Source organism: Macrotis lagotis, chromosome 1 (genome assembly GCF_037893015.1).
Source record: "Macrotis lagotis isolate mMagLag1 chromosome 1, bilby.v1.9.chrom.fasta, whole genome shotgun sequence".
NCBI classification, from domain to species: Eukaryota; Metazoa; Chordata; class Mammalia; order Peramelemorphia; family Peramelidae; genus Macrotis; species Macrotis lagotis.
Genome location: NC_133658.1, coordinates 495192303 through 495435726, shown reverse-complemented (window position 1 = coordinate 495435726; position 243424 = coordinate 495192303). Strand labels below are relative to the sequence as shown.

At 34.8% G+C, this 243424-nt stretch overlaps 3 protein-coding genes and 3 pseudogenes across 3 annotated transcripts in view; 3 read left to right on the top strand and 3 right to left on the bottom strand.

The window, feature by feature from the left end:
* Positions 1 to 3495: 3495 nt before the first annotated feature.
* Positions 3496 to 31080, bottom strand: PSMG1 (proteasome assembly chaperone 1). Its single transcript, XM_074213867.1, has 7 exons — positions 30793 to 31080; positions 20879 to 20985; positions 18174 to 18325; positions 15953 to 16015; positions 15079 to 15277; positions 14106 to 14242; positions 3496 to 3588 (listed from the first exon to the last, which is right to left on the bottom strand). Exons 1-7 carry the CDS (start codon positions 30939 to 30941, stop codon positions 3514 to 3516), a joined length of 882 nt encoding a protein of 293 aa, XP_074069968.1. The 5' UTR covers positions 30942 to 31080; the 3' UTR covers positions 3496 to 3513.
* GRIK1 (glutamate ionotropic receptor kainate type subunit 1) lies at positions 30824 to 195406 on the top strand. The gene is made up of 17 exons (XM_074213868.1): positions 30824 to 31008; positions 68740 to 68996; positions 81890 to 82057; positions 87115 to 87372; positions 90320 to 90501; positions 113571 to 113624; positions 115422 to 115595; positions 127558 to 127701; positions 134866 to 134973; positions 136287 to 136400; positions 137520 to 137723; positions 138313 to 138536; positions 145269 to 145387; positions 150371 to 150588; positions 172347 to 172572; positions 192860 to 193110; positions 194515 to 195406. The coding sequence occupies exons 2-17, from the start codon at positions 68870 to 68872 to the stop codon at positions 194662 to 194664; spliced, it is 2721 nt and encodes a 906-aa protein (XP_074069969.1). The 5' UTR covers positions 30824 to 31008; positions 68740 to 68869; the 3' UTR covers positions 194665 to 195406.
* Positions 195407 to 199604: 4198 nt separating this feature from the next.
* Positions 199605 to 202963, bottom strand: LOC141506787 (TBC1 domain family member 16 pseudogene; annotated as a pseudogene).
* A 3500-nt stretch (positions 202964 to 206463) lies between these two features.
* LOC141520440 (small ribosomal subunit protein eS27-like) lies at positions 206464 to 206841 on the top strand (annotated as a pseudogene).
* Positions 206842 to 217892: 11051 nt separating this feature from the next.
* Positions 217893 to 219025, top strand: LOC141506786 (transcription elongation factor A protein 1 pseudogene; annotated as a pseudogene).
* A 4648-nt stretch (positions 219026 to 223673) lies between these two features.
* BACH1 (BTB domain and CNC homolog 1) overlaps positions 223674 to 243424 on the bottom strand; it is a 51063-nt gene continuing 31312 nt past the window's right edge. Inside the window, exon 5 of the mRNA XM_074213865.1 lies at positions 223674 to 224544. Within this exon, the coding sequence (XP_074069966.1) occupies positions 224095 to 224544 (450 nt within the window). The 3' untranslated portion in view covers positions 223674 to 224094. The remainder of the gene's footprint in view (positions 224545 to 243424) is intronic.

The following is a 243424-nucleotide window of genomic DNA, read 5'->3' as shown; positions in this document are numbered from 1 at the left end:
CTGAATCTCTGATACATTGAACAGGATAGTCAGTTAACTCAATATGTCCAAACTGAACTTATTTTTTTTCCTCTCTGTAAACATTCTCTGCCCCTTCCTACTTATTCCCCATTTGTGTAGGAGACAACATATCCTCCCAGTACTTAAGGCTTACATCCATCCTGGTGGTTGTTCTTGACTCCATATTATCTCTCCCTACCCCTAGCAATCACATTTCCAATATGTTGCCAAGGCCTGCCAATTTTACCTTTGTGGCATCTCTCCAATATGCAACATGGTCTCCTCTGACACTACTATCACTCTGGTGCACATCCTCAACATTTCATTTTTAGTCTTTGACAATAGTTTTGGTCTGTCTGCCACAGGTCTCAATTCACTTCAATTTATCCTCTATTCAGTCATTGAAATAATTTTTCCAAAGTGGAGTTGCAACCTGATTTCACTCTTCCTCAATAAACTCAAGTGGCTCTCTATTATATATGTATATACACAAACGTTATCAAATAGAAAATTTTCTTAAAATTTAGTAATCAAAGCCCCTCATAACTTAACCTTCTACCTTTCCAGGCTTCTCACATTCCTGCCATTTATTCTTTCTCTAGTGACACTGACCATCTGCTGCTACATGAACAAGACACTCCCCTTCTTGCTTTGGGGTATTTCTCTGGATGTTCCTCTAAACTTGGAATCTTCTCCTATCCATCTCTGCCTATTATCTTCCCTAGCTTCCTTCAGGTCTCAACTAAAATTACTTATTCTACAAGATTTTCCTAAACTCTTGTAATTATGAAGCCTTGCCTGTTTCAATTATTTCCATATAATTTATTTATCCTGCTGGTTTGTACATCCTTGTTTCCTTTTATAAATTTTTGTTTGTTTTTTTAGGTTTTTGCAAGGCAAATGGGGTTAAGTGGCTTGCCCAAGGCCACACAGTTAGGTAATTATTAAGTGTCTGAGACCGGATTTGAACCCAGGTACTCCTGACTCCAGGGCCGGTGCTTTATCCACTACACCACCTAGCTGCCCTCCTTTTATAAATTTAAACTCCTTAAATCAAGGACTTGCACAGTGCCTGATCAATTGCAGGTAATTAATAAATGTTCAATTATTATATATTAATTTATCATTTTCATAATATTCAATTAACCTTGCATTCCTGGTAAAGATGTAACAATGTAGTATATTTAATATGTTGCTGTAGCCCATTTTAAAATATTGCATTATATATATTTGCATTGGTATTCATAATGGTCTTTAGCTCTTTTGTCTCTTCCTGGTTTAGATAATAAGATATTGTTTTACAAAATTTATTAACACTGTAATTATTTTTCAAATATTTTAATTTACTAAAAATCTATCTGGGCCTTAATCCCTGCCCCCCCCCCCTTGTGAATTCATATTATGGCAAGCTCTTTAAATCTGATCTGTCATTTAGCTGTGTGACCCCAGGAAGGTTGCTTAACCATGTCTGCCTCAGTTCTTCATCTGTAAAGTGAACAGAAGGAAATTGTAAACCACATAAGTGTATTTGATCACTGTAAGATGTTTTAACTTTGACTGTCTTTTTGCTACATTCTAATTTTCTGCAAGTCTTTTATTTGGTTTTCTACCTTCTGTTCAAAAGCTTTTTTCCAATTCTTTCCTCTACAATTTTTTAAAACTTATTTCATTTGAAATTTCTTGCTTTATTCCTCCCAGTCATTCTTAAGAGTCCTTGGGGAAAAGTAATTTCTTATACTTATGGAGCTCACTCTTTTCTGGGCTTACCTCTTGTCACCACCCTTATTTCTTCACTATTTGATGTTTTCCTTTGTTTACTCCTAACTCCAGTCACTGTGGCTGGTTTGGGACTTTGTTCAGGGTTAGGTTCTGCCCCGTCCTGACCTCAGTGTCCTAGATTTTTACCTCCCTGGTCTGTCCAAAATAAGAGTACTACCATATTTCATGTATCTCTTAATTATCTTGAGTCAAAGCATTGTATGTAGTCATCAGACCCCCAAGCCCTAATATGCTTAATCAGTGATCCAAGTTCCTAATACCTCTGGAGTTTTCTTGTCTGGAGTCAGAGGTTTCTGCTTTCTCTTCACTTCCCCCTCCCAACATCCCAAGTGCAGTAAACTTCAGCTGCCTTTGGAATGTTACTAGTCAAAATAATTGTCAGGTTTTCATTTTGTTTTCCTGTTACTGTACTGGCTTTTCTGGCAAGACACCTCCCAATATCCAGAAGGCTTGTTTGGTTTTTTTTTTGTGCAGTTTTGGGATGAAGGCCCTTAATGTTGTTCCTCTTTGAATTTCTCGATCATTATTTGATCTGGTACCTTTTTCTCTTGTGAGGAAAGATAAACTCATTCTTGCCCTTTTTCTTTCCATCTTTGGTACAACATTTTTGAAGAAAAACATGGCAGTATTCTAAGTCACAAATTGGTCATGCAATTTGTTCCAGAAATTCCACTGCTGAGATTCAGTCCTAAAATATCATAACAGGAAAAAGGGGAGTCTATCTGTTAAAAAATATTCATAGCTGTTTTATTCATAAGATTTAAAACAACTTCTGTCCAAATTGACTGAATAAATTATAGCTGAATGAATTATAGTACGTTTATTATATAACAATATAAAATGGCAAATCTAAGAATACAATATGAAGATTTATTACAAATAACATTAAGATAAGTGAATCATAACACAACTGATTATAATTACGTATCAGAAACTCATTTACATGTATATTCTTAAATACTCAAATGATTCTGTGATCTTATCACTTCATAACTTCCTCTCATGATGTAGATCACAACTCATTCCATGTGCTCCTAAGTTTGTCACAGTGAACAGCAGACTTTTTTCACTTCTTTGTGCTATTGTAAAGAATAGAGGAAGAGTAAGATTAGATAGATATCCATCCACCATCCTGTGTTCTTGCCATTATACCAGCCTATATTCTCTATCAATACTACAATACTACTATTCTTGAGTTACTGGTTCTATGTTGCAGCCTGCTCACATCTATCATGTCTCCCCATTGCCAGTGTGGTATTCATCTTTAGTTTTTTAGAGGCACTGGTGTTTACAAATGTTTTTGTTATTGTCCATTTAAAGTCAAAGTTAAATTTAGATGAATGTGAAGATAGATTTAGACATTTAAAGGAACATATATAGTAAATGAGTTTCATTTTATTGGTTTGCTGTTAATACTCAGTTTTTGTGGAAAGTCAAATTTTGTAGAAAGTCAAGAGTTTTATACAAGGCTGTATTCCATATAACATTTTAAAAAATAATAAGTGTTATAAAATTTTTTAAAATAATTTCAAGGTATTAATACTCCCACCTAGAGTCATAAAGAAAAACTTATTTTAATCATAAATCTAACACCATATTGAAATAATTAAATAAACACAGATTACTTTAAAATAAACTCTTTATTTTGTTTTTTTTCTATAGTAAATTAATTAGAACTACAGAACATTTCTCTTTCTGCCCTCCACCCCCCCCCCCCCACAACACTTTCAAAAATCATGTATAGATGTTGCTCTGAATTTCGTTTGTTGTCACCAGTTTCCTCAGGATCTCAGAACCATGTGAAACATTCTGCAAAGAGAAAAAGTTAAGAATAAAATGACGTATCATAATTTGATAAATTTTTTTCTCTCTCTCTCCCTGGCAGTGTTTCAAGTTGCCTAGTGGTTGTGGGTATTTTTTAAATTTAGTTCTTCATTATGAAGAACTCTTCCCTCTCACAACCTTCATTAGAAAAAAAACTAAGTTTAATCAAGTAAAACAAATTTTCATATTTAACTGAGTTAACAGTTATGTTAACAACTGAGATAAAGGAGGTTCATTATAAATTTCTAAGCACAAGAATATGATGTTTAAATATCATTAAGCAAATAACATTTCTAATCTCTAACATAGACAATACTGATCAAGACTCAATCCTAATGCTATTTTACATCTAAATGATACTTCAGATAACTATGGACCTCTTTCAAGGAACTAGACAAATTAGTAGAATATATATAAAACTTCCCAATAAAAGAAACCAATCAGCAAATAAGAAAACTTTTCAAGACTGTCAATTTTACTTTATTCAAATAAAGCATGGAATGGAAAAGATTAAAAAAGAAATACAAATGCAAAGTACAGTTAAAAAAATACTAGCAGTTTCTTAAAACAAAAGAGAAGACTTACAAGTCAGGAAGATCTGAGTTCGAATTTTATTTAGATACTTGTTGTATGACCCTGGACAAATCACTTAACTTTTCTCAGCCTCAGTTTCCTCAACTGCATTGGTGCTCATAGCATACTGTTACAGTTCAATGGGAATTGTACTTGCCATGGGAAGAAGGGCCTTGTCCAATCATTTTATGAGTTTTCCTGGTCCCTCCCCCCTTTCAAGCTTTCCACTTACATACCACTGCCAGAAGCCTAGGATGACTTTACCTTGAAGTGGAATCAATGATTCTTGAGTTCCTCCAAATTTTGAGGAGACCTCACTGCTCACTCTCACTGCTTACTCTTCACTATTGGCTCACCCTCTGACCTGGCCTATTTTCACATCAGTTGCTTAGCACCCTGGGGATAATGATAACCCACCTGAACTCATTCTTTAATGATTAGAATTCTTCCTCTCCATCCCAGTGATTCTGAAACCTTGGCTGTAAAAATTCTACTTAATCCTCCTTTGCTAAAAATTTTGCTTACGCCTTTGCTCCAACTTAATGCCAATTCCTGGCCCCTAAGTTCCTTTCAAGATCTCACTCTGTGCTTCCATGGGTTACAAGCTTGTTTTCATCTTAAATCTTTTCCTTTCCTACTTCTTCCATCTTCTTGCACCCATTGAGTCCTGGCTCACCCACTGGTCACTCTTTCCAGTACTTTTTGCACTTTCATTCATATTCCCAATCCAATAGTCATAGTAGGGGAGAGTACTCATTGTTCCCCACCTTTGAGATTTGTTCCATCTAGTTATCAGCTGTTTCCTATTGCTACAGGAAACTCTTTCCTCATTTCAGTACACCTGGCTTACAAACTGTCTCTCCTCCCCAATTCATGCCCTCATAGAAGAGGACTTCAATAAACATGTTAATACTTCCTTGAACACCTTAACTTCACAATACCTCAACTTACTCATTTCCCATGGGCTATTCTTTCCACCCCATGGGCTATTCTTTACAAAACTACTTTCTTCTTCACTTCTTTATGTCAATCTTTACATCTAAGTTATGGACCCATTTGAAGCTTCTCTTGATAAATCATGTGAGATGTTTGGTTTGGACCTAGTTTCTTTCAAACTGCTAGTTTTTATAAAACTGGTTCAAACCCCATTTAATTTAACAAACACTATGCTACTAAATTCATTTGCTTCTGTATGCTATATACTGAACCCTTCCACTGATCAATCTCTATTTCTTAATAAATAGTAAGTAGTTTTGATGATTACTGCTTTGTAGTATAGCTGGAGAACTGATATTGCTAGGTTGCTTTACTTTCCACTTATTTAATCTTATAAAATCTAGTTATTTTATTTTAAATTTTGTTTATTTATGGTAATAAGGTTAAGGGTGACTTGCCCAAGGTTACATAGCTAGGCAATTATTTAGTGTCTGAGCCCATATTTGTACTCAGGTCTTCCTGATTCCAGGACTGGTGCTCCATCCATTTACCACCTAGCTGCCCCCTCAATCTAGTTATTTTATTTAAATTTTTTTTTTTTTTGCAAGGCAAATGGGGTCAAGTGGCTTGCCCAAGGCCACACAGGTAGGTAATTATTATGTGTCTGAGGCCACATTTGAACTCAGGTACTCCTGACTCCAGGGCTGGTGCTCTATCCACTGTGCCACCTAGCCGCCCCTTAATGTAGTTATTTATTTTATTTTATTATTTATTTATTTATTTCTTCCTTCCTTTTAGATTTTTCAAGGCAATGGGGTTAAGTGGCTTGCCCAAGGCAACACGGCTAGGTAATTATTAAGTGTCTGAGGTCGGATTTGAACCCAGGGAGGTACTCCTGACTCCAAGGCCAGTGCTCTATTCACTGCGCCACCTAGCCACCCCCAATGTAGTTATTTTAAATGGAATTTCTCTTTTTACTTTTCCTACTAGGTTTCATTGATAATATAGAGAAATGATAATGCCTTATGTGGGTTATTTTGTATATTCAACTTTGCTGAAATTGATACTTACAGAACTGATTTAGTTGACTCTCTAGGGCTAGTTAAGTATACTATCCTATCATCTACAGAAAGCAATCCTCTCTGCCCACAATTATTCCCTCAATTTCTTTTTAATGTACTATCACTATAGTTAGCATTTCTAAGATTATTATCAAATAATAATGAAAATATAAATATCTTTACTTTACCCCTGCTCTTGCTGGAAAGACCACTAGATTACATATAAATTTGGTTCTTGGGTTTAAGAAAGTTTTTCTTGTTTTGTTTTTGCTAGGCAGTGGGGTTAAGTGACTTGCCCAAAGTCACAGTTAAGTAATTATTAAGTGTCTGAGGCCACATTTGAATCAGGTCCTCCTGACTCCAAAGCCAGGACTCTACCCACTGCACCACCTAGCTGCCTCAAAAAACTTTTAAATGAAGAAGAAATTCACTTATTCTTAGGCTTTCCAGTTTTAATGGGAATGAGTGCTATCTCATAGAATTTCTTTTCCTTTAATTTTTTAAAAATAAGACCAAATTTTTCTCTTGGGTCTGATTTCATTCTTATAAAAATTCTCAAAATTGTTAATTTTTTACAATAATGTTATAGCATTATTCTTATTTCTGCTTACTGTACTCTGCATTAACTCTTTCCATGTCTTTTTTGAAATCATCTCTATCTTACAACACAATAGAACTACATCACAATTAACCATCACAACTTAGTCATTCATTCAATTACTGGATATTCTCTTAAGGTTTCAGTTTTTTGCCATCACAAAAAAGCTGCTATATTTTTATACATCATAAACTTTTTTCCTCTTTCTTTGATCTCATTTGGGTACAGGTTAACAGTGGTAAAAGTGGATCAAAAATGTTTAATAATTTTTTATTTATAATTCCAATTTGCTTTTCAGGCCCATTCACTTGCCCATCAACAGTGCATCAATATGCCTTCTATCCTCAAGCATCATTTTCCTCTCTTGTCATCTTTGACACTGATGAGGTAGAATATAAATTCTTTAATTTCAATTTCTCTAATTAGTAGAAATTTGGAGCAATTTTTCCAAATGGCTGAAAACAAACAACTTTGAAAGCTGCAAGATCTATGATCAATACAATGATGAGAAGATTGATATGGAAGCATGCTACTCCTGAGGGAAGTAATAGATTGAGGGTCAGGTCTGAAACATATATTTTTGTGTAGTCACAGGGGAATTTCTTTTGCTTTCTATGTGATTTTTCTCCTGTTAGTGGAATGGGAGGGCGAGTAGAAGACAAAAGATTTTTTTTGCTACAGATGTGATAGGCTATATGCTTTCAAGAGAGGTTGCTATTTTTTTTTTTTTTGAGTTTTTGCAAGGCAAATGGGGTTAAGTGGCTTGCCCAAGGCCACACAGCTAGGTAAATTATTAAGTGTCTGAAGTCGGATTTGAACTCAGGTGCTCCTGACTCCAGGGCCGGTGCTCTATCTATCCACTGCACCACCTAGCCACCCCTGAGAGGTTGCTATTTTACTTAGCTGTTTTACTTTGTTTCAAGAGAAAGAGAAATTAATATGTAAGTATTTATAGTGCAAAACCAAAACTACAGCCATAAAACTGAAATTTAAAAAAAAATAGTAACTACAACCAGAAAGATTAAAAAAAAATGAAACAGTCACTTGGGAACATCTTAGTTGTGCCAGATCTGGGAATATTAAAACAGAAAGCATAAGACAGAAACACTGCGCAAGGTCACAGCTTCATGAAGTAATATTCAGAAACTGAAATACTTCAGAATTCCCACTCAACCTCTCCACTTCTAAACTCATGAATCACCACTGCAGCAACTTGTTCTGACACATCCTTCTCTTTTCCCTTATTCAAAAATGGCAGCAGGACAGTGAAGAGTGTCAAGAGCTACTTGAAGAGTGTAAGTAAGGCAAGGAGGAAAGGGAAAGAGATGACAGTACTCCTAAGCCACCTAGAGGAGAAGTGGTGAGGAAGTCTGGGCCTGAGGGAAAGTACACTAAATCTGAGGCGGGGAAGAAAGGGGGCCAGACTTCTTCCTAAGTAATTACTCTGGGTAGGAAGCAATTAATGGGATGCCTACTTTCTTTCTATCAGTCCTTTTTCTGGAGGCAGATAGCATTCTTCATCATGAGTCTTTTTGGATTGTCTTTGATCAGGGTATTGCTGAGAATATCCAAGGCCTTCACTGTTCCTCACTGTTATTGTGTATATATGTCTTGCTGGTTCTGTTCACTTTGTATAAGTTATGTAAATCTAGGTTTTTCTGAAATCATCCTGCTTGTCATTCCTTACATCACAATAAATATTCCACAATAATCATGTACCACAACTTGTTCAGCCATTCCCCAAATGATGGGCATCTCCTCACTTTCTAATTCTTTGCCACCACAGAGAGATCTGCCAAAAGTATTTTGTATACATTAAGAGCAACACTGTGAGATCATCAATTATGATGGATGCAGCTCTTCTCAGCTGTTCTGTTATCAAGGACAATCCTGAGAAACTTGTTATGTAATCAGAAAGAAAAAGGAAGAACCTATTTGTACAAAACATATATTTTTATTTTTTCCTTCTCTCTGGGATAAAAAATCCAGCAATGATATTGTTGGATCAAAGGATATGCAGAGTTTGGTTGCTCTTTGGGCATAGTTCTAAATTGCTCTCTGCATTAATGGTTGGATCAGTTCACATATTACCATTAAGTGTTCCAATTTTCCCTCATCCCCTCCAACATTTATAATTTTCCTTTTTTGACACATTAGTCCACCTTACAGGTATAAGGTGATACCTCAGTATTGTTTTCATCTTCATTTCTCTCATCAACAGGGATTTAGAACATTCTTTCATATGATTATAGTTAGTTTTACCGACTCCTATCCTTTGATCATTTATATTTATCAACTGTAGAATGACTTGTATTCCTATAAATTTGAGTCAGTTCTCTATAAATTTTAGAAATGAGGTCTTTATCATTTACTTGCTACTCCCCCCAGTTTTCTGCTTCCTTTTATTTTGGTTGCATTGGTTTTCTTTGTGCAAAACTTTTAAAATTTTATATAATCAAATGATATCACAAATGTGTGAATCGTATAATCGTTTAGACCTCATTTTGGTAGGTATGAAATGTTAGTATATTCCTAATTTCTGGCAAACTGTTTTCCAGTTTCCCCCAACAGTTTTTGTCAGATAGCAACATTTTTGTACCAAAATCTTTGAGTTTATCAAATACTAGATTATTATGATCATTTACTATAATGTATGTTGCGCCTAATCTGTTCCACTGATCCACCACTATTTCTTAGTCAGTATCAGACTCATTTTGGCTAGACTACCTTTCTTCATACTTTTTTTCAATAATTCCCTTGATTGTTTTGTTCTTCCAGATGAACAGAGATTTTTAAATGATTTTAGGTAGAAATGATTTTAATTATATCAACTCAGTACTTTCCAGTTATTTAGATCTGACTTCATTTGTGTAAAAATGTTTTGTGCTGCTATAGTTCCAGTACTTGGTGGAACCCTAACCCAAGCATTTTCTATTGTCTACAGTTATTTTAAATGGAATTTCTCTATCTCTTCCTGCCAATATTGGGGGGGGGGGGTGTTATTTTGTATCCTGCAACTTTGTTAAAGTTACTAATAATTTCAAGTAGTCTTTTAGTTGATTTCCTAGAATTCTCTTAATATATCACCTGATAGTTTTGTTTCTTCATTGCCTAGTCTGATTGCTTCAATTTCTTTTTCTTCTCTTCTTGCTAGTTACCATTTCTAGTACAATATCAAATATGGGAGTGGCTAGGTGGTGTAGTGGAAAAGCACCGGCCCTGGAGTCAAGAGTACCTGGGTTCAAATCCGGTCTCACTTAATAATTACCTAACTGTGTGGCCTTGGGCAAGTCACTTAACCCCATTTGTCTTGCAAAAATCTAAAAAAAAAAGCAATAACAAATATGGGTAGTGATAAAGGATATCCTTGCCTCACTGCTTACTTATTGAGAAGGCTTCTAACTTATTCTCATTATTTTTCTTTCTTTTCTTCTTTCCTTTTTTAAATCAATCTAATCAATGCTTGTTGATGTTTTAATAAATATCATTTTAAGCTAAGCTCCATTTATTCCTATGCTCACTAGTGTTTTCTTTTGAATAGAGATGGGTCTTATATTCTGGATCTATTAAGAAAATTCTTTGGTTTCTATTCTTGGTTTTGTTATGGAGATGGATAATTATGCTTACAGCTTTCTTAATATTAAAACAATCTGCTTTTCTGCATAAAACCCACTTTGACATAGAATATGATCCTTGTGATATATTATTATAATTTCTCCTTGCTAGGATTATATTTAAAATTATTAGATTGGGGTGGCTAGGTGGCACAGTGGATAAAACACAGGCCTTGGAGTCAGGAGTACCTGGGTTCAAATCCGGTCTCAGACACTTAATAATTACCTAGCTGTGTGGCCTTGGGCAAGCCACTTAACCCCACTTACCTCGCAAAAACCTTAAAAAAAAATAAAATTATTAGATCAATATTCCTTAGGGAAATTTGTCTTTCCTCTGTTTTAACTCTTCCTAGTTTGAGTTTCAGCAATATATTTGTGTCAAAAAATGAATTTGGTACAATGCTTCACTGATGTTTTAAAATAATTCATATAGTATTGTGATTGTTCTTTAAATGTCTGATAGAATTTATTTATGAATCATTTTGGCTCTGGGAATTTTTGCCTTCAGGAACTGATTAATGGCTATTTCAATATCTTTTACTAAGATTGAGCTATTTAAGTATTCTATTTCCTCTTCTGTTAATCTAAGCAATTTGTATTTTTGTATGTATTCATCCTTTTCATTTAGATTGTCAGATTTATTGGTATACAAGTGGGCAAAGCAGCTCCTAATGATAGTTTTAATTACCTCTTCATTGGTGGTAAATCCACCCCTTTAATTTTTTTTTTATTGGCAATTTGATTTTATTTTTTTCCTTTTGTTTTGGTCAACCTAACCCATGACTTATGTATTTTATTGGTTTTTCATATAATCACCTTTCAATTTTACATGTCAAATCCATTGATCTGCTCTTTCTCTATTTTATTGATGTAAACATTTAAAGATTATAAATTTTCCCCTTAGTACTGCTTTGGTTGCATCCCATAAAATTGTAATTGCTGTCATTTGAGGATACAGAGTTTCAGAGGCTTTTGCAGCAATGTTATTAATAAGGAAGTCTGAGAAAAGGTACAGGGAAGTCTGAGAAAAGGTACAGTAGGAATACAAGGGGAAGCAAGAAAGGGAGGGAAGAGACTTAAAGTAAAGACAACTAGATAAAAGTCTAGTTTTCAAGCAGATAAAATAACAGTGGGACTCAACTATATAAGGAAAAATAAAAGTAAAATCAACCATTAGAAAAATTCAAGATCCAGGCCCCTCAGTCAAGTTTTGGGAATATACAGGTATAGAAAGCTCAGAGGATTCCAAGAACAGTTCAAAATAAACCACTGACTCCTGCTTTCCCATAATCTAAGAAAAAAGCCTAGAATCTTATTGGATTCTTTATGTATCTTAAAACTACCTGAAAATTCTAATAGGCCCCAAACCTTGAAAAATGTAAAGTAGGTTATTGTATCAAACAGTCTCTATCCTTATGGTTCCATGCATCTGGAAATCACCTTACATAAAAATCAGTCTGGGTGGAGCCTTTGGCAGGCATCAAAGTGTGACCAGAAACAGTCACTGTTAGGGGAGCTACAAGCTCCTCAACTGGGCAGTTAGGTGGCCCAGTAGATAGAACACCAGCCCTGGAGTCAGGAAGACCCAAGTTCAAATCCAGGCTCAGACACTTAATAATTACCTAGCTGTGTGGCCTTGGGCAAGTCACTTAACCCCATTGCCTTAAAATAAATTTTTTAAAAAATTAAAAAAAAATCCATCGTTAATCTCTTACTGAGCCTTGGTTGCTACTGAACAGATAAGAATAAGGTCATATAATAACCCTCTACTGGAGTTGCCTATTGTGGGTTGGGTGATGCAAGAATGGGAAAAAGAAGGTCTATTATAATAAATTAGAAATCCCACTTGCAGTAGTCTCTCTGATGTTTGTCCTCTTCATAAATAGGTGATGTCCATGACAGAGACTGAGGCCTCTAATACAGAATGCCAAGACCCTGTCTCTGTTGGCTCAGTGGGCTCAACCATATCTACTATATAAAAAACTAGTTCCTGAGGAATGCTATTTTGCCAGGTTATCCAATGGTTCTATGCACAAGAACACACAACTGGACTTCAACAGTCATTAATTTTCAAGCTGCCATTGAACTTCAATAACTCAGAAAGAGATAGAATGCAACTTTGCCTTACTTAAATCCAGTTCATGTGCAAGTTAAGACATTTCTTAAGGTATCATTGGTCTTCTTTGAAAACGAAGGACAAACAACAATAATGCATTTAAATATAGTTTATATATAGTTGTCTCCTCCATTAGATTATGAGCTCCTTGAGCAAAGGACAGTAATGTTTACTAACTATTCCCAGAAAATTGGCAAACTATGTATAATATGTCCTATTACAAAAAAAAATCAAAGAAAAAAAGGATTTATATATAAATCAAGTCATTTAATATCTATTAAGTGACAATTACGTGCATGGTACTGGGGTATGCAAAAGGCAAAAACAGTCCCTTCACTCAAGGACCTCACACGCTCTAATGAGAGGAGAAAAAAAGCAAATACATACATATAAACTATGTATTTAATAGATAAGAAATGATTACGAGAGGGAAAGGCATTGGAATTGAGGGACTGGGAAAGATTTCTTTGAATTTTAGTTGGGATTTAAAGGCACCTAGAGAGGTCAGTAGGCAAGGATGGATGAGGGAAAGCATTCCAGGCAAGGGGGACAACGAGATAAAATGCCCAGAGCTAAGAGATGGAATGTTTTGTTTATAGAAAAGCAAGGAGGCAAGAGCCACTGCATCTAAGAGTATGTGGCAGGGAATAAGATGTAAGAAAACCAACCACTTTTATTTGATCCTGGAGGCAATAGGAAGCTACTACTGTAGTTTACTGAGGAAAAGGGAAGGAGGAAGATGGCAGTGATAAATATAAGGAACAGTCACTCAGTATCACAGTCATCTTTTACTTCCTCTTTGGAGAAACATAACTTTTCCCAGTTTGATATAACATATGATTTTCCCTTATTAATTCACATATTGGTCTAGATGTTTTATTCCATTTTATGTGTACCCTGTTCATATAGGACTATACACTACATTAATTGTGGGATCACAGATTTAAAGCCAAAAAGAAACTAATTTATAACCCTGTCTCTTCATCCCCGCCCCCCCAAGTGATGAAAATAAGGCCCAGAGAGGTTAAGTAATTTGTCCAAGATTAAAAAGGTATGGAAGTATCAAAGTAGGGATTTGAACTCAGGGTCCAGGACTTCAACTCTAACATTCTTTCTTCTTTGCTTCCACAAGTAGGAAAACGAGTCAAAGCACAGGCCTATGCACAATTAAATGCTTTTTGATGAAGATATCATTAGTTGAATACACTACTGGCTGTGGAGCTGATTTTTAAAAATTATGTCAGATGATCTTGGATCAAAACCCCAGAAATCAACAGGCCAACAAACCTTGTGAAGTAAGTCATTTTTAAAACAAGTGAACTAGAAAGTGCACACCAGAGGAAAAAGAGAGACAACGTCCCTGTGGATATGTTAATTGTGTGTGTGTGTGTGTGTGTGTGTGTGCACGCATGCCTATTTTTATGTGTATTTAGGTATGTTAAAATGCTATTAAGAGAAAAATAAATGCACAGAAAAATATGGGAGGAGCAAATTAAATATGTGGAATAGCAAGAGAGTTTAGCTTGTGTTGTTGCTTTTAATAGCATTTTAAAATAATACTAAAATACATTTTTATCTCATATATATGCAAGCAAATAACTTACCTTAACTAATCCTTTCAAGCTTTTTGAACCAAGTATTGGTTTGAAAGCTTCAATTGTAATCAGGTCTAGTTTCATTATATCAGTGTAACACAGGTATAGAATTGCTGGAATTTTCCAAACTTGACAGTAACTCAGAACTAAGGAAAAGAAAAAGAATGAAATTATAATTAAAAGTAAACCTTATAGATATTAAAGGTAAATCACTGAAATCCCATTTATTTTTGTGGTATGTATTAGCTCAAATAATAAAGATAATCTTAATTTACTTTAGAATACACACACACACACACACACCCCATCCCAGCACATTTATCCTCTTAATTTTTAACATTAAAATTAGATTGCATTTCCTTTGCATTGACTGACTGATACCAAAAATGGCTAAAACAAATGGTAAGTGGCAAGAATAAGCTACTAAAGATTTTTATCCTTTGTAAAACAATGGTATGTGTGAGTAGATGACATCTAAAATGCTATTCTTAAAATTCAGTTAAAAGTTCGTTAACAATTAACTATTACTCAAAATAGCAAAACAAACTGATATTGTCTTTCCCTTTGCCTCAATGGGCATATTATGTTTTATTAGGAAAAAACATGTATAGGAAAATAAATAAAAGATATGTACAAAGAAAACCCAAAATATTTTAATAAATATATTAGTAATTCATTTACTAATTTTTAAAATATATTAGTAATTGAAGGGAACAAGAAAAGCTAAGGGGTATGAGTAAGTTTACTATCATAAAGGTACCTTTTGTAAAATCTAAATTCTCAGAAGTGAACATCATAAGTTTATTTTATCCTCACTTAAGGCCCTAAAATCAGTTTTCAAATATATAATATGGTACTATGATTCAACAATCAATAACATTCTATTACTCAATATATCTCAAGAGATCACAAACAATGGAACATACCTGGGTTACCAAGCTAGAAATAGCAACAAAAACATTAAAAACTATTTAAAAATCACCTGCAGCAGGAAGATCATGTACAATATTTGGCTGTTCTAGGAGTGTACAGCAGACAGTATCTTGGAAACTTTGTGTTTTTAAGGCTTTCAGGAAGGGAGAAGGAAGGCTGCAACTCGATTCTGAAGTTTTATAGTCAGTCACATGACGAGATGTTAGAATAGTTATCTGTAAATTTCTCTTTGGGGAAGAACCAAAAACCTGGCACAGAAAATTAATTTTAATAATATCAACATAATTATAATATTTTGTCAGAAAACTGAGAACTGTATTTATTGTGCATCCATGCATGTGCAATATGTTTGTTTATGTAGTAATATGTTTCTTCTCTGTCATTATGAAAAGTAAGATTTTTGATGTATATTATTTTCTTTTTCTAAAAGATAGAACGATTGTTCTATCATTTTGGATGTTATCATTTAACTACTCTGGGTGTCTCAGTTTTCTTCATCAGGAAGATGAGTAAGCTGAAAGTAATGATTTTTACAGACTCTTAAATTTCTAATATTCTTTGACATTATGGATCACAAAGAACAGTTATTTACAAACTATGATTAAAATGAATATGACTTGTAAATAACCAATTTTCTTATTCTATCAGTCTTGCAATAAACAAAAGTGCTACTAACACAAAAATATTTTCAGCAAGATCTTAATTAGGAAACAGAATACTACTCATGCAAGTAATTCTCTCCACTATCTTATATTGTGGAAAAGAAATCTAATTATTTTAAAATTGGTCTTATCTTCATAATGAAAGATCACAAACTTTTTAAGGCCAAAGACCATGCCTATATTTCTTTTCTCCAGTGGCCCTAGCAAAATGCTGAGGAAACAATGATGTGCAAAAAATTTAATTTTTTTCTATAATTTTACCTTTTCAAGCCATTGATATTGTTGATCTTCAGCAACATAGCAACTGCACTGGCACAGGAAAACCTAAATAAATTTGAAATGTTTTGTTAACCCACTTATTTATATCCATGATCATATGAATATATAACTAGTACCATGCACAGTTGGCAAATACATATGCACCCTTTCTATTTGTTCTCAAGGATGCTAGAGGAGTACATTAAATTCCAAATCATAACTGATGCCAGAACTGTAAGCACTTTTCAGTTGACGAGACACTAAATTAACTAATGATGCTTCATTTTAGAAAACAAAGTTCTAGATATACTTGTGCACAAAATGCTTAACTATGTGCACTGAAGCAACCATATCACCTTTAAAAGGAGGCTGATTGTGAGCATTTTATTTCTTATATTGCCAAATCTTGTTTATCATTGCTAATTGAGGAATATAGTCTGTATACCTGAAACCAACAGTTAACCTTATTTAGTGGTAGGGGAAATTGCTGGATTTGGAGTCGGAGCAACTAGATTAAAATACTAACTCTGCCACCAGATGAGCTTGGCAAGTAGTATCACTTATTTGGACTAAATAATCAATATAACCCTGGCAGGTATGAATCTATGATTCTATGATTAAGTTCGTTTTCAAAATGGCCTTAGACACTCACTAGCTGAATGACCTTAATCTCTGTTACAGTTTATTCATTTGTAAAATGTGAATAATAACAACACCCCGTTGCATTGATCAAATAACATAATAAATGTAAAATACTTACCATAGTGTCTGGCACACACAGAGAATTATATAAATTATCATCACCATCAAAATTTATAAGAAACATTAACTAATGACAACTGATTCAGCTGCCACAGAATTCACAGAATATTTGCTTTGATCCCTTTAAGGTCCAACCATTAAATGATTGAAAGTAGACCACTAGAGGAAATTAAATGATTAATCAAATGGATATGGAATCTTATTGATTTGGAATTCATGGCAATGATGAGGATAGGGGACCAACTGATGGTTGTCTATCCCATGAGATGGTTATCTATGTTTTCCTACAAGTTTATCATAGAAGACTTACCCAACAACCCAGAAATCTTCACTTATTCCTTATTTTGAGACAATAGCAGATGAACATTTTGGCTGTCCTACTGTTATTCCTTTTATCTCACCTCATAACCAACCCATTTTTTTTCTTTAGCATACAATTCCTTGATAACATCTTAGACTTTTATTGTTCATAGAAGTTCTTCATTTGTTACATGTTGTGGCCTACTCAAACCCCTCAACATCTTTGTTTTTTCCATATGAAATTCATTTTATTTGGAGATTTGTTCTTCATGTCTCACTAACACATTGGACATGATGTAATGTTGTAATTTAAGAAATAAGCCTTTGCTTTCATGGGAAGCCTAGAGCCATAAAAGTAACTTTGCAAAGGTAATTCAATATGATCCTTGCTTTTAATCTTTAGAGACATTACATATCTCTTACAGGAGGCTATGTAATGTTGTGGGGCTTGATGCAATTAGCACAATATCATTTACATCTGATGCAACTGAAAAACCTCATCATTCACAAAGATTCTTTCTTGAACTCTGTACTGGACCTCTCTTTTATTGTAATGAACATCCATGCCAAATATAGATCTTCCTGTTTTTTTAATTATGTCTGATATTTATGACCAGAAGGTCATTGAATTAGATATTTCTATTGTTGTAATTTTCACAGAAGTGTGAGTAATCCTGATAAATGTGTTTGAATGGCAGACATACACAATCCTGAATTGCTTGATTAAAAAAAAAAACCTGAAGTGGCTAGGTGGTGCATTGGATAGAGCACAGGACCTGGAGTCAGGAGTACCTGAGTTCAAATCTGACCTCAGACACTTAATAATTACCTAGCTGTGTGGTCTTGGGCAAGCCACTTAACCTCACTGCCTTGCAAAAAAGCCTAAAAAAAAACCCCAACCCCAAAACCCCCCAAAAACAACCAAAGCCTTGTCTAGAATAAACTAGAATCTTAGGATATACATACGCATTCAGAATCCATATATAATGTGAAACTCTATCACTAGATGTGGGACTATTAATAAGTTACTAAATCTCTCTAAATTCAGTTTCTTTATAGTTATAAACCCAAAAATATTAAACTAAGGTTTCTTGTACAAACTCAAGTCTTTGCTTCTATTAAACCATATTTAAATTTTCATTTCAACACATTTGTAACTTACTGTGGGGTCTGACTTTAGACGGTAGAATACACAAAAAGCATCTGTTGGGGAAAGATTCGTTGTGTCTGTTGTTCTGCACCATTCATTCCATAGCTTAGTATGTCCAATTTCTTCCCAGCTTCCTGAATTCATGACAAATGAAGACAAAAATGCTACAAAGAAAAAGTTAATACACATTACTACTTTTATAACTTTATTGCATTTTACTACAATCTGAAAATTATTTTTAAAAATTTAAATATATTTAGTATAAAACATGAGAAACAGGATTAAACACTAGAAACAACAACAAACTAAAGTCTAGATGCCTAGGTTTTAGTTCAGGGTAGTGACCTCATTACTATGAGGTTCCTCATCCTCATTTGAAAATTGAATAATTCAGAGAAGATGATCCCCTTTCAGTTCTAATATTCTGATTCTTAGTTGATTATGTAGACTAAATAAATCATTGTCTCATAATTTTTCTACAAAGGAAAAAAATTGTTCTAAGCTTTAAATATAATACAATTGACAAAACAACAAAAAAAGTCTCACTGGAAGGTCTTTTTAGAGGTCCTCAGGGATCTATAAAAATCTGTGAAACTCAGTGGTTGAAACTCAGTGATTCCACCCTCTCTCCTGAACTTCAAGGTAAAGTACTCAGGGATAATAATGAGGGTCACAGGCAACCTCTACCCTTTCTAGTAACCTTCATCTTTCAGGTAGCAATATATTCTTCTAATCTACTCTATATGAGTCACAGCTACTTTTGGAAAGGAAATAGCACTGAGCCATTAAAGCAGTTATGTCCAATCTGTGACCCGTCTGCTTTGTGGTGGTGTTCTTAGGTGGTGAGTGCTTTGTATTCATGAATGAGTACTGAATTCTGTATGATTTATTGGGGAGTTTTTGTTGGGCAATGCAGCCCAGATGATCTAAAAGGTTGGACACCCTTGCATTAAAGAGTATACAGAATAATTGTTTCTGCTTGGCTAAGAAAGCCAATTCTAAAATTGGGAAATGATTTCAATGGCCTTCTAGTGTACAATCAAATACATTCATGAATAAGAATCACTTCTACAAACAGATCTAACATGGCTATGAAACTATGGTTAATGTATGTAACTGGGGATAAAAATATGTACACATTAACATGCTGAACCTAATTTTTTAACATAATTTAGAGAACTAAACTTGGATAAACTTTGGAGTGAAGCAACTACAAACTAGAGAGAAAGTTGTTGGAGGCAAGGTCCCTGAATGCAGTCTTTGCTCAAATGAACCCAGTGTCAACTCAGTCCACCCTATTTTTGGACAGATTCAATCACTAGATGAAGGGATCTAAGTGAGAAAAGGGGGAGAAACTGAAGATCCAAAGAATTTCCATTTTCATCTACCTCTCAGTCAAAATGGTGGCTCTCAATCTCATCTTCTCACTCCAAATATAGAGAACTTTCCATTTTACACACACACACACACACACACACACACACACACACACACACACACAGACAAACACACATAACTAGGAGCTTTTTTTAGGGGGGAGACCACTGACTAATTTGATTTTTTTAAAAAGTAAACAAACTAAATGATGAGCATCAAAAATAAAATTCAAAAGGTGAATTCAAAACCAATGATGCAGAAATAAATGGAATTATTAGGAACTATCTTCCCCAAATATGTCAATAAAATTCACAATATAAATTAGATGATTGTTTACAAAAAACATAAATGCCTTAATTATCATGCCATTATTTCAAAGGAATAATTAAAGCACTCCAAAGAATAATGGAAAGTCACATGATAGATGAAAGGAGTTGTACATTAGCAAATATGAACTATGTGAGCAAAGTGAAAAAGGAAATGAGTCAATTATATATCCAGAATGAGATACAATAATTGATAACTTAATGAGGAAGTTTTTGATATAACATAACTTCAACTTTGGTATTTATGCCTCCTCTATTATAGGCCCTTTATGAACAAAGGAAGAACAACTGTCATCAAAAACAAAATAACAAAACATCAATTTTTTCCATCGCCTCCTTACAGAAGATTAAAAATCCAATGTATTTCTTCATTTGCTCCAAGCTATTCTGCTTGGTTTCAACTCTACTACCACCATCATCATCATGCTCTGTGTGCTTTTTCTTTTCAGTTTCTTTTTGTGTATTGTTTTCCTCCCTAATAGATTTAAGGTCCTTAAGAGCAAAGGCTGTTGGTCTTTTTCTTATCTGTATCTTCAGTACTTTAGCATGGAACCTGGCATGAGGTTGGCACTTATTCAAGGGGATCTATGAATTTGGAAGGGGGAAAAAAATCTTTATTTTCATTAATTTCTAATTGAAATTAAGCATTTTATTCAATTATTTAAGTGAGAAAAGTCTATTTCACCAGACTGCCAAAGAGATCCATGACAAAAAAGCCCTTTAAGAAGCCATGGCCTAATGGATGCATGTCTAGGTAATGAGAAACCAGGAAACATAAGGAAGGCCATCAGTTTGTGGGGAGTCAATCTTTATCAGAAGATTTACGGTAAAGACAGAGATGAGAAAGTAACAAGATGTATAATAATAGAAAAAGAACTCATAAGATGGAGAATCCATGTTAAGTATGGAAAAAATTTTAAAATCTTATAATAATTACTATGTAGTAATTCTACACACGCATGCATATATATATTTTAATTTTCAAAATAACTGATTTTTTGCACTTCTACTTACCTACTGCATTATGTCCTATGGCCATTATAAAGTTTGAACATGGATATTGATCTAGTAGGGCAATTTCCAAAGATACATTTGTCTGAGTCTGAAGGACCTCTACTTCCCTGTTAATGAGAAAGAAGTGAAACTAAGGCAGCATTATTATTTTCATTAAATAAATGTTATAATAAAAGCAATTACTGACTATCACAAATTTGACTGTCATACTGTGACTCCTCAAGATACTTAAAGATACTTAAAACCCTGGTGGCCTTATCTATAAAATGGCAATTTACATCAGTATATTTGATAAGAAAACCCCAAATGGTGTCATGAGTTGGATACGACTGAAAGAAGTAAAAATAACAGCAAAAACAAGTAGACAATTAATATAAATTCATAGAATTACATGAATAATAAATACTTAACGGCAATCTAAGTAAGTCATAGAAAAAGTTGTCAAATTATAATAGAGATTTTAGTCTAATTTTTTTTAAAAAAAGACCTTGATAAGATTTTTAGAAGTTAAAAATCACAGATCTCTGGACATTCAAAGTATACATATTTCTCTGCACTGCACAGTATTATCATAAAACTAAAAACAAATGCAGAAAAGGAGAAATATGAAACACATCCTTTACTGACTATAATGCATCATAAAATATATTCAATAAAAGCTTAATGAAGGATTAAAAATTAATTGGAGACTAAATAACTTAATCCTAACAAATCATAGAAACAGTGAAACATGCTTTTAAATGACAATGATACAGTAAAATATAGAATACTTAGCCAAAGCAGTCCTTAGATTAAAGAAAAATTTATATTTCTAAACAATCATGACTGAAAAAGAGAAAGATCAATCAACTGAACATGCAACTACAAAAAATTAAAAATCAAAACAAAATTATCTCAAAGAAGAGTTTAGCAAAATGGAAGCAACATAATCTCAGAGAGTTAATAAAAACTAGGAATTAGTTGGTTGGGGGAAAAACAATAAAATACATAAATCACCACCAAATTTAATTTTTAAAAGAGAAAAATCAAATTATTTAATAAAGAAAAAGGGGCATTCAGAAAAAATAGAAATGTGTCCTGCTATTTACCAATAAAACTAGCAAATGAAAAATTTACACGAATTTAAAATGTCCAAATTAACAAAACAGAGAATTTAATAAGCCAATATCAGAAAAAGAAATTCAAAGATTCCCTAAAGGAAAACTCCAGAATCAGATGAATTACTGACAGTTAATTCAGATAACACACAAATTGTAAGGAAAAAATAGAAAAAGAATTATCAATTCTTCTCTAATATAAATATGATCCTGTACCTAACACAGGAAGACCCAAATCAGAGAAAGAAAATTATACACACTCACATCTTTCTTTATTATGGTAACCAGTAACTAGATTAAAAATCTAGCATTTTATCTAATACAGATAAGCTAAAGGCCTTCCAAATAAGATAATGATGTTCGGTATCAATGCTGTCATTTGTAATATTGCTAAAGTGCTAGCTACAATGGTAAGACAAACAAAAGAAATTAAAAAAATAAAAAGGATATTTTAGATGATGATAATAATGGTTTACTGCAGTAGAATCAAACGCAAACAGAAACAGCCTGATGAGCTACATACTGATTTTAAAAAATCCACAAATTAATATCTATTTTATATTGTGTTTTTATCTTTCCAAACATTTCCCATTTACATTTTAATCTGGTTTAGGGCTGCAAATGAATAAAGAGTCAACTTAAATCAAACAATGACCAGAAAAATTACAAAATAACTATACTTCATCTTTAATTTCTACATATTACCAATAAAACTTAGGGGGGGAAGAATAATTACAGAATGTTTAAAATAATTAGGGAATCTGCTTACCAAGACACATCAAAGAACTATATACAATCTCAAAAGACTTTTTAAAAACCGACTAAATGATTTTATTTATCCAGTGTCACTTTTTTTTTTTTTTTGCAAGGCAATGGGGTTAAGTGGCTTGCCCAAGGCCACCAGCTAGATAATTATTAAGTGTCTGAGGCTGGATTTGAACTCAGGTACTCTTGACTTCAGGGCTGGTGCTCTACCCACCGCACCACCTAGCTGCCCCTATCTAGTGTCATTCTAATCTAACTACCAAAAGAATTAGTTCATAGAGCAAGAAAAAAAATAATAAAATTCATCTGGAGGAAGAAAAAGTAAAAGAATTTCAAGATGAATAATGGAATAGAAAAAAAAAGTTAAGAGTAGCTAACAATACTGGATCTCTAACTATACTGCAAAGCAGCAATCATTAAACCAATCAAGGAGTTTTTAAAATAAGAGATATTGGGGGCGGCAAGGTGGCATAGTGGATAAAGCACCAGCCCTGGAGTCAGGAATACCTGGGTTCTAATCTGATCTCAGACACTTAATAATTACCTAGCTGTGTGGTCTTGGGCAAGCCACTTCACTCCCTTTGCCTTGCAAAAACCTAAAAAAAAACCAAAACAAAACAAATAAAAGAAGAGATATTGATCAGCACAATAACATATTGATGCACAAAACCCAACAGAATTGAGGACTATAACCTGAAATCCCCGGAATCCCAGCTACTGGTTAAGGATTCACCTCTTGAGAAAAAAAAAATGCTGGGAAATTTGAAAGGTAGTCTGGTGGAAATTAGGTACAAACCAATTTGAACTATATGTAAAAATGTATTTCAGTAAAAGATCATATCAGAAACAAAATAAAGGCTCACAGAAGAAACTACCTTTGAGAACTATTTGCTGACTAGATGGTGCAGTGGATAAAGCACTGGCCCTGGTGTAAGGAGGATCTGAGTTTAAATTTGGGCTCAGACACTTAATAATAACTGAGCTGTGTGGCCTTGGGCAAGTCACTTACCCCCATTGCCTTGCAAAAAAACCTAAAAATAAAAGGAAAAAAGAGAACTATTCACTTCCACAGAGAACTAATGCACTCTTGAATGTAGATTGAAAATACTTTTTTTCGATTTTATGTTTTTTGCTATTTACTACTGTTGTTTTTTAAACAATATGGCTAATATGGAAATATATTTTGCAAGAGGGGAAAAAAATAACATGAGATAGAAACCATGACTTGATAATGATGAGCAAATGGAGTTAAATCATTCAAATGGATTCAAATATACAATTTTGGTTCTTTCTATCACATATTTCAACCAAAACAACATATTGCAACAAAAGCAGAAGAAAATTCAGATTTGTAAAAAACATGAAAAATAATGTTACTTTTCTCACATTTTATTTCAGAAGTTATTTTTCACAAAAATGTGCTACTTTAACATATGATGAATTTATTATTTGATAAGTATTTTAAAAATTCATCAGCTTTATTTCTAATAAGGATAAAATGGGATATATTTGTATGTCAACAGCTCTTTGAGGTCTTTAATACATTTAAAGAGTGTTAAGAGGATTCTAAGATCAAAAACTGTCAACTTAAAAAGTTACCTGGGCCACTGAGATTTTAAATCATTTGACCAGAATAAAAAAAAAAATTCTATTTGTTAGTGGCAATGGAGTTGGCAGAGTTTAAGGATTTATTTGAGCTCTTCCAAAATAACACCTCAAAACAAATTCTAGAGCAGTAGAACCAACAAAAGAATGAGGAAAAACAAATCTTTAGCTCAAAACAAATTGGAAAGTTGGAAGGAAAGGTTTATCTCAATGAGATGAGAGTGGAATGCAGTCCAACAACCCAGCAGCAGGCCTTGTGAGTAACTGAATCAATGCTAGCAGCTTCTGGAGCTACTGGTCAAGAGACTACAGGGGGATCCTCTCTGCTGGTACTGGGTGGAGACTCTACAGACTCTTCACAGGTGGTGCCAGGCTGCAGTCCCGCTGTGAGGAGCACTAGAAGATCAGTGCAGAGCAGTCCCAGGGGAGCAGAGACCCTAGTCACATTTCTACCACTTTGGTTATTCACAGAGCAGAGCACAGGAGAACAGAGACCACAACTCTATTCAGATCATGCCATTTTGGAAGAACTGAAAACTTAGAGAACCCACAGTTAGGAAAGTGCTCTCTCCACCCTGAGAGTAAAGCCCACTCTTTAACATAAAGTTAAAAGCCAAGAAAAAGACTGGAAAATTAGGAGAAAAAAAAAGAAACTGACCACAGAAAGTTACTATGATGACAGGGAAGATGAAAATACAAACTCAGAAGAAAACAAGAAAACGACAAAGTCAAAACAGTAAAATGTGAAGTAGTCTCAGGTCTTGGAAGAACTCAAAAGTGATTTTAAAAACAAAATAAGAGGGGAGGCTAGGTGGTGCAGTGGATAGAGCATTGGTCCCGGAGTCAGGAGTACCTGAGTTCAGATCCAGCCTCATACACACATACCTAGCTGTGTGGCCTTGGGCAAACCACTTAACCTCATTGCCTTGCAAAAAAAATAATAATAATAAAAAAGGCAAAGAAAAAATTGGCAGAAAAAGGGGAAGGAGGGCACAGAGGCAAGATGGCAGACAAAAGATCAGCATTCACTTGAGCTCTCCCAAATTCCCTCCAAACAATTTCACAATAATGCCTCAAAATGAATTCTGCAACAGCATAACCTACACACAAAAAAGGTGAAACAAATTATATCCCCACAATTTAGAAGGTCATCAAGAAAGGTCTGTAGCACCAGAGTGAGAATCTGGAAAAGGTCATGTTTTGCAAGCTGGCAGCAGACCCCAGGGGAAACTGAATTGGTAGCTGTAGCTTTGAAAGCTCTCAAGTTATTAGGGAGAGATGTTGGAGGGCAGGAGGTTGTTAGACCAGTCAGGAGGGAGTCTGCTGGCACTGGATTCAGGATTCTGTTGCATTGCCCATACATGGCTCCCAGTCGAAGTCCCAGGGAGAGGAGGAATACTAATTCACTGGAGCATGTGGCTGCTGGGTTGTGAGGACCCTGGTCACCATTCCGGGGGAGAGAAGAATGCTTGCTCACAGACTACACCACTTTATTTATTTTGTGGTTTAGTTTTGTTCTGGGTTTTTTTTTGGGGGGTGGGGTTTGGTCTTCTTTTATAATATAACTCAAAAGGAAATAGGTGTTGAATGATTATCTATGTATTCCCTTATCAAAGTATTTAATTTAATGTTGGGGGGGCGAGAGATGGGAAGGACAGAATTTGGAACTCAAAATTCTAAAAAAATGAAAGGTTAAAGTTTTTACATGTAATTGGAAAAAATTAAAATATTAAAGTTAAAAACCCAAAACAAAGTTTCAGGTGGTAAATAATAAATAATAATATTTTATATATTTAAAGCTCTGAAAATATTGTTTTACAGGCAAGTATTCACAAATACTGATATTAATCCATAAGCATCTGATTTTAATTATACAAATTTATTACTTAGAATACATTTTAGGGGGTAGCTAAGTGTCAAAGCAGACAGGGCACCAGCCCTGGAATCAGGAGGACCGGAGTTCAAATCCAGGCTCAGACACTTAACAATTAACTTAGCTGTATGACCTTAGGCAAGTCACTTTAACACCATTGCCTTGCAAAAATCCCAAAACAAAAAAGTCATTTAGAATTCTATTATATTCTTCTCTTGATATTTGTCTTTTAGCATGGCATTACATTGCAGTTTAATCATTTCTAATTAAACATTAGATGGAAGTTCCTTGGTTTCACAGTTAAATGGGCTTTTGAAATATGGAAATTTCCTTTATACTTGAATGGAGGTCCAAACAACCTTTTAGTACTACATCATGAGCTCAAAAAATTTATCTGTTGCAAATTTACATGAGAATGAAAAATCTGTTATGGGGGAAAAATCCTAATTTGTAATTCAAATAACATTAGTTGTTGTCGAATTGACTTCATTACAATGTAAGCTTAGCAATAAATTTGTTTTTGCCTATAATTTTATACTAAATTCAATAACATTAAAAAGTCTATAGCAAAAGCTAATTTCCAAAGTATTTGATAGTAATGTTGAAAACTGGTTTTATTTGGAAAAAATTTCAATCTTGGCTCTTTTTTCCCTTTTTTCTTTATTGTTTTGACAGATGAATATGCACTAGCACTCGAAATAAATAAATGAAGTTATCAAGGCACAAGGAATACCTGGCATTTGAAAGCAGCAGCAGTGGGAAGATTGAGCTGTGACCTATATATGTTCATAACCTATGACCATACATAGGTCTGTAACTTTTTGAAAATGTAAGAATCATTCTTAGTTCTTGCACCATAAAAAACTGATCAGGCTAGAAAGTTCAAGAGCTAGAGAATACCAATTCCAAGACAAACAACAACAAAAAATCATGCCCAAATTTGCAGTATTTGCAGACTTCATAAGTATAAATAAATGTTCACACTAAAAATTTAACTATCACTTTCAGTTACTAGGGCTGGCCCTAGTCCCTGAGTCTCTAGGTCCTGAGGATCACCTATCATACAGTTATGTACATACAAGATATCTACATTGTAATTGGGAAGTAACTTCAGAGGCTCTATCTAAGAGTAGGGGAACTGAGACAGAATGTGAGACTTGATATGAGTCTCAAATGAAGTCAAGAGTAAAGTGATGAAGTGAAGCCTAATCTGTAAGAGCACAAGGCCAAGTGATGTGCTACCAGAGATGCCATTTTAAGTTAGTGATGATCTGAAATTGTGGCATTTGTTGATATTAATCTTGGTCTATTGGTGATAAAATCTGGGAGAAAATAGTTTTTCACTGATACCTTGGACAACTTTGGTTTGAATTGGCTAACATTTGAGATATTCCAAGACTACCTTGATTATATCAATGATCTATACCTGGAAGGGGGAGCCAAGAATAGAGAATCCCTGTTTGTCCTACATGGACAAAAGGGAGCTGCAGAACAAATGCCAAAAAGAGTTAAGTAAAAAGGTATAATGAGGATATGAGAATGCCATGTGTAAAGGAAAGCAAGTATGCCAACATAGCTAGAACAGAAAAGTATCTAAGAATACTAGAAAGAACCAACAGGGCCGGATATGGGCTCAGGTGCTCCTGGCTCTAGGGTTGGTGCTCCACCTGGACATACCTACAATTATTACTATTATTTTTTTAATTTTAATTTTTTTCTGTCCCCTTTATTGCTCAAGCAAGTCTATATTTTTTCGGGGGGGTATTTTGTTTACTCTTAAACAAGAATATTTTATTAATGTATAAAAAACATTTGTACAAAATGAGAATAAATATTAAATAAAAAAAAGAATACTAGAAAGGAAAAAGTGTTGTGTTGTAAAGGGTTTCAAAAGCCAAATAGAGTATTTTTATATTTGATTGTGAAGGCATTATGGTGTCATTGAAGTTTACCTCTATTCAGACATTCTCAAGGCAGTGTCCCTCCTTTAAGAAGCAAAGAAATAAGTGAGACAATTTGTAGAAGAGGCAGTGGTGAAGGTCATGTGATAAAGGAGTTCACTTCAACTGGTCCTGGTACTCAAGAATAATGAATTCAAGATATAAGCTGTTGGGTGTTATTAATCTCCAATAGGTGACCTGGACTGCACAGAAAAAAAGTGGGAAGTCTATAAATCACCCCCTTTTTTGTAATAAAATGCTCTGCATACATGTCCATATGAATTGATAGCCTCATTTACTCCAAGGAATACAAAGACTAACTGTAGGTGCTGTTCAGTTAATAAAATGCTTTTTAAAAATATTATGGTAGGGGTGGCTAGGTGGCACAGTGGATAAAGCACCGGCCCTGGAGTCAGGAGTACCTGGGTTCAAATCTGACCTCAGACACTTAATAATTACCTAGCTGTGTGACCTTGGGCAAGTCACTTAACCTCATTTGTCTTGCAAAAACCTAAAAAAAAATATGGTAACTCAATTTCTTTGTAATTTTTTGCATTTATTTTATCCATTTATAAGTAGTATTCTGAGCAGGAGTTCATAGTTCACCTCACTGTCAAAATGATCCAAATTAAAAAACGGGGGTCAAATTCAGATATGTGTAAAAAGTACTTAGCACAGTGGCTGGCATGGAGCAGGTATTATATAAATGCTTATTCTGTTCTCATACTATAGATATCTGAATTTATGACATCCTCATAATAGTCTGTATAATGAAAGCAAAGACCTGTAGAATTTATTAAAGTTTATATATCTCTGGCAAACTGTTCTTCAAAAAATAAATGCTTAATGTTTGTTGCATGGTTAAGTCTTAGAAGTCACCTTTATCAGTAATTCCTTAGCTTTTCTGAAAATAACTCAACATTGAAGTTCCCATAAATTTTTTAATAGGGGGATTAAAAGATGTATTTCAATATACAAAGGAAAATAGGACTTATCTAACAAGGTAGTAACAAAATTCCTCTACTTGTGAATCTGTATATTTTTTCCTTCTGAAACTGTTCAATGGATAATCTTTTTAGGGCACATCTATCATAACCTCTAATCCTTTTAGTTTCCTTCCTCATACTTTGGACGTGTCCCTGTTTGTCAATATCTCTGTGACATATGTCAGCAAAGCTGTAAAAAAAGACATCAGATAGGGTCTAAGAGAGTGTGGTGTAACTATTAATGTATCATTATGGACACCAATGTTCTATTCTGGATAGATTATTCTGTTGCTAACTGTCACTTGGATAAGACTTGGAACTAATGTTTAGGAAAATCAGAGTTCAAAAACACCCTCAGACACAATTCTGTAAATAAGGGTCCTCTCTTCCAAGGGCTCCAGTGATTGGTCCGTTTGTAAAGCTGTTTTATTTTTTTTAGGGGTTTTTTCCCAAGGCAAGTGGGGTTAAGTGGCTTGCCCAAGGCCACACAGCTAGGTAATTATTAAGTGTCTGAGGCCAGATTTGAACCCAGGTACTCTTGACTCCAGGGCTGGTGCTTTATCCACTGTGCCACCTAGCCGCCCAAAGCTGTTTTATTAAGAACAAACCGGGTTAAAGTCCTGTAAAAGATTGGGATTTAAGAATGGCTTGAAGTTTTTTTAAACCTTAAGGCAAATAACAGAGTAAGATGAAAATTTGTATTTCAAAGTGAGGTTCTACTAAAACTTTTTCATCTTAATTCATATGAACTTTTAGAAGGAGTATGTATAGACAGGACTTAGGAAGGAGTGGAATTTAATGGTATAATATAGTAAAAAGATGGAGTCAATGGGTGATAAAGGAGAGTACTGGGAGGAAGGAAAAGGGAGATGAAGAAGCTAAGAGTCAAGAAAAAGCTGTGGAACAGGGTAAGGCGAGGGGCAATGAATGAGCCTTCATTCTCATCAGAGGAGGAAATAACACACTTCATAGGAGGAGGAAATCTATCTTACCCTAGAGAAAAATAAGAAAGGGAAGGCATAAGGGGGAATGGGGGGAGGGCAGGGGGACTAGGTGACAGAAGAGAGGGAAGATCGAGGGAGAGAATACTCAGATGCAACACTTTTGGACAGGGCCAGGATGAAAGGGGAGAGAACAGAAGAAACGAGAGTGGGGAGGGACAGAGTGGAGGGAAATACAGCTAGTAATAGCAAATTGGGGGAAAAACATTGAAGCAACTTCTCTGGTGGATTTGTGATAAAGAGAGCAACTCACCCCAACAGATTTAAGTTCAATTATTTTTCTCTCTCTATTCTTGAGATTTCTCATCTACTTGGGGGGGGGGTTATGTTTATTCTCATGTTTACTCTTATAACATTCAATTTACATCAGTGTACGACATGGAGACTGTCAGACAGCTTTCTGGGGGTGGGGGGGGATTGTAGAATTCAGGGCCTCGCAAAAATTGATGGGTACGTGTTACTACTGTATAGAATAGGAAAACAAATAAAACGATATATTTGTTATTGGAAATAAAAAGCCCTTTTGCACGCGGAGGGGCAGGCGCCGCCGCCGCCGGCTCCCCTTGCGCCCAGCGGCGGGCCCGGGCGGGCAGAGGCGTGCCCCCTCCGCGCCGGGCGCAGGCGCAGGCGCAGGCGCGCGGCCTTACCTCTTCCTCCGCAGCGCTCGCCGGACTTCCCGGTCCTCCGCGTCGTCCCGCGCCCAGGGCGCCTCCTCCGCCTCCGCCTCCTCCTCCTCCTCCTCCGTCACGGCTCGGGACCGCGCCTTCACCACCTCGCCGAAGAAGGTGGCCGCCATGTCCCCCGCGGAGCGGCGGCTCCCGCCCCGGAGGAAGCCTTTTTTTTAGTAAAAGACTTTATTTCTTGTGAGTTTTTACAATTTCCCCTCTCTAATCTCGCTTCTCTCCCCCTCCCCCCCGCGAGGAAAATCCGGAGCTTTAGCCTCGGCCTCGCAAGCCCCTCCCCCGGCCCCGCCCCTTCCCGTGACGCGACGCGACGCGACGTGACGCCACGCGACGCCGGCTACACAACAGGAAGCGTCCCTCGAGGCGGGGGCGGGGCTGCGCCTTCGTGGGAACTGCGCAGGCGCGAGTACGCCTCCCTGCCCATCCACCCGGAAGAGCTTTGCCTCGGCCCCGCCTCCCATAGATTCCTTCAGTTCCTGCTTTTTCCCCCCCCAGTACGGGCTGATTTCTGGTCTTCATGAGCCCCTCCCACCCCAAGGAACATGGCAGCATCCCATGAAGTGTGCTTCCTAACACTGTTGAACTGACGCGGATAACCCGGAAGAGAACTGCTCCTCCTCCCACTGGGGCTCTTCCAGGCCGCTGTATGAGCATTTTAGGGCCGCTAGGGGGCGCAGGCCTTGCAGTCAACGCTTGACTTTGCTGTATGACCTTGGGCGAGTCACTCCACCCTGTTGCCCCGCCTCCGGAGTCGCCTCCAGCCGCCCCGATGTTCATATCTGGCCCCTTGAACCCAGGCGACTCTGGAGGAGAAAATGAGGCTGGTGATTTAGCACAGCCCCCCTCACCCAGTCCAGTTCATGTGTGGTCTTCTTGGACAATGAAGGACAAATATTATGAGTACTGTAAAGAATAGTTTATTTCTGGCGCAGGGGATGGAGCAAGGGCCTGAGTTCAAATGTGACCTCAGACACTTAATAATTACCAGCTGTGTGGCCTTGGGCAAGCCACTTAACCCCATTGCCTTGCAAAAACCTAAAAAAAAAACAAGTTTATTTCTAATCCAGTTCCATGTTAAAAAAAAACATTTTTAACATTTATGGTTTCTTTTTTTGCAAATTTTGAGTTCCAGTTTCTCTTTCACCCTTCCTCCTTTCCCTCACATTGAGAAGGCACACAATATGACTTGCACAGTCATGCAAAGCATATTATTTCCATGTTAGTCATGTGAAAAAAACCAGACATGAGTTAGGTTTTGACCTACATTCAGACTACTTTCTCTTTATCATCAGAAGTCCTTCAACATTGTCTCAAATCATTGTATTGATTAGAATAGCTCAATTATTCACAGTTGATCCCCGTACAATATTGTTTTTACTGTAGACAATGTAATTTTGGTTCTGCTCATTTCACTTTGCCTCAGTCCATTTTCATCATTAGATCATCAGGTTTTACTGAGAGCATCCCGCTCCTCATTTTTTTTTAATATCACAATAGTATTCTATCACAATCATAGCAACAGCTTCTTCAGCCATTTCCCAATTGATGAGCATCCCCTCAATTTCCAATTCTTTGTCACTCTTATGAGGTGCTATAAATGAATATTTCTAGAGAATGTTATAGAAGAAAGCAAGAAATTGTAAATAGAAATAGAAGTCTCTGAGGAGATCCTCTGATTCATTGGTGAGTTCCATATCTAGTCTCAATAAAATGGGACCATTGACTTTTCTGTGCTTTTTTCCTTGACTGAAGTTCAGTTTTTTCCCCTACCATATTTGTGTTAGGAAAGAGGTCTTTTTATTATAAAAATATTTTGTTTTTTCCCTAATTATATACAATAGTAGTGTCTATCTTTTTTGTAAGGTTTTGGATTTTACAATTTCCCCCCTACCCTCCCTTCCCTGCCATACAGATGGTATTCTCCATCACAGATCCCCTAATATTGTCCCTGATTATTGCACTGATGAAGTGAGCAAAGCCATTAAGGCTGATCATCACTTCCATGTTGATGTTAAGGTATATAGTGTTCTCCTGATTCTGCTCATCTCAGTCAGCATCAATTCATTTAAGTAGGAAAGTGGTCTTCTTGACTTGTTTCCCAAGAAACGAGTTTATCCCACAAAATTGGCGTTTTTCTAAGAAATCTTAAATCATATTTTCATTTCTTATAATTTTATATTTCATTTTCTTTGAATAGCTTTTAAGGTTTAAAAACTCTTCACAACCTCATTTTCAAATTAGGGATTCCTCACAGAATTTTGAGCAAATCACCTAACTACATCACATACAAATGGGTCTGAAACAACATCTTTTACTTCTCAAAAGTATTCATTCAAAGAACAAGAAGACTTCATAAAATGTATTAATTCTGCTATAATATTTCCTCCAAATATTTAAAATATTGGCCTTGATTTTTTGCTTTTGTCTTATCAGACATGGAGGGACAGAATCTATTATTTTTTACTCGTAATTTCTAGTTTATTGGACTAATTATTATTGAGTCAGTACAGATACATAGAAATTTGTAGCAGCTCTTTTTGTTACAGCACACAACTGAAAATTAAGGGGGGTGCCATTCTTTGGAATGGCTAAATTATAATAACTAACTATACTAGAATAACATAAGCTTTAGGATTTGCAAAGAACTTTACGCATTATCCTCATTTGATCCTCACAACAACCCTGTGAGGTAGGGGCTATTATATCTTAGAAATGAGGAAAATGAAGTTGAGAGGTTAAGTGACTTGTCTGAGTTCACAGTCAGAGGCAGACTACATGTTCAATGCTATTCATTGCATAAATGTAAAGTATTATTATTGCAACCAAAGAAATGAAGAAAGAGTTTTAGAGAAACTGTATCAATTAGTATGAAGAGAACAGAATCAGGAAAATAATTTTAACAATAATGATTACATTGTAAATGATACAATTTATTGCTCAGGAACAATTGCTAAGGAACAAATAATTTTTAATACACAGATCCAAGGTTACTGCATGCAGGCTTTATCTCTAGAAGATAAGCAACTAATAGGAAAAATGCCAGAATTTATATATGGGTGCAGGAGATGGCTTACATGCTGGGAAAGGTGTAAGTATCAAAGCAGGCATATTACGTCAGGATATCCTGGGATAACAAAGATTAATTTCTGGGGAACAAAGAGTTAACAGTTTCTTATGGAGATATACTTTGTTGAGCTCTAGCTTCAGTCTCCCTGTCCTGGTAGGATCTTTCTCAGTGGCAATTGTATCTACAGAACATGCAGATAACTGTTATCAATTCAAGGTCTAGTACAGAGAAGTATTTAAGGCTGTTACAAGAACAATTTCTCAGAAATGGTGTAACAGTTTTTTTCTATAACCAACTTTTCATAAGGCATAATAAAGCATAAGTTTAGCTGTTTCTTGTAAAAAAAGACACAGAATTTAACTCTTTGTTCTCTATCTAGTATTTTAGAGCATCATAAAGGCCAATAACTTCCAAAGACTTAGAACTGATCAAGGTGATGGCTAACAGATTAGTAATGGATATAAGATATGGGATAAGACATTTTTAAACCTGGCCAAAGTAGGAAATTGATTTTCTTGACTATGCTTATGTGTTGTAAGAATTTTGTTTTTTAGAGGGGGAAGCTAAGGATAGCATTAAAAAAAAGAGAAACAAAAAAAAAAAAAGGCAAGAAAAACACTAACATACAAGAGAGTTTTAAACTTACCTAATTATGGTTTTTCAGTCATGTTCAATGCTTCATTCCCCTTTTTGGGATTTCCTTGACAAAGATGCTAGAGTGGTTTGCTATTTCCTACTCCAGCATGTTTTGCAGATCAGAAAAGTGAGACAAGCAAAGTTCTGTGACTTGCCCAAGGTCATATAATTAGTAAGTATCTGAGGCTGAATTTGTTATGCCTTATGAAAAGTTGGTTATAGAAGGCAGTTCAAGTATTTGATTTTACACTTTCCTCTATTCTATAGTCTCTTGCCCCCTTGTTCTGTCTCCAGCTATGCCTTGCAAAGGATGAGACAGTATGAGTGGGGAGACAAAGAAGACTTATGGGATGTTATGATGATAGAACTCACAAGATTTGACCACAGAGTTGTTATGTGGAATAAGAGAGTGAGAAGTTAGGATGGCACTAATATTTAGAGCCTAGGAGACAAGCAATGTATTCCACAGTAATAGAAAAGTTGAAAAAAAGGGCAGGATTTGGGGAGAAATAGAAAATTTACAAGTTGATATAAGCTTAAAAAAGAAAAGCAAGCTGTAGACCTATAGTGTACGATTTTCTTTTTCTTGTATATTATATATATTCAAATACCAGTTAAAAGAAAAACAAAAATTAATTAAAAGAGAATGTTTTCTGAAGATTCATTTATTTGGAACACATATGATTAGTCAGTATTAAGTTAGCTTCTCTTCTACAGAGTATGCAGATTGATTTGGGCATAAGCAAACAGCTGGAGATACACAAAATTAAAGCCTGATTACTTCTTGGAAGATTGGGGGTTTTAAAATTAGAGTTGGTAAATCTTGCTGAGTTGTAGGTCTTGCAAGGTCTTTCCAATGTTAAGTAAAGTCAAACACATTTTGTTCAGTGATTTTCCTTTTAAAAATAATCCATGTATATTTTAAATTGCATTATGTCTTTTTTATTTTAAATGCTTATATTGATTTTTTTCCAATTACATGCAATAACAAGTTTAACATTTAAAAAAAAATTGAGTTCCAAATTCTCTCTTTCCTTCCATTTCCACCTCTTTGAGAAGCAAACAATTTGATAAAGATTAAAAAAATGTAGGGTCATGAAAAACATCATTTCCAAGTTAGCCATCTTTTTTTAAACAAGGCAATGAAGTTAAGTGGCTTGCCCAAGGTCACACAGCTAGGTAATTATTAAGTGTCTGAGGCCACATTTGAACTCAGGTCATTCTGACTCCAGGGCCAGTGTTCTATCCACTGTGCCACCTAGCTGCCCTGCATTAGCCATTTTGTGAAAGAAAACACAAGAAGAAAAAGTTTTTTAAAAGTATGCTTTGAACTGAATTCAGACTCATCAATTCTTTCACTGGAGGTGAATTGTCTTGAATCATTGTATTGTCTTGAATCGTATTGCTGAGAATATCTAAGTCATTTGTGTTTCATCACTATATTACTATATATAATGTTCTCCTAATTCTGTTTACCTTACTTTGGATGAGTTCATATCAGTCCTTCCAAGTTTTTCTGAAATCATCCTGCTTGACATCTTTTTAGCACAATAGCATTTTATAGCAATAATGTACCACAACTTGCTCAGTCATTTCTGAATTGATGGACATTCCTTCAATTTCCAATTCTTTGCTATCCTTAAAAGAGCTGCTTATTATTTTTGTACAAATAGCTCTTTTTCTGTTTTTTTGGTTTTTTTTAATCTCTTTAGACTATAGACCTAGAAGTGGTATTGCTGGACCAAGGGGTATACACAATCTTATAATCAATCCTTTGTGCATAATTCCTTGTCACCCTCCAGAATGTTTGGATCAGTTCACATCTCTACCAGTAGTGATTCAGTATCCCAATTTTCCCACATCTCCTCCAATGTGCCATTTTATTTTTCTGTCATATTTGTCAATCTAATTCTTTTAATGTTCATTTCTCTTATCAATATTCATTTAGAGTATTTTTTCAGATGATTATATATAATTTTGATTTCTTCAAATGAAAACTGCCTGTTCATATTCTTTGAACATTTATTGATTGAGGAATGGCTTTTATTTCTATAAATTTGACTCAATTCTCCATATATTTGAGAAATGAGATATTTATTAGAGAAACATGCTGTAAATTTTTTTCACAGTTCTGTTTACTATATATTTCCCCCATCCTATTCCCCTCCCCATTTATACTACTCTCTCCTTTCACTTTGTCCATTCTCAAAAGTATTTTGCTTTTGACTTTCATCTCCTCCCTTGCTCTCCCCCTTTATCTTATTTTCTTCCCCTTCTTTCATATATAGTAAAATAGATATCTAAACCCAAATAAATGTGTATGTGATTCCCTCTTTGAGCCAGTTCTTATGAGAGCAAAGTTCACATACCTACCTCCCCTCCACTGTAAAAGTTCTTTTGTGCCTATTTTATGTCAGATAATTTATGCCATTCTATCATACTCTGAGTATAATCCTTCAGAGGAAAAATGGATATTCAGTGAAATAGAGGAGTTTAAATCATTCCTGATTAATGAGAGCTAATAGAAAATTTAACTTTCAAATACAATACTAAAGAGAAGCATAAAAAAAGGTTAAATAGGAAAGAAAGGGGTACCTAGGTGACACAGTGGATAGAGCACTGGTTCTGGACAGGAGGACCTGGGTTCAAATCTGACCTCAGATATTTAATATTCTTAGCTGTGTGACCTTGGGAAAGTCACTTGACCCCATTGCCTTGAAAAAATAAAAACAAAACAGTAGAGAAAGCACAAGAGATTCAATAAATGGCTTAAATTCCTGCATGGGAAAATGATTCTTGTAACTCCTAAAAACAAAAGATCTGGAACAGCAAGTAAAACAATGAAAAGAATTAGGAATGAAGGAAGAATAGCAACTCCTCAAACTATATTATAAAGTAGCAATTATTTTTGGGTGTAATCCTAGCTATTTTGCCCTCTGATATATCATACTCTAAATCTTCTGATTCTTTAAAGCTGATAAATCTTGTGTTATCCTGACTGTGACCCCATGATATTTGAATATTTTTGACTGTTTGCAATATTTTCTCCTTTACTTTGGAGCTCTGGAACTTGGAGTTTTTCATTTTGGGGTCTCTTTCAGGAAGTGTTTGATGGATTATTTTAATTTCTCTTTTTACCCTTGGAATCCAGAATATCAGTGGCATTTTTTCTTCATGATTTCTTTTGACTTTTTTTTTTTTGCAGGGCAATGGACTTAAGGGATTTGCCCAAAGACACAGCTAGTAAGTGTTAAGTGTCTGAGATCAAATTTGAACTCAGGTCCTCCTGACTCCAGTGCTCTATCCTCTGTACTGCCTAACTGCCTGGATAATTTCTTGAAAGATGATGTCTAGAATCTTTTTTTTTTATCATGGCTTTGATGAAGTCTAATAATACTTAAATTACTTTTCCTGGAACGTCTACTTTCCTGGTCAGTTGCCTTTTCCAAGGAGATATTTTACTTTTTCTCCTTTTTTATTTTAAAACATTTTGTTTGATTGATTCTTGATATCTCATAAAGTTATTAGTTTCCACTTACCCAATTTTACTTCTTAAGGAATTATTTTCTTCAGGGAACTTTTGTACCTCCTTTCCCACTTGACCAATTATAGTTCTTAAGAAGTTCTCTTCCATGCATTTTTGTATATATCTTTTTTCCATTTGTTGTATCTCCTTTTTTCCCTGAGTAATTAATATTTTTATTGTATTATAGTCTTTCATTATTTAACTGTTCTGACTTTTTTATATATGATTACAATAACTCTGTGCCCCAAAACAAATCAATTTTTATATGTGGTGATAAAAATATGTATATTGTTTTGTGACCCATTAGAATATACCACAAGTCTTATAACTCTAATTTCTCCAGCAATTTGTTCAACTCAGTATTTCCCTTTTATTTATCTTTATATTTAGATATCAAAAAAAATGGATAGACTTTTTGAAATATAGTCACTGTTGTATTACTCTCCATGTCTCCTTGTGGCTTAGATATTTCCTTTATAAATTTTGATACTAAGGCATTTAGAGTATATAAAATTGATAATATTGGTTTGTTGTCTGAGGTTCCTTTCAGTATAATACTATTTCATTGTTTATCCCTTTTTATTTTTATAATATTTGTTTTTGCTTTGTCAGATAGCATAATTGCAGTTCTACTTTTCTGGAATCTCTTGAAACAGTACATTTTTTCTATCTTCTCATTTATTTTTTGCATACCTTTGTTTTTAAAATGTGTTTCTTAATAGCAATAAATTGTATGGTTTTGTTTTTTTCTCTAATCTTTCACTTTTTTCCATTTTATTATAATTTTAATTTATAGTTTAATTTTACTTACAAGATAAGTGCAAAATGGGTACATAAGTTAGACATAAAGGTTGATGCCATAAGCCAATTAGGAGAAAAAGGAATGGTTTATATACAGAGAAGCACAGAGTCTATGACTGAACAAGATATAGAGAAGATTAGAAAATAAAAAATAGGTAATTTTGATTACATTAAATTAAAAAGGTCTTGCATAAATAAAACCGATGTAATCAAGAATAGAAGGAATGCAGAAATCTGGGAAACAATTTTCATGGCTAGTGTTTCTTATAAAGACTCATTTCTAAAATTTATAGAGAACTGAGTCAAATTTGTAAATAATACAAGTCATTTCCCATTTAATAAATGGTCAGAGGATATTCAGATGAATAAATTAAAGCTATAGTCATATGAAGAAATGCTTTAAATCATTATTGATTAGAGAAATGCAAGTTAAAAACAACTCTGAGGTACCACCTTAAACCTATCACATTAGCTAAAATGACAAAAAAGGAAAATGATCAACACTGGAAGGGATGTGGGAAAGCTAGGGTACTCATGCATTGGTAGTGGAGTTGTGAACTTATCCAATCATTCTGAAGAGCAGGTAATTTGCAACTATGCCCAAAGGGCAATAAAACTGTGTGTACAAAGGAGGCCATGCCTATACCATTTGGTTATGGAGACTAATCCAAGTGAGAGCTATTCAAATAGATATTGAGATGAGTGAGATGAGCAATACCTGGTTTTGAGGGAGACTCTGAGATGGTCAAGGACCCATAAAACATCCAGACAAGGTCTCAGAGAGAAAAAAAGTTCTGGCCACAAGTACTGATGGATTACGTGGGAGAAATGAAGTAAAAATTTTAGAATGGAAAAATTAGTGAGGACAGGATAACTCCCCTAAGAACCAAATGCCCAGAAAATTAGAATGGGCTTGACACGAAACAATGACTCCATAAGACAAGAACTATCAAAACAAAATCAAAAAATCAAAAAAAGAAAATATAAGAAATATAATTGAACTTGACATCATCTACTTCCTCATTCATGAACTCAGAAATTCCTTTATCTAATCATAATCTGCTATCATTCTACTTTTCCCTCTGTGATATAACCCATACCTAACCCTATTTTTCCCCATCCTTAACATGATTTCAAATCCCTCCACCCCTCATTTCTTTCACAGATCATAGTCTCTTACACTATGTTCTCCTATTTTCCCCATCTTAAATCCTTAGTGAACTAGGTAAACTCTATAGTCTTTTTCTCTTGAATCATTTGTTCCCTTAACCTATTTCAGTTCTTGCCCTCCCAGACCTCAGCCCTAGATTACTTCTACCATTCCCCTACCTTTGCTCCTCTCCACATGCTCCTACACAACACTAGACATGTCATGAAATCATTTTGACTCAGTTTACTACAAATATGTCACCTGATCTCAAAAGGGCACTCATTGCAGCAACGCAATCCTTTTATTCTTCCTCAATCAATTCCTTATCCCATTCCCCACAAAGGTTTTTCTAAGTATTTTCATCCCTCTTCAAATCTCCCATGGCTTCCCTGCTTCCATTTTTCCCACTGTCTTCTCCTTCACACATCTCATGTGAAGAAATGTCTCTCGTTCTAAAGTTCTAAAGCAAATGCCTCCTCATCCATAGCTGATTTCAGTCTTCTCCGTTTTCTTTAGCATATTGCTCTTCCCTTAGTCTTCTCTTTAATTTCTTTCCAGTTCTTGGATTCTTCCCTCCCCTCCTTGAACTATCTATTCACATTGGTTTTTATTTTCTCTCTCTCCTCCCTTTCATGACCTCACTGAACAATACACCTACAATTGATGCCTCTCACATTCTTCAGTTTCTGCATACTGCCTTACAGACTCATCATTCAACTGCAATTACTCTCTCCTATCAATGAGCTCTTCATTAAACCCAAACCAATGGCTTTTTTCAATTCTTATTCTTCTGGCCCCCTCCCCAAAGGGGGGACAATCGATCATCTTCACTATGTAGAATTCACCAACAGACTTCTCTTTTGGAATTGTCTGTATTATCCTAAACCCTTAATCCATATTTGATCAGTTGTCAAATGTTGCCAATTTAATTCATAATATATCTTTTTAAATTTTTTCCAATTACATGTAAAGATAGTTTACAACATTATTTTTGTAAGAGTTTGAGTTCCACATTTTTTTCCCTCCCTACCTTCCCTCTTCCCTTGACAGCAAGTAATCTGATAAAGGCTATGCATATACAACTATATTAAGCATATATCCATATTAATCATGTTGAATTCACAATATATCTTGCATCCTACCCCTTCTCCCCATTCACACAATGATCACCTTAGTTCAGGTTCTCATTACCTTTTGTAGAGGTTATTGCAAAAGTATTTCAATTGATTTTTCTTCCTTGTCTCTAGCCATTTCAACTCATCTTACACACTGTTTCCATAGTGTTTCTTCTCTAAACAGTTCTAATCATATAACCAAACCCAGTGATTTCCTGTTGCCTCTAGGAAAAAATACAAACTGCCCTATTTAGCTTTTAGGGCAGCTAGGTGGCACAGTGGCTAAAGCACTGGTCCTGGAGTCAGAAGGATAGGAGTTCAAACCCAGTCGCAGACATTTGCCACTTATTAACTCTGTGACCTTGGTCAAGTCACTTAACCTTAATTGCCTCACATCCAGGGGAATCTCAGAGTCTTCCTGATTTATATCTATCTTGAGCATTGGACCTAAATGGCTCTGAGAAAAAAGTGAGGCTGGTGGCATAGCACCAGTCCCCCTCACTCAAAGTCAATTCAAAGCTTGTCATAGCATCACCTCCCTGTTGCTGTGATCTTCTTTGAGAGTGAAGGACAAACATCATTGTCAGGAAAAACACAAATTGCCCCATTTAGCTTTTAAAACCTTGTAAAACCTGGCATCAACCTTCATTGTGAGCATTATTGGACATTACTCACCCTACTTCCCACTGCCCCTTCTTGAACTATTATCCACTCAAACTAGCCTTTTCTCTGTTCCTCACTTATAATGCTGTTCTTCCTGCTTAGAATTTACTCATAGAGTCTCTCTTGTTTAAAATACAGCTAAGACACTCTCTTTTGCAAGAAGGCTTTTCTAGTTTCTTCAACATCTAGAACCCTCTCTTACAAAAACTACCTTGAATTGTATGCATATGTATTCATTAACTTAATATTTATTCCATATGTATTTTATAAATACTTGTCTCCTTTACATTAGAATGTAAGTTCACTGTAAGAATTGATTCATTCTTTCACTGTACCTAACAGTGCTTAGCTCAAAGTGCTTAATAGATACATGATTGATTGATTGATTGATTACTACCAAGACAAACACATGTATGTGTTTGTGTGTGTGTATATATGTGTGTGTGTGTGTGTGTGTGTATAAATATAAATACAGATAAAAACATTACAGAAATAAGGAAGACAAGCAATTTAGAAGAAATTAATTACTCAAGTTTGTATTGTGTTTACATAGTAAAATTATATTGTCTAAATAAATGCACAGATTCGAGTGCTATAGCAATCATACTTTGTAGGAATATTATAATAATAAAATTGATCTAGAAGAACAAAAGGATAAAAATCTTAAGGAAAAGAATGGAAAATAAGAGGGTAGAAAGGGGTTAACCTTAAAATATACTGTAAAGCAGCAATCATCAAAGCTATTTAGTACTGTTTAAAAGGGGAATGGTGTAACAGATTAGGCACTAAAGATCCAGAAGTCATTGAAAATGATAACAAAGTATTCAATAAGTCCAAGAAATAGAGTTCCACATAAAAATTATTGGGAAAATAGGGAAACAGTTTGGGAGAAATTAGGTCTAGACCAACTTCTTATACCATGCATCACAACAATATTGAATAAAAAATATCATGTATCCAAGCGAATATATGAGCTAAATAGAAAAGGCCATATCATAAGCAACTATCAAACATTTATTTTTTCTCTCCTTCCTGTCCATCATCCCAAAATAAAAACAATATCTGAGCAATAAGAATGCATAGCCAAGAAAAACAAATATAACATTAAAAAAAAGCAACCCAGTGGAGCAGGGAAGGAGATTTCTTTCACTATGTACAGAAGTTCTAAATGAAATAAGGGATTTCAAGGATTATAGAAGATTAAATGGATGTATTTTGATTACATAAAATTTAAAAGCTTTTGCCCCCCAAAAAGAGCAATAAAATTAGAATTATTAAGATATCTTAGATTAGGATTAGACTGGTCCCCAATATTAGGGCATCATCTGCAGAGAGGCTGATAATTTATAAAACATTTTTACTAACTATAAATCAACAATAAAAATATGTGTATGTTTGTGTGTGTATTGTAGGTACAAATCCCATGTCCTTGCTATATGGTACATTAGTAGCAACAATTCATGTGGAAATAAACTTTGTGAAATATTCAAAGAACTACTCTTTCTTCTTGATGCTATTTTATATGACTCTAAAAAAATTTAACCTCTATTCTTCCTGAATCATTATGACTAAGATCTACTCATGGGCTCAAAGTCATTACTTACAACTTAATGATCCTCTTAATGAGCTCAAAGTCTGGGAAAAACAAATAATTCCCCAGACAGTATATTTCTTAGATTTGTCCTGATGTTGGCCTGAAATGGCCTGCTTACATGACTCACCTAAATACATACCAGTAAGTTCCAACAGTGACCCTACTCCTTGATGTTCTTAGCTATTGATGTCCTCCAGTGAGATCCACAGCAAAAGCTCCATTCAAAGACTAAGTTTTCTACCCTCAAGGACTCTCCAAAGAGAGAATTGAGCTCCATGGAAAACCAACAATGGATAACAGGAAAAGCTATCCACATTCCAAACATCAAAACAAACTACAGTGTCTAATTTCTCTCAAGGAGGCCCATGTGGTTGGCAATGGCAGAAAAGGGGGTAAACTGAGAAAATCACACTCAGGATGCCAATGATCTCTACATGGAAGTAGTTCCATGCCCAGCAGTGGACACATTCCTGAGTGATGTCCACCTTAATAGCATTGGCCTACAAATCACTTCATCCTTCTCTTCCCCATCCCCCCAAACACCACTGAATTTTAATATTCTTGGTTTCTCCACTGTAATGACCATAGCCTGACTTGGGATCAACTTCCACCCAACAAATCTACTCCCTTTATACATTCTCACTCATTATAACTATAAGCTAGAAACACACTACTGATTGTCATCTTACCATATCACTTTTATTCAGAGAATGGCTACCCCATGTGGTGACCATCTTAACACTTCTCACCTTCACTGGGATTTCATGTCTGGGTGGAGTCTTTTGACCCTCAAACATCTAAATGGTTACACTGGCACCTAGGCATGGAGTTTCTGCTCTTTTTCCTTGTCTGTGGGTGGTAGGAGCAATAGCTTAATCCTTCTCCTCATGCAAGTTAAGGAAATTATTTCTTGTATTAAGACTGTGCTGTAATATTGGTGGTTCAGGGGATGAAAGCCTCAAGCTATTCACACTATTTCCTGATCAGCTAGTTCAAAGCCACCACAAGAAACTCTGTGAAAAATGTGCAAACGCTTTGATCCAGCAACATCACTACTGGGTCTATACCCTGAAGAGATTATCACTTGTACAAAAATATTCATAGAAGCTCTGTTTGTGGTGGCAAAGCATTGGAAATTGAGTGAATGTCCATCAATGGGGAATGGCTTAATAAACTGTGGTATATGTATGTCATGGAACACTATTGTTCTATTAGAAACCAGGAGGGATGGGAATTCAGGGAAACCTGGAAGGATTTGCATGAAGTGATGCTGAGTGAGATGAGCAGAACCAAAAAAACATTGTAAACCCTAACAGCAACGTGGGGGTGTTGTTCAACCTTAATGGACTTTCTCATTCCATCAGTGCAACAATCAGGCACAATTTGGGGATATCTGCAATGGAGAATAACATCTGTGTCCAGAAAAAGAATTGTGGAGAACTAAACAAAGACCAAAGACCATTACCTTTAATTTTATTTTTTTTTATTTTATTTTTTTTAGGTTTTTGCAAGGCAAATGGGGTTAAGTGGCTTGCCCAAGGCCACACAGCTAGCTAATTATGGTGTCTGAAACCAGATTTGAACAGTGCTTTATCCACTATGCCACCTAGCCACCCCGTATTACCTTTAATTTTCAAAAAAGTTATCTTAAGTAATTTTTCTATCTCTTATTTTTTTCCCCTTAAGGATATGATTTCTCTCTCATCATATTCAACTTAGATCAGTGTATACTATAGAAACAATGTAAAGACTAAAAGACTGCCTTCTGTGGGGGGTGGGGGGAGGGAAGTAAGATTAGGGGAGAAATTGTAAAATTCAAAATAAATAAATAAATTAAAAAAAAAGAAGTTCTGTGAACTCTCTGATCTGTGGTTGGTGTTTCACAATAGGCAAGTTGGGCAAGGGCCACTTGGCTGGATCACTTTGGGGAGTTCTCCATGCCTGTCCTTGTTGAATGTACTGATATGGATAAGTACAATTTTTTTAAAACTTTTGGAAAACCTATGAATATTTTATTTTATTCCCGCCCCCTACACTTCCACAGTACTGAAGTAGGTCCAGCCAGCTTAGAAGAGATGGTAAAAACTGAATGAGCTTGGGGGCAGTGGAGGCAAAAGAGGTTCTGGATCTGAATGCTTAGGAAGACAATAGCTTTACCCTTCTTTATTTCCTCTCCAGAACACTAAAGGATTGATTGTCAGTCACTCTTATCAGTCCTGAGTTTTAATAATCAGATTCACAACTCTGTCTTCACAAAAACAGGGTTTCCTAACCCTTTTTTTTGTGTCATGGGACCACTTTGGCAGTCTGGTGAAGCCAATGGACCTCTTCTCACCCTTAAAATAAAACATGAGATTACAAAGGAAATTAATTATATTAAAATATGCTTTATTAAGGGGCAGTTAAGTGGTGCAGTAGATACAGCACTGGCTGTAGAGTCAGGAGAATCTGAATTTAAATCCAGCCTCAGACACTTAATAATTGCCTAGCTGTGTGGCCTTGGGAAAGTCACTTTAAGCTAAAATAAATTTAAAAAATATGCTTTATCCCTCTATCATCCATCTATCTATCAAACTATCATCTGTCTAAATTTACTGATTTTTTTTTCAGGTTTTTGCTAGGCAATGGGGTTAAGTGGCTTGCCCAAGGCCACACAGCTAGGTAATTATTAAGTGTCTGAGGCCGGATTTAAACTCAGGTACTCCTGACTCCAGGAACGGTGCTCTATCCACTGCACCACCTAGCCACCCCTTAAATTTACTGATCTTGAGTAAACAAACTCTATGGAATTTAGGAGGCACCACTGGAGAATATAACACTCAAGTATATCAGGAAGGCCCAACCTATATTCATACTTCGAAAGCATATCTGACTAATCCTGAACAGTATCAAATGGGGTAAAGCCCACAGCAAACTACAACTCTAAACAGAATTAACACCCTCCAAGAGTTTAGATGTATCTGAAGTAGATAGGCCTGAGGCTTGTCCAGCTGAGCAGTATTCATATAGCCATATATAATGAGCAATTATTCTATCTAGCCTGCCTCCAGATTGTAATATGAAAAACAGGCATTTATCCTAAGAAAACCTGATTCCCATCTGAACCCATTTGAGAGGTACTGGTCAAAATTGCTTTACAAGGGAGAATTTTTGGTTAATTTCTTCAACTTCTGAAATTCAACCTCAGTAAGTAAATCAGCATCTGTTTCCAGTGCCCATAAATGAACCAGCCAAGCCTCTAAAGCCTCCTTCTGGCAATATTTAGTCTTCAAGCTGCTTATCTCCTTCTCTGAATACTTAATCTTTTCCAAATTAATATCTCCTATCAGAATAGCTCTGGGCTGATGATTAGATATATCCTCAGAACACCAATCTTTGGAGAAAGCTGAGGCCAAGATAAAAATGAACTGGGGAAAAAAAGCCCAAGAGGAATATTCATGACTCTAATTCCAATCTTTCTTCCAAATTTCATCTCTAATCTATAGATACAATTTCCTGGAACAACAAGGTTAATTTAGGGTCACTATCAGATGTTGTCTAACCCCAGTGCTGGAGAAGAATGAAGTGCTGCCTGCTTTCAAATGAGATATCACAAATAGTATGACTTCACTTAATTTCATATTCAATAGTCAGTTTTTCAGTAATGATTAGGAAAAACAAGGGAACAATGAACAATTTCTGCTTCTAGCTCCCTCCCCCACCAAAGCAAACTGGCTTTACCCCTGAGTTTATGGGAACTCTTGATATCCCATGAATAGAATTCAAATTCCTATTTCAATATTAAGGGCCAATATTAGATTATCTGTGCAATAAAAATGCTCTATACTTCTTTCACTCCTGTCATCTTTTCTTCTAGTAAGCCTAAAGCCAAATGTCAATCTTAGGGGCAGCTAGGTGGCACAGTGGATAGAGCACCAGCCCTGGAGTCAGGAGGACCTGAGTGTCAAATCCAGCCTCAGATAATTACCTAGCTGTGTGACCTTGGGCAAGTCATTTAACCCTATTACCTTGCAAAAACCAAAAAGCAAAACAAAAAGTCAATCTTGTCAGATCTTTTTGTCCCCCCCATAAATATATTTCTATCCAAGTTCATGATCTGGAGATATTAAATGAATATGATTTAATAATTTTAATATTTTTAAATTATAATTAAAAATTCTAATAATGATAATTAAAAACCCCTTTTATTCTAATCATCAAACAGTATAGATGTATAGAATAATTTTATACACACACACACACACACATACATGTATAAAGGAGGAAGGGAAAAATCATAGAGAAGATATTGCCCTATGGGAGTAATCTACCTGTCTCTGTGATTATACAGGTCATTATCAATCTTTGTTCTACCTCTGACAAGTTTGCTCCCCAATTGCCTCAAAATCTCTTCCTTGAGTCTATGCCTTTCCTTTCTCTCTGGTGTCATTTACCTCCAGGAGTTCTAATTTCCTTTTTCCTAAGACAGGACGAGTGTACCAGATTCCTTCAATTAATAACCATTGTAAGGATCCATCTCCCTTTATAGAATATTTCTCTTCTATAAGAGAATCCATCAGACATACTCATTCTCATCATTGAAAAAAGATTTTCCTCTCTCCCATTTTCAATTTCCATTTTTTGCTTCCTTATCCATTACTCTATGGACTTCCTTCTTCCTGAGAGCATGCAAGAATGATTTTTTTTCCATCATTGCAGCCTTTAGCTTGATTAAAAGGTATATCAATTGGGGGCAGAGCCAAGATGGAGGTGTGAAGGCAGGAATTCCCAGAAACTCATTTCCCAAAAAACTCCAAAAGTCATCAAATTATGATTCTAGCCAAAATTTAGAGGGGCTGAACCCACAGAAAGACTGAGTGATACAATTTCCCAGTCCAAGATAACTTAGAAGTTCTGCAGGAAAGGTCTGTTTCACCCAGACTAGAGGCTGGAAAAAGTCGCAGGGCAGCTGGGCTGGAGCAAACTAGCTCCAGCCTTTCAGGAACAACCCATGGAGCACCTGGGTCCATGGAAGAGAGGGTGATTTCCAGACCTCTTGCCCCAGGGATCACCAGGGACAGTATGAAGGGGTGGTGAGAGAACTCTGCATGGAGAGAGCACAGAGAGAGCACAGAGAGTGCTGGCCTCAGAGCTGCCCTGTGGTGAGAACCTGAAGCAGGAATCGGGGGAGCCACCTGGCATTTCCAGAGCTCCCAGCCCACAGTCGGTAGTTGGTAACAGGGTCAGGGGAGACTTCAGAGGTCTTTCTGTTCTCCCTGGGGCAGGATGCTGCTGTTTGCCCATACTCAGATCCAGGTCACAGTTTGGGCCCCCATTCTATCATATCCAAGCAGGGATCCTCCTCATAGCTCCAGGGCAGAGGGTAAGGCCTGTGATCATCCACATACCAGAGCACAGGCAAGAGAGTAGTCAGTCTCTCATAAGACCTTGGAGGCATTAAGTCCCTGTCAAGTGTCCCAAAATACTCCCAATATGCAGTAAATCAGTCATAGGCTGAGGAAATGTACAAAAAGCAGAAAAAAGAATAATCTGACCATAGAAAATTACTTTGGTTCCCCCCCCCCCACACACACACACTTAGAAGATGACAAACTTGAAGCTTTTGTGTCCAGAGTCTCCAAGAGAAATAGAAAATGGGCTCAGTCAATAGAAGAACTCAAAAAAGACTTTGAAAAGCAATTAAAAGGGGTGGCTAGGTGGCGCAGTGGATAGAGAGCCAGTCCTGGAGTCAGGAGTGCCTAAGTTCAAATTCAGCCTCAGACACTAAATAAATACCTAGCTGTGTGGCTTTGGCCAAACCACTTAACCCCATTTGCCTTGCAAAAACCTAAAAAAAAATAAGAAAAGCAATTAAAGGAAGTAGAGGAAAAATTGTGAGGAGAAATAAGAGCGATGCAGATAAATCATGAAAACCAAGTCAGCAGCTTGGTGAAAGAAATAAAAAAAAATTCTGAAGAAAATAACATGTTAAAAAACCAGTTTAGACCAAATGGGAAAAAACAACCCAAAAGGCAAATGAGGAGAATGCCTTAAAAAGCAGAATTGGCCAGCTGGAAAAGGAGATAAAAAAGCTCTCTCCCCAATGTAGAATGGAACTAAAGGAAGCTGATAACTTTGCAAGAAATCAGGAAGCAATAAAATAATACCCAAAGAACCAAAAATTAAATTGAAATGTGAAATATCTTATTGGAAAAACAATTGACCTTGGAAACAGATTCAGGAGAGATAATTTGAAAATTATTAAGCTACCTGAAAATTATGACCGGGAAAAGAGATGACTTCATTTTTCAAGAAATAAAACAGCAAAATTGCCCTGAGATCCTAAAAGCAGAGGGTAAAATAGAAATTGAGGGAATTCACTGATCACCTTCTGAAAGAGATCCCAAAAGAAAAACTTCCAGGAATATTATAGCCAAATGCCAAAACCCAAGATAATAAGAAAATACTAAAAGCTGCCAGAAACAATTCAATTTCTGTGGCTCTATAGTCAGGATTTGGCAGCATCTACATTAAGGGCTCATAGGGATTGGCATATGATATTCTGGAAGGCTAAAGAGCTCGGATTACAACTGAGAATCAACTACCCAGCAAAACTGAACATACTCTTTCAGGGGAAAAGATGGACTTTCAACGAAACAGGGGACTTTCAAACTTTCCTATTGAAACAACCAGAGCTGAACAGAAAGTTTGATCACCAAGTACAGGACTCAGGTGAACCATAGAGGGGGTGGATGAGAAGGACTAATTATGAGGGATTTAATGATGCAGAATAGATGAGGGTGGGGAGGAACAGAATTGGGGGAAATACAGCTAGTAATAGCAACTGTGGGAAAAATAGTGAAGCAACTTCTCTGGAGGACTTATGATAAAGAAGGCAACTCATTCCAGAGACAGAGCCATTGGAATCTGAGCACAGACTGAAGTACATTTTTTTCTCTCTCTCACTATTCTTGAGGTTTCTCTATCTTTGGGGGGGGGTTATGTTTACTCTCACAACAAGATTATTGTAATAATATAAAATAAATAAACCAAATTGTCAAAAAAAAGAACTATATTAGAGAAGAGACCCATCAAAACCCTCAGCATACCCTTAAAACCCTGAAAACAGATAAAACAGGCCTCACTCTGGGAGAGTGAGACCAAAATAAATTTGCTACATCCAGATGAAGAAACTAAGCTACAGAGAAATGACTTGCCTGAGATCACATGGATAAATAGTAGAGCTGGAATTTGGTCACTGTTCCTCTGATTTCAAATCAAGTATTCCTTTCAAGGTAAATTATATCTAGAGGTCATATGGTTCAATTGCCTCATTTTAGAGACATCTTAGAAACTGAGGCCCAAGCATGTTAAATGACTCTACTCAGGTCACACAGGTAGTAAGCATAAGAGTTAGGATTTGAACCCAAGTCCTATGAGTATTTTTCCTACTGTACCATATTAATGTCACCAAAGAAAGATGAAATGGTGCAGAATATGTATGTGCATAAGTATATATACTGAATCTAGGCTCTCCAAATATTTTCATAGACTAATTATCCTATATAATGCAGAAAATTGAATATTAAAGGGTATATCAATTAGTAAATGTTTATTAAGTACCTACTATAGGCCAGGCACTGTCCTAAGCATTGGAGGGGGGGGGGGCACAAAAAAATTCTTAGTTTACAATCTAATGGACACAATATACAAATAATTATATACAAAGCAAGCTCTCTCTCTGTATATACATATATATATATATATGTGTGTGTATATATATATATATATATATATATATACACACACACACACACATATATAGGATAATTTGGAAATTAAAAAAAGGAATAGAATGGAGCTGAGGGGTCGAGTAAGGCAGGTTTCCTTTAGAAAGTGAGATTTAGGAGCTGCTGGATGACACAGTGGATAGAGCACCAGACCTGGAGTCAAGAGTACCTGAATTCAAATTCAGTCTCAGACACTTAACAATTACCTAGCTGTGTGGCCTTAGGCAAGTTACTTAACTCCATTTGCCTTGCAAAAACCTAAAAAAAAAGTGAGATTTAAATTGGAAGTTAAAGAAAACCAGGAAGGTCAGTAATTGAGGTAGAGGGGAAATGTTCAAGGCTTGGGGGAAGAGACAGAAAAGAATTGTCTATTTAAAAGGAAAAAACCCAAATAGGTACCTTTGAAAGTTTCAGTTCCAAGAGGAAAACAAAGAAGAGAGAAAGACTGAAGTATAAAGGTTATGAACCCAAAAAATGCAAATTTAGAACACAAATAAAGGAAAAATGAACCATGAAAAAGTAAAAGGTAAACAAATCTTTTCTAGAAAAAGATCCAGATAATTGAATTTTTAAAACTAACAAGACCATTTGAAGGGAAGGAGAATAAGAGATATTCTCCTTTGGCTGCCTAAGAGAAAAGAGAGGAGAAAGTTAAATAACCAGATAAAAGCAAGAAAGAAAAATAAACAACATGCAAAAAACAAAAGGCAAATAATTAACAAATGGGATAGGCAGTATGTCACTAGGATGAGAAGAAGAAAGCTGAGTAGGATTGCCTTTAAACAGAGTAAGCTAAGGTAAGTGAATAGAGAAAATACTGTATGTTACAGTGGAAGAGAGAAAAAACATTATAATTTGAGAAAACTTCAGTGTTAGAGATAAATGGAAGAAAATATAAACCTAACCTTCATGACTTTAAATGTGAATGGATTAAATAAAACAATAAAATGAAAAAGAGTGGCATATATGATAAGAAAACAAAAACTTACAATCTTTTGCACATAAGAACCCACTTAAAATTATAAATGTATACAGAGTAAAAATGAGGGGATAAAAAACTTAACTGCATCAAATGAATCCAAAAAAGCAATTGTTGCAACCATTTTATGAGAAAAGTTAATTTTTTTGGACATGATCAATGTAGACATTTGGTTGGTGGTTAATACACATTTATAAGAGGGGTTTGGAGTTCTTTTTTCTTTTGTAAAAGAGGGGAATGGGTAGAAGGAAAAAAGGCGATTTTGACTGATTAAAATATAATTTAATTTTAAAAATAAAAATTGAAAATGGCTTTCATGTTAAAGATGATATTATAAAAAAGAAGAAAAAGATATTCATTGATACGATATCTATTATTAGTCAATTAAAGGGTAGAGGCAATTACAAAAATAGATATCTAATTATATGAAACTGAAAAAAAACTTCTGCATATACAAAATAAGCCACTTAGGATGCAAAGTGAAGTGGTAAAATGGGAACATTGTGGATCAAATTTCTCTAATAAGGTTGTAGTATCTAAGAGATATAAACAAGTAGCAATTATATGCATATGTATATGCTATAAATACATATAACAGAATATATTTCTATAAAGCTTATGTATGCATGTATTCATGTATGTATATATAGTTATCTGTAAAAACAAAAGTTAATTTGAAATAAATAAGAATTGTAAACTAGTAACACTCATATGGAAAAATACTGCAAATCACTAATAACAAGAGAAAAGCAAATTAAAACAATCCTGGGGGTTTTAATATGGCTAAATATATTATCTTGATTGCCTTTCTAATGTTGAACTATCTTTTTGTGCCTGGCATAAATCCAATTTGATCATAATGAATTATTTCATTGATAATTCTCTATGATTGGACAGAATTTTAAAAAGTTAATCAATATAATTAATAATATTGGTTTATAGCTTCCTGATATTCTTTTTTTTTTTTTTTAGGTTTTTGCTAGGCAATGGGGTTAAGTGGCTTGCCCAAGGCCACACAGCTAGGTAATTATTAAGTGTCTGAGGTCGGATTAGAACTCAGGTACTCCTGACTTCAGGGCTGGTGCTCTATCTACTACACCACCTAGCCACCCCCCTGATCTTCATTCTTTCCTTGCTTTAGTTTTTATGAATAAACTTGTATTATAAATTGAGTCTGATAGACCCAAATAAATCATCAATACTTCTATATATTATCAACACAACCCTGCAAGAAGAGATAGTAAGAGATGGCTCATTTAAAATAACTAGGAAGCACAAAATACTTGGGATTATACCTGCCCAGAAAAACCCAAAACAACTCAGGAACTACATGACTAGAATTATAAAACACTTTTTATATGAATAAAGTCAAATTTAAATCAATGGAGAAATTTTAATGGTCCAATGGGTAGCCAATATAATAAAAATAACAATTTAACTATTTTACTTATTCAATTCTATCCCAATTTAATAAACAAAAAATTATTTTATTGGGCAAAATTCATTTGGAAGAGGCATAGCAATTCTGAATCTTAACTTATATAAAAAGACAGTAATAATCAAAACTGGTTAAGAAATAGAAAATTAGCAATGTAATAGAATAAACACACAATATGCAGTATGATTATAATAAACATGTGTTTGGCAAAGGTAGAGATTTAAGCTTTGGTGATATGAATTCACTGTAAATTGCTGGAAAAAATGAAAAGCAGTTTGGTAGAAATTAGGTATAGACCAATATTTTAAATTCATTTTCAAGATATCTTTCTCAAGATAAGGTCAAAATGAATACCTAACTGATATATAGAGGGAAATATACTAAAGTAATTAGAGTAACATGGAACATATCACCTATCAGACTAATGGATTCAAGAAAAACTCATGAATAGATAAGAGATAGAAAGCATTGTGAAATATAAATGGTTAATATTGATTTAATTAAATTTTAAAGTTTTGTGCAAAGAAAATCAATGCAGCCAAAACTAGAAGAAAAGTAGAAAATTGGAGAAAAATTTTATACACAATTCCTTGGATAAAGGTCTTATATTAGAGTGATGTACAATAAAACAGCTTTGAGATATCATCTCATACCTGTCTGATTGGCTGAGAGTGAGAGGAGAAATGACACATTAGAGGGGGATGTGGAAAAATTGAGCGCTAATACGCTATCTGGTAAAATTATGAATTGCTCCAATTATTTTGGAGAGTAATCTGGAATTCCATCCAAAGGGTTATGAAACTGTATATACATATATATATATGTGTGTGTATATATATATATATATATATATATATATATATATACTTTTAATCAATAATACCACTTTTAGGTTTGTTTCAAAGTCACTGGGGAATAGCTAAACAAGGTGTGATGTATGATCACATTGGAATACTATGTTGAAAGAAATAATGAGTTGGTTGATATCAGAAAAACATGGAAAGATTTAAATGAGAAAATGGGAATAAAATGAATAGAACCAAGAGAATATGATATACAGCAATATTTTTTGAAGAATAATTGTGAACTGAATTATTCTGAGTATTATAAATACTCAATAGTTCCACCTCCAAAGAAAGAAATGATAAATTGAAGTATGCAAAGTGTGGTCTTACACATATATGTAGGCATTTACATACACATATATGTACATATGTATGTGGTTTTGTGTGTGTGTGTGTGTGTGTGTGTGTGTGTGAGAGAGAGAGAGAGAGAGAGAGAGAGAGAGAGAGAGAGAGAGAGAGAGAGAGAGAGAGAGAAATAGTAGCCTTCTCTAGTGAGGGGGAGGGACGGAAGGGGAGCATCTTTTAATTGTCCTTATATGTTTGGTAGAATTCTACCATAAATTATTTTTTCCTATGAATCCAGATTTTTTCCTTTGATAGTTTCATTACAAGTAGTTTGATTTCCTTTTCTAAGAATGAGTTATTTAAGATCTCCATCTGGTCTTCTGTACATTATCTTCTTTGTGTTCTTAGTTTCATTAGCATGTTATTACTGTATGCCATGTTATAAGGATTCTTTTTATTTCTACTATCTTATTGACTTGTTTTTAATGACTTCTTTAATCAAATTCACTAAAGATTTATCAATTTTATTAGTCTTTTAAAAAAAACTTTTATTTTTATTTGTCACTTTGATAGTTTCCTGAGGTTTCTAGTTTAGTTCTTTTCTAATTTGTTATTCCCTTTTTGTGTTTATTTTAGACTTGGTTTTTATTCCTAATTTCTAAATGCATATTTAATTCATTAATGTTCTATGTTTGTAAAGATATGGTTTTTCCCTGTTGGATGATTCCCATAAATTTCTTTCACAAAATTGTTAATTGCTTCCATGATTTCATCTTTGACCCACTAATTATTCATGATTTCACAGTCAAGTCTTCATTTGGGTATATGTCTTTTATTTCTGGTAGTGGAACTATTTTGATTGCAGGCAGAACTGTAAAGAATGAATTATTTCTTATTTCTTACATTTGTTTGCAATATCTATGTGCCCCATTGCATGATTAATTTTTATAAAAGTTTCATGTGATGCTGAAAAATGTGCATATTCTTTAGTAGTCCCATTTAGAAGAAATCTTGTCTTTTAAAACTCTTTCTCCTAATTTGTTCAGTTCCGTACTTTTCACATTCCTTAATCTTTCTGTTAAATTATTCAAAAGCAAGAGAGGGACAGAAATCTCCTATAACTACTGTATCTTGGTTGTTATTTTTCATTCACATCCTTCATCATTATGTTGCAGTCAAGGTACAGTGTTTCTGACTGTGGTTGATCAGAGCAATTAGTTCAGAAGGCTCTATCCCAAGTCAACCAGAAACAGTCCCCATGAACATTTGTAGTGGACCTGTCTAAATTTGTGCATCTCATGTTTCTTTTGACCTACTACAATTCTGCTTTGCTCATAGAGCAGCACCTTCTTTGATATGGGTTTGCCATGCTGTATGGTTCTGTTCTAATGCCTACCCGTCTCACAATGGATTCCAAAGTTCTTCAGAGAAAGCTTGAGAGTTTCCTTGTATGCTTCTGACCTCCAGATAAGTGCTTTCCTTGTATGGGTTATCTGTATAGTCATCTTTTTTGGAGAATATATGTTTAGCTTTCAAACAGCGTGGCCAACACCTCAGTCTGTTCTAGAGTAGAGTCTGAATAGTTTGAAGTTCAACTTATTTTATCAAGTGATCTTCAGAATCTTTCTAAGATGTGTCAAATGGAAACAATTCAGTTTTCTGGCATATCACCGGTTTATTGTCCAGATTTCAGTCACAGAACAATGAAGTCAGCACTATGACTGTAGGTCTTCAATTTGATAGGCAACCTAATTGTTCTTCTGTCCCATACTTTCCTTTGAAGCCTCCTAAACAGCAAGCTAGCTCTGGCAATGTGTACATCTCTGGAAAGTATACTGCCAAAGCAAGTGAACTTATCCACAGCATTCAAAATTTCTCCATTTGCTGTAACTGATGTTTCTACATATGAGTAGTATGGTGCTGGCTAATGGATAACATTTTTTTTTAGCGCTATGTGTTGGGCCAAAATTAGCTCAAGCTACAGAGAATCAAGTCATACTTTGTTGCATCTCAGCCTCAGAGGTTGCCATGGGTCTTATCTGTGAACCAGAAACCATATGCTAATCCTCCCTCAAAGTCTTAGTTTATAGCCTTTTCAAGTTAAATAATTTTCCATCAGAGTGGTAGCTGACCTTGCTGCCATTTCCATCCTGATGGTGTCTGCCCATATCACTGAAAAGATCATTCTGAAAAGCATTGGGTACAAGCACATAGCTGTACTTCGCTCCATTGGTGACTAGGAAGACGTGAGGGCTTTGTCCATTATCCAGAACCCATGCAAGCTTGTTATCATGAAACTGTCAACTTCTTCAGGCACCCAAATTTTGACATAACAACTGACAGCATCAAAGTCCTTGGTCAGATCAGTAAATATTGTGTTCAGTCCATTGTTCTGCTCCTGGAACTTCTGGAGTTGTTGGACCACATCAACTGTTCCTCAGTCCTTTATGAAACAATATTAGCTAAGGGATCAGCTTATTAAGGTGAACTCTGGCAAGAATCTTGCCAGGAAAGAGTATGAGAGATATATTTCCTTCTCTGTGATTATCTCAGGAAAACCTATTTCCTTTACCTTTATAGAAAGGGTCTTGAACTCCTTGGGGATAATACCCTCTTGCCTTATAAATTTGTCAGCTTTTGTATGAGAAATGGACCTCCTGTCTTATAGATTTCTACTGGTATGGAATTAGCATTAGATGCTTTGCTCCACTAGAGGAGTCTAATGACTTTCAAAACCTCTTTTTCAGTTGCAAGTTTGGTTAGAAAGGGATTTCTACCTGAAATATAAAATCAATTGCTTCAGCATTGAGAGATGAGTCTATAGAGAACACTACAGAAGTGTTCAACTCATTTCTTTTTTTTTAAGATTTTGAGTTCCACAATTTTCCCCCCAATCCTACTCCCTCCCCCACCTCCACCAGAAGGCAATTTGCCAGTCTTTACATTATTTCCATGGTATACAATGATCCAAATTGAATGTGATGAGAGAGAAATCATATCCTTAAGGAAGAAACATAAAGCATAAGAGATAGTAAGATATCAGGTTTTCTTTCTAAATTAAAGTTAATAGTCCTTGGTCTTTGTTCAAATTCCACAGTTGTTTCTCTGGATACAGATGGTTTTCTCCATTGCAGACAGCCCCAAATTGTCCCTGATTGTTGCACTGATGGAATGAGTGAGTCCTTCAAGGTTGAACATCACCCCCATGTTGCTGATAGGGTATACAGTGTTTTTCTGGTTCTGCTCATCTCACTCAGCATCACTTCATGCAAATCCCTCCAGGCTTCCCTGAATTCCCATCCCTCCTGGTTTTTAATAGAACAATAGTATTCCATGACATACATATACCACAGTTTGCTAAGCCATTCCCTGATTGAAGGACATTTACTTGATTTCCAGTCCTTTGCCACCACAAATAGGGCTGGTATGAATATTTTTGTACAAATGATGTTTTTACCCCTTTTCATCATCTCTTCAGGGTATAGACCCAGTAGTAGTATTGCTGGATCAAAGGGTATTTATTGTTAAGCCCATTTCTCCAGGATCACATCTTTTTGATAGATCAGATGGATCAGCACTGAATGGTTGAGAAGCATTATTGGTAATTGACCCATAAATAATCTTCAGGGTGTCATAGAAGTGCTTTGGGTTGTTATTATCAGTGTAAGACTATTTTTATCTGCCTCCATATTGATTCAAGAATCCTGAATCATCCTAAACTTTGCTTGCACTTTACATTTTTTTTTAGGTCTTTGCAAGGCAAATGGGGTTAAGTGGCTTGCCCAAGGCCACACAGCTAGGTAATTATTAAGTGTCTGAGATCAGATTTGAACCCAGGTACTTCTGATTCCAGGGCCTGTACTCTATCTACTACACCGCCTAGCCGCCCCTGCACTTTACTTTTGAAGGAACTAATGATGCTTTCTTAGAGACAGGTGAATTATTCTACTGGCAGATCCTGTGTATTTCTCATTTTTTGTTTAGCAGCTTCTGAATTTCTCCATCATTTTCATCCAACCAGTCCTCGTGATTGCATGTGTTCTGGCTCATATGAGCAAATGTAATGCTGCACACTAAATCTCTGAAAGCTACCCATTCCTTTTCTATTCCATTGTTACTGTGTGTTGGTTCAGAATTGCCTTCAAGTTAGCAATGAACTGTTCCCACACAGAGAAACACTATAATCACATACATCTTCTGGAAGTTGTCTTGCCTTGGAGTTGCTCTTTTTGTTGAATGTTAATATTTAGCTTGGAGAGGACAAGTCTATGATCAGTCCACTGCTCTGCACTACATAAAACTTCCTCACATCCTGTCTGTTTCTTCCTTCTTCTTACAATCATATAGATTATTAAATACCCCCTGTTTGCTGCAAGGGTGCATACGAAGTTTTATTGTGTTTTATTGCATAAATGGAGGATAGTGTTGGTGATGAGAAGACCATGAGATGCATAAATCTTCAGTAGTAAGTGACTTTTGTTGTTGTTGTCTGTGACTCCATTCTTCCCAAAGAATTGTGATTACTTTTGTATTAAAGTCACCCAGAATTACAAGCTTTTCTGCTTTCAACTCATTGCTGATGAGGGTTTCTTTGACCTCATTAGGGTTCATCGTGGTGGTAGCATATGACCTGATGATAGTGGCGTGACACTTTTCTGCAAATGACAATAACATCGTCACTGTCATTCACTCCTTTTGGTGGGCATACAAGTTTTGATTGCAAAACCTATGCCAGAATCTTGGCAAGACCTTTTACTGCAACCACTTCAGGAAAAACGTGTATTCAGCTCTGACTTTGATAAGCTGATCTTCATTTACCATATTCAATTCCCTGTGAGTTTTCTCACAAGAACTGTTTATCTTTCAAGTCAACTGGATTTTGGGGTTGTCCATTTGTCTCTAGATATTACATGTACCAGTAGTGTGTGGAATCATTTTTGCAAAGAGTTTATATATTTTGTGTTTTGGCTACAGGGTGGGATCTCTGCCTTTCACAGTAAGAAGATCAGAGCTGGGTGAAGCAATTTTTAGGACACCTTTTCTAGTCCCTTCCTCACATCAGGAGATGAATAGTATTGTTCTTATTTAGACAATCAGGTGGCTTCCAAGTTGTACTGCTACTTCAGTTCAGTTAAAAGATGAACGTATAGCCTGAACCTCCTGTGTGCAGTTATGACTGTAGCATCCATACCTCCTGCTTCATCACTTAGGTGTTGCCATAGGATTTTGAAGTAGGTAAAAATCATAAAATAATATGGGTTATGTCTTTTGATTTATGTATAAATTGTATTTAAATGAGGCAGAATTATGTGTAGTTGGCAGCCTCACCTCTCTCTTCCAGACTTATCAAAGTCTAGTGGCAAGATAAAGTCAAGAGGACTGGTGATGACTTGATACACGTCAGATGTAGATAGTTGATCTTGGTTTCTTTGATTTCTAACCAAGCTCTAACTGCTCCACATTATCTGCTTCAGCTGCCTTCATAGCCACTGGAAAAATTGTTCCCATTCTTCTATTCTGCCTGGGAAGTCTTCATAGGCTTGGAGTAGTCACTTCCCTAACTCACCAATGGGTTTCTTGGAAATTCTCAATCTGGTTTAGAATGTCTGTCAGAATGGTTTACTGGCATGTGGCCACTGCATATGCTATGGTTTCCTGGAGCCATGGGTTATAGAGTTGGGTGAATCAAGTGGACATCAAAGGTGGAAAGCAGCCCTAAAAAAAGGCTCAGCAGCCCTCACAACAGAGATACTAGTTTTTCCTGAACACACCCTATATCCCAATTAATCAGTTAAAAATTTTCTTCAGGAATTTAAATGCTAAGGCATTTGGACCATATAAGTTCAATATTAATGTTGGTTTGTTATCTATAATTCTTTTCAGCATAATATAATATTCTTATTTATTCCTTTTGAAATTTTAAATATATGTATATATTTATATATACATATATATTTATTTACTTTTTATTTATTTATTTTTTTTAGGTTTTTGCAAGGCAAATGGGGTTAAGTGGCTTGCCCAAGGCCACACAGCTAGGTAATTATTAAGTGTCTGAGACCAGATTTGAACCCAGGTACTCCTGACTCCAGGGCTGGTGCTTTATACACTATGCCACCTAGCTGCCCCTTATACATATATATATTTAAATGCATTTCTTGTGAGCCATAAATTGTGGAATTTTGTTTTCTTATCTAATCTGTCACTCTTTTTTATTTTGGTGATAATAGCTAATAGTAGTAGTCACCCTATACATAGTGTGTATTAGATTCTAATAACAACCCTGAGAGATAGATGTCATTATCCACACTTTAAACTTAAGGAAACTAAGACAGATAGAGGTTAAGGTTTGTTCAAGGTCACACAGCTTGTAAGTGATTGAGAGCACTCCTGATTCCAGGTGTAGCAATTTATTGACTATGCCACCCAGAACTTCTAAAGTCTTTTCTTCCATTTATCTCTTATATTGTTTTTTTTTTGTGCAAATCAGGATTTTTCTCTGTAAACACAACTATGTCTCTTCAGTTATTTTAACTTATTTTTTGTTCCTTTTTTTTTTTTTTGGTAAGGCAATAGAGTTAAGTGACTTGCCCAAGGTCACACAGCTAGGTAATTAGTGTTTGAGTCTGAATTTGAACTCAGGTCCTCCTGACTCCAGGGCCGGTGCTCTATCCACTGCACCACCTAGCTGCCCCCTCCAACTTATTTTCTTAAAAAAAAAGATAACTATTCCCACAAGTTCTTTCCCCTCAACCCTCATTCTTCCCCCTCCCAGTTTGTTATCCTTTCCATAGCTTTCTTTTCTTTTCTTTTCTTTTTTTTAGGTTTTGGAGTTTATTAATACCTTTTTTCTTTTTTTTTCTGGTTATCAAGTTCTTGACCCTCTTTTTCCCCTCCTAGTTAAGTTGCCCACTAGAATTCCTCTTCTCTTCTCCTTCAACTTTTGATAGTTTTAACATTGTTTCTGCATTCCTCCCCCCTTTAAAGGGACTCCTTTCTCTTATTCTCTTTCTTTTTTGTTCCACTTTATTCTTTAAATCATGTCAATTATACATATTTAATTCTTCTGTTCACTGTATTCCTCATGGAATGAAATATTTTTAGATTCCTATTTTGGATTTCTTTTCTCATTTTTCTATTGTGCCTGACTCACAGAAACATCAATTCCTACTGGTGATAGGATGTTGCTCTATGGTTGTAATCTTCTGATGGTCCTGATTGTACAGTTCATCATTGACCTTTACCCTCTCTTTCATCAATTTCTTTCATTTGCCTCAAAATCTTTTCCTTGGGCTCATGCCCTCCCACACTTTTCTGAGTATTAGTTATCCTTCTGATTCCTCTTCTCTTAAAGCAGGATGAATGTTGTTTTAGTAGCAAATCCCTGTAGTTAATGCCTATTGTAAAATCCCCATCTCCCTTTATATAATATCTATCTTCTTCCATAAGAATATTCATCAAGGGTACCCTCTCCCATCACTGAAATAAGATTTCCTTCTTTGATTCTCCCTTTTCAATTACTCCCTTTGCTTCCTCACTCATTTTTCCTGTAAGTTCCTTTTCTTTTTCAGAAAAAATAGAGGAGGTATTTTCCTTCATAGTAAGTCTATGATTTGATTAAAGTATATTCTACTATCTTTTTCCTCCTCCTTTTTCAACATACCCTCCAATTCAGTGATTTAGTTCCACCAAAACCCCCCCAAACAAACCCCCCCCCCCCCCCCCCCCCCCCCCCCCCGCAACTGATTCATCTCTAAGTAAGGGCATTGTTGGGTTTTTACTTCTGTTGTTTTCAGGAGTATTTTTTTTTTTTTAGATTTTTGACAAGGTAAATGGGGTTAAGTGGCTTGCCCAAGGCCACACAGCTAGGTAATTATTAAGTGTCTGAGACCGGATTTGAACCCAGGTACTCCTGACTCCAGGGCCGGTGCTTTGTCCACTGCGCCACCTAGCCGCCCCTCAGGAGTATTTCTTAACTATCCCAACTGTTGAATATCAGCTTTCTCACCCACTTATGTACATTTAGGAAAAAAAAGTCTTAATTATGTCTGTTTTTATTGTGTTGTTGTTGCTGGCCTGAGTTACTAAAGTCTGGAAGCTTCTGTTGTTGTTTAGTCATTTCAGTCATGCCTAAATCTTTATGACTCCATTTGAGTTTCTTTTGGCAATGATCACTGGGGTGGTTTGCTCTTTCTTTTTCCAGTTCACTTTATAGATGAGAAAACTGAAGCAAACAGGGTTAAATGACTTGTTCAGGGTCACACACAAACCTGGTACTCTATTCACAACTCTATCTTGTTGTCATTATTGAATTTATTTACTGTTCTTTTATTTATACTGTTGGGTAATTGAGAGGCAAATAATATATTCATCTGGCTTTCTTTCTAGTAATGTTTGTAATGTATTTTTATTTAATATTCACTTTTTTCATTAATGGCTAGTTTCAAATTTACAAGATAGGTGTTCTTTGCCCCTTTTGTGCTCCTATATTATTCAGAACACAAGATTCCATGCTCTCCTTCAGTTTCTAATAATTTTGTATCATCTGAATTTTTATTTTTTCTAACTGAAGGTATTTCTCCTGGTTGCTTGCAGAATTTGTTTTCTGTCAATGAATTTCTGTCAATAAATTTATCAATGGTGGGCGGCTAGGTGGCGCAGTGGACAAAGAACCGGCCCTGTAGTCAGGAGTACCTGGGTTCAAATCCGGTCTCAGACACTTAATAATTACCTAGCTGTGTGGCCTTGAGCAAGCCACTTAACCCCATTCGCCTTGCGAAAACCTAAAAAAAAAATATCTATGGTGTCTAGGTGTGTATAGCAGAGTTCATGGAAATGGGTGAAAACTATTCTATGTAGGACAAATGGTAAAAATGAACAGAATGATCGAGACACTGGAAAATATCTATTATGAAGGAAATACTGTTAACCTTCTATCTCCTTCAGGAGTGCTTACTTTTAAGAGTGAAGCACAATAGTAAAAGGAAGGTGGGGGCAAAATCTACAAAGTACTAGAAATTGTATAGAAGAGGTAATTAAAAATAGGTACTTTAGAATATTCCATGAGGAGAGGGAAAATTTTTTTATTATAAAAATGTTTATGAGGACAATAAATCAAAGAATAAAAGTTTAGAATATACATACAGAAAGGGAAGATAATTAATGAGGAAAATGGATTAAACACATTTCTTTAAAAAAGGCGTAGAGGGGTGGCAAGGTGGCGCAGTGGATGGAGCAACAGCCCTGGAGTCAGGAGTACCTGAGTTCAAATTTGACCTCAGACACTTAATAATTACCTAGCTGTGTGGTCTTGGGAAAGCCACTTAACCCCATTTGCTTTGCAAACCCCCCATACACACACACACACACACACACACACATACACACACACACACACACACACACGTATGTATATGGCATAGAAAAACTAATAGAATTTAAAGGTGAGGAAAGGATTTTTTAAAAATAATTACTTAATGAAAAAACAAATAAAATGAATTAATAAATTATATTTCAGCACTAGGGAATGAAATAACAAAGGAAAGTGGACTTTAAGGTGAGAAAAAGAGTCTGTTAAAAGAGGGTTTATTTACACAAAGTAAATTAAGCAAAAATAACAGAAGAGATATACAGTATTATTTTTGAAGAGGAACCAAAAAAATTTTAATTTATGAAAAAAAATATTAGGGATAAATAGAGGAAAATATATATCTAATTCTTCTAAATGTGAATAGATTAAACAATCTAATAAAATGAGAAAGAATGACAAATTACATAAGAAAAGTTCACAATCTAGTGCTTATAAGAAACACATTTCAAAAACCAAGATAGACACAGATTAAAACTGAGGGGCTGGAAAAAAATTCATGATGCACCAAGTAAGTTTGAAAAATCAAGAGTTGCAATCATTTTATCATACAAAGTAAAACCAAAAATTCTCAATGAAGAGATTAAAAAGATCATTTTATGCCAAAAGGAACCATAGACAACAAATAAATATTCTTAATGTGCACTCAATGCTTTAGTATCTAAATTATCTAAGGAAAAAAACCTGAATTATAAGAAAAGATAGAGAGTAACACAATAATATTAGAAATTTGAATCTTTTCTCTCAGTTTTAGTCAAATGTATGAGAAAGTTATCTTCTAAATGGGTCTACTAAATAATATATACATTTCTCAGCACTACATGGAGCTAAGAATTGAAAGCCAAGTATTAGATGCAGAAATATTGCAAATATAGACAGAAACAATCAACATATCATTTTCAGACCACAACAAAATAAAAATAGTAATCACCTCAGGAAGCACAAAAGAAAAAAAGTACCTGAATTGAAATTTAATAATGAAATCTTTAATAATGGGTCAAAACAGAAAAGAAGAATTACTTAATAATTAAGTGAAAAACATTATAATAATAAAACCCCTGATATTTGGGGCACATACCTAAAACCGTCCTCAAGAATGAAAAATTAATTTTTCTAAAGCATATATTAATGAAATAGAAAATGAGAGAAGTAACAAATTGAATTTGCACTTTAAAAAATTAGAAACCCAACATATTGACAATCTCAAATTAATCACAAAAAAAGACAAATTGGAAACCAAAATGATTATAGAAATGATAAAACCAAAAAATAATTATTTGAAAAACCTAAGGAAGTCAAGTAGAATGACTACAGTGAGTGAACTCTATCTCTTTTCCGCTTCCCCTACCCAATTTCTGCCCCCCAATCTAGAAAGTGTACCAGACCAAATCTTGATAGGGAAATCCAAGAGAAAAATCACAATGAATTACTTTTTCATTCCAACTCTGCATAGGAAGTTTTTGCAAACATTGAAGATAAAATCTGACCAGGAGTGCCAGAGTAATAAGAGACCACAGACCCTGCTTAGAGGTACCTAAACTTGTGTAGCATGTAGGAACTGATGTCAACTGGCATCTCAATTTTATTGACTTTTGGAAAAATGCTAATAGTTAATTCAGCCTTTGTTTTCAATGTTGTTAATTTCTTCTCCTTTTAGGATTTTTATTTTGGTGTTTAATTGGGAGTTTTGATTTACTGGTTTCTAGTATTTTTAGTAGCATTTTCCATTTTTATAGGCTCTTTCTCTTGTTTGTCAATTAAAGAGTTTATAGATGTAAATTTTCCCCTAAGGAGTACTTTGACTTCATTCTAAAAATCTGTTAGGCTGTCTCTTGCTGTCATCTTTAATGAAAGTACTTATCATTTCTATGCTTTGTTCTTTGACTCAACAATTTTTCAGGATTAGGTAATTGATTTTTAAAACTTTTGTCATGGACATTTTTATATCATAATTTTGTTATACTGCAATGAGTAAAGGATGTAAATTATATTTCTGCATGTGTTTGTGAGGTTTTTATATCCTAATGCATCAATGCTTTTTATAAAGGTGACATACACAAGCTGGGAAATAGGCATGTAATTTTCTATTTCTATTCAACAATAACCTGAGGTCTTATTCTTCTAAAATTCTGTTCAGGTCCTTAAATTCTTTTTTGCTTATTTCTCAGTAAGAATTATCTAGGGCTGATAGGAGGTAAATTGAAGTCATTCATTATTATAATATTGCTTATTTCTCCCTATGATTTTGTTTTTGTTTTAAGTATTACAAGTTATGACATTGGATGCATATACATTGAATGCTGGAATTAATTCATTTTCTAGTTACCTTTCAGATTAAAATGTAATTCCAGCCTTTCTTTTTAAAATTTAGACATTTCCTTTTGCCTTGTCTGAAGTCAAAATTGCTGTCCCTATTTTTTGTACTCAGCTGAAACATAATATATTATGATTCAACTCCTTATTTCAATTTTTTTGTAATTCTGCATGTCTCCTGTGAGTTTCTTATAAACAATATGTTGTTAGGTTTTGTTTTCTAATTAATTTTGCTAAGCTTTTTCATTTTATTGGTGAATTCATCTTATTCACATTCAGAGTTATAATAGAAAATTTTTTTGTTTCTCTTTATTTTGTTCTATACTTTTTCTTCAGTAAACTACTTTCTCCATGTTCATTTCATGTTAGCCTTTCCTCCCTTTTACCTTTTTCTTTACTAACTTTCCAAACTTTAGATTTGTTTCCTTTTACAAATAATGCCTCTCTGACTCCAACATCCCTCTTTTATTCCCCTCTCCTCTGGATCCACAAAGAATGCAAGATTTGTTTAATATATAAGGAAAAGTATAAACTCATAGTAATAGCAGAAGTGGAATTATGGGAGGTGATACTGGTAGTAGCAGTAGTAGCAGCAGCAATATCTAGTGCTTTAAGGTTTGCATGGTGTCTTATAATATTGTTTCATTTGATCTTCATAACAGCCCCATGAAAAAGGTGCTTTTATTATCATTTTATTCTGAAGAAATTGGAGGCAATTTGCCACTTGTTCACACAGTAAGCATCTGAGGCTTGATTTGAATATAGATTTTCCTAACTTCCAGTTCAGTATTCTATATACTGTGCTATTTATTAATAACATCAAACAAAAAATGATTATAATAATATATATTCAAAAAGCTTCTAAAATAAAAGTTTTTAAGAACACTAGGAAAATATGAATAAATTGCTCTTTCCTTAAAATGATATCTAAAATAAATGTCATTATTTGTAATGGAAAAAACTAGAATATTTTCCAATAAATTGAAATTTATAACAAGGATGTCCATTTTTTTAGGTTGTTTTTGTAAGGCAAACGGGGTTAAGTAGCTTGCCCAAGCCCACACAGCTAGATAATTATTAAATGTCTGAGTCCAGATTTGAGCCCAGGTACTCCTGACTCCAGGGCTGGTGTTCTATCCACTGTGCCACCCAGTCGCCCCAGCTTTTTTTTTTTTTTACTTTTTTTTTTAGATTTTTCAGGGCAATGGAGTTAAGTGGCTTGCCCAAGGCCACAAGGCTAGGTAATTTTTAAGTGTCTGAGGTTGGATTTGAACCCAGGTATTCCTGACTCCAAGGCCAGTGCTCTATCCACTGTGCCACCTAGCCGCCCCTTAACTTTTTATTTTTTTAAGAAAGATTTTATTTATTTTTAGTTTTACAATTTTTCTCCTATTCTTGCTTCCCTCCCCCCACCCCCCACAGAAGGCAGTCTGTTAGTCTTTACATTATTTCCATGATATACATTGATCCAAATTGAATGTGATGAGAAAGAAATCATATCCTTAAAGGAAGAAACATAAAGTATAAGAGATAGCAAAATTACATAATAAGATAACTTTTTTCCCCCTAATAAAAGGTAATAGTCCTTGATCTTTGTTCAAGCTCCACAATTCTTTCTCTGGATACAGATGATATTCTCCATCGCAGACAGCCCAAAACTGTCCCTGATTTGTTGCATTGATGGAATGAGCAAGTCCATCAAGGTTGATCATTGCCCCCATGTTGCTGTTAGGATATACAAAGTTTTTCTGGTTCAATTCATCTCTCTCAGCATCAGTCCATGCAAGGATTTGCTTTTATTATTAGACTACAGAGATTTTATTAGATTTCCATCCTTCACAGAAGGCAAAAAGGGTGTTCTAAGAGCAGGAAGAGCACAGAATAAAGAAAGGATGAGGCAGGAAGAAGGAATGAGAGTGGGAAGGATAGCTCTAATCCCATTTAATCTACTGGAAATCCTACAGTTCTTAACTGCTCAGAATCTCTGCAAAAATTCATACACTGTCTACCCTCTTGCTTTTTCTGCTTTTCTCTACTCTTGCTTTATCCCTTTTCTCTCCCCACCTTTCCCATTTTTGGATTTGACCTAAGAATAAATGATGAAGACATTTCAGCTATTTAGGGTTATTTTCACCACCAAAATTCCCTGATCAACAGGTTCAAAGAGAGCTTCGATTGGTCTAAATCTGCTCTTGATGAAAAAAGGTGGTGATGGCATAGAGAAGAGTGACAATTTCAGAAGACCACAGCGACTGCCTGCCACTTTCTCACCTGAAATTCTATATTTACCTCTCTCTCTCTCTCTCTCTCTCTCTCTCTCTCTCTCTCTCTCTCTCTCTCTCTCTCTCTCTCCTGGTATGAAGGAGAGATAAGCAGGGCACAGTGAAGGAAACCCCCAGGAGAATGAGGAGGGATTGTGTTGGACTAAGGAGCAGCTTCTGAGCGCTGGGAAGTGCCAACGTTTTGGGGATACAGTAAGAAGGGGGAGAAAAGATGGAGAACATCACACTTCTTGTCGGCTCCAGGCTCAGAAGCAAGTTTGTCGGCTGGGGCCTCTTCTGCTTCCTTTGCTCGCTTGACACATGCATTCCCAGATCTTCCCAGCAAGTTATCAGGTTTGGTAAGTGGAAGCAAAGAAAGTGCCACGGGACTTTAATGGTAAATGACTGGTAGCAGATTGGGATGTGGGAAGAACATGTGTGGGGATAGAGTTCGCAGGACTAAGTGTGCAACGTGAAGGAAAAAGGTCTTAGAAGTTCTAAAAAGGGGAGCAACCTTCCGTTCAGAGGAGTTTAATTGTTATGGGGAGATTTGACAGGGAAAGGATTCTTGTCTGGTCCTTGGGGGGCACAATTCTGGCTTTTTCTTCCTCCCGAGGTGCATGCCCCTAGGGTCAGAGAAGTTAAAGTGGGTGACCACGGTGAAATTTTTCCTGGGTTGTGCCTAGAACTATTCATTCTAGTCTGCAGCAACATTAGCTGCCCAGAAAGTTAATACTTGTTCACCTTCCAGAGGTCCCTGCCCTGGGGATATTCAGGCTCTTGAGGGACCAACTTTTAAGAGTCAGAGTGAGACTATTATTGATCTTAAAATGCGGTACAATCCTGAGGGGACAGTTTTGATATCCAAGTTTGGGTTCTGTGTAGTCTGGAAAATGTGTTTACTGGGATATCAAATTGGTTATGATTCTTTAGTATATCCTTGTCATTCTTAGTTTAGGCTTAGGGAACTGACAGAAATGAAGAAAAATCATTTGCTAGAAATTTCCCAATTGATCCCCAGATCTATGTGTACAAATCCCTGGTATTTTTCCTGGATGCCCCTTTTACAGGTTTGGATGAAAGGGAAAGAAGTAGAAAATACTGTGAACTGAATCAGCAGACTAAAGAATCAAATAGGAATAATGACTAGGGCTGGAGGAGTGGAGGATAAGAGGCAAAGTATCACATTTTCCCAACACTCTGCTAGCCTCTTGGTTGCTAGCCTCTAATAGCAAGGGCAAAATTTCTGCAGAGGGAGAACATATTGGTTAAAGGACATATTTTCTCTCATTGAGCTTCCCTTCTTAACCAGTCTTAGTATCTACTCCCCTTAATCAGCAGCAACTTTTCCTTCCCTGACAAGCAAAGCTTTTCTCATCTCATTCCAGCAAATAAGCATTTTTTGTTTACCCTGTTATACATGTATGTAGAATTAAAATCAAAATTAGACATACCCAAAGTCTCAGATAAAAAGGGAAGATAACACTTTTTATCTTGTTCTTTCAAATCCCAGCAGAGTATCAGCAAATGGTTTCATCTCTGAGATAAAAATTAACATTTTGCAGGCCTCTTCACACTTTCACTTTTTGTCCTTTCCAGAAATGAACTAAATTTATCAAAGGGAACTCTATTTATGTAGTTACTACATAATATAGAAATTCCTATGTAGATATAATAGTATAGCAAAACATTTGTCAGTAACTGAAGGAAGGTTTGAACTGCAGAATGGAAATTTTTATGTAACGCTTACCCTAATCCTAACCCCCAGTCCCTAGAATGATTTAGCAGTTAGCTATCATAGACTTTCTCCATTTCCAAAAAATAAATGTTTACTAGAGCTAATATTTAGTTTTCCTTTAATATTTGGTTTGTCCTGTATCATTCCAACTTTAATATGACTATAAGATTAAAGGGAGAAAAAATAATATATATTATAGACTAGTTTTGCAATGATATTTAAAAAAATTTTTGCTTTGACATTTTAATTTTTTTTATTTATTAAGTCAATGGGGTTACATGACTTGTCCAAGGTCACACAGCTAGGTAATCATTAAGTGTCTGAGGTCACATTTGAACTCAGGTCTTCCTGTCTCTAGGACCAGTGCTACATCCACTGCACAACCTAGCTGCCCCTACATTGACATTTTAAAGGGTCAACTAATGACTTTTAAAATGTTAACCTGGAATTGTCAGTAATTAAAATATTCTAGACCTGGATTCATATAAAAGTAGAAAACAAAAATACCCTGTTTTCTACTTAGTTCTATTATCATGTCATTTAAAAAATACAATTAAATTTTTAAAAATTAAATACAATTAAAGATAAAACTTTAATGGAAAGAGTATGTTGCATTATTCAGATTCTCAGATGTTAATTTATTATGTGGATATAATTTTAGTGATCCACATTCTTGAAGCAATTATCTCACAGTAATTAGAGTCAGGTAGGTGGTGCAGTAGGTAGTGTACTGACCTTGGAGTCAGGAGGATGGGTCTTAGATACTTGACACTAGAGCTTTCTGACCTTGGACAAGTCACTTAACCCTGATTGCCTCCCATCCAGGGTCATCTCCAGTGATCCTGATTTATATCTGGCCACTGGACCTAGATGGTTCAGGGGGAGAAAATGAGGCTTGTAACTTAGCACAGAATCCCCTCACTAAAATCCAGTTCTCATAAATGTCATGGCATCACCTCCCTGGTACCATGGTTTTTGAGAATGAAGGACAAGCATCACCTCACAGTAGAAGTGATAGCATCATCTTAGCATTCATCTTTTCCTTCTCCTGTCTTATATAATATTCTATTTAGCACCATAGCTAAAGAGACCCAGAAAATCATAAAGATTGTTTTAAGTAAACAGAGAACTTAGGCAAATTCCAAACAATGAAGAATTTTGATTTAGAAGTACCTTTCAATATGAATACAACCAAAATATATTCCTGACTTTAAAAGACATTGATATAGCCCTGACTTTAATGAGAACTAAAAAAATGGGTGTATTATTTTTTCATAATTGTTCTTTTGATATCCACCCTTTCCCCAACACATCCAACTAGGGAAGAGAGTGTTTTTTTTTATTTTACTGGGAATATATTTTAAAAATTACATATTTTTTAATCAGCAAAAAACAACTTTTTCTTCTTCCCTATTCCCTTAAGAAGAGAAAACAAAACTCTTGTTACAAACATATCAAGTGAGGCAAAATGAATGTCCAAATTAGCCATCTCTCTCTCTCTCTTCCCCCCCGCCCCACCTCCATCTAATATGTGTCATTTTGCCATTTTTTAGGTTTTTTTTCTTAGTTTTTTGCAAGGCAAATGGGGTTAAGTGGTTTGCCCAAGGCCACACAGCTAGGTAATTATTAAGTGTCTGAGACCGGATTTGAACCCAGGTACTTTTGACTCCAGGGCCGGTGCTTTACCCACTGCACCACCTAGCTGCCCCTTGGGGTTTTTCTTTTTGTCAAGGCAATGGGGTTAAGTGGCTTGCCCAAGGCCACACAGCTAGGTAATTATTAACTGTCTGAGGTTGGATTTGAACTCAGTTCCTCCTGACTCCACTGCGCCCCCTAACTGCCCCTGCCATTCTTTCAAGTAGCATATTTCATCTAGTTCTCTAGAATCATATTTGGTCATCACAATAATCCAAGTTCTGAATTCTTTCAAAGACATCTGCCTTTAAAATTTGCAAAAATTTTATATAAATTGTTCTCTTGGTTCTGTTTACTTCTCTGCATGAATTCACATGTCTTCCCAGGTTTTTCAGGAATCTTTTTCTCCATCATGTTTTATAACACAATAGCATTCCATCATATTTATATATCATATTTGTTCAGCCATCCCCCAATTTATGAGCACTTCCTCAAATCCCCATACTTTAAAAAGAACCAAAAATATTTTCATACATTCTTAGAACTAATCTTGCTTAGAACTAATTCTTTTCTTAATCTGTACTCTCTATAAATCTCATTTCTCCCTTTTTCTCTTATTTCCCTCATGTTCCTTGTTGAGTGAAATGTATTTTTATACATGATTCTGTGTGGGTGTGTTTGTGTATATGTTGTTTCCCTCCTTTGACCTATTCTAATGAGAACAAGGTTCATGTCAGCTGCTCCTTTCACTCCATCCTTTATATTTGTATAAATGTCTGCTTGCACACCCTGATTAGGTAAGATACTTTCCCCTAATTTTTTTCTTCCCCAACCCCAGTTTTTCCTCTCCCCATTCCTTTCCACTCTTCTTTTTAAGATTGTAAAGGTATAACAGAACCACTCCCAGTCTTCTGTTATATTTCTTCTGTGATACCTGATATTGATAGTGTTCAGAGAGGATATATGTATGATTTATTTCCATATTAGAAGATAGCAATTTATCATTGTTTAGTCTTTTATCATTGTTTTTAATGTCCATAATATGGTACCATTAAAAAAGATAACTGTACATGAAAATGCAAATTCACTGTTTACAACTTGCAATTCCTTTTAGAAACACAACGAATTTATCATGGAAATTTCCTCCCCTTTTTTCTTCCCTTTCCCCCTCAAAGATAGTTAATATTAGTCACAAATAGGTATATATATATTATATATATATATATCATATATATGATATATAATATATGATATATATAATTATTCTATAATACTTTATATCATTGCTTATATATATACTTTTTATCATTTGTTTATCTTTTCATGTTTCTCAAAATATTTATATAACTCTAATTTTTTGATCAAGATTACTTGGAAATTCTCTACTTCATTAAAAATTTATGTAGAAGGATAATATTGTTTTGCTGGGTAAGTTATGCTTGACTTAAGTCTATATATCCTTTGCTTTTTGGAATTTCATATTTCAAGCTCCCAGCTCCATTTTAAAATTCTGATTCCTGATTACTTGAATTTTTTTCCTTTCTTACTGTTTACTGTATTTTTCTTTGACCTGAATGTTCACTATATTGACTATGATGTTTCAAGGAGTTTTTTTGGTAGGGTCTTGTTCAAACATGACTTGTGAATTCCTTCACCTTCTACTTTTCCTTCTGTTTCTAAGAAATCTCAGAAGTTTTCTTTCTTAAAATTATTTATTTGGTATTTTATTTTTCCCAATTGTATGTAAAAATAATTTTTAATATTTCTGTTTCTGTGTACAATGTTCTCCTGGTTCTACTCATTTCACTTTGCATCAGTTCATGTAATCTTTCCAGGTTTTTCTGAGAACATTCTGCTTTTCTTATAGCTCAATAGTATTCCATCAAATCACATCCAACAATTTGTTCAGTCATTCTCCAATGGATGGACATCCCCTCAATTTCCAATTCTTTACCACCAGAAAAGAGATGCTTTAAATATTTTTGTGACTATATAGATCTTTTTTCTTATTTGTTTTTTAAATCTTTTGGAAATCATATCTAGTAGTGATATTACTAGGTCAAAGGGTATATGTGGTTTTATAGCTATTTGGGTATAGCTTCAAACTGCTCTACAAATTATTGTATAGAGTCATAATTTCACCAATGACACATTAATATCTCATTTCTCCCACATTCCCTTCTACATTTGTTATTTTCCTCTTCTACTTTAATGTAGATATGATAGTGTAAAGGAGCATTTCAGAATTGTTTCAATTTGCATTTCTCCAATCAACAGTGATTTAGAGCATTTTTTATATGGCTATCAATAACTTCGATTATTTCATTTGAAAACTGACATTATATCTTTTGTTCATTTATCAACTGGGAAATGACTTATTTAATTATTCCCCCATTTATTTTATTCTCTTTCTCCTTTCATTTTGTTCCTCTTCAAAAGTGTTTTGCCTTTATTTGCCACTTTCCCCCATCCACTCTTCCCTCTATCACTGTCCCCCCTTTTCTCTTTTCCTTCTACTTCTTTTCCTGATAGGAAGCTACAATTCTATACCCAATTAAGGGGTCATATTATTTGTTCTTGGTGCCAATTCTAATGAGAGTAAGATTCATGTGCTCATCCCTCACATCCCCCAGCTTCCCCTCCACTGTAAAAAATTTTTTTCCTTTCCTCTTTTGTGGAAGATAATTTTCCTCATTTTATCTCTCTCTTTCCCTTTCTCCCCTTGCATTCTGCTTTCTCACCCCTAATTTTAATTTTTTAGATTACATCCTTTCATATTTAACTTACATCTGTGACCTCTGTCTAGATACTTATGAGAAAATTTTTATGAGATACAAGTGTAATTTTCTCATATAGGACTATAAACAATTTGCCTTATAAAGTTCCCTATGTTTTCCTTTTTTTTTTAGGTTTTTGCAAGGCAAATAGGTTTAAGTGGCTTGCCCAAGGCCACACAGCTAGGTAATTATTAAGTGTCTGAGACTGGATTTGAACCCAGGTACTCCTGACTCCAAGGCCAGTGCTTTATCCACTGCGCCACCTAGCCTCCCTGTGTTTTCCTTTTCTTTATCTTTTTATGCTTCTCTTGAGTCTTGCATTTGAAAATCAGATTTTCTATTCACCTCTGGTTTTTCCATGAAGAATGCTTGAAAGACCCTTATTACATTCAGTAAACATTTTTTAATCCAATTTTGCTGAATAAATTATTCTCATTTACAATCCTAGCCCCTTTGTCTTCCAGAATATCATATTCTAACATCTCTGCACCTTTAATGTGGAAGCTACTAAATCTTGTGTTATCCTGACTGTAGCTCCATATTACTTGAATTGTTTCTTTCCATTTGCTTGTGATATTGTAATTTTGACCTGGGAATTCTGGAATTTAATTATAATATTCCTGGGAATTTAGGGACCCCTTTCAGGAAGTGATTGGTGTATTCTTTCATTTTCTGTTTCATCCTCCTCTTACAAAATATCCTTGATAATTTTTTGAAAGCTTATGTCTAGGATCTCCTTTTGACCAATCATTTTAAAATTATTTGTCTTGGATGTGTTTTGGAGGTCAGTTGTTTTTCCAATGTGGATTTCTCATTTTCTTCTATTGTTTCATTTTTAAAAATTTTATTTGTTTCTTGATGACTCATAAAATCATAAGCTTCCACTTGCTGAATTTAAATTTCTTTTGCTTTTTTTAAATTTTTATTTATTTTACATTTTTCCCCCAGCTAATTGCAAAAACAAGTTTCAACATTTACTTCCAAAACCTTGATTTCCAAATTCTATCTCTTCCTCCCACCCACTTCCCCTCACTGAGAAAGCAAGTTACTTGGTCTAGGTTAAAAATGTGTATCCATGTATCCATGAAAATATTACTACAAAGGTCATGTTGTAAAAGTAAACATAAGCGCCCCCTCCCCAAAGAGAAACCTCAAGAAAAATAGAGTGAAAAAAGTATGCTTCGCTCTGTATTCAGACACCATCATCACTGTCTTTGGGATAGTTAGCACTCTTTATCATAATTCTTTTTTTTTTCAAGGCAAATGGGGTTAAGTGGCTTGCCCAAGGCCACACAGCTAGGTAATTATTAAGGGTCTGAGACCAGATTTGAACCCAGGTACTCCTGACTCCAAGGCCGGTGCTTTATCCACTATGCCACCTAGCCGCCCCCTTTATCATAATTCTTTCAGAGTTCACTTGGGTCATAGAATTGTTGAGAGAATATAGATCATTCACAGCTGATCATCCTGCAATATTGCTGTTATTTTATACTTTGTACATCACCCATTGCATCTGCTCATCTCTTAGTGAGAGCATCCTGTTCATCATTTCCCATAACAGAACTGCATTTCATCTCAATCACATGCCATCATTTGTTAGCCATTTCCCAACTGCTGGCCATCCTCTCAATCTCCAGGTCCATAAGAGAGATGTTATAAATATCCCTATACATATAGATTCTTTTTTTCCTGTATTTCATCTCGTCTGGAATATAGAACTAGCAGTGGCACTGCTAGGCCACAGGGAAGGTATAGTTTTATAGCCCTTTGGGCATAGTTCCAAATTGCTCAACAGAATTGATGAATCATTTCACAACTCCTCCAATAGTACATCAATGTTTAAATTTCCCTACATCCCTTTCAACATTTGTCATTTTGTCCTTCTGTCTTATTTGCCAATCCAATAGGTATAAGGTAAGATCAATTCAAATTTTTAAGGAATTATTTTCTTCAGTGGATTTTTTTCCTTTCCTTTTCCATTTGGCCAATTCTACTTTTTAAAAAAGTTTTACTCTTCAGTTACTTTTTTCTCCCAGTTTTTGCTAGGCAATGGGGTTAACTGGCTTGCCCAAGGCCACACAGCTAGGTAATTATTAAGTGCCTGAGGCTGGATTTGAACTCAGGTACTCCTGACTCCAGGGCCGGTGCTCTATCCACTGCACCACCTAGCTGCCCCTTCAGTTACTTTTTGTATATCTTTTTCCATTTGGCCAATTTGCTTTTTAAGACATTCTTCTCTTCATTGGAATTTTCTGCTTCTTTTGCCATTTTACCTGTTTTGTTGTAGTCTGTTTTATATGGGTACCTCAATCCTGCAATTTTATCTAAAGTTAAAAGTATTTGGTCTCCCCCTTGTCTCCTGCGCCTAAATGCCTTTTCATTCCAATAATATAAACTCTGACAGCTATACATGAAACATTCTGTTATAAACTGTTCCCTCTAACCTTGTTTCTCTCTTAAATGATTCCCCCTAAGTTACTTACAGAATGCTGTTCATTCCCTGAATACTTTAAGCTGGAAAAATTGTAAGACTAAATCTGTGCCCTAGGAAGTTAAAGCTACTATCAGTAATTTCCTTAGCATGTTTTTATTTTCAGTCTGGTTTCCCTATCTTTCTTTGGCCCACAGTCACCAGACCCCAAATGACAGCTTATTATGATAAAAGTCTGTGATAAAGAAAAACTGAGGTACAAAGTTTCAATCATGATCAATTTATTAGCAAGACTAGTAATTGACATTAACTGAGATCAATGGCTCCTCAGTAGCCAAAGACCCCTAAGATAGGCAAAACAACCCTTTTATTATTGTGATAATAATGCAAACAGTGATGAAAAGAAAAAACTAGGGTTCTGATTGGTTTACCACAAAAATAGGGTCTGGCCTTACATTTGCCTTGACTCAGAAAGGATGTTTCCAGAACCCATGGCAAGGGGAAAAATAAACAGTTGACTAATGGGTTTTGATAAATACCCACTTAAAAATATAGAGACTCTGAGAAAATAAAGTTTATTTTGGCTTTTCTCAAGAAAAGGGCACACTCCAAGTCTCACAAAGGTAGTGAAGATCAAGGAGCTGCCCCAGGTGACAGTCAAGCAAGATTATATGGCCTAGCATGATCCCCCCCCCCCCACCAGCCCCCTCTCTTCCAACCTGATTGGTTAAAGGTTTTCAGAGTTACAATCATTACACGAAAACTCTATCCAGTAACAAAGAGAAGAATAAAATGCTTTCATAGAATATTACCTCACCATTCAGATGGCAAGGGTATCAGAAGAAAATGACCTTTTGTTGTCTATCTAAATGAATTAATGTCTGAGTATGCAAGGTCTTCTTAGTAATTATCAAACAAGAGAAGACAGTCTACTCTTCTCCCAGTCTATCATCAAATAGGTGGTTAACTAAGAATGCAAGGTCTCTTCTCTGGAAGTATTCAACTATTTCCCTCCCTAACAGAATCAGGAGGGAAACATGACTATGAATGCAAGGCCTCTCTCCCTCTTTCTTCTAAGAATAATCTAATGGTAATTTGTTTTAATGATTTTTAACCTTGAGAGGACTTCACCAGGAATATTAACTCTTAAGAGGGAATATTCCACTCATTAACATCCTCTAGAAATTCTCATGGTGGAAAAATCCTATGACCAGGTTGACTCATCCTCCTTCCCACCCCAGTCAATTTTAGCAAAAACGCAAACAAGGTGGACTTTGTGATCAGGCAGCAACCTAGAGGAAAAGGCAAGATAAAACTCTTGCAAATTGTGCCACTGATGCCTATATATCATTCATAAATATATATAATATTCGTGAATTAGAGACAATTCTGCATTAATAATAAATAAAACAAAATAAAATGGGATATCAAATTTTAATTTCCCAAGGTGCCTCTTCTAAGACATCCCATTCCTTATGGTAGAAATAATTCCTTGATACTTGATTTGAATTCAACTTCAAACACTTAGTAGTTGTGTGACTCTGGCAAGCCACACCAATGGCTAAGGAAATAAAATAAAATAAAGAAACAGTTTTCCATTTGCCATTTTGTTCTCTCTCAGGGGCTTACATACTAGTAACTATTCCTCCAGTGACCTTTGGGGAAGAGAAAGGGATGATTGGATCTGAAGGATCAGTCAGTGAATGGTTTGAAATATCTTCTACTATATCACTTTTTTTACTGGAATTAATAGCTAACATTTATATACCATTATAACATTTTCAAAACATATACTATTTCATTTGATCCTTCTGACAAACCTGTGAAGTTGCCTATTATTTCCATTCTAAACATTAAGAAACTGAGGCTAAGAAAGTTGAAGGGATATATCCTGGAACACACAGAGAGTGAATGAGATGTGACTCAAATTCAGGTCTTCTAGACTCCAAGCCTAGCACTGTATACATTATACCATCAGGCTTCCTGACTTGAATGGAAAGAAATGACAGTTTCAGTGTCTGTGAAATGAGCTGATGTTCTAACAGTGTGAAAATGTAACAAATGTGTTGAATTTCCACTCAAAATGGACTTTAAAAAAAACAAAAGAAAACATATATTAACCTAATATTATACCCTTATGCTCTCTTTAATCAAGAATATGAGACAACACTTAGGTAAGTCTCCTCAGATGACTTTAATTCCAGGTCTAATTTGCAAATGAATTAGTGCATATATGGTTTTTCATCATCTGATTCCACAACACAGGGAAAGTAATTCATCAAGTATTTTTATATCACTGCTGTGAAAATGTGGTCTTATGAATATAATAATGTATTCTTTGAAAAGACATCTCCTATGTGTTGTTGGAGAATCAGCTTAGTTCACCTTTATCTGGCCCTTTGCACTTAAATATTTTAACACTTGCCAGAAAACTGCAAATAGGTTAGAACAGACTGTTTTCATTCGTAATTTAAGATTCAGTAAAGAAGACTTGAATTAGATTTTTCCAGGTTTAAAAAGGCCACAGTTGAATAAGAAATGAAGTGTGTAAAATTCAAAACTGCCAGGAAGATTAAAAGAATAAGCCTCTAAACTTCAGCTCTCTTAGAACATAGTTTAGACTACTGAAGTAGGCTTTGTTTTTGCCTCAGGGAAATGTGTTATGATACAAGAGGAGGGAATTCAATCATATAAAAATCAATTCAATAAACAAATATTAAAATATCTATTATGTTCAAGGTAATGTAGTAGGCTCTATGGGCACCAAAATTTGAAAAGACATAATTCTTATACTCAAATAGCTTATAATAAAGGGAAGGGAGACAGAACATAAAAAAACAATTAAATTACAAAATTCACTGCTTCCCCCAAATCTAATGTATTACTATGGTTATTAGTCAATAAACATTTATCTGAAAATAAGTTTTTGGTGATGTCTTTTTTATATCTTCAGAGTTTACTGAATATCCTTCCTCTGTTCCTCTTTCAGAGAGCCATCCAATTTAACAGAGCATTTTTAAAGATACATAAAAAGATAAAGAAGAGACCCAAAACCAGCACATCCTCAATACATTTTAATAGTGTAAAAACACATGCAATGTGTAACACCAATGGATCTCCCAACTCCAAGAAATGGTGGATTGGGGCTGTCCTCTCATAATTGTTCTTTTGAGTCATTTTTGAACTTTAAAATTTTGCTACATTCACTTTTGATTTTTTTTGTGTGTATCATTCTTTCAATTTATATTGTATTCATTGTATGCATTTTTTATAGTTTTATGTATTTCTCTTTGTATTATATACATTTTCTATACTTCTTTATATTCATTCCATTTATCGTTTCTTGTAGCATAGTAATATTCCATTACCTTCACAGTACTGGTATAAATATTTTGGTATATATATATATATATATATATATATATATATATATATATATGAAAACTTTATTCTTAACAGTGGACAATATTCCTAATAGTGAAGTCTCTGGGCCAAAAGGTATGGAATTTTACTCATTTTACTTGCATAATTCCAATTTGCTTTTTAAAATGATTGTACCAATTCATAGCTTCACTAGCACTTGTATTAATGTGTCTTTCACAGCAAACTATTCCTTTTAACATTGACTAGTTCCATTTTTATCATCTTTGCCAGTTTGCAACATGTGACTTGCACTTCAGAGTTTTCTTTCAGATGATTGTTGATACTTCTCAGTTCTTCTTCTGAGAAATATGAATTTTTAATTTTATAAAGTCATTTCATTCATGTCTGAATTTTTGTGATGCTATGTAGGGTTTTCTTGGCAAAGATAGTGGAATGATTTGCAATTTCCATCTCCAACTCATTTTAAAGAAGGAAAATTGAGGCAAACAAGGTTAAATGATTAGCCCAGGGCCACATATCTAGTAAATGTTTGAGGCAAGATTTGAACTCGGGTCCTCTTGATTCCTGATACTTCCTCTGCTGCACCCCCTAGCAATTCTGTTTAATTATGATAGCGAGTTTACAATGTATCTTCTTTTCTATTATATTGCAATAACTGAGCATATTTCTTCAATATTGACTACTTGATAATCTTACTTAATAGATGGCAAGACCACTATAATGGTTCTCACTGTAGGTCTTTTGGGCTCTCTCCCCAATAAAGTTAGAGGAAAGAAGTATTCCAAAATATTTGAAAAATATTTTTGAAAAATATTTGAACAAAATTTAAAAAAAGAAAATTCTTGAGCACAAATCATTTATAAATTATTTCAAAAAAGAGTAGGGAAAAGGATCTTAAAACATTATCAAAAATTAAAGAAAATGCTTGTGATTTTCTTAATCTTTTTTAAAAAATTATTTCAGTCATATTTTTTCAGTTCCACTCTGAAAAAAGCATGAGACATCAACATTCAAGACATATAATCACTTATATTTTATTTATGAGGAGAAACAATTTGTCATTTTTCTATTGTCAAAAAGCACTACATCTTTCTGCATTTTTATATATAGGGTATATGTATATTTAAAAATTGAACTATTTTTCTTGTCAAATCACATAGAAAACAAATTTTGGCCCTTTGTTGTGTTGACTTAAGATTTTCAATTTCATTTTCTCATGTCTATATCACAATCTCCCCCAAACAAAATAATGTGAATAATTTTTTTATTTTTCTTTTGTTTCTACAGGAGGAATTTTTGAAACTGCTGAAAATGAACCAGTTAATGTTGAAGAATTAGCTTTCAAGTTTGCAGTAACTAATATTAACAGAAACCGAACACTGATACTTAATAACACATTAACTTATGATATCCAGAGAATTAATCTTTTTGATAGTTTTGAAGCCTCAAGAAGAGGTAAATATTTTCATGCTTTAAAATTCTTCATTTGGTAGTCTGTCTATTTAGTATATACACTATTTTAAAGTATAGTGTCATATGAATATTTTGCAAGAAAATTCAATTTTTTATATCATGGATGAATTTATTAATCTAATTTATGCTTCCTGTTTCTTCTTGCCATAGCTTTCTCATTAATTAGCTTAATTGTAAATGGAAAATATCAGGACTGCGATGTTGCCATTCCCTAGTTAATGGACATTCTTTCAATTTTCAATTCTTTGCTACCACAAAAGCTACCATAAATATTTTTGTTCACATATATGTCGTTTTCCTTTTAATATGACTGCAGTCATTTTCTGCAGTGATGTTTGAGCATAAGAACATTACATCTGACACTGCTACCATTTCTTCTCCCTTTATTTGCTAGGAATTGATGGGAATAGTTACCAAGATTTTAGTTTTTTTGATGTAAAGCTTCAAACCAGCTTTTTTTAATACTCTCTTCTTTCACACTCATCAAGAGACTTCTTAATTCTTCTTCACTTTCTGCCATCAGAGTGGTATTGTCTACATATCTGAGCTTGCTGATAAATCTCCTAGAAACCATAATTCTGGATTTTGATATATATGCAATCTGGTATTTTGTATGATGTAATCTACGTATAAGTAAAATAAATCAAGTGACTATATACATCCTTGTCATACTTCTTTCCAATTTTAAACCAATAAGTTTGATGCCAATTATTGCTTCTTGGCCTGTATACAACTTCCTCGAGAGACAAGTAAGATGATCTGGTTCCCTGGTTCATGTCTTTGAGGATTTGCCACATTTTGTTGTGATACACAGTCAAATGCATTACTGTAGTTAAGGAAGCAGAAATAGATGTTTTCTTTGCAATTCTCTAGCTTTATCCACAATTGAGTCAATGACGACAATTTGGTCTCTAGTTCTTCTGCCTCTTTGGAAACTAGTTTGCAGAATCTTAAGCATAATGTTACTGGTAAATGAAATAGGTACAACATTCCTGCGGACATTTATCATTTTTCTTTTTTAGTCTTATTAGCCAATCTGAGAGATGTGAAGGTGGTATCTCAGAAATTTGTATTTCTCTAATCGATAATGATTCAGAGCATCTTTTTCATATGATTATAGATAGCTTTGCTTTAAGAAAGCTTCCTGTTCATATCCTTTGAGTATCAATTGAGGAATGACTTATATTTTTATAAATTTGACTCAGTTTTCTATATATATTTGAGAAATGAGGTCTTTATCAGAGAATCTTGTGGTAAATATTTTTCATTATTTTGAGTACTATGTATTTCTCTCCATCCTATTCACCCTGTCTTTCCTTAAAAGGGTTTTGCTTTTCTTTTTACCGACTTATTCTTTTTTCCACTATATAAATATTTTGATTTCCAATTACATACAATAGTAGTTTCAACCAATCATTTTTTGCAAGGTTTTGAGTTTTACAATTTTTCTCTCTTTCTCCACCCCAACAGAAGGCTGACATTATTTTTCTAAGCTATTATTTTTTCAGCATTTTTGTGCCCCCTTTTTCAAGTTGTTTACTCTTTTTAAATTATTTTCTTAAATCATTCCTATTTCTTTTCCCTTTGTTTCCCTTACACTCTCCTATTTGATTTTTAAAATCCTTTTTGAGCTCTTCTAGGAATTCTTTTTGGGTCTGAAATCAATTTGTATTTTGGTTTGAGGCTTTGGATGAGGCAGTTTTGATTTTTTTTGTCTTCTGAGTTTTTGTTTTCAATATTCTCTGACACCATAGTAACTTTCTATAGTCAGATCATTTTGTTATTGTTTGCTCATTTTCTAGCTTATTTCTTGGTTTTTTACTTTATGTTAAAGTTTGGCTCTGCTCTAGGTATGGAGGGAGCACTATCCCAAGCTTTCAACCTTTTTGCTGCTATTTTCAGAGCTAGTTTGGGGTGAGGAATCTGTAAATTTTCAGTTTTTCAAAGTGGATGATCTAAGGAGAGGTATGGTCACCTCTCTCCTGAGCTGTGATCTGTCTGTGAGCAACCAGAAGCATAAGAAGTTTCTTTACCCTGGAATTGACCAATTAGCCAATCTGAGAGATGTGAAGGTGGTATCTCAGGGTTGTTATAATTTGCAATTCATTAACCAATAATGATTCAGAGAATTTTTTCATATGACTACAGATAGCTTTGATTTAAGAAAATTTCCCATTTTCTAGCTAGAAGGTCTAATGAGATAAAGTTCTTCCTTGTCTTGGGACTGTAACCAGGAACAGTATATGGGAAGACAACAGAGTACTGAACCCTGTGCCTACAGTGCAGCCCCTGTGATTTCCTTTTTTTGTTTGTTTCTTTTTTTAGGCTTTTGCAGGGCAAATAGGGTTAAGTGGCTTGCCCAAGGCCACACAGCTAGGTAATTATTAAGTGTCTGAGGTCTGACCTGGACTCAAGGACTCCTGACTCCAGGGCTTGTGCTCTATCCACTGCACTACCTAGCTGCCCCTGTAATCTTCTTACTGTTGTCCAACCCCCACTTACTGTCTATGGTGAGAATTCCAGAAATTGTAGCTGTCAAATCAGTCACTGCCAGGGTCTGCTGCTGGATCGCTGGGCGGTCTGATCCGGAGTGTATTCCATTCTCATTCTGTGAGACAAACTTTCCTGTCTACCTTCTAAGTTGTCTTGGACTGGAAAATTGTTTCATCTCATCCTTTGGTTGATTCTGCTGCTCCAGATTTCAATTTTAGATGATATTTTAACAGTGTTTGGAGGGGGAATAGGGAGAGCTCAGACAAGTCCCTGCTTTTACTTTGCTAACTTGGTTCTGCCCCCCCAAACTTAAACTTTTCTCTTCATCACTTTCATAAATCAAAGCTGAAAATTTTACAAATAGCTGGCTCTCATAGCAGGTAGGTGGACCTCTCTAGTGCAGGCTTATCCTTTAAAGACATAAAAAATCATTTTCCTATGAAAAAAAGCTTTATAGGTTTTTAAACACACATCAAAAACATGAACAAAATCAGAATAAGAAAAGCATGCTTACTTTGAATTTTTTTTGCATGGTTCTAAATAAAAATAACACATCTAGATAGCATTGCCTCTGGATTTAATCAGAGATACTTGATTTGGAATATTGTTCCATATGCTAGCTAACTTTGTAACCATTACAAATCATTTAATCTCTCTGAATAAAGAGAATTTAACATGAAAGACTTTTTTGTTCCCTCGAACTCTAAATATATGATTCTCTGATGCTTTGAGGTGGGTGGAGCTTTATTATAAGTTCTGGATTTTCAGATGAGGCAGTCAAGTTTTGAGAAATTAAATGATTTGTCATGTCAAGCTAGGTTTTCCATCTTAAAAGCCAATATCCTTTCCACTACACATTTCTACTCCTTACAGTGACTTGCTCTTGATTTTCAGTTACCCTTACACTTATTCTATTTCTTTGAATATAAAATGCAATAGTACATTGTATTTAGCTGCCCGAGTTCTACAGGTCATTTCAAACAAGATTCATTTAAAAGAAACATAACAATGATATCAAAAATATGATTGAGGCATTTTTTTGGAATGATATCTTTTCTCTCTTTTATTTTTACAAAATATAATTAGGGACAGTGCGTAGGTTGGCATGTTATATTTTTAAAAAGAAACAAAATCTCATCATGGTAATTCAGTGGCAAAAGAAAATTCAAATTTTGATTTATTTGTCCATTAATAATTTTTGCATCACAGAACTAAATTTTAGAACAAAGGTCAGTCCATTTTATATGTCTATATAAAATATTTCAGTTAACAATGGATCCTTCTGAATAATCAAAATGATCTCATTCAAATACTGAGCTGAGGAGAACATTGATAATAATTTCATTAAAACTGGTAAAGGTTTGAATATAGAGTTAAATTTAAATACAGAGAATTCTAAGCTGATCTGTCTCATGTATACCATTAGATATGAGAGACATCAACATAAAACTCTAAAGAAAAGGAAACTATTTCTTTTTTCATATTCATTATCTTTTCCAAGTCAACCTCCAAGCTCATATTTTATAGTCACCTAGTTTTTTTAAATTATTCATTCATTTTTTAAATTTTTTACAAGGTTAAGTAACTTGCCCAAGGTCACACAACTAGGAAATTATTAAGTGTTTGAGGCCGCATTTGAACTCAGGTCCTCCTGACTCCAGGTCTAGTGCTATGTCCACTGTGCCACCCTATAGTCACCTAGTTTTACTTGGAGAAGGAAATGGTAAACTATTCCAGTAACTTTGCTAAGAAAACCCAAATGATATCATGAGGAGTAAAACACAATTGAAACATCTGAAACAAAAACAATAATTTTACTACTGGAATTCTTAAGAAATTTCTAAAATAATGTGGTGTTTAATTTTTATTTTAAATTATGACTTTACAAGTGGTTCTAAGTATTCTTGATTTAAAATTTTATTAACTTGAATGTATTTTAATGTTAGAATTTCATTATACTAATTTAATTGATTAAACCAATGGTACTAAAATATGAATTTATGAAATATATTCATTTTGTTTAGTAATTATTAAAAAAGATGGGTGAATTTTATGAATGTTTTTTAACTCCTTTGGGGAAAAAGTAGTTTGCCACTCTATCCAGAACATCTTTCTTCTATATATTGTGTTTAAATGAAAATTTTCATTATTCCTCTATATATGACAAGAACAAATTCATATGACATCCATTTGACAAATGATTTGTCAGGATGACAAAAGTACACTAAGTTGGGGACCTCTATATTAAGTTAATGATGTATGGCAGCTAACATTTATTTGAAATCCTCTGATTTCATAATAATCAATTATATATACATGCAATTATTAAAAAAGCTGTAGTATTCCATATCCTAAGCTAGCCAAGTCATATTTCTCTTTCATAGAGCAAGGAAGGAAAAAAAATTCTGAGAAGTTTGATGCATAAAGTATTTTGAAAGGAAAAAAAAGTCCATAATTTTTTTCTTTATTCCTCATTCCTTTTCTCTCCCCTCCTTTCCCATTCCCATCTTACCAATTGTTTCTCTCCTCTTCCACTTCCTCCACAGCATGTGACCAGCTTGCACTTGGGGTGGCTGCCCTGTTTGGCCCATCCCATATCTCTTCAGTCAGTGCTGTACAGTCTATTTGCAATGCCCTTGAAGTTCCTCACATACAGACTCACTGGAAACATCCTACAATGGATAAAAATGATATGTTTTATATCAACCTCTATCCAGATTATGCAGCCTTCAGTAAGGCGATCCTGGACTTGATACTCTTCTATAACTGGAAAATAGTGACCGTGGTATATGAAGACAACACAGGTATGGGACTTACCTAGGATGTTATTTGACAATATGGTGATATCAAAGTTCCAGATACTAAAATTCTGAAGGTCAAATAAAATAGCTATATACCTGATGGTAAATAAATTTTTGAAATTATTTCCTATATTTCCTAGAGTTTTTTTTTCAATCATTCCTCCTCAGGATGTTTGCTTTTTCATTGAAATTCAGGGAGATAATAAACACTTTCTAGGTGACATTTGTTACTTTTAGTGCAAGGTTTATAGAAATGAGTTAAGTTTGTCTTTCATTATCATAATGGTGAATAAAGATTTTGTTCCCTGAATGAAATTAATGCAGAAGGTAAAATTATTTAAATGATTAGTTGAAATTTAGAAGAGAGATGTCTAAGAGAGATCAATAACTAAAATAATTCATTTTTAAGTTAAAAACTAAGCCTAAAAAAACCCCCTAAGACTACTCCTTTGTGGAAAAATGGATGATAGAGCCATCCTAGCTAATTTAGCATTAATTACCATAGATTATGGAAAATTTGCAAAAATTTAGTAAGAATTAGCAAAAATGTACATAAGTGCTTCAAGATTTTTGAAATGAAATCCCTGTTTCCAAGTAATTTGTTCTGTTATTGAAATAAAAGATTTTATCATTAATATTAGTTGGAACTTCGCTACCATTAACCTTATTTTTTTTGTCTACCTTCATTAGGTCACTTACTATTCCCTATACAATGAATATATAACATTGCTATTATTCTCTTGCATTAAACTTGTTGGACCCATCCTATATATTAAAATAGGAATGTTAGCATCATTGTTCTTAATATAACAAAAGTTCCTTTCAAAATAGCTCTATTTGTGTGAATAAGCATTTGTTCTTTTGGGTTTTTTTTTTTGGCAAGGCATTGGGGTTAAGTGACTTGCCCAAGGTCACACAGCTAAGTAAGTATTTAGAGTCTGAGGAGACATCTGAACTCAGAGCTTCCTGACTCCAGGGTCTTTGATCTATCCACTGTACCAGCTAACCAACCCAAGCATTTGTCTTAAATATAAATTCTGAGCTTACTGGAATATCTCCCTTGCATTGTCAATCATATTTCACTTTACTAATATTTGAGATGAAAGATACCATTGCATTGTGAACCATTGGATTATGAGCAAAGTGGCTGGCCCTTAATTATGCTATTTAGATATCTTCCTTATAAATATAAACTTACAGGAGCAGAATACTTTTTCTAAGGGATTCCATAATAGCTCTTATTTGGATGAATGCTGATGAAGTTAAAGAAAAAATTTATGAAGTCCTAAAGACCATTATTATCAATGTATCCAAAGAGAACAAGCTTATAATATTGGGTGACTTTAATGCTAGAGTAGGCTCAGATTATCAGACATGGCAGGGAATCTTTGGGAGGTATGGAGCTGGAAACAGCAGCATGGTCACATACTACTGATTGCACATCTCATGACTTTCTCATCACAAACATTGTCTTACATTTATCTAATAAAATAAAACTTCCTGGATGCACCGTCCTAGCAAACATTGGCATCAATTAGACTCTGTGATTGTAAGAAGAGTTAGCCAGGATATGAGAGTGACAAAGGCAACGTGTGGTGCAAAAGTGTCAGACTGATCAGAGACTCATTCTTTCTAAACTAAATATTCATATTCAACCAAAGAGGCCATCCCCAAGGCAAAATGAATAGTAGAAGAATTAATGTCAAGAGATTAGAATTTCTCTCTGAGTGAGAACAGTTTGTTGCTAACTTGAAAATGGAGTTAACATACAGTTGGCAAAAGTGAAGCAGAAAAAGAGTGGGCAGCTTTCAGAGATCTGGTGTACAGCACTGCATTTGCTCAATCTGGGTCAGAACACTAGCAAACACCAAGACTGGTTTGATGAAAATGATGGGGAAATACAGAAGCTGTAAAATGAAAAATGAGAACTCCACAGGGTTTACCAGCAGAATCCATTTCTAAGAAGGCAGCATTAAATTCCATCAAAAGTAAAGTCCAAGCAAAGCTTAGGGAGATGTAGGACTCTTGACTCATCAAGAAGGAAGATGAAATTAAATTTTATGTCATAATGAACCAAAATGCTTTTATGATGCCCTGATGGCTATTTATGGGTCAAAAACCTATGTTGCATCATACCTAAGTCAACTTTTAAAAATTGAAGATAATAAGTTTTGGTCTTTTAAACTTCACAGTTTCTTCTTTGGATAGGGATGGCATTTTCCATCACATTTAAGTCCCTTAAAATTATCTTTGATTATTTTACTGCTGAAATGAACAAGTCCATCATGATTGATCATCACCCCATGCTGTTGTTCATATGTATAATGTTCTGGTTCCTGCAAAGATAATTCTAAAAGACTTAGGATGCAAAATACCAACCACGATCAAAGAAAAATTATGTAGTCATACTGCAGATCAAAGCATACTATTTTTATTTTTTAAAATTGGTTTTATGTTTTTTCTTTCTCATGCTTTTTTCTTCCTTTTGTTTTAATTCTTCTTTCACTATATGACTAATATGGAAATGTGCTAAACATTTATAACTTATATCAGATTATTCCCTCTCATGATGAATGGAGAGGAAAGGGAAGTGGGCAGAAAAAATAAGGAATTCAAAATCTTAGAAAAAAATCAATGTTAATAACTACCTTTAGGTATAATTGGAAAAATAAAATAAAATAAAACCATAAAAATACTTATAGCTTATAATCAGCACCATGAGTCTCAATTTCTCATCTATAAGATAAGAATAATAATATAATACTTCCAAGGCAAGCGTATTAAGATGTTAATAAGCGTTTGCATAAAGTAATAGAAAGTTGGCAAAATCAGCATTCAAAAGTATGAAATTTGAATAGTGGCAATCTGTCATATATTAAAAAAGATATAACTGATGGAATTGTAACATTCAGCAAAAGTTTTAGTTGCATGATTATATGTCATTTTCTAGGTCTGATTCGTCTGCAAGAACTGATCAAGGCTCCTTCCAAATACAATATTAAAATAAAAATTCGCCAACTGCCTTCTGGGAATAAAGATGCCAAGTCTTTACTGAAGGAAATGAAGAAAGAAAGGGAGTTCTATGTGATATTTGATTGTTCATATGAAATGGCAGCTGAAATACTTAAGCAGGTATGGTGAGTAAGAAGTAAGTAGGCATTTGAGGGAAATAATCATATCTCATTCTCATAGAGGATATCTAGTTTTAATTTACTACAAATTATACATGTAGATTTGATTGAAGATATCAGCTATTGGAGCCATTACAAAGAGTAATGAAACTAAGGAAGTTCAGCAGACTTTTACTAAATTATATTCTCTTGAGAAGTTATATTGTGCATATAGTTGGGAATATTTGGGACTATATTTGCTTTTTTTAAAAATGTATCTTATTTTAATTTATGGAATAAAACAAGCATTCCCATAACATAGTACAATAAAAAACAGAAGATTGCACATGAAACTGCAAATTTATTATGCACAACTTTCCATTCCTTTCAAATATACAACAAAATTATTCTGCAGATTTCTTTTTTCTTTTCTATGCCTCTGCCATTCTAGAGATTAGACTATGATTAGACACAAATGGGTACGTGTGTGTGTGTGTGTGTGTGTATAAGAGTGTGTATGTAAAATTATTCTATACATCTTCTATTTATCAGTGCTTTCTCTGAATACAGTAAACATCTTTCTTCACATGTCCTTTATGGTTAATTTGGGTATTTATAATTGTCAAAATAAATCATTCATTCATTCTTAAAACAATATTACTGTTATCATATACAATGTTCTCTTGGTTCTGCTCATTTCACTCTTCATTATTTCAAGCAAGTCTTTCCATGTTTTTCAAAGCTCAATGAGGTCATCATTTCTGAAAGCATCATTCTATTAAGGTCATTTATCCTAAATTATTCAACCTCAGTTGATGGACATGCTTGCAAATTCCAGTTCTTTGCCACTACATAGAGAGCTGCTATAAATATTTTTGAAAATATAGGTTCTTTTTCATTTTCCGTGATCACTTTGGGAAACAGACCTGATAAGTGGTATTCCTGGGTCAAAGGATAGACAAAGTTTTCTAAATATTTGGACATAATTCCAGATAGCACCACAAAATGGTTGAATCAGTCCATAAGTCCACCAACAATGAATTAATGTCCCAGTTTTTCCACATCACCACCACCACCACCACTTTCCCTTTCAATCACTTTAGCCAATTTGGTAGATGTAAAATGTTATATCAAGATTGCTTTAATTTGGGGGGTGGCTAGGTGGCATAGTGGATAAAGCACAGGCCTTGGAGTCAGTAGTACCTGGGTTCAAATCCAGTCTCAGACACTTAATAATTACCTAGCTGTGTGGCCTCGAACAAGCCACTTAACCCCATTTGCCTTGCAAAAATCCTAAAAAATAAGATTGCTTTAATTTCCATTACTCTAACCAATAATTGATTTTAGAGCAATTTTTATAGGACTATAAATTGTTTTGATTTTTTTTTAATTGAAAACTGCCTGTTTGGGGGGCTAAGTGGCATAGTGGATAAAGCACCAGCCCTGGAGTCAGGAGTACCTGGGTTCAAATCCAGTCTTAGACACTTAATAATTACCTAGCTGTGTGGCCTTAGGCAAGCCACTTAACCCAGTTTGCCTTGCAAAAACCTAAAAAAAAAACAAAAAATAAAACAAAAAGAAAAGAAAACAAACAAAAAAAAACTGCCTTGCACATCACTGAATAAATATCAATTGGGTAATGACTTGTATTCCTATAGATTTGACAAAGTTCTTTGCATATTAGATATATGAGATCTTTCTCTGAGAAATTGTCTTTAAATTTCTTTCCCAATTTTCTGCTTTCTTCTGATATTGGCTACATTTGTTTTATGTACAAAACCTTTTAAATTTAATGTAGTTGAAATTATCCATTTTAAACCTAATTTTGCTTTCTCTTATTTATCTATCTACAAATTTTTCACCTCTCCCTAAGTCTGAGAAGTAATATGATCTGTATTCTTCCAATTTTATGGTAATATCTCTCTTTATATCTAGGTCATGTATCTATTTTGACCTTTGCAAATGGTGTGAGATATTGGTCTGTGCCCAATTTCTGCCATATTGTTTTCCAGTTTCCAGTTTCCAGTTTCCAGTTGTTGTTTTTTTTTTTTATCAAATAATGAATTCTTATTCCAAAATCTTGTCTTTTTTGGGGGGGAATCATACTTGCAAAAAAGAGAGTTGAATTGTAAAGAGATTATAAGTTTCTGAATTCTACTGATAAATAGCAAATATTTTATTACTTTTTTCTTTAGATATGCATTTACTTTTATAAATTAAAATATTTGATTTATTTATTTTCCAATTACATGCAAAATTAATTTTTACTAACCAATTTTTTGAAAGGTTTTGAGTTTTACATTTTCCTCCCTCCCTCTCTTCCTTCCCCTCTTCCCCTGACAGAAAGAAATCTGATATAGTCTGAATATATAACCATGCCAAGCATAGATCCATATTAATCATGTTGTGAGAGAAGAATCAGATCTAAACAGAAGGAAAACATTAGAGGAAAAAATGACATAATACATAAGACAACTTTTGAAAATTGAAGATAATAAACTTTGGTCTTCATTAAAACTCCACAGTTCTTTCTCTGGTTAGGGATGGTATTTTATCTCAAGTCTTTGATTATTGTCTTTGATTACTGTGCTGCTGAAATGAACAAGTTCATCATGATTAATTATCACTCAATGTTGTTATTAATGTGTGTAATGTTCTTCTGGTTCTGTTCATTTCACTCCACATCATTTCATGCAAGTCTTTCCAGGCTTTTCTGAAATCCCATCCCTCATGATTTCTTATAGAACAATAGTGTTCCATCACAAACATACCACAGCATGTTCAGTCATTCCCCAATTGATGGGCATCCCCTTAATTTCTAATTCTCTGCCATTACAAAAGGAACTGCTATAAGTATTTTTGTGCATGTGGAATTTTTACCTTTTTTCATGATTTCTTCATGACACAGACCCAGTAGTGGTATTGCTGGATCAAAGGGCTTGCAGAGTTCTGTTGCCCTTTGGGCATAATTCAAAATTTCTCTCCAGAAAGGTTGGATCAGATCACAATGCCACCAAGTGCATTTACTTTTTTAAAAAATTTTTTTATTTTTTTTTAGGTTTTTGCAAGGCAGTGGGGTTAAGTGGCTTGCCCAAAGCCACACAGCTAGGTAATAAGTGTCTGAGGCCACATTTGAACTCAGGTACTCCTGACTCCAGGGCTGGTGCTCTATCCCCTGCCACCTAGCCACCCCTGTGCATTTACTCTACAAAAGTTAAGTCACAGTACTTTTAAGAGTATACAGTCAGTGGATAGAGCACCGTCCCTGGAGTCAGGGAGTATCTGAATTCAAATCCCTCCTCAGACACTTAGTAATTACCTAGCTGTGTGGCCTTGAGCAAGTCGCTTAACCCCATTTGCCTTCCAAAATATTAAAAAAAAAGTATACACAGTAATTTAACTCTAACCTTTCTCCCAGTAAACCTTTCCTCACAATGAGGAAATAGAATTAAGCAAATCCTCCTGAAAATAGTGATCATATTTGTCAGTGTGTGTAATATTCCCCATCTTTATAGAAAAAGGAAGTATCTATGTCTTTCATGACTAAAATTTGTAATTGCAATCAATTTAAGTTCTGTTGTATTTTAGTAAAATATATTGTTCTCCTTTTTTACATTAATTTATATCTGTCTTCCTGTGTTTGAATCCTTCAAATTTATCATTTATAGTAATCTGATTTGGCAAAAAGGATGTGGGATTAAGATTTCTTAAAAGAGCCTGGGAAACTAGCTAGGGTAGGACATTCTAATAAATTATGATAACCATCTATCAAGTTATGCATTAGACTTTTCAGCACTCTGAATATGTGTCTATTGTTATAAATATAATGTGATTAAGATCATATCTGGACCAACTAAAATGGAATTTATCATGAGCATATCTGCTTCCCTTTTGGCAAAAATATAGACATTTTGCATTGACTTATCATTGGAAAAACTTCTTTTCATTGATTGTATAACTGGAATTGACTGCATTTATATAAATTACCTTATTGAGACAATTTTACTTTCTTTTATGTCCAAAAGTAAATAACTTGTTGATTCAGTAAATCACACAACACAACAGGGTAACAGGAGCAGGACCAGAAGGCTACCACCATTCTCCACACACCTGGACCACAAAGCCCCAAGAGACTTGGTACAGGTAGTAACATCCTGGGTCTGGGATTTTGAATCATGGGGACCTTGGAGCTGAGGATTCCAGACTGGAAGTATCATCCAACCCCACAAGAGAGTCATGCTAAACCAGAGTCCCAGAGATACTCCCTCAATGAGGATTTTAGGATTAAAGCTATGTAGAAATTGATTTAAAAGTGGGCCTAATTCACCTCTCCCTCCCAGAGACTAATGTGGCATAGGAGGAGATCATGTCCCTTGAGGAGTTGGGACAAATGTTTGTGTCTTATTATTCCTGTATCTTTGAAGTAAATATTTTTTATTAAAGTTAATCTATTAATTTATTAAAAAGAATTAGGATTATTTCAATCCTAAAACTGGGAGAATATAATTTGTGGAGGTCTCTCTGACCCTCAGAATACTGGGAACCATGTGTTAGGGAAAAGGGAGAAGAAAATCTTATTGTATCTGTCTTAAGTAAGTGGGGGGGGCAGAGAATAATTATTAAATAAAGGTAAATTATAACTTTATTATGGAATTATGGATTAGTCTTTCCTATGGTTATGCTATCTTGGCAGGAGGAAGAATTAGGAGCCTAGTAAGAAAGACTGGACACAGGAGCCTGGGAAGAAAGACACATTTACAATTGGACAGTCAGTGAGACTAGGAGACTGAAAAAGAAATGAGACAAGTTCAGGGTAAAGCTGGTAATATAGAAACAGTCTAGACAGGGTACCCCATGTTATAGGACCAGTTAAGATATGGCCCAAATTACTGGGAAAACCACATGATCATCAGAATCTTGGAGTATTTGAAAGCAAAAAAGGTTTGCTGTAAGTTTATTCAAAAATTTTTAAAAAGAAGGCTAAAAATAAATAATTTTCTGAAAACTTCATTTTTATAGGCACTGAGCCTAATTTTTGCCAGATTTCCTTCTAGTTTTTCCAGAAGTTCTTAATAAATAGTGAGTAAATTCCTAAATAATTTATGTTTGAATATTTATTAAACATTAGGTTCCATTATTTCTGATTCTTTCTGGTCTGTTTCATTGATTTGCTTCGCTGTAATTTAAACAATAGCAGATGACTTTGATAATTGCTAGTTCATGATATAGATTGAGGTCTGTGAGCACTATTTTTTTAAAGAAAGATTTTATTTATTTTGAATTTTACAATTTTTCCCCTAATCTTGCTTCCCTCCCCCATCCCCCACAGAAAGCAATTTGTCAGTCTTTACATTGTTTCCATGATATGCATTGATCTAATTTGAATGTGCTGAGAATGTAATAGAAAACATAAATTTTCACCATTTCTGCATATTATCATCAAAGTTGAACAAGGAAATAGAGAAATTTTTTTAAAAAGAACTAAAAATGTATAAAATAATTAGAAATCTAGAATTATATAGATACAACTTCAAAATACTTTGTAGAAATTAAGACAAAAATAAATTGAAATTATGATTTATTATTGGTTAGACTGTGCTAATATAATAAATTAAAATGCTACTTATATTAGTTTATTCAGTCAATGTCATATCAATCAAAAACTAAAGTATTACTTGATAAAGAAAAAATAATAATTAAATGCATATGAAGGGATAAAAGATCCCATCTTAAGGGAAGTGGTGAAAAAAATGAAAAATACTGGATCCCAAACTATACCACAAAGCAGTAATCACTGAAAATATCTGATATTGGTTAAAAAAAAATAAAGAGACTTGGGTATCTAGATGGCATAGAGAGTAGAGCATAGGCCCTGGAGTCAGGAGGAGCTGGGTTCAAAATTGACCTTAGATGCTTCATATTTTCTAATTGTGTGACCTTGGACAAGTCACTTAACACATTGCCTCACAAAACTAAAAAAAAAATAAAGTGGTTAAATCAAGAAAGAGATTATAATGTTTTTTTGTCTTTCATTTTTGAAGAAGACCACAACATCAGGGGTTGATACCATTATAAGAAAGTGAATCGGATTTGAGTAAGCGGGAACTGTGCTAAGTCACCAGCCTCATTTTCTCCTCCAGAGCCATCTGGGTCCAGTAGCTAGATATGGATTAGATGACTGGACATGGCCCTGGTTGAGAAGCAATTAGGGTTAAGTGCCCTAGGTCACACAGCTTGTAAGTGTTTGGATTTGAACTCCTGTCCTCCTGACATGCAGATCAATTGCTCCATTCACTGAGCCACTTCACTGCCAGAAAATTATATAAAAACAGAAAACCAAAAACCCTACTGCTGGAAAAACAGAAAAACAATTAAGTATAGACCAATAATTCACAATATACAACTATAGATAAAGGATGAATTCATGACCATACAAAAACGAGAGAGGATCATAGAAGACAAAATGATCCCCCCCACAAAAAACAACACCAAGACAGAATTAGAAAAGAAGCAATAAATTAGGATAAGGGAAATCATTACAGCAAGCTTCTAACAAGAAATGACAGGTAGTATGTTTCTCTGAGGCTTCTCTGTTACATGCTAAACAACTCCAGTTCTTTCAAATGATCCTCATTTGACAAGAATTTTGAAGCCATTCCTTATTCTGGTTGTTTTTTCCTGGGTTTTCCAGCTTATTCGTATCCTTCTTCAATTTTGATTCCCAGAAATGATTATACAATATTCTAGTTTTGGCCTTACTAGGACAGAAAATCATTTCCTACTTTCTGTATTTTATTTTTGGTTTTGCTGTGACATTATACTGTTGACACATATTGAATTTACAATCTGCTAAAACCCTCCAGAATTTTTTCAAAAGTAGTTGAAGTACTATTCATACAGAAATACAGTAGTTAGTACCATGCAACTCTCTCTCCCCTATCTGTACTGATGAGGATGATTAATTGACTTTATACTTATCCTTTCTAAATTCATCTAATTATATTTAGACCAATGCTTTTATATATCTTTTTTCGAATCACAATTGGACTATCTAATGTTTTAGCTATGCATTCAAGATTTTTTTGTCATTGCATGTTTGAAGATTGTACCACATATGCATTTATTTAATAATAGATAATAATAGTCAATAAGTCTTTATTAAATACCTACTATATACACTCTGGCACTAAGTATTAGTATTCAAAAGAGGCAAAAGACTATCTCTGCCCTCAAAGAGTTCACAGTGGAATTGGGGAAGATAACAAATAAACATAGACAAACAATCGACAGGATAAAAAGAAAATAAATAAAAGGGGGAAAGGCACTAAAATTAAAAGGCTTTGGCAAAGGTAAACTGTACAAAAATGGGATTTTAGTTGGGACTTGAAGGAACCAGGAAAGACAGATGGGGAAGGAGGGCAACTCAGACATGGAGAACAGCCTGAGAAAATAAATGCCCAGAAGTCAGAGATGGAGTGACTGGTTTGTGGAACAGGAAGGAGACTGGTGTCATTGGATGAAAGGGCAGATGCCAGGGAGAAGTGTATAAGAAGAATGGAAAGATAGGGAGAGAGACTAAGTTATGAAGGACTTTGAATACCAAAGGATGTTTTATTGGATAGAGAGGATAGGGAGGCAGCTGGAACTTAATGAGCAGATACGACCAGACTTATGCTTTAAGAAATTCACTTTGGTGGTTTAATGGAGGGTGGTTTGGAAGAGGAAGAGACTTGAGACAGACATACTCACCAGCAAGCTATAATAATTGCAATAATCAAGACATGAAATCTTGAAGTGGTGGCAGTATCAGAAGGGGGCAAATTTGAGAATTGTTGCAAAGGTAAAACCAACAGAACTAGGCAACAAATTGAATATGAAAGGTGAGAGAGAGAGAGTAAGGAGTTGAGGATGAAGCCTAGGTTACAAGCCTGGGTGATTAGGGTGGTGGTGGTACCCATGATATTAAAATAAGACTTGTTTTCCATAAATTGAAAATATATTTTTTTTTAAAAATTGGGTTGTCTCAGAGTCTTAGAATTAATTAAGAAAATCATTGAATGGAATTAAATTATATGGGATCATCCAAATTTTTTGGAGATCTCAGTAGGTGTCAAAATAAGAAGAGACAAATATACAACTAACCTAAAAGATGCCTTTGTTTGAAAATAATGTGACAGTTTTATGTTTTTTATTTTGAACTAATACAAATATTCTAAGCTTGCAATAAGCTGAGAAAATGAGAATATAGTATTGAATAAGTAAGAAATGCATAAAGAAAAAAGGATTAAAGAAGATTAGAAGACAGAGGGTTTAGGGACAAAGATAACAACATGAACATGTTGAGTTTAATATGTCAACTGGACATCCAGGTCAAGATATCTGACAGTAGTTAGGAGATACAGGACTGGAAGTGGGCCAGTGAGTTTGAGGCAGGGTTGGTTTTTTGAGAATTCTCAATTTAGAGATGATAATTAAAGACATGGGAGTTGCTGAGATTACCAAGTAAAACAGAGGTAGAAGGGAGGGCGATCTATAGTTAGAGAAGGGCCACCTACAGTTAGAAAATATGATCTGGAGACAGATCCAGGAAAGGAGAGTAAAAAGAAATAATCAGATAGACAGAGAATAACAATAGAGAATAGTGTCCTAAAAGTCTAGAAAGGAGTATAAAAGAGAGTGATCAACAGTGTCAAAGGCTTCAAAATGGTCAAGAGAAACTATTAAATTCTGTCCCATATGTATGGGACAGAGGCTTTCACAGAACATAACCTAAGAGAATGATGCATTCTTCTGACTATAGACCTCTGACAAGTTGCTATCAAACTATTAATAAATACCCTTTGAGTTTATCCATTAAGTCATTTTGAAATACATTTTATGTTATTATCATTTAGTCTATTATACTGAGTCAGGCCTAACAATAAACCAGTTCAGTAACTGAGGTTCAGGAATTAAAATGAAATAAAATACATTTGTAGATCATAAAAAGAAATTAAAAAAACAACTTTATAATTAATTAGAAATTTAAAGAATACTACTTCTAATTTTAGAGGATAAAAAAACTACTCCCCTCCAACGCATAGTAACTATGGTAACTAACCTATTAGGTTGTCACATTAGGATGCATTCCTTAAAGGTAGTAGGAGTTGTAATAAAATTTCTGACCCTCAATTTTCTAGAAGAATAGGCCCTTGATGCTTTAAGTAGCAAGAAAGTCCAGGTATACATGTCTGCCAGAGACAAAGGAGAAAATGGAAGTACTAGGAGAGGTTGGAGAGTAGGAGTAAAAGAGAAAGATGTAGGAGAAGATACTGGCAGTAGGGGAATAGAAGCAATCCTATCTTCAGGGCTTCAGAAACACAGGAGCTTGAACCCTTCCTCAGCCATTGTACCTTCCTGAGGTAATACAAAAAAGTATAGCTCTCCCTACATTCACATCTCTCAATCATTTTCACAAGAATATTATGAAATAATTTAATAGAAGCTTTCCTTATATCTAGGTAACTAAATTTAAAAAACCATGGTTAGACTGGCATTATTTGTTCTTATTGAAGCCATGTTAGCTCTTTATTTTTATGGACTTTTGTTGGCTATAAGGTAAGAGAAATAAGAAAGCACAAACATTTCCATATACAAAGAAAGTTCAAAATAGGGATTATATTTGAATTTTTCTATGTAATTGCTTGGCTTTTAAATATATGTATAGTGTTATATATATATATATGTTAGAATTAACATGGAAACATCAATATTGTTCTGATTGTCACCTTCTAAACTTCCTTCTGTTCTCATCTATATAACTTAATATTTAATTGATAATTTTTTTGATCTGTTCTTTTTTTTGTATTGCTCTCACTAACTTCCCAATTTCTCCCCATAATTACCTTCTTCCTTGAGAGAAAGGCTCTTCTATAGATTAAATATAGATAGATGTAATAAGATATATTTTAGGGGCGGCTAGGTGGCATAATGAATAAAGCAACGGCCCTGGAGTCAAGAGTACCTGGGCTCAAATCCGGTCTCAGACACTTAATAATTACCTAGCTGTGTGGCCTTGGGCAAGTCACTTAACCCCATTTGCCTTGCAAAAAACCTAAAAAATAAAATAAAATATATTTTATATGTATGCATATACATATGCACATACATACACATGCATACATATACTGTTAAGCAAAGCATATTTGTGTTGTATTGATCATGTTAAAAATGTTTGGCTCTGTACCTACATTCTGTACCTATAGACATTATCATCTCTCCACTAAGAGGTGAAAAAAATGCTTTTTTAATCATAATCACTCTTCTGGAGTTGTGACTAGTCATTATATTCATCATAGTTCTAAGTCTTAACAAAATTGCTTTCATTTAATAAGTTATAGCTAGGTGGCTCAGTGGATAGAATCTCAAGCCTGGAGTTAGGAAGACTGAGTTCAAATCTAGCCTCAAATACTATCTGTGTGACTCTGGGCAAGTCACTTAACCATTTGCTTCAGTTTTCTCATCTGTAAAATGAGCTGGAGAAGGAAAATGGCAATTCACTCCAATATCTTTACCTTGAAAACACCAAATGAAGTCAAGAAGAGTTAGACAAGACTGAAACAACTGAATTACAACAAATGTAATTATATAAATAGGTTTTTTTGGGAGACCTGGAACCCTTAGGTTGTCTCTAGGGATCCTGTCTTTAAGATCAGTATGTTTTGTGTGCATAGTCATATGCTTGTATATGACTGACTTTTTGGATTGAGTTCTAAATTGTTCTCTAGACTAGTAGGACCAGTTCACAGTTCTGCTAATAATGTACCAATTCTCTCATAGTATCTCCTACAATTTTCTTTTTGCTGTGTTTGCCATCTTTGATGGATATGAAGTGAAACTCCAAATTTATTTTAATTAGCCTTTTTCTTATGATTTGGAACATCTTCCACATGGCTTTACAGTTCAGACTTTTTTTTGAGAACTGCTTAATCATATTCTTATTTCCTCCTGATTTCTACCTTTTCCTTTAACATTTTTTCATATTTTAGAAATTGTCTTATTGGTTTCTCGACTATCACTCAATTATTACTTCTGTTGTTGTCCTTGATTGCTAAAATCACCCTTTCTGTGTTTTAATATTTCCTGAATTTCTAAAATTTTCATTGCAAATATTCTTTTCTGGTCAGATTTTCTCTGTAAGAATGTTTCAAATGTTCATTTTTACTGAATGGATATTCTTTTTTCATTTATAGTTAAGCTCAGATAACCAAGATATTTGAGTATTTTCTTTTGATTGGTTATAGTACTTGTGGTTTTTAAAAATTAATTTATTAACAACTATATGTTATATTTTAAAATTAAGATAAACTGGGGCACAAAGTTCCAAGCACATTCAATTTATTGATAAGATTAACCATTTCCAATAAAAGGGGTCTCTCTACTTGTCAGTCAGTGAAAAGACCACAAGGCAGGATTTATTAGCTTTCATGTAGTTTGAGATGTACAAGTGAACAAAGAACAAGAAATATCACAAATAGAAAACAATATGATATTTTTACAAAGGCTGAAATAGCTATCATAGGCAGCAAAAGCAATATGATTTCTTGGACAGTTAGGGCTAGCAGAAATCCCTCCTTCCATCCTGCAGTCAGGAAAGTTTGATAAGAATCCTGTTTTTTCTTTGAGAGAGATAAACTTCTTGACACTCACCTCAGTTTTTCAAAGTTTATTAGTAGGATAGGAGATCTTCAAAAGCTGAATAGAGATAATATTTTTCCTTGAGTTAGAGTGATTTTTTTTAATAAGACAACTGAATTTTAAACTAATTTGGAGAGGGAAAACTGAAATTTCTGTATTCATGAACTTCTGAATTTAACTCAGAGACAAAGAAACTTAGCACAGGCCATTAGAGAATAGAATCAAACATACAATGCTAACCATTATTTAATTTTCTCATATGTACTAGAGTTTGTGGATTTGGGTTTTTTAAAAATCTGGGTTCTTAAAATGAATTCTTTCAATTATCATTTGAATTTTCTATATTCAGAAATTCTCACATATTATTTCTTACATTTTGATTTTGTTAGTCTTTTGGCACAGTCATATTTTTTTAAACTATGTAGTCTTTTTTTTTTTATTTTTTGGTTTTTGCAGGGCAATGGGGTTAAATCATTTGCCCAAGGTCACACAGCTAGGCAATTATTAAGTGTCTGAGGTTGGATTTGAGCTCAGCTCCTCCTGACTCCAGGGCCAATGCTCTATCCACTGCACCACCTAGCTGCTCCAGTCATATTCTTCTGAGAGACTTGTGACCCATAGATTATCCCTAGCCATCTTAGGTTTAAAATCAGTATGTTTTGTTTTCATAGTGAACATATTTTCTTTTAAATTTTTTTCTTATTTTCTATTTTTTTTTTAGGTTTTTGCAAGGCAATGGGGTTAAGTGGCTTGTCCAAGGCCACACAGCTAGGTAATTATTAAATGTCTGAGGTCTGATTTGAACTCAGGAACTCCTGACTCCAGGGCTGGTGTTCTATCTACTGTGCCATGTAGCCACTCCATTTTCTAGCATATATGCATTCCAATCTATTGTGATTTCTGTGTGTGTGTGTGTGTGTGTGTATGTGTGTGTTAGAGCCTTGACATTGAAGAGTATGGTTTTTCTATTCTCATTTATGTTGTACTGTCATAAATTTTACTCTCAAAATTCTCATTTCTTTTTTAAAACTACTCAGGAACAGTATTTTGTGATTCCACATTTTCCTCAATTTTCACAGTCTCTTCTTCATTAAGTGTTATTTTCCTTTGTTTTCACACTATTTATTCAAAGAGCACTGAATCCATTTCTTTCTCTTTTTCCCTCATAATTTATCTGCCTGTTTGAAGATCATTGTTTCCTTCTTCCTGAAATCTTGGTAATTTCAATATTATTTTCCCCTATTGCTCACCTTATGACTCTGAATTCCTCCTCTCTGATCATGGTTTCTTTAGAGGCTAAATCTCAGGCCATCTTAGCCCTCTTCCTTGCTGGGCAATTCATTGCACACTAGTTCTAGATCTTTGCTCTAAGTGACTTTTGGGTAGATAGCACTGTCCACAGTTGGTTGCTGAATAATATTTCTCAGGCTTAGTAGAGCATTGTAGAATTCCCCCACACATAGCACCCTGTCCCAGAGTACTGTCCCAATGTCTTTTCCTGCTCCCTTCTGTTCCTTTTTTCCTAGGTTTTTGCTAGGCAATGGGGTTAAGTGGATTGCCCAAGGCCGCATAGCTAGATAATTATTAAGTGCCTGAGGTCAAATTTGAACTCAGATACTCCTGACTCCAGGGCCGGTGCTCTATCTACAGCACCACCTACCTGCCCCCTCTCCTGTTCCTTGCCCCAGTTTCTGGCCCCAGTACTAATAATTTCGGGACATTCCATTATCCATGCAATGGGGTTTGATTTTTGCAGTTTGAATCTCTAAAGTTCTCAAGGGAAGGAGGATGTGGTATTTAGCTCTATTTCCAGGCCAGATATCTCTATCTGGCTCTTTTATTTTTGTTATTGGCTCTCCTGCAGAGATATTTTGAAGCACAGAACACCTCCTACCACTGTGGCACTACCTGTGTGGTCCCAAAGAGCTTCTATCTGTAGCCTGGGGCAAGGCTGAGGTGCAGTGACTGATTTGATCCGAGCAGACTTCCGCGACCAGAAGGCAGGATTTTCATGATAGTAGAGAGGAGGAGGGGGATTTGTACTGTGATTTATTAGCCCTTGTAAATCCACTAGTATGTCCTACTGGCAGGTGGCATGGAGGAAGGAGAGGTGGAGTGCTAAGTGTTCTCACTTGATCAGGTCGTTTGTTTTTTACTTTCTTTCAGGTTGCAGGTGTTTCACAGCAAAGCTTCAGTTGCTTTATCTTTGGCTCATCATTTCTATACTAGAAAAGTCTGAGAGGTTGAGGGAACTATCTGATCCATCATCATTGTTGTCACCTGACCTGGATGTCAATTCAAATAATTCTTAAAGGATCTCTCTTGATCTGCTTTCTGGATCAGTGGTTTCTAATAGATGATACCTTATATTTTCTTCTATTTTTCAGCCTTTTGATTTTGTTATAGCATTTCTTCCTGTGTCATGGAGGAATTGATTTCTTAAAATCTTTTAGTGGCTAAGGTTATCACCTTCTATGAATCATGCATTCTCCTCTCAATTCTTTCCTCCAGAACATTTATTTCACTTTGTTTCTTTTTTATGTTTTGCTTTGTTTCTTCTAGTTACTCTTACAATCCTTATACTTAAGTGTATTTTCTGTGGCTCTAAATAAACTTATTGTGCAGTTATTCTCTTCTTTTGGAGTGGACTCTTGTGAATTTTGGACCCATCATATTTCTGTATAGCAATTAGAGTCTATTATTCCCCCCCCCCATTTTCCAGCTTCAAAACTTGATTTGGATGTTTGTGCTAGGATCACATTGTCCTTAACAGTACTTTTGCATGGATTGATCAGGTCTTCTTTGCTTTAATTATCCAGGCTTCTGATGCTGTCATCTACTTCCTCTTGACTTAGAAAAGTATATTTCAGGTTCCCCTGAATCATCTGGGTTCAGAGATTAGATGGAGCATCTCATAATAGAATAATGTGACTTTTTTGGTGCTCCTTGAGCATCTCATCTGATCAGTGCCTCTCCCAGTGCAACATCTGAAAGCAGAGCAGTGTGTCCCTCTTGCTCTGGAGCTTCCTTGTCAGAGCACTTCAGCATTTTTGCTTCCAAATACTGCATTCTTCAAGTTTCCTATTCTGTCTTATTCTGGCAGACTTACATCTTATTACTTGTGTCTGTGATGGTTTTTCTTGCAGTACACCCTCTGTGTCACTGCAGGCTTCAGTCTTGTGGTAAATGAAGACCCAGAAATTTTCCTTGAATTTCATCATCTTTTTTTGGTCTTGTGTGTTTTTTTATTTAGGATTTGGCTGAAGTAAACATGTTAGAGTTGGATTTCTCAGAGGCCATACAGCCATATATCTAACTGCTCCTCGACCTTGAATCTAATTTTGTTCCTTTGTCCTATTTTCTTAGACTATCATTTGAGATGTTTCTTCACTGAAGACAATGTTTACTGGGATCACTTAGGCTACAGTGTGATTCTATCCTTCCTGTGCCTAATATTGCCATACTATACCTAAAAGAGATTTTCCCTAATTTCATATCCTATCCCTGTTTGGTCTTTGCATCAAATTCTTTTTTTCCCTGATATTCCTTATACTCAGTTCATTGGTAGGATAGAGATTAAAAATAAATTCTGAGACCTATAAACAGTAGTTATTTTTTTCTTCATTTTCCATTTCTTCTATTCTTCTTAGATTTCTGAGTCACAACTGTTAACACTTATTCTTTTTTCTGTTTCTCACAATGAGAAAAAAACTCACTTGTGTACTAAATTATATCAGTCAATTTCATTTGATATTTCTTATTGTAGTTTTATTGTTGGCTACATAAGATCCAAATGCTGGGACTGTGCAAGTACCAAGATAATTAAAACTACAGCATTGTAGTATAGAGAACTTATGGAAGCAATGCAAAAATAGATAAGTAGGTAAGTTTATGCTTCCAGTGGCAATGGAAGTACAAACAAATTTCCTGAAAAAATTTACAGAAGGCTTAATCGAAGTTGGTTCAGTACTGACACTTTTATATGAATGAGTTCTTTTTTCTGAAATTTAGATAAAATTGATTCAGGATGTTTTTTGGTATATAACCTGAGACTCATATAAGCAGTTAGTCAACAGTTCAGCAAGTACAACATGAGAGAACTGACCTAGATGCACTCTGAGATCCCCTTCAGCAATTATTCCATGATATCTGTATTCCATAGCACAGTCATTCTCTATTCTACTCCAAGCATTAGATATTTATTTATTCAGCAAGATTGTGCTATTTTGCTGTAAGAAATGATAAATGATAAAAAGTGAAACCTGGAAAATGAGTATGTGATGATGAAGAATAAAGTGAGCAGAAGCATAAAAACAATTTACATAGTAACAACAATATTTTAAATACAGGGAATGTTATAAGACTTAGGAACTCTAATCAATGCAACACCAACTACAATTACACAGGACTCCCAATAAAACTTGGTACTCACATTGAGACTTTTTACTTGACTTCTATTTGTTACATGAGAGAAAAATCTTGTCTCCAGAGGACCTTTGTTGAAGACCAAATGACAGAAGTGATGGGGTCAAGGTGCAGAAAGAGGCAAACATTTTTGGAAAGGGAGGAGTGTGGATTAATTTAGCTTTACTTTGATTGTTTGCTATAATGTTTCTTTCTTTTTTTTTCTTTTTTTTTTTAATTGTGAAGAGGGGGAATAGAATAGGGAGAATGGTAGGACCAGCAATAACAAAAAGAAAACCAATGAAATTTTAAAACTTCATAGAAGAGGAAAGAAGGAAGAAGAGATGAGCAGAAAAGTTTTGAAAGTAATATGTGGAACTTATTTTTAAGCATTATGGATTGGATATTGACAGTGTCACATACAATATTCTATTCAGTTCTGTACTTGGAAATGCTTTTTTGATGCTTAAATTTAGAATTTTAAAAATCTAATATTTAAAATTAATTGAATTGTTTTCTAAAACAGTACATATATAGAATCCTCTTTCTCAGTGCATTTTATATAGATAACCCCCTAAAATAAAATGGCTGACTTGTATGTAGCATGGATGAATTATATATATATATATATACATATATATCTGTGTGTGTATGTATACACATACACATATATGTGTACCACATACAAATACATATCTATATCTATATCTGATCTAGCATCTGGCCAACTCTGTCTCCAAGGGAGTCTTGTGATGTCTGTCATTGTGGGGGTCATATCTAGACACTTCACTTTTCTGTATTCAGGAGGGGTATTGAGCTATAGTTATATTTATCACATATAAAATATTGTTTACTTAGGGGTACAACACTCCATTTTAAAAGTTTAGAATAAAAGTTACTGTATCTGATCAATGGAATGGTAAAGGGAAAGAAATTATTGTTATCAGTTTAGCTCCCTTCCACTGACATACAAAATAATATTGGATAATGAATAAACCCATTTATCCAAGCCAACAGGAAATAGATATTGGGGAAGCAGAAAAAAAAATAATACAGAGGAGTAAATGAACTCTTTGTGATTAAGATAAAGATAACAGGGGCGGCTAGGTGGCGTAGTGGATAAAGCACCGGCCTTGGAGTCAGGAGTACCTGTGTTCAAATCCAGTCTCAGACACTTAATAATTACCTAGCTCACGTGTGGTCTTGGGCAAGCTACTTAACCCCATTTGCCTTGCAAAAACCTAAAAAAAAGTTGTAAAAAAAAAGATAAACATTTCAATCCAGGAAAGAATGGTGTCCTTAGGGTAGTCTATTAGTAGTTTCAAAGGGCATAGGTGACAGGAATCAAGGGATGTATTGAGGATGTTGGTCCAGCTCCAGATAAATAAATGACTCTAGGAAAATCAGTTTATCATACAAAAGTTCACATCTTGCCTCTCACTTATCTCTCTCAACCTCTACCTCTGTGCAACATGCTGATTTAGAAGTCTCTCTCTGCCATTCAAAAGTCATTTCTCCCTCTACTTATACAAACACATAGTGCCACAGGCTTATCCTTCGGGAAATCATTTTAGTCTTTTTTTTAAATTCATTTTTTTATTAAAGATATTATTTGAGTTTTACAATTTTCCCCCAATCTTGCTTCCCTCCCCCCACCCCCACCCCACCCCCACCCCCACCCCCACCCCCACAGAAAGCACTCTGTCAGTCTTTACTTTGTTTCCATGTTGTACCTTGATCCAAATTGGGTGTGATGAGAGAGAAATCATATCCTTAAAGAAGAGAAGAGAAGTCTAAGAGGTAACAAGATCAGACAATAAGTTATTTGTTTTTTTCTAAATTAAAGGGAATAGTCCTTGCACTTTGTTCAAACTCCACAGCTCCTTATCTGGATACAGATGGTACTCTCCTTTGCAGACAGCCCAATATTGTTCCCGATTGTTGCACTGATGGAATGAGCAAGTCCTTCAAGGTTGAACATCACTCCCATGTTGCTGTTAGGGTGTACAGTGTTTTTCTGGTTCTGCTCATCTCACTCAGCATCAGTTCATACAAATCCCTCCAGGCTTCCCTGAAATCCCATCCCTACTGGTTTTTAATAGAACAATAGTGTTCCATGACATACATATACCACAGTTTGCTAAGCCATTCCCCAAATGAAGGACATTTACTTGATTTCCAATTCTTTGCCACCACAAACAGGGCTGCTATAAATATTTTTGTACAAGTAATGTTTTTACCCTTTTTCCTCATCTCTTCAGGGTATAGACCCAGTAGTGGTATTGCTGGGTCAAAGGGCATGCACATTTTTGTTGCCCTTTGGGCATAGTTCCAAATAGCTCTCCAGAAGGGTTGGATGAGTTCACAGCTCCACCAACAGTGTAATAGTGTCCCAGATTTCCCACAACCCTTCCAACAATGATCATTATCCTTCCTGGTCATATTGGCCAATCTGAGAGGTATGAGGTGGTACCTCAGAGAAGCTTTAATTTGCATTTCTCTAATAAATAATGATTTAGAGCATTTTTTCATATGGCTATGGATTGCTTTGATCTCATCTGTAAATTGCCTTTGCATATCCTTTGACCATTTGTCAATTGGGGAATGGCTTTTTGTTTTAAAAATATGACTGAGTTCTCTGTATATTTTAGAAATGAGTCCTTTGTCAGAATCATTAATTGTAAAGATTGTTTCCCAATTTACTACATTTCTTTTGATCTTGGTTACATTAGTTTTATCTGCACAAAAGCCTTTTAATTTAATGTAATCAAAATCATCTAATTGGTTTTTGGTGATGTTCTCCAACTCTTCCTTAGTCATAAACTGCTCCCCTTTCCATAGGTCTGACAGGTAGACTAGTCCTTGATCTTCTAATTTGCTTATAGTATTGTTTTTTTATGTCTATGTCCTGTAACCATTTGGATCTCATCTTGATAAAGGGTTTGAGGTGTTGGTCTAATCTAAGTTTCTTCCACACTAACTTCCAATTATCCCAGCAATTTTTATCAAAGAGGGAGTTTTTATCCCAATGGCCGGACTCTTTGGGTTTATCAAACAGCAGATTACTATAATCATCTCCTGCTTTTACATCTAGTCTATTCCACTGGTCCACCACTCTATTTCTTAGCCAATACCAAACAATTTTGATGACTGATGCTTTATAATATAATTTTAGATCAGGTAGGGCTAAGCCACCTTCTTTTGTACTTTTTTTCATTAAGCTTCTGGCAATTCTTGACTTTTTATTTCTCCATATGAATTTACTTACAATTTTTTCTAACTCGTTAAAGTAATTTTTTGGAACTTTGATCGGTAGGGCACTAAACAGTTTAGTTTTTGTAGAATTGTCATTTTTATTATATTAGCTCTACCTATCCATGAGCAGTTGATATTTGCCCAGTTATTTAAATCTGATTTAATTTGTGTGAGAAGTGTTTTTATAATTGTTTTCAAAAAAGATTCTGAGTCTGTCTTGGCAAATAGACTCCCAAATATTTTATATTGCCTGAGGTTACTTTGAATGGGATTTCTCTTTCTAGCTCTTCCTGCTGTTTCTTGCTAGACATATATAGAAAAGTTGAGGATTTATGAGGGTTTATTTTATAACCTGCAACTTTGCTAAAATTGCTAATTGTTTCCAGTAGTTTTTTGGATGATTTCTTGGGATTCTCTAGGTAGACCATCATGTCATCTGCAAAGAGTGAGAGTTTTGTCTCTTCCTTCCCAATTCTAATTCCTTCAATTTCTTTTTCTTCTCTAATTGCTGATGCTAAAATTTCTAATACAATATTGAATAGTAGTGGTGGTAATGGGGAAATCATTTTAGTCTTGTGAGCATCTCACTTGTAAGAGTGGATTTACATTCTGACAACTGTGTTTCACTTCTCTAGGACAGATTCTAGGAAGAAAAAGTAGAGTTAGTTATAAAAGGCTTTTAATACATGTTCAGAATAATTATTCTTTTTCTTGGTTCAGTAAGTATCAAAAAGAGGGACAGAAAGTCCAACAGAATTAATTTTAATAATTGAGAATTACTTTAATAATTAATTTCATTTTCAAAATTATAGAACACTAGTGCCTTCATGATTAAAATTAAGATATTGACATACAGAGTTCTGAGAACATTCAATTTATTGATAAGGATGGTAGTCACCAATAAAAGATTTTTGTTCAGCATGTCAAAATACCCTAAATTAGGACAAATTGATCATTTCTATAGATAAAAGGAATATCATATATGCAATAATCCTTCCTTCCTTCCATCATGTCACTATTCAAAGCTCATTGGTGGTGTCCACCTGCATAGATAACTAATGGTACAAAAATAACACATTTTCTCTAATTAGTTAAGGACAATTATTGGTATTAAGATTTTTTTAATTAAAGTACTTTATAGGGAAACTGAACTCAAATTTGTCAGAGGAAGATTGAACTTTTGGACCTATGAACTTCTGAATTTTACTGAAAAACAAACATGACAGGCAGTTGTAGAAAACATCTGTGGTGATATAGAACAGAAATAATTACAAAAATAGAGACATTTCAATTTGAATGAGATTGGTGCTATTGGGCATTTTTTTCAGTTCTATCTTATTTAGAAGGCTTCTAGCTTACATTACAAATATTGCTTGCAGATGGTTACTTTTTATCATTTTTAAGGGAAAATTCTTTTGTATATATTACTTTCAATGTTTTAAATTTTTAATGGTATTTTTTTCTAATTACATATAGTTCATTTCTATTTTAGGTTTTTTCCCCAAGGCAAACAGGGTTAAGTGGCTTGCCCATGGCCACACAGCTAGGTAATTATTAAGTGTCTGATACCAGATTTGAACCCAGGAACTTCTGACTCCAGGGCTGGTGCTTTATCCACTGCGCCACCTAGCTGCCCCTCTAATTATATATAAAGATAGTTTTAATAGCATTCCCCTCTAATTACATATAAAGATAGTTTTAATAGTATTTCTCTTATTGCATTAAAGACAATTTTCAACATAATTTTTGCAAAATTTTGAGTTCCAAATTTTTCTGTTTCTTTCTATCCCTCCCTCCTTCCCAAGACAACAAGAAATTTGATGTGTTATATGTGTACAAGCATGTTAAACAAATTTCCATATTAGTCATATTGTGAAAGAAGAATTAGAGCAAAAGGGAAAAAAACCAAGAAAAAAATTTTAAAAAGTGAAAATAGTATGCTTTGGTCTGCATTCAGACCCCATAGCTCTTCTCTGGATGTAGATGATGTTTTGCATCACAAGTTCAAATGCTTTGTGTTTTTTTTAATAAGAATGATTTGTATTTTTCAAAAGTATCTATTGTTATAATCATATGATTTTTCAACTTTTGTTATGACATGTCAGTTATGATAATAGTTTTCCTTAAATAAATTATTTCTGCATTTCTGGTATATATCCCAATTAGTTAGCATGTATAATCTTTGAGATATATTATTATAGTCTCTAAGCTAGTATAATGATGGGGTAAACTACAATTTAGTACTGGAGCTTATGCCTGAGAGAAGATTTGAGAACCTGGGCAAAATTCCCCTCTGACTGAGCAGAGGCTTGAGAAAAATTTCTTTATTCCCATTTGACCTTGTGATAAGGTATGCCTGAGAAGGGCATTGTGATATTGAAAAGTAACCCTGAGAGAATTCCTCCCATTTGTCCCTACATAGCTGAAGATGCCTTTCTTTATCTAAGTTCCTGCCCCATTCCCAGACAAGCCCCAGAGAGTTCTCCCCTTCAGTGTCGTTTGCAATGGTTCCTTAACTTATTCCTCCAATCCTTTCCCCTGGGAAAGCAACAGATCAAAGATTCTAACATCTAGCCACCTGTCAATTAAGGGTGAGGGGGGCGGGGTGTCAGATTCTTCTGCTCTCCTAGCAAAGACTTTCAGCTTAACCTGTGCTGAATCCACCCTGGGGGCGGCTAGGTGGCGCAGTGAATAGAGCACCGGCCTTGGAGTCAGGAGGACCTGGGTTCAAATCCGACCTCAGACACTTAATAATTACGTAGCTGTGTGGCCTTGGGCAAGCCACTTAACCCCGTTTGCCTTGGAAAAAAAAAACTCCACCCTTTCAGACTCTCTGCCAAAGTACATATTTGAAAAAATCACAAAGAGCCACATATTCACAAAGCATTTAATTCATGTAATAAAAATTAATGTACATTGTCTAAAAATAAAAGTCCTTTTTGCTGGATCAAATTTCGAACCTATTTACTTCTTAGATTAATTTTACAAATATTTGTGAGTTCTTCCCTTTATTACCCTTTCACCTTCCTGAAATAGAAGCAAGTAGTTCAGTAAGGACTATCTGCTTGTTTAGCTAACTCCATCATATCTGGTCCCTCATCAGAGCTAGTATCACTTACCAGTCTCACCAATGTGACTTAAGGAAAAATTCCTTATGGGATCCCTGACCCCTAATAGGGGTTTGCCTTGTCTCTGCGTCCCTGTTTATCCTTAGAATTTCTTTAGAGGGAGTTTTCTCACAAAATAAAAGGCCTAGGCTTTAATCAACCCTTTGAATGGGAAGTATCTTTGTTTCCATACCTATTAAAGATTTCTCCAAGGTTATGTCAGGTGCATGCCTTCTGAACACTCCTTAGCCAGAGTGAGATACTCCCCTGTAGAAAAAATTCTCTAAGAGACTTGTCCCTTAAGGAGGACTTCCTGGGTCTTTAGCTACCAATTATTATCAAATAATACCTCTAAATACCAACAGTATATTACATTAAAATTAAACAGAGTTGCGACTTTCCCAATTTTAGATCATAAGAGTTGGGATTAAGGGATGAGTTAGATCTCTGGTGCAGTCTTCAATGGATAAATTCCACCAGTTAAAATTTCATTAGAGAAATTTTCTCCTACAAGATTGTTCCAAGGAACAGGCCCTCTCTCAAGATTACTTCATGGTTGTTAATTGTTGTGATTGAAATGAAAGTAAAACTGAGGTACAAAGTTCCAAGCATGTTCAATAATTTGTTGACATTATTTTCTGTTTTACAGATTCTTTTCATGGGTATGATGACTGAATATTATCACTACTTTTTCACAACACTGGTAAGAACATCTAAGAAAAATTAAGAATTTGATAATATGAGAGGAAAATCCATAATGGGTAACTTCTGTGTAAACATAGTGTCAGCTTGTCATTATTAAAGGAAGGAAACTGAAAAAAGGATATTTGCTTTAATTTCCTTCAAATCTTTTAAATCCTGCAGTGTTGAACAATATTTGTTAAAACCAATATGTTCTGGAAAGGGATTAAAATGAATATTCTATTAAAGGAAACTGAAAGTACAAGCACTTTATACTGAAACATGAAGCAATATGTCTTTGCATTGTTCTAATACTGCTTTATAGTTTATAGTCATTTGATAATGGAGTAGATATAGATTAATTAGAATCTCCTCAGACCACTGTAATTGTCATAAATAAAATAACAATTTAAAATTACTCAATTTATTAAAAATTCTTCAGAGGAAAATAAATAGGTTGTGGCAGTGTATGTTTATATATATATATATATATATATATATATATATATATATATATATATATATACTTATATAGCCTTATAGTGGTAGCTATGTTGTATACCCTGTAGTTGGGGAGGACCTCATTTCAAATCTGGTCTAAGACATTTGACACTTACTAGCTGGGTATCCTTGAGCAACTCATTTAACCCTGATTGCCTCACATCCAGGGCCATCTCTAGTCATCCTGATCCATATCTGGTCATTGACCCAGATGACTCCAGAGGAGAAAGTGAGGCTGGTGACTTAGAACAGAACTCCCTTATTCAAATCCAATTTATGGCATCACCTCCCTGATGTCATGGTCCTTTTTGGAAATGAAGGACAAACAACAACATATAGCCTAATGCTTTTATTCGCACAGGCAAAGATACTTTTTAATAAATTAATTTTATATTATAATGTTTAAACATACAAGATCCACATGTTCTTATGTTCTGATGATCAATTATGGATTCATCTACTTCAATCACTTACATTCAGTACCTCCTACAGTTTTCTTAACGAAGCAATATGTTGTATAAGAAGAACTGCATTCTAAATCTGAAGTCTTGGATTCTAGCTTTATCTATGACACTAACTATAGCTGAATGATCTTGGGGAAATCACCTTTATTTCTAGGTGTCATTGTGCTCCTTTCTAAAATGAGGAGGTTACAATAGATGATATCTATGGGCACTTCAAGGTAGCCAGGTAGTTTAGTGGAAAGAGCACTGGGCTATAAATTAGGAAGACATTTTCATGAGTTCAAAACTGGCATCCAAACACTGACTACCTGTAAGACCCTAGGCAAGTTGCTTAACCTTATTTGTCATAATTCCCTTATTTGTATAATGAGTTAGAAAAGGAAATGGAAAAACACTCTAGTTTTAGTCAAGAAAACCCTTCAAATGGGATCACAATGAGTGATGCAACAATGACAATGGAGCAGCTAAGTATTAAGGCAGCCAGGTGGCACAATGTATAGAACACTGGCGGGCATTCCAAATTCTAATATTCTGTGAATGTAATTATTTTTGTTAATTATTATATAATATTTATAAAATTATAATTTACAATACAAATTTATAAATTTAATGTCTTGGAATTTAATTTGTGCAATCTGTAGAACATATTGGATATTGATGTTTGTTATAATTGCAACAGTATCAGTAAAAAGGAAATCAAAACTTTATTTCTCTAGAGTCTCTGTCAAAGTAAGGAGAATGAAGATAGGAAATTTATCTTTACAAAAAAAAGTTAGACAGGTAAAAAATCATTACTATTTAATTACACTCTCCTCAGTGCATTGCTAAGTCATCTGTTCTGTTAAATCTTACAGGATTTCTTTGCACTGGACCTGGAAATTTACAGATACAGTGGAGTAAATATGACTGGATTTAGGTTACTTAATATTGATAATCCTCGAGTTTCATCCATTATTGAAAAGTGGTCAATGGAAAGATTGCAAGCTCTGCCCAAGTCAGAGATGGGTCTATTGAATGGCATGATGACAGTAAGTACCATAGTTGACTTTCTAAAATTCTTCAAAGACCATTTTTTTTTAAAAAAAGAGAGATTTATTCAGAAATTATCTTTTTTTTTTTTTTTGCAAAAGGAGGTGACACAGATTCCATGTTTATGTCTTAAAGCATGTAGGACAAAGAATTTTTTACATTTGTTACAAAAAAGAAGGTAATCTAGTATCTTTTAAGATTGCATTAAAAGATCATTATTGGGGCGGCTAGATGGCACAGTGGATAGAACACCAGCTCTGGAGTCAGAAGTACCTGAGTTCAAGTCCAGTCTCAGACACTTAATAATTACCTAACTGTGTAGCCTTGGGCAAGCCACTTAACCCTGTTGTCTCGCAAAAAAAAAAAAAAAACCAAACAAACAAAAAACTAAAAATAAAGATCATTATTAGTATTAATCCCAAGATTTTTCTGTTTAACCTTCTATTAATACTACAAGAATGAGAGTGTGTTGCCAAAGTGAAGATAAAGTAAGAATCAAAGCAAGGATATATTTAAAACTTTCAGAAAATTAAAAAGAACTAAACTTCAAATACCACCTTTCAGCAAACAATTTCTCTTCCTTTGCCTTTTAACTAATAACATGGATCATGTTATTAAATCATAAATCTTTGTATCTATACATTATCATGTATAGATTAAATATATAGAAAGTCATAATATATAGAAAGTCTATAATGTTATATACATTATATTGTATATTTATATATGTATAGATTAGACAGCTATATAGAGAGCCTATTATATATTTATATATATAATATATAAATTAACAAATACTTCATACAAAGATTGGTCTAAATAATAGGAGAAATATTACAATAGGAGAAATACAGCCCCTAGGTTGTGATTTGCTGTCTCATTATTGTCATTCTCTTTGATGAAATTACTTATTGTTTTTCTAATTTGTTCTTTAACCAACTCATTCTTTAAGATTAGGTTAAGTCTATAATTGGTTGGATTTTTTTTTAACAGATAGATACAAATTTTACATATGTTTATTACATTGTAATCTGAATAGTATGTATTTCATAGTTTTGGATTTTTTGCATTTAATTATGTTTGATGGCCTAATATATGGTTGATTTTTGTAAAGCTTCCATGTACAGCTGAGAAAAAGATGTATTCGTTTCTTTCTCATCCGTTTCTTTACAGATATCTATCATATCTAGCTTATTTAAGATTCTATTCATCTCCTTTAAGTCTTTCTTATTTAATTTTTGTTGGATTTATCAACTCAGAGGGGAAGGTTAAAGTTATACTTTATATGGGGCGGAGCCAAGATGGCGACAAGAAGGGATCAAGTCTTAGAAGCTCTCTGATAAAATTCATCAGCTAAGGACTCTAACTAAACTTTCGAGAGACAGAACCCACAAAGGGACCCAGTGAGGCAGTTCTCCTACTCAAGGTAACCAGGAAAAGAGCAGAAAGGCTCTGCTCCCCGGGATTGGAGAGGCGGCCTGCAAGAGGGGTGGCCCACCAGAGCCAAAGAACCTCAGCCTCCCGGAAGCAGCCCCAGGGTGCTGGGGGTCTCAGCTCACAGCAGCGGGGGAGTCTCCTGGGCTGCAACCCAGGGAGCACCAGCACAAAGTGGGGGAACAGCGGGGGACCTCTGCCAAAGCAAGCAAATGGAGCCCAGCCCTCAGGGCACACAGCAAGCAGCATGGTCTTTCTGCAGCCCAGAGCTGGAAACAGAAAGCAGGAGCCCCCAGGGCATGAGCCCATTGAGCTGAGGGAGGGGAGTGAAGAGAGAGAGACTGCAGAGCTCTGTCCTCTGCCTCTGGAACAGGACTCTGGGGCTCTGACCACATTCAGATCCTGACCACAATCTAGGCCCCCCCCCCCCACAGAACAGCAGCCCCCCCCCCCCACATCAGCCCCTTGGCAGAGGGGGGCGCTTATGGTCATTCACAGAGCAGGAGGGAGGACAGAGCCTCACACACTGAGACCCTTGTGGGAGTGTCCCAAAAGCTCGAGAAACACCCCAAACCAGGCCCAGGCTGGGAAAATGAGCAAGCAGAGAAACAAAAAGAAGACTATTGAGAAATATTTTGCAAATGAGCCCAAGAAGGACCAAAATACTCAGTCTGAAGATGAGGAAGCACAAGCTCCTGCATCTAAAGACTCCAAGAAAAAACAGAAACTGGGCTCAGGCTATGACAGAGCTCAAAAAAGACTTTGAAAATCAAATGAGGGAGTTGGAAGAAAAACTGGGAAAAGAAAAGAGAGAGATGCAGGAAAAACATGAAAATGAAGTCAGCAGCTTAGTCAAGGAAATCCAAAAAAATGCTGAAGAAAATAGCATGCTAAAAACCAGCTTAGGTCAAATGGATAGAACAGTTCAAAAAGTTATTGAGGAGAAGAATGCTTTAAAAAGCAAAATTGGCCAGATGGAAAAAGAGATAAGAAAACTCTCTGAGGAGAACAAATCCTTCAGAAAAAGAATAGAATTCAGGGAGATTGATGAATTTACCAGAAATCAGGAATCAATACTTCAAAACCAAAAAAATGAAAAATTAGAAGAAAATGTGAAATATCTCATTGAAAAAACAACTGATATGGAAAACAGACTTAGGAAAGATAATTTAAAAATTATTGGAATACCTGAAAGTCATGATCAGGAAAAGAGCCTTGACATCATTTTCAAAGAATTACTACAGGAAAATTGCCCTGATATTCTAGAAGCAGAGGGCAAAATAGAAATGGAGAGAGTCCACTGATCCCCCCCCCCCCCCCCCCGAGAAAGAGATCCCAAAAAACCAACCCCTAGGAATATTATAGCCAAGTTCCAGAACTCCCAAGTCAAAGAGAAAATATTGCAAGCAGCCAGAAGGACACAGTTCAAATATCTTGGAGCTGCAGTCAGGATCACACAGGACTTAGCAGTAGCTACATTGGAAGCTCGTAGGGCTTGGAATACAATATACTGGAAGGCAAGAGAGCTTAGAATGCAGCCAAGAATGAACTACCCAGCAAGGCTGAATGTCCTCTTCCAGGGAAAAAGATGGACTTTCAATGAACCAGGGGAATTTCAAAGGTTCCTTTTGGAATGGCCAGAGCTGAACAGAAGGTTTGATCTTCAGATACAGGACTCAGGTGAAGCATGGAGATTGGAGGAGAGGGGGGAAATATGAGGGACTTAATGAGGATGAACTGCATGTATTCCTGCATAGAAAAATGACACTGATAATACTCATATGAACCTTCTCAGTTAATAGAGCAGGTAGAGGGAGCTTTTATAGTTGAAGCGCAGGAGAAAGCTGAATTTGGAGATAAAATATGGTGTAAAAATGGAGTCAATAGAAAAAAAGGGAAATGGAATGGGAGAAAGAAAAAGGAGAGGGGGGAATAGTCCAAGATATTTCACATAAGATTTTTTTTTATTACAATGAGCTATTGCAATGATATGGAAGGGGGGAGGCAAGGGGGAATGAGGGAAACTTTGCTCTCATCAGAGATGGCTAGGAGAGGAAACAGCAAATATACTCAATGGGGTATAGACATCTGGAGTAAGAAGGAGGGGGGAGCAGGGGGAAGGGGTGGGGATGTGAATAAAGGAGGAGAGGATGGACCATGGGGGGAGAGTGGTCAGATATAACACATTTTCTTTCTTACTTCTTGCAAGGGGCTGGGAATGGAAAGCCTGCCCAGGACCACAGGGCCAGGTGGATTCTGGACCTAAGGGGTGGTAGGGGGGCTCAGGGCTTCTTGGCCCCAGGACCAGGGATCTGTCTGCTGTGCCACTCAGCGACCCTACAGCAGAGTCATAGTGAAAGGAGAGAGAAAATATAGTACATGGTAGTACAGAAATAAGAAAGGAGGGAGTTGCGATCAGCAATGGCAAGGGTGGAAAAATATGGAAGTAACTTTTGTGATGGACTTACCATAAAGAATGTGATCCACCCATGACAGAGTTGTTGGTGTTGGAACAAAGACTCAAGCACATTTTTTGTTATTATTATTATTTGGGGGAGGGTGCAGGGCAAGTAGGGCTGGATGGCCTGCCTGGGGCCACATAGCAGGGTGATCTTTGGGTGTCTGGGGCCGGATTTGGACCCAGGTGCTCCTGGCTCAAGGGCCAATGCTCTGTCTGCCACCCAGCCGCCCCTACTATTATTACTATTTTATTTTATTTTGGGTCTTTTTTTCTTTCTTTCTTTTTTTTTTTTTTGGTTTTTGCAGGGCAGTGGGGAACGGGTGGCTTGCATGTCACACGGCTGGGTGATTGTTGGGTTTATGAGGCTGGATGTGGACTCGGGTGCTCGTGGCTCCAAGGCTGTTGCTTCGTCCATTGTGCCACCTGGCCATACCTACAATTATTACTATTATTATTTTTTTATTTTAATTTTTTTCTCTCCCCTTTACTTTTTTCGCCCAAACAAGTCTATCTATATTCATGGGGGGAGGAGGGGTATTTTGTTTACTTGTAAACAAGAATATTTTATTAATGTAAAAAAACATTTGTACAAAATGAGAATAAAAAATAAATTTAAAAAGTTATACTTTATATAAAGATTATACTCCAATAATATTACTGTATCTTTCTACCTGTAATTCATTTAAATTTTGTTTTAGTAATTTAGAGCATTTGGTGAATGTAGGTTTAGTATTGATTGCTTCATTTTCTATGGTACCTTTTTATCATAATATAATTTTCTTGCTTATCCCTTTCAATTAAATTTATTTTAGTTTTAACTCTTGGCTTTAACTTTGAGATCATAATTATTACTCCTGATTTTTTATTTTTAACTAAGTTAAGCCTAATAAATTTCACTCTAGTCCTCTAGTTAAATTCTGTATATATCTCATTTCTAAAAAAATTATTTATTTGTTTGTTTGTTTATTTATTTTTATAGCTCTCATTTTTAAATGTGTATTTTGTAAATAATATATTGTCAAATTTTGGTTTGCAATTCATTCTGCTATCCATCTCCATTATATGGGTGAGTTCATTCTATTCACATTCAAAATTATAATTACATAGTTGTATATTTTCCCTCCATCCTATTTTTACTATTTTCCTCTTCAGCTTCTCTTTTTTACTTTATCCCTCCTCACAGTTTAATTTACTTCTAACAACTATCTCCTTAGTGTACACTCTTTTATAGAATCACTCTCTTATCTTCTCTTCTTGCCCTTTTATTTCTTATTCTACCCTCACCTTTAAGAATCTATTCCTTATCTTCTCCCCTACCCTTAGGAGGTCTTGATCTAAACCCCTGCTAAAACTTCTTCCCTCTATCCTAGCCCTTCACCCTCCAAATTCAGAAGACCATTTGTACCCTTCTAGATATAAATGTTATTCCCAGTTCTGATGAGAATAAGGTTCCAGCACTATCAGCCTCTAATCCCACCTGCTTCCATTGTAGAAGTTCTTCCATTCACATCTGCTTTGATGAAATAATTGCTTCATTTTACTCCTCCTATCCAATTTTTAAGTTATCCCATCACACTCAGCTCAATACCAAGTCCTCTTTCTATGTATGTTCATTCAAATTACTCAAGTAATGATATTCTTAAGAGTACAGATAACATTTTTTCCATAGAAGTAAAGTTTGACATCATTGAGTCCTTTATAATTGATCTTTAATGTTTACCTTGTTTCTTCTCAGTCTTATATGTCAAATTGTCCATTGAGTCCTGTTCTTTTTGTCTCAAATACCCGAAAGTCTTTCAAATCATTAAATATCCATATTTTAATACTCAGGGTTATACCTAGCTTTGCTAACTAAATTATTCTGGTTACAAATCCAGGACTTTTGCTCTTTTGAATATAAAGTTTCAATTTATTTGGTCTTTTAATATAGAAGCTGCTATGGGGCAACTAGGTGGCATAGTGGATAAAGCACCGGCCCTGGAGTCAGGAGTACCTGCGTTCAAATCAGATCTCAGACACTTAATAATTACCTAGCCGTGTGGCCTTGGGCAAGCCACTTAATCCCATTTGCCTTGCAAAAAAAAAAAAAAAATATATATATATATATATATATATATATATATATATATATATATATATATGCTGCTAGATCTTATATTATTCTGGCTGTAGTTCCATAATATTTTAATTGCTTGTTTTTCTTATTGCTTATAGTATTTTTCCTTAATCTGGGCATTTACAAACTTGGCTATGATGTTCCTGTGAGTTTTCTTTTTCTTTTGGGGAATCTCCTTCAGGTGGTGACTAATGATTTTTTTTCTGCATTCATTTTACCCTCTTGTTCTGGAACTTCAGAGCAATTTTCCCCAATGATTTCCTATAATATTATATGTAGACTGTTTTTAAAAATACTAACTTTCAGTTAATAATAACTGAATGTAATAATATTAATGAATAGTAAAATTAATATTTTATTATTTATTATTATATTCTTTTTTTTTAGATTTTTCAAGGCAATGGGGTTAAGTGGCTTGTCCAAGGCCACACGGCTAGGTAATTATTAAATGTCTGAGGTCACATTTGAACCCAGGTACTCCTGACTCCAGGGCCGGTGCTCTATTCACTGCACCAACTAGCCACCCCCTTATTATTATATTCTTAAATAAATAATAAAAATTATAATAGTTCTTATGTTGTAGCTCCTCAATCTGTTTAGTCAATTGATTTTCTTAAGAAATGTTTCATATTTCTTCTATTTTTTTAATTCTTTTGATTTTATTAGCATTAGCTTCCCCTTGCCTATTCTAATTTTTAAAAGGTTATTTTCTTCCTCGAATTTTTTGGTCTCTTTTTTCCATAATTGCCTTAGTTTTCCCTCATTTTTACTCAGATTTTTTTAAATTTGGTTTTAAAGTCCTTTTTAAGCTCTTCCAATAGTTCATTGGACTCATAACCATTTGACATTTTTCTTAAAAGTATGGTGATTCTTTTTTAATTTCACAATCTTCTTTAGAGTGTGAACCCAGATCTTCTCAATTCCTGGTAGTATCTATTGTTGGTATTCTTTCTCTTTTGCTTACTCATTATTTTAGCAGCTTAGTATTATTATTATTATTATTATCAATATCATTATTATCATCATTATTATTATATTTTAGTTCCTAGGTGTGGGAGATGATACATCAAACTTGCAGCTTTTCCATACTGTTGTTTTCTGAGTCCTTTCTGTGGGTTGACTTCAGGCACTACTCTCCATCTCTGGGCCACGGCTAGGACCCCCAGACATAATGGCACTGCAAATAGTCTTGCTCCCTGAGGTCTCTACCTTGGCTGCCAACTTCAGTTCTCTCCTCTGCCCCAGAACCAAAACTAGCGACTCTTCTTTCCCACAACTGTCCATTGGACAGAAAGGCCTCTGCCCCTATGCTATCACAGTCACTGGGTGGGAGTTCGCTTCTACTTGCCCACAGCTTCAGCTTGGGACTGCATTTAATCAACACACTTGGGTCTGAAGTTTGTCAACAGCAGAAGATCCTTGGATCGTTTCCTACTCAGCTGACCAATACCCACATTGAATTTGAAGTGAAAGTTCCTGAAGCTAAACCCAATTGTCCTATGGCTTGTTGATTATTGACTCAGTGGAGTCTGTCTGAAAGTGTTTGCACTTCAATTGGGCTAACCTTCACCTCTGGACTTTGAGTTTTTCCCCGAGGCCCTTCCAGGTTGTCTTAAACCAGTTTTTTTGTTTTAATCCAATTTTTAATTATTTCTACAACTAAAAATTCATTTTTAAGCAATATTTTATTTTGTTTGTGGAAGAAATGTGGAGTCCAGTAATTTTGGTCCTACTCTGCCATCTTCCTAAAATCTTTCCTTTTAACATTTTTCATTGATACATATTTGGCCTTGATACCCTAAGCCAGTAAGAAAGAAAACTATAAACTAATACCTTTAATAAACTTTGATTAAAATAATTTAAATAAAATACTATCAAATACAAGTCTAAACAAACAAAATAGGTCACATTAATTTCGAAATCCCAAATGATTATATCAATAGATATAAATAAAAGACTTTGGATAAAATCCAGTATTTCTTTCTGTTAATAAAAATTAGAAAGCATGGGTTAATAGAATTTGTCTAAAATAAAGAGTTAATATTTTGCATCATGGATAATGGTTAGTGACCTTTCCAAACACATTAGTGGTAAATCATGAATGTCCATAGTAATCATAGCTTAACATAGAGCTAGAAATAGTACCCATAGAAATAAAACAAAAGAGGAATTTAAAGAATAAACATAGAGAGGAAAATAAATCACTGTAATGCTTTTTTGTAATTGATGATAGAAATATAATTTATCTAGATGATTAAAAAATCAAGTTCAAGTAATAAAAAAGTGAGAAATAAAAAAAACCTAGCAGTAACAGATTTCAAACTATATCATCATCAAAATGAGTTGGCACCAATTTAAAAATAGAGGGAGATCACATTATAATCAAGAGTTTAAAAAAAGAATATGCATCCTCTAACACTCAATAAAAACCAAACATTCTTCTCTTCAATAAAAATTGTTAGGAAAACTAGAAATTAGCCTAATAAACTTTAGGTATATTCATATTTCCAACCATTAAATACATGACATAGTTACAAAGTGACATCATAAGCAACTTGGAGGAACAAAGAAGAAATAACTTTTCAAATCTACAAACAGGAAATGAGCTTATGATCAAAAAAGAGTTAGATCAAGATAGATTGAATGAACATCAAAGATAAATATACAGTTTATTGTAGAATGTAAAAGTTTTTGTATAAACAAAGCTAATGAACTTAAAATTAGAAGGAAAACAAGTACCAGAAAAAAATTTTTACAGTAAGTTTTTATGGTAAAGGTCTCATTTCATTTCTTAAATATATAAGGCATTGATTCAAAATTTTAAGAATAAAACCAATTTTTCAATAGACAAATAGTCAAAGCATATGAGCAGGAATTTTTCAAGGGGGGAAAAGTCCTATTTATTTGCAAAATTATCAAAATCGCCTATCATTAAAAATGCAAATTGAAGCAATTTTGAAATTGTAGCTCAAATCTATAATTTACAAAAATAACAAAAAAGAAAATGAATTTTTGGAGGGACTGAGGGAAAACAGTTGTGAATTAGACTAGATATTCTAGAAAACAATTTAGAACTATGTCTAAAAAATGTCACTCAATTACACATACTTTTTTGCCCAGTTATATACTGCTACTAGGCTAATACTAGAAAAAAAATCAAAAATAGAGAAAAAAATGACTACCATATTAAAAAGGAACCCATATCCACATCCAGAAAAAGAACTGATGGAGTCTGAATGCAAATTGAAGCATACTATTTTCATTTTTTGTGGGTTTTTTTTCCTTTTGGTTCTGTTTCTTCCTTCACAACATGACTAATATGGAAATATGGTTTACCTGATTGCTCTATGTAATCTATATTAAATTGTTTATCATCTTAGGGAGTGGAAAGGAAAAGAAGAAATTTGAATTTCATAATTTTATTTTTAAAATGAATGCTAAAAGTTGTCTTTATATGCAATTGGAAGGGGTGGCTAGGTGGTGCAGTGGATAGAGCACCGGCCTTGGAGTCAGGAGTACCTGGGTTCAAATCCGACCTCAGACACTTAATAATTACCTAGCCATGTGGCCTTGGGCAAGCCACTTAACCCCATTGCCTTGAAAAATCTAAAAAACAAACAAATAAATAAACAAATTAGTACGTAAGTAAGTAAATAAATAAATATATGCAATTGGAAAAATAAAATGCTATTCAAAATAAAAATAAAAGGAGCTCATGGGGACAATGGAGATGCAGTATTATCTCTTTGGAATCCCTAATCAAAAGGAATACCAAGAACACAGCTTCTGTCCATAACATGTGCAATCAATTCAAGCATCATCAGAGTCCTGGATCTATAAAATTACACACACCCACACCCACACCCACACACACACACACACACATACACACACACTTTCTTGAGCTTTATGGATTCTTCTAGTGCCATCAAAAGTTGAGTTTTCCTTTTAAATTCTTTTTCTGGTTTTGCTGAACTCACTTTTAAAAGTCACATGGAGACATGACATTCATTGGAGGCTCATGGGCTTCATGCTTCATCTCATGACTTTTTTTTTTGATCCACTCATTCCCACTTCACAGAAGGATAGCTTCATCTTCACAGTTGATTTAGTATCTCATTTGTTTAATCATTTGGTCATGTTTGACTCTGGACTAGAGCACAACAGGTGCTTCTATCCTACAATATCTCTCAAAGTCTGTCGAAGTTCATGTTCTTTGCTTCGATGACACTTTCTATCTATCTCATTCTCTGCTATTCCCTTCTTCTTTTGCCTTCAGTTATTCCCATCAAGGTCTTTTTGCAATGAATCCCATCTTCTAGTTATGTGACCAAAATATTTAAGCTTCAGTTTCTGTATTTGACCTTCCAGTGAATAGCCTGAATTAAATTCTTTAGGCATTGAGTGATTTGATCTCCTTAGGTCCAAGGGACTCAAAAGTTTTCTATAGCATCACAATTCAAAAGCATTGATTCTGTGGCTCTCAAATTTTCTTATAGTCCAACTATCAGCCAAACATTGCTAGTGGAAAAGCTATAGCTTTTATACAGACCTTTGTTGGCACTTCTTTTTTGATATGCTCTTTAAATTTGCCATAGCTTTCTTTCCAAGAAGCAAATGCCTTTTTAATTTCATGGCAGCAGTTACCTTTTGTGGTAAACTTTGAGCCCAAGAATATAAAATCTGACACTACTTCTCCCTCTGTTTGCTAGGAAATTATGGCAATTGCCTCTAAAACAGACTTATGAATGACAATTACTTTGCATACCATGAAGTTTCTATAATCTTTTCATAAAGATTTCATAATGATGAAAAATGAACATTCAGATTTTAGTTACTTATGGTTTCTCAACTGCCATTTTTTCAATAGCAATTTTTGCTTGCTTTCTGTGACTGACATATTTTTCTTGTTATGTAGAAAGTCAGAAATTAATCTTCCTGTGATTATAGCCTCTTTTATACTTGTCCTTATAACACCAGTCTAATTTATAGTTTGTTGTATAATAAATTGTTGTTGATTGATTAATCTTCTCCTGTTGTCCATTATGGTACTGAAATAGCCAAGCATCAAAAATACATTTTTAGATACTGATGCATGAGGTGCAACAATATGTAGTATTTTTGCTTATACTATTTATTAGTATTATAAAAATGAAATAACCAAGTATCCCATGAATAATGTTTCTCATTGACTTTGAGTTAACTATTTTATCAAACTATCTCTAAAGAGAAACTGCAAGTCTTCCTTCTGTTTAATAACAGCATCTTTAGCATGAGAACATCAATCTTGATATAGTTTAGTTTGCCAGGTAATTGGACAAATTTACTAATCAATGCACAGAGGTTTCATATTTAGAATACTTACAGTTTGAATAAATGACCTCCCATTCGAATCCAAGTGATTCTTTGCAATCTTGTACTATTTTTTGATCCTAAAACATCATCACAAAGGACATAGAAGATCCCAGAGTTGAAGGCTATGCTTTTATTTTTCATTATTGCATGGATTTCCATAATCAAAGAACTCATCACCTATTGGTCAACCTATTGTTAATAAAATTTCCCATGCTATATTTTTCTAAGCTAGTCCTCAAACAGCAGGTAGTCTGTGATCTTTCCAGCAGGATATTATCTGCCAGAACTTATGCTTTTCTGTAATAGTCTTTGGGAACTCATAGTCTCCACCATCACTATGTTATTATACCAGAGGAAGATAATGGAATAAATCTGTCATCAAGCATTTATTAAGTAAATGTTTACTGAAGTACTAAATTACACACTGATTGTAGATGCAAAAAAAAAAAAGCCAGTCATTGTTCTTAAAAAACACTAATGGAAATAAGTATTACACAAATAAGGTTATAAAAGCCTTTAAAAATCAAAGGACTAGGGGAATGAGGACAAAGATAAGTAAATATGGAAATGAAGCATATGTATTCTCTCTTTTCAGACTGAAGCAGCTTTGATGTATGACGCTGTATATGCGGTGGCTATTGCCTCGCACCAAGCTTCTCAGATGACTGTCAGCTCACTGCAGTGTCACCGACATAAACCATGGCGCTTTGGACACAGATTTATTAATTTGATCAAAGAGGTAATTCTTGCCTCATCATTACTTAATTCTTTCCTTCACTTTATGCCATATATAGTCAATGACTCTATTCATCTGTTTATCTACATGTTGTCTATAAAGGTAAATCCTTAAATGAAATAAATTTCAACATTTATTTAACTATGTTTAAACAACCCCCCAATAATTTTCCAGTAGGACTTCTCTCTATTCTTCCTTACTGCTACGATGTTTCATTTTGATTCAAAAAGATCACAATCATTGTCATTAATTTAAAGCCTGTGTAAGGTAGAGGATGTCAGTAGGTAGTGGGTAATATAATACTTATATTGGGCTCCACATCTTCCATATAAATCCCTTGGGATTCCTATTCCATGAACTGATTGCATATAGTAGGATGCACAATTTAAGAATATTAATAGCTGTAATGATTTTCACAGATAACTTCTAAATTCTGTCTAAAGAACCTAAAGAGCACATCATATCTTGTTTTCAGACTTCTTTAGAATTGCCCTCAGAATTTGTTACTGAAGCAGCTCTTATGCAGATGATCTTACTTTTCCTTCTAGAGGATCTATCTGAAATTCTGGGTAATTTATAAATCAATATGATCTTCACAAGGTTCTATAAACTTTTATCCAGATTTTTTTTTGTAAGGCAAATGGGGTTAAGTGGCTTGCCCAAGGCCACACAGCTAGGTAATTATTAAGTGTCTGAGATCGGATTTGAACCCAGGTACTCCTGACTCCAGGGCTGGTGCTTTATCCACTATGCCACCTAGCCACCCTATCCAGATTTTTTAAAGTCACTCTAACTCCAATTTGATTTTTGTTGTGAGATGGAAATTTTGGGCAATCCAACTAGACGTCATTAAAATCTAGGTTTTAGGGCAAGATGAACAATCCAGAAATCTATATATTTTGGAATTTCTCAACCTAGAAATAGCTAGGGAATTTTTGTAAGTATAAAGGGGCTATCACTTGTCTAAAGCATTAGTATGTTTGTGAGAAAATCAGTGCTGAGGTGTTTGCCTTGATAGTTCACTAGGCTGAAAGAATAGATCTTCCTCAGAGTTCTATGGGAAGTAATTTTTGAGTTACATTTGACAGCATATAGCAACAATATGATCTCCATCAGTTTTGTTTTCCTAACTAAATTATAAACTCCTCAAAGGTTTATATTAATATTTATATATCTTTGACATAAACACAATGAAATACTAAATATATAAATGCTCAATAAACACAGTAAATATTCATAAAATTATAGATCTATGAGATATCTCTAAAGCTTAACTAGTTTTAGTTCTATGTTACATATGCAAAACTGGGTGCCATAAAGGTCATGAAATTCTGTGGTTCAAGTTTAGTTAATCAGTGTTTGAGAAAGAGCCCTAATACCAGGGGTATGCTTGAACTATCTGGAATAGACTCAAGAGTCAATTTTTAAATTTCTGGTGTGTAAATTTACACCATGGAAATTCAGAACTTTATTTATTATTTTGCTGCATGTTCAGATTTAATAAAGAGGTAAAGAAAATGTTAATAATGCATATTTGCTTTGTATCAGATATATTCCCCCTGACCCTGACCATAGAGCCAGTGATTAAATGATTTCCTAGTGCAATCTTGGTTAGAATCAAAATCTAATGTTCTTTCCTTTATGTATTTGGAAGCTTTTTTGGGGGGAGGTGGGGGGCAATATTCTGAATTTAAACAGTAAAAAATGAGCATTTACATACACAATGGAATGCAAAAAGATGATACTATTGTGAAAGTGCCACTGTTTTGCTTGTCTATACTTCTTTCTTGTGGATTCTTATTTTAAGAAATGCACTCCCTTTTTTGGTTGTCATGATTGATAACTTCCTATATTCTATTTACACTTAAAAACTAAGAAATAAAAAAGAAGAAACATCTCTGTTAAAAAAAAAAAAGGCATATTCAAGCAAAATAAATCCTTACAATGACTGAGTCTCTTTTTGAATCTCGCATCTTCTCTGTCAGTTGATGGGTAAAGGGCTTCATCATGAGTCTTTTGGAAACATAGTTGGTCATTGCAATGATTCAGGTATTTAAGTATTTCAAAAATGTTTTTCTTTATGATATTACTTTCATATTATCAGCTATAAATTATTTTCCTGGTTCTGCTCACTTCATTCTGTGTCATTACATACTAACAAGGAGTTTCTAAAAATCTTTTTTTTGGTCATTTCCTGCTGTAGACTAATATTGAATTCCATTTTCTGCGTTACAATTTATTCAACCAAATTATCTAAGTAGTCATTTAAAGTATCCCCTGGAATCTGATTTTTGGTTTTTGTACCTCCCTCCTGCTTTTTTAGTTATCTCTTTGGGTTTAGTATGTTTTGCTTGTGGCTGTTCATGCTCTCTTGCTATTCTCCCTGTTAACTTCATACTCTCTTCCTCTCTCATTTCCTGTTTGCATTTTTGATAGCAAACTGTCTGTTTAACCCCTTTTTTATTCATTTTAGATTAAGGAAGTTATCTGATATCTCTTCCCTCCTTTCTTCCATGCTTGTGTACCCCTTTTCTCATGTATCTTAATTATAAGTAACAAGTTTCTTCCTCCTTTCTAAATTAGTATCTTCCTTTTTTACTTTCCATTCACTCTCTCCTCTTCAAACACTCATAATAGAACTATTTCACTCCCTGGATCTTGGGAAAATTTTGCTACCATCATGTTGAATTTAATATATACTTTTTAAAATAGTATTTTATTTTTTCTAATTACATATCAAATTAATTTTTAACATTTATTTTTACAAGATTTTGAGTTCCAAATCTTTCTTCCTCCCTTCCATTTTTTCTGAAAATGATAGACAATAATCCTTCACTTGGAAGACAGTCTTCTACCTGAGAGCCAGTGTGACTTCAGAAAGGGCCAAGGAATGGTTGATAGGGTATATGTTGCCCAGCTCTAGGAGAAATACCAGGAGTAGAACAGAGAAGTTCATAAGTATTGGTGCCAGTTTCATGATGTCATGCTTGCACAGGTTCTGGATAATGGATGATTCTCTTGCTATCATATAAAATATATTTCCATATCAGTCACAGTTTTGAAAGAAAAATATAAAAAAGAATAAAGTGAAAAATATGCTTCATTCTGTATTCAAAGTCCATCTATTCTTTATCTGGATTTGGATAGCAATTTCCTTCATGAATCCTTTATACTTACCTTGGATCATTGTGTTGCTGAGAAGAGCTGAGCCATTCATAGCTGTTCATCATCGAATATTGCTGATACTATATACAATGCTTTCCTGGTTCACTTCATTTCACTTTGGATCAGTTTGTACAAGTCTTTCCACATTTTTTTTTCTGAAATCTACCTGTCATCACATCTTATTGAGAAATAATATTCCATTACATTCATATTCCACAGTTTACTTAGCCTTTCCCCAATTGATGAACATCCTAATATATATTTTTAAAAATAAAATGCACATAAAACATTCACAGCATCAAAGTTCATATTAAAAAATAACATTTTAAAAAGAAATGGGATTACTTAGAATAATTTTTTTTTAAAAAATGGCATGCTGGTACACATGCACTCATGAATACCTGATACCATGTTTCATGTCTAATAACCAACTTTCACATAATAAAATATTTGAATTCAACAAAAGCCTTCAAATCAAGAAGACCATCAGAAGATTTACTAGAGATTCAACAGATTCAAGAATTTCTCCGTTAAAACAGTTTGTTGCTAATTTGATGGGAAAGTTGAGTTAAGATATGGGTGGCAATAATGGAAGAAAAAAGGAGTGGAAAGTTTTCTGTACAGTATTATATTTTATTTACAAACATTAAAAACTGTGTTAATGAAGGACTGTTAAGTGGCATAGTGAATAGAATACCAGCCCCAAATTCAGGAGGACCCAACTTTAAATCTGGTCTCAGACACATATTATCTGTATGACTTTAGGCAAGTCATTTAAACCTGATAGCCTTCAAAAACAATTAGTTTCAGGGAAGCTAGTTGGCACAGTGGATAAAGTGCTGGCCCTGGAGGCAAGTAGACCTGAGTTCAAATCCAACCTCAGACACTTAATAATTACCTAGCTGTGTGGCATTGGGCAAGCCACTTAACCCCATTGCCTTGCAAAATCGAAAAGAGAAGAGAAGAGAAGAGAAGAGAAGAGAAGAGAAGAGAAGAGAAGAGAAGAGAAGAGAAGAGAAGAGAAGAGAAGAGAAGAGAAGAGAAGAGAAGAGAGAAAAGAAAAAAGGGCCAAGGAATGGTTGATAGGGCATTTGCTGCTCAGCTCTAGGAGAAATGCAGGAGTAGAACAGAGAAGTTCATCATGATTGTGTGCCAGTTTTATGATGCCATGCTTGCATAGGTTCTGTCTAATGGATGATCCTCTTGCTTTTTCCCAGTCACCAATGGAGTGAAGCAGGACTGTGTAAATGGAACAAGTCCTTAAGTGGAGGGAGATCTGGTGTGGGTTTTTTTTTATTCACATGTGTTTGTGTACTCAATGCAGCCTCTGAGGCTGAGATGCAACAGAGTATGGATCTGTTCTCTGCTGCTTGGTATACTTTTGACCGGAGAGTTAAAAGACCAGGAAAACAGAGGTTCTTCACCAACCAGGACCATGTTATCCATATGCGGAACAATAGGTTAAAACAAATGGAGAAATTTTGAATGCTGTGGCTATGTTTACTTACCTTGGCAGTATACTTTCCAGGGACATTCACATGGATGATGAGGATGACACACTCACTGACACAACTGGATCTGCATTTGTGTGAGAGAAGAGGTACTGGGTTGCCTATCAAACTGAAAGTCTGCGGAATCATTGTGCTGACCTCATTGTTGTATCTTGTGACACTTGAAGAATATGCCAGGGGTGTGGGGGGTGTTTAAGAGGAGCTACTCTAGAGTGAGGGCTTGATGTACCTTTTTCAGGGCTACTCATTCCACTTTGGTATCTATTTGGCATTCAACTCTTACCTGTGGCTCCAAGAAGATGAAGCATGATCAGTGGTCACACCCAGGTAAAACTGGATTAAACCAGGTTGAGGGTAATCAAACCTCTCTGTGAGTTAGGGAGGATGTCTATCCTAAGCATGTGAAGACTTTCCCTGGAGGATGAATAGATGTGAACAATTTGTTACAAAGGTCCTTGAAGGCAGCTGAAGTCAGACATCAAAGATACCAAGGTCATAATATACTGTATATTGGGCTATCACCAGTCATCTTGATTTTTGTCTTGCCTGTGAACTTCAGTACCTTAGGAAGAGTAAGGTTGATTACTTTGTGCAATACAAGTAAAGTCATTGACTCATGATGTTGTTGGTCTTCTTCAAAAACAAGCTACAAGCCACAGCAGAATCTTGCCAGGAAATCGAATCCTTTCCATTTGAATTGCCTTAGAAGATTCAGATCACCTGGCAAAATTAGATAAGGACAGTGAGGTCCTTTCTTGAACTGAACTGGCAAGTATTCAAACTTTGATGGAATGGTTATGTTATTTGAATATAAAAATACACATTTGCCTAAAAGTTATTTTATGGAAAACTCAAATATGGCAAGCACTCTTAGGAGGTCAGGAGGAGTGATACAAAGATACTCTCAAGGGTTCTCTGAAGAACTTTGGTTTTCTTGTAAGGCATGGGAAACACTGTCACAATAGTTCAGCATGGCAAGTCCAAATCAGAGAATGTGCTGTACTCTAAAAACAAAGTAGAATTTCTGTAGTTTTAAAAAATAATCATGAGATATACATATTTGGAGACATCTTCCCTCCAAGTGGCGATATGGACTATTTATATTTGACTTATAGAAGAGACTTTTGAACTGATATTGATTGGTCTGATCAGTCACAGTTGTACATACTGTTCATTGACCCCACATCCCCAACAAAGTAATGTCTTTTTGGTTCTTCTAATATAATGGATAATCGTCAAACAAAATACAACTTTAACTTCTCTAGATTTACTTAAATTTCAGCTATGGTCGTATAAAAAAGAAGTTAGTAAGCTAAGGGGAACAGGAAAATGGGACACACACAATGTATATTTTTTCCCTCCATATATAAGGTATGATAAAATTGGCAGAATTAGGTTGATGACTGGAAATTATGATCTCTCTCCTGAAGCTGTGACATTTTAAAGTTTATATTTATGTGACGCTTTAAGGTTTATAAAGCACTTTACCTATATGAAATCATTCAAATAGAGGCATTCAATTAAAAAAATTTTTAAAAGAATGAAAAATTCAGGCAACTAAAGGGTGCAGTGGATAGAGTAAAGCTCAGAGAAAGGAAGGCTAAAGTTCAAATTCAACCTCAGACTGGATTTGTCAGTCTTAGTAGTGGTGAGAATGAGGAGGTCATCTAATTTCTTTGCCTGGTTCTTTATGATATGATAAAAATAACACTTACTTCCTAGAGTTGTTGAGGATCAAAGATCCCGACAATCAATAAGAGTATCAATAATAATATTAGAAAACATTTTTATAGCACCCACTATTTACCAGGCACGATACTAAGCACCTTATACATTTTAACCCATCTACCTTGGGAGATATGTGATAATAATAATAATAATTATCCCTGCTTTACAGATGTGGAAACTGAGGCAAAAGAAGTTAATTGAGATAGAGTTACAGAGCTAATATGCGTCTGAGACTGGATTTGAACTCAGCTCTCCTTAACTCCAGACCCAGCACCCTATCCACAGGATCAACTATATCATTTAGCAAAAATTAAGCATTAATAAGTTGTATTTGTTCCCTTTCCCAATAATAGCATCCCAATACTGATCATTTTTGATAATGTCTCTTAAGATGAAATATGCTTTAAGAAGGAAATATACATTTTCTGCCTGGTAGGACTTAAATGAGCTATCAATTGAGTTTGAAAGATATAGATTGTCACTCTACATTGACTTGTGTAATTCCATGTACAAACAATTGTATTGGATAGTTAAGGAATTGCTTTTACATATTGGGCTGACCTAAAGGTGGTAGAATAGTACACAAAAAATGTATATTGATAATATGTACATAATAATTTTTTCTTTTACTTTATAAAGATCACTATCTTTGATATAATTTGTAACACCATGATAAAATAGAATTTAATCCATTTAAATAGTTTTTGATGGTCTTATAATTATAAACAATTTAGAAGTCATGCTATATTCTGCTTACTCATAGGCACAATTGGATGGTTTGACAGGGCGCATCACCTTCAATAAAACAGATGGCTTAAGGAAGGATTTTGATTTGGACATTATCAGTCTAAAAGAGGAAGGAACAAAAAAGGTAATTCACTTGATACAATACTTTCTCAAGGATTTTTGCTAAATTGCCAGTCCAAGTTATTCTTATATCTAGTTTTATGAATTTTATTCTCTCAGTCTTCACATTAAATAGAAACTTGACAAGGTATTTGAAAAACTAAATGAAACTTTAAGGAATCACTAAATAACAGAAAAATAATTTGGAGGGATAGCATCCAATAGATTAAGATATTTACTTTTTTTTACTTATATCTAGAAATCAAAGATAAAGGAAAGAAAGATAGGAAATAGAAACTTTATAGAGAAAATTAATTTTGCATTTATTAGATTTTTCAAAGGCTTAAATTGTGTAAATTATTTTTTCTCCTTGGACTTCATTTGAACAATTTTCACATTATTTCCTAATTATTATTTGATATTGAAAAAAGGCAAAGATTTAGCATTAGCTTGAGTATTTGTCAACCGTAACAAATTGTTTAAAAAAATTTTTATTTTAGAGGTTTTCTCTTGAGATCTTAAAAAAATTAGAGGGGGCAGCTAGGTGGTGCAGTGGCTAGAGCACTGGCTGTGGAGTCAGGAGTACCTGACCAGTACTCACACTTAATAATTACCTAGCTGTGTGGCCTTGGGCAAACCACTTAACCCCATTTGCCTTGCAAAAACCTAAAAAAAATTAAAATTTAAAAAATTAGAAAAAAATAAATTGCTTTTATCTTAGAACCTGTAATTAAATATGCTACATTGGAGCTATTGCTTTTTTTCAATTATACATATAATACTTCAGTGTATCATTTTTATTGTTATCCTTTCTTTAAAGGGAATAAAGTGTTTTCTTACTCATCATTCACTCATACATTCATTTAATAACTATTTTGTCAAAATAATTTTTCACTTACATGTAAAAAATTTAAACCTTTTAAAGAATTTAAGTTCCACAATTTAAGTTCCCTTCCCTCTCATGGTAAAGGTAAGCAAGTTGATCATTTATACATGAGTAGTCATGCAAAAGATATTTCCATATTAGTCATGTTGTAAAAGAAAAACACAGACCAAAAATAAAAAAACAAGGAAAACAAAAAAAGGTAAAAAAGTAGCCTATTATTTCTGAAATAGTGATGTATTGAAGCTATTTAAATAAAACCATCTGACACAATTATGATATATTGTATTCTTTAAAATTCTGTTGTTCCTTTTTCTATTTCATATTCTTGTTTTAGTTTCTTCCACCATGGAATATTTTTTTTTTCACAATGACTCCTAGACATTTATGGACTCATATGAGATTGAATGTAGTATCTATAGTCAGCATCTACTAATTTCTTCTTTTCTGTGTAGATTGGAATTTGGAATTCCAACAGTGGTCTTAATATGACTGACAGCAATAAAGACAGATCCACTAATATCACTGATTCATTAGCTAATAGAACGCTCATAGTTACTACCATTTTGGTAAGTCTGTTTTATTAAAATTGTGTTTTCATCTGCTGTTATCCGACTATTAGACCCCAAAGAAATTTTATTTACTTTGCTCTTAAAATCTTATATCTGTAGGATGCTAGACATATAAATTTTATAACATATTTTTGGATAGAAATATTTCTTTAGCATATTCCTGACAATTCCAGAGTTAGTTGGAAGGGAAGAAGGAGAAGACAACTATTTTTGTCAGCCTTATCCAAGTAAACCAATGTATTTCCATATCTTGACATGTTTAGCCTTTAAAGATCATTATGTAAACTTCCCAGTGTCTTCCCGGAGGATCCTCCCCAATCTGGGAGTACAATCCCTCTCCATTTCCACTTCTTAGGAGATTTAGCTTCTTTCAATACTCAGTTCTTTATAAATATCTTTATTGAAGAAATTTTATATTGTAGGAGTTCTCTAGCATTACTTTTAACCCAATGAAACAAGCACATAGGCTCAAGGTACTGTTCTAGGAAACCAAGTAAAAAATAAATCAATCTTTAACTTCATGGAGTTTTCATTCTGTTGGAAGGCATGCATAGACACACATATATGTTTTTAAAGGGAGAAAGCATTAACAGTTGGGGAATCAGGAAAGACATTCAAAAGAGGGTAGTACCTAATCTGAGTCTCTCAGAGTGTAAAGGATTCTAGGGAGTGGAAGTAAAGGACTGCATAATACAAGTACAAAGATATAAAATGGAATTTTTTTGAGGACACCTAGACTGGTATCCATGTATCACTTTATATTGCTGCATACACATATAAGTTTCAAAAAATGTAACCAACTAATTTTAGCAGAGTTGTAACTAGGGAGGTTTGGGTCTGGAGAAAGAAGCAGAAAAGGTGACCTCATCCAGGTTCAGGGTGGGGAGTTGATGCCCAGAAACCCAGTTCATACTGAATAAGAAGACTGATTGAGCATGAGAATATTCTGTAATTAGTTCATCTTTCCCTGTCTGATAGTTTTTAAATTTAAGTGATTTTTAAATATGTAGTAAGCTTATGGAAACTGGATGAGTGAATTATGCCTTCCTTGTGAATATTAAAATGCTGTACAAATCTCATCAAATATTATTTATTTGTTTATTTTCTTTCATATAGGAAGAACCCTATGTAATGTTCAAAAAATCTGACAAGCCTCTATATGGAAATAATAGATTTGAAGGGTACTGTCTGGATTTGCTTAAAGAGTTGTCAAATATTTTGGGTTTCATTTATGATGTTAAACTCGTTCCTGATGGTAAATATGGAGCCCAGAATGATAAAGGAGAATGGAATGGGATGGTCAAAGAACTTATAGATCATGTAAGAAAAAGCAGATATCACTCTTTTACATTCACATACACAAATAAATACAGGGCTTTTGAAAACCTTCAAGTTCTATATAAACATCAGCTATCATTATTTATATTATAGAAAGAGGTGGGAGAGATGAAGAGAATTAACTGTATCTTTAAATAGCCCAAGAAACACATAAGTAAGATGAGGGAATGTTGGTATTGATAACTACTCTATATGAAGGCTCATGAACAATTAAACTTATGGTCATTTCATGTCCATGAATTTTATATGCTTTTAAAGTCTCCATCTGTCATTTGTAGTTAGTCCTAACCTTGGGGGGAATAGTATATTCAGTCATAAATATTGATGTGTGGTCATTAGTAAATTATTCTATTTCTATATATGAATTTAAATACATGTTTTATGTATGTGTCTTTATAGTTGTTCATATTACTGAGTTTCTTTCTTTTAAAATTAAACTTTGTGATTAAATTTCCTAATTGAGAACCTAGAGGAATTAGGGAAAGGGTGGGGGAAGAGAACTTTAAATATCATACATATTTCAGATGCCATGTCAGAGAAAATGAACCTCTTTTATGATTTATTTTTCCAGAAAGCTGATCTGGCTGTTGCTCCTCTTACAATTACCTATGTGAGAGAGAAAGTCATTGACTTTTCCAAACCTTTCATGACCCTGGGCATTAGTATTTTGTACAGGAAACCCAATGGCACAAATCCTGGTGTCTTCTCTTTTCTCAACCCTCTCTCTCCTGATATTTGGATGTATGTTCTCTTAGCCTGCCTTGGAGTCAGTTGTGTCCTTTTTGTGATTGCAAGGTAAGTTGAACAAGAACAGACTTACTTAAAAATGCTTAGATGCCAGCTGTTCACTAATGATCTAACCTGGAGCTAATTTAGGATTTTAAAGTGGCATCAGAATTTTATCAGATGTTCAAATATGGAAAAAATTCCACCTGAAGTCACTGTGAAAGTTATTTTCTCTTTACTTATACAGTTTAACTTTAGAAAAAGTTAACACCAGACTCATATCTGTACAGTAATCAATTCTTTGGTTTATTCTATTGCAGTTTCACCTTAGTCTTAAAAATGTCTTAAGTGGGTATCGACTTGTTTTAGTCTTTTTGAAAATTGTGTATCCTCCCTGGGAAGAGTTGACTTAGAAATGTATAAGACAGTAGAAAATACTGACATAAAAGGAAATATGTGCAGTTCTTAGCAGCAATAAAAAGTACTGGATTTAAATTTTTTATAAAATTTGTTAGGAAATAAAAAAAATTTTAGATAGTTATAAATAAATTATTTGCCAAGCTTAAAAAATGGAATATCTATGTCACCAGAAAAAAATAACTTTTATTTTTGTTTATATGCTTTCTAGATTTTGCTCTATATTTAAGGTCTCAACTTTACACATTGTACTTTAAAAGGTCTTTAGACTTATAAATAGATCTCACTATCCATATAGATTTGATTCTACATTTAAATATTATTATTTTGTCTTTTAGTTGCATAAAAATTGGATATCTTTACATAAAAGATTGAAAATACAGTTTTTTTTGTATCCCCATTTCCTGAAATGTGCTAAAGACTGTGTGAAGTTTTTAAAATGGATTTTCTGATGGGAAAACATCAAATTTCTAATATAAAATAAATACCTTCCCCTGACAATATATATCTGTGTTTGATATCTATGAGAATAGATCTTGATAAGTACCAATGCCAGGAAAACTCAAAAAGGACTAGGCTCACACTAGAACAAAATAAATTGTGTGTGTGTATATATATATATATGTACATATATATATATATATATAGTAAATATGCTTTGGTATATATATATATATATATATATATATATATATATAGTATAAACATATACTATATATAGTAAATATGCTTTGGACATATTATTTTAAGTTCTTTATTACTCTTCAATAGAAAAAAATGTAGCATTTTGCTTTTCAAGTTGAATTAAATTGGAAAAAAATAACTAATATCCATTGTCATAACATCAATTTAATGGTAAACCACATCTGTATAACAGCCTGGGATTTATGGGAGAAAAACTCTCTATTCTGCAGTTTATTGTAAGTCTTTAGAGACAGCACAATTGTGGTTTCAAAAGAGATCCAAATGGTCAAAAATTCCCCTAAGCAATAAATTTCCATTTATATATACATATTTTCAAAACCAAAAGACATAATTATACAACAAAGAAAAAAGTATATTATTCAAGTTTAATGGTTTTAATTTTTATTTATCAGATAGAACAATGATAATATTAATTTGGAGTACTCTTGAATAAAATATATTCATGGTACATAATAAGTAATTAGTAAATGCTTATTCACTAATTCACTGAAGTCAACCATGACCTCTTTAACTATTTCCCTTTCAATTTAGTCAAAATAAAAGAGATAATTCTCTTATTTGAAAGAAAGATATTTCTGTGCTTGGTTCTATCACTAACAGCGAGACTAACTTTCTTAGTTTCAGGGAACAAACTTCCAACCTAAAATTGGTTACTTCCTGTTAGAGAAAGATTGATTATGTCTGATTCAAACAAAACCAAAGAATTAAATTAAGACACTGTCTTATTTTATTTCTTTATATTTATAGAACAACTAAAATTTAATGCTATTCTTTTCCATAGTGTCTATATTGTCTCTATAGTGTTTATAGTTCAGTCCTCATGTATCATTGTAAGAGTTGAATAACATACTGTAACATTTTATAAACTTCCCTGAAAATATACAATAGATTTGTTATTTCGTTGATTTGGATATTCCCTCCAACAATGTAAAATGTAATCCTTCCGTGTTAGTCCATTCTGTGCAGTTTTTGCCCATTTTTCTCCAATTAATTTACCACAAAGTGGCCTGCTTGTATATCTGGAGAATGTTTTCTTTTTCCTCTGGCATATAAGAACATTAGCACAACTGTCATGCCTTAGCCTTTCCACATGTCCAGTGAATTGTCTCTTCATATTACACCCTTACCTAATTGGTTGCTGTTCTTCAAATTTCTCCACTGATCATATGTTCCAGCCTGCTCTTTCCCATCATGTACCTTTCCAGTGCCTTCTGTGTAATACTCATTTTCAATTCTTTGATGGTTGTTATATTGTCTCATAGAGAGCAACATATAAGAAGAAGCTTAGAGTCATGCTCTTCTGAAATTCTACCCAAATCAACATCTACTGAACTGTCTTTCCCAGCTGTATGTTATACAATCTCTATGAGGTGTTCATCTAAATCTAAGCCCTAATCACTAGGTAATAGACATTCTTCATCCTATTGATCTTTCCTACAATTCAGGATAGGGCAAAATTTTTTGAAGAGTTATAGGTTTCCTAAAAAAAAAAAAAAAAAAAAAACGGGTGGCTAGGTGGCACAGTGGATTAAGCACCGGCCCTGGAATCAGGAGTACCTGGGTTCAAATCCAGTCTCAGACACTTAATAATAATTACCTAGCCGTGTGGTCTTGGGCAAGCCACTTAACCCCATTTGCCTTGCCAAAATCTAAAAAAAAAAAGAGTTATAGGTTTCTTCTAGGAAGCTGTGCCATGTTGTGTTGTGACTTCCTTCACCTTGGGGCCCACACCAGCAACCTCCCTCCTGGAGGAGAGCTGAGAATAAGGAGTCAAGCCACTACTGCCTTATGCCTCCAGCTCAATTTTATTACTGCTTTAGCTATTACATATATACTGTTAGGTCTTCCAGGGTAGAAAAAGAATAATGAGGTAATGGGGGGATGCAAGTGGGTTATGTTCAGCATCTTGCATTACAGGATAAGGGGGTATGTTAGGAAGGAGGTGGTGAAACACAGCTGTGTCTAGTGCCCTTGGTCTGTGGGGTGGAATGTCCAGCTCCCAAGGACTCCGGTGCACCTTATCTCTCAGGGCGGCAAGCCAGATCCTGAGACTGTCCAGGTGGCAGTCCGTTAGAATAGCCTGTGTTCCCACAATGTTGGGCTTTAATGCAATCATCATACCACTTTTTATGCTTTATCTGATTTTTATGATGAAAGAGTAATTGGTTGATCAGCTTTCTTTCTTTCTTTCTTTCTTTCTTTCTTTCTTTCTTTCTTTCTTTCTTTCTTTCTTTCTATCTTTCCATGAATCTTGAATGATATTTATGTATAAATAGGCAAGAACATATAGAAGGTTTTTTTAATCTATTGAAACAAATGCTTTTTCATGATCACCAAACAGTGAGAACATGGAATTTTTAGTCAACTGAAAAATAGTAAAGATGCACTCCCTTGCATTATATCTCTATTTAGAGTCCTACTAATGCTTCCAACTAGAATTCCCTCAGTTCACAAATCAATAGTCAAATAACATCTAATAAAGATGTGATATAAATCATAAGTAAGTATTTAAATTGGTAGTTGTCTTGAATTTTCTTGCTACTTAGTAATACTGAGATTTTTCACTTCTTTTAGATAATTTGTGACTTTCAATTGTATATCCTCTAGTATATATCTCTTCTATATACATTTGGTTTGATCCAGATGGTTTTTCCCATTTCATTCTCTTAAGCATCTTTTCTATTTGTAATCTTGTCTAGAATTATTAGGGGGCTTTAACTATCATTGTTGATGAAAACAGCTTATTAAAAAATCTTTCCAGATTTAAAAATTTACCAAGTTTTCTTCAAGCTAATTTTACTTTTCACAGCTTTTTGCTTTATGAGAAAATATTGCTCATAAATATCTGTTATTTTTCTTCAAAGATTAGATAAATGAGTCTGTATTATAACTAGCATTATCTCTTGGCCATTCTTTATCCATCTAGTAACTAAATATGCAGACTAAGCCCATTCTGGCCTTTTTTGCTCTTTCTGGTTGGCACAAGATTTTTAGCAGTTAAACTTTTATATAACATTATTGTAATCAGTGTTGATTTTACTACTGTCAAACCTTGAAAATTTATGTCAGTTATCTTTATTATCATTTTTATTGTTCATGAAAATATTTCCCAGCTAACCACCATCTATTTTTGTTTTGGTTTCTGAAATTTTATAACTTAATAAAAGAGTTTAAGTACTCTATTTCTTGACAAATATTGAGCCTGAAAGAATTATATCTCTTTTAAGTTATAAGATTTTGTTTCATTTTAGGGACTAGGTATCTCTGCTGTCCTTATTATCCATTTGTCTTCTGAAGTTTTTTTCAATCATCTTTTTTTCCTTTTTTTTTTTGCAAGGTGGTGGGGTTAAGTGACTTGCCCAAGGCCACATAGCTAGGCAATTATTAAGTGTCTGAGGTCACATTTGAACTCAGGCTCTCCTGACTCCAGGGCGGGTGCTCTATCCACTGAGCCACCTAGCTGCCCCCTCAATCATCTTTAATGTCCAAACAAGAACATTTTTCATATATGGAGCAAAATCCAGAGCTACAATTAGTTACTATTGAATTGCTTATGTTATTCAACTAATTGTGTGGGCAGTAAGATTTTTTTTTTACATGCTGAAACTTAATAGTTATATAAGTTATATATATAATTAATTCAAAGTTATATAAGTCATGGGTTGTATCACAAATGACTTCATAAAGATTTTTGTCAGATTCATTAAAATTTCAGATGGAGAAAAGAATATATCTAATGTAACTGTGTCTCAGAGTGGGGTGGGTCAGAGTTCTATCCAAACGTCTTGGGATTCCTAATCCATTATTGGATAATCATTGGAAACATTGAACATAAAAGTGTAGCAAGGGAATATTTAAAAAAGCAACTGAAGGGTCTGGGAAAGGGAAACTGAGACTATCACAGCCCTTTTGGGAGAGACAGTACCTGTAGGAATGTCTATCTCCAGGACAAATGAAAAGACCCAGGAGTCCTAAGGTTCTTTAGCAGGACTAATAACAGGGATCTAGAGAGAATTATAGATATGTAAGTTGTTATGGCAGGATTTTATAATTCAATGAAGATAAAGAGAGAGTATTTTTCTGATTACAGGAATGTCTAACTTTATAATATTAAGTTCCTTAAACAGTATAAAGATCATCTATTAAAAATCTGAAGGAATATATTTTGTCATGCAACTGTTGGAAACAGGCAAGTTATAGCTCATTATTATGAGATATGCTAGAAAACTCTTATTCTAGTCCTTTTATACACAATAAAAAGATGTACAGTATATTTTCTACAAATGGGTAGAAAATTAGAAAACAATCTCTAATTAAAACAACCAACCTGGCCAATTCTTGAGCTTAAAGCTCTACATTTTATCATTCACCTTAATCCCTTGAAGGTATCAATAGGTTTTTTTCTTTTGTTTGTCTTTTATTGTTAAGTACTAGAAACCAGAGCCCCTTTAGTATATTTTCATTTTATTTATGGATGTTAGATACTCCAATACACAATACCACACTAACCTGGAAAGATAGATTTTTTTCAAATAAAAAAAACTTCTAATAGGAAGCACCACATTTCAATATGTTAATGTTGCTCTCAGTGGAGTTGCCACTTTTTTTCTGGATATCACTAAAAAAAAGGATGAAAGAAAAGAAATATTTCCAAGCAATAATGGGTAGGAAGATATAGGGTAAGGAGCTGAGAAATGTACATTTAAATCTGGAATTATAGATGAAAAATCAACTCTCACTTTATAAAGAAACTAGGGTCCTCCAAAATTATATATTATATTATTTAACTGCAGCTAGTTAGTAGAAGAAATGTTTTAAATTTTACAAAGCATTTTATGTATGTTATTTCACTTGATCCTACAAAAACTTAGGAGGTAAGTGCCATTTTTATACCCATTTTACAGATGAAATGTCTGAGGCTAAAAGGTTCAATGATTTGCTTATAGCCATCCAACAAGTATAGGATTTAAACTCAGGTTTTCTTAATTTCAGTTCCAATAGGGGTTTTTTTTGTTTGTTTGTTTAATTGGGGGGGTGGCAACTGGTCTTAAGTAACTTGCCCAGGGTCGCACAGTTTGTAAATGTCAAGTGTCTGAAGACTGGATTTGAACTCAGGTCCTCCTGACTCCTAAATTTCCACTCTCTTATGGTTTTCACTTTTGCTTTCCAAAGGCAAAACCCCCAAACATCCATTCTTCTTCTTCGAATAGCAATCTTTCTTGACTAGTAAAGTGAACTACAGAAATGCTAAACTCCACATATATAAATATTATGTATATAAATACATGTTACTCTCTCTCTATATATATATATATGTATATATATATATATATCTCCCTTTTAAACATCCCCCTATACTATCCTTGTATCCATAATTCTCATAAGAAGAATTCTTCTCTATAATTCATTGAGTTGTGTAGCTGGAGAAATGGATGAGAACTTGAAAATGAATCAGTAGGCATGGGTCTGAAGACTCCAAGTCCAGAGACTCTGGAGTCTTTGCCATAAAATGGGTGATCATGAAAATATTTGTAGAATCAAGCAAAACTATAGTTTGTAAATGTCGACTTTGATATTCTGATTTTATTTTCACTGCTAATTTTGGATTTTCTGCATTGGGCAGCTATCTTGTTGATATAAACTTTGATATTTACAGAGTATTTTTGTTAACTACCACAGGTTTACACCTTATGAATGGTATAACCCCTACCCATGCAATCCTGATTCAGATGTGGTGGAAAACAATTTTACTTTACTAAATAGTTTCTGGTTTGGAGTTGGAGCTCTCATGCAGCAAGGTACAATGGTTACCCATTAATTTTGCACACATCCCACAGTCTGCTCAGTAACTTATATGTTGGTAAACTCCATCATTTCTTTTTAGAACATTTATTGTAAATAAATTCTTACAAAAATATAAATAGATGCAAATATAATATAAAGATTCAGAAAATACAGAGACAGAAGATGGAATTTGAAGGGCAAATAATAGTAGGCTCACATGGCTGGAATGTAGAGGGGAGGGTTATAGTAAATTATAGAAACAGGAAAAATTAGGAGGGTGCCAGGTTGTGAAGGGCATAAAATGGCTAATGATTTTTATTTTTTGATCCTAGAAGTAAAAAGGAATAAGTGTAGTTTATTAAGTAGAGAACTATGCTCTAGGCAAATGTGAAGAGGTGGAACTAGAATAGAGGAAAGACTGAGAGTCATAATAGAATACTATTGGAATTGAACAAGCAAGAGCTCACTAGGGCTATCTGAGTGAACAAAAGCAGGCACCGGTACTTATTGAGTGCCTTCTATGTATTAGACACTGCTAAATACTGGGATACAAAGAAAAACAATAAACAGTTCCTGCTCTCAAGAAACTTACAGTGTAATGACTGTGATAACATAAAACAACTATCTTCAAACAAGATATGCAGATACAGAAGGTAAATTGTACTTTTAAACTGTATTATTTAATCAACAGAGGGAAGACTCTAGAATTAGGGGAATCAGGAAATACTTTCTTGAATTTTATCTGAGACTTGGAGGTAGTCAGGGGAAGACCAGAGGCAAAGGTGAGGAAGGAGATCATTGAAGAAATGGGAGACAGTCAATGAAAAATGCCTAGATTTGGGAGATGGAATGACTTGTTCAGGGAATAACAAGGAGGTCAATGTCACTGGATCATTGGATCACTGAGTATGAGCAGGGAAGAGGTAAAAAATATATAAAAAAACTGGAAGGGTGTTAGGAGGCATAGGTATAGGTATAGAGGGTTTTGATCCTAGAGTGATAGAGAACCAATGGAGTTTATTGAGTAGAGGGTGCCAAGGTCAGACTCATGCGTTATGAAGATCAATTTGGCAGCTGAGTGGAGAATGGACTAGAATGAAGAGAGACTTGGGTAGGGCGATCAGCCCAGAGGTATGAGGTGATGAGAACCTGCACCAGGGAGGTGGCAGTATCAAAGAAGAGAAGTGGGGATATCTGAGAGTTGTTATAAAGGTAAAATCAATAGATAAGGCATGACATGAAAGTGAAGAGTTAAAGGTGACAACAAGGTTGCAATCCCGGGTGTCTGGGAGAATTATAGGGAACTGAGAAGAAGGAAGATTTTAAAGAAAGAAAATGAGTACTATGTTGGATATAATGTGTCTGAGAAGCATCTAAGGGACATCTAGTTTGAAATGATAATTGCTCATGCAGGATTGTAGTTCAGGAGAGAGAGAATAGGGCTGGATACATGTATCTGTGAATCATCTTTATAAAGACCATAATTGAATCCAAGTGAGTTGATGAGATTAGCAAATAAGAGTCCAGAGAGCAAAGGAGTTCCATTACAGAGCTTGAGGAACAATCACATGTAGAGGCATAACAAGTGATGGTCTAGTAAAGAAAAGGAATAATCAGATTCAGGAGAACCAAGAGAACATTCAGGAAGAAAAAGTGATCAATAGCATCAAATGTCCAGAGAAGTTAAGGATCAGGGAAAAAGAAAGATTCCATTAAATTTAGCAATTAGAATCAATAACTTTGGAGAAGGCCATTTCAAATGAATGATAAGATTAGGAATCAGATTGCATGAAATTTATAAGAATGAGAGGAAGGAAATGGAAGAAGAAAGTGTATTTATGAACTTTTCTTCAAGGAATTTAGCTGCAAAGGGTAGGAAAGCTATAGAATAATAGCCAAAAGTGATAATAGGATAAAGACATGATTTTTTTAATAGATGGAGGAAATATAGGTTGGTTTATAGACATTAGGCAAGGAACCAGCAATAGAGAGAAATTGAAGATCGGCAGGGGAATAGTATGGGCAATCTGCTAGAGAAGTTGGAAGATGAGGAGTTCAAAGATGTAAGCAGAGCTGAGCTTCACAAGATGTGCTTGGGTATAATAACTCTCTGAGGCACATATTGGCAGATAGATTAGACTCAAAGCTCCTACATTCAATACACCAATGTTGAAAATACTTGAGTAAAGAATACAGATTGTTCTGCATGAAGTTAGGTATTGTTTATTTGGGTGTTGGCTCATAATTATAGATACCAGGTCTGATTTTCTAAAAGTCCCAAGTATGATTTTTAGTGCATTTAGTTTTTAAAAGACATTTATATGCAGAATTAGTTTCAAAAAGTCAGAGATGGGATTTCAACAAAAGCCAAAGGAAAATAGATTTTATAAGAGCAAGTAGGTTTGTGTACATGACACTGACTATCACACATCTACATGTTCAATGTTCAATCAGTTTGGAGTTTATCATCATCCACAGCAAACCATGGGATGTGGTGCCTGCTAGTTACCACTACCTTGGGTACATGACAGTGAGCCCCAGCCAGACTCTGCTTGTCTTTTAAGAAACTTAAAAATATTCCAAAAGAAATACTTATTTCCATGTATGAGTCTTGAGATATGTCATAATTATTGTGGAGAGTGAATAAAAGAGAAATGGTTGTAAACACTTGCATATACTGTTATATTCTTTATCAATAGATATTTGTTACTGTACTCAACTAGAAGTCATTTCGGGGATTGATTATTAATTCAGTGATCAGACTTTCTCTTTCTATATTGTATGAGCAAAGTCTGGATCAGGATTGGCTGTCATGTCTGCCCATAGAAAGAAAATTTGACACTTCTGAAACTATTATTTTGAACCCTGCTTTTTACTAGTAACATCCTACTTAATAATAGTTGCTTCCAAGTTCACTCTTTCACCCAAAATTCTGAATTCATGGTTAATGTCTAACATGTTTAAGCAAATCACTGAGAAAGTTAGGGGAAGGATCTGTGTCTTCATTGGTTTAGGGAAATTGCAGGCAAGAAAATTTCTCCTATTAATGAAACCACTTCCCCTGCAAATTATAGGCTTAGAATTGACCAGAGCACTTAGAAGTAAAGTTTCCAGTCACACAATGTCAGTGATGGGACCTGAACTCAGGTCTTCCTGACTCTGAGACTGGCTCTCTCTTTATTAAGCCATAGTGCCTCTCACAAGCAGATCAGTTAAAGACAAAAATTTGAAAATTTGTGTGATAAGGAATAATGTAAGTTAAATAACCTATTTTTAAAACTAATATCTTGTAAAAAAAGTGGCATTGATTCAGTTAAAGTTAGATAATTATTTTTTACATTTCCAAAAGACTCATTCATTAAGGTAAAAATATTACTTTTTTAAAAGTCAAACAGAATATTTTTTTATTTTGAGTTTTACAATTTTTCCCCTAATCTCTCCCTGCCACAGAAGGCAGTTTGTTAGTCTTTGCAGTGTTTACATGGTATACATTGATCTAAGTTGAATGTGATAAGAGAGAAATCATATCCTTAAGGAAGAAAAATAAAGTATAAGAGACAGAAGAATTACATAGTAAGATAACAGTTTTTTTTCCCCTAAATTAAAAGTAATAGTCTTTGGTCTTTTTTTGAAATCCACAATTCTTTCTCTGGATACAAAAATATTACTTTAAGATCTAATCTTTCTCATAACCAATTCCTTATTATGTTTCAGTAATTATCCATTCATTGTCCCATTTATTTACCTTATCTTATGTTCTGAACTAAATTGAAAATGTATCAGCTCAACTACAGACATGGCTATGAATTTATAGCACTAAAAACCACCCCTGGAACATAACAGCATTTCTAATAAATTATATGTACTAGCTAGTACATGAAATAAAATTTTTTCCATTGTATTCAAATAAAGATCTAACAAATCAGTTGTCCCAGAAAAATAAATACTGAAAAACAAAATAGTAAAGACTGAAGTAAAAAATTCTTATTCTGCAAAGTGCCTAATAATCTTTCCTATATTTGAACTAAATTACATACTGGGATATAAAATAAGAACAATTAAATGGGAATTGTTGTTATAAAATTTATTTGTCCCATCCAAAGTGAAATAAAAATAAAGGTACTTGCTAATAAGAAGAAAATGTATTTCTTAATTTAAAGTCTGAGAGGTCTGTTAACTGGACGCTCATCAGTTTATCAAGGGCCTTGAACTATCTTTGATTTTCATAGTGATTATAAGTATTTATTCTTGGATGAAATTTGAGTATAAGCTTCTTTGCCTGAAATATTAGACCATTTCATCCTTATTTTAAATTGAAGTGTTTTATATATATATTATATATATATATATAATCTTCAAAACAGTTAATTCGGTGGAAAATTGAGTAAAACTTATTTGTTCTTGACGTGTTATTACTGGGTAGAGTGAATGATAGTACAATAGCTCTAAGAAAGATCCAAAATGACTTTAGATTAAACCTGATCAATTCTAAGCCACCTATGATGAGTAAAATTTTAACAGATTGTATGTTTCTGGCCTCTGATAATTGGTCCATTAAGACTATGGTGGCTCAGTCTGAGCTTTAATAAATTAATAACATCTGTCAAATCTCCACAAAAATCTCTCAGATGGTTTCTATCTTGGAAAATTAATATTTTATATTTTAATATCATACTTCCATATAAAAAATATTAAAGGAATTGTTTTATATCTAGACTTAAGAAACACTGTCTACAATAAAATTCATTTTAATGAAATTATAAAAGAATTGGATTACAACTGAAAATGCATCCTTAAAACAATTAGAAACCTTTGGATTTTAGACACAGAATTTCAGTACAAATGATTATTTAATTCCTTCAGCACAGGTTGATGGAAAAGAATAGTGAAATTAAAACTTCTACACAATGAAAGCATTGCTTCCCAAGGATAGCATACAATGTAAATTTATGTTTTTCTTTTGACTTCATTTAATATTCTTACTTTAATAATAACAGGCTCAGAGCTAATGCCTAAAGCTCTTTCTACAAGAATAGTAGGAGGAATTTGGTGGTTTTTCACCTTAATCATCATTTCATCCTACACTGCAAATCTGGCTGCCTTCTTAACTGTAGAGAGAATGGAATCCCCCATAGATTCAGCAGATGATTTGGCAAAGCAAACAAAGATAGAATATGGGGCAGTACGAGATGGATCAACAATGACCTTCTTTAAGGTAAGATTTTGATAAAGTACATTCTATATGCTTTCCTCCAAAGAATAGGCAGGAGGATATATCCACAAAAAAAGTCATGAATACTATCATGTGTTCATTGAATGTACATACATTAGATACTGGAGGACAAAACATTCTACATGTTTTTAACAAGGCAATTCTATCATTCTAAATATTTTTCATTCCCTTGGATCCCAGAATGATATTTTATCTTTTTTTGTAATCAGTCTTTAGCTTTGACTTGAAGGTTGGAATGATGTAATATACTATAATTCTGATTTTTCTAAGGTTTTCTGATATCATTCTAAGGATGTTACACATAGTACACTATTTTGTAAATTATATTGATTTTTATGGAATCTAAATTAGAATGTTCAAGAATTTAGGCTTGGATTTAGGAAGACAGATTCAAATCCTGCCTCAAATATTTACAAGATGTACTTCCAAGAGCCAGGATGGCAGATTAAGCAGGAAATCACTTGAACTCTCCCATATTCACCTCCATATAAAATATAGTTTTCACCTCAAAACAAATTCCAGAATGTCAGAACCAATAAAATTACAGGGTGAAATAATTTTCTAGTCTTAAGACTACTTGGAATTTAAGCAGGCAAGGTTTATCTCACTTTGGTAAAAGGGTAACACAGGTTAGGGCAGAAAATGTCCCAGCAATGTAGCAGGAGGCCCTGAATTACAGATCAGGGACTAAGGGTGCACAGCCCCTTTGCTACAAAGGGCAAGCAACTACAGTGAATAAAGGACTGAACAGACAGTAAAATCTGCTTCTTGTGGACCTCAACTTTCCCCTTTCAGAACTAGATACATCTAACTAAAAAATGAACAAGACAGAAGTTAAGGAGGTGAACAGAATTAGAAAAAAGTTATATATGACAGACCTATGGAAAAAAAAACTGAAGGGGGATAGAACAGAATATACTTTTTTCCTATGGAATATGGCACTACCTAAAAATTGACCACATATTAAGGCATAAAACCTTCAAAATCAAATGTGGAAAAAAAGAAATATTAAATGCATTTTTTCTGTTCATAGTGCAATAAAAATTACATTAAATAAAGAACAGTGGAAAGATAAATTAAAAATTAATTGGAGGGGCAGCTAGGTGGTGCAGTAGATAGAGCACTGGCCCTGGAGTCAGGAGTACCTGAGTTCAAATACGACCTCAGACACTTAATAATTACCTAGCTGTGTGGCCTTGGGCAAGCCACTTAACCCCATTGCCTTGCAAAAAAAAAAAAAAAAAGAACTAAAAAAATTAATTGGAAACTAAATCATTTAATCCAAATAATAAGTGGATCAAAGGACAAGTCATAGAAATGATCAATAATTTCATTAAAAAGGAGAACAACAATGAGACAACATACCACACATACCAACAATAAAACAACAGCCAAAACAGTACTTAAGGGAAATTTTGTTTATCTAAAGTTTTATACCAATAAGGAAAAAAGCAGATCAATGACTTGGGCATACAACTAAAAGAAACTAGGAAAAACAAATTAATAATCTTCAAGTAAGTACCAAATTGAAAATTCTCAAAAACAAAGATGAGATTAATAAAATTTAAAGTTAGAAAACTATTGAGTTAGTGAATAAAACTAGGAGCTTGTTATGAGAAAAAAAATAGTAAGATAGAAAACTGTTGAATAAAGTGATTTTTTTAGTTGGTTTTTTTTTTTGCAAGGCAATGGGGGTTAAGTGGCTTGCCCAAGGCCACACAGCTAGGTAATTATTAAGTGTCTGAGGCCGGATTTGAACTCAGATACTCCTGACTCCAGGGCCAGTGTTCTGTCCATTGCACCACCTAGCCACCCCGAATAAAGTGATCTTAAAAATAAAGAAGAAAACCAAATTGCCAATATCAAAAATGAAAAGGGTGAATTCACCACCAATGAGGAGGAAATTATTAGGAGCTATTTTGTCCAATTAGAAGTCAATAAATTTGGCAACTGATGAAAAATCTCTGAATATTTATGAAAATATAAATTACCCAGGCTAATAGAAAAGGAAATATAATACATAAATAATACATTTTGGCCAAAAAAAAAAGGAATTAGCCATCAATAAACTCTCTAAGAAAAAATCTCTAGGACCAGATGGGTTTACAAGTGAATTCTACCAAATATTTAAAGAAAAATTAATTACAATAACATATACAACTATTTGGAAAAACATGTGAACAATAAGTCCTACCAAATTCCTTTAACAACACAAATTGGGTACTGATACCTAAACCAGGAAAAGTTAAAACATGGAAAGAAAACTATAGACCAATTTCCCTAATGAATATCAATGCAAAAAAAATAAAAGACTAGCAAAGAGATTTTGGCGATAAATCACATGAATCATATGATCAGGAGGGTTTTATACTAGGAAGACTGGTCTGGCTCAATATTAGGAAAGCCATAGCATAACTGACCATATCAATTTAAAAAAACAATAGAAATCATATGATTATCTCATTAAATGCAGAAAAAGCCTTTGAATGAAAATACAGCATCTACTCTTAATAAAAACACAAAAGAGCCTAGAAATAAATGGGACTTTCCTTAAAATGATAAGTAATATCTATCTAAAGTTACCAGTGAGCATTATCTGTAATAGCATAAGCTAGGAACCTTCCTAAGAAGATTGGGGTAAAGCAAAGATACTCATTATGAACACTATTATTGAGAAGTTTACTTGAAATTTTAGCTATAGCAATAAGAGTAAAAAAAGAAATTGAAGAAATTAAAATAGATAATGAAGGAACAAAAACTATTACTTTGTCAATTATAATTGTATATGTAGAAAATCCTAAAGAATCAACTAAAAAATAGGTTAAATAATGAACACTTCAACAGAGTTGGATATAAAATGAACTCACATAAATCAACAGCATTTCCTATGTATTATTACCAACAAAGACCAGCAATAAGAGATAGAAAGAGAAATTCCATATAAATAACTATAGACAATGTAAAATACTTAGAAATCTACCACCAAGACTAACCTAGGAACTATATGAACGGTTACCCATAGAGTCAGATTGAAACAATTGGAAAAAATATTAATTTGGGTAGGCTGATATAAGGTAAGAATGATTCCGCCTAAATTAATTTTTTGATTCAGTACCATACCAAACTAACCAAAAATATTTTATAGAGCTTTTGTTCTGGAAGAACAAAAGGTCAAGAATATTAAGGGATTTAATGAAAAAAAATCATACGACAGTGGCGTAATCATACCAGATCTCAAACTGCATTACAAAACAGGAATCATCTAAATAATCTGCCATTTGCTTAGAAATAGAATGATGGATCAGTGGAATAGATCAGGTACACAAGCTACATAGTAAGCAAACATAGTAATCTAACATTTGCCAAACCCAAAGATTCCAGTTTCTTGAATAAGAGCTCTCTGTTTGAGAAAAGTTCCTGGGGAAACTGTAAAACAAAATGGAAGAAATTAGACATAAACCAATCTCTTACACCATCTAACAAGACAAGGTCAAACTACATATATGATTTATCAAAGAGGGAGTTTTTATCCCAGTGGCCTGACTCTTTGGGTTTATCAAACAGCAGATTACTATAATCCTCTCCTGCTTTTACACCTAGTCTATTCCACTGGTCCACCACTCTATTTCTTAGCCAATACCAAACAGTTTTGATGACTGATGCTTTATAATATAATTTTAGATCTGGTAGTGCTAAGCCACCTTCGTTTGCATTTTTTTTCATTAAGCTCCTGGCAATTCTTGACTTTTTATTTCTCCATATGAATTTACTTACAAGTTTTTCTAGCTTATTAAAGTAATTTTTTGGAATTTTGATTGGTAGGGCACTAAACAGATAGTTTAGTTTTGGTAGAATTGTCATTTTTATTATATTAGCTCTCCCTATCCATGAGCAGTTGATATTTGCCCAGTTATTTAAATCTGATTTAATTTGTGTGAGAAGTGTTTTATAATTGTTTTCAAAAAGATTCTGAGTCTGTCTTGGCAAATAGACTCCCAAGTATTTTACACTGTCTGAGGTTACTTTGAATGGAATTTCTCTTTCTAGCTCTTCCTGCTGTTTCTTGCTAGTCATATATAGGAAAGTTGAGGATTTATGGGGGTTTATTTTATAACCTGCAACTTTGCTAAAATTGCTAATTGTTTCCAGTAGTTTTTTTAGATGATTTCTTGGGATTCTCTAGGTAGACCATCATGTCATCTGCGAATAGTGAGAGTTTTATCTCTTCCTTCCCAATTCTAATTCCTTTAATTTCTTTTTCTTCTCTAATTGCTGATGATAACATTTCTAATACAATATTTAATAGTAGTGGTGATAATGAGCACCCTTATTTAACCCCTGATCTTATTGGGAATGCCTCTAGCCTCTCCCCATTGAGTATAATGCTTGTTGATGGTTTCAGATAGATACTGCTAATTATTTTAAGGAACAGTCCATTTATTCCTACACTCTCTAGTGTTTTTAATAGGAATGTATGCTGTATTTTGTCAAAAGCTTTTTCAGCATCTATTGATATGATCATATGGTTTCTGATAGGTTTGTTATTGATATAATTGAGTATACTAACAGTTTTCCTAATATTGAACCAACCCTGCATTCCTGGAATAAATCCTACTTGATCATAATGTATTATCCTAGTGATGACTTGTTGTAGTCGTTTTGCTAAGATTTTATTTAGGATTTTTGCATCTATATTCATGTAGGTCTATAATTTTCTTTCTCTGTTTTAACTCTTCCTGGTTTAGGTAGCAGTACCATATTGGTTTCATAGAAAGAGTTAGGCAGAGTTCCATCTTTCCCTATTTTTCCAAAGAGTTTATATAGGATTGGAACCAATTGTTCCTTAAATGTTTGGTAGAATTCCCTTGTGAATCCATCAGGCCCTGGAGATTTTTTTTTTAGGGAGTTCACTAATGGCTTGTTGAATTTCTTTTTCTGAGATAGGGTTGTTCAGGTATTTAATCTCTTCTTCATTTAACCTGGGCAATTTATATTTTTTGTAAAAATTCATCCATTTCACTTAGATTATCAAATTTATTGCCATAAAGTTGGGCAAAATAATTTCGAATTATTACTTTAATTTCCTCCTCATTGGTGGTGAGTTCACCTTTTTCATTTATAATACTAGCAACTTGGTTTTCTTCTTTCTTTTTTTTAATCAAATTGACCAGAGGTTTATCAATTTTATTGGTTTTTTCATAATACCAACTTTTGGTTTTATTTATTAATTCAATAGTTTTTTTGCTTTCAATTTTATTAATTTCTCCTTTGATTTTTAAAATTTCTAATTTGGTATTTGATTGGGGATTTTTGATTTGTTCTTTCTCTAATTTTTTTTAGTTGCATGTTTAGTTCATTGATTTCCTCTTTCTCCAATTTATTCATATAAGCATTTAGAGCTATAATATATCCCCTGAGAGTTGCTTTGAATGAATCCCATAGGTTTTGGTATGTTGTTTCATTATTATCATTATCTAGGATAAAATGGTTAATTCTTTCTATAATTTGTTTTTTGGTCCACTCATTTTTTAAGATGAGTTTATTCAGTTTCCAATTTGCTCTGGGTCTATATCTCCTTGGCCCAGTATTGCATATGACTTTTATTGAATTGTGATCTGAGAAAGATGTATTCACTATTTCTGCCTTTCTGCAGTTGATCATTAGGTTTTTATGTCCTAGTACATGGTCAATTTTTTTTATAAGTTCCATGTACTGCAGAGAAAAAGGTATATTCCTTCCTATCCCCATTCAGTTTCCTCCATAAGTCTACCATATCTAATTTTTCTAACAATCTATTTACCTCCCTAATTTCTTTCTTGTTTGTTTTATGATTTGATTTATCTAGATCTGATAGCGGGAGGTTGAGGTCTCCTACTAGTAGAGTTTTGCTGTCTATGTCTTCCTGTAATTCTTTCAGCTTCTCTAAGAATTTGGGTGCTGTCCAACTGGGTGCATATATATTCAATATTGAAATGACTTTATTGTCTATGGTACCTTTTAGGAGGATGAAATTTCCTTCTTTATCTCTTTTAACACTATCTATTTTTGCTGCTGCTTGGTCTGAGATAAGAATTGCTACCCCTGCTTTTTTTACTTCAGCTGAAGCAAAATATATTTTGCTCCAACCTTTTACCTTTACTCTATATGTATCTCTCTGCTTCAAATGAATTCCTTGTAAGCAGCATATTGTAGGATTCTGGTTTTTAATCCACTCTGCTATTTGCTTGTGTTTTAAGGGAGAGTTCATCCCATTCACATTTAAGGTTATGATTACTAATTCTTTATTGGCCTCTGTGCTATCTTCCCTCTGTTTGTATTTTCCCCCTTTCCCCCCCTTTTATCCATATTCCCCAGTATTTTGTTTTTGAATACCACCCCCTTCAGTGTGTTTGCCCTCCTATATCACTCCCTCCCCTTTCTTTCCCCTTTCCCTGTTCCCTTCCCTTCCTTTTGCTATTTCCCCTTATTTCCTCCACTCCCCTTCCCTTTCTCTGTCCCCCTCCCCTTTTCCCCTTTTAATACTTGAAAGGTTAGATGTTTTATAAGTTAACTGAGTATGTGTAGGTTGACTTTAAGCCAAGTCTGATGAGAAGAAGATTCAGGTGTTTCTCCTCTACTCCCTTCTTCCCCTCTATTACCATAGGTTTTTTGTACCTCTTAGTGTAATGAGATTTGTCCCATTCAATCCCCTCCCTCCTCCCGTCTCTTTCCTGTCCCCCTTTTTAGGGAGGTAGTGCATTTTTTTTTAGATCATTCTATCTAAGTCATAGAAAATTCTGAGTGTCTGTCCCTTCTAGTTCAGTATATTCTGTTGAATAGAGTCCAAATTCCTGAGAGTTATTAGAGTCTTTCTCCCCAGTGGAGTTAAAGCCAGTTACATCCCATTAGATATCAGTCTCATGGATAGGTCATGGATGTCCAGCATTTCTGGCTAGGTATATTCTCTCTGTTAGAGTTACATTTCTCAGGATTCTCAGGATTTATGAGTCTCTACCCCCCCATGCTGGGATATAGCCAGTTTCAACTTGCTGGATTGCATTTTTTTCCCTTTTACCGCCCCCCCCCTTTTTTTAACCTTTTCATGTGTCTCTTGAACCTCCTGTTTGATATCCAAATTTTCTGTTTAGCTCTTGTCTTTTCATCAGAAATATTTGGAATTCTTCCATTTCGTTAAATGTCCATCTTTTTCCCTGGAAGAGAAGGCTCAGCTTTGCAGGAAAGTAGATTCTTGGCTGCATTCCAAGCTCCCATGCTCTTCAAAATATCTCGTTCCAGGCCCTTCGATCCCTTAAAGTTGATGCATCCAGGTCCTGCGTGATCCTTACTGTGGCTCCTTGATATTTAAATTGTTTCTTTCTGGCTGCTTGCAGGATTTTCTCTTTTATCTGATAGTTCTGGAGTTTGGCCACAACATTCCTTGGTGTTTTCCTTTTAGGATCTTTTTCTGGTGGGGATCGATGTACTCTTTCAATAACTACTTTGCCCTCCGATTCCATGATGTCAGGGCAGTTTTCCATCACTAGATCCTGTAATATTAAGTCCAGGCTTTTTTTCTCTTCAATGTTTTCAGGAAGTCCTATAAGTTTCAGATTTCCCCTCCTCGATCTATTCTTGAGGTCAGTGGTTTTGTTGATGAGGTATTTCACATTTGCTTCTATTTTTTCTATTTTTTTGATTTTGTTTAACTGACTCTTGCTGTCTCGTGGAGTCATTAGTTTCTGTAGACTCCATTATTTTTTGGGGGGAGGAGTTTTCTTCATCAACCTTTTCCAATTGGTCAATTCTACTTTTGAAAGAGCTTTCCAATTGACCAATTGAGGTTTTGAGAGAATTAATTTCTTTTTGCATTTGCTCATTTGAGGATCTGAGAGAATTATTCTCATTTTGCAAGGTATTAATTGTCTCCCCCAAATTTTTCAGTTGATTTTTAAACTCCTTCCTTATTTCTTCAAGGAAGTCTTTCTGTGCTGGAGACCATATTGTATTCTCCTCAGAGGTTCCAGGTCTCTCTGGGTTGGGGTCTTTCCCTTCCAGGAATTTTTCTATGGATCCACCTTTCCGCTGACCCTTCTTCATTATGCTAAGACCTTAAGTTGGGTGGGGCTGGGTCACTTGGGCCTGGGATCTCTAAAGGCTTTACCGAGTGCAGTTTCTCTGGCTGGCCAGTAGGAGGTGCTGGTTGCCCTCTCTGGAGTGTCTGAGACCTTGGTTGCGAGGCCTTCTCCCTTTGCTTGGGGGAGGGAATTGGAGCTATTGAATTCTTTTGCCTTCAATCAATGGTGGGCTTTACCCTGGCCTGAAGTCATTCCTCAGCTGGGCTGGTTCTTGTGCTCACACACCTGGACCTGAGGCAGAAGTAGTTTGCATTTGTTTGGGAGGAGGCCTCAGTGCAATGGAGGCGTGGGCTCAGAGTTTCTCAGACCTGAGGAGCCCAGGGATGGTGTCCGCAGCTCTCCTGCACCAGACCTCTCCCCGCAGCCCCTTCCCCAAGCTCCATGGGGACAGCCCCAACACCAGCGCCTCTGCTTCCCCGCGGACCTAAGCCCCCTTCATCCAGCCCCACTGCTGATCCAGCAGGTCCGGCTCTCGGGCCCTCAGACTCCCGGTTCCGATTCAGCTGTTGGTCTGGCTGATCTTCCCTGGGAGCCCAGACTCACCTGCCGGTACTCAGCCAAGGCTGCTGCGGGAGACAAATCCTGAGGTAGATTTTCCTCTCCTGGCTTGTTTCATGTAATAGATGGGGAAGAGATCAGGAGACTTTAGAACTGTGCCTGTCTTCTCTCCGTCATCTTGGCCCCCTCCTACATATGACTTAAACAAAAGGGTGATACCAATAAATAAATCAGGAGAGCAAGGAATAGTTTATCAAAATGTCAGATCTATGGAAAAAGGAAGAATTTTGTTCCAAGACATAGAGAGCATTGCAAAATATAAACTAGATAATTTTGATCATGCTAAATTAAAAAGGCTCTGCACAAGTAAAACCAATGCAACCAAGATTAAAAAGAAAGCAGAAATGTGGGAAACAATATCTCTGAAAAAGACCTCATTTCTCAAAAATATAGAGAACTGAGTCAAATTTATAAGAATACAATCATTTCTCAATTTATAAATGGTCAAAGGTTATGAACAGGCAATTTTCAGATGATGAACTCAAAGCTATATATATATATATATATATATATATATAGTTATCATTATCATTATCATTATATAATTATAGTTATATTAAGAATTCTTGAAAACACCTGACACCTATCAGATTGAATGATATGGCAGAAAAGGAAAATGATAAATGTTAGAGAACTTGTGGAAAAACTGGGACATTAATGTGCTGATGGCAGAGTTGTGAACTTTTCCAACCATTCTGGAGAGCAGTTTGTAAAAATGCTCAAAGGACTATCAGACTGTGCCTACCCTCTGTTCCAGTAAAATCACTACTAGCTCTATATCCCAAAGAGATGATTAAAAAAAGGGGAAAGAACTTAAATATAAAAAAAATTTCAACCTCTTATTTTTGGGAACAAAGGTTTAGAAATTGAGGAGATGCTCATAAATTGGGAAAATTGGAGTAAGTCTTGAGTAAGTAATAGAATATTATTGTGCTATAAGAAATGATGACCAGGTAAATTTCAGAAACAACTGGAAAGATTTACATGAACTGCTATAAAGTGAAGTGAACCAGAATGACATTGTATAAAATATCAGCAATACTGTGTGATAATCAACTATAAATGACTTAACTCTTCTCAGGAATACAATGATCCAAAACAATTACAAAGAATTCATGATGAAAAATACTAGCTGTGGGGCGGCTAGGTGGCGCAGTGGATAGAGCACTGGCCCTGGAGTATGGAGTACCTGAGTTCAGATCTGGCCTCAGACACTTAATAATTACCTAGCTGTGTGGCCTTGGGCAAGCCACTTAACCCCATTGCCTTGTAAAAACCTAAAATTAAAAAAAATTTTTAAAAAAATATTAGCTGTGTCCAGAGCAAGAACTAAAAGTATCTGAGTGTAGACCAAAGCATTCTATTTTTACTTTATTTTTTCATGGTTTTTTTTTCCTCTTTTGGCCTGTTTCTCCCATCTTAAGTTGTCTCATATATGTTTAACATGACCACATAAATATAATCTATATCAAATTGTATACCATCTTAGGGAAGGAGAGAGAAAATTGGAACTCAAAAATTTCTACAAAATTAATTTTGAAAATTATCTTTATATATTATTGTAGAGAAATACTATTTAAAATCTTTACAAGTTATATGACCCTGAGCAAATCATTTAATCTCTTTTGACTTAAATTTCCTTTTTTATAAAATGGGGAGGTCTGAGCCAATGACCTCTAAGTTTTCTTACAGTACTAAATGTATGTAATCTTGTGATTTCATGCTTCTACTTATGAGAGACTAATCACAAAGTATACCTAGTGGATCTCAGAATTCTTTAAAGAATAAGATGATCTAGGGGGCTGCTAGGTGGCACAGTGGATAGAGCAACGGCCCTGGAGCCAGGAGGACCTTAGTTGAAATCTGACCTCAGACACTTAATAATTACCTAGCTGTATGGCCTTGGGGCAAGCCACTTAACCCCATTGCCTCGCAAAAAAAAAAAAAAAAAAAAAAAAAAAAACCTAAGGGAAAAAAGAATAAGATGATCCAAGGTATGACACAAATTGCTAAATTTCAGCAAAATTTTCTATGTAAAATTTATACTATAATGATAATTAAAATTCAGAATGATGATCTGGAAGTAATATAAGATTCTGAAATACCTATCAATGTATGTTTTTTTTACACTGAATAAAATTTGTGGAATCAGTTTCATTGCTAATCTCTTTCATTTGATAAATTCTAATTAATTAAACTATTCAGAGAATCTAGGAATTCATAGGTGAAAAACTTAGACCCTGATCATGATAATAATCTCCATCTAATAGGATGAATAAGAAAAAATAAATAATCCACTCAAAATAAAATCTATAGTCCATGCTAGGAGCAGGGGAGGGTGGGAAAGGAATCAGAAAAATAGAAGTAAGGAAGTAAGCAGTGACTAAGAAGGGCAAATCCATTTAGCATGCAAGAGGTACTTAAAGTACTATGTGAATAAAAGAAAAATATTGGCAAATTGGTCTCTAACCATACCATTGTTAGGATAAACATCTCTTTTGTTGAGATGTGACTGCTTCTACATGTCAGAGAAATAAATAGGATCCCATGGGCCTGTAGGGTTAAAACTGCTTAAAACATTCTTAATGAATACCTTGATTTAGAGAATAATGGAGTGAATGGCTTGTTCATATTATGATACATCAGGAAGGTAAGATATACTGTATCAAATGAGAAATACCAATTGCCTACTTTATAGAAATGTATCCATATAAATTGTTAATTGTCCATTAAATGGATTGACATGCATAGTTTTATTAGGCACTGTCATAACTAAATTTGGAAATAGATCTTATCACTTAAAATCAAGCATCTCACACTGCTTTTTGTCAATATATTGTCACCTCCAAGTAATGTAAAAAATAATGTTGATCAAAATAGGGCAATCATAAGAAATAATTCATTTCTAACTCTAGATTAGATAAAATAAGAGATAAAATTGAGGAACAACTAATATTAAAAGAGAAAAGTTGAAGCCCTTAAGGTCACTGAAAATCTTCATTAATATCTCAAGGAAGAAGATGGACTTTGCTTCCTTACTTCCATATCTTCCCAGCCTGGAATATCCACAAAGAAGAGACTCACACTTATACTTCTCAAATTCCTCCCTTAGCTAAGTAATAGAAGCCAGTTAATGATCTTCCATTTTCTGACCTCAACGTATACCATAGGGGAGGGAAGTAGACCAACAGTACACTCTCTTCTTCACTCTCTGTATCTCTCCCAAAACACTGCTCTTTCTCCATTCAATCCAGAAGAGCAGAGCAGTCAGGTAACCAACCCTCAGTGCTCTTGGCCTTTGCCCCACATTAACCATTTGGCAATACAATTAAAGTCATATATCTGGAAAAGATATTAATAAGAAATCTTGTAGAGGAAAATCATAAAAAATATTTTTAAAAGATCCCAGATGAAACAACAATGAAGAAAAATGAAGCAAAAGAATGGAAAGTGGACTCAAGACTAACAGAATAATAGAATAAGATATTTTTGTAAATGGTCAATTTGGAAATTTGTTTTGCTTGATGATGCACATTTCTTATAAGAATTCCCATCTCTCTCTCTCTCTCTCTCTCTCTCTCTCTATACATATACATATATATATATGTATATGTATAGAGAGAGAGAGAGAGAGAGAGAGAGAGAGAGAGAGAGATCAAGGAAATCAGTTCAAGATCTAGTAAATGGACATAAATTCTGTAAGCTCTGTGATAATACAAAAGAAAAATATAAGTAATCAGATAGCTTCAGCAGTTTATAGAAACTTAGCCATACATAATACAAAAGACCCGATCCAGGTCAGGAATTTGCAGAGTGCAAACCAAGAAGGTAATGCAAAAAACCTTTTCCTGGATCACATTATTTTGGAAGCAGCAAAAAAAAATTACAAGCACCCCAAACACAATGAAAAAACATTATGGGTTAAAATAAACTCAAGAGGTAAATATAGAGAATAACTCCACAACAATACAATCAAAAACTCTGAGGGGGAAATTGACTTTGTCATAGGAATTATAAAAATGGCAATTTCAAAGGCAAGAGATATAATATGAAATTAGAACTGAAATAAGAGTGCAGGAGGAAAAGATGGAAAACCTTAACTGAGACTCTCCAAAAAATAAAATAGAGAATGGAGTTAGGCAAAATGAGAATCAGAATTTTTTGCCTACCTCTCTCAATACATTATAATCCATAACAATGTAGAAAATGTGCCTAATCAAATTCTGATTAGGAAAGCAATGAGTTACAGTGAGTTATCTTTCCATCTTGGGGCAGCTCAGAAAGACAGAAAATGGTCTGCAGACCTGCTGTGGCTGGCCAAATGTGTAGTAGAGCATCAGAAGAGCAAGTGGAAATGCCAGCTGAGTGTACCTGCAGAAACAATGGCAAGAAGCCCAGCATCCAAAGACGGTAAAGGCACTGAACATCTCGGCAGTAAAAGATCCCAAGGATTCCTATATTAGTGCTGGATACAGGAATGACTGCCATCAGGCATCTCTGTGACTCATTTACCAGCTCTGCATCACATTTCCAGAGAAGAGAGAGCACAATCCTGGTTGAGGTCTCAGTTGTAAGAGAAGAGATCTCATTTCTAACCTATAATCCTATACATAAACCTACCTACAATGGAATAACCCAGGGCAAAAGATCAAAATCAAGGACAGGCCAATGTTTCAGTTGCTCAGTACCTATAGAAACTTCTAGTATGCCAAACAGTGGATGGAATGCCTCAGCAGGCTATAGAAACTCAATCATACATAATCCAAAAGACCCGAATTAGATCAGGAATTTGCAAATCAAGAAGGCAGTAAACTGCCCTTTCCCCAGATCACACTATTTTGGAAGTACCAAAAATTTACAAGTATACAGGATGAGCTGTGAAAGTAGGGAATGAACAAAAAACAAAACAAAACAGAAATTCAAGCCAGAAAACTCAAGTCACGTGAACAGAATCAAATACCACATAAAGATCAAAGTCAATAAGTACATTTGGAAAATTAGCAAACAAAAACGAAAAAGAATCTGCTCATAAAAAGCTACTGTGGTGTCACAGAAGCTGAAGACACAATTAGAAAAAAAGCAATGGTTTTAAAAAGCCGATAACTGAACCTCAAAGAAAGAAATACAGATTAAGCAGAAGTCAATAACAATTTCCAGAAAGTTGAAAGGAAAATTTTTAAAAGAGCAAAAAATGATTTGAAAAATCAAATAAGAATGGTAGAGGATAAATTGAGGAAAGAAATTAGAGCTATGCAAATATTATGAAAACAATATTAATAGCTTTTTAAAAGCAATAAAAATACTGAAAAAATATTTTAAAATCAAAATTGATCAAATGGTAAGTGAGCTAGAAAACCTCACTGAAACAAAATAACTGCATGAAAATTGTAGTTTGCCAAGTGGAAGGTCATAATTCCATGAGACAAAAAGAAACAATAAGACAAGTCAAAAGTAAAAAAAAAAAATTGAAGAAAATGTGAAATATCTCACAGAAAAAACCAAGTTGGAAAATAGGGTAAGGAGAGATAATTTAAGAATCATTTGGGGGGGGGGGTGGCTAGGTGGCGTAATGGATAAAGCACCGGCCCTGGAGTCAGGAGTACCTGGGTTCAAATCCAGTCTCAGACACTTAATTACCTAGCTTGTGTGGCCTTGGGCAAGCCACTTAACCCCATTTGCCTTGGAAAAACCTTAAAAAAATAAATTAAAAATAAAAGAATCATTGGACTATCTAAGGGCCTTGAGGAAAAAATATTAGGCATTATATTTCAAGAAATTATAAATCATAAAAGGAAACAAGTCAGTTAGCTTAGAACCAGAAGACAAAGTCGAAATTGAAAGAATTCACTAGGTACCTCTTAAATCATAGCCAAAATTCAAAAGTTTAAGGTAAAGGAGAAAATTACTGCAAGTAGTCAAAAATAAAGGAGCCACATTCAGAATCACATAGAATTTAGCAGTTAACATTTTAATGGAGGACATCCAGTTGGCACAGTGGAAGTCTTGAAGTCAGGAACACTTATCTTCCAAACTTCAAATTCATCCTCAATACTGTGTGACACTGGGTAAATCACTTAACCTTGTTTATCTCTTCAATAAAATGGGATGGAGAAAGAAGTGGCAAACCACTCCAATATCTTTGCCAAAAAAACATCAAATGGGAGGGGGGGGTCACAAAAAGTCATACATGACTGAAACTACTGAAGAACAACAACTTTTAAGTTAAGGAACAAAATATGATATTGCAGAAAGCTGAGAAGTTGGTTCAAAATTAAGAATAACATATCCAGCAACATTGAGCATAATCTTATAAGGGGAGAATGGATATTTATGAAATAGATTACTTTAAAATATTCTCCATGAAGAGAACAGAACTAAATTTAAACAAGAGTCAGGAGAAATATAAAAAAGGTAAATTTGATTGAGAGGGACTAAATGAGATTAAAGAATTTACAATCCTTTGTGAGAAAATGATAACATTTAACCCCTCAGAAGTTTTTCATCACTAGGATTATTTGTTAGAGGGAATCTATTTAGAGAGCATGGGCATGATTATATCATGTGAGGATGATAACAAAAGAAGAATGGAAGAGTGAGAAAAAGGGAGGGGGAAGGGAGGGAAAGAATAGAAATAGGGGAAAATTATCTCACATATGTGGGTAGATAAGAAAGAGTTGATATAATAGAAGCACAGTTTATTTTATATCCTGCAACTTTGCTAAATTTGTTAAATTATTTCAACTAGTTTTTCAGTTGATTTTCTAGGATTCTCTAAGTATACCATCATATCATGTACAAAGAGTGATAACTTTGTTTAGCAAATTTTCCAATCTAGTCCTGTCAATCAGCTCTTCATGCTGAGGACCAACCAGCTAAACTTGATCACTAAATGAAGAATTCTCTGGACATGACAGGCAATGAAACAAAGACATGTATAAAATTATCTTGAGGTTTGTGTTAAACTCCTTTCTGTCTTTCAGTGAAATGTCAGAATGGCTTTTAAAAAAAGTACAGTGAATACCAAAAAAAAAAAAATTAGACCATTTAAAAACATGAAACAATAGTTAATCTAAGTTGGAAGAATTTGTCCAAAAATTAGCTGAGTTTTCTCCTATTTTAGTCACTGAATCCCATAAGTACAGAAATTCTTTGCATAAATGGAGAGAGGAAATCTTATTAAAAAACAACTGCAGCTAAGGTGAGAGTAGGTTTTTGGATTCTTTCAATTGTGAAGCCAAAGGTAATAGGAAACAAAATTTCATCTGCTAATCATCTCACCCTGTAGTGAGCATAAATGGACATCATGAAAATAAACAAACAAAAATACTATCACTTCTGGGTTAATTGAAGTTAATGTGCCGATGTGCAGAGGGTGAAAAAGAAAAGAACTTCTACAAAGAACTTGACAAGATTCCCCAAATCAATTCCAGAAATTCCATGATACTTAAGTGGTTTTCACATGAATGTAAGCATGAGGAAGTATGGCAATATTTTCTTTAAAAATCCTATTTGAGGGCAGCTAGGTGGTGCAGTGACTAGAGCACAGACCCTAGAGTTAGGAGGACCTGAGTTCAAATGTGACCTCAGACACTTAATTGCTTAGCTGTGTGACCTTAATAAATATATATTTTTTTAAAATCCTATTTAAGATTAAGCAAAGAAGGCCAATCTCTTTAGGATTACCCCAAATCATGTAAATCAAAAAAGGATAGAGACGATCTTTAACAAATTGTATTAACTTAGGTTATGAGGTCTCTGGCTTCTTTAGCAAAGAAATAAACATTCTGCTTTTTCAAAGAGAAAAAACTATACTCAGACTGGATTTGAATTCACAAGTTCAAGCCCTTTTATGGACTTGATAGACCTAGTGACATTGGTCTTTGACTTATTTTCTTCTTTGCCTTCATGGTTGAGCATAGAAATAGCTAGATTTTAGTGCCTCTCAGCAAGAACCCTGCTGTCCAGGGAATCCTCTTATCTCTTATAGGATCTATTCCATAATTCTCAGTATCCACCCCTTGACTCATGAAATGAACTGAGACAGAGAGATCCAGACAGGAAAGGGAGGAAATAATAGGAATGGCAAAGAAGTAAACCATTTACAAACTTGAGAACAGTCAGTTATTCAATAAGCATTTACTGACAGTCTACTATGTAGTAAATACAATTCTAAGTACTAAGAATTCAAAGAATGACAAAAAAATCAGTCCCTGCCCTCCAGGATCTCACAGTCTAAGATATTTGAACCTAGATATAGGATAAACTGGAAAAATTTAAAGATACTAATATCCGGGAAGGGATTAGGAAAGGCTTCTTATACAAAGTGGGACTCTACTTGGAACTTGAAGGAAGCCAATGAGGAGAAGAAATGAACCTAAGGAAGGAAGAAATTCCAGGCATTGAGACAATATGAAAATGTCCATAGTTGTGAGATGAAATATCTTGTGTGATGAAATGTCTCATGTGAGGAAATATCTTGTGGTTAAGAGGTCATTGTCACTGGATTGCAGAGTACAGGGTAAGGAACATGGTAAAAGAAAATTAGAGGGGCGGCTAGATGGCGCAGTGGATAAAGCACCAGCCCTGGAGTCAGGAGTACCTGGGTTCAAATCTGGTCTCAGACACTTAATAATTACCTAGCTGTGTGGCCTTGGGCAAGCCACTTAACCCCATTTGCCTTGCAAAAGCCTAAAAAAAAATTAGAAAGAAGGGAGATAGGTAACGGAGGACCTTGAATGCCAGAGGATTTTGTGTTTGATCCTGGAGGGAGCCAGTGGAGTTAATTGAATTAGAAGGTGACATAATCAGATCTGTGCTTCCATAAATGGAAGATGAACTGGACTAGAAAAAGACTTAAGGAGATAATGACATAAGATAATGAGGGTCTGAATTATTTATGAGAGTATTCTTAATTGCACCAAAGCACAAAGCTCCCCCAAGTCTCTAGAGCAGTAAACTGAGATTAGAGACATGTGGAATTTTTCTGTTCTCATCTGAAGTGAGGTAGGCCTCCTCCATCTCTCTCCAAGTTAGAGTCCGATTCAGACGCTCAAAAATTTGAAGCTTTGATAGTCCCAAAGGAATATTATTCTGAAGGATTCAAAAGGGGGATTCAAAGAGAATCCCCCCATTTGGAGATTCTCAAAAGGAACTAGCAAAATCTAGAGCTCTCTAAGCCTCACTAATTCTGCCCTGTCCCTCACAGGGTGGGACATTGAATTCTTCCAGTAAAGAGAGAGTCCCATGCCAATGGACTTTGGAACAAGGGTTATATTTTTAATGTTATTTAATTTAATTTTTTCCAATTACATGCAAAGGTGATTTTCAATAATCATTTTTTGTAAGATTTTGAGCTCTGCATATTTTCTACCTCCTTTCCTCCCATCCCCCTTCCCACAACAGCCAACAATCTCATATATGTTATATATGGACAATCATGATCTATATTTGTCATGTTGTGAAAGAAGAATCAAAGGTAAAAAAGAAAAAACATGAAAAAGAAAGAAAAAATATAAAAGGCATTTTAAGGAGTGGCAATAGCATTCTTTGGTTTGCATTCAGAGTCTATAGTTTTTGTTTTTTGTTTCTTCTGGATGCAGATAGCTTTCCCTAACAAGTCTTTTAGAATTGTCTTTGATTACTAGACTGCTGAGAAGAGCTAAGTCCATCATAGTGAATCATCACACAATGTTGTTTTTAATGTGTACAATATTCTCCTGCTTCTGTTCACTTCACTCAGCATCAGTTCATGCAAGTTTTCTCAGGCTTTTCTGAAGTCTTCCTGCTAATGATGTCTTATAGAGCAATAGTATTTCATCATGTTCATATACCACAATTTGATCAGCCATTTCCCAGTGATGGACATTCCATCAATTTCCAATTGTATGTCACTCCAAAAAAAGTTGCTCTAAATGTTTTTGTACATGTGGGTCTTTCCCAGGGGTAAAATTTTTAATAGGAAATTTAGAAAGAAAGAGGGCGTGAGATAATAAGTTCAGTTTTGCATATGTTGAGTTTAAGATATCTATAAGACATGCAGTTCAAGATTTCTAATAGGTAATTGGAGGTGCAAGACTGCAGACTTTCAGGAATTAGGTGAGATAAATAGGTTGGTGACACAGTGGAAAGAGTTCTAGGCAGGAGTCAGGAAGACTCATCTTCAGTTCTAATCTGGTTTCAGACACTTAGTAGATGTGGGATCCTGGGCAATTCATTTAACTGTATTTACTTCATGCAAAAATGAGAAGGAGAAGGAAATAGCAAACTGCTCCATTATCTTGGTCAGAAAACTGAAATGAGTGAACAACAACAAACTGTAAAATCCATTGGAGTTAATGATGAGATCGCCAAGTAAAATATTAATTAGGGAGAGGAAAAGAGAGAGAGGGTATGAACTGAAAGTAAAACCAGCTAAAGAGACTGAAAAAGATTGGTCATATAGGTAGGTAATTCAGTAGAGAGTAGTGAGCAAAGGACAGAGGAAAAATCTAGAAAAGAGAGTATCAAGAAGAAGGTAGTTCCAGTTTGAAAAATTGCAAGGAAAAGTCAAGAAGAATGAGGATTGAGAACAGTCCATTGGATTTGTGATTTTTGGAACCATTAGAGAACTTTGGAGAAAGCAATTTCAGTTGAATGAGAGAGCTCAAGAAATTTACCATAGTACACAAAGTTCCAGACTGGATTAGAATCCTATTATCATTGTAGCCAGGTGTAAGTTGAGGACTTGTTTAAAGTGAAGAGGAATTCCGCACCCTTGTAATGTAGGCAATGCCATCCTAGCACAGTCCTCCACATCTTCTTTTATGAGGTAGGTCCCTGTATTCAACTCCAATCCTATAGATTTCTATGTGCATGTTGAGATAGAGAAATAATGAAAAGGCAGGTGATTTAGCATCATAAGTTCCTTCACTCACCTCATCAGACCTCCACAATTACATTTAACTCCCAATGAGGAGAGAATTAGATTCAGGTTTGTCCTAATTTGGAAGATTTTTTAAAACATTAATAATTTTAATAATTTTTATTAAATATTTTGAGTTTTACAATTTTTCCCCCAATCTTACTTCCCTACCCCACCCCCACCCCACAGAAAGCAATTTGTCAGTCTTCACTTTGTTTTCATGTTGTACATTGATCCAAATTGAGTGTGATAAGAGAGAAAACATATCCTTAAGGAAGAAACAAAAAGTATAAGAGATAGCAAGAGAAGACAATAAGATATCTGGGTTTTTTTCTAAATTAAAGGAAATAGTCCTTGAACTTTGGTTTCAACTCCATGGTTCTTTACAGTTCTTTATCTGGATACAGATAGTACTCTCCTTTGCAGACAGTCCCAACTTGTCCCTGATTGTTGTACTGATGGAATGAGCAAGTCCATCAAGGTTGATCATCACCCCAATGTTGCTGTTAGGGTGTACAGTGTTTTTCTGATTCTGCTCATCTCACTCAACATCAGTTCATGCAATTTCCTCAAGGCTTCCCTGAATAATTATTAATAATTTTAATAATATTCTTTCATTTCTTGGTGGCTCCAAGAAATGGTACAAACCTCTGGCCCTTTATTACTTTCATATTTTGGTAACTACAGTGCTTTCATCTTTTTGTAACTCTCTGAAGGGGATGGGATGTTTGTTCAAACCTCTGAGAAGAGGGCTTAACAAGTCCTTTTCAACTTTTGGTGCTCATCTCTTATCCACCTGTCTCACCTATGGCTCCAAAAAGTTATCGTCTGTGCAGTGGCCGACACCCTGGTAAAACTGTCTTAACAAATGTGCTAAATCAAGTTAAGGGTAATTGAAGCCTCAAACCCATCAGTGAGTTAGGAGGATAGCTGTCCTTGAGAAGACTTAATTGTGGCAGAATAGGCAGATGAGAACAATTATTTAAACTGCAATGAAGTCAGATGGATTAGGCATTGTAGAGTACTTAGAGCTTCATTGGATAATTAAGAAAGGAAATCAGAGCACTTTCCTTTATTAGCCCTCTCAGAGAGAAAAATATCAAGATCATCATTACTCTCTTTCAGTCCTGATGGGTAGAAGTGGTTGCTGCACCATCCACCTGTCTCTATGCCAATCCTTATGTATATCTCTGTCTTTCCGTCTGACTCTTTCTTTCAGTGACAAGCAAAAATGAAAATGTTTCTGCCATGTGGGCAAAATTCCCAAAATCCTACTAAGCCTATTCATTTTCTTACTCCTTCCTCACTTCTCAAGATGTTTCACTAATAATACAAGAAGAAAAAAAAAACAATTATTCCTTTTAGACATAACTCCTCCCAAATCTAGGGTCTTGCTTAACACACCAAAAAATTCAGTTTTACTAATAGAATTTTATTCCATAGTTTACAATTCTTCACAATTGAGAAGAAGCACCAAATATACTCTAAAACAATACTTACTGAACAATACTTACTGGAATTTCAAAGCATCTTGTTATTGCTATTCTTCTGCTATGCAATTCTTCAGGATATATAGCTTGGTGATTATATCAAATTAATCCATATCATTTTCCTTTCCATTTCAAAACCTTTTTGATAAAATACTAAGCCAAATACATTTTACAAGGTCTTATTAGATACCTTCAATCCTTGGTCAAGAATCTGTGAATAAGTTGTTGTTCCAGAAGATCATGGTACCTCACTTTCAATTAGGCATGTGCTGTTTTATTCAAGAATCTTTTCCTCTATCTAACCAAAGTAAAGAAAGGAAATTGAAGCAATTATACAAACAATTAAATAAAAAAAAATTCATCTCTTTTCTTTAATATTTATTTCAATTCCTCTGTTTAAAAATCACCTTAGGGGCAGCTAGGTGGTGCAGTGAATAGAGCACCGGCCTTGGAGTCAGGAGTACCTGGGTTCAAATCCGACCTCAGACACTTAATAATTACCTAGCTGTGTGGCCTTGGGCAAGCCACTTAACCCCATTGCCTTGAAAAATCTAAAAATAAATCATTACCTTGTACCTAGGGTCCCTGACTTACAAAAGATGAGATAAATAAGTTTGAAAAAAGTAGAAATATTTTCTCTATTATGTTTCTACTGCTACATTCTTTTTCTCCTTACAGAAATCAAAGATATCTACTTATGAGAAAATGTGGGCTTTCATGAACAGCAGACAACAGACAGCCTTGGTAAAAAACAATGATGAAGGTATCCAACGTGTGCTCACCACTGACTATGCTCTACTGATGGAGTCCACTAGTATTGAATATGTGACTCAGAGAAACTGCAACCTTACCCAAATTGGAGGACTCATTGATTCCAAAGGTTATGGAGTGGGAACCCCTATTGGTAAGATAGTAAAGGTACATGACTTTGGCACTGGATGCTATCATTCTGGCTAGGAAGATAGAAATGAGTTAGGAAGTTCTCTTTGTATTTAACCTAGGCTTCAACTATTATTCCATGTATAAAGTGTGCCTATTGCCCTTATACATTTTGTGTATTTCTAAGTATGGTTTCTGGTTAAGTTTTGATAAATAACTCAGGAATCTTTCTTCAAGGGAGATATTATTAACTACCTGGAGGGGAATAGGAGAATGAATCACCAAATTGTCTAGTCTACTTTCCTCAGAAAGGTAGTACTGGACTAGAATTAAATATATCTATTTCATATATATATATATATATATACATACATATATATATATATATATATATATACATCCTTTAAAGAGTAAGGTGTAAAACGTTTATTGAAAGGCTCAATTCCTCACCATGAAATACTAATTACACAAAGAACAATCACAAATAATAAATTGCAAATAAATTCATTCATCCAAGCAAACAGAAGTCAGGAAATGTATACAGACTAGAATATTCAATCAATAAACACTTATTAAGTACCTACTATAAGCCAAGCACTGTGTAAGGATAAAGGCAGAAGACAAAATTCTACTGTCAAGAAACTTACAATATAAAGAATGAAAGCACTAGAATTAAGAAGGAATCAAAAAAAAGAGTTCCTGTAGAAGGTGAGATTTGACTAAGATTTGAAGGAAACCAGGGAAACCAGGGAAACCAGGAGAGGGTATTGAGGAAGGAAATCAATCCAGACATGGGAAGCATCCAGTGAAAATATCCCAAATTTGGAAATGCAGTGTCTTATTCAAGGAATAGAAGAAGGTCACTGTTACTGGCCACTGAGTACGTGGGAGAAGGGAAAATTGGATGGAAGAAGACTGAAAAGGGTGAGGGATAAGGGGCAGGTTATGTAGGACTTTGAATACCCCCCCACATGCACAAAAAAAGATCTATTTGATCATGGAGGTAATAGGGAGTCAGTGAATTTTATTGTATGAGGGGCAAGGGTGAGGTTACCTGTTACAACTTATACTTTAATAATATCACTTCAACAGCTAAATGGAGGAAGGAGACACTTGAAGAAGAGAGACTACCTGGATGAAGTAATGAAGGTCTATCCCAGGCAGTTTCAAAGGACAGAAAGAGTTATATATTAAAGATTTAATGAAATTAAAAATGTAATGATCAATGAGCCTTGGTATCAGATTAATTCAACAAATAGGAGTGAGAGAGAATGAGGAGTTGATAGAATTGAGGTTTTCAGGATGACTGGGACTATTTTTTTTTAGGTTTTTGCAAGGCAATGGGATTAAGTGACTTGCCCAAGGTCACACAGCTAGGTAATTAGTAAGATGTCAGATTTGAACTCATGACCTCCTGACTCCAGGGCTGGTGCTCTATTCACTGTACCACCTAGCTACCCCTACACACAGCACTATTAATAAAATTAAGAATATGAGAGGATTTAGGGGAAAGGAAAATGAATTCAGTTTAGTACATGTTGAGTTTAAAATGTCTACACATCATCAAACTCTAAATTTATACCACACAGCTGAGATGAAAGAGTAGAGGTCAGCAAAGAGGCTAAAGACTTGATAAGTAGATGAGAATGATCAATCAGCACAGAGATGATAAATAAGTATATGGGAACTTATAAGATCAGCAAATGAAATAGCATTTTTTTCTAGGGAGATTAGAGGATCCAGATATAGAGCTTGATGGAAGACTCCCAGTTAATAGATATGACTTAGATGAGGAGACTGAGAAGCAGTAAAACAGGTAGGATATGGACTAGGTACCAAGAGTGGTAGAAAGTGTCAGAGGGAGTAAAGATGGCAAAGAAGGATGAGGATTGAGAAAAGGCTGGCAAAATTGGAAATTAAATGATCACTAGAATATGAATAAAGCAGTTTTGATTGAATGAGGAAGCCTGAAAAAAGATTCTAGAGAGTTAGGAGAGTGAGAAGAATGGAAGTGGGAGCACGTATTATATATGATCTTGGAGTTTAATTATGAAAGACCAGAGAGATGTGGGACAATAGCAGGGATGGCTAGATCAAGTGAGGATTTTTTGCGGAACAAGGACACAGGCAGATGTTTGTAAACAGAAAGGAAACTGGAGATAGGAAGAGATTGAAGATAAGTGAGAGAAGGTCTAATCTGCTGGAGGATACAACATGGAATCAAAATGCTGGTGCTTGGAGTCAAAAAGACCTGAATTAAAATCCAGTCTTAAACACTTACTAGCTGTGTGACCCTGGGCAAGAGATCAGTTTCTCAGTTCCTCATTAGTAAAATGAACAGGAAAAAAACACTTTAGTACCTCTGCCAAGAAAACCCCAAATGGGATCACAAAGACTTGGACATAACTGAAAAACAACTCAACAACAATTCTGGGATCATTCAAAGTTATGTAGCACCATCAGAAGAATATTGGGTTAAAGATATGAATTTTTCTTATAGCAAAATGCTTGAAGTCATTGAAAGCACTGAAAATATAACAAATTCAATCCATTTCAATCTACTATGCAATGCTGGTGCCACTTCATTGTCCATTGTCCATTTGCATTATCTAAGATAAAAACAGTGAATTCAATGTTTTCTTGCACAAGTGCAAGTCATCAGAAATATGCATTTTTTTAGCTTTTGCTAGGCAGTGGGGTTAAGTGACTTGCCCAAGGCCACACAGCTAGGTAATTATTAAGTGTCTGAAGCCAGATTTGAACGCAGGTACTCCTGACTCCAGGGCTGGTGCTCTATCCACTGTACCACCTAGCAGCCCCTGGGAAATATGCATTTTTAATCCACTTTGGTTCTATTTCAAAATTAGACTATATAGAATATATAAATATGGAAGAATGGTTGAAATAAATGGACTAATATTAACCTCACATTTATATGAAGGAGTATTGAAGACATACAAGCATATACACACAGTTGTGTTTACTATGTGACCTTAGTCCTTTCTTAAAAATTCTTGTCAATCTGATTAAATGATTCTCACCTAATAATTTAGGGGAAGCTCATAATTAGGGTCTTGAGTCAATTGCATTAATGATAAGCACCACCAACTCCTTCAAGGTACTCCTTAGGAACCTAATAGGGAGATTTATCTGTGAGTATGGAAGTGGGAATGAATATTCTCAGAGTTTATATTATATTAAAATAAAGAATGGTTCAAAATCTGTTATGCTGCAGATGAATTCAAAAAGGGAAACTATCAAACATGATTTCAGATAAGGCAACATTAAAAATCAACATGATTAAAAGAGATAACCCCAAAACTCCAGCATGCTTAAAATGTACAATAGAAAATAAACTAATATTGTTACTTAATATATATGCACCAAATGGCACAGTATCTAAATATTGAAAGAAGTAGATCAGGAAAGATGGTGTACTAGAAGGAAGCAGTATACCACAGTTCTCCACTACAATAAAAATCCAGGACAAGTTTCAGAGGAAATCAGATAAGGAAATCCATGAAGGAAACCACAATAAGACATTTTCCTTATCCAGCATAAGGAAACAGTGAGAGGCTTATGCCCATTGAAGATTTTTATTTTGAGAGTTATAAATAGATAGAGATAGATGAGATACATGAATAAGTCTGGCAACTATATACTGTATCTGTATACTAGAGCAAATAGTAGGAGACTAGGAACCTTGTAGGAAGTAGTAACAGGAGACAACCAGAAGCGGTGTCACTCTGAACCTGGATCTGGGTCATAAATACTTTTCTTTAAGGACTTATAGCTCACAATTATAGATCACAATTCAGATTTTTCACTATATCACAGGTAAAGAAGTAGTCATAGATCCAGTTTATACATGAGCAAACCAAGTTAGTAAATTGTAAGGCAGTTGAGACCAGAAGAATAAGGAATCAAATTAATTTAGAGGAAGAAATACTCAGTAAAACAATAATAATTGAGAATTTCAAAGTATCCCTCTCAGACTCAGACAAATTTACTCAAAAGATAAACAGGAAAGACATTAACAGCCTGATTAGAATTTTTATAAAGTGAGAAATGATAGTTCCCCTGGTCCTTATTGACTGGGAAGACAAAAGAATATATAAATATACACATATGCACATGTATACCACCCGCACACACACAATGTTTTCTCTTTATATAGAGATATTTCTCAGCTGTGTGTGGTACATTTACAAAAATTTTCCATGCAATTAAAACATAAAAACCAAACATAAAAGGTATACAATTAAGTATCATTGAATAGAGCATTAAAATTAATTAGAAAGTAAATAACTTAGTTCTAAAAAAAGTCATGGGTAAAAAGACAGATAAAATAAATTAGCAATGAAAATAACAATGATGTGACTATATATCAAAACTCTGGGGATACAAACATTCTGAGGGAATATTCATTAAGAAAAAGAGAAAGAGGGGCAGCTAGGTGGCGTAGTGGATAAAGCACCGACCCTGGATTCAGGAGTACCTGGGTTCAAATCCGATCTCAGACATTTAATAATTACCTAGCTGTGTGGCCTTGGGCAATCCACTTAACCCCATCTGCCTTGCAAAAATCTAAAAAAACAAAAAAACCCAGAAAGAATAAATAAAAGCATCAGGTGGAATTCTAAAAAAAAAATCTTAATAAACAACTTTAAAAATTTCAAATAAACACTAAAAATAGAAATTCTAAAAAACTTAAGAAAATTAAAAGCAAAAAAAGAAATTTAAAGGGTAAGCAAAATGAGATTTTAAAAATAAAACAGGCAAATCATTATCTAGTAAAATTGGGGCAGCTAGGTGGTACAAAGCACTGGTCTTGGAGTCAGGAGGCTGGGGTTCAAATCCATTCTCAAACACTTGAAACTTATTAGCTGTAAGACTTAACCCTGACTGCCTTACATCCAGGGCCATCTCCAGTCTTCCCAATTTATATCTAGTCACTGGATCCAGATGGCTCTGGAAGAGAAAGTGAGGTTGGTGACTTAGCATAGCACCCTCTCATTCAAATACAATTCATGTGCTTATCATGGCAACATCTCCTTGTTGGCATGGTGTTTTTGAGAATGAAGGACAAATATCACCATCAAAATTGTTTAAAGGAAAGAAAGAATTGTTTTCAAAAATGAAAAAGAAAGAAATAACAATAAATCTTCACTTAATATGTTATAAATTCTTTCCCCTAATTCATATGCCAATAAGATAACAATTTTAAGTGAACTGTATGACTATCTAGAAAAATATAAAATATTTGGATTAACAGAAAAGAGAATTTAAATAATGTAATCTCAGAAAAAGATACCATATAAGCCATAAATCAATTGCAAAGGGAGAAAATAGGAGATGATAATAGTAATAATCTTAATAGTAACACAGGGGACAGCTAGGTGGCACAAATGGATAGCACCGGTCCTGGAGTCAGGAGGACCTGAGTTCAAATGTGACCTCAGACACATAATGATTGCCTAGCTGTGTGACTTGCGCAAAGTCACTTAACCCCATTGCCTTAAATTAAAAAAAATAGTAACAGCTAACATTTATAAAGCACTTACTATGTTCCAGATACCAGATGGGTGGCTATCTTCATTATACAGATGAGGAGTATGAGACAGAGATTTAGTAACCTGTCCATTAGTTATACAACTAATAAGTGTCTGAGACTGAATTTGAACTCAGTTCTTCTTTATTCTGGACCATGTGGCAAGCAAATGAATTTACTAGTGAATCCTATCAATAATCCATGGAATAATTAAATCTAATATTATAAAAGTTCATTGCAAAAATTGGGAGGAAAGGGTTTCTTCTAAATTCTTTTATAATGTTCTATATGCCTAAAACAGGGAAAGAGAAATCAGAGGTAAAAATGGAAGGAAGTCAACATTTCTTAAGCACTTTCTGTATGGCAGAAAGTAAGCTATTCATTTGACAAATATAATCTCATTTGATACTTATAACAACCCTGTGAGATTGGTAAAATTATTATTCACTTTTAGAGTTGAGGAAACTAAGGAAGACAGAAGTTAGATAATTATTCATGGACACACAGCTAGGGAATAGGGTTTGAACTAAGGTCTTCTTTATTCCAGAACAAGCATTTTAACTGTACAGAAAGAAAATTGACAAAATATTAGCAAAGAGGCTATATAGCAACACATCTAAGAGTATATATATTATAATTAGGTAGAATCTATGCCAGGAAATCAAGGCAAATCCATTATCAGGAATACAAAATATAGTAGATAACATTGATAACAATCAAAACCACATGGTTATATCAATAAGAGAGATAAAGCTTTTGACAAAATACAATATTTATTCAAAAATATTCCATTTTTCCTTTAACTATAGAATGTAGATTAATATGGGGACTGGAAGTGGGGAGGGACAATAAAGGGTACATCCCAGATTGTGAGCCTGAGGGACTGGGAGCATGGTGTTGCCTTCTACAGTAAAAGAAAAGCAGGAGGTGGGGAAAATTTAGGAGGAAAGATAATTGAGTTACATTTTGAACTTGCTGGCTTTAATATGTCTACTTCACATGCAGTTCAAGAAGTCTGAAAGGCAGTTGAAGATAAATGTGAGTTTAGATCTCAGCAGAGTGTATAGGACAGAATAGGTAGATCTGAGAAATACCAGCATATTTAAATCAAATAATGCAAATTAAATCTTGCTAATTAAAATAAATGCTAATTAAATCTATGGGAGTTGTGAAGTAGTATGGATGGAAAAGAGAAGAGGGCCAAGGACAGAACCTTGTGTGACACCTATGATTAGAGGATATGATCTGAAAGAAAATTCAGCAAAAAATAGAGGAGTGCTCAGATAAGAAGGAAGAGAACCAGATGAGAATGTCCTGAAAAATCTAGGAAAAAAAGATTATCAAGAAGGAAGAATGAGTATCATTGTCAAAGGCTTCAGAGAAGTCAAGAAAAATGAGATTAGAGAAAAGGTCTCTTCTTGCCTTTTCTGAGATAGTCCTTCCAATACTTTGAAGGGAACAATTTCAGTGGAATAATAGTCAAAGTTATATGACAAAGGATTAATGTGGAGGTACTTACTGTAAACCGCCTTTTTGAGGAATTCTAGAAAAACTGAATGATAATAGCAATAGAAGGATCAAGGATAGGGGAGTCATGACCTAGTATCTAAATACTGAAAGACCCCTGAGAGTTAGAAGATGAGGCATAGAGAAGAAAAAGAAGCCCTTGATGAATAGATTCATTTTTTTTCTGTAAAATTTAAGATAAAGTTCTCAGCTGAGAGAGCTGGGGAGGGAGGGAAGCTATGAAAGATATGAGGAAAATGTTAGAAAGCACCATTATGGAGAGTGGAATACTAAATTGATAAGGAGGTATACTAATATTACCTAGTAGTAGTGGTGGACCAAGCCATGCATTAACTATTTCTTTTTTGCCCCATCTTGACCCCTTCATGAACCAAATCAACCCTACATTGTGCTCCTCCTTTGTCAACCAGACATGTGTAGGAGGGAGTGGTGAAGAGCCAATAGATTATGGTTGAAAGGGGGGATTTTAGGATTATTTTTTTTTATTTCTATTTATTTCTTTTTGAAATTTACAATTCCCCCCCCAATCTCACTTCCCCCCCCCTCACAGAAGGCAGTCTGATAGTCTTTACATTGTTCCCATGCTATAAATTGATCTAAATTAAATGTGTTGAGAAAGAAATCATATCCTCAAGGAAAAAATATATGAGATAGCAAAATTACATAATAAGATAACAGGTTTTTTTTTTTAAATCAAAGGATCTTTGTTCAAACTCCACAATTCTTTCTCTGGATACAAATGGTATTCTCCATTGCAGATACCCCAAAATTATCCCTGATTGTTGCACTGATGGAATGAGCAAATCCATTAAGGTCGATCATCAACCCCTGTTATGGTGTACAGTGTTCTGATTCTGCTCATCTCCCTCAGCATCAATTCATGCAAATCCTTCCAGACTTCTCTGAATTCCATCCCTTCTGATTTCTAATAGAACAATAGTGTTCCATCACATTCATATACCACAGTTTATTAAGCCATTCCCCATTTGATGGACATTCACTCAATTTCCAATTCTTTGCCATCACAAACAGAGCTGCTATGAATAGTACAAGTGAAGCTTTTACCCTTTTTCATGATCTCTTCAGGGTATAGACCCAGTAGTGGTATTTGTTGGATCAAAGGGTATGCACATTTTTATTGCCCTTTGGGCATAATTCCAAATTGCTCTCCAGGAAGGTTGAATGAATTCACAGCTACATCAACAATGTATTAGTGTCCCAGATTTCCCACATCCCTTCCATTGATCATTGTCTTTTCTGGTCATATTGGTCAGTCTGAGAGATGTGAGTGGGTACCTCACAGGTGTTTTAAATTTGTATTTCTCTAATAAGTAGTGATTTAGAGCAATTTTTCATATGACTATGGATTGCTTTGATTTCCTTATCTGTAAATTGCCTTTCTATATCCTTTGACCATTTGTCAATTGGGGAATGGCTTGTTTTGTTTTGTTTTTTATAAATTCGACTCAGTTCTCTATATAATATATTTTATTTTATTATTTTTTTTGTAAGGCAAAGGGGGTTAAATGGCTTGCCTAAGGCCACACAGCTAGGTAATTATTAAGTGTCTGAGACTGGATTTGAACCCAGGTACTCCTGACTCCAGGGCCGGTGCTTTATCCACTACGCCACCTAGTCACCCCTATAATATATTTTAGAAATGAGTCTGTTGTCTGAAATATTAGTTGTAAAAATTGTTTCCCAGTTTACTATGTTTCATTTGATCTTGGTTACAGTGGTCTTGTCTGTGCAAAAGCTTTTTAATTTAATGTAATCAAAATCATCTAGTTTGTCTTTAATGATGTTCTCCATCTCTTCCTTGGTCATAAACTGCTTCCCTTTCCATAGATCTGACAGGTAACAATTCCTTGATCTCCTAGTTTGCTTATAATATTGTCTTTTATGTCTAAATCCTGTATCCATTTTTTTATCTTATCTTGCTTGGTATGGGGTATGAAGTGTTGGTCTAATCTAAGTTTCTTCCATACTAACTTCCAATTTTCCCAACAGTTTTTTATCAAAGAGAGAGTTTTAACCCAAAAGCTGCACTCTTTGGGTTTATCAAATAGCAGATTACTAATAATCATTTCCTGCTATCTCTTTTAAACCTAGTCTATTCCACTGACCCACCATTCTATTTCTTATCCAATACCAGACAGTTTTGATGACTGATGCTTTATAATGTAATTTTAGATCTGGTAGGGCTAAGCCACCTTCTTTTGTACTTTTTTCATTAAATCTCTGGAAATTCTTGAATTTTTATTTCTCCATATGAATTTACTTATAATTTTTTTCTAACTCATTAATTTTTTGGAATTTTGATTCATAGGGTACTAAATAAGTAGTTTAATTTAGGTACAATTGTCATTTTTATTATATTAGCTTAGCCTTTCCATGAGCAGTTGATATTTGCCAATTATTTAAATCTGATTTTATTTGCGTGACAAGTGTTTGTAATTTTTTTCATAAAGTTTCTGAGTCTGCCTTGGCAGATAGACTCCCAAGTATTTTATATTGTCTGAAGTTACTTTGGATGGGATTTCTCTTTCCAGCTCTTCCTGCTGTATCTTGCTAGTAATGTATAGAAATGTTGGGGATTTATGAGGGTTTATTTTATATTCGGTTTTAGGATTATCTAGGTAGACCATCATGTCATCTGCAAAAAGTGAGATTTTTGTCTCTTCCTTCCCAATTCTAATTCTTTCGATTTCTTTTTCTTCTTGCTGAAGCTAACATTTCTAATATGAAATTGAATAGTAGTGTTGATAATGGGCATCCTTGTTTCACCCCTGATCTTATTGGGAATGCCTCTAGCTTATCCCCATTGCATATATAATGCTTGTTGATGGTTTCAGATAGATAATGTTTATCATTCTAAGGAACAATCCATTTATTCCTATGCTTTCTAGTGTTTTTAGTAGTAATGGGTGCTATATTTTGTCAAAAGCTTTTTCAGCATCTATTGATATAATCATATGATTTCTTATAGATTTTTTACTGATATAGTTAATTATACTTACAATTTTCCTAATATTGCACCAACTCTGCATTCCTAGGATAAATCCTACTTGGTCATAGTATATTATCCTAGTGATAATTTGCTGTAATCATTTTGCTAAGATTTTATTTAAAGTTTTTGCATCTATATTCATCAGGGAAATAGGTCTATAATTTTCTTTCTCTGTTTTAACTTTTCCTAGTTTAGGTATCAGCACCACATTGGTGTCATAGAAAGAGTTAGGCAGAGTTCCCTCTTTACCTATTTTTCCAAGGAATTTATATAGAATTGGAACCAACTGTTCCTTAAATGTTTGATAGAATTCACTTGTGAATTCATCTGGCCCTGGAGATTTTTTCTTAGGCTTGTTGAATTTCTTTTTCTAAGATAGGGTTATTTAGGTATTTAATTTCCTCTTCATTTAACCTGGGCCATCTATATTTTTGTAAATATCCATCCATTTCACTTAGATTATCAAATTTATTGGCATATATTTGGGAAAAATAATTCCAAATTATTATTTTAATTTCCTCCTCATTGGTGGTGAGTTCACCTTTTTCATTGATGATACTAGCAATTTGGTTTCTTCTTTCTTTTTTAATGGATTTCAGAATTCATAAACATAGATGTGGAACATTTGTGAATGATTATAAGGTTAAAAAAAATCTTTGTATGTGATTGAGGTGGGGGGTAGAAGAATAGCTCATGGGAATTGAGTAGGTTGAGGAACTGAGCCAGTGGGGTATTTGTAGATATGAATAATTTGAATCTCAAAGAAAAAGAGGTTATTGAATGATAGAGGAAACCTGAGAAGTGACAATGGCCAGCAGGGAGCATTCCAACTCTATCGTTTTGACACTGTCAAGGAGAATAATGCAAGTGCATCCATTACTGAAAAGAATGACCAGGTAGGCTGTGTCATCAGGATTCAGTTACAGTTAACAGATGGAAGGAGTGGAAGAAGAAAAGATTTAAAATGAATGGAAGAGGCGGCTAGGTTGTACAGTGGATAGAGCACTGGCCCTGGAGTCAGGAGGACCTGAGTTCAAATCCAGCCTCAGACACTTACTAATGACCTAGCTGTGTGGCCTTGGGCAAATCACTTAACCCCATTGCCTTGCAAAAACCAAAAAAAAAAAAAATTAATGGAAGCATGTTGTCTGTGCAACAGGCATTCATAAGGCACAATGGAAGGGATCTATAGAATGTGATTGAAGGTTTGGCATGAGAGGATTGAGAGGGATGGGAATGAAAAATTGGGTGGTGAGAAATGAGGAATAGAGTTTGAATGACTCTTAACAAAATATGAGTCACTGGGGTGTAAAAGATATGATCAGGTATAAAAATGCCCAAATCTGAGTGGAGGGTGCCATTCTTTTCAACAAAGTTTGGAAATTGGGCTATAGGCAAATATAATATGAGATGGAGGGCATTGAGGGTCAGTTGGTCAGCTGAGAAGCAGTATTTCACAAGATCACTTCAAAAGGTGGAGATTAGGCAGTAAAGGAATTTAGCTGAAGATAGAAATTAAATCTGAGGAGGCTGTCAATGCAATGGTAAAAGGAAGTGGTAGATGCTCAATTTGGGGAGTCTATGAAAAAGTAGGAAGGTGTTAGGTTATGAAGCACTTTAAAAACCCAACACAGGATTTTATATTTGATACTCAAAGTAATAGGCAGCTACTGGGGTTTATTGAATATAGTGACATGATCAGATACATATTTTAAGAAGATCAATTTGTTAGCTAAATACAAATTGTATTGGAGCAGGGAGAAATTTGATGCAGGAAAATCAATCAGCAAGCTATTGAAATATTCTAGATGTGAAGTGATGAGGCCCTGAACCAATGTGGTTGCAGTGTCATAGGAGAGAAATACATAAGAAATGGTATGAAGTTAGAAATGATAGAACTTGGCAATTAACTAGATAGGTGGAGTAAAGGAAAATGAAGTAAAAATGACACCTAAGTTGTGAGTTTTTATGATTGAGAGGATGACAATACTGACAGTAACAAAGAAGTAATGGTTTTTGGCCCTTTGCTATCAAAGAAGACCAGTTAGGAATCAGGACAACTAGAGATGACCCTGGATGTGAATGAGGGTTAAAAGACTTGCCCAATGGGGCGGCTAGGTGGCGTAATGGATAAAGCACCGGGCTTGGAGTCAGGAGTACCTGGGTTCAAATCCAGTCTCACACACTTAATAATTACCTAGCTGTGTGGCCTTGGGCAAGCCACTTAACCTCATTTGCCTTGCAAAAATCTAAAAAAAAGAAAAGACTTGCCCAAGGTCACACAGCTAGTAAGTGTCAAATGTCTGAGGCTATATTTGAACTCTCATCCTCCTGACTCCATGGCCACTGCTCTATTCACTGTGCAGACTAGGGAAAGGATGATGAATTCAGTTTTGGAGATATTGAGTTTAAGATGTCTTCAAAACATTCAATTTTATTTATCCAATAGATAGTTGGAGATGTGAGGTTAGGAGAAAGATTGGGGCTACACAAGTACAGCTAAGGGTCATCTGCATAGAGAAGATAGTTAAAACTTATAATGCCTAATATGTTCACTAAGAGAAATGGAATAAAAGAGAATAATTCCCAGGAAAAAAGCCTTGGGGGACTAAGCTGAGGAAATTGAGGAGTGATCAGATAGCTAGGAAGAAAAATCAGGAAGGAGTAATCACAAATCCTAGAAGGAAGAAATTATTGAGAAGAGAATTATTAATATTAAAAGCTACAGAGAGGTAGAGAAGGATGAGGGTTGTGAAGAGGTCATTGGATATGACATTAATCATTTTTGAGGGAGCAGTTTTATTTGGTGAGGTCAAAAACCAGCCAACCAAGTCTATGAGAAGAGAGGAAATGATGAAATCTATCTATTGTAATTGGCCTTGTCAAGGAGTTCAGCCATAAAAAGGAAGAGAGACATGGAATGATAGCTAGCAGTAATGGGTAGTTCAAGTAAAGGGTTTTTGAGAATGGGGGACACATGAATATAATTGTTTGTGGAAGGGATAGTCTATAAACAAGGAGAAAGTGAAGATAAATGAGAAGGGAGACCATAGTAGGGGAAATCTTAAATGGATGGAATGTGGATCACTTGTTCAGGTAGAAGACTTTTTTTGACCAAAAAAGTCACTTTTTCATGTTGTTGCTATTGCTGTTGTTTGACCTTTGTACTTGAAGATGAATAACAATGTCTGGGTGTCTAAGAATGTGTCTAACTGTGACTGTTCATGTTATATAAGCTCAGAAGGCTATACTACAAATCAAGCACAAATAATCCATATGACCTTGAGAGGGTGATATCTCCAAATTTGTGCATCTCATGTTTCCTTTGAATTACTTTGCAAAGCAGAATTGTGGTAGCTCAGAAGAAAAAAATAACCTCTTCAGGTGAAAGAAATTTAGAAAGAAAAAGTAGCAGAAGTCTTCTGAGTGATGTGAGATGAGGAACTCTTTGTGAATGACTTCAGTATTTTTAGTGAAATATGACATAAGTTCTCTATACAGTGGGAGAGGGGAGTCAAGGGAGACTTGAGGTGGGGTTTATAAAGGTTTGGAAAAGCCATTATAGTGAGTGGGATAGTGAATTGATTTGGGGCAGTATAGGTTTTTGTTGGTTATTTAAGAACCTAGTTAAGATTATGTAAGCATAAACTTTTAGTAGACTCTAGAAGCATGGTTTTGTGATTTTCTGTGATTTCTTTCAGGTACATGTAAATAGAAATGAAGGCAGGGGATGATGGGAGTAATTCAAGACTGGAATTTGAAGGGACAATTTCTTGGTTAGAAAAAAAGGGCAAGGGACTCAAAAAAGAGGACAAGGCAGAGTTGAACTTGTCAAGGGATCATTTAACTCTCATGGGGTCTGAGAGAAAAAGGTATTTTAAGTGCTGTTGAGGTCAAAGAACAGACTAGGGATTGCTAGGCAAAAGAAGTGGAATGACAGATTATAATTAAAGGTACTTCAGAGTGATAAAAAAAGTGAAATACTTCTAGTTGATGGCAAGATCAAAAGTATGACAACCTCTGTGCAGAAATGTAGGAAGAGTAGGTTATAGGAAATTAATAAATTGAGATTGTCTGAGAACCCTTCCTCTAGGACTCCAATAAACTGATTTCTATGAAATTTTTGACTGAAATTACAAGTTTGAAAAGATCAACTTGAACACACCATTAAATCACTAATGGAAAATGATATCCATCTACTGGTTGAAGAATGAAGGAATCCATGATTATCCATGCCTTGCTCCTCATTACTTTTTTCCTTCAGGTTGTGATTTGCTTCTAGGAGTATCTGATTCATGAATTTATATAATTTCAAGGTGTTGCTCTCCCCTTTTGTCTTAACAGATTAGCTTTTACTGATCAAACTTTTAGTGACCCTAGAATAAGGAACATTCCCTATCTTTCTACTTTATCCTATGCTTAAGACTGAAATGATACACATACTTGGGCAATTAGGTCATGTAGTGGCCTGACCCTGGCTCTGAGTTCAAAACTGACATCAGACACCAGCTATGTGCTCTAGGGAAAGTCACTTAACCTCTGTTTGTCTCATTTCCTCTTTATGAAATGGGAGACATATTGAAAATGGAAACGGCAAACCATTCCAGTATCTTTACCAAGAAATTTGTCTTTTTATCAGAGTCAAACCCAATTGAACAACCACAACAATCTATATCTAAACATTTATGTATATGTCTATGGCTATGACCATTGTCACCAACAAAATTATCTCAATTCCTGAATAGTTGTTGGGCAGCTTTTCTTCATTTTTTCTAGGAACTCAGTTTCAAATCATTCAACTCTAGATAAATGTTCAAAAATCTATTATCTTTTCCATATTTCTCTTCAGGGTTAAATTAATTCTCTTCAGTACATACAGGAAAAATGTCTTTCCCCAAAATGCACCATCCTGTTAGCTCCTCTCAGGCTCTTCAAAAAGGGTTTATATATATATATATAAAATTTCCTCATAAAATATGTTGACAGGTCTGATAAGGAATATTCTTCATAAATCTCAAAAGATGATAGAATAAACATATAATTTCCCCAAGTCTTCAAAGAAAGAGGTGTTGCACATCAATCTATTTCTAAAATACTAGTCCCAACTCCCAAATTTCATCTTCATCTAAGTTCTTATCTAGTTTGTAAAGAGACAGTAACCATTTCCACAAAAGATGCATTTCAGAAATGCACTAAACTTTTAGATAGAAAGAAGAGAAAGATAAAAATCTAAGATAAGATAAAATGATAAAGAAACAAAAAAGAAATTAGTCCAGAATTACACTAGAAGTTAGTCCAATGCATGCCTGAAGCCTGTAAGTGCTCTGAATATAAGAATTGGAAACTAGGAAACGAGCAAAACCTATGAGAGCTCTGAAGAGGGATGCTCAAAGAAAATCAGAGTTCTAATACTTTGGGGAAAAAAATCAGTGGGATCTTGTCCCTGGCCCATCAGAACAAAAACAGGGAGGCAGAATCAGTCCCCATAACACTATGTAATCAAAATCTAATCAACAAGCTAGATTTGGCCTCCCAGAAAGACTGAATGACAGGCTCATGATAATGTGACTGCCTCTTGGAGGAAAATACAAGACCACTATCCCCAGTGCCTTTGCTTCCTCCATGATGAAAATTGTTGAGCTCAAAGAAAAAATTTATGAAGACCTGGAGACCCTCATCATTCATGTGCCAAAAGAGAATAAGCTTGTAGTTTTGGGTTACTTTTAATGCTACAGTAGGCTATCAAACATGGCAGGGAGTCATTTGGATGAATGGAGTTGGAAACAGTAACAGCAGGAGTCACTTACTACTAAAGACTAGACATTCCATGACTTTCTCATCACCAACTCTGACTTCCATTTATTTAAACACAATAAAACTTAAGTTCTCATTGTAATAAGGGACAGGCAGAATGGAAGGGTGACAAAGGTGATTTGTGGCATTCAACAAAAGCAATCATCCCAAGGTAAATTAACTACCAAAAGACTTAATATCAACAGATTAGAGTTCTCTGTGGGAAAAAGTAGTTTGTTGCTAACTTGGAGAGAAGGCTGAACTAATCCATGACTGGCAACAGTGGAGCAGAAAAGGAATGGATAGCTTTTAGAGAGTTTATATATAGCTCCTCGTTTAGTCATGTGGGCAGAACAGTTGCAAACATTAGGACTGGTTTTATGAAAATGATGGGGAAATTCAGATGCTACTAAACAAAACATGAGAATTCCAAAGGATTTTACCAGCTGGTATCTGTCTGACTCTAGGAAGGTAGCATTTCATTCTATCAAAAGTAAAGTGTAAGTGTAGTTAAGAGAGGTGCAGGATTTGGGGCTCTTTAAGAAGGTAGATGTATTTCAGTTTTACACTGATAGTAACAATCTAAAGTGCTATTTATGATGTTCTGAAGGCAATGGTGCATCTCAACTGATGGAGCCACATTGATTAATGATAAGGACATGATCCAGAAAAGATGAGTTTAACACTTCTATAGAGTTCTAACAGACTATCAACCAATCCTGAAGCAATTGACAATATGCCTGAGATTAAAGGCAACTTTTAATAAAAAGAGCTATAGTGAATATTTTTATGTGTACATAGGTCCTTTTTCAAAATATTAATTTAGTAGTCTACATTTTGCATACCAACTATAAAACTTTGCTCATTTTCCAAGTTTCCAAGAAAACAATAAATACATTGATTATAGAATAGCTGATCTAGCAATACCATTAATAGGTCTAAATTCCACAGATTTTTAAAAGCACTAGAGAAAAGAATCTATTTGTGTGTGTATACAGATATGTATATGCATGTTTATATGCATAAACATATGTCTCTATATACATCTATATACACAGACATGTGTATGTATGTGTGTACATGTGTATATATGCACATACATGTATATATTAGTTTCTTTTGTGGTGGCAAAGAATTTGAAATTAAGGGGTTGTCCATCAGTGGGGAGTGGCTGAACAAGTTATAGTATGATTGTAATGGAACAGTACTATGCTGTAAGAAATGACAAGCATAAATGGTCAAAGGATATGAAGTTTTCAGATGAAGAAATTAAAGATATTCATAGTCATATGAAAAATGATCCAAATCATTATTGATTAGAGAAATACAAATTAAAACAATTCTGAGGTACTACCTCACATCTATCAGATTGGTTAAGATGACAAAAAAGGAAAATTATCAATGTTGGAGAGGATGTGGGAAAACAGTGGCATTAATACACCAGTGGTAGAATGGTGAACTGATTCAACTATTCTGGAAAGCAATTTGGGACTATGCCCAAAGGGCATACACTTTGAGATAACATTACCACTAATAGGTCTATATTCCAAAGAGATCATAAAAAAAAGAGAAAAGACACATATATGCAAAAATGTTTATAGCAGTTCATTCTGTAGTGGCAAAGAATTGAAAAAATGAGGGAATGCTCATCAATTAAGCAATGGCTAAACAAGCTATGGCACATGGATGCTATCGAGTACTATTGTTCTGTAAGAAATCATGAGAGGCTGGACTTTAGAAAAACCTAGAACAAATTGCATAAACTGATGCTGAGTGAAGTGAGCAGAACCAGGTGAACATTCTATACGTTAACAGCAATGTTGTGAGATGGATCAACTATGATGAATTCAGTTCCTCTCAATAGTTCATTGATCAAAGACAACCCTGAGAGACCAGTTATGGAAAATGCCATCCACATCGAGAGGGAAAACTATGGACTCTGAACAAAAATCACAGCATGCTATTTTCACTTTTTAAAACTTCTTTTATGATTTTTCTTTATTTTCATGGTTTTCTCCCCCTTAGTTCTAATTCCTCTTTATTAATATAGAAATATGTTAAACATGATTGTACAACTTCTACCAGGTTAAACATGATAGTACACAACTTCTACCAGACTGTTCACTGCCATGGGGCAGGGGGAGGGGAGGGGGGAGAGGAAGAATGTTAGAAAAATGTGAAACTCATAAACTTGCAAATGAATGAATGCTGAAAATTACTTTTGCATGTTAAAAATTTAAAAATAATAAAAAGAAATTACAATCAGGATCATTTCAGAAAAACCTATAAAGATATGAACTGATGCAGAGTGAAATGAACAAAATTTGGACACAGTAACAGCAGTATTGTACAATGAACAACTGTAGGTGACTTAACTTGTCTTATCAATACAATGATCCAAAATAAGTCCAAAAGATTCATGATGAAAAATACTATCCACTTCAAGAGAAAGAACTGATGGTGTCAGAATACAGATAAAAGTTTACTATTTTCACTTTCTTTTGTCCAAATTTTCTTCCTGAAAATGACTAATATGGGAATGTTTTACATTATTGCACAAGTATAACCTAGGTCAGATTGATTACCACCTAGGGAAAGGTAAGGAAGGAAAGGAAAGGAAGAATAGAATTTTAAAAACTTGAACTCCAAGAAAAGTGTTTAAAATTGTTTTAACATGAAATTGGGGGGGTATGGTGTTTTTTTTAAAGAGAGAGGCTGGGGCCAGCTAGATGGCATAGTTAATAGAGCACTGGCCCTGGAGTCAGGAGGACCTGAGTTCAAATACAACCTCAGACACTTAATAATCACCTAGCTATGTGACCTTGGGCAAGTCACTCAACCTCATTGCCTTAAATACATAAAAACTTGAGAGAGAGAGAGAGAGAGAGAGAGAGAGAGACTGAGACTATGACATTGTGAGTTTCAAAATGTATAGGAATCAAGCTCATGCCAACTAACATGACCTAGGAACTAACCCCTGGGAAATGAGGCATGACCTTCAGGACCAAATCCAGAATTGGAGCAAGGTTATGTATTAGCAATGCCACAATTGTATGTGAAGTTGGTGGAGCCAATACTATAAAAAAAATATATGAGTCCACTCTCCCCAAGACCGAAATAGAAGGGGGGACAGTGTGTCTCCATGGTGTAGGCTGTAAATTTGTGGTTTTGTTCTTACTATATCTTTAAGAACTTGTCATTAGAGGTGCTAGAGTCATTCACTGCATCCCACGCTATTGGAAATAGTCTTGATTCTTTTTTTGCCACTGGACTTCCAAGATTCTAGAAGAGAGAGTGAGGAGTGCAGCTCTGCTTCAATTAAATTCATCTGCAAGTCATCATCTCATGATGTCACTGGTCCTCTTCCAAAACAAAAAATGAACAAGTCCCAACTAAACTATCTTCTACAGAAGACCTTCCCCTATTCTTAATCCAAATCCTTTCCCACTTTATTTCCTATTTGTCCTATAGTTAGCCTTGTTCACATTATCTCCCCCCACCCTTAGATTTTGATCTATTTGAGGACAGAGACTGCTTTTTTGTCTCTCCGCCCAGTATTTATTAAATGCCTGTCACCTTGTAGATATTAATAAGTCTTTATTGACTTTTTGATTATTTGAAGTAAATATCACTTTTTAAAAGTTAATTAATGTTAATTAGTTAAATATATCTGGGGTGCTGGTCACTGGAATATCAGTGGGGAGAATCACACCAGAATGGGTGGGGGTGAGGGATGAATTAAACTGATATTAGAGACACCTCTATTCCCCTGAGTGGGAGATGTCAATACAGGCTGCATTACTAACTACACTTTGGTTTATGTATAATGGGAGTTTGATAATCCTGAACATATATGCTGCAAACATAATTTTGTGCTTTCTAACTTCAGCAATTTAGAAGCACCTTCAAAAGACATTGTGATGACTAGGGGAGAGGGGTTAGATAGAACACATGTAAATTTTGAAGGTCAAATGGAATTGGGGAAGTGGGAGAGGAGGGTCATCTCTAAATTTGGAAAATTATCCTTAAATGCATTAACCAACTAAAGATATAATCAATATAATCTACCTCTAATGAGGTAGAATCAAATTCTTTTTATTCTATTTTATTCTATTTAGCATAAAAAAAGATTCATTCAAAAACAGAATACAGGAATATGACACAGTATTCTTGGTTAGATACTTCTTAGTCATATAAACATACCCAAAGACATACCAAATTATCATTTCACTCTTTGTAGCTCTTAAAACTATCTTTAACTTTTCCTGTCCTTTGGTAGTGTGATTTGGTTTTCTTCTAATCATTTAACTTCAGTAAATAGATATAGATATAGATATAAAGAAAGATATAGAGATGTAGATGTAAATTATAGGTATAGATATATAGATATGTAGGTCTAACCTACATTACCCAAATGACCTTACTTTCCAGGCTCTCCTTATCGGGATAAAATTACTATTGCCATCCTTCAACTACAAGAGGAAGGAAAATTGCATATGATGAAAGAAAAATGGTGGCGAGGAAATGGCTGCCCTGAGGAGGACAGCAAAGAAGCCAGTGCTTTGGGAGTAGAAAACATTGGTGGCATCTTTATTGTGCTGGCTGCTGGACTTGTTCTTTCTGTATTTGTAGCCATTGGAGAGTTTATATATAAATCAAGGAAGAATAGTGATGTTGAACAGGTGAGTCATATATTGCTTGGGTTGGGTAATTGAGTGTCTAAAGAAATGTGTTATTTTTCATTGAAAGACAGTACAAAATGTTCACAAAAGTCCTTGGGAGGGAAAATCAACACAGAACTCTTCTTTGTATAATTGTACAGATTGAGTTGGAACTCCTGCTATATCATGTTAGTATTAAAAAAAGAAAATGAAAAACCTTGTTCTCTAAATTTGATTAGTGCTTGCTCAAGTGTAAAGAAATTCCAGGTACTTAAATCTCAAATAATTGTTTGGTCTTAATATATAGACCTAAAAAGAAATAAATTTTAAGAACTGGAAAAAAGATAAAGTAGTTGAAGAAAGCTTGAGTAGGAATAGTGATTTATCCAAAATAAAGTTTACACTAAGTAAAGGGATACTCTTACAATTTGGCATTCATATTTTTTAAGGAATTTAATTTATAGGGGCGGCTAGAGTATAGAGCACCGACCCTGGAGTCAAGAGCACCTGAGCTCAAATCTGACCTCAGACACTTAATAATTACCTAGCTGTGTGGCCTTGGGGAAGGCATTTAACCCCATTTGACTTGCAAAAAAAAGAAAGAAAAGAAAGAAATTTAATTTATAAAGAGAAAATAGTGAAACAGAATGCAAATAATCATTTAAAGTTGAAAACATTCTATTAAAAAATTTAGGACCATATCATTTAGGACCATTTTGAAAACTATTAGTTTTTTCATCTTGAATCAAATACATAATGAACAAAGTATGGTTGCTATCTTACTGTAAGTTATTTAATTCCAAAGCAGAACAGAATATTACCTTTTAAAAGCTTTAGGTAAAAATGGAAATAGCTCAAACATGATTGTATGTATTATCAGATTACTTGCTGTTATGGAGAAAGGGAAAGGAGGTAAAAAAAAACCATATAACTCAAAATCTTACAACAAATGAATGTTGAAAACTAGCTTTATATGTAATTGGAAAAAAATAAAACCAAAATAAAAAAACACAAAAACCCTTTAGTTAACATTTTACAAGTTACTACTGACTCAGTTGATTAAAAGACTGCATTTCTATAATATAGTTTAAAATCCAGTCTAGTTTTAAGTGGAAGTCTTTCTTGAATTTTGAATATTATGGATAGTTTACTATAATCAGATATCCGTTCAAAATGAACTTTTTTTGACAGGAAATAATCTTATTTTAATGAGAACATTATTATAGAAATTTTTAATAAAGAGGAAGTATATACTGCATTGTTGTTACTTTTTCTTGAGGTACTTTATTCAACTTATTTCAAAATATTTATAATTTTGGTCCAGCTTCCTATAATTTTCAACTCTATTTTGCTTGAGTTTTGATTTCATTTTTACTTTTAGGCTACTTATTCTTATTATATTTCCTTGTTTCTTTTCCTTTCAAGGCTTTTGGTTTCTTTTATGGACAACAGTGTAAACAAACTCAACCATCCAATTCCACATCTGGAACCACCTTCACCATGGAGTTAGACTGTGGCAAATTGATTCAAGAGGAACAAGGGATTCAATCACAGTCCTCAGTCCATACTGTCTAGTCAGTAAAACAAAAGGTGTGTCAATTGTTTATGGTATGGTTTAAAAATTAATTTCCATAACTTACCAAAAAAAGATTCAACTGAAGGGCATTTGGAATGTTGTATAGTCATCTTAAAATAGCAGAAATTTGTCTTTTATAGGCATTGAATGCAGTTCACTAGATATTTACATTTTATATTTCTATATGTACATTGTTATGTTCTTAACATTCCACTAGGAGGAATTAGGAAAAGAAAATGCATTTATATTGTTTCTTTTCTTCTGCATGAAAATAAGCTTAGTTCCTGTTGTATTACCAATCAAAAGAGAGGTATAAATTGTAAAGTTGGAAAAGCATTAAATAGAATATATAATTTTTGGTGCTTTTTGAACATCCAATAAATGTCCTCCCTGCCACTTCTTACTGATCATTAAAATTCAAGACACAAATATCAAAGATACATAAAACTATAAGTGGTATTTGGAATAGGGTAGGGATATATATTGTAGGAAAATCTTTGTCTAGTCATTGGTATGTGTATCAAGGCTCGGCCATACTATGGTCAGACCTTCTATATCAGAACAGACCCTGATATGTGTGTCTAGTTTCCCTCCTCCAATGGAATAAAGAAAACTTTTGTATAATTTTTTTTAAAAAAGGGGTGACCACATACATATATACAGATAAAGGTAAATTGGAGTGATGGGGCTATTGGTATATGGTACAGGGGTAGTTATAAGATTATAGCAGATAAAAGTGCTGGGCCTAGAGTCAGTAAGACCCAAGTTAAAACCCAACCTCAGATACTAGATGTGTACCCTAGGCAAATCACTTAATCTCTGTTTGCCTTAATCCACTGGAGAAGGAATTGGCAAACCACTCCAGTATCTTTGCTAAGAAAATCCTCAATGAGGTCACATAAACTGGAATATGACTGAAATGACTAAATAAGAAAAACAACAAAAATCTAGAGTGCTGTATAACTTTAACCAATTTTCTTCTTTCATTAATTCAATTTTGTGTTATTTTTTTTTGACTCCAAGATTACTGCTGTGTCTTCTTCAGCGACCAATTCTTCCCTGTTGAATCAAAAGCAGATATAAAAAAAAATCAATCTCCATATGCTTTCTCTACCTTTAGAAGGATCCAATTATCACTTAAACAATTCATGGCTTTATGGTTTTCCTAATTTTGGAAGATGAGAAGAGAGAGTGGGGCGGGGGGGAGTGGGGAAACACCCAGCATTGTCTATGGTTGAAACCTTACAACACCACAATAATACTTTTCTATGATGTTTCTTAATGTATTTCTATGAAGTTTCTTAAACTGGTCTAATTCATCCTCTGTCCAGCTATGTGTTGCACTGACACGTAGAGTATTAAATACAGAACCTTTAAATAGAATCTTCCTTTAGCCTATTTGTTGAATCTTTGCCTTAGGAGAGAAAACAAGCGCAAGAGAAAAATTCTAACTTCTCTCTCTATCTCTTTTAGGATAGAGAACTCTTAATGGCCAGGATCAATATTAGACTTCAGTGACTGGTCCAATCTACTGTTAATGTGTTCATGTTGTAATTCTTAAAATAGGAAATAAGCAAAGTTGAATACACTTGAATTCTCTTCTGGATGAGAAATAACACTTTGCTCTCTTCTCAACACAACAAGGAAAAGAAGAAGCTTTTAAAGAAAAATATTATGTAAAGAGAATTCTGGAAATATGGTGGAATAAGGCAGGAAATTACCTAGTGCTCCTAAATTCCATCACAAATATTATAAAGCAAAGCCTCAAAGGGAACTTTTGAGTAGCAGAAATAGTTAAAAGCTAAAAGCAATTTATTAAAATAACTTGGGAGGACATTAGGAAAGACCTGTCCTCTGGGGTGGTAATTTGTCCTGGTTGAAGAGCATATACCTCCAGGCAAATACCATTGAATCAACAAACATCAAGCCCTGAGGCAGCTGTGTGGCATAGCAGCCTCAGCTTCAGGAATTTTCTCATGGACAGTGTGGAGGTTGGACTGAGGATCAGGGGAAGGTTAGGAGGCCCTCTGCTGGCCCTGGATCCTTGGGCTCAGGCCTAATGACCAGACCTGTCCAAGGCTATGATTGTAGATGAGAAGTAAGCTCAGTCCTTAGCAGAGGGACTGCGACCCCACTGACTTAGGTACTTGAAGGACAACAGAGTCCCTAGTTTGGTTCCAGGGCAAAGGGGTAAACTGAAGTTTTCAGCTACAGGAGGAGCAGCAAAGAGCAAGGGCATTTTCAGGAACAACATTTCAGGGGGTCCTGGTCATGGCTCTGAAGCGAAGAGGAATACCTTAGTCTCAGGGCTCAGAAAACAACAGCACACAAAAAACCCTAAGCCTGAGACACTATCCCCCACACCTCAGAACCAGAGTCTGACTCTTAACACATAATAAATAAGTCACCTTAAAAAAAAAAGTAAGCAAAAGAAAAAAAGAACTACTTTGGTGATGAAAAGGATGTGGGTTCAAACTCAGAAGATAGTAAAGTTAAAACAACTTCTATCTAAAAGAAAAAGAAAACAAATGGTTACAAGCCCAAAACTTTTTGGAAGAACTTTAAAAATCAAGGGATAATGGGGGGGGGGGGGAGATATGAGTCATGCAAGAAAATTAAGAAAATTATGAGAAGAAAGTCAGCCAAAGGGGAAAAAAAGATCCAAAAACTTATGGAAGAAAATAATTCCTTAAAATTAGAATTGAGTAAGAGTAAGTTAATGACATCATTAGGCAACAAGAAATAAGAAAAATTGGGTCAAAACAAAACAACTAAAGGCAGCTATGTGGCACAGTAAATAGATCACCAGCCTTGAAGTCAAGAGGACATGAGTTCAAATTCGACCTCAGACACTTAATACTTAGTTACTTAGCTGTGTGACATTGGGCTTAACCCTCTTGCCTGGCCAAAAACAAAACAAAACACAATAAAACAAGAGAAAATCAAAAGAATGAAAAAATAGAAGAGAATGTGAAACAGTCTCATTAGAAAAACAACTGATCTGGAGAACCAACTGAATAGAGACAGTATAATAATTGTTGGACTGATTTAAAAATAGAGCCTAGAAATTTTTTTAAGGTGTTTTGGTTCTTTATTAAGTCCTTCCCCAAGACCAAGCTGGGATAACTGTCCCATTAGTTAGCAAATTTCCCAAAGTACTTAATTTATAAGTAAATAGTGACATTGGTACTCAAGAGTTTTAAATGCATTTTTAAAGGATACCTTTTTCTTTTCTTTCTTTTTTTTTAATTTTTAAAGATTTTGAGTTTTGAGTTTTACAATTTTTCTCCCAATCTTACTCCCCTCCCCCACCCCCTCCACAGAAAGCAATCTGTCAGTCTTTATTCTGTTTCCATGTTGTACACCGATCCAAATTGAATGTGATGAGAGAGAAATCACATCCTAGAAGAAACAAAAAGTATAAGAGATAACAAGATCAGACAATAAGATGTTTTTTCCCTAAATTAAAGGGAATAGTCCTTGAAATTTGTTCAAACTCCACGAGAACCTAGAAATTATTAAAGAAAATTCCTGAAGTTCTAGTACAAGAAGATAAAATGAAAATAGGAAAAAAGTCCATTGATCATTACCTGAAAGATTACCAAGATGAAAATTCAAAGGAACATAATAGCTAAGTTTCAAAGTTCTCAGGTCAAGAAGAAAGTACTGTAAGGGGCATCTAGGTGTCACAGTAGATAGAGCACTGGCCCTGGAGTCAGGAAGACCTGAGTTCAAATGTACCTTCAGACACCTAATACTTACTTAGCTGTGTGACTTGGAAGAGTCACTTAAATTGCCTTGCAAAAATTTTTTTAAAAAAAGAATATAGGGGCAGCTAGGTGGTGCAGTGAATAGAACACCAATCCTGGAGTCAGGAGTACCTGAGTTCAAATCAGGGCTCAGATGCTTAATAATTACCTAGCTGTGTGGCCTTAGGCAAGCTACTTAACCCCATTTGCCTGGCAAAAAACCTAAAAAAATATAAATTAATTAAAATATGTCCATAATATCTTGCAAAAACCTTAAAAAATTACTCTCAAGGGGAAAAATATACATGACAAAAAAGAATGTACTATAAGCCACCAGAAAAAAATAATTTATACACTTTGGAGCTACAGTCAGCACAATACAAGATTTATTGTCTTTAATTGTCTACATTAAATGACCAAAGAACCCAGAACATGCTATTCTGAAAAGTGAAGGAGCTGGTTTGCAACCAAGAATAACCCAACAAAGCTGCATTTAAATACTGAATGAACTAAATGACTTTAACTATTTGTGAAGACCAAAACTGAATGGAAAAATTGACCTACTAGATTCAGGAGAACTATAAAAAGGTAAAATTTAAGCCATTATAAAGGATTTAATGCGATCAATATATTTTCATCTCATTTGAGAAAATGTTATCTGTAATTCTTTTTTTTTTTTGGCTGGTAACTTAAACTTTATTGCTGACAAATATCTTTTTTAAAATGGTACAATTCAGCTTACCATTTCAATTTATACAACTGGGAGCAGAAAAAAGCCCTCATTCAGAGACTGAAGTACCTGAAATGCCTTGGAAAGAAGAGAATTCAAAGGGCTAAACCATCAAGGAACAAGGTCTACTTGTCCACCATTCAAACAGAAATTTTCAGTAGAAGGGACTTGGCACTTTATCCCTTTTCAGGATGACCAAAAGGATTCACATAGGCAATACCTACCATAGGCAATTCTATCTTCAAATTCTAGCATGGACAGCTAACATAATCTCTTCAAGGGATAAATTGGTGGGGAGGACTAAGGTCACCACAAGAAGTGGAGGCAGCCCTATCACTGGCTATTTGGAAGCCAGGATCACACAGTAGTAGCTATTTCCAGATATTTTCGAGGAAGACACTCAGGACTATCACTTCTCTTATATGAATGCATCTTTTTTTCAATGACTCATACGTATAGATACACATCCAATCACACAAGATATTCTTAACCATTCAAATGCCTTTTGGCAATTGTATGTGGTTGGCTAAGTAATGAAAACTCTTATGTAGAAAACCTATTAGCTCCTAGTAAAAAGCCAGAGGAGATGAATCACATTCTCCAGAAGCCTACTGCTTAGGCATAAGAGGAGGAAGTTTCTTTCACATGTGAGGGAGTATTAAAAAACTCATAGCATCCTTATGAAAAAGCAACAAACTCCCCAAATCCTATCCTACCCTGTCCCAGTATCCCCAAATCAACTGGGCTATTTTTAGTGACAACTTTATGGCTCAGGCTAGAAGTCACTTAGGCAGTAATTTTGGTTTCAAGAGGGAAAATTTGTGCATGATGAGTATGTGTGTGTGTGTGTGTGTGAGTGAGAGAGAGAGAGAGAGAGAGAGAGAGAGACAGACAGACAGACAGACAGACAGAGACAGAGAGAGACAGAGAGAGACAGAGATAGGCTTGAAGATTTATCTTCAAGATTTCACCTGAGGATTGCTCTTAACCCATATGCTTTCCAACAAAGAAAGCTGAGTTTGTTTGGCCTTCCTTATGTATCTTCCTATGTTTTAAGTTTAGTAATGTAAGCCAGTGATAGAGGTGGAAGTGGATTATCCTGGAAAATTATTCCATAGTTCAAATAGACAACAAGATAGGTCTTTCTGCTACCTTAAGAGTGAGGCCCCACTCTATCTTTCTGAAATAGAGCTGAATTTTCTTTGGACTGTTAGTCATATCTTCATTCTGTTTGTCCTGATTTCTGTTGCTGCCATTAAAAAGGAAAAATTTATTTTCCATTTTTTAAATGATACTTTTGGTAAACACTGCTTCTTCTTTTCTTCTACACTATACCCCTGTCCAATTCTGCTGCCCTTGAATTAGAAACTTCCTCTGCAAACATACCCTCCCATCCCTCTCCAGCCTTATAAACTGGCTCTATTTGCGGAAACTGAAGCCCTCTCCATCTTTGGGCCCTTCTTGCTTTCACTGGCAGATTTTGGAGAAGGTAGCTCCACTGTACCACCATAGGGACAACTCTTAGCTTCAGGGTGATGACCAGTACACTCCACAGCAGAAATATACCCACTATCCCACATGCCGGTCCCACAGAGTTTACAAAGGTCATGTAAACTACATGGGATACGAGGCAAGAGGCGAAATTGATACAGCAAACTCCTTGCCTTCCTGAGTACAAGTTCCCCATTCATGTGCATGACCAGATTTCCAAAGTGCAGAAGCATCTGGTCAGTGGCCAGCTGTTGTTCAATGACATCATCACCATAGATCACCACAATGGCCACACAGATGAAGAGATGGAAGTAGTCTGTCTGGTAATGGGCCCAGCACGCTTCCCAAATGCGCAATGCCTCCGCATCAGGAAACTCTCACTTAAAACACAGAAGGATCCAGCGGTGACAGAAAAGCATCTGCAGGCCATCCTCCCCCAGGGAAACAAGGTGCTGGTAAAAACGCAGGTGGGTCAGGCGAAGCAGCTCACGAAGGTATAGCAGCTGTTTCTCCATATCTTCATCTCGGGGAGAGCTGACAAAGATGGTGTTCTGCATCAAACCCACAAAGCACCAGAAGGTATCTGATTCATCTAGAATCTCAGCCAGGATGGGAGCCACCAGGTCTGACATGCCCTGGGAGTAGCCAATGGTTGGATTGTATATGGCATAGTTCAGCAAAATTCTCCTCATGCTCTCCACATTTGGGTTGTCTTCTCCTCGGAAGAACTGATTGCTCCGGTCTGTTTGAACCACATCTTTGTCAACAGTGAACTGCACATGGCGCCAGAATTCTCTCTGCTTTTCTGGAGTCATTGAAAGCCTTTTCTGCTGGATCTCTGAGTATTCCCTCCTCTTCTGCACCCTCAGTGCCTCTCGTTCCTCCGATGTGGACTCATGGCTGTAATAGCGCAGCAGGAAGGGCCAGACCTCGCCCCGGATTGACACATCAATGTCGCTGAAGAAAATGGCCTTACGAAGCTTATATTCCTCTTCCACCTGCCCAGACTCATTCAAGTGGTTAAGCCAGGTGGAAACATCCAGTTTTTTGTACATGTTCTCTTCTGGGTGGGTCTCTGAAGAAGGGAGCTTGGGACATTGGATGGAGAATTACATACAAGTCTTTTCATTGGAGACCTGCTGGTCTTTCAGATGAGTCTCAGTACAGTGTTTCCATTGCTGAAAAACTTCTGACAGTTTATCCAGGCCACCATGGTGAAAATGGAAGATCTTGTACTGACTTTCTTGGCTTGCAACAACCAGCTGCCCACTGGTACAGGCCTCATGGCTAAAGAAAAGGCGGAGAGACCTCATTTGTCCCAAGTCCACCCGGAACACCCCGCAGATCTGCTCAAGGGCAAACACCTTTTGCTGCTCATCCCATTTGTAGTTCTGTAGCTGGCCGCTGTTCTCAGGGAACTGAAGGTTGGTGTCGAGGCTGGAGGTGGAGCTGGTGGACCCTGTCATGTGATTATCACACGTCTCTATTTTCATTGTCCAGAAAAACAGAACTGCTGCTCTCTGCAAGGGCTTCACTTATTGGCGAGAGGCAGAAGGGTGAAGAAAAGGCATCAGAATCAGAATCAAAAGTACTGTCCCTGCCCACATCATCAGCAGAGAGTTCTAAGGAGCCTTCCACTTCTCCAGGCTATGACCTCAACTCTGGTCCCTCCTCTATACCATCCACTGACAATTCAGATCTATTTGGCTCATCCTGAGAACTGATAGTAGATACTATTCCTGAGTCACTATGGACAGGCTGGGTAGCTTGGATAGGACTGCCTGTCCCTAAGCCTTGGGATAGCTTTTCCCCATCTTCCAATGAGGAGCTTATGTGGACAGTATCCTGGAAACTCTGGGCCACCACTAAGATGGCTTCATCCTTAGGGGTTAGAGGGTATTTTTGTTCCACAGGGGAGGGCTGATGAGGTTCTCCAGAGCCCTGAGCATGACGGCTTCGCTTGCTAGCAGCTTTGCACACAGGGGAGCTTTCAGGGGGTGATATAGCGCAGGGCCTCTTCATCTTGCCTTTGGATCCTGGAGTTAGGGACCCAAGCAAGGATGAGTGTAGTTCCCAGAAGTTCATCCTTTTCCATGTACAAGCACAAGTAACCTGGGTGATGCTCCCCAAGGCCCTGCAGAACTTGTAGGGGATGGACACAGACATTGTTCTTCGAGTATATGATCTCCCCATCCAGTATGGAGGGAGGACCACCGCTACCACTGGGGTTGAGGGTCAAGAGGTCAGAGGCTTTTGAGGAGGCTCTTTGCAGGAGTCGCCCCAGAGACATTGCCAGGGGAATGTTTCCATTATCCACTTGGTTCAACCCAGAACAAATGCCAAATAAAAGATCTGCCAATTTATAGATGGACATTAATTGTCACAAGGAGATATTGCAGAGGCGGAAGGTCTGACAGTCCCTGAATTTCTATATATAATTTAGCACAGCAAGCCAAACTGCTTTGCCCAGGGCCTGGGCTGGCACGCCGCCGGACTGGCCTCCCGGGTCCCGCCAGCGCTGCCGCCTCCTGCCCAGAAGACGAGGTGGGGCCGGGAGGGGAGGAAACCGAGCCGGGCCCAGAGCGTCGAGGCCTGGGCCCCCGGCCCGCCCGCCTGCAGCCAGCCTCGGGGCTCCGGCTCCGGCCATCTGTAATTCTTAAATATAATATCAGTACTTGGGTAGTTTGAAAGAAAAAGAGACTTGGAGGTTGAGTATGATGGGATGATGCTACAAAATAAATTTGGGTAGGGAGACAAAATGAGAGCAATTTATATAAATGAGGCAAGAATGGAAGGGCTGTTAAAGAATGTTATAGAGCAGAAGAGAATGGAGAGCTGGTAGTGCTAGAAGCTTATTCTCATCAGACCTGGGTCAAAGAGGGAATAATATATACATCTAGAAGAATATAACATCTTCTTAACTTACAGAAAATTAAGTGGATGGGGGAATAAGATAAGGGAGGGACTTTTATTTTTTTTATTATATAAATATTTTATTTATTTTCCAATTATATACAATAGTAGTTTCTACCTATCATTTTTGTAAGGTTTTGAATTTTACAATTACTCCCCCTCCCTTCCCCCCCCCACAGAAGGCAATCTGATAATTTTTATTTCATGCTATGAACTGATCAAAATTGAATGTGTTAAGACAAAAAAAAATCCTTAAGGAAGAAATAAAACAGTAGAAATAGCGAAATTATGTAGTACATAAGACAACTTTTTTAAAAAATTGAGGGTAATATTATCTTTGGTCTTTGTTCAAATTCCACAATTATTTCTCTGGATACACAGATTCCAACACTGATTCCCCCTAAAATTGTCCCTGATTATTACAATGATGGAATGAGCAAGGCCATTAAGGTTGATCATCATCCCCATGTTGTTAGGGTGTACAGTGTTCTGGTTCTGCTCATCTCATCCAGCATCAATTCAAGTTTTTCCAAACTTCTCTGAAATCCCATCCTTCCTGAATTCTTTTATTTTAAATTTTTTATTTAAGGCAATGGGGTTTAAGAGTGACTTGCCCAAGGTCACACAGGCAATTATTAAGTATCTGAATCCGGATTTGAACTCAGGTCCTCCTGACTCCAAGCTCTATTCACTATGCCACCTAGCTGCCCCTCCTCCTGATTTCTAATAGAACAATGGTATTCCATCATATACATATCCCACAATTTGTCTTGCCATTCCCCAGTTGATGGGCATCCCCTCGATTTCCAATTCTTTGCCATCACAAAAAGATCTTCTATGAATATTCTTGTACAAGTGATGTTTTTACCTTTTTCATGATCTCTTCAGGGTACAAACCCACTAGTGGTATTGCTGCATCAGAGGGTATGCATTTTTGTTGCCCTTTGGGCATAATTCCAAATTGCTCTCCAGAAAGGTTGGATAAGTCCACAGCTCCACCAACAATGTATTATTAGTGTCCCAGATTTATCACAACTCTTCCAACAGTGATCATTGCCCTTTCTGGTCATATTGGCCAGTCTGAGAGGTATGAGGTGGTACCTCAGAAATACTTTAATTTGCATTTTTCTAATCAGTAATGTTTTAGAGCAATCTTTCATATGACTAAAGATAGCTTTGATTTCCTCATTTGCAGATTGCCTTTGCATATACTTTGACCACTTGTCAATTGGGGAATGGCTTAGTGTTTTTTATAGATTTGACTCAGTTCTCTATATATTTTAGAAATTAGTCCTTTGTCAGAAACACTTGTTATAAAAATTGTTTCCCGATTTACTATATTTCTTTTGATCTTGGTTACAGTGGTTTTGTTTGTGCAAAAGCTTTTTAATTTGGGGCAGCTAGGTGGCACAGTGGATAGAGCACTAGCCCTGGAGTCAGGACCTGAGTTCAAATCCAGCCTCAGATATTTAATAACAATTACCTAGTTGGGTGACCTTAGGCAAGTCACTCAATCCCACTGCCAAAAAAATTTAAGAGCTTTTTAATTTGATAAAATCAAAATTCTCCAGTTTGCTTTTTTATGAGGTTCTCTGTCTCTTCCTTGGTCATAAACTGCTCCCCTTTCCATAGATCTGACAGGCAAACTATTTCTTGTTCTTCTAGTTTGCTTATAATACTATCTTTTCTGTCTAAATCTTGTACCCATTTTGATCTTAACTTGGTATAGGGTGTGAGATGTTGATCTAATCCTAATTTCTGCCACACTATCTTCTAGTTTTCCCAGCAGTTTTTATCAGAGTGTGTTCTAATCCCAGATGCTGGATTCTGAGCTTATCAAATAACAGATTACTATAATCATTTCCTGTCTCTCCTGCACCTAGTCTATTCCACTGATCCACCACTTTATTTCTTGGACAGTACCAGACAGTTTTGATGACTGATGCTTTATAATATAATGTTAGATCTGGTAAGGCTAAGCCACCTTCTTTAGCATTTTTTTTTCATTATATCCCTTGATATTCTTGACTTTTTGTTTCAAGAGAGGGACTGTTAGAAGAATGTATAGATCAAAAAATAGGAGGGCAAGTAGAAAGGATAAGGGGAGAACTTTAAGAAAGGAAGGCAAATAAGGAATAGATGAACAAGAGATGAGGATAAGGGAGGGATTCTTAGAAGTGGTGTATATTAGGGAGGCAGTGGTTAGAAGTCAATTAGATACTTGAGGAGGAATAGTTAAAAAGCGAGAAAAGTGACAAATATAGGATGAAAAAATGGTATGGGACAAAATCATGTATAAACAGGTAGAATGGATTAAAAATCAGAAGAGAAATGTACTATTTACAAAAAATGAGAGATACACAATGAATAAAAAATAAGGACTGGAGCAGAATTTGTTATATTTTGATAAAATGTATATAATAAGTAATATCAATACTAAATTATATGGACTAAATGCCATAGCATTCAAATTATTAAAAGAAAAGATAAATTAATTACAGGTGGAAACAGTAAAACCATAAACATGGGGGGGACTTCAATCTTCCCTTCTCAGGACTAGATAAATCTAACAAAAATAATTTAAAAAATTAAGGAGATGAAAAGAATCTTAAATAACTAGATAAGATAGATATCTGGAGAGAACTGAATGGGAATAGAAAAGAATACAACTTTTCCCATATATTAGGGCATTAAAAACTGGATTGTCAAATGGAGAAAAGCAAAATTTTTTAAATTTCCTTTTTAGTTCATAAATGCAATAAATATATTTAATAAAGGACCATGAAAAATTGCTTAAAAATTGATTGGAGGGGCGGCTAGGTGGTATAGTGGATAAAGCACTGGCCCTGGAGTCAGGAGTACCTGGGTTCAAATCTGGTCTCAGACACTTAATAATTACCTAGCTGTGTGGCCTTGGGCAAGCCACTTAACCCTGTTTGCCTTGCAAAAACCTAAAAAAAAAAAATTGATTGGAGACTAAATAACCTAACATTGAAAAATGAATGGGGCCTTTCCGACGGTAAAGATCTCCCCGCACCAACATGCCTCTCACCAAAGACCTCCTACACCCCTCTCCCGAGGAGAAGTGGAAGCACAAGAAGAAACACCTGGTGCAGAGCCCCAATTCCTATTTCATGGACATAAAGTGCCCCGGGTGCTATAAAATCACCATGGTCTTCAGCCACGCACAGACAGTGGTTCTCTGTGTCAGATGCTCCACTGTGCTCTGTTAGCCCACTGGAGGAAAGGCAAGACTTACAGAAGGATGCCCCTTCAGATGGAAGCAGCACTAATAACTGAATCAAGATGAATGAGGAACTGTAAAAAATAAAAGAAATTTGATAAAAAAAAAAAAAAGAAAAGAAAAATGAATGGGTAAAAGAACAAGTCATAGAAACAAAAAATAATTTTAGCAAAATGAATAATAAAACAACATGTGAAAACCAGTGGGATGCAACAAAAACAGCAATCAGAGGATATTTTATATTTCTAAATTCTTACATCAATGAAATAGAAGAAATAGCTGACCAATGAACTGGGTGTGTAACTGAAAAAAATAGGAAAAGAACATATTAAAAATATTCAACTAAACACCACATTGAAAATCCTAAAAATTAAAGGTGAGGTTAATAAATTTGAAAGTAAACAAACTAATTAATAAATAAAACTAGAATTTGGTCTATAAAAAAACCAATGAAACAGGCAAATCATTGGTTAATATAATTTTTTAAAGAGAGAGAAAACCAAATTATTTGTATAAAAAAATGAATATACCATGAAGGCTTCTCTATCTTTGAAGGGGGGGGGGTTATATTTACTTTCACAAGATTATTGTAGTAATGTGAAAATAAATAAATCATGAAAGAAGAAAAATAAATGAGACATGATTCTGTTCCAAATTTCTACTATTGGTTATAAATCCCTGGATCAGTTGCTCAAATTGTTCAGGACTGTTAATTTCTAACTAGGGATTCAGAGATGGGAGAAATCCCCAAGGTCATGGCTTTTAGTAAGTCCAGAAATGTTAAGCTGACTTGGTCATATGAACTAATATCACTAGCATTTAAGTAGTAGAGCATTCAAATTATAAAATATCTTCATATTCTAGATCCAATACCTTATTCATGATTCTGTGTGGACTCTACTATTATATAGTTCAGTACTCTTATTGCATATTTTCACTTTTAATGTTTGAACTATCTTGTCAGCTCTCTGAAATCCATTACTGGCTTTAAACCTATGATTTACCTAATTTGAAAAATGAGATAGACCTTTATCTTTTCCTAGAAATAGCTGAATTTTAAGAGAAGTCTAAACGGGGAGCATGAGAAAGTATCATCACACTGATATTTTAAAACATACTAGAGACATTTGGAAAAGGGTAGTGTCTTATTAAAATAATGTGAATTGATGATGTGAATCAGAAGTCCCTTTGAAAGAAATTAGAAATGTTACTAGAAATGTTATCTTGTTGCCATTTGTGAGATATATAAATTGTTCTGCCTTCATTTATTATGGAAGTTTTAAAATGAAAGCACTGATATATCTACTGATTTGACAACCTAAGGACACTGTCAAAAGAGAAGATAATTTGAGTAAAGAGAATTTCTGAAGTCAAATAATACAGTAAGATTTTCTCCCAATTCCTATAACTGAAAAAAGTTCTCACAAGATGCATGTTGGACTAGAACCATAACTGAATAGAAAGGGAACTGAGCTAGCTCCAGAACTGAGTCACTAGAAGAAATCAGTTAATTCCCACAATTAATCATTTGCTGTTCTAATCCCCTCAAATTCTCCACTTTCAACTTTAATTAGTTTTATAACCATTCTGATTATATATTTAGTGTCCAATATCTCTGCAGTAGGGGGTTATTGAAGCTGAGTTACATATCATAGCAAATTTTATCAAATGTCCTAAAATCTAGCTATATTATATCTAAATTATTCTCCTAATCAATCCATTTATTAGCTGTCAAAACAGAAAACAAGATTGGTTGGTATAAATATTCCTTGGTTATTTTTGATTAATTCCTCCTTTTCATCCAGGTTTTCTTTGATTACTGCTTCCTTTTCTAAATATTCACTAACTCATCTCTTTTAAAACTATGTTTTGTCAAGCTTAGTATTTTGACTCCATAAATTCCATTTTTCTTCCCTCTTCAGAAAAATAGAACATTTCCTTTTCCTCAATCCTACATCTGCTCTTTGTAACTTTCAACAGCTAACTCTTCTCTTCCTTATCTTGGGTTTAAATTTCCTATTATTATTCCACCTTTCCATTCAAAATTATTCTTTTAGGCACAGAAAAAAAATCAAAATGAAAAGATTTCTAGTTTTTCTTTTTATCAATTACCATTCTTTCATATTCCCTGCTCAGCAGTCTTTTCTGTCAATCTAGCCTCTATTCTCCTTTTAACTTTAAAATCCACTCATTTGCAGCCCTTTGTTTTCTTATACAGTTTCTATTCATTTTAAACATTCACTCTTGCAACTAGTGTCACAATTTTATATTCATCTTCTGTCTCTTGCTTCCATAAACTTTATATCTTTCCAGTTCCTATCTCTAGTCTTACTCAAATGATGCTGAGCAGCGTTAGAGGAAATGTCAAACTTATTCTGACCAAGTATGAAATTTGTTACATTATCTAATTTCAAATTGTCCCTTTTTATCAAAAGTTTTGCCAATAGTTTTTACCCTTGGGGTGGCTAGGTGGCTAGAGCACTGGCCTTGGAGTGAGGAGTACCTGAGTTCAAATTCAGCCTCAGGCACTTAGTAATTGCTTAGCTGTGTGGCCTTGGGCAAGTCACTTAATCCCATTGCCTTACCAAAAAAAACCCCAAAAAAAACCTAAAAAAAAAGTCTACTTCTATCTGTATTTGGGGTCCAGGTCCAAGCTGCAGTGGTCTGGTCTCTCTTAGCCACGCAACTGCCATGCATTAATTAATAAACCAATATGCTCAGAATATCAAACTTTTCTTTTTTTCCTCAGTCATTTCATCTTTTACCTGAAATAATGATTTAGGAACAAAGGAATGGGAGTAAAAGGTCTTTGTTTCTTTTCAGAGTATATCAAGGTTTTATATGGATTTCATGAATCCTAGCAAATAAAAATGATTCCATAGAGAGAAATGAATCTGTTAGGTTACAGGTCTTATATTTGATATCAAGTAATGCCCATTTGAATATTCTATATCAAGGTCCTTTGAAAGAATAATTCTTCCATTACAAAAATTATCCCATACAAGAGATCTGTTGCTTAGACTGAGATGGAAAAAAGGCTCTTTATAACTGCTATAGGTACAAATTGGAATGTAATCGAGGACTGAAGTTCAATAGGGGAGCTTCACTGATAGGATAAAGGGATAAGGGATTCAAGAGAATAGGACAGCAAAGACTGAACTGGTTGACTAAAGGCAGGAGAGTTCAGGAGTTATGACCTGGGAAAGAACCACAGGATTAGAAGGATTAGAAAATACAATGAAGACTAAGAATAGGATTTGGGATTATGAGACAGAGGGAGATATGAAATGTCCATAGATTGTCATCAGATATGGGAATTTCAGTTTTCAAAATCATAAAGTATTAGCAGGGGATGATGGCAAGATTTTTTGTTATGGTTTAAGGTAGGTGTGCTTCATGAGAAATAAACAAGTTGAGGAACTATGAGGTTAGACAACATGAAATACTAAGAGGAAGAGAGGGACTGTAAGACAAGATATTGAACTCACTGAAGGAAAGTAGTGTCTAAGAAGTTACAAGACAACACCTATCAGAATTTTGATTGAATGATAAATAAGAACGTGGCAGGGTCCCATGACCAAGATGAGAACTAGATATTTACTCTTGATTCCCATAAGCTCTCAAATCCCTCCAAAATGGAAATTTTGTCCAGAGTGGAAGGAGGCTGATATGCTTTGAGATCTACTCTCCAAGAAAACAATCCTCAAAGGGAAGGGAATCAGAAAGTGAGCAAGGGAGGAAATTAAGGGGTGGGGGAAGAGATTTAAATTACCAAAGATCTAAGGAAGAAGAAAATTCAAGACTGAACATAAGCAGACAAACCATCAGCAAAAATATTAATAGCAAAAGGAAATATGGTCTCCAAATCTAATTAAGTTCAGGAATCTATAATTAAATACTGAAAAGCAAAGGGAATTGATCCAAAACTTGATGAGATAAACACTATTCCCAAGTGGTTTAAAAGAGAAATAAGAATTATATGAGAATGAACCATTTGACCTTCACAGAAAAAATAATGGGTAGAATAGAAATAATCAGTTTCTGGGAGGGGGGGAGACTTCAATGTCCTCTCTGTCACCTGTAGAAATTGGCATAGTTCTGGGAGTGAGGCCTAAGAAAAAGGGAATCTGGAGAAAAGTCTACAAGACACTGGCAAAAGCTGCCTTTTGGAAAGATCCTAAAATGGATACCTCAGAGTTTTGATTTCATGAAGAATACAGAAGAGAGATGGGGAAAGTCTGATCTAGGATCTTAAACTAAAGAATGGGGGGAGGGGGTTGAGCATAGACAGAAAGAAGGTGGATAATGAAGAATATAAGAAATCTTGCAAAAAATTAAATTTAAAAAAAATCTAACGAATAGGAAGAGTTGAAGAGGAGCAAAGGAGGAATCTATTTGATTGACTGATAGGAAAAAAGAGGTGAAGAATTAAATAGATAAAAGTAAGAAGGAAATAGAATTAAAAAGCTAAATTATAAAAGAAAAGGGTAACTAACAGAAGAGGGGAAATGAAAGTGAGGGGAAAGAAAGTCAGTGGGGATAGTGACATTTTAAAGATTAAGCTATAGTAACTAAAGAAGCAGAGAATTGTTTACAGCAGAAGAGTGAAATTGTAATATGATAAAAATAGTAATAAGAAACAAAGAGAAAAATTTAAATCATAACTTCCAACAAAACAAAAGGCAGATTGAATAAGAAAACAAAACTATACACTCTATTGCTTACAAGAAATACATTTAAAAAAATAGAGATACAGAATAAAAAGGGATTTAAAAAATTGCTATGGATTTAGTGAATCCAAAAATCAAGAGTTACAATCATACTATCTGACAAAATAAAAAATATTAAAAACTAGAAAAAGATAAACAAGGAAATTACATTATGTTGAAAGGAATCATGGTAACAAATCTATATCAATAATAAATGTTTATTATCCTTAGCATTGAAATTCGTAAGGGAAATAGAAAACATTAATACATCAATGAAAAGAAGGGAAGAAGTTAAGGGGGGGCACGTGGATCTTTTTAATAAATTTCTCTTAGGCTTTTTTTTGGTAACAAAGATATAGAGATTGATAGATTATAAACCTACACATATATAACTAACAGTCATTCCCCAATATACAAACAGTTCTCAAAAAAAACTGCAAAATATTTACAACCACAGGAGAAATAATGTTTCAAATCACTCATAATAAGAGAAATAAAAATCAAACCAATACTAAGATTTCACCGGGTATCCTGAAAATAGGCACCAATGACCAAAAAATGAGTAGTCAAAGTCGGAGTTGTGTCAAGATAACTGATAAAATTCAAAATAATTATGGAATCATTTTTTGTGATAGCCAAAACCTGAAAACAATGTAGAAGTCCAACAACTGAAAAATAGCTAAATAAATTGCGGTATCTGAATATAATGTAAAACTACTATGCAATAATAATGTTTGTGAGGATTACATGTAAGCATGGAAACATGTACTGATGCAGAGTGAATTAAGCACAACCAAGAAAACGATATACAAAGGAACTATAGCAAGAGCAGTATCAAAAATAATACAAAAGCAAATATAACAAAATTAAAAGGATCTAGTGGGATTAGATTGAAGAGATGTGAGAAGACACTTCAAACCTATTCCTTCATGGAATTGGGAGGGCCACACATAATACATCTAATCTGGCTTTTTTTTTAATGTGTTGACTTTTCTTTCCTTTCTTAAAAAAAAAATACTTTTAGGGCAGCTAGGTGGTGCAGTGGATAAAGCACCAGCCTTGGAGTCAGGAGTACCTGCGTTCAAATCTAGTCTCAGACACTTAATAATTACCTAGCTGTGTGGCCTTGGGCAAGCCACTTAACCCCATTTGCCTTGCAAAAACCTAAAAAAAACCCCTATATATATATGTGTGTGTGTGTGTGTGTGTGTGTGTATATGTATATTTGTCATAAGGGATGACTTTCTGGAAAGGGAAGAAAGAATAAATGAAATACCTGGGGTGATGTTAGAAACAATGTCAATAAAAAGATTTTAAAAAGAAATTTGGGATATTTGCCCCTTTAATTGATGGAACTTACCATTTCATCAATCTTATTTTAAAATTTAAAAATAATTATGAATATTTCTAAATGAATTGAATGTCCTTTGTAATTTTTAAAGCATATTAAATTTAACATAACAAAATTATCCTGTTAGAGTCCTTAGCCCAACTTCTTCTCTTTTGTACATTGCTTTAATTTTTCAATGATCTTTTTCATCTCTACCTATATTCACTTCCCTATCAAACAGAAGCCCGCCCTTATAACAAATAGCAAATTAAAGTCAAGAAAAATGAAATAGTGCAGTAATCATATCTGAAAATTCTCATTCTGCATGCCTTGAATGAATAATGATGGAACTGGAGTCAGGAAGACCTGAGTTTGAATCTTGTTACAGATGAGACCCTTACTGTATGACCCTAGCCATCCTTACTGTATGACTTAAATTCTCTTTGCCTTAGTTTCCTCATCTGTAAAATGGGAATAATATAGCAGCTATCTTTTAGGACTGTTATGAAATCAAAGGAGATAATATTTCTAAAGCATATTGCAAACCTTAAAACATTCTAAATATGCTGGTTGCTATATTATTGTTATTATGAAATTTTATTGTTGCCCAAGACGGAATCCTAATCCAAAAGAAATCCAATTTAACCATTATGATTCTAAATGTGTAATACAAAAATCTGGTATATTCCTCAATTATAATTCATGGTATAAAGATAAAGTAACTTGCTCATATTTCATTTGTAATACTCAGTCTAGTGAAGAAATTTTATTACAAGCCATCACAGGACTCAATTCCAACAAAAGTTACATAAAGACAATAATTTCCTTTGGAGGGTTAAAGTTCATGTCAAATTATTTCCAATGTTATGAAAATGTTATAAAATAAATATAAGTTTTAAAAAACAGATAAATAAAACAGAAGACTGATGCATTTCTTGAATACAAATAGCAACTACTTTACTCCAATTTGATTGGTATTATTTTCAATTGACATAGTAAGTACATGAAACTAAAGCAATAAAATTTTTACTAAGAATGAAGAGCTTTAGGGGCGGCTAGGTGGCGCAGTGGATAAAGCACTGGCCTTGGAGTCAGGAGTACCTAGGTTCAAATCCGGTCTCAGACACTTAATAATTACCTAGCTGTGTGGCCTTGGGCAAGCCACTTAACCCCATTTGCCTTGCAAAAAGCTAAGAGAGAGAGAGAGAGAGAGAGAGAGAGAGAGAGAGAGAGAGAGAGAGAGAATGAAGAGTTTTAAAAATATACAAATATAAAAGAAAATTGATCAAGCATCCAATGACAAATTTCAGTTTATATAAAATTGCTGAAATTCTGAAAACCCTATGTCAAATATAACAGTAATCTAGTTATTGCCTTTAGTAATATGGTTATTTGACTAGAAATGTATTACATTTCTTAACTATAAAATATAAACAAAAACCCCAGTTAGTTTACTATACTTTGGCATAATTCTAATATTTGCATTCTTATAACCCTATAGAATAAAAGCTATATAGTGTTTAGTAACCTACATACATAACTAGAAATTTGGTAATTTTTTTGAGAATACTATATGATCACAAGACAAATTAATGTATTTAATTTGTTTGCTATTTTCTTCATTAGATATAAATGTTCCATTCAAACTAATATGAAACCTTATTACTCAGGAACAAAAATATTTCATTCCAATATTTTGTAGAGTACATATTCATGTTAGAGCATAAATAAATAAAATTCTGATATGTAAAGACAGTTTGCATGTCTCCCATTCTAATATCTCAACTACATGCAAATACAATAAAAACTTAGGAATAAGAATAAAAATTTTCTAAAACCTATAGGAGAGTTCTGGGAATGTTGCCTATATCTGGAATTCTGAAAACAAAAGGAACTCAATATATGCTTTAATAATATGCTAAAATTCTAATACAATATATAAAGAATTGGTCAATTCTATTTCATTTGTATTACTCTTGGTTAATTCTATTTCATTTGTATTACTCTTATCTGATCAGACAACTCAATTCCAAAGCAAAAGCACTGAAAGATTGCTATTCAAAATCAGTAACAATTATTTTGACAGTATATCATGGTATCCCCTGGTCAAAGGTTCCCCCATTATCTACCAAAATCCCAATTCCTCAACCAGGCACTGAATGCACTCTACATCATTCAGCCTCATCTCATAAGGACTCCTTCATGTGTTCCTCATGATCCAGGTCCTTATTTGCTGCTCCTCAAGAATGCCTCATTTTTTCGGTGTCAAAATTGCCTTAAGCCACCTCCATTTAAATCCTACCCAGCATTCAAAGTCGAGATCCTACTGGATGAACCCCTTCCTTTGAATATCTGCAGCCCTTTGTGACTTCTTAATAGCATTTTATTGTTCTTATTTCATATCACTCTCCTTCCTCCTCCTGTCCCTTTCCTCCAAAGTGGGCTCTATGAAGTCACACACTACATCTTTCTTATCTTAACAAGCAACTAGCAAACCTGTCCATGTGAGCATTCAATTTTTCATTAAATTGGATAGATCTGGTTTAAAGTTCAATGTGAATTATAGTATATTTCAAAAAATGCTTTTTTGTCACAAAGTTAAAACAAAATTACTACCTGTTTTTTTTTTTTATGGCAACAAACTCCAGAATGAGAACACAAAAATCAGCTATTCCCAGGATTTTAAACTAACACATATATTCAAATTAAAAAATAAAGATCCGGTCAAGTGAGCAACAAAATAGCACACTAGTCATTTTCTCTATTTCCTACAACCTCTGAAACCTCTCCAAAACAGAAATGATGCACCAATGATAAAGCAACTATAGTTGTTCCCATGGCCTAGGACAATAAGAAGCCAAACCCCAGGAACTGGCATTTACTGAGCGCTATTCCTAGAGCTTCTACACTATACCAGCAGCAAGGCTGCAAAGCACACCCAAGGCCACCACAGATGCTTATATCAAAACTACCCCTGCACCTGGAGTTGTGGGGACACTGGCTCTAGGTTACAGAAATTTGCTCAGCCCTTCAGTCAGCTTGGTCACAGCCCATCAGAAGCTTTAAACCTGACAGGGATTCAGTGCTGCAGAGTTCTAAACTGCTGGTGCTAAGGGGAACACAGAGAATGGGACAGGTCAGAGACAAGACTGTGTGGGCAAGGATATGTAGCACTCCACCAAGTCTAAGGAAAAAGCGTAATATCCAACTGGGGCCAGTTCTGACCATCCAAAAGTCACTTGGGTTAGTGATTTAGGCTGTTGAACTGCAAATTGCTTAGTGTGCAAGGAGGCTAAGACACTTTGAAATCTTAATCCCAAGGAAACCACAATCACAGGGAAGCGAAGTGTTGGGGAGAGGGTAGGAAAGACTGAAAATACCAGAGATTTCAGAAAGAAGAAAATGTAAAGACCTTGAAAACACAAACAGATAAATCAATAGGAACAACAGTAAGAACAGAAAAAAATATGGCCTCCAGATAATGAGTTCCAACAACTGGACAAATACTGCAAAATAAAGGAAAATGATCCAACACTTGATGAGACAGAGGCTCCTGTGGAATATGAGAACATGGAATTATAGCATGCTGTTCCTGAATGGAAAAGAGAAATGAAAATTAGAGTAAAATTTATGTTCTAGACAGCAAAATAATGAAAATAGAAAAATTGAAATCTGGCACAGCAAGATTCACCAAAAAAACCCAAAAGAAATAACAATAAATTAAGAATTCAAATACAAAGAAGTGAAGGACAACCTAAGAAAAGCAAACCAAAACAAAACAACCTCCCCCAAACAATGACATTAAAAGAAAATTGGCTCATTTTGCAAGCGAAACATATGTAACTTAAAAAGCAGGATGTGAATTAACCTAAGGATCACAAGTCTCCCAGAAGAACATAACAGGGCAAAAAAAAAAAAAAAACCTTAATAAAATGAAAGAAATTATAAAAGAGAACTACCTAGAACTTTATAGACATAGAAATTCCAACTGAAAGTTATGCTCCAGAAAAAAAAAAAAAAACCAAAGCTGCCATCTCCAAGACATAATGGTTAAACTTAAAAGTTCGATTCTGAAACAATAAATTCTACAAGTCATCAGGAGAAAGACCTTCAAACAATAAATTCTACAAGTCATCAGGAGAAAGACCTTCAAATACAAAGGAAAGGACAGCTATTAGTCTAACAAGACTATTCTGAACCTACTAGAAAAAGAAGGGAAAGGAATAATGTACTTCAGAGAAAGGAATAATGTGTTTCAATTTTTATTTTTAGGTTTTTGCAAGGCAAACAGGGTTAAGTGGCTTGCCCAAGGCCACACAGCTAGGTAATTATTAAGTGTCTGGGACTGGATTTGAACCCAGGTACTCCTGACTCCAAGGTCAGTGTTTATCCACTACACCACCTAGCCACCCCCTTCAAATTTCAATGGAGTTCAGCATATACAGCTCAGAGTGGCTTTAACTGTACAGAAAAAAAAGATGGATGTTTAAAAATAAAGAATTTGAAATATTTTTAAATAAAAAACACAAAAGACAAAATAAATTATCTGCTTCTCAAACACCCCAAACAACGGAAATGAAGGAAAATGCATAAATGTAACACTGACAACAAAAAGACCAGTATGAGATTTCTTTCTAAATATACATAAAGAAAAAGAAGTTAGAAACCTGATAGAGGCAATAATGAAGAGGCAGACACAGGAATTATAAACAGAATCTGTAAACACCCTCTCTATAGATGAATGCTTCCTTTGTGGGATTACATTATAACATAGGAGGATAAATAAAAAGTGGGGAAGGCAGCAGTGGAAAAGAGAGAACTTAATGTGTGTGATTTTTATAGAGAAGCATAGAAAATATGAACTGATGCACAGTAAAGCCAAGAAAACAATATTCACAGTAACTTTAGCAAGCTAAGTGGATTGTCACACCAAAAAATAAAAAAAATAACAAAACTATGAAGATCAAATTATAATCCTCAGCGGCGGCTCTTCCTCCCCGGACATCGCCCTTTCACCCCAGCTTCGCCCGCGTCCTGGCCCCACGGGGGTGGGGGGCCGCGAGACCCGCCAGAGCCATGGAGGATGAGATCATTCGCATCACCAAGAAGATGGATAAGATGGTGCAGAAGAACGCGGCTGGAGCGCTGGATTTACTAAAGGAACTTAAGAATATTCCCATGACTCTGGAATTATTGCAGTCTACAAGAATTGGAATGTCAGTAAATGCTATTCGCAAGCAGAGCACAGATGAAGAAGTTACATCCTTAGCAAAGTCTCTCATCAAATCCTGGAAGAAGTTGCTTGATGGGCCCTCTACTGATAAAGATTCTGACGAAAAGAAAAAAGAACCTACTATCTCCTCTCAAAATAGCCCTGAAGCAAAGGAGGAAAGTAGCTCCAGTAGCAATGCAAGCAACAGAAAGGAAGAGACAAATGCTTCTGATTCCCTCATTCCATCTTTTCCCCGGGCACAAAGCACTTCAGATTCTGTTCGAATGAAGTGCTGAGAGATGCTTGCTGCAGCCCTCAGAACAGGAGATGACTACATTGCTATTGGGGCTGATGAAGAAGAGCTGGGATCTCAGATTGAGGAAGCTATATATCAGGAGTTACAGAACAGACATGAAATATAAAAATAGGGTACGAAGTAGCAAATCTCAAAGATGCAAAGAATCCAAATTTAAGGAAAAACGTACTATGTGGGAACATACCTCCAGATTTGTTTGCTAGAATGATGGCAGAGGAAATGGCTAGTGATGAACTTAAAGAGATGCGTAAAAACCTGACCAAAGAAGCAATTAGAGAACATCAGATGGCTAAAACAGGTGGGACCCAAACTGACCTGTTTACATGTGGCAAATGTAAAAAGAACTGTACCTTATACACAGGTTCAAACCCGCAGTGCTGATGAACCCATGACAACATTTGTTGTTTGTAATGAATGTAGAAATAGATGGAAGTTCTGTTAGAAGGAGGAATTGGGAAGATATCTGGATACTTACAAAAGAGGATTTTGTAATTAGCTTTAAAAAAGTAGACCAAGATTCTAGTTTCCCTGCAAATGAAAATTTTAAAACAGTGTACATCCTTTGGGTTAGTTTTTGTTTTTGACACAGCCATCCCTTTTTTAAAAGCCTTCTTTAGAGTTAGTCAGTGGTAAGATCAAGTAGTCAATTGCATGGTGTATGTTTAAAACTATTTTTTCATTTTTATAAGTCAACATTAAAACTTTTATCAATTTAAACTTTTGGTAACTTGTTTGTTTTTCATAACAAATGGAAAATGTACTTTAACTTTTTTACAATATGAGACATACACAAGAGAATTTTTTACTTCTCTATTAATGTGAAAGTGGAATTTGCATTTGTTTCCATATTGGCATATTCCTACTTATATTAAGGGAGAAGAACGATTTGTATAATTTTAGGTTTACCAAATGTAATGTGGTAATGAGATAATACTTGGACAGTTTATCTAATTTGTAAATACCATTTTTGAATTAGCATCTCACTTTAATCACAAGACCACTGTTTGGTAGATTTTAGACCAGTTCTTTATAAGAATATACATTGAGGGAAATAATGTTAAATTTCACCAGTTACTATAGTTTTCCTAACCTGTCCATGAGCTTTATTTTGATGTATAGGACAATAATAATAATAAATGATAGTCAGTGATCAAGCTTGAAAATCCATTAAACATTAAAGCGATGTTCTTCTCACATTTAAATTGATAAATTTTTTTTTATCCTGAAGGTTTTTTGTGTTTTGTTTTGTTTTTGTTTGTTTGTTTGTTTGTTTTGGTGAGGCAGTGGGGTTAGGTGATTTGCCCAAGGCCACAAAGCTAGCTAAGCATCATGATCTGATGTCAGATTTGAACTCCCTTTCAGTCCAGGGCTGGTCTTAATCAGTATGCCACCTAGCTACACCCTTAAAAGTTCTGATTATACTTTTTAAAACCACTAAATACTGGTCGGTAAAACTAGGATTCTCATTCCAAGTTTTCCTTGATGACTGCGTAAATTTTTTTTCATCTTCAAATGTTAAACAGATAATATTAAATAATTTTGGAATACTCTTGTAACATTCTTTATGCCATTTCAAAGCCACTCTCACCTCCCACAAAATATGCATATTTTACAGATCCATTTGATATAATATGGAAAACTATCTAAAATAACATTGGTTAAAATTTGTATTTCAAAAATTGCTCTATTTAGGCCATTCTATCCCACAAATGCTAGATAGCATTTACTGAAGTGAAGAGAAATGTTTGACTTATGATTTAAAAATGATAAAAGGAAAATTGAAAAAAGTTAAACATTAAGTTAATAGGAATCTTATGTAACTCAAAGTATTAAATTTTTCAAATGACTCAATAAAGGTCTTTTTATGAACTTGAAAAAAAGATCAAATTATAAGATGAGAAGATTACTGCACTCCCCACCCACCCACCCACCAGTCTATCCCTTTGTGTAGGTGAGAGGTTTACAAATATTATATATTGCACGTTTTCAGACTATCAGTTGTGCTGACTTTTTTCCCACAGATTATAAATAATTGTATATAATACATATATATTAAATACATAAATAATATGTATAAATATAATTATAACATAATATTCCACAGAATATTATAGGATACTATAGTGATCTAAGAAATTTATAAAAACTTTTTTTTTAAAGCAAAGAGATAAAGTTCTAAACTAAGGCTAAAACAAGATGATAGATGTTAAATAATTGTTTGATTTACCAGACATAAATCTTACCCTAAAGTGGAGCCCTAAAGAGTACTACTCTCATAAAGCAAATACTGGAACTAAACTTTAAAAAAAACAAAAAACCAGAAGTTAATCTGTGTTATCCTAGACCTTTGAATGTTGGAATGAATACCTATTTCTGTTATACATGATAATTTGCTAATATTTATATTCACATAAAGCCCATACCAGGCTCACTTTCTTCACAAAAACCTAAGATTAGTAAATGTCCACAACACACAAGTAAACAAAAAAATTACAATATTCATTATTAAATAAATTCAAGGGTATTTATTCAACAATAATTTTTTACCAAGGAGCAAAGAAACTAATGCTTTGTGGTTTAGCTATTTTTAACCAAAATCAGATTTAAAAATAGCAAGATGAAAAAGATATAACTTAAATATTACAATTACAATATTAAATTTTTAATAAGATCCTGCCTTATTAGGAAGGATTTTATTTCATTAGAAAGATGATGAAAGAAATAAAGATGTTATTATTTCAAATTTTACAATCCATATGCCATTTTTTATTGTTATGGCTAAGTTTACATTTTGCCCAAAAAGTTTCAAAATATGGTTTATTACATGCACTAATACATAAAACACTTACAAGTTCAAAATACATGTTTCATGACTAAAAAAGTTCACCTGAGAATTTATAATATTGCCATGTTTTCTTTCATATCGATGATATAACTCAGAATCCACATGCAATCTTTATTTGTACTGCATTAAATATATTTTCTAATTATTAAAAGTAAATGATTAAACATTAATCATTAACATGTTTTTGAAAATAAGAAAAATATTTAGCACAGAAATGATATTCATATTCTGAGTAGCACATAATTTTCCATTAGTATTAAATCTTTTAAAAGCCTGAAAAATGATGCAATACAATTAAGACTTTGTTAAATGTAATTGCTTTCAGAAAATAACATAAGACATGAAACATTAGAGAACAGGAGGCTAAGACAAATGATTTTTGCATAACATGTACAATGAATATATCTGTAGCAAATTGTAAAGAACTGCAAATGGTGGTCAAAGTATCCATTGTATTATACTGTCATTCTGGTGCGTGCATAATCTATGCAATATACAGAATAAAAACTTCCCCACCTCATGAAGGGGAAAAGCAAAAATGTTTAAAAATTCTTTAAAATATTTTCTGTACATCTGTTTTACAACTTGACAATCACTTGCATATGAGGTAGTGTAGTTATTTGTATTACATGCTGGTTATAAGGAATAATATTCAGTATGAAGAAATGAACATTTTAATTATTGGCCAAACCTTAGAAAATGATTCCTTGGGCTAGTTTAGTTACATATCTGAATATATAGATTTAAAACCTAGTGCCAGAAAATTATTTTTAAACTCTGGAGACAATGAGGCTTTGTCATAAAATACTGAATAACCTACCAATACTTACAGTAGTAATGAGAGCAGATTATTTGACATTTTTGCTTATACACATGTTGATATGAAAAACATCTATGTGTATAATGAGGTAGGGAATCAGAGATTCTAGACATTGGCTTACATAAGAGTTGACATTTTGAAAATCAGAAAAAAGTTAACACACAACTGTGTTAAGCTGAAAAATCAAGAATGAAATAAAAAGAAATGGCTATATGAGAGCATCTATATACAATTCTGTTTTAATCTATTATTTGTGATTTACAATTATAAAAATGCTACTTTTTCAGAACACTTTGAATGCTTCTTCAAGACTATAAAGAATAAACCAAAATCGAATTCATTTCTTTGTTACAATATCTATAATTTTTCAGCAATTAAAATACTACAGAATTTTCCCACATCAAAAAGGGGGAGAAAACTAAAATTTTTTTAAATTTCTAAATATTAAGTTTGGTCCCAATATAAGATATAGAAAGTAAATTTTTAGGGTCATTCAATACACTATGCATTTATTTTTCCATGTCATTCTAAGGACTTAAGATAAATCCAAACATAGAACCAGCCACAATTGACCAGTTCATTTTGGGCAGCTTTTCAATGCAATGTCCTTAATAACTAAGCCTTTATCAGATAATTAAAAACCATTTACACACCAAATTAAAATAGAGAACTTTACAAAAACATTCAGGTTAAGGTGTCTGCTTGTGCCTTTGTACTATGTAAGTGGATATAACCCTAATCAGAAAATTAAATTTTCTATGAAAATCTAATTCAGCTTCTATACCATTAACATTTTGAGTATTTTACTGATTAGTGCTGTGCAACAAATAGGTCCCAACATGCCCAAAAAGCATGTTGCATAATAAATACTTGTTGACTAACACATCTGGTAAAATCTTACAAATTCTTCCCCCGCCCAACTCTTTTTGTTTTCTTTATCAGTGAAAATGAAAATTGTAATATTTAATTCAGGGGAAAACTTTAAACAGAAAACTTCAAAATGTAATTCAGTAGTGGTGTCATATAATATGCCCCAAAAGACAGAAAAGTTATTAATAAATTAAACATTTTACTTGATTATTCATCAATTCTGTATTAATGGAAATCTGCTTAACAGAAGTACATACTTAGTACTTAGAAATGTATTTCCCAACTTCCTATATTTGGGAGACCTATACTCCATCTGCCAAGTTTTCCCTAAAATAAGCATTTGACCATTTATTGACAGCAGAGGAAAAGTGTTCTTTTTATTTTAAATTAAAAAATATGTTGGACACCACTCTCTCCTCTCCACACACTCTTTGATTCAATATCTCCCTATTTTGTTTCTCATACAAGATACTCTTAGCTCCCATTATCTCTGGATTTTCACTGGCTATCTCATGCTTGAAATTCTCTTCTGTTTCATCCCCTCCTCCTGACTTCCTTAGGTTCAGCTAAAATTCTACTTTCTACAAGAAATCCTTGCCAGTACCCCTCACCGCTAACGTGTTCCCTCCAAGATTATTCAAAATATATCCTGTATATATCTAATTTGTACACAGTGGTTTGCATGCTGCCTTCCCAGTGAAAGAAACTCCTTGAGGCATGTACTTTCCTTACTCTTTCTTGCATCTCCAGCACTTAACACAGTTAAGTGGAACCTAGCAAGCATTTAATAAATGCTTACTGATGACTTGAAATATTATTGTTTTTAGGTTTTTAAAACTTTAAGGTTCATTAGCAGCCAAAAAAAAAGTGCCAGACTTTATCAAACAGTTCCAGACTTTCACTCTAGTTTTACTTTAAATTCAGGTCAGTATCAATATTAACTTAAAACCACTATCTTCTTATAGGATTTTTAAAAGACTTTGACTTATTCTCAAAAGTAATTATAATATCCAATTCAAAAATACTTTCTAATAAAACTTGTCTCTGGTTTTCTAATGAAGGTCACAGGGATGATAACAGTTTAGAAATAAGAGCAAGCTTAGCAGAAACTAATGTATGGAACTTACATTAAAGTTTCAAGTTTAATAAAAAAAATCCTGATTATAAAAGTAAAAGTCAAAAGGACATGAAATATAGTTTTTAATCATCAGTGGTACATTTACCAGTCATTTGACAGAAATCTGTTATGCCACCACTTTGACAACATTGTCCTACAAGCAATGATGAAGTTCGTGGGGAGTTCTGATATGAATCTTGCTGTTGTTCCTGTATTGAATTATTTGTTTCTCTTACACATGAATAAGGGGAACTTTGTTCTCTGGCCACTGAAATATTTGGAAGCCCATGAGGTAAATCCATACATGATGGTGGCAGAAGTGCAGAGTCAGGAGTAAATTTTTCTTTTTCAGAAATTAACAGTGTTAGTGGGCAATCTGAGGCAGAGTACTTTGCAAGTATCTGGATTTGTTCATGACTTAAAGCTGCTTCTTTGCATACCTGCTGGCAAAGTCCAGTAAGGTTCTGTTTTGTTTCACCCAGTGTTGATAAAATATGATCTCTTTCCTTTAGTAAAGTCTCCTTTTCTTTTTGCTGTAGAGAAAAGAAAAAAAAAGGTTTTTTTCTGGCTTAGTAATGTAGAAACTAACACTCATTAGAAACATTAAATATCAAAAATGTCTCATTTAAATATTGAGGAATGACCAAAATCTCTTATGCTAGATTCTCCAAATAACTGACATAATTCCTGTGAACACCAAAAACACTGAAACTGTTAATAAGAAAATTTGTTCTATAGGTCCAAAGGGAAACTAAAATGAACATACCCTTTGATTCAGCAATACCACTACTGGGTCTATACTCTGAAGAGATGATGAAAAAGGGTAAAAACATCACTTGTACAAAAATATTCACAGCAGCCCTGTTTGTGGTGGCAAAGAATTGGAAATCAAGTAAATGTCCCTCAACTGGGGAATGGCTTAGCAAATTGTGGTATATGTATGTCATGGAACACTATTGTTCTATTAGAAACCAGGAGGGATGGGAATTCAGGGAAGCCTGGAGGGATTTGCATGAACTGATGCTGAGCGAGATGAGCAGAACCAGAAGAACACTGTACACCCTAACAGCTACATGGGAGTGATGTTCAACCCTGAAGGACTCGCTCATTCCATCAGTGCAACAATCAGGGACAATTTGGGGCTGTCTGCAAAGGAGAGTGCCATCTTGTATCCAGAGGAAACAACTGTGGAATTTGAACAAAGACCAAGGACTATTAACTTTAATTTACAAAGAAAACCTGATATCTTATTGTCTGATCTTGTTATCTCTTATACTTTCTGTTTCTTCCTTAAGGATGTGATTTCTCTCTCATCACACTCAATTTGTACAACATGGAAAGAAAATAAAGACTCACAGATTGCTTTCTGGGGGGGGGGAAGATTGGGAGAAAAACTGTAAAACTCAAAACTCAAATAAAATTTAAAAAAAAAAGAAAAAAGAAAATTTGTTCTAAAAGGCACTATATTTTTCTGATCTTAATTTCTGATTTTATGTAATTGACAGGATAATACAGGATAGTTTACTAGTATAGTAAATTAGCCAGACTGCTGTAATTCAAGACTGGTGTCAACTTGTTGCAACTTTTATGCTTTCTTTCTTGCTACCAATGCAGTCTTTGCTCACAAGAGCTCACCTAATTTACTGTGGATTGGAAAAGCAAAAGGAAAAGCAAAAAGAAAGTCAAAAGGAAAAACAAAATGAAGATCATCCAGCAGAAGATACCAGACACTGAGGTCCTTTCTCGAATGCCTAGCATTCCAATATTACTACAGAGAGTGCAGCTACAATGGGCTGGACACATTGTTAGAATGACAGATCTATATTTGCTAAAAACTATTTTATGGAGAACTCACACAGGGCAAGTGCTCACAAGGAGGTCAGAAGAAGTGATACCAAGATACCCTGAAGGTCTCATTGAAGAACTTTAGAATTTATTATACAGCATGGGAGATACTGGCACTGGACCGCCCAGCATGGCATGCCCTCATCAGTGATGGTGCTGTGCTCTATGACGAAGGCAGAATTGAAGCAGCTTAAAAGAAACATGACATATCTAAGTTTAGAGTACCCAAGCCAGGTGTTCATATGGACTATTTATAGTTGACCTGTGGTGGAGCATTTTGAGCTCATACTGGTCTGATCAGCCACAGTCAGGCATACCGTAATTTGTCTCAAACATAGTCATGTATGTCATTTTGATCTTCTTCAATAAAGAAGAACAAGAACCAGGTTAAAATAAGAAAAAAAAAATCACCTTGGAAGAAATTCAAGATTTCTCTTATGAGTCTTTAAAGACTTATATGGACTGCTAAAAACATTTTATTGTGCATGTAATGTATTTGTGCTTATTCTCTAGCTTTGGGCAGTCTGAGTTGCGGTTGCTAAATCAATGAATGCTGAATCAATTATTTTATGTAAAAATGAAGACTATCTTAGAACAAAATTTTTTTTTCTTTAAGTTTTTAATTGATGTCTTATTTTTGACACCATCATAGTTAGGAGTAGTTGTCCTCCCCTCACCCCTTTCCAAAGAGTAAAGGCATTAAAAAATGTTTTTGAAAAAGGAAAAAAGATCTGCACACATTACTGATATATTGCAAAAGTTCAAAAACATAAAATGTATAATACTTGTAGTCCATTTAACTCCACAAAGGGGTAATAATTCCAATACATTCATGTATCACCATTTGTTTAGCCATTCCGCAATTGATGGGCATCTACTTTGTTTCCAAATCCAAGATTATCACAATATTTTTAATGGATATAGGAACTTTTTACATATTGATGACTTCCCTGGGTTAAAAAAAAGTTAACTTTTCTAAAACAAAAAAAGATACCTATAGTTCTTAATAAGTATTCTGCATAGGATCATTCCTGCAAGTACTAGGAAAATCAAATTTCTTTATGTTAAATTTTAAACGCTAATCAAAGACAGTTAAAATAATTCTAAGTTTGGAGAAATGTGTTGATTCCTCCTCATTGTGTTCAGACAAGTCTGGGGTAGAAGTGAATTCCCTTTTTAATATGTATATTAATAAATCAACCAAGACTTGGGTGATTCAAGTCACTACCCCCCAAGACTTTCATTAGAATGAGTCCACATTTCCTTTATTCTCTCAATTATTATAAGCCGATCAGAGTGGATCGCCACTCTGAGGAATACCCACCATGCCAAGGGCATGAAAGAATTAAGCAGTTTCCATGAAAGGTCTTTAACATTTTGGATTGTCACTGACCTCTTATATTAATAAAATGCTAGCATTATTAATAAAATGGTCAATTACCCAGAAACTATGTGTCTCCTGAACTATTTAAACATCTCATTATTTTAGGGTTGGTACTCAGTTTTTACTTCTTTTTCTTTTTCAAAATTGCTTAATAAATACAATCACCACAACTAGGTTATTTACCTAATGACCACAGAGAACTATTATGTGCAACTAAAGCACATAATAAAAACAAGAGAATATCACTATTCAGTTGTTATTCACAATTTAAGGTGAGGGGGTATTCAGAAGAAGATGACCAACAATTAAATAATTGTTATACCAATAATATATTTTGTTATTATTATAACAAATATACAATAAAACATATTTTGTTAATTTTGTTATAACAATAATTACAATAACAAAAACACTAAGAGCTGACTGATAGTAAATCAATTTGCAATAAGAGCATGGGAATCAAAACTACAAGCAATCTATTAAGCTTAAATAGCAAGTTTTGGAATGAAATAAGAAAATTGTTAATTCAATGAGCATTTACTTAAGTGGAATATAAAGACTGCACAAAATAGGCAAAAAGGGTTACCCCACTATGTGGGACAAGAGCAATACAAAGTACAAAAAAAATTAATACAAAGTAAATTCAAGAGAGAGAAGAGAAGGTGTTACCTGAGTTGAGCTGGATTCTAAAGAAAATTAGCTTATACCAATACATAGATGTAGAAGATAAAACATAAGATATGGGAAACAGCTAGTAAGCTGGTTTGACTGGAATGGAGAATACTAGGTAAGTGATATGATTTGGCTCTGGGGGCAAGACTACAGAGGCCTATAAATTCCAAGCTAAGATTTTCATATTTCATCCTGGAGAAAAATAATGGGACTCTGATTTGGAGATGGGACAAAATATATCAGGAGGAAAACCAACGTAGAGGCTATGTCAAAAAGAAGGGATATTTGCCAGACATGGAATGAAGATTTTAATATTTGATTCGCTAAGAAGGATGAGAAAGAAGGAAATCAAGACAGATTCTAAGATTGTAAACCTAAGAGTCTGGAAAGATGACAGTGGTATAAATGGAAATAAAGAAGTTAGAGAGTTCTGACATTTTAAGAAAATATAAGTTCCATTTTATACATATTGAATTTGTAATGTCTATGTATTATCCAGGTAGACATGTCTAGAAAAGGCTTCACAATACTAAACTGAGGGTCAGGAAAGAAAATATGGCTGAAAATATATACATACATTTGAGAATCATTCATAGAAATAAATCCATAGAAACTGGTAAGATTAACAAAGAAAAGAGGGTATATTAAGAAAAGGGCCTAAGACAGCTCTTAGGGAGAGTCCTCTAATTAATGGACAAGAGGAAGGTAATGATTTAGATAAGAGACATGGTTCAAGTTAGGAATGATCAAAGTTAGGAAAAGAGCCAAGAGAACAAGTTTATACCAAAGTGAGAGAGTATCCAGCTCAAGGGGATAACCAATAGTGGCCAAAAACTACTGAGTTTTCAAGTGGAATGGAAACTGAGAAAAGGTAACATTGGATTTAGCCATTAAAGGATCAATGGAAATCTTGGAAAGAACAGTTTCCACTGATAACAATATCTTATATATGAAATGCTCTCGCTTCTCAAATCTACCCCTAATTTCCTTCCACACTGCTCAAATTATCACCTTTTTCAAGAATCCTTGCCTAGATTAAAAGATTCAATAAGAGTTCACTGACTGGGCTAGTCTCTTAAATAATTATGCATTTCACTAAGGCAGGCTTATAATATTTAGGGGTTTGAAATAATTGGAATAATTTTATCTGCAAAAAGGAAAATATGAAGGGAATTTCCCATTTGGACCTTGTGGATGACATATTCCATGATAGTCATAATTTTGATTTTACATTATGCTATTTTATGTCTGAATAAAATTTTTGTGGCTGTATTTATTCACATATAACATTACTTAATATATGTATGAAAGACTTCATGAGGGGAAGGAGAGAATTAAAGACTACTTTGTTTTACCACATCAAATATTATGTGACCATAAAGAGTTAATGTGGGAATCATTTTAAAAACTTATTTGCTCTCTTTCTCATATTTTTACTGAGTATGCAAGAAAAATGTAAATGCCAATTTCTTATCATAAAGATCAAATAAAGATGAGGAAGCAGATATAAAAGATGATAATTATCAATGTTCTCTCTTAGTCATCATTTTGGTTGCCATATTTTGTTGATTATATTTCTATAAATCTCTCAAACTGGTACAACCTCTAACTTGGGTCCTAATCATATTTCATATGGATTACTTCAATAGCCTCCTAATTTGTCTTTCTACTTTCAATCTCTTTTCTACATATCTACTAAATTGATATTCCAAAAACAGAGGTCTGATCATGTCAGGCTATTCAGGTTAGCCCCTTGAGCTGGATACTCTCTCTTTGGTATAAACTTGTTCTCTTGGCTCTTTTCCTAACATTGATCATTCCTAACTTTGACCATGTCTCTTTTATCTAAATCATCACCTTCCTCTTGTTGGAAAAGATAGTGGATACCCTGCCTAGTTAATTAAAAAGTGTCATTGTTGGGGAGGTGGAATCCAGAGAAACTGCTCACCCCCTTCTAACACATACCAACACAACTACTCCCATCTTCTATCACAACTCCTCTTTTGACACTCTTCCAAGTTTGAAGGATTAAGGGAAGAAGGTCCAGCTGAGGTAGCTGGTGGTCCCTGACTTTTGTGAGCTTCCCACTATGGTTTCCTAGGGAATCTGACTTAGTTTCCTCATCTGCAAAATGAGGATAATAATAACACCTAACTCAAAAGGTTCTAGTGAGGAGACTACATTTGTAAGGTGATTTAGAAATTTTAAATACCATATAAATTTTATATATTATTATTGCCACTACCTATAAGGTAAATTACAAAATTCTCAGTCTGGCATTTAAAAGCTATTTATTCCCACCTACTCCTAGTATTGTTCCATTTTGCTCAACTCTTCCCACTTCACCCACCTCCATTCAGTAGTCTGATGAAAAGCCTGTTAGACCAGTAGTCTGTTAGTTTAGGTGCCATGCTGAACTGAAATGGCACTGGTAGGTCATTTAATGGTTAACAATAAGAGGTTTACTTAGGCATAGCATAGAGGATACTCCAGCATGTGACTCAGATAGAAATGATCTACTCATCTCCACAGTGAAACAAGTTTAGTCAGTAGGGCAAAAAGTCTAAATCTGAAGAACCTCTAACCCAATTTACTTAGGTAGACCTTCTTGTGCCTTAGGTAACTAGGAAGTTATGTCAATAGGGCCAGAGGCTGATAGTGAAGTCATCAAGGAAAGCCCTGATATCCAATGTGATTTCATCAGTATATTCTTGGTCTAGTTCAGCCATCCTTTTACAAACTTTACACTCCAGAATTCTACTTCTACACAGCACACTAGAAACTAAAATGTCAGAATCTGAATCTGATTACTCTGCTGTTGACAGTGCAAGAAACAAGTGGATTGAGTAAAACTAAACAAAAACAATGCCTCCACCAAAGAATACAGTAGGGAGAAGAGCCTGGTCCTAGCACAAAGCTTTGATTCTAGAACTAAAGCAGGTTGATGTAAAACCAGTATCAAAAAATAAATCTAAAGGAAACAAAAGAGGGACAAGAAACGCCATAACAACTGCCAAAAGAAGCATAAAGGGAGAAAATGGATTCTCCGCAAGCACTACATAACTATCTAAAAGAAATAAACCATGGGTGGATAGAGGTGTAGGAGACAAACAAGTAAACTACTGCAGAGAAAAAGTAGAGAAGACACAGTAGGAAATTAAGTGTTAATTGAGCCTTACTCAATAAATGCACTCCTGAAAAGATCAAACACAAAGCAATAACTCTGTAAGATAATAAGAATTTTAATTCTTGAGGGGGGAAAAAGAATAAGATTTTAAGATAAGCAATTAAAAAATTGTTGTAGAAAAATGTTTACTTCCTGAAAAACATTAATGGACACAACAGCTCAAGAAATCACTAATGAAAACTGCCTAGATCTATCTATTAGAACCAGAGGGCAAAGAAAGAAATGATCCACCAATCATCTCCAAAAAGGAATCTCAGAGCAAAAAAAAAAAAAAGTACTAGAAACTTCATCAGTCATAATCCAGAGTTCCTATGAACGAAGCAGAGAGCCAACAGGCTTTCTAAAGAGGGCCATGTTAGACCATGTCAAAAAACAGATCATTCAGACTTTAGAAAAGCCGGGAAAAACTTACATGAACTGATACTGAGTGAAATGAGTAGAACCAGGAGAATACTGTACATATTAACAGGAACACTTCAAGATGACCACCTATGATAGACTCAGTTCCTCTCAGCAGTACAATGATCAAGGACAATCCTCAAAGATCTGTTATGGAAAATGCCATCCACATCCAAAGAAAATCTATGGAGTGTGTAAATACAGAGTAAAGCATACTATTTTCAATTTTTAAAACTACTTTTATGTTTCTTAGTCTCTCATGTTTGTTACTCTCCTTAGGTCTAATTTATCGTTCACAACATGACTAATATGGAAATATGGCAAACATGATTGTACATGAACAATCCATATCAAATTGTTCAATGCCATGGAGGGGTGAAGAAAGAGAAGGTGGTAGAAAATGTGGAATTCAAAAACTTGTAAAAGGATGAATGTTGAAAACTACCTTTGCAATATTCACAACAGTTCTTTGTGTAATGGCAAAGAATTGGATACTGGGGAAAGGCTGAACAAATTGTGGTATATGTATTTGACAGAACACTATTGTTCTACAAGAAATCATGAGGGACAGGATTTCAGAAAAGTCTGGAAAGACTATGTGGAGTGAAATAAACAAAACCAGAAGAACATTATATATACTAACAACAACATCAGGTTATGATCAACTATGATGAACTTGTTTGTTTTAGGAGTACAATAGTCAAAAACAATTCTAAACTACTTATGATGGAAATTACCATCCACATTCAGAGAAGGAACTGTGAAGTTTAAATGAAGACCAAAACTTATTATCTTCAATTTTTTAAAATTGTCTTAAGTATTACATCATTTTTTTCTAATTGTTTTTTCTTATGTTTGGATTTGATTCTTCTCACACAACATTATCAACATGGATCTATTGTTTAGCATGACTAAACATGTAGTGCCTATATCAGATTGCTTTCTGTTAGGGGAAGGGGTTGGGAAGGGAGAGAGGGAGAAAAATGTAAAACTCAAAACCTTGCAAAAAAAAAAAAAAGATTGGTAAAAACTACCACTGCATGTAGTTGTTAAAAAATAGAAATAATGTTGTAAAACAAAGGAAAACTATCCTTGCATGTAATGGGAAAAAATAAAATTAAAGTTTTGTTCAAAAAAAAGTGTCACTCAAAAATAAGTTTCTTTTTTTAAAAAAAAGGATTGATTTTTTATACAAATAATTGCAAATAGGAAACCATAGTGGGAAGCTCACAAAAGTCAGGGACCACCAGCTACCTCAGCTGGACCTCCTTCCCTTAATCCTTCAAACTTGAAGAGTGTCAAAAGAGTAGTTGTGATAGAAGATGGGAGTAGTTGTGGTGGTATGTGTTAGAAGGGGGTGAGCAGTTTCTCTGGGTTCCACCTCCCCAACAATGACACTTTTTAATAAACTAGGCAGGGTATCCACCATCTCTTCTGACTCCACCCAAGCCATTCTTATTTGGAGAGTATGATTTGAGGAAGATGAGTAAGTTGGATGGGGAAAGGGTATGGAGCAGGTGAACAAGAGAATCCCATAAATACTAATTAGTACTAAAATTGGCATACTAAGTTGGACTGATGGTATCCTTAGGCCTTCAAAATTAAAACAAATGAGTTATTCTCAGCATTAATAATGACTTCAGTTAAAAGAAGTCAAGTCAATAAGTATTACTTAAGTGCTTAATCTGTCTCAGGTACTGTGCTAGATATACTAAAGTACTGCCTCTACCTCATAATAAAAAGTTTATACCACTATATCTTTCAACTATTTCAAAATAATGTAGTATTCATTCTATATCCTCTCAACTGTAAAGAATTCTATATGAATGCTACAGTGGGTAAAGTCCTTAACTTAAAGAGTTAGGAAGGGGTCCAAATCCCACTCAGAATTTTATTACTCAAACACAATCTCTCTAAAACTGACTTTTCTTTTTACCAATAAAGGATTTGGACTAGATGATCTCTTAAGAATCTTCCCACTTTAAATCAATAATTCTATATATTTCAAGTTAATCACAGAAAGCTATAATTACTTTCAGAAAATAGCTACTTTTATTTTTCTTTTACAGTTCAGACAAAAAAATTACTACTTAACAGGAAAAATAGTTTAGTGCAATTCAACTGAACCATTTCTTGCATCAGGTACTACATTCCTCGTTTGCACATTTCCTAATATTTTACAAATCACTTCTGAGAGGCTTAAAAATTTAAGTATTTGAATTTACCACACCTTCAGGATGAGGGAATTATTAATACTATGTATACATAGTTCATTACACTATAAAAATTACTTTATTTAATACACTTCCAAAAAAATTGAAGTAAAGTGAGGACAAGGAAATTGGGAAATTTAGGTGAGAACATGTTTCCCATCCCCTCAGATTACCATTTTCTTTTGCTTTTGAAGGGACTACTAGTCATGATGTTCACAGGCTTAAAGCAGAGAAATACTTGTTCAATTCATTTGGGATTTTCTTTCCAATTGGTTAGAGTAGGAAGGAATAGAGTTAAAACTACACTTGGGTTGACCAACACCTCACACCCTTTACCAAGATAAGATCCAAATGGTTACAGGACATAGACATAAAAAACAATACTGTAAGCAAATTAGAAGATCATGGATTAGTTTACCTGTCAGATCTATGGAAAGGGGAGCAGTTTATGACTAAGGAAGAGTTGGAGAACATCACCAAAAACCAATTAGATGATTTTGATTACATTAAATTAAAAAGCTTTTGCACAGATAAAACCAATGTAATCAAAATCAAAAGAAAAGTAGTAAATTGAGAAACAATCTTCACAATTAATGATGCTGACAAAAGGACTCATTTCTAAAATATACAGAGAACTGAGTCATATTTTTAAAACAAAAAGCCATTCCCCAATTGACAAATGGTCAAAGGATATGCAAAGGCAATTTACAGATGAGGAGATCAAAGCAATCCATAGCCATATGAAAAAATGCTCTAAATCATTAATTATTAGAGAAATGCAAATTAAAGCTTCTCTGAGGTACCACCTCACCTCTCAGATTGGCCAATATGACCAGGAAGGATAATGATCATTGTTGGAAGGGTTGTGGGAAATCTGGGACACTATTACACTGTTGGTGGAGCTGTGAACTCATCCAACCCTTCTGGAGAGCTATTTGGAACTATGCCCAAAGGGCAACAAAAATGTGCATACCCTTTGACCCAGCAATACCACTACTGGGTCTGTACCCTGAAGAGATGATGAAAAAGGGTAAAAACATTATTTGTACAAATATATGTATAGCAGCCCTGTTTGTGGTGGCAAGGAATTGGAAATCAAGTAAATGTCCTTCAATTGGGGAATGGCTCAGCAAACTGTGGTATATGTATGTCATGGAACACTATTGTTCTATTAGAAACCAGGAGGGATGGGATTTCAGGGAAGCCTGTAGGGATTTGCATGAAGTGATGCTGAGTGAGATGAGCAGAACCAGAAAAACACTGTATACCCTAACAGCAACATGGTAGTGATGATCAACCTTGAAGGACTCGCTCATCCCATCAGTGCAATAATCAGGAGCAATTTTGGGCTGTCTGCAAAGGAGAGTGCCATCTGTATCCAGATAAGGAGCTGTGGAGTTTGAACAAAGTTCAAGGACTATTCCCTTTAATTTAGGGGGAAAAAAAAGCTATCTTATTGTCTGATCTTGTCACCTCTTACACTTCTTGTCTCTTCCTTAAGGATATAATTTCTCTCTCATCACACTCAATTTGATCAAGGTGCAACACGGAAACAAAGTAAAGACTGACAGATTGCTTTCCGTGGGGGGGGGGGGGAGTAAGACTGGGGGAAAATTGTAAAACTCAATATTTTTAATAAAAATTAATTTAAAAAAACCAATACTATAAGCAAATTAGAAGATCAAGGACTAGTCTACCTGTCAGATCTATGGAAAGGGGAGCAGTTTATGACTAAGGAAGAGATGGAGAACATCACCAAAAACAAACTAGATGATTTTGATTACATTAAATTAAAAAGCTTTTGCACAGATAAAACCACTGTAACCAAGATCAAAAGAAATGTAGTAAATTGGGAGACAATCTTTACAACTAATGATTCTGACAAAGGACTCATTTCTAAAATATACAGAGAACTGAGTCACATTTTTTTAAAACAAAAAGCCATTCCCCAATTGACAAATGGTCAAAGGATATGCAAAGACAATTTACAGATGAGATGAAAGCAATCCATAGCCATATGAAAAATTGCTCTAAATCATTACTTATTAGAGAAATGCAAATTAAAGCATCTCTGAGGTACCACCTCACACCTCTCAGACTAGCCAATGTGACCAGGAAGGATAATGATCATTGTTGGAAGGGTTGTGGGAAATCTGGGACACTATTACATTGTTGTTGGAGCTGTGAACTCATCCAACCTTTCTGGAGACAAATTTGGAATTACGCCCAAAGGGCAACAAAAATGAGCATACCCTTTGACCCACAATACCACTACTGGGTCTATACCCTGAAGAGATGATGGAAAAGGGTAAAAACATCACTTGTACAAAAATATTCATAGCAGCCCTGTTTGTGGTGGCAAAGAATTGGAAATCAAGTAAATGTCCTTCATTTGGGGAATGGCTTAGCAAACTGTGGTATATGTATGTCATGGAACACTATTGTTCTATTAGAAACCAAGAGGGACAGGAATTCAGGGAAGCCTGGAGGGATTTGCATGAACTGATGCTGAGGGAGATGAGCAGGACCAGAAAAAGACTGTACACCCTAACAGCAACATGGAGGTGATGTTCAACCTCAATGTTCTCGCTCATTCCATCAGTGCAACAATCAGGGACAATTTGGGGCTGTCTGTGATGAAGAAGACCATCTGTATCCAGATAAAGAGCCATGGAGTTTGAACAAAGTTCAAGGACTATTCCCTTTAATTTAGGGGAAAAAATAGATATCTTATTGTCTGATCTTGTTATCTCTAAGACTTTTTGTTTCTTCCTTAAGGATATGATTTCTCTCTCATCACACCCAATTTGGATCAAGGTACAACATGGAAACAAAGTAAAGACTGACAGAGTGCTTTCTGTGCGGGGGGTGGAGGGAAGGAAGCAAGATGGGGGGGAAATTGTAAAACTCAAAAATTAATTAAAAAAAACTGCACTTGGGTTCAAATAAATGTACTTCACAAGTACAAGATGGGGCAGATATGTCTAGACAGAAGTTACTCTTGGGAAAAGTTATAGAGATTTTAGTGGGCTGCAAAAATTAGAAACAATGAGGATAAACTGCAGAATCGTGAAACAGATGGGAGAGATATAAAAATTACTAATAATTACTAACAGATCTAAAAGGTAATGTAATAACTCAAGCTAGGGATTCCTTATTTAAGATAGCTAGAATAAGATTAAAAGTAAGACTTAGACTGTACTAGGTGCAGGACTCTCTTGCATTGTCCATGTGGCATTCTGAGTCACAATCCCAGGGCAAGGAGGAATCCTTAGAGATACCTTGAACTAGGGACGACTAGGTGCCACAGTGGATAGAGCACCAGCATGGAGTCAGGAGTACCTGAGTTCAAATCCGGCCTCAGACACTTAATAATTACCTAGCTGGGTGGCCTTGGGCAAGCCACTTGACCCCATTGCCTTGCAAAAGATAAAAAAAAAAAATTTTTTTTAAAAAGATACCTTGAAAAAGATATTGAAAAGAACAGAATAAAACCCAGAAGCTTTGAATAGTAGCCACCCCTTTCTCTCAACGCTTCCTGAGAAGAAAGTGCAATTTTAACAAAAAGTTAAAAGTCAAGAAATAGGTAGAAAAAGTGAGCAAGCAACAACCAAAAAAACCTGACCACAGAATGTTATTATGGTGAAATATACAGGAAAAATCAAAATACAAACTCTTAAGAGGACAACAAAATAAAAGCAACAGGAAAAGCCTCAAAGAAAATGTGAATTGGGGTGAAGTCCAAAAAAAAAAAAAACAAAAAACCACCAACTCATGGAAGAGCTCAAAAAGGATAATAAAAAATCAAATAAGACAGGTAGAGGAATAATAGGAAAAAGAAACAAGAAAAATCATGATAAAAAGAATGAAGAGCTTGGTAAAGGAAGTGCCAAAACTACTGAAGAAAATAGAACCTAGAAAAATAGAAGTGGGGTCAGAAGAAGTATGTGGTATTGGAGACAGGAGGAATTAAGTTCAAATCCAGCCTCAGAAACTTATTGTGTGACTCTGGGAAAGTCACTTAAACTCCAAATGGAGAGGGTATATGCACGTGCAAGAGAGAGAGAGAGGTGAAAAAAAGGAACAAAAATTCAACGACAAAAAGGACTTTTTAAAAAACAGAACTGGCCAAATGGAAAAAGATATACAAAAATTCGTTAAAGAAAACAACTCCTGGGGTGGCTAGGTGGTGCAGTGGACAGAGCACCAGCCCTGGAGTCAGGAGTACCTGGGTTCAAATCAGAACTCAAACAATAATTACCTAGCTGTGTGGCCTTGGGCAAGCCACTTAACCCCATTTGCCTTGCAAAAACCTTTAAAAAAAAAAAGACAACTCCTTCAAAAGTACAATTGGTCAAAAGGAAAAGAAAGTACAAAAGCTCACTGAAAAAAATATCCCATAAAAATTAGAATTGAATAAGTGGAAGCTAGTGACTCCTGAGACATCAAGAAATAATAAATTTAAAAAAAATTTTTTTTTAAATGATAAACACTGGAAAAACAAGCCTCAGTATATTCAACCAACAGTTGAAATAAAATGTGATGAGGAATAAATTGATATGACAAACTACAAGCCTGTGGTCAAAATGCTTCTGATGTTAATATTGTTTTTTCAATGAGACCTCAACTGACCCAGCTAAATTAGCCCTCAAGATGTAAAAGAAGATTGATGGGGCAAAAATAAAGGTAGTTCAAGTCTATTATTTCTTAACTGGGGACTGATAGCTTTAGGAAAACCAGTAAAAGTTGTTCTTTAAGATAATAAAATGGGGTGGCTAGGTGGCACAGTGGATAAAGCACCTGCCCTGGAGGTCAAGATTAACTGGGTTCAAATCTGGTCTCAGACACTTAATAATTACCTAGCTATGTGGCCTTGGGCAAGCCACTTAACCCCATTTGCCTTGCAAAAACCTAAAAAATAAATGAATGAATAAATGAATAATGAGTGGATAAATAGATAGATAGATAAATGAAAGAGATAATAAAACATCTTAAGTTCTTTTCTTGGGCCTCTATCCTGAGCCCTCATCTCTTTTCTTTATATACTATTTCACTGAGGATTACATTACCTCTCATGGCTTCACCTGTCACTTTTATGAAAATGATTCCCAGCACTGAATTCTTTCTTGAGCTTCAGGAACCATTTTTGCTTACCTCTTGGACAGTTCAAACTGATATTCTAACAACACACTCAACTACTCAACAAGTTCAAAACAGAACTCATCTTCCTCTTCCAATTCCTCTCCCTAATTCTGAATTCATTCCCCTAGTGCAGGTGAGGTCACCATTAACTTCCCAATCACCTAAAATCCTAATCTTAGTGTCATCTTTAACTCCAGTCACCTCATATATCTAATCCATTGATAAATCATGTGATTTCAACCTTTATAAAAACATTAATTCCCTGAAGCGGCTCGGTGGCACAGTGGATAAAGCACCGGCTGTGGAGTCAGGAGTACCTGGGTTCAAATTTGGTCTCAGACACTTAATAATTACCTAGCTGTGTGGCCTTGGGCAAGCCACTTAACCCCATTGCCTTGCAAAAAAAAAAAAAAAAAAACATTAATTCCCTTCTTTACAATGACACATCCACAACTCTACCCTAGGCTGTCTATCAGCTCTCACTCAGAAAAACCACAATCTTCTTACTGGTCTCTGAGTCTCAAATCTCTCCAGTCTAATCAGTTCTCCACATAGCTGCCAAAGAGATTTTTCTAATATGTACATTTGTCTATGTCAGCTCAATGTTCCAGTGACTTCCTATAACTTCCAGGAATACAAACTGCTCTGACTGGCATTTAAAGATTTTAATAACCTGGCCTCCTACTTATCTTTCCAGTCTTCTTAAATCTCATATTTTTATTTCAAGAAATTTTCAAAAGATGTATTAAATTTTATTTTAGTGTTATCTGCCTGGAATAAGGAAGAATCAAATTCAAATACAGCCTCAGATATTAGCTGTGATTCTGGGCACTGTATGCCTCAGTTCCTTCAACTGTAAAATGGAAATAATAATGGCAGAGTTGCTATGAGGATCAAATGAGACAATATTTGTATAACTTTTTTTTTGGTAAGGCAATGGGTGAGGGGGGTGGTTAAGTGACTTGCCCACAGTCACACAGCTAGTTGATTATTAAGTGTCTGAGGCCAAATTTGAACTCAGGTCCTCCTGACTCTAGGGCTGGTGCTCTATCCACTGCGCCACCTAGCTGCCCCATATTTGTATAGGTCTTAACATAGTGTCTGGTACATAGAAAACACTAAATAAAATGCGGGTTCCCTTCTCTTTTAAATTGGATTATTTATAACTGACTTTTGGATCAGTACAATAAATTAAAGAAAATATTTGAATTAGTTTAAAAGAGGAAATAATGTTTACTCACCAATTTTTCAATTTCTAACTCAAGATTCTGTATGCAGTCAAGTTTTCTTTTTCGACAACGTTGCGCAGCAATTCTATTTTTACTCCGTCTTCGAATATCATGTATACAATCCAGCTGTTCTGGAGTCAACTTATGCATTTTCAGCATGGATTGAAAATCATTTCGAGAAAGTGAAATGATTCTCTGTGCGTTGAATGGCAGTTTAACCTAAACCAGAGAAAATTAACATGGATTTATTTAAAATATATATATATATATATATATATATATATACTAGAAATGAAATTAGATATTAAAAATAAAAATTATATTTTTTCAAAAATAACTTTATCTAGTCCAACAATTGATGGAACTAATATTGAACAATGGATCTAATTTCTAGACTCTTTCCAATAACAGAAACTAAGAATTACAGTCAAAATTCTAATCTACTTTAGAGGAGACTGCATAAACTATTAAGACACCCTTGATGTGTTCATTAGTTTTGTTTAACTGTTTGTTTTCCTCTTTATAAAATACTTTGTCCCAAGGATGGTCTTCCTAGGTAGGGAAGAAATCCTCCTTCATTATTCCACAAATCAAAGTGATGGGGTGGAGTCAAAATGTTAGAATAGTAGAAAGAAGTGGTCTAACTCGTCCACCAAATCTTATCCACAAAGACCTAGAAAATTCACCAGAACAAATTCTGATTGAAAAATTCAAGAAAAAGTGAATCATATTCCAACACAGGGAAGCTTATGAAGACTGAAAATCTGGCTACTCCTGGAGACTAGTTCTGCCCAGGGCTGTACCACAATGAGAGCCCAAGTACTGAAAGGAAGTCATAACTGAACAGGTCAAGAGAGGTAAAAGCAGGGATTCTGCATCATAGGGGTGGTACAAGCTAGTGACTGCTGTGTATTGAGCAAGAATTAAGTTTTGGAAGCAAAAAATAATTGTGGCTCTGAACCAAAGGGTAGAACAGGAACCCATGTTAGCCTCCAGTTCATGATAGATTTCTACAGTGAGGGCAAGATAGCCAGACCAAATGGGAGCCTGAGGTTTAGCGACTACAGAGCCCCCCAGAGGCCTAAGAGTGCCTGAGACCAACAGCAGTTCAATGAAACCTTCAATTCATACAAGCTGATAGACCTGAAACCTGGGTCAGAAACTTGTAGAGCTCTGATCATGAAGGCAATGAGCAGACCATTTACCACAGTTGGCCACATTAAAAGTTTGCAAGTTAAAAGTTTGCAAGCTCCAATTCATATCTGTGGAAGCAGCAGAACATAAAAGACCCTAAAGTACAGGGCAGAAACACCTTTGCCCCAAAGAAAGGCCACAAAGGCCAGCACTAACAAACATCTATCTTCTTAGTCTCTCTTATTGGAAAAGGACAGAAACTGGATCCATTGTTCAATATTAACTCAATCATTTGGACTAAATGGATTATCTTTAAAGATATAATTTTTTAATTCTAATATCAAAGTCAAGAAAAAAGCTGATGGGAAACAATCTTTACAATTAGTATTTCTGACAAAGGACTCACTTCTAAAATATACAGAGAACTGAGTCAAATTTAAGAAAAAAAAAGTCATTCCCCAATCAACAACTGGTCAAAAGATATGCAAAGGCAATTTACAGATGAGGAGATCAAAGCAATCCATAGTCATATGAAAAACTGCTCTAAATCATTATTGATTAAAGAAATGCAAATTAAAGCATCTCTGAGGTACCACCTCTCACACCTCTCAGACTGGCCAATGTGACCAGAAAGGACAATGATCAATGCTGGAAGGGGTGTGGGAAATCTAGGACACTAATGCATTGTTGGTGGAGCTGTGAACTCATCCAACCTTTCTGGAGAGCAGTCTGGAACTAGACCCAAAGGGCAATAAAAATGTGCATACAATTTGATCCAGCTAAACCACTACTGGGTCTATATCCTGAAGAGATGATGAAAATGGGTAAAATCATCACTTGTACTAAAATATTCATAGCAGCCCTGTTAGTGGTGGCAAAGAATTGGAAATCAAGTAAATGTCCCTCAACTGGGGAATGGCTTAACAAACTGTGGTATATGTATGTCATGGAACACTAGTGTTCTATTAGAAACCAGGAGGGGTGGGAATTCAGGGAAGCCTGGAGGGATTTGCATGAACTGATGCTATGTGAGATGAGCAGAACCAGAAGAACATTGTACACCCTAACAGCAACATGGGGGCGATGATCAACCTTGGACTTGCTCATTCCATCAGTGTAACAATTTGGGGCTGTCTGCAATGGAGAATACCATCTGTATCCAGAGAAAGAACTGAGGAGTTTGAACAAAGACCAAGGACTATTACCTTTGATTTAGGAAAAAATCTGATATCTTATTGTCTGATCTTGCTAATCTCTTTTACTTTATGTTTTTTCCTTAAGGATATGATTTCTTATCACATTCAATTTGGATCAATGTATACCATGGAAACAATGCAAAGACTGGCAAACTGCCTTCTGTGGGGGGTGGGGGAGGGAAATAAGATTAGGGGAAAAATTGTAAAACTCAAAATAAATAAAATCTTAAAAACAATTTAAAAAAGGAGTTGTGGGAAAAATTTTTTTTAATTTTAAAAAAAGCAATAAGTTGAAAGTGAAGAACTAGGCTGGAAGAAGGAGCAAAAAAAAAAAACAAAACAAAACTCACCAGTTATTATCAAGACAGTGAAGCAAGAAGAAACTTGGAAGAAGAAAATGCTACAAGAATAGCCTCAGAGGAAAAAAAACCACAAGTCCAACAAGAATCCATGGAAGAGTTAAAGCAAGAGTGCAAAGAAAAAAAGAATAAAAAGTATTTTAAAAACAAAATGAGAGCTATAGAAGGTGTATAAAAACAGAGTTAGAGGCAGCTAGGTAGAACACTAGCCCCAGAGTCATCAGGGCCTGGATTCAAATCTGGTCTCAGATACTTCATAATTGCCTAGCTGGGTGACACCTTGGGCAAATCACTTAACCCATTACTTTAAATAAAATTTAAAAGAAAATTTTTAAAAAAAGAAAATTAATTACTTGGAATAAAAAGCACAAAACTTTACCCAAGAAAATAATTCCCTGAAAATACTAAGTGACCAAATAGAAGCTAATTACTCAATGGGACATAGAGAAATATTAAAATAAAAACTAAAAAAAAAAAAAGAAAATATAAGGTATCTCATAGCAAAAACTGTCAAAATACAGCTTGGGTGAGATTTAAGAATTAAAAGTGATGACCAGAAATGACACTTAACATATCAGTATAATAACAGAAAGTTGCCAGAGCTCTTAGAACCAGAGGGCAAAGAAGAAATTGAAAGAATTCTCTGGACAACT

Coding starts and splice junctions, on each gene's coding strand:
- PSMG1 (XM_074213867.1), bottom strand. CDS start 30,941: ATGGCGGCCACCTTCTTCGGCGAGGTGGTGAAGGCGCGGTCCCGAGCC. Junction 15,278..15,952: donor AATATCAATGGCTTGAAAAG/GTAAAATTATAG, acceptor TTTCTGTGCCAG/GTTTTTGGTTCTTCCCCAAA. Junction 3,589..14,105: donor GCTTGAAAGGATTAGTTAAG/GTAAGTTATTTG, acceptor TTCTCTTTGCAG/AATGTTTCACATGGTTCTGA.
- GRIK1 (XM_074213868.1), top strand. CDS start 68,870: ATGGAGAACATCACACTTCTTGTCGGCTCCAGGCTCAGAAGCAAGTTT. Junction 137,724..138,312: donor TCAAAGAACTTATAGATCAT/GTAAGAAAAAGC, acceptor TTATTTTTCCAG/AAAGCTGATCTGGCTGTTGC. Junction 172,573..192,859: donor TGGAGTGGGAACCCCTATTG/GTAAGATAGTAA, acceptor CTTACTTTCCAG/GCTCTCCTTATCGGGATAAA.